The sequence below is a fragment of the Mixophyes fleayi genome, chromosome 1 (genome assembly GCF_038048845.1).
Source record: "Mixophyes fleayi isolate aMixFle1 chromosome 1, aMixFle1.hap1, whole genome shotgun sequence".
NCBI lineage: Eukaryota > Metazoa > Chordata > Amphibia > Anura > Limnodynastidae > Mixophyes > Mixophyes fleayi.
In genome coordinates this window covers 40,577,289-40,853,921 of record NC_134402.1, presented here as the reverse complement: position 1 = coordinate 40,853,921, position 276,633 = coordinate 40,577,289, and the positions used below count along the sequence as shown (strand labels likewise).

General features: G+C 41.4%; 2 protein-coding genes across 4 annotated transcripts; one reads left to right on the top strand and one right to left on the bottom strand.

The window, feature by feature from the left end:
- Positions 1–53,433: 53,433 nt before the first annotated feature.
- Positions 53,434–101,114, top strand: NSG1 (neuronal vesicle trafficking associated 1). 2 transcript variants are annotated; one of them, XM_075194654.1, is made up of 5 exons: positions 53,434–53,756; positions 54,154–54,304; positions 58,054–58,170; positions 78,136–78,246; positions 99,520–101,114. In XM_075194654.1, the coding sequence occupies exons 2-5, from the start codon at positions 54,176–54,178 to the stop codon at positions 99,718–99,720; spliced, it is 558 nt and encodes a 185-aa protein (XP_075050755.1). In that variant the 5' UTR covers positions 53,434–53,756; positions 54,154–54,175; the 3' UTR covers positions 99,721–101,114. The 2 variants fall into 2 exon arrangements, with proteins under 2 accessions (XP_075050755.1, XP_075050756.1); XM_075194655.1 differs by lacking the exon at positions 53,434–53,756 and adding an exon at positions 53,978–54,079.
- A 5,246-nt stretch (positions 101,115–106,360) lies between these two features.
- Positions 106,361–214,397, bottom strand: STX18 (syntaxin 18). 2 transcript variants are annotated; one of them, XM_075194652.1, is made up of 11 exons: positions 214,207–214,397; positions 161,421–161,488; positions 151,482–151,594; positions 144,601–144,678; positions 144,444–144,510; positions 139,458–139,576; positions 138,632–138,717; positions 119,384–119,442; positions 112,509–112,578; positions 109,774–109,854; positions 106,361–106,752 (listed from the first exon to the last, which is right to left on the bottom strand). In XM_075194652.1, exons 1-11 carry the CDS (start codon positions 214,351–214,353, stop codon positions 106,657–106,659), a joined length of 984 nt encoding a protein of 327 aa, XP_075050753.1. In that variant the 5' UTR covers positions 214,354–214,397; the 3' UTR covers positions 106,361–106,656. The 2 variants fall into 2 exon arrangements, with proteins under 2 accessions (XP_075050753.1, XP_075050754.1); XM_075194653.1 differs by lacking the exon at positions 214,207–214,397 and adding an exon at positions 188,520–188,602.
- Positions 214,398–276,633: the final 62,236 nt, after the last annotated feature.

The window sequence follows — 276,633 nt, the reverse complement described above, 5'->3', positions numbered from 1 at the left end:
TACTAGTATAATTGGTAGATGAACGTGAAAAAAAAAAGGGGGTAAAGGAGAACTATCAATTCAAATTCTTCAAAAGAAATTAAAAAAAACCTGACCACAAAATAATACATATTTGATTCTGTTCATTTTATGTCAAGAAAAAAAAATATAAATTCTTACGCACGATTCTAACAAGACAGCTACTGGTGCTGGATTGTATAACCAACACACCCTCCTCAGCGCTGGTTATAAAGTCTGTATCTAGCAGCTGAGCGAAACCTGTATGACGTGTGTGTTGAACATACGAGTTTATAGTAAGGTAGGTTATATAGGTTTTCTCATTGAAATATTACTTTTGTGTAATACGTTTTCTTCTCTCCTTTTTATTTTTCATTCACAGTACAATTTACAAGATAATAAGACCATTTACTTTGGGAGAAGTCTAAAATAGATTTAATTTACACAATGTAAAAATAACACAGAGCAATTAGGAGTAAATTTAAAAGGACCTGCATTCATGACTGACGTTCTCATTATTAATGGCTACTCCCAATGTGGCAACTGTCGTTTATATCACTATTTAACAAATGTAAGGTGTTGCCTACTGGAGGGGAGTGGGGAATAGTTTGATTGCATGTAAAACAAACTATGTAAATGTTCTATTTTGTTCATGTAACTTTTACTATATTGAATAAACCATAGGGCGTAAGAAGGATAGCGTTCCTGAAAGAGGAGGTCCATTTTTTTTTCTAAGAGGTTCATTGTGGCAATCCCAACCCGCTTTGCTTTGCAGGATTAGAACTTGTTCCGTATCTTAGCAGAATTGGTGAAGTGGAGTAATATTTTCTGCCAGCGAGAGGCAAGCTGGGCTTCTTGCCTTTTTGCAACAGATTCCTTTGGCTTTAACGGGAAGAATTAGTAACTTATGTTAAGTACAATTGTTTTATGTATGTTTTATAAATTCACAGCTGTGGTGGGCACACTACTAAACAGTAGCTCACTATAATAGGAGGTTGAGCGGTGTTGTCTAATATCAATGCAGAAATGGAGCAATGGGATGTTAATGAGTATAATGGCACTAGGGTGAAGGGAAGGTCAAATGAGAAGATTACAATATATTATAAGAGGCTGCATTTGTAGTATAGTGGAATAAGGAAGATATGTATTCTGACAATGTGGCACAGGTGGGAACGACAGGACTTGGAGATGGATGGATGAGGGGAGAGATGAGAATCACAAACTACTCCTTTTAGCAATGGATTGGAATGTGTGTGCTAGATGGGCATTACTAATGGAGGGGAAGAGGACAAAATGAAGATCCTGCTCTGCTTTATGCACATTCAATTGGAAATGTTTTAGGTAATCTATTGCAGACAACTTGTGATTGTGATAATACCACGCTGGTGTTTCTGGCAGTGTAGACCTTGGGGTAAATGTATCAATATGCGGGTTCTTCAACACCCGCGTGTTCAGCCTCTTCCGCGATTAAATTTCAAGCGGCGCTGCATTGTAAAGGGAAGTTAACCCTTTACAATGCAGCGCCGCTTGAAATTTAATCGCGGAAGAGGCTGAACACGCGGGTGTTGAAGAACCCGCATATTGATACATTTACCCCCAGGTGTGGGATCAGAGACTGTTTGGTTAAACTATACAAATAGAGGAGCTAGGGAAGCTGAACCAGGTGGAGTTGGGGTCAGTAGTTTAACTAGGAAGGAATATTGGAAATAACTGGACATCCACTGTATGAAACCATTCCCATATTAACAGCGTAAAGTGTCATTATTGTTTTCTATGGGGGGAACTAAATTACCGCTGCTTTAAGCGTATTACCGTTATTACGGTAATATTGACCCGGCTATTAAGCAGGCGTTAAAATTACCGTAATAACGGTATTTACGTGCACTATTACCGTAATAACAGTAATAATGTGCAGGCCGTGTTACTTTTTCAAGTAATGCGGCCAATTGAATTCCCCCCTGTCAGTCTTATACTAATTCTGAATGACCTTATCCCCCTGCCTCCAGCCTACCTCTATACACTGTACCCCTAATACTATCTCCAGTCATCACCAAGATGATTTTACTGCCACCACCTAATTCTTGCCCTTTGACACTCATCCTTTCCGGTATTGAGGGATCCGTGATCTCCATAACCTAGCAGATGAATGCTGTGAATGTGGCTGTCCTATGTTTAAAAGTGCAGGATATGTGGGAATTATCATCATCAACATTTATTTATATAGCGCTTTACATGAAAGAACATGAAAATAAAAGGTTTTCATTGTGACATTTTTGAAAGTTGGACATTTTATTTTTAACATTCTTCTTGAAATATCAAAAACAGTATGTGACATTTTTTTATTATATAGTTGCATTTCATACACAATGTACAATTGGATGTGGGCTTATTGATTTTGTAGCAATTGCTCCCATTGAACCAAATAGGAATTGCCTGGAATTTCATGGGTAATGCACCTTTAATGTAGAAGTGCGTGTGACACCTTATTGGGTTATTATTATTATTATCGTTTATTTGTTAGGCGCCACAAGGTTTCCGCAGCGCCGTACATGGTACAAACAGTAGACTGTACAGGACAATAAACACAAAGTACCAGTACTTCAGAAACTCCAAGCAGGCAGATACAGTAGAGACGGAGCAGAAGAACAGGTATGGAGACAGGAGGGAAGAGGGCCCTGCTCATTTGAGCTTACATCCTAAGGGAGCAGGGCCGGACTGGGACTAAAAATCAGCCCTGGCATTTAAGGTACACAGGCCCAGCTCAGTTCCAGTAGGGAAAAAAATATGTGCCGCCGAACAGGGCATGACCTTATTGTGTTGTGGGTGTGGCCAACATGGGGCATTGATACATACATTATAATTATACATTACATTTATCATTTTAGACAAATACACAGGTACTACTGTTAGAAGCACGCAGCTTTGCCTTCACAAGCAGTACGTTGTGAAGCGGGACATACCTCCCAACTGTCCTTGCAGTCGGACCAAATCCTGACTAAGGGAGACAGTCACCCAAATTCAGGACTGCCCCACCAGATTCAGGACAGTTGGCAGACTGTCCTGCTCTCTCCTACCTGTCTTGGTCACTTTCACCGCTTGTAGCAGCTGGTTTCTTTAGTTCAGTTCATTCTTGTCTTGATCCTGGAATATTGAATGCCCTATTTTGAAAAAAAAATGGGTACATGAGATTTATAAAACTTCAACCAGCCCCGGTGTTAAAACAATAGCACTCACGTTTTAAAATTAGGCCTCCCTCAAGTCCCCACAATAATAACATTCACATTTAATAAGTAGACCTATTTCCCTCCAACCAGCTCCAACATTAAATTAACAGTATACCCATTTACTCAAAACATATTTCCCTCCCTCCAAACAGTCCCAGCAATAAATTAAATAGCATTAAAGTTTAATTAATATAGCCATTTTCCACAACCATCCCCGACAATAAATAGTTCATATTCACATTTAATAAATAGCCCTCCTCCTCAAAATCAGCCCCATATTCCACTGATAGCCCTAAACCACCCCAGCATTAAATTAAATGTTCTTTCACCTCACCTTAAATAATTAGCCCCCACCTACACTCTACCATTAAATAGCTTACCTCCCACACTATATTAAGATCCTCCCTTCCCTCACATATTATATTAAAATACAGCGCACACACACACACGCGCGCTACATTTACATTTAAAACACCAGCCACACACTATTAGCCACACAGACACACTGTACTGTTAGGCACACAGACGCACACTGTTCTATTAACCACACAGACGCACACTGTACTATTAGCCACACAGACAAACTGTACTATTAGCCACAGACACACTGTACTATTAGTCATACACTAACAATAAACAATAGTGACCCACAGCGCTACAAAGTGGAAAGAATATCTAATCTCAATGCTCATCACAATAAAAATGCTAATAAAGTATAGCAATAAACGTGAATGAATATATAAATGTGTGACTGAACCAATCTGTACTCTCTATATTGAAACCAAACAAAAGGGGTTTAGAAATGAACTAAATAGGAAAAAGGGAAAGTGGAAATGAAAGAAAATGTCCCAAAGATGTTTCAAAAAAGGTGCCAAAGTCAGTTGAGCCCTCCAGTGCTGCATACCCACACAAAAAGTCCCACAAGGGGTTAATGGCGCACACTTTGGATTGGAGAAATATCTAGATGTGTATCTGTATATGATATATAACATCAAGGATTAAATAAGGGTAAAAACCCATGGTCTATTGCATAGAGACCACCAATATCAAACAAGCAGGAAAGCCTAAGACACCTGTAATTAGATCAATATAACTGGGGGACTCTCTGAAGAATCAAAGGAGAAATCGTTGGCGATTTAGATATCTAACAGTACAGTGTTTATTGCAGAACGAGGCAATCATAAAAATCCAAACAAACATAGAAAAAAACATCACCAGCCGGCAATTAGACAATTAATTGGATCATATATATTGAAGACATATAAAAAGTATATATAAAAAGAGAAGGGGGGGGAGAACCTTCAGTACTGAGGTGATCAATTTAATTTGACAAAACGACTATCTTCTCCATTATCTTACATCTGAATGAGGAAACACAGTTACCATAATCAAATTAAATTGATATAATTACAGGTGTCTTAGGCTTTCCACAGCAGCCCCCATATGTTATTTCATCCAACATCATCTTCAGTGACCACCAGAGGACCACCACATCCATGTCACAATATGATCCTTCAGTCTACCACATATAAAATGTCCAATAGTCATGACATACAGCCACATATCGGCATAGCAAACCTGTGCCAAGCACACACAGACTTGATCCCACCGTATTCAGCCCCCCCATCCTATACCCACACAGACACTATTACACACACACAGACACTTACCTGTTACATCCGAGCAGCAGCACCCCCTTCCTGCGCGCTGGTCAGCGGGGAGTCAGTGACAGCCGCCAATGCAGTAATCACATTGAACGGCACTTGTCATGTGATGCCGTCCCATGTGATTACTCACATAGGCGGCTGTCACTGACTCTCCGTCCGCCGAGTAGCGCCCAGAGTGTTGCTGCTCGGCGGGCACACGGACCGGCCCATCTGGCCATCGGCCCTTCTGGCATTTGCCAGAAGTGCCAGATGGCCAGTCCGGCCCTGTAAGGGAGGGTAAACAAAGTCAGACACAAAAGGGAGCCAGTGAAGCAATGGGGAGAGAGAAAGGGGGCAGGGGAGAACCAGAAGAGGTGAGAGGTTAAGTGGATGGTTGGTAGGCCTTAAGGAACAGGTGAGTTTTAAGTGCCCGCTTGAAGGAGCACAGATTGGGTGAGAGACGAATGGAGCGAGGGAGGTCGTTCCAGTGAAGGGGGGCAGCACGGGAGAAGTCTTGGATTCTAGAGTGGGAAGAGGTGATCAGAGTGGAGGAGAGGCGGCGATCATTGGCTGAGCGCAGGGAGTGGGCGGGAGTGTGAATGGAGAGGAGGTTAGAGATGTAAGGGGCAGTAGACTGAGAGAGAGCCTTGTAAGTGGTGGTGAGGAGTTTGAAAAGGATTCTGTAGGGAGAGGGGAGCCAGTGTAAGGAAAGACAGAGAGGGGAGGCAGAGGAGGAGCGGCGTGAGAGGAAGATGAGTCTCGCAGCCGCATTGAGTATAGAGCGGAGGGGGGCAAGGTGGGAGCAGGGGAGGCCAGAAAGAAGGAGGTTGCAGTAGTCGAGACGGGAGATGATGAGGGCATGGATGATAGTTTTGGTGGCATCTTGAGAGAGGAAGGGACGGATGCGGGCAATGTTACGGAGTTGGAAGCGACAGGCTTGGGCAAGGGATTGAATGTGGGGGGCAAAAGAGAGAGAGGAGTCGAGAGTGACACCTAGGCAGCGGAGTTGGGTGACAGAGGAGATAGTGGAGTTGTTAACAACGATAGAGAGGTCATGGTGAGAAGGGAGCCTGGGTGGGGGAAAGACAATGAGTTTGGTTTTGGAGATGTTAATTTTAAGAAAGCGAGAGGACATCCAGGATGAGATGGCTGAGAGGCAGTCAGTTACACGAGAGAGGAGGGAGGAGGAAAGATCAGGAGAAGAGATGTAGAGTTGAATATCATCAGCATATAGGTGATACTGAAGACCGAAAGAGGAGATGAGAGCCCCAAGGGAGGAAGTATAGAGCGAAAAGAATAAAGGGCCAAGAACAGAGCCCTGAGGGACTCCAACAGGGAGAGGGGAGGGGGTGGAGGAAGAAACAGACGTGGATACGGAGAAGGAGTGATTAGCAAGGTATGAGGTGAACCAGGCATGGACAGAGCCAGAGAGGCCGAGTGAAAGAAGAGTTTGCAGTAGGAGGGGATGGTCCACGGTGTCGAAGGCTGCGGAAAGGTCAAGGAGGATGAGTATGGAGTAGTGACCCTTGGATTTGGCTGATAGGAGATCATCAGTAACTTTAGCCAGGGCTGTTTCAGTGGAGTGGAGGGGGCGGTAGCCGGATTGGAGAGGGTCAAGGAGGGAGATGTCAGAGAGGTGTCTGGTGAGGCGGCTGCAGACAATCCGCTCAAGTAATTTGGAGGCATATGGGAGAAGAGAGATAGGGCGGTAGTTAGCAAGAGAGGTGGGGTCAAGATTGGATTTCTTAAGGATAGGGGAGATAAGAGCATGTTTGAATGAGGATGGGACAACGCCAGAGGAGAGTGATAGGTTAAAGAGGTGTGCGAGGTAGGAGCAGGCAGTAGGAGAGAGAGAGCGAAGGAGGTGGGAGGGGATGGGATCAAGAGGACAGGTAGAGGGTGGAGAGGAAAGAATAAGGGAGCAAACTTCTTCACCTGATGTGGGGATGAAGGAGGACCACAGCTGGTTGATGGCGGGAGGTGAAGCGGTGGGGATGGGGGGAGAGTGGTGGGAGGAGGAGATGTTGCGTCTGATGGCTTCAATTTTGGAGGAGAAAAAGGAGGCGAAGTCAGACACCGAGAGGGAACTCGGGACAGTGGAAGGGGGGGGGAGGAGGGAGTTGAATGTGGCAAAGAGGCGGCGGGGGTTGGAGGACTGAGAAGAGATGAGCGACTTGAAGAAGGATTGTTTAGCGAGGGACAGGGCAGAGCAGAAAGAGGAGAGGATGAATTTGAAGTGAAGGAAGTCAGCCAGGGAACGAGATTTCCTCCAGAGGCGTTCAGCTGTACGAGAGCACTTTTGGAGGGAGCGGGTGAGTTTGGAGTGCCAGGGTTGGGGAGTAAGGCGATGACGGCGGATAGAAGAGGCCGGGGCGACGGTGTCCAGGGCAGTAGTGAGGGATTGGTTGTAGAGAGAGAACGCCTGATCAGGGCAGGCCAGAGAGGGAAGGGGTGATAGGAGAGTTTCAAGAGAGGCAGAGAAGGAGATGGGGTCAATAGCGTCAAGGTTGCACCTGGTGAGGGTGGCTTTAGGCGAGGTGGGAGAAGGGGAGGAGGACAGAGAGAAGGAGAGGAGATGGTGGTCAGAGAGTGGGAAGGGAGAGTTGGAGAAGTCAGAGAGATCACAGAGTTGAGAGAAGACAAGGTCGAGAGAGTGACCAAGACAGTGGGTAGGGGAGGAGGTCCACTGAGTAGGGTTAGGAGGTATCACCCCTAGGGTGGAATAAGTGGTGTGTGATGGGGTTTAAAAATGATCTGGCCCAATCCCAGGCGGAGGGAGACGAGGAAGAAGCCCCCTGTAAAACATACATAACATTTTTTTTGGTTCAAATGACTCACATTGCATTTAAGTACACAGTTTGCACAGAACCACGAAGACCAATCAGCAGTTAGTTTTCATCTGGTGTAATATGGCAATGAGAGCAAGTGTCTAATTGGTTGCTATGGTCTATTTACTCACATTACTTAAATGCAATGTGAGTAAATAGCATTAATGTGTGTAGGTGACAGGTCCACTGTAAACATACCTCCCATCTGTCCCAATTCTTTCGGGTCTGTCCTGACAGCTGGGAAGTTGGTAGGTATGTTTCTCTCACTATGGTACCACTGTGCAGGGGTGTTTTTGGGGAAGGGAAGCAAGTTGGGGGAGGCCTAACATTTCAGATGTGCCAGTCAATCCCCCGCCCCCCCCCCCCTGTCCCCTGAGCGTGTGACCACACTCATTATTACATACAACATTGGCACCTTTCCTCGTGATGCACCCAGCCCATCACCACAAAGTGGCCACACACCCCTCCAATTCTACAAAAATTGGAATTAAGTAGCAGGTTGTGGTAAGAAACGCGTTGGGTTAATTCTTTCGCCAGAAATAATGTGTTCCTTCCAAAAACACTTGTGCACCTACCTTTCGAAATGGGGAGTATTAAAATCCCTGAATGTAACAATTTTCCCTGCCAGGTCCATGTTGTAATAAATGCCCCATCTTCTGCCTAAGGCAGTGTAGGCTAACCTGTGACACTCCAGGTGTTGTGAAACTACAAGTCCCAGGATACCCTTCCAGCAATAAGCTGCTATATATTGGCAAAGCATGCTGGGACTTGTAGTTTCACAACACCTGGAGTGTCACAGGTTTGCCAACACTAGGCTAAGGTGTTAGAGTTGATCTACGTTTCTTCCATTAGTCAACAAAAGTAAAAATTGGTCAGTTTATTATAACTATGATGTGAATTTGTCAGTAGCAACTGTTGATCTTGTCTGTCTGTAATTAATATTGTAATATGCAGCTGTCCTTGTCTATACATTTTTAAAACCATAACCCAACTCATGAATTGTCTAGATCCTTTCAATTATCTCCACATAAGCACATAATTACAATAAAAATGAAAAAGTCATATAAAAATGCAAATACACCTTTTAAATACAATTGTGTATTGCATTAGACTTATTTGCATAATGTAAATTGGGCCATGAGAAACGACTCTAATCAGGATTTCTGCCTGGGTGTCAGTATGCTAATTCTTGATGATCAGTAATGGCTGCAATAAATTATTACCAACCATTAACAGAGGTCTACGTTCAAATTTGTTTCTGCGGGGTGCTGGTATAAATAGCAATAGGTCAACATAACTCCCATTTGCAGCCTGTAGTCATGATTTTATTTAAAAGCACAGGAGTATGTCGCGTAGCCAATGTACTTTTCATGCAATGCCTGGGTGACCTATGTGCATTCGCTGCATGAGTTGCTTAATCACATGTTCCATGATGCTCAGCCAGGCACAGCGATTCTGCCCCTCCCGCAGTGCATACAATCGCATTCCTTGATTTTAAAGGGACAATATACTAAAACATGAGTAATTTTAAGAATGATGTTTTGTAGCATACCTCAAGACTGTCCCTATTTTGGCACGACATACCAATTGGCAGACTGCAAGGAGGATGGGCCTTAACCAAAAGTAGGTGCGACTTTGCATAAATTTGAATATTTGTGGGCAGAGTTTATGTGGAACGGTGGTGGGACTTATTTTTAGAGATGCTCACTGACCCCCGTGAAGTGGTTTTGTATCTGGATTAACTTCGTGTTTTGGTTTTGGCAAAACCGAGTGACCTTGCTTTGTCTCCCCCGCCCCCCCCCCCCCCTCCACTATTTTTCTCTTCTGTACTCCTCACCAACCTATTTTGCAAAATAAATAAAATTGAATTTAAAAACAAAACAAAACATTTTCTTTGATCTTACTATTTATGTAGCAATAAATGATTGCTGTTCAATGATCTTATTCATATTCCTCTTTGTTGCCATTTCTTATATAGACTGAATTTAAAGACAATTTACAGTATTATGTGAACAAATGTTAATTTACTAAAAGAGGAGGATGCAATTGTATAGATTGCAGAGGAGCACCCAATATCCCCAGCACCGGCCATGACTGTCCCCAACACTGAAGCCAATTTTCACATGATCGATCCATCAGCTCCTCCTGCCAAAATCATCATCTCCTCCATTTCTGCACCCACTATAGTATCTTTCATGTCACAACAACATAGCTGATGTTTTTCCCACTATGAAACATCAAACAGTCCCACCCATATCACAGCAACTAACCAAGAGATTGGTGACACCAACCACCCACACTCATCTCTCTCACCAGTTCTCCAGTATCACATCCACTGTATGTTTTATGTCATACTAATAAAGCTGAGATTTTCAGTTTTTCCTACTATGACATATCAGACAGCCCCACCCATATCACAGCAACTAACCAAGAGGTTTGTCACAGCCATCAGCCACACCCACCAGTCGCACCCACCAGCCACACCCACCAGTCACACCCACCAGCCACACCCATTTCATCACAATGACTGACATAAGGAGGGTCATGTGACATATCAGTTGCCTATATAAGGGGAAGTTTCTGGCCGCTAGACATCAGTCACTACTACAGGCTTAAAGCAGAAGGACTTGTCAGCCTGAAAGCTCTGAAGAAAGGAGGAGATCACCCTGCAGTGGTAACGGCAGTAGGTACAATATGGATATAATGACTTATTAGTAAGTTCTTATCATGTAGGATGTGTGACTGGGCCTCGGTGTTCACCTTTTAGGCGCAGATGGTGGGGTCTGTGAACTGGTCTGTTGTAGAGGAGGGAAGGGGGAGGTGATGACATGTAATTGACGTAAAGAGAAAGGTGGCTGGGACTCTGTAGGAGGCAACCGATGCCGATGTGATCATTGCTTTACACTGCTAGAGAGAGCTTGGACTCCAGTAAGATGGCTTCTCCATATGAGCAGCAGCTAAGAGTTCCTAGAGTCAGGGAAGACACAGATAGAGATGTTATGGCAGCTACAAGTGTGAGGATGACAGCCGGCAGAGGAAACTAAATCTCCCACTTTAGTGTAGTTCCTATTTTCTAAGGCTGAGTTGTTAGATTTTACTTTAAATGTTGTATGTTAGCATTTGTAGAACTGTGTAAGCTAGAGGTAACAGGTCTAACCATCGTTATATTTAAAATTATGTAATTTCTTTCTTTGAAAGCCATCCCTGTCCCCAAGAAGAGGTTGAGAGTATAGGAAGGGTAGAACCTCTTCTTGGGGGCAGGAGTGGCCTTTAAAGTGACTTTGTACTAAAGAGGTAGATTATGCAATCTATTTATTTGAAAGAGAAACCTCCATATTATTTTGGATTTTTGTGGATTGGTTCCATTACAATCAGTGCCACTAATTATTGTATACATTCTACGATGATATTATATGTACGTAATCTGCCTGATGTATGTTTCGCTTCTATAGCTTGTTCCCTGGTAAAGGATTGTATGGTGTGAATAGGATGCAGCCTGTAATGTACATGAGGATGCTCCCTGCATTGTGTTGTCCTAGGATGTAGTTTGTATTGTACAGTAGAATGCTTTCTGTATTGTAGACAGGTCAGTAGAATGTTCTCTGTATTATAATGGGCAATCAGCGGTTTTCCCATATTCCAATCGGACACAGGCCATTCTGATTGGCTGTTTGTGTATTTGCCTGTTCATACATTCTCACTGCAGCTCCTCAAGGAGCAAATAGTTCATTAACTTAAGGTTTTACATTATTAACCCATCTGGATGACTTCAAAATAGAAGAAAGACTATTCATTTAAGAGGCTAATAAAGAGGTAAGTGAGGGCTGTGGAGGATTATTTTTTATTTTATATAAATGTATTTGAAAATCAGTGTCTGTGTTTTTTTCCATATATTAATAAAATTGTGTATTGACATGTTCCTGCATGTGTTTATGTTTGAAAGTCATCCCTGCCCCCAAAAAGAGGTACAGAGGGATTTGGGAGGGTGGAACCTCTACCACCACCATGGCTTTGGGTGCAGGAGGCTGGGATGGCAACATGATCTGTGTTTTGTAATGCTAGAAAGAATTTGTATCACAGTAAGAGGCTCTTCCCTATAACCAAGTGACAGCACTTCACACAGCAGCAAATAGATCCTAGAGCCAGGACAGACTAAGATGTAGATATTTATGGTAACAGAAAGTGTAAGGATGACAGACAGCAGAGGTATCTAATTATGACACTTTAGTATAATTTTAATCCTTTGTGGTTGAAATGCTACATATTACACTATGCACTTGTTGAATTATGGAAGCAATAGTTTCCAAGTTTAATCACAGTAATATTTAAAAGTATGTATTTTTTTGCATCTTTGATAGTCATCCCTACCCCCAAGAAGAGGTACAGAGGGTTTTGGGAGGGTGGAACCTGGTTAGACCTGCCCACTAATTTTCTCTAACACCCGCCCTACATGTTTCAGATGATCCTCCCAGGATTTACTGAAAATGTCATCGAAGTACGCCTGAGCAAAGCCTTTACACCCTTCCAGCAGGTAATCAACCACAAGCTGGAAGGTGTCTGGTGCATTCTTCATCCCAAAGGGCATGGACTTAAACTCGAACAGGCCAAATGGGGTGATGAATGCCATCCGTTCCTGAGCCTCGGGGGTCAGCGGTATCTGCCAATACCCCTTGCTAAGTCAAAGGTGGAAATATACTTTGCCTCAGCCAACTCATCTAACAGAGCATCAATTCAGGGCAGGGGATAGGCATCAGACACGGTCACCTCGTTCAACCAGCAGTAGTCTACGCAAAATAGCGTTGTCTTGTCCTTCTTGTGAACCAATACAACAGAAGACGCCCATGGACTATGCGATGGCTGGATCAGCTCTAGCTCAAGCATCTCCTGTACCTCTTGTATAAATTTTCCTTGGCCTCTGGTGAAACCCAATAAGCGGGTTGCCTAACTGGCCTATGCTCACCAGTGACCACATGGTGCATCACCAAGGAAGTCCGACCGGGTTTCCGACTGAACAGAGTAGCAAAGGGCCACAACACTGCCTCAAGCTGTTCCCTCTGACGGGCACTCTGCCCTACCTCAAACACTTTGGCACGCGTGCCCTGAACATAGCAAGTCTTCTGTTTTGCCTGTGCTTCCGCTAGGTTAGCCTGCGCGAGCCCCATGAGATTTTCTAACCGATCTCTGAGCTTAAACACATACTCCACCACAGAGACATCCTGGGTGGGTAGCTCCCCTTCCCAAAACTCCCGGAACAGGTCAAGAGGTCCACGGACTCTGCGGTCATATAGTAGTTCAAAGGGGGAGAAACCCTAGACTCCTGCGGCACCTCCTGATAAGCAATCAGGAGGTGTGGCAGGTACCGTTCCCAGTCCCCCTACCCCCCCAAGTTAGAAATGCCCGTAGCATGTGCTTTAGGGTGCAATTAAACCGCTTTCACAGTCCATTAGCCTGAGGGAGGTAGGGGGCAGTACGGAGTTGCCGCACTCTGCACTTTGCCCAGAGACACTGGACCAGTTCACTCATGAACTGTGTCCCTTGATCATTTAGGATCTCACTAGGGAACTCTGTTAAATACGCCTAGTAGCGCATCCGCTACCTTTTCTGCAGTTATGGAGGACAGAGCTACAGGCTCTGGATACCGGGTAGCGTAGTCCACCACAGTGAGGATGTACCTCTTCCCCGATCTACTGGGCACAGGCAGGAGACCTACTATGTCCACAGCCACTCGCTGAAAAGGTTCCCCAACTATTGGCAAGGACCTGAGACGAGCACGGGGGCGCCCAAGACGCTGACACACATCACAGGACTTACAGTAGGCCCGGACGTCATCTGACATTCCCGGACAGAAAAATTCTGTGTTAGGCAATTCAGTGTTCGGTCTCTTTCCTGGTGTCCCGCCATAGGGATTTCATGGGCAACTGACATTAATTGCGCACAAAAGCCCAGTGGCACCACCAGTTAAACTTGTTCCCGGACTGGTCTTTCCCCATCCTAGCTACACTGTACAACAACCATTTATGCCAGGTCACACTCCCCACCTCCATCGCTGGAAGGCTGCCGCCAGCCTGGCGCCTCATGCCTTCCAGTGAGGGGTCGGAGAGATGCGCTGCCCTGAACTCTTGCCTATGGCCCTCACTAGCTTCTGAGTCAGGATACGCTGCAGGGGGGTCTACGTTGGGGAGACTAGGATCAGTCAAAGTGGGGTCAGGCAAAGGAAGGTCACTGTGGTCAACTAAACTCACCACTGGAGCTGACATACTGCTAGGGACAAGAGCATAACCGGGCACCCCCACAAGATCAGGTTGGCAAGAGACAACATCCTCTGCATTGCTAGGGAATGTAGTCATTCCAGAGGAAAAGGGCTGGCTGTTTCCTGAAGAAATAGCAGATGTGTTTTTTTCCTCTTGGCTGGCTGAAACTGTGGTTGCAGGTGATGGCTGTTGTCTAGCAGCTGTGGTCTTTTCCTGTGGGATGGGTTGTGCAGGTATAGATCCTGAAGACTGTAGTTTACCACCTTGGCTCCAGGTAATAGATTTGAGAAATGCGGACAATTCCACCCCCAACATCGTTGCCTAAGATCACGTCAGTTGGGAGGCCATCCATAACGGCAACATCTCGCAACTCCTGGGCATCTCTTCAGTCCAGATACACCTTTGCGACATGCACTTCCTTCTCCAGTCCATCTGCCACAGTAACTTTGGCAGTGCGACCCTGCAATACTTCAGCAGGGTCAATAAGATGGGGACTCAGTACAGTGATTGAGGCCCCTGAGTATCTAAGTCCTTATCCCTGCAGGGGTCCCACTGGGACTGGCTGCAGGTTCCTCCACATGTTTTTGGGGGGTCTTTTGGACACACAGGTGACTCTTCCCTCCAAGTCACCTTCTGACACGCCACACTCCATTGGGCTGGCAGGGGGGGAAACAGTCTCTAATGCCTCACCTTCGCCAGTTAAGCAAGTCAGCCGGGCCCCAGGACTCAGACTAGGGGCACGAGTCTGGGATGCTAGGGCTGTGGGACAGTCCATCCTAAAATGACCGGTTTTCCCACAGTTGTAGCACTTCTTCTCCAGCCTGGGCTCCGTTGGTCTCTGATAACTCCCAGGGACAGGGCGGGGCGGTGGCTTGCGAATGGTACCTGAAGGGTTAGGTACTTGCTTTTGGGGGGTGAGTACAGTCCTTTGGGGTTGGCTGTTAACCTGGCGCTTCTGCCAGTGTGGCCTCACTGCCACATACTGATCTGCCAGCTAGGCCGCTTTTTCCAGGGTTGCTGAGCTACGGTCCAATACCCACTCCTTCACCTCTGGTGCGCATCGGCGGTGAAATTGCTCCCTGCAAATTAAGTTCACTAATTCTTCCCAGGACTTGGCGTCAGATCCATTAATCTATCTTATTGCCAACTGCCGCAACTGGTTGGCAAATTCGTCATGGCTGATATGGGCGCTTTTAGCCAAGTCCCGAAACTTCTGCTGGTAGGTCTCCGGGGTAATAACATTGCGCTGGCTGCCAGTGGGTCAAGGGGATCCAGGGCTGCCTCTGCAGCCCCAGCACAGGGTATGTACTTTTTATTGATTATACATATATAAATTGTACTTTTACACTTAATATACACATTTATACATTTGAAATATACGTAGTTTAACCCCTAACATGTTGCAGCGCTGGACGTTACCCAGCACACATCTTAAAATACATTTTTATTAATTTTTAAACGCTTTTATTAATAATCTTTCACGCGGCGCCTAGTGTCGGTGATTTAACCCCTCCGGCGCCGGATATTAAACCTCGGTTAATACCCGGCGACATGTGTCTGGCAGACATGTGTCTGCGCAAAACGGGTGAAATTAATTTGTGGCAAATGCACCAAGTAATTCTTTGACTGTTATCGTCCTCCTATTGTTAATTTGGATTGGGATAAAGTTCTCAAGTAAGCGAAACAATAAAATAATTGAATAAAGTCAATGGTAGTAACTATGAGACTTATGCTACAGCAACTACAACCATATTATTTCTTCTGTTGTCTCTCTGCAGTACATGTGATGTCATGTTAGTTACAGTAATATTGAGGACCCCTGTGCACTCTTCTTGGTCAATTAAAACTGATACTTTCGTTAACCTATTCAATCCACACATTATTTCAGTAACTGTACGATTTCTATTTCAAACTGTTGCATTTTAACCATTTGTCTCATATAGAACCATGATCGTTTTCCACAAAAAAAAGTCTATTCATAATGCAGGTGCTCGTCCTCCTGGTATATATCTGGGGTGCCTCGAAATCCCATGTATCCTAGTGGCAGCACCTCCAGAAAACGTGCAGTGCAGTATTAATTCTGTGAACGAGATAACAATGCATCGAGGAGTGTAGGCCTGAGAATTTGAAACTTTTCTATCTTCCATATTACGCTCACTGACTAAATATCACACTTAGCATTTACTGAAGGTGCGTTGCTTCTGCCGATTGCCTCATACATATTTTCTAAGTATATTTATTAAGACAAGAGGTGCTAGTGTGATTATTCTGCATAAGAAAGGTGGTTATTGTATTTTTGGTTACTAATGGTAGACCACTAATGATGTGTATATGAACAAGATGAAGGATCTGTGGGAAAGCTCGATATACAGTCTACTGTTTATGTCCCATCCCCATCATTGTCTTCCCTAAGGCAGTGGTTCCCAGTGCAAAAAGGGGCTTTAAAAACCCACCTTTTTCTTAAAGCCTTCCAGTCTCTCACTTAATTACCTACCTTTCTTATGCCTCTTTCCCTTCATTCCCCTTCCCTTATCCTTATCCTCCGTTCCTCCTTCTCTCCCCTGTGTCTCTTTGTCTGCCTACCCCACCCCTTAGATTGTACGCTCCTTGAGCAGGGTCACCCTCTCCTCCTGTCTTCACCACTTCTAACTCTGCTCTCCAGCTACCTTTCCCTCCTCCTCTTGGACTCTCTTCCCCCCCTGTGCCCTCTCACTTCCTTCTCTCCCCCCTGAGGGTCTCCCTGTCATCCGTGCCTTCCTTCTTGGGCTCCGTCGTATGCGGACCTTCCCCTCTCCCCTCCCCCACCCCTAGCTGTGCTTTGAGCTCTCAGTTATTGTGCTTATTGTTTACTGTACTGTGCTGTCTCTCCTCGTATTGTAATTTCGTTTGTCCCTGTACGGCGCTACGGACACTTAGTAGCGCCCTATAAATAAAAATTAATAATAGTAATAAAAAAAGAGCCGGGATATAATTGGGTGGCCAAGCAGCCTGTTGTGTTTGATGGTGTAATAGACAGGTATCTTTCTGTCCCTTCTCCATAGAAAACAATAGAAGAGGTGGTATTGTCTCCAGCTCTGCCAATCTAAACTTACTACCCTCACCTACAGTGGCTCATTGGTGGCTAGAACTAGTCCCTGTGAGTTTCAGTGTTGGGACTGTATCGCTGGTGTTTGTATACATTGAGTTCAGCTTGGCTATCTTCCTATATACATGGGTAGAAATTGTATAGTGACACAACAGGTAGTGGATCCAACATAATGCTCTGGAAATTGGGTCCTCCTTTGTGGAGGACTGAATTCATCAGGGACCCCAGCAAAGAGAGGAATGTGGTACCAGGATGGACCATCTCAGAAATCGGGCAAAGAGAGTTGAAGATTAATATAAAAAGCATTGAATTCCGGTATATAATGAATTGATTCTTCAAACTTTATTTATATGAGCAATCAAGGCATCTATAGAATAATATATTCCTTATTGCATTATATAACCCATTGCTTTTATGTGAAAGGCAAATGTAGTTAAACCATTAGATAACAATTCTACTTAATTAAAAAGTAATTTAATGCAACTTAAAATTTTACCTATATATATGGTTTGAATTCTGACAAAAAATAGTAAATAATCTGATCTCTGGTATTACTGAATGACGGTTAGACTCAAGTGGGTTCGCAGAATCTGTTTCCAGTTTTGTCTAATCATCCGATATGTATTAGATTGTTTTGGAGTCCAGCTCTTTTGGGGTCCCAGAACAATGCAATGGAATAAGGCTCCCTGACATGCAGTGTCTGTATGGTTTGAAAGCAGCACCAAAAAATAAGCTGTATTTAAAATTGTGGTTTGGAAAAAAAATGGAAGTTATAAGTGCAATGTGTTACATGGGAACCAGACTCACTTTATCTGAAATGTCTGCAGTAACTGGAAAATAGATATTTTAAAAAGAAAAGTAAAGAATTGGATAATTAGTTTGATCAGGTGCTTTAGATAAAATAAGTTACCCAATGTCTCACACAGCTAATTTCTCCTAGTGTTGTCTGACACAGACATTTATTAAACCTTCCCAAAAGACACAGATATGAATTAAGCATTCATCATCCTCTCATTTGCAAGCAATTTAGATACTTGGTTGTGTTACATGTATCTGTATGGAGACAGATGATTGATGAATTCAGTCCAGAAAATAAAATACTTTGTCTTGGTGTATCCTCCTGTGTATATAACTTAAATCCAGCTTATATTCTAGAATTTTCACATTCCTGTAGTGTTCCAGCTTGTTTTACACCGGTGAGTGGAACAAAAGTAGCTTAAGGTACATGCTATACACATTTTGCCCTCCACCTGCCTCCCCTTGTGTGCCCCCCAGACACATTCCCAACACTTATCTCTTGTGTAACAATGCTCCCAGCATGCCTCTCACATATAGTAAGCAACTTTTCCAGGAAAAAAATACCGGCCTTTCCATGTCTTGTATTTCTTCCTTGTAAATAACATTTGTACCAATTCCCAATTTTATCGCCTGGGTAGTAAAAATATCAGCTAGGTGCAAGCAAGAAGCGGTGTAGCAATTTACTGTCTCACCGATGCTTGGGAGTGGCCTATTATGAATTGTATCGATAATTGGTTGGAAGGGGCATTGTATTTATTTTTTTATTTTTAAAGTTTTATTTTTGAAAGGTCATAGAACGAAATACAACCAACATGGAGAGTATGCATATAAAGACACAGCAGCTACGACCAGCATAGTAACAAGACATCTCAATGCAGAGGTCAACAACAGAAGAGTACAAGGAATGACCAGGAGATTTTATGAAGATGTGGAGAAGAAGAAGGAGGAGAAAAGAAGAGACAAGAGGGGGATGGGGGAGAGAGAGGAAGAGGTGTGACGGCTTTATCCAGGATGAGAGATGCAATACGCGAAGGAAGAGAAGTACATAAAGAGAGGATAAGGTTTAGAGCGAAATCACAAGAAAGGTGAACGAGCTTGGAAAAAGGAGATCCACGGGTCCCAGACCTTGGTGAAAGATCTCAACGTATTACAGATAGCGCTGGTCATATACTCCATACGTTGTTTGCCAAACTCTGTTAATAATGGTTTGAATAGATGGGGGAAATTGCTGCCTCCAGTCTATTGCAATTTGGCAAGTTGCTGCCGAGACAATATGCCAGGATAGCTTATTCTGATGGCGAGTCGCCAAGAGGGCTCCCAGGGTTAGGAGGAAAAATTTTGGGTCTAGAGACATCAATCTGAAGGATCGATTGATTCAGTTGTTTGACCTCCGCCCAGAAACGTGTCAGTTTTGGACATGTCCACCAAATGTGGAGAAAAGTACCCTCTTGGGAGCACCCCCGCCAACAGCAGTCAGAGGAGTCAGGGAGAATCTTATGGAGACGTGAGGGCACATAGTACCATCGGAACGTCATCTTGTAAATATTCTCCTTTATTTTGATGCAGACTGAGCTGGAGGCAGCGTTTTCATGAATCTCGGACCATTCTTCGTCAAGTAGAGTCTTACCAAGGTCATGCTCCCAGGCAAGTTCGGGAGGATCCCTGAGTCTTGTGGTGGGAAAGGCCAGTTCATAGTAAAAGCATAGAGGTGAGAACTTAGGATGGTAGTTTGTCGCTATAAATTGTATGAATCAAGTCAATGATCCTCCTAGTGTTATCAGGCACTTGACACCCTGGGATAAAGCCCCCCTGGTCAGGATGAATGAGGGAAGAAAGGAGCGGCATCAATCGGGAAGCCAGGATTTTAGCGTACAACTTCAAATCCACATTATGTAACGATATAAGCCTATAGCTAGTGCAAAGAGAATGATCTTTCTATGGCTTCGGAAAAAACAATAATATTAGCTCGAGTGGTGGGTGTAGTACCTATTAGCAGTACTGACTACCCCCAGAGAAGACGACAACATGAGGAGTCCGATTCAATAGTACACCGACCTGCCAAAAAAAACTACTTACCGGAATGCAGATTACTTCACGACTCTCTCTGTTGCTGGCTGGAGAAACTTACGTCATCAGCACCCGCGACTTGGCTTAAAGCGGCGATGGACGGATCCGCCTGTCATTTATGTCATGTAAGTATTATTTTAGGGGTTAGGGGTGTTAGGGGTATTAGGGTTAGGAGTTAGGGTTAACCCTAATCCTAACCCTAACCTTAACCCTTAAAATAATACTTACATGATATAAATGACAGGCGGGTCCGTCCATTGCCGCTTTAAGCCAAGTCGCGGTTGATGATGACGGAATTTTCTACAGTAGGCAAGAGAGCGAGTCGTGATATGAAGTAATCTGCATTCCGGTAAGTAATTTTTTGGGCAGGTCAGTGTACCATTGAATTGGACTCCTCATTTCGTTGTCTTCTCTGTCGGGGTAGTCGGTACCGTGAAACTGACTACCACCACTAGTGGTTGATAAGTCGAAAGATGCCCCCTTCAACTTTTCGTTAAAATTTTTGGTCAGATGCGGCCAAGGTCTCTGGCAAACTTTTTGTAATATTGGGGGGTGAAGCCATCTGGGCCCGGAGCGGCCTTAACCTTCAAAGCTTTAATAGCTGCCAGGACCACAGTCAATGTGATTTCTGAGTTCAGAGTGGTGAACTGCATTGGGGTAATTTTAGGGAGGGGGGTGGTGTTAAGATAATCCTCTAAAGTGGGAACTGGAAGATCTTCATGGGGGGGGTGGGAGTGGGGAGGTTATAGAGGGAGGGATAGAATTCCCGGAACTCACAGACTATTTTTGAAGGGTCATAGGTGATTTTTCCTGCAAGGGATTGTTGAATCTTGTCAATGGGGTGAAGGACCAGTTTTTTGCGAAGTTTTCTAGCAAGTACTGAGTCTTCTTTATTGTCTTTGTCATAATAACGACCTTCATTGTATTTCTCGTAATGTGTAAGAAGCATAATTATTACCATAGCCTTGATACATAATGCAACATTCATCTACATTTAAATTCACCTCCTATGTCATGGCTCAGTTTTCCATTTGGTCTATATCTTTCTGGAGCAAGTTACTATCCTGCTCCGCATTAATCACTATCAGCTTAGTGACATCGGCAAATATGGACATCTCATTTTCTAGACCACCTACAAGGCTTAGGGACCGTTTCACTAATCCAGGTCAGAACATGTTCCATTTATAATGACCCTTTGTCTTCTATCCTTCAAACTATGTACATGATTTTTCCCTTAGTCCTAGCACTCATCTTATGTACCAGACTGGTGTGTGGAACAGTATTGAATGCCTTCACAAAATCCAGCTATATCACTGCACTATCAAGATCTAATTTAAAACATACCTCCTTATATCAATGATGGCTTTTAGGCATGACTAGTTCTTCGGGAAACCATGCTGGCACTGTGTTATCAATTATTTCTCACAATATATTTCAGAATCACATTCCTGATAGTTCCTTTAAATAAATTACACACAACTGAAGTCAGTCCTATAGGTTTATATTGTTGTCACGAGCCGCGCCGGTGCGCCGCATCTTGGCGTGAGGTAGCAGCCGAGCACGTGCATTAGTTACAATACTCTGTTATCTTTGTGGCATAGAGTAGGAGGGTGTAGAGACATCCTTCAACTCTAGGGGGAGCTCTCGCATGATTCTAATCTGTCATTTATATTTTCATACATGTTCCTGGTTTGTGATATGACCTAAGCTAGTAATTAATTAGCAGCCTTCTGAGGCTGATTGTCAGCCCTGTCCTTCTTCTTTCAGATTTGTCCATCAAAGTATTTAGGGCAGTGAGGACTGGGCCTCACTGCCGGTTATAGTCCCTGCTTGCTAGCATACTTCTCCTGCTGTTGTTGTACTTGCTGTCTTCTGTGTTACCACTGCTGACCCCTGGCCTGGATTTTGACATTGCTGATTTGCCTGTGACCCTGACCCCCTTGTTTGGATATTGACGCTGCTGATTCGCCTGTGACCCTGACCTCTGGCTTGAATACTGATTTGCTCGTCATCCTGAAATCTTTGCCTGGATACCTGATTTCTCCTCTTTGTAATCGCCTGTGCTACGATCTCAGGTTATCGGCTCCTACTACTAGAGAACACGAACTGGGGCTTCCGAGTACCTGTGAGCGTGTCTAGCTCTACGGGAAAGGCGGCTGCTATAGGTGAAGACCTCTGAAGCGGTTCTAGGAGTTGATACCTGAGGCATGAGCTGTAACAATTGTCTTGGTTTCGATTTTCCCTTCTTAAATATTTGTCCCATATCTGATACCCAACAATCTGGTGCCACGAACCCGGCGGTTCCCAAAGTGTGCGCCGCGGCGCTGTCACTGGGGTGCCACGAGCCAGCCATAGAAAAAACCAAAGAGCACATAAACTTACCAATCAGCGCGGCGCCGGGACCCAGCAGACTCCTCTCTCCCGCAGCTGTCACTGAATATCGACGTCAGTGTCAGTGACGTCAGTGACAGCTGCGGGAGAGAGGAGTCTGCTGGGTCCCGGCGCCGCACTGATTGGTAAGTTTATGTGCTCTTTGGTTTTTTCTATGGCTGGCTCGCGGCAGAGGAGTGAGAGGGAGTGCGACAGCGGGCAGACAGAGGGGCAGGAGTGTGACAGCGGGCAGACAGAGGGGCAGGAGTGTGACAGCGGGCAGACAGAGGGGCAGGAGTGTGACAGCAGTCAGACAGAGGGGCAGGAGTGTGACAGCGGGCAGACAGAGGGGCAGGAGTGTGACAGCGGGCAGACAGCGGAGCAGACAGAGGGGCAGGAGTGTGACAGCGGGCAGACAGCGGAGCAGACAGAGGGGCAGGAGTGTGACAGCGGGCAAACAGAGGGGCAGGAGTGTGACAGCGGGGCAGTGGAGGGGGACAGCATGACAGGGGCAGAGGAGGAGGACAGCGTGAGTGGGGCAGTGGAGGGGGACACAGCGTGAGAGGGGCAGTGGAGGGGGATACAGCGTGAGAGGGACAGTGGAGGGGGATACAGCGTGAGAGGGGCAGTGGAGGGGGACACAACGTGAGAAGGGCAGTGGAGAGAGACACAGCGTGACAGAGGGCAGAGGACGGGGACAGCGTGACAGAGGGCAGAGGGGGGGACAGTGTGACAGAGAGCAGAGGGGGGGACAGCGTGACAGTGCAGAGGAGGGGGGAACATCATGAGAGAGGGCAGAGGAGGGGGGACATCGTGAGAGAGGGCAGAGGAGGGGGACATCGTGAGAGAGGGCAGAGGAGGGGGGACAGCATGACAGAGGGCAGAGGGGGCAGTGTGAGAGAGGGCAGTGTGTCTGGATGCAGAGGGGCAGTGTGTCTGGATGCAGTGGGGGCAGAGTGCCTGAGGGCAGAGTATCTGGATGCAGAGGTGGCATTTTTGCATACAACTAAATAAGTATTTCTGTCCTGACCTAAGTACTTACTAAATTTTTTTGACCCAACTACTTCTAAAACAGGACTGCTCAATAATTATTTTGGAGGGGTGCCTTGAAAAAATTTGGAGACCCTACGGGTGCCGCGAACTGCAAAAGTTTGGGAACCACTGCACTAACCTGATTATAAGGGAGACCATAAATATAAGAGATCTAGAGATCTATCCGTAACTGAACTTAGTTCCTTTAGTACACAAGGGTGGATGCTGTCAGAAGAAAACAAAGTCCTGTCTGACCTAAAAACCTACATAAAATTATCTTACTTGAACTAAAAAATAAAAATGTTACGCCCATGAGAAGGGGCAAACACCCTGAAGTCTTTAAGTACTCCAAGTGCTGCTGATCTGGTTAGGATGATTGTGTATTATACTCGTAATGTGTATAGCTTGTATATTTGTCAAGGTTTATTAATTAGTGCAGACACAGTGGGTTTCTTTCGTTATGTGCTATTAATCATTTAGATGCAGTATATATGACTTTTAAGGTTTAGGGTATGCTTCTGAACATCTGGAACTGGCAGCAGGAGGAGATAATATGAGAGGTTTCATGGGAGCTGAACTTGTGTAATTGCTTTGCTAAGGTAGTGAACCTCTTGCCGTAACTTAGCACTACTTGTTTTAAATGAACTGAGAGCAAATAAGACCAATACCACCTCCTCTAGAGTAGGGATGAGCGCACTCGGATTTATGAAATCCGAGCCCACCCGAACGTTGCGGATCCGAGTCGGATCCGAGACAGATCCGGGTATTGGCGCCAAATTCAAAAGTGAAACTGAGGCTCTGACTCATAATCCCGTTGTCGGATCTCGCGATACTCGGATCCTATAAATTCCCCGCTAGTCGCCGCCATCTTCACTCGGGCATTGATCAGGGTAGAGGGAGGGTGTGTTAGGTGGTCCTCTGTGCTGTTTAGTGCTGTGCTGTTTAGTGCTGTGCTGTTTAGTGCTGTGCTGTTTAGTGCTGTTTAGTGCTGTGCTGTGCTGTGCTGTGCTGTTTAGTGCTGTGCTGTGCTGTGCTGTGCTGTGCTGTGTTCTGCAGTATCAGTCCAGTGGTGCTGTGTGCTGTGCTCTGTCCTTCTGAGGTCAGTGGTGCTGCTGGGTCCTGTGCTGTGTCCTGTTCAGTCCAGTGGTGCTGTGTCCTGTGCTCTGTGCTTCTAAGGGCATAGTTATTTCCCCAATATTCCCCTGTGTTTAAAAAAATAAAAAAAAGTTTTTTTAAAAAATACCAAAAACTACTTTAATATTTTTTAATTACCACAAAATTTGCACAACCAATCCTGCAGTATAAGCCCATTGGTACTGCAATATTACCAAGTTCACACATTCAGCAGTAAAAGTCCAGTGGTACTGCAATATTACAAAGTTTACACATTCTGCAGTATCAGTCCAGTGGTGCTGTGTCCTGTGCTCTGTCCTGCTGAGTTCCGTAGTGCTGCTGGGTCCTGTGCCGTGTCCTGTTCAGTCCAGTGGTGCTGTGTCCTGTGCTCTGTGCTTCTAAGGGCATAGTTATTTCCCCATTATTCCCAAGTTTTTAAAAAATAAAAAAAAAGTAAAAAAAAAAAAAAAATTTAAAAAAAAAAAAATATATAATAATTATAACCAAATTTGCAAAACCAATCCAGCATTATAAGTCCATTGGTACTGCAATATTACCAAGTTCACACATTCTGCAGTATCAGTCCAGTGGTGCTGTGTCCTGTGCTCTGTCCTGCTGAGTTCCGTAGTGCTGCTGGGTCCTGTGCCGTGTCCTGTTCAGTCCAGTGGTGCTGTGTCCTGTGCTCTGTGCTTCTAAGGGCATAGTTATTTCCCCATTATTCCCAAGTTTTTAAAAAATAAAAAAAAAGTAAAAAAAAAAAAAAAATTTAAAAAAAAAAAAATATATAATAATTATAACCAAATTTGCAAAACCAATCCAGCATTATAAGTCCATTGGTACTGCAATATTACCAAGTTCACACATTCTGCAGTATCAGTCCAGTGGTGCTGTGTCCTGTGCTCTGTCCTGCTGAGTTCCGTAGTGCTGCTGGGTCCTGTGCCGTGTCCTGTTCAGTCCAGTGGTGCTGTGTCCTGTGCTCTGTGCTTCTAAGGGCATAGTTATTTCCCCACTATTCCCAAGTTTTTTAAAAATAAAAAAAAAGTAAAAAAAAATTAAAAATTTAAAAAAAAAAAATATATAATAATTATAACCAAATTTGCAAAACCAATCCAGCAGTATAAGTCCATTGGTACTGCAATATTACCAAGTTCACACATTCTGCAGTATCTTGTGCTACATATAATGGAGACCAAAAATTTGGAGGATAAAGTAGGGAAAGATCAAGACCCACTTCCTCCTAATGCTGAAGCTGCTGCCACTAGTCATGACATAGACGATGAAATGCCATCAACGTCGTCTTCCAAGCCCGATGCCCAATCTCGTAGTACCGGGCATGTAAAATCCAAAAAGCCCAAGTTAAGAAAAAGTAGCAAAAAGAGAAACTTAAAATCATCTGAGGAGAAACGTAAAGTTGCCAATATGCCATTTACGACACGGAGTGGCAAGGAACGGCTTAGGCCCTGGCCCGTGTTCATGACTAGTGGTTCAGCTTCACCCACGGATCTTAGCCCTCCTCCCCCCCCCTACAAAAAATTGAAGAGAGTTATGCTGTCAGCAACAAAACAGCAAACAACTCTGCCTTCTAAAGAGAAATTATCACAAATCCCCAAGGCGAGTCCAAGGGTGTTGGTGGTTGTCAAGCCTGACCTTCCCATCACTGTACGGGAAGAGGTGGCTCGGGAGGAGGCTATTGATGATGTAGCTGGCGCTGTGGAGGAACTTGATGATGAGGATGGTGATGTGGTTATTGTAAATGAGGCACCAGGGGGGGAAACAGCTGATGTTCATGGGATGAAAAAGCCCATCGTCATGCCTGGTCAGAAGACCAAAAAATGCACCTCTTCGGTCTGGAGTTATTTTTATCCAAATCCAGACAACCAATGTATGGCAATATGTAGCTTATGTAAAGCTCAAATAAGCAGGGGTAAGGATCTTGCCCACCTAGGAACATCCTCCCTTATACGTCACCTGAATAACCTTCATAGTTCAGTGGTTAGTTCAGGAACTGGGGCTAGGACCCTCATCGGTACAGGGACACCTAAATCCCGTGGTCCAGTTGGATACACACCAGCAACACCCTCCTCGTCAACTTCCTCCACAATCTCCATCAGATTCAGTCCTGCAGCCCAAGTCAGCAGCCAGACTGAGTCCTCCTCAATACGGGATTCATCCGAGGAATCCTGCAGCGGTACGCCTACTACTGCCACTGCTGCTGTTGCTGCTGTTAGTCGGTCATCTTCCCAGAGGGGAAGTCGTAAGACCGCTAAGTCTTTCACCAAACAATTGACCGTCCAACAGTCGTTTGCCATGACCACCAAATACGATAGTAGTCACCCTATTGCAAAGCGTATAACTGCGGCTGTAACTGCAATGTTGGTGTTAGACGTGCGCCCGGTGTCCGCCATCAGTGGAGTGGGATTTAGAGGGTTGATGGAGGTATTGTGTCCCCGGTACCAAATCCCCTCGAGATTCCACTTCACTAGGCAGGCGATACCAAAAATGTACAGAGAAGTACGATCAAGTGTCCTCAGTGCTCTTAAAAATGCGGTTGTACCCACTGTCCACTTAACCACGGACATGTGGACAAGTGGTTCTGGGCAAACGAAGGACTATATGACTGTGACAGCCCACTGGGTAGATGCATCCCCTTCCGCAGCAACAGCAACAGCTGCATCAGTAGCAGCATCTACAAAATGGCTGCTCATGCAAAGGCAGGCAACATTGTGCATTACAGGCTTTAATAAGAGGCACAACGCTGACAACATATTAGAGAAAATGAGGGAAATTATCTCCCAGTGGCTTACCCCACTTAGACTCTCATGGGGATTTGTGGTGTCAGACAATGCCAGTAACATTGTGCGGGCATTAAATATGGGCAATTTCCAGCACGTCCCATGTTTTGCCCACACCATTAATTTGGTGGTGCAGCATTACCTCAAGAGTGACAGGGGTGTGCAGGAGATGCTTGCGGTGGCCCGCAAAATTGCTGGACACTTTCGGCATTCAGCCAGTGCCTACTGCAGACTAGAGGCACATCAAAAAAGCTTGAACCTGCCCTGCCATCACCTCAAACAAGAGGTTGTGACGCGCTGGAACTCCACCCTCTATATGCTGCAGAGGATGGAGGAGCAGCAAAAGGCCATTCAGGCCTACACAGCCACCTACGACATAGGCAAAGGAGTGGGGATGCGCCTGAGTCAAGCGCAGTGGAGACTGATTTCCGTGTTGTGCAAGGTTCTGCAGCCATTTGAACTTGCCACACGAGAAGTCAGTTCCGACACTGCCAGCTTGAGTCAGGTCATTCCCCTGATCAGGCTGTTGCAGAAGCAGCTGGAGAAAGTGAGGGAAGAGCTGGTAAGCCATTGCGATTACACCAAGCATGTAGCTCTTGTGGATGTAGCCCTTCGTACGCTTTGCCAGGATCCGAGGGTGGTCACTCTTTTAAAGTCAGAGGAATACATTCTGGCCACCGTGCTCGATCCTCGGTTTAAAGCGTATGTTGTGTCTCTGTTTCCGGCGGACACAAGTCTACAGCGGTGCAAAGACCTGCTGGTCAGGAGATTGTCCTCTGAAGAGGACCGTGACATGCCAACAGCTCCACCCTCATTTTCTTCCACATCTATGGCTGCGAGGAAAAAGCTCAGTTTTCCCAAAAGAGGCACTGGCGGGGATGCTGATAACATCTGGTCCGGACTGAAGGACCTGCCAACCATTGCAGACATGTCTACTCTCGCTGCATTGGATGCTGTGACAATAGAAAAAATTGTGGATGATTACTTTGCTGACACCATCCAAGTAGACATGTCAGACAGTCCATATTGTTACTGGCAGGAAAAAAAGGCAGTTTGGAAGCCCCTGTACAAACTGGCTCTATTTTACCTGAGTTGTCCCCCCTCCAGTGTGTACTCGGAAAGAGTTTTTAGTGCAGCGGGGAACCTGGTCAGTGAGCGGCGAAGGAGGTTGCTTCCTCACAACGTTGAAAAAATGATGTTTATAAAAATGAATAATCAATTCCTCAATGAAGTATAGCACTGCCCTCCAGATACTACAGAGGGACCTGTGGTTGTGGAGTCCAGCGGGGACGAATTGATAATGTGTGATGAGGAGGAAGTACACACTGTAGGGGGAGAGGAATCAGAGGTTGAGGATGAGGACGACATCTTGCCTCAGTAGAGCCTGTTTAGTCTGTACAGGGAGAGATGAATAGCTTTTTTGGTGTGGGGGCCCAAACAAACCAATCATTTCAGTCAAAGTTGTTTGGTAGGCCCTGTCGCTGAAATGATTGGTTTGTTAAAGTGTGCATGTCCTATTTCAACAACATACCTCTCAACTGCAGCTCATCCCTCCTCTGCGGGGATAATGTCTCCTGTGCTCTGACACGTCACTCTGTGTACTCTCAGCCTCAGGATCTGACACTACAGCTACCATGCCTCTTGTAGCAGCCCTCACTCCAGGGCCTCTTCCATGTGCAGTGTCCCCCTCTCTCTTGGGTTCACTATAGTGGCATGGAGTTCTCCCCCTCATCCAGGGCACACATTCCTTGCCCTGGCTCAGTCACCACGCTCAGACTTCCAGGCAATGCTGGGGGAGCCTGGGAGCTTCCACCCCAGGTCCCCAGCTACAACTCTCCTCTCCTGTGTCTTCTCTCTCTTTCTGACACTTTAAAGATCGTGCCTTTAAATGAAAAAGTCAGTCTTCATTGCACGACTATGTGCAAGTGCAACAGGGACATTTTTTTGGGTTTACAAAGTCAAACAATAACACTTCGACCCTGTCTGTCTGGGGTCTCTCAATGACGAATTGTCTGTAGCATGTTTGGAGGAGGTATTGTGGCCCCGGTATCAAATTGGGTACCGGGGCCACCCCACTATGCAGTCCAGATACTTGTTTGGTGGAATTCCGACACGTGGAGGGTTTTTTAATTATATTGTGGCCTCGGTACCAAATTGTGTACCGGGGCCACCACACTACGCAGTCAAGATACTTGTTTGGTGGAATTCAGACCAGTTGAGGGTTTTATTATTATATTGTGTGGACCACTCTATCTATACCACACTACAACTCTATACCACTCTATTTCCTACTTTAATTCTATTTAATTCTATTTCCTACTTTAATTCTATTACTAATTAATTACCATAAAGAGGAACAAAAAAAACCAATTTTACCAAAAGTATAATATGACTTAGACTTACAAACACTACACTTTAAAGATCGTGCCTTTAAATGAAAAAGTCAGTCTTCATTGCACGACTATGTGCAACAGGGACATTTTTTTGGGTTTACAAAGTCAAACAATAACACTTCGACCCTGTCTGTCTGGGGTCTCTCAATGACGAATTGACTGTAGCATGTTTGGAGGAGGTATTGTGGCCCCGGTATCAAATTGGGTACCGGGGCCACCCCACTATGCAGTCCAGATACTTGTTTGGTGGAATTCCGACACGTGGAGGGTTTTTTAATTATATTGTGGCCTCGGTACCAAATTGTGTACCGGGGCCACCACACTACGCAGTCAAGATAGATAGATGCGTATTGCGTATCATAGATAAAGTACATTCAGTGGTGTGGGGCAAATTGAAAAATATTCCAAATGCACTGACATTATCAAAAACAAGAGGTTGTCACACGCTAAAACTCCAACATGTATATGATGGAGAGGATGGAGGAGCAGCCGTATGTGTAGTGTAATGCAGATCTGTTGAAGGTTTTTTATATATTTTATTGTGGTGCCCAGTGCCCACTCCTCTACGCAGTCCAGATACATTTATTGGTGCGATTCATAAAAGTTCAGGGTTTTTAATATATATTGTGGTGACCCACTCCTCTACGCAGTCCAGGTACATTTATTGGTGCGAATCATAAAAGTTCAGGGTTTTTAAGATATTGTGGTGACCCACTCCTCTACGCAGTCCAGGTCCAATTATTGGTGCGAATCATAAAAATTCAGGGTTTTTAATATATATTGTGGTGACCCACTCCTCTACGCAGTCCAGGTACATTTATTGGTGCGAATCATACAAGTTGATGGTTTTCTTATTATATATATTGTGGTGACCCACTCCTCTACGCAGTCCAGATACATTTATTGGTGCGAATCATAAAAGTTCAGGGTTTTTAATATATATTGTGGTGACCCACTCCTCTACGCAGTCCAGGTACATTTATTGGTGCGATTCATAAAAGTTCAGGGTTTTTAATATATATTGTGGTGACCCACTCCTCTACGCAGTCCAGGTACATTTATTGGTGCGAATCATAAAAGTTCAGGGTTTTTAAGATATTGTGGTGACCCACTCCTCTACGCAGTCCAGGTCCAATTATTGGTGCGAATCATAAAAATTCAGGGTTTTTAAGATATTGTGGTGACCCACTCCTCTACGCAGTCCAGGTACATTTATTGGTGCGATTCATAAAAGTTCAGGGTTTTTAAGAATACTTGTGGTGACCCACTCCTATACACAGTCCAGGTACATTTATTGGTGCGAATCATAAAAGTTCAGGGTTTTTAATATATATTGTGGTGACCCACTCCTCTACGCAGTCCAGGTACAATTATTGGTGCGAATCATAAAAGTTCAGGGTTTTTAATATATTGTGGTGACCCACTCCTCTACGCAGTCCAGGTACAATTATTGGTGCGAATCATAAAAGTTCAGGGTTTTTAATATATTGTGGTGACCCACTCCTCTACGCAGTCCAGGTACAATTATTGGTGCGATTCATAAAAGTTCAGGGTTTTTAATATATATTGTGGTGACCCACTCCTCTACGCAGTCCAGGTACAATTATTGGTGCGAATCTTAAAAGTTCAGGGTTTTTAAGATATTGTGGTGACCCACTCCTCTACGCAGTCCAGAAAGATACCTTGTTGCAACGTTTTGGACTAATAACTATATTGTGATGTGTTCAGAATACACTGTAAATTAGTGGAAATGCTTGTTATTGAATGTTATTGAGGTTAATAATAGCCTAGGAGTGAAAATAAGCCCAAAAACTTGATTTTTAAACTTTTTATGTTTTTTTCAAAAAAAATCCGAATCCAATACCTTAAATCCGAACCGAGACCTTTCGTCAAGTGTTTTGCGAGACAAATCCGAACCTCAAAAATAACGAAAATCCGGATCCAAAACACAAAACACGAGACCTCAAAAGTCGCCGGTGCCAGGCCCGGCGCTCCCATTAGGCAAGGTTAGGCAGTTGCCTAGGGCGCCGGGCTCTGGAGGGCGGCACTGAAGCGGGGGACCCAGTAATAATTTAGAAATAAATGCTGGCGGTGCGATCGCCTAGGGCAGATCGGCCGCCCGCCCTCAATTATGCGGTGCTGCTACAGCACAGCACCGCATTTTAAAATACACCCGGCGCCTGGCTTCTGGCAGCGTTGTGACATCACGACGCTGCCAGTGTAGAGGAGCCGATAGGAGACAGAAGAAAGAAGAAACGAAAGGCGCGCAATAAGAGAAAGGAAGAAAAGTGAGGAAGCTAAGGTGAGTACAGGAAAGAGGAATCTGCAGACAGAGGGGAGAGAGCGGAGGCTACAGAGAGACAGGGGAGAGAGCGGAGGCTACAGACAGACAGAGGGGAGAGAATGGAGGCTGCAGACAGAGGGAAGAGAACGGAGGAGGTGAGAGTTATTATTTTTATTTTAGAAATGTTAAGTGTGTTAGGGGCTGGGAAATAAAAAATTTTTTTTTTTGGGCGCCTGGGGGGGGGGGGGGGGGGGGGGCGGGATGTGATACGCTCGGGCGGCAAGCTTAAGCTTTGCCTAGGGTGCCGAGCAACCTTGCACCGGCCCTGGCCGGTGCACATCCCTACTCTAGAGTGTCTATAGAGTAGTTTCTGCCAAACCCTGGGCCTCCTGCCTAACAAGACAAATAGTGATATGCATTAATGCAATTTTCAGAAGACATTGAATGGGACTGAGAGATTGAAATATGTAAATTATTCTAGGCAGAACATTCATCTTCACTGCAGCTAGTCTACCTATCCAGGAAATGAAGTGTGTGTCCCAGACTTGCATATTCTTTTTTTTAGAGTGTCAAATCTAAAGTTAGCAGAGAATAATTGGTTATAATATCTGGTTAAATAGGTGACAAGGTATTTTATATTTATATTATATTTTGTGGTTACCAACGGAAGCTGTAATTATCTTGAAATCTGTTGCACGTCTAGGGGCATATTAATAGCAAAAGTCTCTATGTTGTCTGCATTAATTCTGAAATTCAACAGGAGCCCATCATTTGTAAACTTTCTATAGGTAGGGATGTTTGCCGTTTTTATTTGGGTAAAAAAGATCTAGCGACTGAAATAATAGAGAGATCATCACAAGCTTGGGTGTCTAAACGCGGTTTCACCAGTGTCTCTGACTTCCTCAGAGGGCATATTTGCAAACACTTGCCAGACAACTCTAAAAAAGAATCATCACAAACGATTAGTGCTCCAAGATCAATGGAAGCAATAGAGTGTTTCTGAATTTTCAACAGGCAATTTCGGGCAGATGACCTATTTTACTTATTGGGAGTTATTGGAATAAATTGTAGTTTACAGCATAAATATTTTAAACAAGCAATGTTATTCTTAAATTAAGTTACCCTTTAATGATTTATTAGTGCCCTCAATTCACTGTATAACAAACAATATATTAAAAGAAAGAATCCAAATGTGGTTGGTATCCCCAAAATATAAACACTCAATTCAGTGGTTGGCAACCTGTGCCTTGTCAGCTGTTGCAGAACTACAAGTTCCATCCTACCACGTAGCTAGAGATCCACAGGTTGCAATTACTATTTCTGTGATTTCTTAAATAGTGTACCTTAGGGCCTGATTCATTAAGGATCTTAAATGAAGAAGTATCTTATTTCAGTCTCCTGGACAAAACCATGTTACAATGCAAGGGGTGCAAACTAGTTTTCTGTTTTGCACATAAGTTAAATACTGACTGTTTTCTCATGTAGCACACAAATGTCAACTTTAAATTTCAGTGTCCAAATAAGCTATCAAGTATTTGTGTGCTACATGAAAAAACAGTCAGTATTTAAAACAGAAAACTAGTTTGCACCCCTTGCAATGTAACATGGTTTTGTCCAGGAGACTGAAATAAGATACTTCTTCATTTAAGATCCTTAATGAATCAGGCCCTTAATGAGCTTTCCCTGAGCTGGTAGGGTTTTCATAAACCTATCAGTGTGTATACTGAGACTACATTGAGCTTTCTGGGGTCTTCACAGTTCATTTGTGTATACTACAGAGGCATGTTTGCTACACTATATGAAATGTATAAGTGCAATAAAAATGCTAATTTCCATATATTTAGCATTCTCAGTCTATTTTTTTATGTTTGCCCATTTTTGTACAACCCCCCTTAATATAATCTGCCCCTTTTGTAGCAAATGGTTTTCATCATAATCATCATTTATTTATATAGCGCCACTAATTCCGCAGTGCTGTACAGAGAACTCATTCACATCAGTCCCTGCCCCATTGGAGTTTACAGTCTAAATTCCCTAACATACACACACACACAAACAGAGAAAGAGAGAGAGAGAGAGAGAGAGAGGGAAACTAGAGTCAATTCTGATAGCAGACAATTAACCTACTAGTATGTTTTTGGAGTGTGGGAGGAAACCGGAGCACCCGGTGCAAATCCACGGCAAACACGGGGAAAACATACAAACTCCACACAGATAAGGCCATGGTCGGGAATTGAACTCATGACCCCAGTGCTGAGAGGCAGAAGTGCTAACCACTTAGCCACCGTGCTGCCCGATTTTATCAACACTATTACATACATTTGCTACAGTAGGTCTGTGTTCTTATTGTCACTATGAAGGGACATTGCGTAAGTCGTTCATTACTCCTGAGCTGGGAGAACGGAGCACCACATCACTCTAGGGAGCAGACTTATTAGCACACTGAAGCTGTGACCCATCTCAAAGGAAGGTGAGCTAGCTGATTAACTGGGCTGCCTGAGTGGCTGGGAGCAGCAGTAGCTGCAGAATACAAGGCGATGGCAATTAGCAGAAAATTGCATGCCAAACATCCCTTAAACTGGCACAAAAGCTTTGTTTTCACACTCTTGTCTTTCATTATTGGCCTAAAGCATCAGCCCTCAACTGTTTATGTCAGCTCAGTACGGCAGTGCCTGGCAAATCTATTCAGAGCCTTGACCAATTATCTCATTTTACTGAATGACAAATCCTACAGTTCAATTTTGTTATCTGTGATCATTTTATTTTAAAGCACTGAAACTCAACATGATTACTTTTTTTGTTTGACATTGCATTATGTTACAAAAACATCTTAAGTTTAAAAAAAAAATGAAATATGTTGTTTGCATAAGTATTTAACCCCTGTGTTGCGGAAGACTGCACTGGTGAAAAACTTGCTTTACAATTGGCCCCCACTACTGAATCATTAAAGTAAAGCTGAGATATGTGAGCAATAGTTGCAGAGATCCGTTCCGAAAGAGCGGAGCTTGGTACTCGAACAGTCGTCATAGAACCAACTGGATGCAGATTCCAGGCACCAACAGTCCACTAATAGAGATCCACCTGCTGAATTTAATACCTTCAAAGACCACTTAGAAGACCGACCTTGAAAACTGAAACAGGTGCAAGAACATTGGCATAAAAAAATGTACCTGAATCAATTACTTCAAATGCTCTCCCGAATTATCGTGAAGGATTATTCCTTCAAATGATTACTGATTTACCGAAAGAAACGCTTCACCTAGAAGGAGCCTATAGTGCTCTATGTCCGAAATCAAACCCTGATCAACTACAGAGTGATGTAGTCATATTTTCACCATTTTAAAACAAAAGAAGAAATAATGACATCTGCACAGAATATACCATCAATATGCTACGTAAGATCGCATCTTCAGTTATACCAAGATTTAGCTCCATCAAAGTTTAAGAAACAAAGTGATTCAGATTAATTATCCTTCTGGTGTTATAAGAGGCCTGTCTGCCAACAATGCACCTAATCCAGTGGTTCCCAAACTTTTGCAGTTCGCGGCACCCTTAGAGTCTCCAAATTTTTTCAAGGCACCCCTCCAAAATAATTATTGAGAAGTCCTGTTTTAGAAGTAGTTGGGTCAAAAAATTGTAATAAGTATTTAGGTCAGGACAGAAATACTTATTTAGTTGTATGCAAAAATGCCCCCTCTGCATCCAGACACTGTGTCCCCCTCCACTGCCCCTCTCACGCTGTGTCCCCCTCCGCTGCCCCTCTCACGCTGTGTCCCCCTCCGCTGCCCCTCTCACGCTGTGTCCCCCTCCGCTGCCCCTCTCACGCTGTGTCCCCCTCCGCTGCCCCTCTCACGCTGTGTCCCCCTCCGCTGCCCCTCTCACGCTGTGTCCCCCTCCGCTGCCCCTCTCACGCTGTGTCCCCCTCCGCTGCCCCTCTCACGCTGTGTCCCCCTCCGCTGCCCCTCTCACGCTGTGTCCCCCTCCGCTGCCCCTCTCACTCTGTGTCCCCCTCCGCTGCCCCTCTCACGCTGTGTCCCCCTCTGCTGCCCCTCTCACGCTGTGTCCCCCTCCGCTGCCCCTCTCACGCTGTGTCCCCCTCCACTGCCCCTCTCACGCTGTGTCCCCCTCCACTGCCCCTCTCACGCTGTGTCCCCCTCCACTGCCCCTCTCACGCTGTGTCCCCCTCCACTGCCCCTCTCACGCTGTGTCCCCCTCCACTGCCCCTCTCACGCTGTGTCCCCCTCCACTGCCCCTCTCACGCTGTGTCCCCCTCTACTGCCCCTCTCACGCTGTGTCCCCCTCCACTGCCCCTCTCACGCTGTGTCCCCCTCCACTGCCCCTCTCACGCTGTGTCCCCCTCCACTGCCCCTCTCACGCTGTGTCCCCCTCCACTGCCCCTCTCACGCTGTGTCCCCCTCCACTGCCCCTCTCACGCTGTGTCCCCCTCCACTGCCCCTCTCACGCTGTGTCCCCCTCTACTGCCCCTCTCACGCTGTGTCCCCCTCCACTGTCCCTCTCACGCTGTGTCCCCCTCCACTGTCCCTCTCATGCTGTGTCCCCCTCCACTGTCCCTCTCACGCTGTGTCCCTCTCCACTGCTCCCCTCCACTGTCCCTCTCACGCTGTGCCCCTCCTCTGTCCCGCTGTGCCCCTCCTCTGCCCCACTGTCACCCTCCTCTGCCCTCTGTCATGCTGTCCCCTCCTCTGCCCCTCTCACGCTGTCCCCTCCTCTGCCCTCTGTCACGCTGTCCCCCTCCTCTGCTCTCTGTCCCCCTCCTCTGCCCGCTGTCCCCTTCCTCTGCCCTCTGTCCCCTTCCTCTGCTCTCTGTCCCCCCTTCTCTGCCCCGCTGTCCCCCTCCTCTGCTCTCTGACCCCCCTTCTCTGCCCCGCTGTCCCCATCCTCTGCTCTCTGTCCCCATCCTCTGCTCTCTGCCCCGCTGTCACCCTCCTCTGCTCTGTCCCTCTCCTCTGCTCTCTGTCCCCCCTTCTCTCTGTCCGCTTCTTCTGCCCCGCTGTCACGATCCCTCTCACTCCTCTGCCCTCCTCCTCTGTCCCTCTCACTCTGCCCTGTGCCAGCCATAAAAAAAAAAGAAAGAACACAGAAACTTACCAATCCGCCGGGCGCCGGGACCCAGCAGCCTCCTCTGCTCTCTGTCCCCCCTCCTCTGCTCTCTGCCCCCCCTTCTCTGCCCCGCTGTCCCCCTCCTCTGCTCTCTGTCCCCCCTTCTCTCTGTCCGCCTCTTCTGCCCCGTTGTCATGATCCCTCTCACTCCTCTGCCCTCCTCCTCTGTCCCTCTCACTCTGCCCTGCGCCAGCCATAAAAAAAAGAAAGAACACAAAAACTTACCAATCCGCCGGGTGCCGGGACCCAGCAGCCTCCTCTCTCCCGCAGCTGTCACTGACGTCGATATTCAGTGACAGCTGCGGGAGAGAGGAGGCTGCTGGGTCCCGGCGCCCGGAGGATTGGTAAGTTTCTGTGTTCTTTCTTTTTTTTATGGCTGGCCCGCGGCACCCCAGTGACAGCGCCGCAGCACCCCTGGGAGCCGCGGCGCACACTTTGGGAACCGCCGACCTAATCTATTAACTAGGATTTTTGCAAACAGTTTCAGGTCCACATTAAGAAGGGAGATGGATTTGTAATTACTTGCTTCCATTGGGTCCCGATCTGGGATAACTACTATCCCTGCTCCAGTGATGGCCCTGTCTATTTTTTCTGCTGCAAATATTGAGTTGAACATTCTTTTGAGCATGGGGACCAGAGGTCCAGTGAACCGTTTGTAGTACACTGCAGATAAGCCATCAGTGCATTGAGCTGATTGACATCTTAAAGCTTTAATGGCATTAGAGATCTCCTCTGAAGTTATATCTGCGTTGAGTGTAGTCAATTGTCCTTTCTTAAGTTTAGGGAGGTAGTATGTTTGAAGATACGTTTTTATACTATTTTTAAGCAAATCTGAATCATCCACAGTCGGCTGTAAATTGTATAATGTGGCGTAATAGTCCCAAAATTGTTTCACCATTTATTTTGAGTCATAAAGAGCCGAACTAGTTGAGGATTTTAACATAATTATTCTATTATGCAGGCAATGGACTCTAAGTTTGTGCATAAGTATGGTATCTGCTGTGTCGCCTTCTTCATAGCATTGTTGGTGGACCCAAATCAGTGTTTTAGCCACTTCCTTTGATAATATTTGATTCAATTGTCCTTTATGGGAAAGGACCTTAATATATAAGCGCTTTTTGGGATAGGTTTGATGCCAATTAAGTGCCTCTTTAATTTGGTTTTGTAGATCTTTAATAGGCTCTCTCTGCTCTCTTCGGATTCCGCTTTTGGTGGCTTTGTGGGCCTCCCATAGAATGGACTGTAAAATCTCTAGGGTCATACAATCTGATATTGTCTGAGATATCTCAAGAATAGACTTTTTTTTAAGAAGAAGTGATTCATTAAGCCTCCACGGTGGATGGTGGGATATATGTAAAGTTAACTCTAAGGCATCATGGTCATACCAGGACACGGGGAGGACCTGGACCTCACCCGGTTTCTGTGTAGTCAGTTGATCTACAAAATAATCATCAGTTCTTGAGGATAATTTATGCGGGACAAGCTCTGTCAATGGGGTGTGATATACGTCATGTGTCGTATAGGTTGCATAATTTTAGTTTGATTTTTAATTTAAAATATCCAGTTGTGCGACCTGCATGAAAATGTGTAGAGTCTGAGCGATCCAGAGTAGGGTCTAGGATGGAATTGAAGTCCCCTCCTATAATTGTCATTCCATTAGTAGAACAAGCTTGATGCTAAAAAAAAAATGGTATAGAAAGCACCCTGCTGCATGCTTGGATCAAATACAGTGTGTAGGCTAGTGTTGGGGTTTGGTTCAGTGAACCTCTAATGATGATGTATCTACCAAGTGTGTCTGAAGTCACAGATTCTATTGTAATTGGAACCCTGTGGTGGATCAGTATTGCTGTACCTCTACGTTTAACAGTTGCTGAAGAGTAATAAGCATGTGGGTGGAAGCTAGTGATGGGTGCGGGTCCTTAAGATGTGTTTCTTGTAAGAAGATTAGGTCAGGGTCTTTACATCTAAAATATTGCAACGCCATAGATCGCTTGTTTGGAGAATTAAGTCCGTTGACAGGGATAATAGTTTAAGCTTCATGGTGGTTTATAATCTGAGAAATTATCATTGACTATAAGAGATTTGGTGACTATGCGTAGTGAGGGGGGGGTAAGTGAAGAATTGAGGGAAAGGAATATTGAATAGTGTATGACAGGTCTAGCGGGAAGTGTGGTCTTAAACTAGGGAGAACTGTTAAAACCAGGGGCGGGCTGGGCCGGGGGGCAGGGGGGCATCGCCCCCCGGGCCGCTCAGAATCACGGCTGTTAGGGCCGCCCGCTCCCCGGAAGTAATATCAATGTGATGCGGCCGCGTCATTGATGACGCGGCCGCATCACGTGTCATGTGATGCGGCCGCCTGTGCGGCGTGTGCCCCCCGGGCTGACGTCCGTCAGCCCGCGCCTGGTTAAGACCACGTGAAAAGAGAAAAGAGACGAAGAGACGAGGAAGAAGACACCACCTCTTTTGTAGTGGGTGGCTATATGGTTGCAGGATATCCAAATCCTGGTCATTGTATTGTTTCGAATACATGTGGGACTGGATGAGAAATTTAGGTGCAAGGTCAACATTCTCATAGTGAAACTATCAAAATTAAATAAAACATAATCAACAATTAAGGCATAACAATAACATATTAACAGTATCAACAATCAATACATGAATGAAAGTACAATACTGAAGCTAACTGCTAGCATCTGGTAGTTGAAGTGTTAGTAGATGTCTCCAGGTATATGTGTCGTCTTCTAGGTAGGTGAGTATCCAATGGAAAAACTATGTGGGACGGCTAAGCTATAGTATTATGAGTTTAAGTTAAGCAGTGTACACAATGAACCTGTGGATAAACAACAGTTTCCTAAGTTATAAACATTTTAAGTCATAATTAATGTTTAAATATTTCTTAAATGTATTAAAAATTAGAATATTTCTTAAATGTAACTATGCTCGTACTTGAAAGAAGAGTAAACCTGGAGACAAGTCACTTCAATATATCATGGCAGTTGCCAAATTGGGCCCAGAGCCGGGTATCTCGGTTGAGACATAGAGACTGTGGTAGGGGCTTTTGAGACTTGAATTATACCAAAGCTTTTCAGCAAGTCTTAGCCTTGATCCGGAGTTTTAATAGAGTAATTACGACCATCTTTGGATATTATTGATTGGAAGGGGAAGCCCCATTTGTACTTAATAGAGTGCGCAAGGCTTTGGTAATGTTTATTAAAGCATGTTGCAAACCGCACTGCTCTCCCTGCCCTAGTGGTTGCATTAGATGCCGAAAAAGCATTCGATAGAGTTGTCTGGCCCTTTATGCAGCGCAAGCTCTGATGTGGACCAGCCTTTTCTGGATCCAAAAACATGGTCCAAAATTTAGATGTATTTTAGCACAATCATCAATAGCATTCAAAATAAAGAAAAACTCCGTTATAATCTACTATAGGCGGTATTTGTTTCCGTCCTGACCACGCCATATTTCCAAATACTTCTGATCAACGCTGGTGAGGATGTGGTTCTGGATGTAACCTGCTGCCCATGTGGTGGTCCTGTCCAAAAATAAGGCCCTATTGGCGACAAGTACATACGCTCATACAATCAATCACACAGGTACAAACGGCAGATTCCCTTTATTCTGACCGAATCCAGATCCTCTCAGCCTATACAAAAACTGATTAAACATCTTTTTAAATACGGCTACATGCCTTATAGTAGCACATTTGAAGACTGACTCCCCTCTTTTAATATCCGTTATCATAAATATTATCTGGTCCACATACCAAATGGAAAGTATTACAGCTACACTGAGTCACAACCCAGTGAACTTTCAAATCACTTGGACTCCCTGGATGAGTTGTTACGAAGCTGAACCTCCCTTAACCACCGTTTGACATTTCCTAGACAATTTAGAAGAAATCTGTACATTACCTTGGTGACTTTTAATCTACTGATCTATATACAACATTTCAGATCAATAATAATTTATTAGACCTGAATTCCACAACTGTCCAAAAATTAAGCAAATAATAGTAAGCATTCAACCATCCCCCCTCCTTCCCTGATTCTACCATTCCTTGTTTGTCTTCCTCATAAAACAGGTTATGTTGTTTAATAATGTCCCATTCTTTCAATGATACTTCAATCTTTATGACTCTCTTTATTTTTCATTTATTACCATGTAACAATTCTCAATGGATACAGAACAGTGTGTGTACTTTGTCTATTAGCAGGCCGATTCATGTGTACACACCTACACGACTTACCTTCAGATCTGTGATCCTCATATGTCATAACCATCTGCTGAAAAGATTGTGATTCTGTAAATTCTATAGACATCTGCCTACACTGCTGGTCATAAGTGGGTACATACTTCCACGTTTGCCTGACCAGGGGCAAACGCAGGATTTGTAGAAGGGTTTCCACACCACGCCGCCAGTGGGCGTGACCAGCATGAATGGGGGAGTGGCTATAATTTTAGACAGTGCTTGGCTGTTCTTCAACTCTTTTTCTATTACCACAATATACATGGGCAATGCTGCGTGCACTATTGTTAGGTGCACGCAGCTCTCCCTTTTCAAGCAGAGTCGTGTGAAGCGGAGGCAGAGTCCAGCCACCTCAATTATACAGTACCCCAGGCTTGGAGGGGGGTTTCCAGGCACTAGGAAACCCCCCCCCCCCCCCCCCCCCCTTCCTCAGTTTGCCTATACCGACATAATTCCATCGTTGCGCGTGATTTTTAGTCGGTTTATAAAACCATTCAAATGATACACTGTGCTTTGGTACGATAAAACATGATCGTGGAAGCGTACACACTAATGCGATATCTGACCAAGCAGTCTTTTATTGTGTGAATAGCACGATACTTGGGTGAGAAACTTGTAGTGTTACCCAGCTTTACTGACACAGTTTCTGGCACAAAATATGGGAAATGTAAAAGCATGCCTGCAGTTTGCCAAGAAACATGAGAGTGACTCAGTTGTGGTGAGATGAGACCAAGATAGAACTTTTTGGCCAGAGTTGAAGTGATATATATGGCACAAATCTAAGGGGCATATTCAATTGTTGGCGTTATAGCCAAAAATCTTGTGGTGTTAATACCGGTATTACGGTACTTTTCTCGCTGGATTTCAGCTCGCGGCTCAGTGAGCTGCGAGCTGAATTCCGGTTTACTATTACCGTAATAACGGTAATAGTTTTAATGCCGCTGGCATATTCAACAGTTGAATATGCCCCTAAGAATTGGGAGATCGGGGCATGGGAATTTCCCAGTCTACAATTATAAGTGCAATGCCTTGTAGCGGGCAGTTGCGTCAAGGCTCATTACTGAGCCAGTCTATCATCATCTTATTATTATTATTATTATTATTATTATTATTTATTATTATTTTTATTATTTATTATTATTTTAACCCCTGGACTGCCTGGCGGACCCCCAAAGTGGAATCACTGCAACCCAGGAATTAAGTGAAAAATAAAATGGTTAACAAGGGTAGTGTGTTTATAATAAATGTTTTTTTACAATTTGCGTATTTTACACAGATACAATTTACGCCTATGTTAATTACGTAAATTGGATCCAGCTCTACCCCTGGCCCTTTGTGCCTTAAGTACACACACTTCTCTATCCAAAGGCCAATCATTTATTATGCTACTAGAAATTGGAGGCTGATGACGTCAGAATAGCAAAACAAAAAGAAAAGAAATAAGTTTATCATAAAGCTATTTTTATGCTACACTGTGAATTGTACTGCCTTAGGCAGGTGCCAAGTGTTTGAAGACTAAACTTAGTAGTTGTACCTAGTCAACAGTAGCAGAAATATTTATAATATATTAATATATTATAAACATAATATATATATTATATTATTACTTCCCCTTATTCAATATGTCTAAAGCAAGGCTGAAAGGTTCTCTGAACTGAGTCAAATTTATACTTCAAGGGGTTGTGCACCTTCAGATAACTTTATGTGTTGTTCATGTCCTTTCACGAATCAAATGTATTAGTCATTTGGCTTTTTCAGTGTTTTTCACCAACGCTTCTATACCTTAGTTAAGCTTGGATATGACATAAACCAGCCATTCTTTGTATTGTTCTGTATCATATCCAAGGTGAAGAAAAACAAAGGCAGAGAATTAAAGCGACGTATACAAAAAATGTTCTAAGAGGGCACATACAAGTCAATAAAAGTTATTGTAACATGGTAAAAAAAACATTAATCAAAACATTTACATTAGCAAGATATGAGTTCTCACCAAATGTTTCATACAGGAGGAAAATAAATTGTTATTGTAGAGATTTTTATATCGCAACACCAAATCCAGTTGCATAAGAAGAGATATAGAGTATAGAAGGTGTAGAGATAGCAGATGTCTATTAGAAAGTGGAATTGGTTTGGTTTTAGATTTTGAACGGATCATTGAAAAGATCAGACTGTGCTGAATTTTCTCATTTGGAAAAGTTGAAGAAGCTATAACTACAAACATCCGCTCTTCACTTTAGGTGTCGAAGTTGAATAACGCTGCAATTCTGCTTGTCACTGCGAACTCATGAGTTTATGTTGTCTCTTTAACTTTCTATCTATTGAAACCTCTATATAATAGAGTGAAAAGAATGTTGGCTATCATTAAAAGTGCAAAGGGTTATCCATATTCTAATCCTTCTTCGCTCTTAATCACACAGGAATTTTGTCATGGGTACAAAAACACACAGAAATCTCTGGGGAAGGAACACATTGCAATTGAAAGATCTTACTGTATCATCATCATATAGTGGATTATATCATATATATATATATATATATATATATATATATATATATATATATATATAGCAACCTTTATAGTATTTATATTTCCTGCATGATATATGAAAGTACAGTGGTATGCCTATAATATGGTAGTATGTGGGCCTGATTCATTATCAAATGCAAATATAATTGTGTTTTTAAAAAACGTATGTGCATCGGATATCCGCACGTCCTTATACAATAAGGTGCGGATGTGAAGATAGGTCTGGTGATGAATATAGGTCCAGGTCCGCTCTGCTCTAACAGACAGGACATTGTAAGATACGTCCAATACATATGTGTAATATCAGGTCACAAAAGAACACACAGAAAAAAATAAACACTATTCAATTAATGTCACCTGTTAATAATAATATCATTTAAAAATTTTCAATGTGGTTTTTTTTTTCTCCATGATATACATTTACTAGGATGTAATTAATGTCTACAGAACATAAAATACATTCTTACAGTTGCTTCTAATTGCAAACACATGTTCTAGCATGTATACTTCCAGCCATAATCAGTAGTTATCAGCAATTAGACTAGACCTGTAGCTGGTGCATGTGATGTGACTGAAAATCACGTACCTTTGAGATGCCCAAAGCCTGAATCTGACGCTGCTGCCTGCGCTCCAGCTTGGCACACCCTTGCTGTGCATGGACTACATGCATAGGCCCAGTCCCCTCCCCGTTCTGCAGCTGAATTCCTAGGCTGTAGTAAGTGTCCTTTTAGGGCTCATTCACATTCTCACAATGACTGCATGAGCAACACACTACAGCTAGAACAGGCATTGATATCTATGCCAGCCCACTTCCTAGTTTCACACCCTAAAATGAGTAAAAGTGACGGACACCAAGAACGCTGCAAGTAAGGGGTTGTCCACCATCCCTGGCTTATAATATGAGGCATGAGTGTCTGGGTAAATTAGTTTATTCCTGAGTTTTTGAGTTGGATGTATCTTTAGTTACATGCGACTCAACATACACACGTAGGTAGGCTTTTTTGCATCTTGATTGTGCAATGTAACAACCTCTAAACGAGGCCCTAGATGATTGTTAAGAAGCCTGTGCCATTACATTCACTTGTAGAAGCAGGAGGCGGGCATATAGATACTTATAATTGGTATTCAATATGCTCTAACAATCCCCTGTCATTATAACATCTTCCTTTTATGTTGTAAAATGTTTTGATCAAGAGAGGCAAATAAAAAGAGACTGGTCCTGATTTGGAACATAAACGTTCCCCAAGTTAGCAGTGGAATTGTTGAGGGTGCCCACTAGTATGAGGGATCTACCAAGCATGTCTGCAATCACCTCCTCTGAGTCTAGCTGAAAGCAACAGTCTACATCTCTCTTCTTCTGTCTCATGTCACATGCATGGAGGACAACGGCAAAACTCAGGGTGTCTTGTTCCTATGACGTGAGTTTCCTGTAAGGACACAAGATCTCCTGCCTTCTGCTTCAAAGATAAAATGAGTTTAGTAAATTGTGGGGGCTGTCTAAACTGTTAACATTAAAACAAATTACTCTTGTCATCTAAAACACATTGGGAGGAATGGTCATTGTAGCTGACCACTACAACCCAGTCAAGATCTTGGGGACATACCCCATGTTTAAGGTAAAGAGGGGAGGGCCTGACGGGGTAGAGGGAGAGTGCGTGTGCGAGGGTAATATGACTCACCACACATATGGTGTGACTGAATATCTTTAGTCTAGAGGAAAGGGTACAGGCTGGGGAAAAGACAAAACTTAGCCCAACTTCAGCCCTATGGAGCCAGGGAAACCGAGAATCTAAGTGCATAAGCAGGGTAGTTAGAATAAGAGGAGACCCCTGGATCACTAACTACATATAGCACTTTAATCTTTACAAAGAAAATGAATAGATACATATGGGAGCAAATTTCTTGGAGTAAAGTGAAAAAGCAATGAACATCAGTCTCAACACTAAGAGACACCAAAAGAAGGGGAAGCAATCCTGGAAAATACTACATGGGACACTACCTTGCATTCCAGTAAGGACACATGAAGGCTAGGGGCCTGTTTACTTGTTATAAAGTCACAGTAAAACATATTCCCAATTAGTTGTTGTACTAAAAGATACAAAAGAAAAACTAAGGAACCACCGACCAATCCTGCCTAGGTGCCCATTGTGGAAGAGGTCTACCCAAGCTAGCATGGTCCAGGTCATGGAGTCTGGTAGCTGAAGATCCTCCCAGACATGGAAGATTCATTCTAGTTAGCAGATTCAGGGCTTCATCTGGGGTTCTTGACAAAATCTGTTTACTTTTGTGTGTTACAATAAGGTTAAAGGCAAAACCTATATCGGTATTTGTTGTTGTTCTTCAAATCCTGGTAATGAATTTGACTTCAAATCTTTTTCACAGAATGAAAGGTGCCAAAACCTTGAATACTGTGCGCTGGATACAGGCAAATAGGTGTCTGAATCCTGCCGGTAATATTTCTTTTACGATATAGTAATACTGTCTAAGTAAGACTACATCTCTAGAAGTCACAGGATTCTGAAGTCTGAGCATAATGTTCTATGCTCCCTAGCTGTTAAGAGATCCAGGGAAAGATGAGTAGGTAAATGAAGGAAGGGTTCCAGTTGGACATGATCTTTGTTTTTGGAATGTTTTTAATGTGAAGATTATTCCTTCCAGCCCTATTGTCCATATTCTGGTTATCCTTCAGGAGTTGGATATAATGGTGGAATGTTTTGACTTGTAACTCCTCAACCTCCTGTAGATGTTGCCATGGAGTCTGTCCTGACTCTAATCTAAGAGTCCTCTTCAGATATAGAGGCCTATTTATGGAAAGGTGAAAAACCCAAAAGTCGATGAAAATAGGAGTTTTTGCTGGTTTAGGGCTTCACCCTATTTAAAATTGCCCCAGGCTGGCGCTAGCTTTCGTTGGATATCGCCACCCTTGACCTTCTCTGGGGGGGCATCTGGCGTAGTTTCCCCATGCAAAGTATGGAGAACCCTGTTCAACAAAGTACAGTAATGGTACAAGTACTGACGCAGTCCTCCTATCTCTATCCCCATCTCTGGATGGCAATAATAGGGGGTATAAGGTAAACATACTTTATTAGTAAATAAATCATTTTTTTTCTTTTTTTACATTTTTCTTATATCCCATGAAAAATCATTATGCTATAAGAAAAATGCTGGTATTTCCCATTTTTTATTCAGACTGCTATTAAAGATCATTGAGTCAATGATTTATTGATTTTCCAAATGCAGTCCATTGGTTGAATGAAAAATGTAATGTTGAATATGTTTTTTTTTATCATTCTTTCATTTTCCAATATTAAACATGCAAATAAAACACCCACAAACACCCGCAATAAATGGATCCCACCCTCTGCATCCACCTAATCCACTGTGGGTCATAAATGTGACGTCCAAAACCTCAGTCTGTAACTAGATGCATAATCATGGGCTTCATTTAGAACACAAGGTCACCAGAAGTCCCTCTCATAATGGAACTAGGTCATTTTATCTTCATTAATTCAGCATAGGTAACTTTAATTGGAAAATACAGTAAGTGGAATACGAAATAGACCCACGTGTACTGAGTGAAATGGGTCATGTTGAGAGGTCCGCATTAAGCAAGAAAACTTTTAACATGAGCCACTTTCCATCTTTACCCGTGATGTGAATGTAAACAATCTCCTTTGGCTGAAATCCAGCACTGCCAATCTATTTATACACTCTTTTGCTTCTAAAAATGAATTGAATGTAATTTTCTCAGCAACTGACTTTCTTAGACACCAAAACCAAATGGCAGATCAATAAAAGTAATTTTCCAAGCGTTCCAATTAATCCAACAGACAGCTATTCTCTGCAGAGGCCATCAAGTCCTGGGCTTAGAAACAGAACATATCCACAAATTATATCGCCACCCCTCCCCTGCCTTCCTACGCCCGGTGTAATGACAACAGCTAGATGGGGCATGTCTGTTCCTCTAAATGTAATGTGCACAGAGGATTGTTCTTTTCCGGTAAATGGAATTGAAAGGAAATACAGTATTTTCCTTTGTAATGGTTTAATGAAAATATTAAGAGATTCTTGTCCAAAAATATTGTGGTATAACAACTTTACCTAGTTTCTATATTGGGTAATATGACCCTCTTGTTTTTTTACATTCATTAATTTCATCTTTTATTAAAAACGCGCTAACACTTAAACAACTCCCCCCACTGGAGCTTTCATGATCTATTCCACTTACCATAGGTAGAAACTGATCAGCTATTTACTGATTTGTGCAGCTAACTAGATGTTTACATGCTGCCGGGCTGAGTGAGGATCTATCATCATCATTTATTTATTTATTTATATAGCGCCACTAATTCTGCAGCGCTGTATACAGAACTCACTAAGTCCCTGCCCCAATAGAGCTTACAGCCTGAATTTCTTAACATATACGCACACACTAGGGTCAATTTTGGTCACGCGCTTCTAGTCATATGCAGTAACATCATTGTTGCCTACTCTCCCAGAATGTCCGGGAGACTCCCGAATTTCTGGGAGTCTTCCCGGACTCCGGGGAGAGCAGGACAACCTCCCGCATGCAGCATCCTTTGTTAGTTAACATGGTGGGGGCTAGGCTTAGTGACGCTATTATTGTCTCATCGTGACCCCTCCCCCTGTTGGAATAGGGTAAAATTATGTTGCCTGTTTAGGGGGCGGGGCTGAATGAGGCAATTTGGCGAGCCCCGCCCCCCACCTGCCCCCGGGATCTCCCGGACCACATCAACCAAATGTTGGTAAGTATGAGCAACATCTACCAATCTGTTGGGACACTCATTAGGGTATATGATAATGTACTCATTCTGTTGTCAGAATGCGTGTATTATACAAATATTATTTGTATAAATGTCAATAGGTATGTGTGACAACACAGGGGGCGCGCATGCCCTCAATGGGCGTGGCTAGGTCTGGAAAGGTGACAGAGAGCAGGCAAAGACGCAACTTCCTAAATTTGCACAAGGAGGGTGGTATAGAACTATATCTAGAATATAACTTCACCTGTGCCCCAGGACATATTTTAGGGTAGTGTATCTTTAAATGTAGTTAGAGGATTGTTCTATTCCATTACATAGAGGGGTTTAGGGGACACAGTAAATAGTTCTATGGAAATATTATTTTCTATTAAATGCAAAATTACTTATTTGGTAAATGGATCAGTTGATGTATTAGGGGCAGTTTTGTTATGTTATATTGTGCTTTGCTCTCTCTCTATCTTCCATTAAAACAGCATGCTGGTGAAAGGATGACAGAGAGGGGGGGAGGGAGCATACAAATTCATGTGACGTCTCTGCGATGCCACTTGAATGCACAAGTAGCTCAGACAGGTTTGCAATGGTGCACACTGCTGGTGTGATGTAGATTTAACACCTGGAGTGCTGGATCTGAGAGCCACTGAAGGGTAAAGCTCCGCCTCCAGATTCTCAGCCGTAAATATCCCTGCTGCTATAGATCAGTGATTGCAGGCTTTGTGTGAAGAAATGTTATCTTGGCACATTAGAGAATGGAAGACTGGAATAACACATGCAGTGTAGCAATGTACAGGACTGCATCTATAGAGTACAGCTCGGTATCTCTGCTCTCTTATATTTAGTTTTTACAGGATGCGAGCAGAGGGAGCCGCAAAATAACACAACACAGGCAGCACCGGATATTGGGGCCTTCTCATCACCCATACAACGCATTATAACATATTTATATGAGTAAAATGAACATTAAAAGACAAAATTGTTACTTTAGTATTATACCCAACAACTAAGCAGAAACCACTCATTCAGACTCTTGTGTGACAAAAGCATTTGCTTTTTCTAAATTAATTACCTTTATTTGGCTGCCCCTTGTACCTGCTGCCTAAGACAGGTGCTCGGATTGCTTAATGATAGGCAGGAACCTGGTTTCTATGTGTATGCAACGGGTACGCTAAAGTGCAGCCCCTACGTGGGAAAGAGGAGAAGGGGTACAGCAATGCAGAGTCACATCGCCCCCTTCCACCAAGACCCACGCTCTGCTCTCAAAAAAGTCCCAAAGTGTGTGTATGTATATACACACTATATATATATATATATATATATATATATATATATATATATATATATATATATATACACAAATGTATTGAGTACATATATGTACATGTAAGCACATGTACATATAAGTATGTAATACCTACAAAATTTGTGTGCTATGTGCACACTTGTTAGATGTTAAAATACCTCCATATTTAATTATCTTATAATAGTGGCAGATTAGAGATATATAGATATATATGTATTTATATGTCTAATTTTATTATTGTACCTATAATGGCCATCACCATCTTGTCTACTTTGTCTAGGTGCAGATTTATGGCGGAATGGAATACTAAATCTATTACTTAATATATCAAAAGCATTTTACACAACTTGCCTTGCTTTTGACAATTGATAAATAAATAAGGTTTAAAAATATTATTGTACAGCGCAAAGGCTTCAACTACAAAAACAAAACTGAGTCCTAATTGTGTATTTCTGTGTGGTGGCAAATTAAGTGCATTGTTTTTAAGTTTGTTATGGAAGTAAGTCTGCTCCAATGCCTCACCATCTGACAATTATCCATTTTAATCAATGTCCACGAATTCATATTTGGCATCCACTATGGCCATCAGGATAATGCTGAAGAATCCCTTGTTGTTATAGAAATAGGATCCACTTTTAGAGGGTGGCATAAGTCTCACATGTTCGCCATCTATGGCCCCGCCGTAATTTGGGAAATTCCAGTGTTTCAAATTCTTCGGCAATAAGTTGCCGTTCCTCAACCGTTGCTGGGAACTGCAAGAGAAAGATTGTTTTAATGTTAAGTCAATATATGCCTCTATTATCATACTAACTACTTGAAATTCTGTTTTTATTACACAGCCAGATGTCTTATCCAAAGCAGTATTCTGTGATGTGGTGGAGGAATGTGGTACAACGCCTGACATGTAGCTGACATAAGGCAGCCAGCAAATCACAGTCCTACCCACACAGCAAATCACAGTCCTACCCACACAGCAAATCACAGTCCTACCCACACAGCAAATCACAGTCCTACCCACACAGCAAATCACAGTCCTACCCACACAGCAAATTACAGTCCTACCCACACAGCAAATTACAGTCCTACCCACACAGCAAATTACAGTCCTACCCACACAGCAAATCACAGTCCTACCCACACAGCAAATCACAGTCCTACCCACACAGCAAATTACAGTCCTACCCACACAGCAAATTACAGTCCTACCCACACAGCAAATTACAGTCCTACCCACACAGCAAATCACAGTCCTACCCACACAGCAAATCACAGTCCTACCCACACAGGACACTTCCAGTGTATGCTCAGAGATTGAGGTAAAGTTGCTGTACTGTACTTGAGATCAGCCAGTGTCCTTCCTGTGGCCAAAAATCATAGGGTAGCAAGTAGCAACCAGTCTCTGTTCTGCAGATATGGGTCTCCGTAATTGGGTGTCCTCCTTCTGGGTGAAGGTGGCGACAAGTTGGAACAGCTCCTGGATTGTGGGATCATTCATCCGCAGGAAATTCATCAGGATTGCTGTCCCGTATCTCCTCTAGCAGCGGCATATGAGAAAAGGAGTCTCTCCTCTGGAACCACTCAATGGTCCAACAAGTTCCGATTCTTTCTTCCTCTTTCCCTCTGGGTCTATGTTTGTAGTTTTCTTGCATAGCGAGAAGCAAAATACCACAAGGTTTCATTGATTTATTGTGCCAATTTTATTAAAATAAATTGTTATAATTGCGCAGTTGCAAATAGAGTTAACGCACGTACACTATACACAAAGCTGTCCAATAGAATGAATGGCGATGATGTATTTCCTTTTTCTGAATCTTTGTGGGTGTGGTCTTCACTGAGGTTCAACCCTTTATTTAAATATATTTGCATATTGCTGCAGTGAAGGCCATATATCCATTTAGTGTGTAAGGATTCACGATCTTTTGAGACTATGGTTATGAAAATCACGGTTCGGACGGTGAATCGTGTCAAATGTTTTTAGTGTGTACGGATGGATCGGCATACTGATCGGGACTTTCAGTCTTTGGTAAAATCGCTAACGACATCGCATCAGGAGAAATTTCCTGTAGTGTGTACCCAGCCTAACACCTCACTTTCCTGACTGAACGCCTATGTACTTAAATCTCTTTTAAGCCACTGATCTTTGCCTTGTTACCTCACTAACTCTAAATCTGATACCTTCTCTCCAATCACTTTTCTCTTATCTCTCACTGTCTATTAATGTATTCTGTAGTGTCTCGATATATGTACTGGTCCCTTCTAATCAGTGTCTCTCTCTTCCTATGCTGCTCATCGGATGTTACCGAGGCAACTCCCACAGCAATGGTTCAAACTGTCCCAAACAATCTATTTTCAATGTGAACATCTGACAAATCTAGTATATTAACCTCAAATACTAATATATATATACACACACACATATATATATATATATATATATATATATATATATATATATATATATGTGTGTGTGTGTATGTGTGTATATATATATATATACCACCCTATGTCAGTTACAAGAAAATTTTCACCCACTTGCATCTCTGGTTTCCCATCACCTCGCCAATCAGTGTGTGGAAGTCGCATGACACTGTTTGTTGGTACCATTGGGATTTGTTGCAGTGATTTGTTGTTACAACAATAAGCACCCATGTGAGCCCAGTCTAACAAAGGATGGGATCTCCGCTTTCAGTTACTGTTGCTCTGTAATTTCTCCATCCTTTGTAACATATTACTCTGAAAGGACCACAGAGCCCTGAAATCCAGCTCTTTTTCTCTACTACATTAACCTCTAAATATATTACACCCATTACACTCTGTTATATTATAGCTGTATATAGTCCTGTTTCTAGACTACAATCTAACATAGTTCCAAGGTTTCAGAAAAGACCATGACATTCAGCCTCACATTGTAACTGTGCTAATCCGTAGGAAGGCAAAACTAAACCCTTCTGTAATGCAGCTTTAATCTTACAGGGGGGCAAATTCCTTCCTGACCCCATAATTTCCTGGGTCAACCACCCCAACTGTGCAATTAACCAGATATGGCTACTAGAAGCATACATTGTAAGTACGGCACCGGCTCTATATTATTGTAGTGAACATGACTTTATAGAGAATTAGCCGGTCTGACGACCTTTACATTAGAGATAAAAAAAAAACCTTTGTGTGTTGCAATGTGTTTTTTTTTTTCATGTCATCACAAGTTCATTTTAAATATCAAAGTATGATAAACAAATTCCAAGGGGTCTTTATGAATCCATAAGCTTCTAAGTGTATGTGGGCGGATGGAGAAGGGGTGACAGGTATTAGGCATTTTCCCAATACCTCTATCTACACATCACAGTCACCTATTGCAAAAGCCAAGGTGTTCAGATCGTCCCAGCCTTGTAAGAGTTAAGACCCATTGATTATTCTACATTAAAAAAAAAAGAAAAACCTCCCATCCCAGACACAACCTGGGGATAAGCTCTGAGAACAAGGTGTTGGTGGTGGGAAGTGGGGATGGGTTGATGGTTTTGCACCAGTTACAAGGGAGGGACAAGAGGAGGGGAGGAGTTGGTGGTGGCCTCCCGGGGGGGCTCCTTTGTGTTGGATTCAGCAGCAGCCTCTAAGCTGCAAACCCATGGGTCCATGCAAATCCAGCTCTCAGTGAGTGTCAGTCCCCAGCACCCTGTCTCCAGCTCACCGCCACCTGCGCTCTGAGGCTGCGTCAAGACTCATCTGCAGCTGTGCAGAGCGCACACAAAGACGGTCAGAAAGCCATATCTACTTACAGGGTTCAAAGAACATCTAACGCCCCCATAGCTATTCTCTCCGCCCTGCTTTACTGAAGAAGAAAAAGAAGAAGAAGAAGGAGGCATTTGTGAATCAGAGCAGGTATTCGGAACGCATCATCCCTTGGTAAGTACCGGATCCATTCACTCCTATAGTGGTGCAGGTGACGTCAGCAATACTAAACACTTAATCAATAGGAAATATGTTTTATCTGGCGGAAGGGACCATCAGTCCCAATCTGTCCTAATGATAAAATGGTATTGAATTATTAAACAGTTGCCATATGCATCATTTCCTGATGGGGATTGGGAAGGGTTTGTGTTTTAGCGCAGCAGATAACAATTGGCATCTTATTTCCCCATTGGAAGCAGGAGGAGCCCCCTTTTCTTTCTGATTTGACTTACACCCTTTGTTCAGCATCTGGGGGCTCTTCATTACTGTAATTGATTGTACGTATCCCTGGTGGCAGCAGGAGGGAGTTGCTTTATTAACGTTTGGATGATTTTGTACTTTTGCTTTGCAGGGGCGTTTAGCAGTCCGGCAGGATGGTGAAACTGGGCAATAATTTTAGCGAGAAGGGAACAAAGCCCCCTATTTGCGAAGATGGATTTGATACCATCCCTTTGATGACCCCTTTGGATGTCAACCAGTTGCAGTTCCCACCCCCAGACAAGGTAGGTACAAAGGAACTGATGGGTGGGGGAGGGGGTATACAGATGTGGGCAGCAGCAGGTAGATGGTGCATCTCCTTCTACAGACAAAAGGCACCCATATGGTTAGGTGTCTCTTAATATTCCACTGTTGTTTAGCCACCACCCATAATGCACAATCTGCATATGCCTCTGATTACCCATATTAAATTGATCATTACATACACATGCATTTTATCAAGTTAGGTGCATTTTACTTTAATATTATTATTTTATGCCAGACACAAAATATGCTCTTCAGATGTCACGAAAACAATTCAATATCATATGTCTTTAAAGTTTACACAAGGTATTGATTTGATTTAAGAAATGTCTGAAACCAAGTTTTGAAAAGAAAATGGTCAATATTATTATTTTCATTTTAGCATTAATAGAACAACTGAAAGTGTAAGTTTAATTCCTTAGCCCTACAATCAGCAAGCCTATAATATTACCCCACTTGGTAGTTTCACTCTGGATTCTGAGGACTAATTAGAAACATTCTACTATTTTGTAGATTCAGTGACCAACTTTCCCATTTGTATACATTGCTCATGTTTGATAGTATTAGTGATTAGGAGTGGTGGTATGTGCAATGTGAATGCAGCCCTGCAAAGACCTGATATACCATCATGTATCACATTCTGACTGTCCTCTACCAGGACAACACTGTATCTTACCAACACAACTAGCCCTATACTGTTTATTCCATCTATGTTCTGTGATCATATCTGTTGTGCAGATTAGACTACATCTATGTGTCTTCTGTAGGCGTAGTAATGTAAATTATCTATAATCGGGATATTGCAATGCAGTCCTGGCAAGGCTTGCTCACTTATTTATAAGCCTGGTGATGTCACCTAGTACACTCTTCACAGCTCATCCATTCAAAGATTCCGTCCGACACATAGAACTTGATAAAACTAATCAATAAAATAGGATTATGTGTTGATAGCTTCTGCCTATTTTGTTTTCTTTTGTATTTTTTTCCTGCACGAATAAATGAAATAATTAACATATGTAACATGCTAAGGAATGTAGCAAAGCAGAAAAAATAGGCAATTTAATGGGAAAATCATAGTTCAGTATGTGTTAAAGGAAACATTTCTGTGCACATCATTGGCTCATTTTATTTTGGTACATTTGAAGGAATAATACATAAAAAAAATGCTTATTAATTTACTTAGCTTCGCCCTGAGACAGATGGGTGCACAAGAAAAAGTTTCTGTAACCCATAGCAACCAGAGGCTTATTTTATGGTTCTAAATTGCACTTGAAAATGCTAGAAATGATCTGATTGGTTGTTATGAATTTCTATCACCTTTTTACTATGTTTACTGACATTTACTTATTTTACTGTTTAATATTGGAATAAATAACCCTACTTTGTGAAGCTGTAGTTATTATCACTATATTTCAGTGATGGGCAACCAGAAACACTTGGGGGGGCCGCATGGATGGCCCTCTAACTTTTAAAAGGGCCGCACATTACCATTAATCTCAGTAATAAGTTATATCAATACATTTAATCAAAGAAAGAGACACCTATCTGTAAGAACATAGGCATTTTAAACAAGTGTTACCAGCTATAACACACAAATCTGACAATAAACGGGAAGGAGCCAATAAACTGGTAGCTGCTTTATTACTAATTAGCTAATATTGTTGTCTGTAGACTAACTAGCCTGAGCTGTGCTAATTGTGCCCTGGCTGCTGAGTCAGGCTTTTACAGAGACACTGTAATTCCAATTCAATAGATCAGAGTGAAAATATCAACATTTTATTATTGTACATTGACTATGAAACACGATACGATATTAAAGTGTGAAATGTAAAATAATTTCTTTTGATGACCATGTCCTATTAACAGGTACACATAAAGCATAAACTAAAACAAAGAGACGACAGTCTGTGGGTTGTATCAGGTATCAACTCAATCCCCCTCTATTAACACCGTGACTGGCAAAGATAAACTCCTTTTCTCTCTTTTATTATATATTCACATTACCCTCCTGCCCAGCTATAAATCAATGACATGATAATTCAGCCTCGGCATATGATATTGCTTATTATAGCAGGAGACTTCTGCGCTGTAAAGAGTGAGCCAGCTCTTATCTCTGTGAATTGCTGCTCCGGCACTGCAAAATGCTGCGGAATTCAAACAGTTAAACATTGGCACCAACAAATCAGAATATCCCGGTTTTACAAAACAAATATCAAGAACTGTGTGATGGCTGAGTTGCTTACTTTATTTTATTGTTGTTATTATTAATATTTATACTCACCAGCACAGAGCCATGCAGCATTTTTTGTGAGGTCCTCTCCAACTGAAACTCCCATTTTTACTGGATAACAAACCCCAGGAGCAGGAACCAAGAAGAAACTTCCATGGCTGGTTAACTGAAGCCATACTAGCAGCTGAAAATTGGCGGGCCTTAGGGCCAGCCGACCCATCAAAGTGCCACATTACCCAAGCAGGGGAACGAAGTTGTCCAAAAGCGGCCACACCCTTAAAGAAACCATAAATGGTTTAGCGGTGATTTCATTAAAACATACACAGTATCACAAAACAAATATATGTTTTGTATATAGAAGCTGCTTAATCAGTGCCATAAATGCGTATTTGTCAATGGTTTTGATACAGTCTTTTTTAACGTTTTTATTTGTAGTTCTGTCTAGCATAGTGTATTTCATAATTGTATAAACAACTGAGTAATATAGGAGATGTAATTTCACTGAAAAGTCTTTGATGGCCACAGACTTAACAACCCAGGTCCTTGTAGAATGTTGGTTGTATATTTATGCAAAGTAATGATTCCCTCGCTCTAGAGAGATGCTATGTTCTAGCACTTGTTAAAATGTAATGATTGCATACATGTTAAGGTACTTCTTCTTTCAATTATCAACGTCCTTCAGCTTGTCTGTAATTTATTATAAACCAGATAACTGGGAGTCCAGTAATCAAGATACACACGACTATATCCTTTTAAGATTCTGAGCTGAGGTCATTTATTTTGCATCACCTTTTTATATTACTTATTGCGTCACTACATTAATTATTCCTCCCAAGTCTTTTAAGAATATAACATACGTTGCTGCTAGCTACAATATAACATATTCAACAATGCCCCCAGTCCTTATTTGGATATCGGTAGTTTTCTTTCTCCCATGAACAGTCACGAGTTGAATTTCTTTAACTGTATGCTTCAGTTCCCAACTTGCGATGCTGTGGGGGGACAACCAAATTCCATCCTTCACTGATACTAGCAAGGCCACAGCTGTAAATTGGTTCTCAGAACATCAACTGATTTGTCTGTTAAGGTTACACAACTCAAAGTGTTTTTTTTATATTATCACCACCATTCTGCCTTGTAAGCCTCCTAAACCTCCACATACAGATGACAGTCATTTTGTGGGCTGAAAAAATAGTCGTGAAATTGTTCATTAGGAGCCAACACTTTCCGCCAATTAGGGGCCAACAAGCTGAGGCGCAATTATGTATATAGCTGAAATTTCTCTACAATTTTATAGCACATATATCAAAAAAAGGCTAATATATCCTGCTTCCTACAGTGATAGCAAACACTTATACATAAACCCAAATATGAGGACAAAGGAACTAATTATGCCCACTTTAACATGTATTCCTTATGTGTACTATACTTTGTTTTTTTAGCCTGAATAAAATATTAAACATTTTTTTAAAACAAAATTCCTTACCTGTTGTTCTAAAGGTCGTGGTGAAAACAAAGACTGAGTATGAACGGGATCACAAGAAAGGAAAATTCCGCCCTCCAAAGATTGCTGAATTTACCATCAGTATCAGTGAAGGCGTGTCTGAAAGATTCAAGGTAAGTCATAGTGGCCGACTTTCTATTGTTGCTCTCTGGGAGATCCTGGAGAGGGAATATGGCGGGAGGGTGTAAGGGGGTGGGGCAAAACACAATTTTGGCCCTGTCTCCCCCATCAAAATTAATATTTTGTCATGGGGGGACGGGCCAAAATGACACAATACACCTAGAATCGCATCATTCAGGCTGCCTACAGGCAGGTTGCGGGAGAATTGCCTGCTCTCCCGGGAGCCTGGGAGACCTACCTGGAATTCAGGAGTCTCCCGGACATTGAGAGTGGGCAAGTATGAAGTAGGCAGTATGTACAGACTATATGACTCTATGCACTGTGGGCCTGAGTCATTAAGGAAAGTATGGCAAAAAATAGCAGTAAATGTTCTCCGGGACAAACCATGTTACAATGCAAGGGGTGTAAATCAGTTTTTATTATTTTGCACATAAGTTAAATACTGGCTGTTTATTCATCTAGCACACAAATACTTGATAGCTTTCTCTTTACACTTAAATTTAAAGTTAATCTAGGACATGCCCTACCCCAACTATAAATCTGTCCTCACATTTTACATTTACCTCCCCCTCCAATGCAACATGGTTTTGCTCAGGTGCAAAGTTACTGTTTTTTTATTCTTTGCTATAACCCTTTCAATGCCGGGGGCTTGGAAATTTTCTATTCAATTGGGCCTGACATTTTTCAAGATTTTAATTACATTGGCTTAGACCTCAATCCCGTAAGCATGTTTTTGCAATCTAATATATATTTTTCAGGACAGATTCACTGTAGCCTACTTATTTATCCTGTCTATTGTTAGAATGCTGTAAACGAAGAAAAAATATGACATATGTGTTTTCTCTTAATATCATACTTCCCATGTGCATGAAAAAAAATCTAAAAAAAAATCCGGCCATTTAAAGAAGTAAACACTTTAAAATGTGGACTCACCAGTGTACATTATGTACAGGTATGTGCAGCTTCCACAAGATGAATGACCAGCATACCCCTCAACCACAAAATATCCACAAAGAACCTGACAATTACAATGTCAAAAAAGTTCTTGTGTCCCCTTAAGCCCATATATGGTTTACAACTGGGCCCTCTAGAAACTGTTTAAGTGTTTCGCAACATTTTCCAATTAAAACTACTAAACTGACATTTTGGGTCGAAATCTGTGCTCAACAAAAAAAATGAAAACCATTGCTAGACTGTCACACGTAACTTATACACCAAACATAAATTCCACAAAATAAAAAACAACAAATTGTGACGAATGCATGGGTGCCATATATGTATAGGTTTATATATGTGTGTGTCAGGTATAATATCCAAAATGAAAATGGTGCAGAAAGGTGTTCATCCTTGAAATGGAACTCGCCTTCGAAGTTTGCTGTTGGGTTGGTGATCTCGGTTGCTTTAGATGTCCAGTGCGGGAAGTATGGTGGATTTCAATAGTTGGCCTGGAAGTGGCCCTTGGGGTGGGAAGACAGATATCAACAGTTGAGGTGACACTTAGATTCATTGACAGTTCTGATCCTCTGCTTCATTAGTACTGTGTATCATTAGGGATTCCATCCCTGGGTCAGCCACTTCCATTATGATGTCATCTTCGCAAATTAAGGTGGCACTGTCTGGAGGGAAGACGTGGGGAAGCCATGATCTAGTGATCTCTGCTTATCAGCAGTGAACGCAATGTAATGGACTCATAAGCAGTTCAGCTATTTCCCGTTCCAGGTGAACTATATGCTGAGGAATGGAAAACTGGAAATATTTACTCAGACGGGCACTTGTATAGAAGGTTATAGAAGCATGAAGCTACATTCCATTTACATATCAATTTACATATACAATTGGATATTGGCTGACCAATCAGAGCTTTTTGTGTCATACATCAAGTTAGAGAGGGAAGAATGAGTTAGATATATTTTGATTGTATATGGGTAATGTAAAACTTTTCAGCAACAGACATACAAGGAATATAGTTTTTTTCTATCATTGATTAGCTGTTCAGAGAATAGAGGCAGTTCTCTATTTAGGTTGTGAGTGTGGAATATAAAAAGTGCAATATGTTTTGGTAGTACTGGTTCTTTAATGCATAGCGTTGCAATCTGTGACCAGTGTTCTAGGGATTTATTTTTGTAGATGTAACCTCACAGGTGCTATGCTTCAAATATATTGGCCACAGGGTGATAAGGTTACAGTACAGTCAATAACTAACACTCCTTTTCACCTGAATGCATCTCTATATTAATATATTTAATATATATTAATATATTAAAGAGATGCATTGAGGTGAAATATGATTATAAAAGCAATCCTCTCTAAAAGGTGTTTTTTATTTACATAAATCTCTTATCTGTAAGAAGACAAATGCAGTTGTTAATTTTCTTCTTCTTAGGGTTTTGATTCAAGCAGATAATAATAATATACAGTTTAAGTGTCATGCGATCACCATGGCAGCCACAGTCACATGATGTAGTGATTAGGCAGGGTTTGGGATATTCAAATAACAAAGCTAAACCCCTCTTCTGGCATCACGTGACCACCAAGGAGCTTCCTGAATGACTGGCTCATGAGAAAGACACTTTGGGCCTCATTCATTACCAAACGCAAAACAAACGTAATGTGTGTACCCCAAGGATCTGTACTTGGACCAGTGCTGTTTAATATCATTATTGGAGACATTGCAAATGGTATTCAAGGGAAAGTATGCCTTTTTGCAGATGACACAAAGATATGCAACTGAGTAGACACAACAGGTGGGGTAAAATAAATTATTAATTATTTAGGTAGACTAGAGGAATGGTCAAGAGAGTGGCAACTACAGTTTAATGCCAAAGAATGCAAAATCATGCACTTGGGTCTCAAAACCCATTGTCATGGAGCCTGAGTTTGGAATACACCTCGAAGCCCCGCTCTAGATAGACTTACCCCCAGAGGGCAGTGTCTGATGGTAGAGAGATATTTACCAGGGATCCCCGTGAGGGAATATGGACTTAGCTGCTCTCTAGCCACAGGTTGCGGTCCCCTAATAGGGATTAGAGCAGGGTGAGATGGAACCATGGAGTGTAGCAGGACTGCTGTCTGATAAATGCAGAGGTTCAGGTAAACGGTAGTGAACCGAAGCTTTGAGGTCTTTAGAAAGCGAATAGCTGAGAACAGGACTGATTATGAAGCACAAGGTTCCTGCAACAATACCGCAGGTCTTGATCGTGGAATGGGTACACGGGATACCAAGTGAGAAGTATTGAACTGCAGAGAAATGATGCATCGAGATCCCTGGAAAGCGAATAGCTTGAGAATGGGACCGATGATGAGGCACAAGGTTCTTGTGATAATACCACAGGTCTTGAACATGGAACAGGTAGCACAGGATACCAATGTGCAGTCAGGAGCCAGAGAGAACAGCATCCTAACAGGTAAGGAGACCTGAAGATTTGGCAACTTAGTAGAGAAGCAGATGCTTTAAATAGACAGAGCTGACAGGCAATTAGCCAATCAAGAGAATGCAGGAAGTTTTGAAAAGACCAGGTGTGTGCATGCTCAGTTCAGACAAGCAAGTGAATGCAGGGAGTGAGAACCAAGGGAAACAGGTAAGAACAGTGACCAAAATGCAGGTTAGCTGGTGTGACAATGTATGACACCCAAAGACTAAATATAGTATTAATGGCATAATAATGGAAACTACTAAAGAGGAATGGATCTAGGAATCACTATTTCAGGTGACTTAAAGACAGGTAAGCAATGTAACAAAGCAATGAGGAAGGCAAGTCAGATGCTTGGTTGCATAGGGTGAGGAATCCGTAGCAGAAATAAAGAAGTAATAATGCCACTGTATAGGTCCTTGGTACGGCCTTATCTAGAATACTGTGTTCAATTCTGGAGGCCATACCTCCAGAAGGATATAAATACATTACAGACTGTACAAAGAAGTGCAACTAAAATGGTGCATGGCCTACAGCACAAAACTTACCCAGAAAGACTAAAAGGTCTTAATATGTATAGTTTGGAGCAGAGAAAGGAAAGGGGAGATATGATAGAAACTTTGAAATATATCAAGTGTTTCAACAAGGTACAGGAGGGAAACATTCTTCAAAGGATGAGAAGTATTAGAACACGAGGACATGCACTGACACTGGGGGGAAGTAGGTTCAGAGGAAATTTGAGGAAAAACTACTTCACAGTGTTAGGAACCCCTCCAGCCGGCACAAAACAACCCGGAATCTACTCTGCCAGTCAGGTGTTCACTGGAGCCCCTGATGGTGGGGACAGACTGGGCTGCAGACTGACAGAGGGTCGTGAAGTGTGTACCGGCTGGGGAGAACCCAGGCAAGCGGAGTCAGGTCCACGCAGAGGTCAAGGGCCGGCAGCAGACAGCGGTATCAGTAAACAAGCTGAAGTCAGGGGTCACAGGCAGATAGCAGAAACGGTAAACAGGCCAGGGATCAGGGTCACAGGATACACAAGCGGAGTCAGTTCAAAGCCAAAGGTCATACACGGTAAATCAGAAGTGGTCTCAGAAGACTAGAGCAGGAACAAGCAGGTCAGCAGACTGGAGCACAGAAGCTATAACCAGCAATGAGGTAGCAGACCTCATTGTCTTAAATACTAACCCCAACCAATCAGAGCCTAGCTCTGTCAGAATACTGCCCATATTTAATTAGCCCACAGGCTATCTATGTGCGCACGCGCTCAGCAGTTCCCCTTGCTGGGACGCGGCGCTCTAACACACAGCTTCCCGACCGTTGTCTAGGCAACGGCCGGGCCGAGCCCCCGGAAGTGACGTCCCGGTCGCCATAGCGACGGCCGGGACGGAGGTATGGGAGTCGTGGCGGCTGGGTGCCGCCGCGGCTTGTAACATCCAGGTTTTCTTGGATACTTCCTAAAGAACTCCTTTAACTGTTTAGGGGCATGAAGTTGTCTCCGCGGAACCCAAAGCCGCTCTTCTAATCCACGATTCTTCCACTGTACTAGGAAGTGCACCTGCCCCTGCACTCTTTTAGAGTCGAGGATTTTCTGGGCCACAAATTTTTGTGGTAAGTTCCTAATTCCCACAGAAGGCCCTGTAGGCTGGGATTGATTCGGGTATAATACTGGTTTAAGTAACGAACAATGAAACGTGTTGGGGATTTTCAGAGAGCCAGGGATCTTCAATCTAAAAGCTACCGGATTAATCTGCTTGGTGATCATGAACAGACCAATAAATTTAGGCCCCAGTTTTTTACAAGGCTGTCTGAGCCTAACATTCCGAGTTGAAAGCCACACTTTCTGGCCCACTTTGAATGAGCAGGTGGTACGATGGCGGTCCGAATTTTTTTTAGCAGACAATGAAGATTTTCTCAAGGAGGACTGAACTTTCCTCCAAATTACTTTCAGATCAGCAGCTGTGGAACGAATTTCCGGGATACCAGCAGATTTGAGAGAATATAACGAATTAGACCTGGGATGGAAACCGAAGTTACAGTAGAACGGGGAAGTTTGAGTAGATGAGTGAGATGAGTTATTGTAGGCAAACTCTGCCCAGGGCAGCAAAGAGGAACAGTTGTCATGGAATTCTGAAGTATAACATCGGAGGAACTGTTCCAGGGACTGGTTAACCCTTTCAGTTTGCCCATTTGACTGAGGGTGATATGCGGATGATAAACTTATCTTGATTCCAAGGAGAGTACAGAAGGATTTACAGAATTGGGCTATGAACTGAGAACCCCGATCGGAGACGATGTCAGTAGGAAGTCCATGGAGCCGGAAAATATGTTGAATGAATAAGATGGCCAAATCCCGAGCAGTAGGCAGTTTGGTTAGTGGAATGAAATGTGACATTTTGCTGAACCGGTCTACCACGACCCAAATGGTAGTGTGTCCTGCAGAAGGTGGTAGATCAACTATAAAGTCCATGGACAAGTGCGTCCATGGTTTTGCAGGAATGGCCAAAGGAACTAACTGACCTACTGGACGGGTCCTGGGGACTTTGTTTCTGGTACAAACCTCACATGACAGGACGTGACTCTTGACGTCAGCAGACAAAGATGGCCACCATACAGGTGAAAGGATTTCTAATGTCTTGAAGACTCCCGGATGTCCAGCAGTTTGACTATCGTGTGCTTCAGCAAGAACTGCCCTCCTCAGATGAACTGGGACAAACAAACATCCTACTGGAGTATTATCAGGAGCTAATCTCTGAAACCTTTGTAAAGTACAGCTCAAGTCTTGGGTTAACCCAGCATGAATCATAGACAAGGGGATAATAGGTTTTGGATTAGTAACCGGAGCATGGTGTGCCAGAAAGCTTCTGGACAGGGCGTCTGCCCGGACATTCTTAGATCCTGGACGATATGTAATTACAAAGTTAAAACGAGTGAAGAACAGCGACCAACGAGCCTGCCGAGGGTTCAGTCGTTTGGCCGACTGTATATACTGCAGATTTTTATGATCCGTTATAACGGAGATCTGGTGTGTAGCGCCTTCCAACCAATGTCGCCATTCCTCAAAGGCCCATTTGATTGCCAACAGCTCTCGGTTTCCCACATCATAGTTGGCCTCCGCTGAAGAGAACTGGCGAGAGAAATAGGCACATGGATGTAAGCGGTGAGTCTGGGAATCTTTTTGAGACAAGATGGCACCGACGTCAGAGGCATCAACCTCAAGGATAAACGGTAACTTAGGATCCGGGTGTCTGAGGACCTGAGCAGACACGAAGGCGTTCTTCAGGGTTTCAAACGCAGTTATTGCCTGAGATGTCCAGTTAGCTGGGTCGCTTCCCTTGTGAGTCAAGGTGACAATAGGAGCCACAATATCCGCAAAGCCGCCAATAAACCTTCTGTAATAATTGGCGAATCCCAGGAATCTCTGGACCGCCTTGAGGTTATTAGGTTGTACCCAGTCTAGGATTGCTTGGACCTTGGTTGGGTCCATAGAGAATCCTTCCGAGGAGATTATATAACCAAGAAAGGATACCTTCTGAACCTCAAACTCACATTTTTCGAGTTTAGCATAGAGATGATGTTTTCTCAACTTTTGTAAAACTTGTCTGACATGACCCTGGTGTACTGACAACGAGTCCAAATATATGAGGATGTCGTCCAAGTAAACCACAACGAAATGTCCCAGAAACTCACGTAGCACTTCATTAATTAGATCCTGAAATACTGCAGGGGCGTTACTAAGACCAAACGGCATGACCAAATATTCATAGTGGCCAGAGAGCGTATTGAATGCCGTCTTCCACTCATCACCTGCTCTAATACTTATGAGGTTATATGCACCCCCGAGGTCAATTTTGGTGAAGACTGTTACACCTCTTAGTTGATCGAACAATACAGAGATGAGAGGAAGTGGATAGGTGTTTTTAACTGTGATGAGGTTCAATCCTCTGTAGTCACTACAGGGTCTTAGCCCTCCGTCTTTTTTAGATACAAAAAAACAACCAGCTCCTACTGGAGATTTGGATGGCCTGATGAAGCCCTTTTCCAAATTCTCCTCAATATACTCCTGCATGGACTTGGTCTCGGGAGCTGAGAGGGAATACAGGCGTCCCTTAGGCAACTTGGAACCAGGTATGAGCTCGATAGTGCAGTCAAAGTCACGGTGAGGTGGTAGGGTATTCGCCGCTCTCTTGGAAAACACGTCCCAGAAGACGTGGTATTGTGAGGGAAGTTGCTCCGGAATAGACTGGATCACCCGCAGCGGTAGTGACAAGCAGGACTGTTCACAATAAGAACTCCAGTGGACAATTTCTCATTTTATCCAGTCCACTACAGGGTTATGCCGGGAAAGCCATGGGTGGCCCAGGATCAAGGGCACCGATGAGCAATCAATAAGGAGGAAGGTTATTGATTCTGAATGGAGGGCTCCGATATTCAACTGTAGTGGCGGGGTCTCCCAGGAAATCTTGCCACCAGGTAACCGAGCTCCATCTAAGCCACAGACAGTAACAGCAGACTTGAGTCTTACCATTGGAATTTCAGCAGCGCGGGCAACCCGATGTCAAGGAAGTTGCCCGCAGCTCCACTGTCAATGAAGGCTGCCAGGTCCATGGAACGGGTATTGAACGTGAGTTGCGCAGGGATCAATACGGCATTTTTCGGGGAGACAATCTGCAGACCTAGGTGAACTTTCCCCTCGTTCCCTAGGCATGCTCTTTTCCCGGCTTATTTGGGCAGGAACGGGAGAAATGGCCTCTTGTGCCACAATAAAGACATAGGCCTTGTGATCGTCTCCTGTCTCTTTCCTCAGGGGAAAGACGATATGCTCCTAATTGCATCGGTTCCTCACCATCCGTGGAAACAGGAACGAAGGCGGATGGAGGTGATGATGTCTCCTTTTCGGTTTTCCGCTCTTTAAACCTCCTGTCAATTTTAATGGAGAGGTGCATCAGATCCTCCAGAGAGGTAGGAGATAAGTATTGCACCAAAGAATCTTTGATCTGTTCCGATAGGCCGAGACGGAACTGACTACGTAAGGCGGGGTCGTTCCATCCACTATCAGGTGACCATCTACATAATTCACCGCAGTATTCTTCTGCCGACCGCCGGCCTTGTTTCAAGGCCCGTAGATGAGCTTCCGCGGAGGCCACTCGATCCGGGTCATCATATAGTAGACCCAATGCCTCAAAGAAAGTGTCTACGGACTGCATGGCAGGACTGGTCTGTGGCAAAGAAAAGGCCCAGGACTGGGGGTCACCTTGTAGGAGGGAAATGATGATCCCGACTCTTTGATGCTCTGACCCGGAGGAACGGTGTCTCAACCGGAAATAGAGCTTGCAGCTCTCCCTGAAATTCCGGAACAGAGATCTATTTCCAGAGAAGCGATCCGGCAAATTCATCTTAGGTTCACAGGTGGAACTTGGAGTGGGTTGAGAAGTTTTTGCGGCTTCTTCTTGAACAGACAGACGCTCAGCCAATCCCTGGATCATCTGATACAAGGACTCAACATGGGCTGCTAAGTCTTGTGCCGGAGATGGTGTGGATCCGCTTCCATCCATCGCAACCTCGTCTAAGTGTGTGGGCCGGTTATAATGTTAGGAACCCCTCCAGCCGGCACAACACAACCCGGAATCTACTCTGCCAGTCAGATGTTCACTGGAGCCCCTGATGATGGGGACAGACTGGGCTGCAGACTGACAGAGGGTCATGAAGTGTGTACCGGCTGGGGAGAACCCAGGCAAGCGGAGTCAGGTCCACGCAGAGGTCAAGGGCCGGCAGCAGACAGCGGTATCAGTAAACAAGCTGAAGTCAGGGGTCACAGGTGGATAGCAGAAACGGTAAACAGGCTAGGGATCAGGGTCACAGGATACACAAGCGGAGTCAGTTCAAAGCCAAATGTCATACACGGTAAATCAGAAGTGGTCTCAGAAGACTAGAGCAGGAACAAGCAGGTCAGCAGACTGGAGCACAGAAGCTATAACCGGCACTGAGGTAGCAGACCTCATTGCCTTAAATACTAACCCCAACCAATCAGAGCCTTGCTCTGTCAGAATACTGCCCATATTTAATTAGCCCACAGGCTATCTATGTGCGCACGCGCCCAGCAGTTCCCCTTGCTGGGACGCGGCGCTCTAACACACAGCTTCCCGACCGTTGCCTAGGCAACGGCCGGGCCGAGCCCCCGGAAGTGACGTCCCAGTCGCCATAGCAACGGCCGGGACGGAGGTAGGGGAGTCGAGGCGGCTGGGCACCGCCGCGGCTTGTAACACACAGAAAGGGTAGTGGATAAGTGGAATAGCCTCCCGTCGGAGGTGGTAGAGGTAATACAGTAGAGCAATTTAAACATGCTTGGGATAGACAATAGAAGAATATGCTTGTAAAGAATAAAGGATCAAATAGGGTACCATAAGGTACCATAGGTTAATAAAAAAAATGGGTAGACTAGATGGGCCAAGCGGTTCTTATCTGCCGTCAAATTCTATGTTTCTATGACGTATGCTGCATTGCCAGGTGCAAGTTGAGGTGTTTTAGACTCCTAGGTTGAGGCAACTGCACGTTGGTCACATGAGCAAGAACGGCATGTTGGAATAGAGAAGACCGGGAAACTTGTTAGGATATATTTCTTCTTTCCAAACCTACAATCCTCGTTGGAAAATATCTGATGCATCTGTGCCAGATGTACTGTTACCAAGGTCCAATAGCAACAGGATGTTTTGGTTACTATAATTACCACTGAGCTTCTGGAGGTGCTGCCAATGGACCTTCTGCAAGCACATGTTTCAAACAGTGGCCACACCTATTCCCTGGTGCTTTCTTATCATATCACCAAGTGGATGGTTATGGTGGCTACCAAAGATCAGATGGCAGGGACAGCACCAATGCCATCTGGGAACACTTCATCATCATCATCATTTATTTATATAGCGCCAACATATTCCGTAGCGCTTTACAATTGGGGACAAACGTAATAAACTAATAAACAAACTGGGTAAAACAGACAAAGAGGTGAGAAGGCCCTGCTCGCAAGCTTACAATCTTACAAACACTTCTGCTTATATGGGGATCTTTGACAATTCCATTCGAATCAGACTTGAATTTCGAGCCTGGCCTGATGGATGATTTGTGTCGGCTGTACCTGGTGCGCACATCCAGGATGACAACCTACCACCCTCATGGCAGTGGAATGTTTTGAGAGGCTAATCCAAAACCTTCTGGGGATGATCTGGTTTCATGAGGAATAGAGGTAGCCAGACTTGGTGCCATAGAATATGTATGTCTACAACAGCTCTGGACATCGACAGATGAGTACACCCAGTTCTTCATGACGTTTGGACTTAGGAGAGTCAGTTCTTTAGAGATTGTTATTTATGTCCTGTTTGGCAGTAGATTGTGCCATTATCTCTCATCACCTTTTTTTATTCTGAAACCAACACCTGTCTGGTTCTTGTTCACTATTACAAGTTTGTCCAATTTGCAAACAGACCTTTCTCAAAAGATGCCAGATGTGCCATCCATTAGTCCCACATTTTGCGTTGCATGTTGGAACCAGATATGAAGATTAAATCACCCATTAAATATTAAAGGACAGCAAAATGCATTTAATATGCTTGGTCTAAACGTATAAATGGCTGTGAAATATATATCTTTGTATCTCTCTGACATCATTAATCATCAAAAATATTACCATATCTTTTGATTGCAGTGGCTACTTTGAGACATACCGCATCCATGCCAGAATGCGGCAGATAATTAATATACTTCACACGTGTTCATACACAGTGTTTGAACAATACTTACAGGTATTCCGCTGATTAAAATGCGCACAAGCGCCATTCTAGCCCATCTCTCCCCATGCAGCATCCTATCACAAATGTCTCTCACAAGGCACAGCTATGGGACAACCTAACAGCTTTCTTTTCTTTCATTAAGAAAAACACAAAACACAAATAATAACAAAAATAAATTAAAAATTAGTGTATCAAAAAACAACTTTTTAAAAAAAAAAAAAACAACTCTACCAGTGTTTAAAAGGAATAATAGAACCCTAACTGGATAATGGAAGTTACATAAGAGTTGACCTGCATTTACCATAAGTGTTTATTTTAGTTACTCTTACTTTGCATTTTTATCTGGAATGTTATGCTGACAGCTGCCCCTTCAATGTCGCGCTTACCTGCAGCAGGTGTACGTGGCCTGAAGGGGAGTTTTTTGGAGATGGGATCTGGGTGCTTCAGTAACGGAAGACACTCCTATGGGGATGTTGCACACCCAAAGGTGACACAGCCACGCCCCAGGCTGTGTGACCACGCCCCATGAAGAACGACCACTCCCAACGCATCATGGTTACCCCCCTTCTCATCCACGCTGAATGCCACAATTCCACAGATATAATTGGTAACCTCAACATTAAACACACCCATGTATTTAGGCAGACCAAGCCCAGTTACCTGCTTTATTAGTTAATGTATTTTTTTGCTTATTCATTGTAGAATCAACGGTAAATTACTTAAACTTACCACGTTCATGCTATAGCAGTATTATTTTCATGGTACATGGAAGTGCAAGCAGTACATTTAAGCTACTTTTCAGACTTGGGTGTGGATAACTAAATCTATACAAATTGTGTTCGCAATTATTAGTTTTATGCATATATATATATATATATATATATACACATACTTGCCAACCTTATGTTGGCTGGGTCTGGGAGATCCTAGAGGGCAGGAGGGGTGTATGGGTGGAGGGGGCAGGGCTTCACGATTTGCATCATTTTGGCCCCGCCCCCTGTGACATAGTGCCTGTTTTAGGGCTTTTTACACTGTAAAAAGACCCCAAATAAGCATTGCATCACTGGGAGCGGGTCCAAAATGATGATAATCGCTAAGCCCCGCACCTCCCCTCGTATATTCGACTCTAATTTTATTGAAGTGGGCAGATGGGCCAGATGCGGGAGAGTCGCCAGCTCTCCCGGGAGTCCGTGAGACCCACCCAAAATTCGGGAGTCTCACGGACATTCCAGGACAGTTGGCATGTATGATATTATATAACATTTACTTTTGCTATACATTTATTTTTTAAACTGGACTATCTGAAATCTTATCTTATTTACATGATGATACAATAAAATTGTATCAGTTGCATTTCAATGAGTGGTGCCACCCAGTTACCCATCACCAGACGTGAGTGCTGACTATAGGTGACTAATATTTACGTCCTCGGAGGGTGGGGGGGGGGGGGGGGGGGGGTCAGTTTGGTAATTACAGTAATACCATGTTCTCTGAAATCATCACTTCCTGCAATACCTAGGTCAGCGGAACAGCAGTACAGATACATCAGCCCCCGTTAATAAGACCATTTGTAGCATTAGCTCATATACTTTGCCATGAAAATGACACTTTTGATCCGAGGCCCCCAGACATCTGTGTAATTTGATTCCTGGCTGTACATTTGTCAGCAGTGCACAATTTACAGTACAAAAGGCTCATGCTATTGATTTGCGGAGGAGGAAGGAAAATGGCTATGTAAAGAATAGTACTTATGACAGGTGGCTGATAAGTAGCAGTAAAGATTTGTTTTTCCTTTAAGTATAGTATTTAAGATAATTCACAAAATATACTAAAAAAAAATGTATTTTGAAACTGGTTTGTATATTCTTTATGTTAAAGTAACCTGTGCTTCACTACAAACATTTTGCTATTTATTGTTTATTTATAAACGATAGTGCCTACATAATATGCAGAGCTTTACAGAGAATATTTAATTGTTCAAACCAGTCTCTGCCCCCATTGGAGCTTACAGTCTATATTCTACAGTCTAAACACTCAGACATACACACTAGGGTTAATTTCACCAATTGACCTACTAGTATGTCTTTGGAATGTGGGAGGAAACCAGAGCACCTGGAGGAAACCCACACAAACACAGGGAGAACATACAAATTCCACATTGATTCCAGGTCGGAATCCAACCCATGGCCCCAGTGCAGTGAGGCAGCAATGCTAACCACTGTATTTCAATTTACTAGGAAATAATATGTCTATCTTTACTCCATGGAAATTGAAATAAATGAAATCAAACTTTTTAAAGATTTATTAACACATTTTGCCTTACAGAATTCAACTAACCCAAAAAAATAAATTTAATAACAGAGTTGGAAAAGTGATTAGTCCCCCGATTTAATACTTTGAAGAGCCACCTTTTGCTGTAATTACAGCCATCAGTCTGTTTGGATACATCTCGTCCAGCTTTGTGCACCTAGATTGGGGAATATTTGCCCATTCTTCCTTGCAGAATTGTTCAGGTTCAGTCAAATTTTGTGGTGAGCGGTGCTGGCCTGCTGTCTTCAAATCCATACACAGATTAGCTGCTTGATTTTGTTCAGGGCTCTGACTTGGCCAGTGATGGACGTTCACCTTCCTATCCTTAAGCGACTGCGTTGCTTTCTTGGCGGTATGTTTAGTCATTGTCGTGCTGGAAGGTGAACCACCTGCCCATCTTCCGCTGTCTAGCAGAGGGCCGCATGTGTTGCTCAAGAATTTAGGTGTATTTGGCAACATCCATGTTCCCTTCATTCCTCACCAATCACCCACTCCCTGCGAAAGAACCAAATCTGGGTATAATAACCCAAAAGCCATGGGCCAAGAACACCTCGGACAGCCTCCTCGCCAATCCCTGGGTTCCCTGAAACTCACATAAAATATATATATATGCACATATATCAACCCCCATCTTTTCTTCTTTAATTGATTTTCCTTTTACATAAAAAAATAGCAGTTTAACATGATAAATAACATTGTAATGCAGTCATTAAAAACCCTCCTAACTAGAGCCCTACCCCCTCGCCTCAGCTAACCTATGTGGCATGGGATGGGTGGGGTTGATTCCCAATTGAACTTTATGGAAGGAGGAAGAGTGAGCATGCAATGTATCTAGCCGCCCTCCACCCATCCCGGACCTGTCAGCTCACCTCCTCCCCTCCTGCCTCTCATCAGGTTACATCCGCCCGCCCTCCCACAACCACCACCACCTTGCAATGACCTTCCCTTTAGTACATAACCCTTGCACTTTCTCTAGCAGTGCCTCACCCCATTCAAACAGCAGGACCAGAGGCAAACTCCCTGCTGAGGTCATGGTCCTTTCGCCTGACTAATCCGGAGATTTATTGCAAATCAATTTACAAGACTAATTGTTGTGTGGTTTCCCTCCAGGTGCCCTGGCCTCTTCCTACAATCTGAAATATAAGTGCCTATATGTCCATATATTACACAGTTCATAGAATCCTGACTGTGTGGAGCAATCAAAAAATCAAACATATTAAATACAGTTTCTGCTGGTGTATGCAACATCACTTATATTGACACTAACATTATATTATAATGGTGTTATGTATTTGAACATGTGCCTATGCTTGTCACTGCGGGATGTATTCAGCCTCTCCGAGTTGCTATGATCTGCTGCTAGGTAACCACAGCATCACACTTAAGGCTTTGTAAGAGGTTCTACCTCTGAAGCTGGCAAGATAGTCTAGTTCCAGCTTCATCTTCAGAATCCTTTCATGTTGCCCATGATTCTAAATTAAGATATTGCGTAGTTCTATATGAACCTTCAACTGCCGTGATGTCAAAAATAAAACTATGCCGGTAGAAAGAGGCATTGACCCATTGTGTCTGCTTCTGTCGGCAGCTGTATCCATTGTTATAATCCCTTCTCCCAACTGAGGAGAGTATGAATAATGGATGGTGTTTCATAAATATGGTAATTAAATGGGGTGTTGTCTGGCGTTGCCTCCTGGGTCCTTGTTAATTGAGAATCATCGTGCTTGCTGCTGTCGTTGTTGATTTCAAGAGACCTGAAGGATGTTTTTGTAACAAAGGCAAATATTTAATGTAATTAAATGATGTATTCAACATTAACTACATATCTGGATTGTCAGTGTGGCTCAGTAATACCAGGTTTTGTTAACAGAATTAATTCCTTGCATCTGCTTTAAAGCTTACCATTTGGCCTTTACGCAGTGGAGTCCATTGCGTGGGATGAAACCATATTCTCAATAAAATAGCCTATAAATTCACTAGGAACCAGTGATGTCACTGAGGCAGGAAGGCATTTGTGCTGTCCCTCGTTCCTAGTGAATTAATAGGCTGAACATTGGTTCTGCTAAAAATATGGCTCCCTTAAATGTGTAATAATATACCTTAACTTTCCTTTCTATACTAGATTAAAGTGGCTTTCAGTCCGTTCCACAAAATCTATAAATTACTTAACAAATCAGTTCAGGTATTATGGTAAAAATACTATTACTTCTTTGACAGTAGTGTATTTTGTGTTAAGGTGACTTATACATGAATATCACCATACACAGATAATAAGATGCAGTCTCTTCCTGTATGCTTGTTACCATGGATGCAGCCGGAGGGACGAGAGCGTAGAGACGTGTAATCTATGACAGAAGTTTACAGCTATCGATGCATCCGTCAGTAATGATCAATGTGTATATCCCCATCCCCATTCATTTTATATGCAATGTAAATAGAACATCTTGCACCTTCTAAATTTGGAGTTTGCACCGATCCTGGAATCAAACAGAGCTGGTGTTAGAATGCTTAGTGCTGAAAGCAAATTCTCCTTCACTGGCTTCTGTCAATAAAAGTGAACATAAAAATAATTCATAGCATAAAAACATACATTTAAAAGTGCACCCTTCACCTGTAAACAGTGGACGCAGCCATTTTTTTCACTGCCACAATATTAATGGGAATATTTGTGCCAAGTATGGGGAAGCCTACTTGTACAGCTGTATAAATACTGCAGCAAGCCTTCTTCTGTTATTGCCATATCAGGGAATCAATGAAAAAATGCCTTATTAAATAAACAAAGCATATTTCAAATATAAATTGTTTTAAAATTGTTTTAAAATATAAAAACATAATATGCATGGATGTATCTATCACTGTGGCAACCCATGCAGGCCCTGGTGAAGCCTTTCTATCCACTTCAATGGACCCACTCTGGCCAAAAGAAGAGAGCAAGGGCCTCTGGAATGGTGAGTAGAAATGCATTACCAGGCTATACCCTCCCAAAACATTGGCTTCTATGGCATACTTGCCAATTTTGGCAAGATGAGATGTGGGAGATCGGGGGGAGGTGGGCATGTGGGGGCAGGGCTCGGTGAAATTCGTCATCGTGGCTCCGCCCCCTAAATTGTCAAAAGCTTTCTATGCCTATGACAGCAGGTGGCGGGGCCAAGATGACGCGGAAATTGTGTCATAAGCCCCGCCCCCTGCCACTAAACTAAAGACATTGCCAGTAACCGGGAGGTTTGCCTGCTCTCCCGGGAATTCAAGAGTCTTCTGGACATTCCGGAAGAGTAGGCAACTATGTGCTATGGGTTCCAGTGACTGCTAGTTATGTAGGTCTCAGTGTACAGTTGTCCTCTTTGTACTAGACCATCATCCCCTTTTTAATCTCTGTTTCTGATCCTTTCACTGCTCAGTGTCAGACGTAAGATTAAACATTTCGGGCAGTATGTCAAATACAAGTGTTCTTAATAATGTTGGTATTGACCAATATCCAACATCATCCATGATGATTTTGCCGTTTAGAAAGGGTTCAGTCTGACGGATGCAAAACAGTACCATTCAGAGGTTCACCTTTATGAACTTCTCTTTTATTTTTTAATCAAAACGTTGTATTATTTGTAAATGGAGATTTTTAAACTGTTAAGACAAATTATGCAAAATGTCTTTTAATAACACATTGATAGTATGAAATGGCCATTTTGTGGGGTGATCCAGTATTTATGAAACTACAGTCCACCAATTCAGTATGAACTAGAGATAACATTCTTGCCTACTCTCACGCAATGTCAGAGTCCCCTCTGACTCCAGGGAGTTTGTACCTTTGTAGATCCTGCATCTATTTCTTGTGAAGTGGGCGGGGCTTTGAATACACAATACGGGTTATTAGGGCCCACCTCCGCTGTGCAAGGACATGATTCACATGGTCATGTAGAGGTAGGCGGGACCTGATGATGCCAATCATCATGATCCTACCCTCCATAACACCACAGAGGGGAGGTCTAGAATGTAGGCAAGTGTAACGGAACTGACCTATTCTTAATCGGATCACCCGCAAATCATGCCACATCTTCAGCAACATTCCTTCCAGCATCGCTTCCGTCTAGGGAGGGGGAAAGACAAATAAAATTTTTCAGAGGAAATATAGTGAGGAGGAGAAGGGGAAGTGTCAGAGGTGGCGTGCGGGAGTAGAGAAACTATACTATACTCCTATTGCTGACACTTCAATTTTGGTCTGGGACTGGGCTTGGGGCTACAGATATTCGTGGCAGGGAAGACTCCCGCCCGAATATCTTACTCACCAATTTACTGGTGAGGGCCCCACCAAGAGAAAACAGAGGAGGGGGCACTCTCCTCCTGATGGTCACTTGAAACTACCTAGGAATGACATCTAGGAAAAAAGGCGACACACAACAACCCTCCCACAGAGCTGTCTACCGTACTAGTATGTACCACCTATTCTAGTGCCAACTTATAACATCAACCGAAACTATTGCAACGCCCCTTGTCCTAACAACACTTGGGGGTAAATGTATGAACCTCCGGATTCTTCAACTCCGGCGAGTTCAGCGTCTTCAGCGCTTAAATTTAAAGCGGCGCTGCCTTGTAAAGGGAAACTTCCCTTTACAAGGCAGCGCCGCTTTAAATTTAAGCGCTGAAGACGCTAAACTCGCCGGAGTTGAAGAATCCGGAGGTTCATACATTTACCCCTTTGTGTCCAGTATGCTGCACAACTTTGACTTCTAACACTAGGGGGTAGATTTACTAAACTGCAGGCTTGAAAAAAAAAAATGGAGATGTTGCCTATAGCAACCAATCAGATTCTCTTTCTGCAGAATGTACTAAATAAATAACTAAAATCTGGTTGGTTGCTATAGGCAACATCTCCACTTTTTCAAACCCGCAGTTTAGTAAATCTAGCCCTGGATGTAGTGTACTACCCTTTATAAATACCCACAGTTCAAATCAGCCAATCAAAAGAACAACAGACAAAACCATACCATACAAGATGCCAAAAGCCTTCCTTTAATGGGGGCCTGACTAATGAGTACAAGGACACAATAACAATAGTTACTTAGAGGTCTAGGTGAATACTTGCCACAAAAACGGTCACGAGGGAAAGAGAAGTACCAGACCAACCACGGCCTCTAAGCAGTGAAGGTTTGACTGGATGAATGCATGGCAATTTTGCAGAGCATTGGTGCACTTGACCTAATATTAAGCTGTGTGAAAGCAAAATGTACCTTGGTTTTAATTATGTATTTTTCATTTATAGTGTGAAGTATCCAGATCCTTTATTCATATTTGCATGAACACATGTTTATATGTTATATAATGCATAATGCCTGTGATGGTGTGCTCATGGAGCTCCTCGCTTGCTTATAATAACCTAATATTTTACAGTAATTGGGGTGTGTATGTAATAGATCCTAAAGACACATGGGTCAATTTTTTAAAGGGTAAAAAGCCCTATTGCTTTAAAAATAGGCTTTTTGTTCCTCTCGCTGCCAGTAAGATTCGCCAGCTATAGCTTACCGATGTCTTTGTTACGGCACTTAGCAGCCAACCATATGTTGGAAAAATGAAAGAATCTCATTGGTTGCAATGATTACAGCAATCTATAATATAAAAGCCTAGCGGCGTGTGTTAGTCTGTGTGTGAAAAAAACTATTTTCTCAGAAAGGGCTCATCCAATTGACCTGAAATTTGGTATACTGACATTATTTGACAAAAAAATTAGAATAGTGAAGTCAGTTAACTTCCTTCATCCCCCCTTCCCCCCATGGGAGGGGTAGTAAAGGCTAAATTTACGAGTTGAGGGTTCAAACTCATTTTCGTGAGGTAATTTTACCTCATGAACACACGTGTGTATGCATGAGTATCATGCACCTGTTAACTTGTATTTTATATATATATATATATATATATATATGTATATACACACACACACACACACATACATAGGTATATACACACACGCACACCAGTGTCTCTCTCCTGTTACAAGTTTTATAATTACAGTTAAACCCCGAAGATGATGATAATTGCACCCAGCATGCAGGACAATGGTACTGCAGTTACAAATAGATTCTGAGAATTGCACACAGAGCTAGTGCTATGCGATTAGCCAGTATTAAGCACTAAGGGAATTTCCAGGAAAAGACCTTGGAAAAACACTGACTGTTCCCGTAGGGACATTAGGCAGCACATACATAATCTTGTAAATATTCTGTTATTGTGCAGAACATTTTATTATTAAAAAAAAGAAGAAAGAAAGCCGTCTGGGGACCACTACACTTCACACTTCAATGTATATCATTGTTAATACTTTTTTGATGCAATCACACTATATATCATTATTTATAGAATTCCTTGATATGTTTTGCTCATTTGTTTTGTTGTGGGTTATTCCTATTGGTGTCTCAAAGATACATTGAGAGGAGTCTCAACGATTTTCCTTATTCCTTTTTCACAGGTAACTGTTCTCGTCCTATTTGCTCTGGCGTTTTTGGCGTGTGTTGTGTTCTTGGTAGTCTACAAGGTATACAAGTATGATCACGCCTGTCCTGAGGGATTTGTGCTAAAGGTAAGACAAATAAAAACATCTTATGATAATCGCTAATAGTTTGTCCACAGAAATCGTTTTGTGCAGAACCGAGGAGAATGAAAGGAAAATACTAAACAGTGTACACCAAAGAGTTAGTGAATTCCACTCATCATAATGGCCCCTGCTTTGATAGATCTTACACAGTTATTCTGCACATATCACAGCAGGCTATAAGCTGCCATTTGTCAATCATTTTGTCTACATAATTAAGCACAAACTGCAACTAATTAGTTGTTCTGCTTCAAAAAAATATCTCAGTTACAAATCAATCATAGTGTAACACAAAAATTACTCTGCATCCAGATTTTGTTGTTTTAAAGTAAATTTAGTGATGCTTCACAATTTGCTTTACTAATTATATAGTGTACTGCAAGATGTTTTTGTATTACACAAATGGACTTTCTACTACAAAATAGATTTATGTGGTTCAATTTTTAACCACAAAATCAATTTTGATTGTCCCACAGAATAAATTATGTACTTCGAAATGGTTTATGTAACAGAAAATACCATGCTAGCTGTTCTGAAATGCTCTTGTTTTGTTGAATTAATTTTGAGACACAAAATCAAACTTGTATTACAAAACAATGTTTTATGCTACAAAATATTTTTTTATTTTATATACAAAAACAAAAAAACTAAACAATAATCATTTAAATCAGGTGCAGCTTTTACAGTGTAGCAGCGCCGGTGCTAGGGTCCTTGGCGCCCTAGGCACAGTGTGAAAATCGCCACCCCCCCCCCCCCCCCCCCCTTTAAAAATCGCCGCTGTGCTTCCCTCCCCACGTCTTTCTTTAACTTACCTGCATGAAGCTGCTTCTCTCTGCTCTGTCTTCTCCCCTCCACTCACAGACATCATCACGGCCTGTCACTGTCAGTGAGCGGAGGGGAGAAGACAGAGCAGAGAGGAGCAGCTTCATGCAGGTAAGATTCAATAGCCCCTTCCCTCCTCTCCTCCCCGTGGATTTCCGTTTTTTTTTAATTTCGAGGCGCCCTGCAGGTCCCGGCGCCCTAGGCAATTGCCTAACCTTGCCTAATGGGAGCGCCGGGCCTGCAGTGTAGGCAATTAGCAAAACATGACTGCAACATAGGTGAACACCACATGTATTTCATATGTATTAGGTGTTCACAGTGCAATAAAAGCCCATTATTAATATAAAGGATGATATAATTTATCTTTTAAAAAAATCTGAAATAAGAATTACACCTTCCGACACATATGAAATACCCCTGCTCCAGGCTTGCAGCATGCTTATGAACTAGTTGCAGTGCAGGGAGGCAGAATGTCTACTTTAGATGTCATGTTTTGAATGGTTGGCCTGGCAATTCTAACTGTAACCAGAATCTGCAGCTTACATTTATTATTTAATTACATAATTGCGATTATGGAATATTCCTAAATATGACCACTGTGAACTCATCGTTTCTTTACTCCACCTTCATGTGTTTCTTCCAGTTAATGCGGGAAGTCAACAATGCAGACAGGAGTTGTTGAAATATTGATGTAATTATTCAGAGACTGTATGAGTCAGTCTCTGAATAATTTTCTAAATGGCCCACCAGTTGAGCGTTTTTAATTGGCTGATTAAATTGATTGATAAAATCTATTTTGTGGGAAATTGTAGCTATTCTCTATAGTAAGCCTATTATATAGAAATCTCAAGTAATTGGATGTACAAAAATTATTATTATTTAATGACTTATGTCAGAAACTAGTGAATAATGTCGACTTTGTATGTCACCGATCTGCGACTGGGAAACAGTTTTCTGGGAGGTTTTGTGGTTGTGACTTATTTTGTAGACACATTAGATTCTTAGGTTACAAAATAATTTTGTGTTTCCAAAATAGCACTTGTAACTTTGTCATTTCTTTATTATTACATTTTACACAACTGATAGCAACTGCAAAATTATTTTCTTTTCCAAATGATCCCTTTTGTGACAAAATTCATTTTGTGCTGCACAATTCATTTTGTGATATAAAATTCATTTTGTGGCCCAGCTTCAAATTTGTGCACCCAAAGGATAATTATCTTCCTTTCTCGACGCTCCTCGTCTGTCTCCCCCCTCTACCAATCCCTTCACTGGCTCCCCTTCTCCTACAGAATCCTCTTCAAGCTCCTCACTCTTACATACAAGGCCCTCGCCAACTCCACTGCACCGTACATCTCCTCCCTCCTCTCTACTCATGCTCCATCCCGTCCTCTCCGATCTGCCAATGACCGTCGCCTCTCTTCTCCCCTGATCACCTCCTCCCATGCGCATATCCAAGACTTCGCCCGCGCTGCCCCCCTCCACTGGAACAAGCTCCCTCCCTCTATCAGAACCTAACCTAATCTGTCCAGTTTCAAACGGGCTCTAAAAACCCACCTTTTTCTTAAAGCCTTCCAGTCTCCCACTTAACTCCCTACCAGATCTTCTGCCTCTTCCCCTTCACTCCCCCCTTCCCTTATCCTCCTCTCCCTCCCTCGTGTCTCTCTGTCTGTCTACCCCACCCCTTAGATTGTACGCTCCTTTGGTCAGGGTCATCGCTTCTCCTGTTTTCACCACTTTTAACTCTGCTCTCCAGCTACCTTGCCCTCCTCTTCTAGGACCTTTTTCTCCCCGTTCCCTCTTGCTCCCTCCTCTCCACTCTGGGGGTTTTCCCTGCCATCGGTGCCCTCTTGGGCTCCGCTGTATGCGGGACTTTCCCCTCTCCCGCCCCTCTAGCTGTGCTCTGAGCTCACTGAGTTAATGTGCGTTTTGTTTACTGTATCGTGCTGTCTCACCTTTGTATTGTAATTTTGTTTGTCCCTGTACGGCGCTACGGATACCTAGTGGCGCCCTATAAATAAAAATTAACAATTGTGTTCCCTTTTACCGTATTTTGTAATTATTTGCCTGGTAATGTAGACAAAATATATTTTTAAAAAATGGCACTGCATTTAGTAGGTTGAACTAGAGAAATGGTATTGGACAAATAATCAAAATTTTTCAGGCAAAATTATAAAAATGTGGATCTGCCCCTGGAAATCAAGGATGTTTGGTAGCTAGGCTTTGTATTTAAGGTGTTTTATGAATGGAGTGGAAGCAAACAATAGACATTGTAAACAGAGTTTACCGTATTGATCCCTTTAAGACATCAATTACAAAAAATTATGTGATCCATTAAAAATAGAACATGCTCCATTTTTAGTGCGTTTTTCAGTGCTTGGGTAAGAATGGATCTAACAAGCAAAACATGTTCATAATGCACTAAAAAGAAACTTGAAGGGGAAATTGTGGAAATATGTTAGAGTTATGCTTCATCAATGTCTTCTGTGTCATGTAACTCCACCATACACTAGAAAATCACAAATTGGATATAAACAGCAGCTTCAGGGTAATGCCTGGAAAAAGACGGACTTCACGCTAATGATAGTCAGAAACACATTAACTGAATTTCCTCAAATGATTTGTGCAGTTAAGATCCATAAATCATGTTGCTTAGAGATGATGGTACTAAATTTAACTTCACCGCACCAATATGCCACCTGTTTTTCACAGACCCCCTTTTCCTCTAGAAGTGTACTATTTTTTATTTTTGTTACATTTTAGAGTTTGGCCATAAGAAAAATTGTCAGTAAGATTTTATGGTTGGGATCCCTGTGCACAGGTATGTCAGGTTCTTTCAATAGCATTGATGAGGATGTGATGGTGTTTCCTTGAAGTCTATTGTGCATTCAGGGAGATATTCTTTTTCTTCTCTTAATGAATAGCAGCATGTGTTTCTGGCTATTATACACTGGTATTGTTAAAGGTTGTGACTAAGCACTAATTAGAAGCAAACTCCAGCTAGAACCTTCTCCCCAAGTAATAAATTAGCATTTGCTCCATGCATAGTCCCTACACAGCGCAGGAGACGCTCAGTCCCACCCAAATATGCTTTGTCATGGTCTACCAGGCTCACAGCCAGGAGACGTCGTATGTCAGTGGATCAGTTGTCAGTTTTAAAGTGATTGGACAAGTCAACACAACCTACTTGAGGGGAGGTAGGATCAGGAAAAATGTTTCTATCTGGAGATCTCTTCCAATACAGCCTTCTGTATGTTCTTTTTTTTCCACTTGTACCACTGTTTGACTTTATAAGCCGTTTTAGACTACGTTGACTCACCAATTCAACATGTATGACCCCAAATGATTATACCTGCACAAACTATGGCCATCGAAATTCCTCTGCATTTATTTGGTTTGAATCCTAGCTTTGTTGTGTGTCCTTTAATTGACTGGTCTGCCTTCATGCTCATTGACTGTATGAACTATCTGAAGGCGTCTGCTAAATATTAAGCAAAATATAAAAGTGAGTATAAGATAATGGTTATTTATAGAACACAGTGTTTACATAGACTATATTTTTCTTGTGATATAAAATATATTAGGATTAAATTATATATATTACATTTTTGTTGTTTTTAGAATACTGAAAGAATATTTCTATTTTATCTTTCTTGCTCTCTCTGTTTAATGGGGTCCGCTCTTCTGTGCCAAGGTAGTTCTTTGTTAGTCCTGTTAAGTATAACGGACGTTCCCAGCTCAAGTTCTCTCCCTAGTCGGTGCCATGCAGTGTGGCCCTTGAGAGTGAAGTAACTATATTGAGAAGCAGAACAGAGAGGGAGAAAGTTGAAGAGTGCCAGAGAGGTGAAAATGTCACTTCCTAAGTTGGTAAATCAAGGTACTGAGAAATATGATTTTGCTAAGCTGACGCCATCTTGTTGCCTTATAGTCATTTTATTCTCTTATAGCTTAAAAACAATTAGATACAGCTAGTTTGTAGGAGCAATTCATTATTTTCTAGAACCATACTTATGACCTTGGATATAGCAGGTGTAAGATAAAACCAACACCCCCTGTTTAGGGAGTATTCTATGAAAATGTTTAAATATATATCGCAAGATCTAAGTAAAGAAACATGAGTGGTTAAAACCTTTTGGGGTGTAGTTTTCTGTAATACGTGATTTTGTACTATAAAGACACGAGCCTGTAACTAATAAATTAGAGAGCTAATTGCACACGCAGAACTTGCAGTGTCTTTTATTCTCCCGGCTGATGAGCTCATAACTGATAAACTGACACTTACAGGTGAACAATCTGATTTAGATTCGACAGCATAAAAGGTGGATATATGGGCCTTCGGCCAATGGGAATATCCTGTGAAGCAGAGTATCAGGGATCCAGCCACACCAGGGAGTAACTAGAATGTTTGGTGTCCAATCTGCATTTAACTTCCTGGTGGGAGGAGTCTACAATTACAAAGTAGGTAGCTCATTAAGCTTCCGACAGACACCACAGAGGGGAGAATGAGCTGGGTGGCAGCTAATTGTACATAGGAGCCCCTCACCTGCCGGACCCCGTAGTAGTTGCTGCCCAAGTTACAAAGTTAGTAAGACAGGTCAGTCAAAGTCAACCTTTCATAAACTTTAACTGTATTGATGCAGAGGAAGGTAAAACAAAACCTCTATTTGACAGTTATCAGTTTAACCTCAGAGGGAAAAATTTCCTTCCTGAACCCAAAAATATTAAAATCTGACAAATTCCCTGTCGCATTTATACCCATAAAGTACACATACTATTACATGTAAGGAAGGCAGGCAATTCGTTTGAAAATTCAGTTAGTGAATTTGCCATCACTATCCCCATGTAGTAAGGAATTCCACAGCTTAATAACACTTATTATTAAATAATACATTTTATTGACTTATATTTAAACAGACATGAAAGCTTTGAGTCAGGGGTGCAGCACTCTGTCACTGGGCCCCATAGCAATGTTTTTGGTGAGGCGCGCAATGCGGTCCATCCACCTGCAGCCCCTCACTGCCTTTCGGAGCATGCGTGTGGTACGAAGTGGGCTTCACTTCACATGCTCTTAGAGGACTGTGGGTTGCAGGTAATACTGCAACTACTGATTAAATTGTGTACGGTGGCAACGGGCCACTCCTCACCCCGCTGCTGTATACACTAACAGGGGCAACTCTGCCTCTGTCTGAGGTAGCCTTCCAGGTACATGTACAACAGGTTGGGAACCAAGGATGTAGGAGACAGAAAGCTAAGGTTTGGGAGAGGAGGTTAGTGGACAATTTCAGAATAGAAGAAAAAGATTACACATGTTGGAATAGGAAGAGAACAATTATGGATGGCTCTGTAGGATATATATTTTTTAATTTTATTGTTAATGGCAGGAGGGGCATAAGTGTGTCAGAAACTTACCTCGATCGCAGCCGCTGCTCCGTGCTTCCGGCCGGAGACGGCTGCGATCATGTGATCTGGAGGCGGGGAATTTGAAACTCCCCTCCCATTTCTCCTCGCTCTGACACACTAGCTGTGTCAGAGCAACGAGTTACTCCTCAATGTCTGGTTTCCCTCCGTGTACCTGTGCTGCAATTGCTTTTTCCCCTGTGCATGACCGCTGCTTTGCTGACTACCCTACTGTTTTTGCTCCTTGGCGTATCCGACCCAGCTAACCACTTTGATCATTCTATTGTCTGCTCCTTGGTGTATCTGACCCGGCTGAACCTGTGTACCAATTCGGCTTTCCTAGCCCTCTCTGCGGCTTGCTCATAGGTGCTTTCTGCGGTGCTTTCGAGATTCCATCCGGTGACTCTCCCATCTGTGGCTGCCTCAGCGTGTCCGAACCGGAACCTCGCTGACCCGTTAGCTGAAATAGTAGCAATGAAGCAAAAGTGCTAACAGTCCCATCCAGCCCTTCCACCTCTGGGCCTGTCCGCTGAATCTTTCACCTCCTGTTCTCCATCTATTACGTCAGGGGGCCAACCCAGGGGTCGCGACCTGCAGTCCTCGGGCAGCCAAATCCATCCCACCTTGCGGCGGTTCTTGGTGAAGAGTGGGAGGTCCGTTAGACTCCACGCCCTGGGAATGCCAGTTTCAACACTGACTAATAGGCGTCTCTCGGGAGACGTAACAGAGAGCATGTGAGATGAGTCTGGCAGCAGCATTCTTAATAAAGTAGTGACTGTCTGTGAAGGTGCGGGTCAGATAAGAGGTGTACTATGGTAAGGACAAAGCGTATGGTAGAAGTGTTGCAAAGGTAAAAAAAACCAGCAAGCTTTGGTCACTGATATGAGGAGTGAAGGAGAGTTGAAGATTACACTTTCATAGTGAGCCTGGGATGAGGATAGGATGACGGAATCCTTCTTGAGTTCTCCATCAAAAGCATTAGGTGGCGGAAACATTATACCAATTCTGTTTTTAGTGAGTTTTATGAAGGGATGAGGCATTCAGTAACATCAATAAAGTGAGGATTAGGTAGATACATTTGAGTATCAGCAGTGAAGACATGGTATCAGAAGCCATAGGTCTTTATCAGTTGATTAAAGGAAGACATGTAGAATCAGAACAGTAAGGAGCTTAGTGTAGATCCATGAGCTACCCGTGGCAACCGCATTTCAGAAAGAACTGTTTGAGTATTGAGATGGGCTGTAGCTTACAAGGCAGGTGGATCAAGAAAGTGTTTAATATAGGGTATAGTAGTGCATGCTTTAGCTACTAAGGAAATGTATCAGTGAGGAAAATAGATGGGTTAAATATTCTGCTAGTGGGGAAGAGGAGTGGACTTCTGAGGGAACAGGCGATAGCCAGAATGTAAATTCCTCATCTGTTACAGCGGTGAAAGGTGAAACAGGGATCGAGGTGTAGTTGGAGAGTGAGGTGGAGGGCCTGAGCACTGATGCAAGGAAATGCCATTTCTTATTACATCAGTCCAGCCTGCTAAGTGGTTGGCAATATCTTGAGTTGTAAAGGAGTCAGTGGGAGCTGAACTTTCTGATTGAAGTCAGAACATATCGATCTCCCGTTTTCTTTTTCATGTGCTCAGTAATTGCCCTTTTTGACTCCCAGTTTTAGACTTCGTGCACTTAACATTAGAAAACATTGATGTCCACCAGTATTTGTTGACCTGCTATAGCATTGCCTGAAAGTGTGTTCTTGAGGTTTCAAAAGTTCTTTATGTTCCGTAGAATTAATATGACTACCCCACTAGGGGTTTCTATTGTGAACCTCTGTTGGGGATAAAGGAAATCTGAAGTGCATTTTATTACATGGAGAATAACACAGCGTGCTCTAGAAATTAGCTCAAAGCAATGTCTGAATTACACCTGGATATGAAAACGATATCATGATGTGCTGGTCTCGCGGTTAATAGAGACATTTGTGTTGACTCCAGTAATTAAATAAAATGGTTTCTGGAACAAAAGGAAACCATTTCTATTTAGGGAAATGGAAAGAACATGACATTTCTGAAACAGCAGAGAAAATGTGAGGGGGCCGAGGCTGCTCTAGAAATACTTAAAGGGAAACGAGACCAAATAAACACATTTATTTAAAAACAGATCTATTCATGTGTGTGTGGATGTAATGAATCCTTATTTTATACTGATATACCAATGTGCTATAGCTGCCTTTTTTTTGGCTTGGAGAAGCCATGTAAATATTAAGTGTTACTATGCTGCATACACTAATGGATATACATGGTCTGCATGTCATTGTCTAAAGGATCAGCTAAACTCAAGTGAAGGTGCACCAGATTTTCATTTTCAACAGTGTCTATATAGATAGTCAGTCATGCCACGCCCAACGCGTTTGTCATCTGACAAGACCAGGGAGATAGCCAGAAGTGCTGGAAGCATGTAATATAACCCTGGCTTTCTCTTAAGCCCTACTGAACTCCTGAAGGTGGAATCAAGTTCTTTTGTGACGGATTATTTTCCATTTCCAACTGGTTGTCCGTTTCTACTTTCCTACCTCTTGCAGGACAACACCACAGCGCCTCCACTGAGCTTTATCTGAGACGCCCTACTGAGTACTGAGCTGATGGAGGGTGTAGTCACAAACCTTTTCAAATCTGTTAGGGGGAGGATCCCAAACTTCAGATCGCAAACTAATGCTGTGCTACCCAGTCTGCAATCACTATAACTAAGTATATAAATATATATATGAAAATTATAAAACTTATACATCCAAAACATAGTGAGTCTATATTATATCAATCAATCCAAAAAAATGTGAATCTCACATCACTTATTTAGGTTTTGAAGGCAAGAAAGGATCCAGTATAGTTTGCGTACTGATAATCTCAAACAATCTATCCCGGCGATGTTTTATTAACTTCAATTTAAGGCTTTATGAACCTGAATTATGTCATTTTTGAAGGGGTGTAGGGATACTATGATCATCCAATTTATTTTTAATATTGCATACATGTTTGCCAATGTTTCCCAACATTACATTCAAGCTCATATAGAACATGTGTTGATTACCAATGTAAATAGCCTAGTAGATCTCTATGTATTTGTTACGAGCCGCGGCGGTACTCGCCGCTGCCGCTGCCGCGACTGGACTCCCCGACGTCCCGGCCGTCATCTTGATGACCGGGATGTCACTTCCGGCCGCAACGGTCGGACACTTCCCCCTCAGCGCCGCGTCCCAGCAACGAAAGAAAGCCGGGCGCGTGCGCAAATCAACTCCACTAGCCTGCGGGCTAATTAATGAATATAATCTAAACATATGCAGAAGGCTGTGTATACTTCAGAGCCAGGCTCTGATTGGCTGCTTGTAGTATTTAAGGCAGGGAGGGCTTAGCCTCCCTGCCGGTTATAGCTTCCAGACTTCTGTGTTGCTGCCTGCTGCTGTGCTGTTGGTGTTTAACCTTTGGACCTCCGTTTGCCGTGTATGACCCCTGCCTGTACCTTGGATTTGTCTTTTTGCCTGTGCCCTTGACCTTCTGGCTTGAACCTCTGATACTGCTGATTTGCTCGTGACCCCAACCCCGACCCCTGGAGTGTTTTCTGACGACTCTATCTAGCAAGTGACCTCTGACCTCGGCCTGTTCTTTGGATACACTCTCTGCAATAACCCTCTGCTCCTGGGTTCTCCACAGCTGGTACACATCACACGACCCTCTGTAGTCTGCGGCCAAGTCTGTCCCCACCACTAGGGGCTCCAGTGAACACCAGACTGTCAGAGCAGACTCCGGGTGTTGTCGTACTAGCTGGAGAGGGGTTCCTGACAGTATTACTATAGTTAGAAAAAGTTTAGTTTTACAGATTTTACATTGATTACAAATATAGTATGTTTGATCTATCTAGTCAATCAGAAGCATCTGCCTGTCACAGGCAGACCTGCCCTCACTAACACAATCATATGAGCAGACAGGCAACTACTTCCCGCAAGATGCGCATATCTACGGATGTGCTCTGTGCTGCATTCTGATGATCTGATTGCCAAAGTTTTGTTCTAGCCCCGCCCACATCAGAACTGGGGCCTTGGGGTGTGTAGCATTTAAAGCGGTGCTTGGTACTCATGTTTATAAACAAAGCACGTGTCAAGTTATATCATACTGGTGCAGTTATTTCACTCTGTTGAAGTTAATTGCCAAACGTGGTGTTCAGTTTATCAGCACCAGAAAGCACAGCCCTTACTGCTTTACCATAGTTATAGGCTTTACTAAATGTTATCATACCATGGTTACAAGCATATACTTTCTAGACAGTGTCATGCTTGTCATGACAGACTGCAGGCTGAATTTAGTAATATATTCCCACAAAGGTGTGTTTCTGGTAGAATCCCACACAACGGCGATGTGTTCTGATTAAGCAGACTATGTTTGATGTAACTGCACCAGACTCATTATATCCAATAGACAGAATGAAGAAAACACCTAAAGCATCAGCTGCAACAAAGGAAATGGTTTATTTTACCTCTGTAAATGAGCTGTAAAAGTATTAAAATGGATTTGCTTAAATTAATTAGAGCTGTTCACTGACCCAAGTGTTTTGGTTTTGGATCTGGATTAACTTCGTATTTTTGGATCCCGATTTTTTTCTAAAATCCTTTTTTTTTTTTTTGCTAAAATCACATTTTTGCTTCCCCCCTACATTATTATTAACCTCAATAACACTAATTTCAAGTCATTTGCAGTCAATTTTGACCACATCACAGGTCACAATATTAATTTCATACACTTTCAAACAAAGACTGCAGATTTAGAAATCCAAGCCTGCCAGACCTATTAATTCTTTCTATTTCAGAAATGACAATTAGCAATGGAGCTCTCCTGAATTTCACTGTAGACTTTGAAGAACACTGCTACCCCTCCTCTTTCTTTTCTACCTATGACGCTGCCCAACTGCTCTACAGACTGCCAAGAACTGTGCTACCCCTTCTGTGTCCTCTGTGAAAAGGCGCTGGATCGCTGTGGAGGGCAGTACTTATAGAATCCAGAACTTGTAAGATCCGTCGACGTAACAATGACATTTCGCCTCGTTTTCGAATGCGAGGGCGCGCGAAAGTACCGAGCCGGCTCGGCACTCGGATCTGCTAAGTTTGGGTGTGTTCGGTTCTCGGAGAACCAAGCCTGAGCATTTCTAGCTTAAATCTATATTACCGTTTCTAAATGTTCCACCTTTGGATATTCAAATTCTTACCTGAGGGTAAATTTATCAAGCAGCGGGTTTGAAAAAAAATGGAGTTGTTGTATATAGCAATTAATCCCATTCTAGTTATCACCTATTTAGTACATTCTACAAAATGACAGCTGGAATCTGGTTGCTATAGGAAACACCTCCATTTTTTTTCAAATCCGCAACTTGACAAGTTTACCCCTTGGACTCCAAGATAGGAGTACTGAAGTCAATCAGGAGTCTGTTAATACCCCCCACATTTGCATTGTATACACTATTCACAAGAGGTTTCAAAGTGGCTTGCAGAGAGTCCATGACGGATGTTGCTGTAACTATGCGTTGTGTCAATGTAGGCAACACCCAGTTCTCAGTGTGGAAACATAAGCCTCAAGAGATCAACCAACGAAGACACATTTTCTGATTTGCAGCATTTAAGGTTATTGATGAACATTGTATTTAAGTGCACTAAACCACAGAAACTAACCAGAAGTTACCTTTAAATCGGTCTACTGCATTCCTCTCAACAGTCTTGATTTAAGTCTCAATTCTAATGTTCTGTCCTAATTCTGTCCCTCTACCAATTACAGCACTGCTAAATCATTTATTGACAGAGGAAACACAATATGATACAAAACAATGTACCTCCCTCCTGCTGGTACTGTATGAGCAGGGCAGGATATGTGTGAGTGTGAATAAGTAACCTCTCTATCATTGCCATGTAAGATTGTACTTGGTCTGCAACAATGTTTAGGCAGATGGCACGTGTCAAAGTAACATCCACATGAATGCTAGGACCTAAGAACATTGCACAGAGCATCACATTGCTTTCATCCCAGAGTGCACCCTAGCGCCATCTCTTTCCCAGGTAAATGACTCACACGCACCTGTCGTCCACATGATGTAAAAAAAACGAGATTCATAAGAAAATGGGTACAATGGGTCCATGAGCACCAGAACTGGACCATTGCGCCATGGTCCAGTTCTGGTGCTCATGTAACCATTGTAGGCACTTTCGGCGGTGGACAGGCGGTCAGCAAGGGCACTTTGACCGGTCTGCGACTATGCAGACCCATACCCAGCAAGCTGTGATGCACTGTGTGTTCTGTCACCTATCCTTTATGCTACAGTAGCTATTCTGTAGGATTGGAGCAGATGGGCCAGCCTTCGCTCCCCACGCTAATCAATGAGCTTTGGGCTCCCATGACCCTGTTGCTGGTTCACCATCTGAACTTAATTAGTCCACTTTTGGAAGGTGCTAACCACTGCACACCTGGTACACCTCACAAGACCTGCCGTTTTGAAGATGCTCTGACCCAGTCGTCTAGCCATCACAATTTGGCCCTTGTCAAAGTCGCTCAGTTCCTTACACTTGCCCATTTTTCCAGCTTCCAACGCATCAACCTCAAGAACTGACCAGGGCCATCTTTTCCATTGGGCACGATGAGCAGGTGCCTGGGGGCCCCATGGGCAAGGGGGCCCCATAGGCAGGGCTCTTAATTAGAATAAATAATCCTGCAAAACAAAAAACCTGCAAAAAAACCTTCAAGGGTCACTGAGCAAGTACATCTATCTCTATATATCTATATCTGTATACATCTATATCTATATATGTAGGGGCCCCGGTGCACTGCTTTGCCCGGGGGCCCATAATGTTGTTAAGATGGCCCTGGAACTGACTGTTCACTTGCTGACTAATATATTCCATCCCTTGACAGGTGCTATTGTAGTGAGATAATCAGTGTTATTCACTTTACTTGTCAGTGGTTTCAATGTTGTGGTTGAAAGGTTTATATAACACACATATGTCCTGCTCTGGAAAGTCTAAAAATCAGGAAAGAGGAGTGTTTATGTAGTGTTAGAATATGTAGCTCTTTTTAATATATTCTTTTCTTCTTTTTTTTTTTTAAAACAGTATCTCTGGTCTATACAGGGGTTATTGCCCATAGTTTAAGGCGTGTTAGACAGGGGTGTTTTGGCTGAGATTGTGAAGACTGCAGTGGCAGAGCAGAGATGACAGCCATCAATATTTTCTTTCTTTTCTGACTGGGCTCTGCAGAGATTGCAGTAAACATTTTAATTTACTGTGCTTAAAACAGCAGCATTATATTTTAGGCAACACACGCATGCCAGGTTTTCCTTAAGACAGCCGTTAATCCCCCTTGGCCTTAAATAAATTATAGGAATTATAATTTTAGCGAAAAAAGCACAGGTTCAAGCATGCCAATTCAAACAAACCCATCTGATCATTCTCACAATGTCTCTTCCCTTTGCTACAAAATATTTGCAGCTCAGTTGCCTAAATAAACAACTCTGAATTTGAAAGCTTTTGATTCCAGACATCTGAAGAATGATCCTGGTAAAATATTCAGCTCACAGCCTGACAATTGTTGCCTCTTCAGTAATTGGATCCCAAGAGTTTAGTTCAGCATCCGCAGCAAAGACCTTAGTTCTGGGTCCTGAGTGGCAGTCCAGAAGATCACAGGCTGCTCTTCAGAGTGAGAGGCAGCAATCACATCATCTAAACAGGGATACATACCAGCAACTATAGTGGCAGGACTATCCTGGTATAAAATTGTACGCAGGAAAGTAATATACTTGTATCGCTCATTCTTTTAGACAGACATCCGTCAACACCCCTCTTTGCCTCCCTATTACTATAATAGTTACCCTCTTACAGTGCTGGATATTCTGTGGGATATATTCGGATTGGTTGGCTAAGTTGACCCTTGTGTCATTATCTGACCCACACAAGGGCTATGATGGAGCCGATAGATAGGGAATTTGTAAATAATGCTGCAATATCAGCCTTGGGCTAGGTACACACGGAAGAATTTTCTGTCCTGCGTGTTATCTACAATGATTTTACTAATGACTGAAGATCCGTTCGCTCAGTCGATTCATCCATACTGACATGATTTACCTTCAGATCTCTGCTCTTCATCTGGTCCTCTAGTCGTTTAGAGAATGACAGCACAATAGTCACTCATTCATTCATTCCTGTTACACTGATTAAAACCTCCTTGTTATCGTTATCCACATGTCCTAACAAATTTCATTACCTTCTGTGACTCTGAAAATAAACATTCAGTCTCAGAATGAACAAACTGTTCCATCTACAGTACCTGTATGTGCATTGCCGGCATTGGCTGCAACGACTGCAAGTCTGTAACCTCTATGGAGTTATCATGATCGTGAGTGCATACACACTACATGCTCGGAAGGTGATTGGAATGAGATTAATAAACAGTACGACCAACCAAATGAAACGACAGTCAGCAAATTGGAATGAATTTTGTTCATTGTGTGATGATACCAGTGCCGGATTGAGGGAATGGAGGCCCCTGGGCTAAGGGGGCCTCCATTCCCCCATGAGGGCCCCCCGGTGATCCGAGCTGCCCGCTCCCCCCCGGCACTAACCTCCTTCCCCAGCGCGCTGTGCGCTCTTTACTGAGGAGATCTCGTGAGAGTGAGACTCACGAGATCTCCTCAGTAAGGAGACTACAGCGCGCCGGGGAAGGACTGCAGGGAAAGTGCTCAGCAGCACTGATTGGGCTGGGGGCGCCCCCGACCGATCAATACTGCTGCTGAGCACTTTCAAGAGCCCCCTGCTGTAGCCCAGTTAGCCCTATGGTCAATCGGGCCCTGGATGATACATACTATTGCGATATGTGTCCGAGCGGTTGGTTATCGGCCCGATGATTGGCTGAAAAACCTCCATCGTGTACCTCGCATTAGGATTTTACTAGGGAGGATCTGTTTTGTATGGAGGGGGTAGGGCTGTGTTGTGTTGAAGTACAGATAGAGGCAGAGAAATGTGCAGGGGGGGTGGGGTTAAATGAGCTGGAGGATGTGTTTCATTTAGACTCAAGGTGCCTGTTTGTTCTGCCCAGTGTTATTCTCTCTTTGCAAATCTATTGTGTACTACAAATGAATATACTGATTAATAATCATTTCTCAATATTAACCCCCAGTTTCCTATTAAATGTATTTTGAACAATAATAAATGAAATAAAGAAAAGTAATTACAAATAAGTACCTTATGACATAATTTGGGTCTGGGATGATGTAGGTTAAGGACTCCTGTTCTAAAGTATAATTGATTAAATAACTTGCATATGGTGTTTCTAGCTCTGCGGGTTGGCAGCATGTGCTATTTTCAGTGCGTGTCCACTAAATGCTTCCTAACACTCCAATCAATCAATGACGGCTCAGATGTCTTTGCAAGGGCAGAGTCTAATTAATCAAATTTCTAAAAGTAATGAAGCCTATGTATGAAGCCTATTATCGGGAGCCCTGTAGGTAACCGATAGCAGTAAGTTTGCATGAGATTCAGGATATCAGAATATAGACAAAAGGTATCAGCTTCTTGGACAATAAGATACACCACACGGCCAGAAATATTGAAGCAATGGTCCTCCACCTATAGTATGTTTTCCTAGGACATCAGCTGGTGCTTTGCTGATACACACAGTAAATAAATCATTGCTGTTGATATACATAGATACATGCAAGAATCTTGAATTAAACAAGTTCTTCTTATTCAATAAGCATAAGTCTATACTGAACACCTTTCTGGACAGCATGTGCTCACGTCTATTCCACAGATTTTGATTTGACATTTTCCATTTTCTTGGTGGAGTATTTTATAAGGTCCCCCCTATTTTATTTGTAAACAAAATGAGGACATATGAGTGGCCCGGTCCTTTAAAGTCACTATTTTGCTCTTTTAACCAGCAAAATACAGGGCACAGATTGTAAGAATGAGCCATCACTTATCCAGTGATGGTCAATGAACGTGATCATGACTTAAGTGGAGCTCTAAAATAAAAAATACCAAGTACTCACATGGAAAGAGGCTTCTGGACCGGGCATGAAGGAATAACAAGAGCAATAAATTGTCTATCTGGATGTACTCAGTCAAACGTGAGCTTGTATCCAGATGTCGATGAAGCATCATTTGTATGTGAAACTCCTTGTGTTGCCCTTCATATAACAGTGATGTGTATTTCTGCTAGCCAGCATCATCGAGTCCTACACACTATAGTGTGACATTTCTTTATACCAACACCTGTTACCTAGCAACCTCATTCTCTCTGGACCACTATTGTGTTTATATCTCAGTTGTCGCTATTGTGGTGGAAGAACACCAAAACAATCTAGTAAGTAGTCAGAATGATACTTTTATCAACCAAACATAATATAAATCTATAAACAAAATAAATTATTTATTTTGGAGCCATCAAACAGTATATTTAATTTAAAGTCAGATTAGCTTCCCTCTAACAGCAGTTTAAATGGTTTTGAAATAATTTGTTTATATATGTATAATTATTATTATTATTATTATTATACAGATGCACTACATCAAACTTCAGCTTCCCTTAACAGTACACTTGTCATGTAATAGAAGCTAAAAAAAATAAAATAATCTTATACCAGTGACAGGCAACCTGATGCACACTTCAGGGGCCATACAAGTCTTAATATCAGAACAATAGAAGAAGCACCTATCTGTAATAACAAACATAAGACAGACAATAAAGCAGGAAGGAGCTGGGGGGCCACAGGTAAAGGCTCAGAGCTGCATGGGGCCCTAGGGCTAGTTGTTACCCATCACTGTCTAATACTGTACACATACTGTATATCAGGTACATTTGAAACCAGCTCATGTCAAAGTCCTCTAGTTTATATATATTAAGCTTACCTCCCAACATTTTAAAAAGCAAAACTGGGACTCAAATAAGCTCCTCCCATGATCCGCCAAACCATGGCTACATCACTTTCACATTATGTGAGGCCACACATCTTTCTGGGTCTGCGAATCAAGATAGTCCCGCTTAAATAGGGACTGTTGAGCGGTATGGGAGTAACATTAGAAGTATTATTAGTATTCAATGTTTTAAGATACATAACTTCTTTTACTATTACCATAACGAAGGCAAATATAAACGTATATTTAATTATTCCTTTCACTATGCTATCCTCATTGGTGGAAGCGTTTATTTTTTTATTTTTTCACAATGTCCATTAGACTTCCTGATAATTGGAGATACGAGAGTGGTTTTATCGCACATTTACTATATTGGATAAAGTACCCTATTGTCACTGCAGTGGGAATGGGGCACTTGCCTTGTGCCGCCCCCCCCACCCGGGGCACATGGCAAGTGCCTCGTCTAAGCATACACCAGCCACCTACACAGTGCCCCAGTGCCAGTATTCTATCTAGACTCTCTGTATGATCTACCGTACATGTATCTTACATGTTTACTCATCATATATATGTGCCAGAATAAACAGAAGCCATAAGACCACCATTGTCAGTATATTAGGCAGCGGCATAACTCCTGTACAGACTCCAAAGCATCAGACCACAACCACTGCTAAGTAGGATATTAATTAGTTCAGATATTTTAAGTGTTGGTGTCTGAACACTGTGTTCTAATTAGACATTTTAAAATACATAGTTAACTATGTGTAGAACATATAATACTGTGTACTTCCTGTTTTATACCAAATGCTGTAAAAGGGGAAACCATTTTATCTTATTAGGTAAAATGTGACCTATTTCTCCAAAGAAATCCAATTTTATTTTGTTATTTTAATGGGGATGTATTATTAAGTTTCTATTTATACCATCTCTCTTTGCCATGACTGTGTGTTCTATTATGATGGGGTTTTTTCTTCTCATGGGGCAGCTTTTAAAATCACTATTTAGCCTTTGACACATTTCCTGTAACTCTCCCAAAATGTAGGACTCAGGACAGTCTACACGAGTATAACAAAAGGGGCTGACTGCAGAGTAGCCATTGTTTTCCTTACCAATAAATTATCAAGTTATATTCAGAGCGGATATAAGAATACAAGTTAACCCATGCATGATACTCATGCATTCTAGTCAAATCAAGCTACTTAAGGTGTTAGAAAGGTTCTTGTCATGCATTTGGGCCATAGCCCAGGCCTCCTCAGGGGAAGAGCGTTACTTCCCGACGCAAGCGCCCTTTTTTAACGTGGTTTTGTCCACGTCACCACCTCATCATTCTTCTCCATCACCTCATCCTTCATTTTCATCGCCACATCTATCCAGATGTCTATCCAGACACAGGGATCTCTCTCAGCGGTCCTGAGTATCACACTCCTCTCGCTCTGTCACCCCCGGCAACCACCAACCACTCCCCACTGTCACCCCCGGCAACCACCAACCACTCCCAACTGTCACTTCTCCTTCAAGAAATATATATATATTTTTTTTAAATCTTTATAAACACTTAACAATTAACAAAATTAACAAATTAAAAACATCTTAGTATACCAAATTTCAGCCCTTTCTGAGGTTTTTTCCCCACACACACTAAGAATTTAGTAGGTCAGTGTATAACTCCGCCCAGCAGGTGGCTCTGCAGCTTGGTTTTATTTTTTTTCACACATAGACTAACACACGCCGCTTGGCTTATATATATTAGATAAAATGGTGCCAGGTTATCTAATGAGGTTGCTTGGTTACCACTTCTGCATACCCGTTAGAAAATATATTCGATAAGTTCTCTGTAATTTTTAAATTTTCTACGTCTACAAATTAGCTTGTTCAGGCTGTGAAATAAATGGTAGCTCACAAATTAACTCTCTTTTTCACTCTGTGATCAACTCTTTTGCCAAAGTTCATTTCTCTCTAAGTGGGGATAAAAGGTCTATTTGACAAACCTCATTTTTTGGTGATTTAAGCTTTGCAGTTCACCTAATCCACTAAAAAGGTAAATTGCCAGGTAAATCTCCACTTTAAAATAAATTTAAAAAATCGCCATACACCTAAAGATAGCATAACTTCTCTGCATTTTGATGTGTAGAGCAATGGGAATCTATTAAAGGGGAATTTGAAAAATCTGCATGGACATCTCCACAAATAATCCCACCGAGATGTTCTGAAAATGAGTGTATGTTATTTATAATATTATTTTTTAGAACTGCAATCCTTCTCTGCCACAGACTTTGCTTCCTTTTTCTACTTTCTCATTCTTTCCTCTCCCCATCGCCCTGCCAACTGCATCCCATCCCTTCTCACCTCCTTCTCTCCCTCTCCCTACTGCTTGCTCCCACCTTGCACACCTCTTTAATCTGTCACTCTCCGCTGGCATTGTCCCTTCTTCTGTCAAACACGCCCTCATCTCCCCCATTCTTAAGAACTCAACCTTGACCCCACCAGTCTCGCTAACTACCACCCTATTTCACTTCACCCCTATGCCTCCAAACTACTCACGAATTGTCTGCACCTGCCTCACCAGTCACCTCTCTGTTAACTCTCTCATCGACCCCCTCCAATCTGGATTCTGTCCCCTTAACTCCACTGAAACCACCCTGGCCAAATCCAGGGGTCACTTCTCCCTGCTCATTCTCTTGCACCTCTGCAGCCTTACACACTCCTTATGCAGACCCTCCTTATGCAGACCCTTCTTTCTCTCTGCATCCCTGGTAATGTCCTCACATGATTCACCTTATACCTTGCCAACCGCTCCTTCTCTATTTACACTGCTGACCCTTTCTCACCACCCTCCACGTTGGGAGTCCCTTAGGACTCTATTCTCAGCCCTCTTTTCTTAGTGTATACTACCTTTCTAGGCAATCTCATCTCTTCCTTTGGTCTCCAGTACCACATCTACACCAATGACATTCAACTCTACATCTCATATTCTTCCCCCCCACCCTCCTCCTCTCTCGTGTTGACTGACTTTCCACCACAGCCTCGTGGATGACTTCACGTTTTCTCAAAATCAACATTACGAAAACTGAACTCATTGTTTTCCATTCTAAATCTTCACCCCATCTTGATCTCTCCTGTTCCCCCAACTCCACTGCCTGGGGGTAACCTTCAACACCTTTTACCCCACACATTTAATCCCTTGCCCAATCCTGTTGCTTTCAACTATGGAATATTGCCCGCATCCAACCCTTCCTTTCTCAGGATGTCGCCAAAACCCTTATCCACTCACTCTTTCCCATCTTAATTGCTGTAACCTCCTCAACGGGCTCCCTCCCTTCCATCTTGCCCTCCTTTGCTCTATTCTCAATGCGGCAGCAAGGCTCATCTTTCTTTCACGACGCTCCTCCTCTCCTTCGCCTTACACTGGCTCCCTTTCCACTACAGAATCCTCTTGAAACTCTTTCCTACAATCTTATTTGTTGGTCTTATATGTCACTGTATAATATCAGAGCCCTACTGTCAATCACGTGACATGATCCTCTCACATTACAAAAGCTAGCGCCAAGAAAGTAACATGAGATCACTGGGGGATGTCATTGGGAGTTGGTCCAGAAGTCTGAGAATGGGCAAAGAGGCGGCAGACAACCCCTGGGGGTAAATGTATCAAGCTGAGAGTTTACGGTGGGTTTGAAGAGTGGAAAAGTTTCCTACAGTAACCAGATTCTAGTTATCATTTATTTAGTACATTCTACAAAATGATAGCTAGAATCCGATTGGTTGCCATAGGCAAAATCTCCACTTTTCAAACCCGTCGGAAACTCTCATCTTGATATATTTACCCCCTGAAATTTGCTCATTGCCTGAATAGAATAAAGCTAGTTCATGTTTTTTCTTGTACTAGCATAATTAAGCAACAAAAATATTGGTGGTTACTGTGCCTTTAAATATACCTAAATTGTAGACAACTCTTAACTCAATGGAAGCATATTTTGTAAATAAAAAAATGAACCATGTGTTATGAAGCCATTTCACAAATAACTTGGCTCTCAGTTGAAAAAGGTTAGGATTTCTTGAAGTATCTAACTGTACAACTTCAGTCCACCGATTCATTTCCTCTTTATCTGTTTACAGAACAATCGATGTATTCCAGCGGCTCTTGAAAACTACTACACTGAACAAGATCAGAGCGCTCAGGGGAAGTTTTACACAGTCATCAATCACTACAACCTTGCCAAGCAAACCATCACACGCTCCGTATCCCCATGGATGACTGTTCTATCAGAAGAGAAGCTGTCCGAGCAGGAGACAGAGGCATCCCAGAAGTCGGCTTAGCTGCCCAGGCACATTCCTTTTTTTCTCAATGTTAAGTGAACTCAAAAAAAGAACTTTAAAATCACATTTAACTGCTCTGCCTCGCTGGCAGTCAAGTAGTTAAGGTTAATTTAGAAATTACTTGTATTTATGTTTTAAAACGCAAAACAAAAAGCACGCTTCTGTTTAATGGTATCGCTGTGCATACATACCTGTACAGATCATACATCAACAGCTGGCAAAGAAATAACTTTATAACGAGAGCTTGCTCATTTTCTTTTTTAAAGATTTGAATTAATGTGGATGACTTGGTTGGCACCAGGTTGTCTTTAGGTGAAATATCAGTTCATAGGGTAAATATTTGCAGCAGAACATGTCAAAACTAAGTGCAAAACTGTTATTTACTTTTCATCCAGTTCATGGCTTAAGATAACAAAAATCTCTAATGGACTAAATGAAAACAAAATATTGGTAAGATCATGTGATGTCAAGAGGCCTATCTTGTTAGTTTGCTTAAAGTGGGACATCCCCCCCCCCCAAGTACACAAAAACCCAAACACTTATTTTTGTGAATATGACAAATGGGTATTTTATACATGGTATATTTTATACATCAGTTCCCTTCTATGATGATACAAATGCATTGCTGAGATAGTCTTTTTTTTTTTTTTAATACGCATTATATCTTGGCATGTAAATGATTCAAAACAATTAACATATCCTGTTGCTAAAAGTGCAGTTTATTGAGCGAAGTTGGCGACTTGTGTTGTGGGATAGACTATCATTAGAAGCAACGTTAAACCTGTTTGTTTTGGGGGGAAAAGATATGTTCTGACATTGAAGATAAAGCATTTATACATAATACAATTTTCACTTAAGCAAAACTACAGAAAGATGCCACTTTGTCATGCAGTGGATGAATGGATGTAAGCCGATCCGTGTAACATGAAGGACGGGATGAAACCAATGTTCTGTGTTTGCAATAAGAAATACATATTTGAAATGTAAAACAATGGATATTTTTGGATGTTTTTTTTTTTTTATACTTAAAGTGAAGTAGCAAGAAAATTTCACATGTGGGTGGTGGTTGTGATTGTAGATAAGAGCTGTGTTGCTGGTTATTATAATTTAAGTAAATGGTTTAATGATCACTAAGAGTTTTGAGATTTACTGCGTCATTTAACAGGTCTGAAATTGAATGTTTTACTATTTATTCTTTCTGTACACAGTGCAGGAACTAGATCCTGGGTAATTCTGTCTTACCTGGGGAGGATGTATGTGTGTGTGGGGGTTGTACTAGTCAACACTGAATTGGCTCTTCGATTTTACTTAATTGAATGGTATGACCAATTTTAAGGAAGTCTTTATTTGTATCATCTTTCTTCCGATTAAACTTAATTACACTTCTATTAGAAGCATCATCTCTAGTGGTTATATTTTTACATTTTTGGATTGTGTTTTTAATCATGCATTGTATACCTATGGTGATAAAAATATATCAAATTAGTAGGATAAGTCCTACAAATCCTACTCTATTTTTTTTTTAATGTCATGCTTTTAAAGAGGGCTTTAAAGGGTATCTTATGTGGGCTGCATTCATGAGAACACAGATTAATTCATTGAGAACAACTACATCATGAATATTAATCAGGCAGTGCTTCAGTGAGGTCAAACTAGCAAATTGATTGGTTGCTTACTGGTTTCAGCCCACCAAATTGACCATTATGGTAAAAGGACGTCTCAATAAAGTTATTATAGCATCGCTTAACCATGGATTTAAAACAGTTTTCTTAAAATCTATAAATCACAGAATGAATCTATATAGCTGTAGAATACACAATTTAATCTACATATAAAACTGATGTGAGTCCTTAATAATATGCATTCAGTCCATTGCTACATACAATCCTAGTAAAGGGTTTGTCCACCTTCATATGACTTCAGTTTATTGGTTTGTATATGCTATCTTGCAACTTTTTAGAAACTCCATCCTATATCTTCCTAGATCCTTCTGTGCTTTATAGCCATGTATTTTTTTCATCAGAGTATCTGTCACGGTGCTGGCAGTTCCCAGGAAGGAACCACTTGGCTGGGGTAGATAACACCATGTCCAGCTAAGTGGCTTAGTCCAGAAAGGGCCGATAGTGAGGTACAAGCTGAAGTCAAAGGATTGGAAAATGTATAATAGTGGAAGACAAATCAGAGGTCAAAGGATTAGAGAAGGTCGAATCGTGATGTACGCCCAACAAAACAAATTTTCTTCAAAGCACAAGAAAAGATCCCAAACAAAACTTTACTTCTGGAAAGGTTTGGTAGAACTGGGGGACTTTATAAAGGCTACAATTAGGCGAGATAAATTATTCTGATTGCAATCAGCTCTTCAGTGAAAAGGTCAAGTCAGAGTAAGGAAAGCCGTCCAGTAGATTGCTGCTCTTAGCAGAGTGCTTATTACAGGAATTGAGAGAAGGTGGTTGTAGCTCATTGTGAATAGTTGTGAACAGTTTATCTGACTGCTGTCACCTGGAGCTAGTGTTGTGAATCCTCACAATAGTTTTCAGATAGCTATCATTTGGTGCAACATTGTGTAACACAGGGCAACAAAGCAACTGTGATAATATAAAGTTAGAGAGGCTTGTTCAAACATTGGTAGTAATTTATTTCAGTGCGAGGTCCCCAGGAGCCTCAAAATAGGCTGCATCTGTTCCAGGGTACTACGATACCTAAATCATCACTGATTTTTGCTTGCACCTCTGATGTTTTACAGCCCGAACATCCCACCGAGACCTATCGTGCATTGCGCTGAATTTAATTGCCCCTAATGTTTTAAACTCATTTTCTGATGTAGACAGTGGGGATATTTTAATTAAAAGGCTACAGTACAAATACATATAGGGGCATATTCAATTGTCGGCAGAAATGCGGACAATCTCGCGGTCCGCGCATTATTACCATTACGGTAATTTTCTCGCTGGATTTCAGCTCGCAGCTCCCAGAGCCGCGAGCTGAAATCCAGCTAACTACCACAGTTATTACGCGGCGGGATTTCCTAACAATTGAATACCCCCATAGAATGGAAGTCATCTGAAAATACATGACTTTGTAATTTTCAAATCTATGTACAAGGGATATTGATTAACACTAAGAACATCAAGAGTTAACAAAGTTAGATCATTCAAGTTCCCTCCTTTGTGTGTGTTAATTAATATGAGATGATCTTAGTCAAGCACTGAACCGTTTCCTGATTTACAATAGAATCTTAAGTTTATCTGAGTGGAGATAACATTTATTGTTAATCACTTATAATCCAATTACAACCAGCTATGTATTTAAACGCCGTATTATTTATGCTTTACATATCTTTGTAAGTGTTTACATGTACACTTTGCCTTGTTGCCCACTACAGCACACATCCATCTAACTTTACACAATATTAGGTCATATTGATGTATCACACTGATAGGAGTTAAGAGACACTACACTGAAACATTATGCATTAAAATCGGCACGTCATGTGGTTCTTTCTGAACAAATGGTAAGAATGTTTCATAGATGCTTTATTCAGAAGGTATGCATGGTAATACAGCCAACTGGGCACCGTTTCATGGAAATCCATGGCTGATATTTCATTTAATTTGCAACCAGTATGTCCCTTCAAATAAATGTAAATAGATGCGAGTGCAGGTATACTTTGAGGCATGAAAATGTATTGGCCTAGGTTATGTTACAAAGATCTCACTACCTTAGTACATTGTCAGCTCATAATAATTCAACCTCCAAACTGGCAGCCTCCGGTGGCACAAGGTCTTATAACAGTGCTTGGATGTCCATTATAGGAGAACTCCTGGCAAATTAAATATTTTATCAAGAAAATACCCCATCCTACATCGAGTTGAACCACAAGAGCCAAATATCTGGTGCATGTATGATGGAGCATCTACATGTGTCAAAAACTGTTGCTTATCCAAACATAAAAGCCTACAGGAGTTTTAAAGGACCGGCTCTGTACTGATGGGTTGACAATGCTGCTGATTGGACGAACTGTGCTGTCCAATCAGCTGCATCCACAACTTTCCAGGAGAGACTGCTCTTTCAAACAACGGTTACCAGTGCTGGCAGGAGTGAGACCCTCAACACTGGAGATACAGTTTGGAGGCCGAGGGTTTATTGATAAGTAGTATGCATGAAGGAAGTTTAAGTGTGGTTTAAAATGTGACTGGGAAAGAAGAAAAAAAACCAACAATCAAATAAAAGAAAAGTTTTTGAATTTAGCAAAAGGGTGAAGAAATATCTTCAGTGTAGATTAGTAATCTTTTTAGACTAAATAAATGTTTAAAACAACAAACATGTTTCATTTGCTTGGAGCCCTTTAAGCAGAACATTAGAAAGGTAATCAGGTAGTGATAGATCACATTTATAAAATACACGTTCATGAATAGATATGAATTCACTCTCTGCATTAGAATGCACTTACCTTGTATAGTGGATCTCGATAGAACCTCACATTCCTGACTCACATCGTTATACTGTGGTTGAATAGTTTGCTGAACAACCATTTACAACAAAAACATTAGCACACCATAGTCTTTAATCATCTTCTACAAAAATCTCACTTGTCTGTTGATAAAGAATAGTACTTTAGGGAATATTAATGCATGTCTGCCCTTAGTTTACCTTCATGCTGATTGAATGTTTTAATTTTTGATTTGCCAGTGAACACTTTTACTGTTCTATTCTTTATTATTAAATAAAATGTGAAAAAGTTAACCTGTACTGTCCATTCTCCTACATCTTCTTAGGTGCAGAACCTGAAGGTTTAGGGGGCTCAGATTTCAGAGCACACCATATTAAAGTGACTTGCAGTGCATCCTGCAATGGACAGTTATTAGCAATGCCTTACAGCTGCTGCAATAGGGCCTATGACAACTGCTCCCAATGCAGAAGTTACTGGCATAGAACTATGACACTTCTGCTAGTAAGGGGATGAGGGACAAATTTTCGTTAAAGGAGACCACATAAAAAGTAATTTTTTAACAGATGGAAGTGGACTGTAAAGCAGAGTACACACCTATTCAATCTTACTTCAGATGCCATTTCTGTAATGATTTTACCAACAACTGAAACTACCAATAATCATACAGATATAGGTGTACACACGTACACGATTTGCCTTCAGATCTGTGCTCTTCATCAGTCATAACCATCTGCTGAAAAGATGTTGACCACACTCTACAGGTATCTGCCTACACTGCTGGACGTGAGTGCTTACACACTTCCACATTTGCCTGACATCGTTCCATCGCTGATTGTGATTTTTAGTCCGATTATAAAATGAAACGATACGATGTGCCTTAGTGCTATAAACCAGGATCGTGGGAGTGTACACACTTGCAATATCTGACCAAATGTTAGTTTAATGTGTGATCTGCACGATAATTGCATTAGTGTGTACCCTGCTTAAGAATACAATATTGTACATTGTATCTGAATATTATTGATAGACAGTTAGGACACTGCACTTTGGATAATACGGACACATATAAAACAATTAAACCACTTTCAAAAGTGATTTTTTAAAATAGATTTTAGTGTTTAAACTAATCTTGTAGTAAACGATCTATTGTGAATTAATGCACAAAAACCCCATGGTTTTATAGAAATAAAATTTCACTTTATTGAATTAAGGTTGTGATATAATGGAAACAATAAGATGAATATTTGTATGTTGTTATAGTTTAAATAAAAAATATGTAAACAGAACAGTTGTTGGATAAAAAAAATAGTTTCTGAAAAAAGCAAAACAAAATGAAAAAACAAAAACAAAGCAAAGAACGAAGATCAAGAGTAAGTTTGCAATATTAAAAGTTAATTATGCTGTTATGGTCCATTATGCTCCTGTAATTAGCCAGCAATTTCTTGTATATTGCAAGGGTGGTCACAGCCCTCTTTGCCACTTTCACTGAGCCCATACGCTTGAAAGTAAAATTCTACTTGGGCGTATAAATCAGAACAGTACAATTACAACCTATGTGATCTTGGAGAACAGGTACACACTGCCAGTACATCATTGTCCTACCCATAAATAACAGAATTGTGTATAAAAGGGAATAGATTCAAATGTCTGATCTTAGTATTTACAAAATAAACATTTATTTCCCTAAATGTTTTTAGCAGCGTGAATTCAGGTTCCAATACTTTTCTTTGCTTCCATTAGTGTCAACAAGTAAAGAGATTCCACTTAAACCATAACAGCATAGTAACAAATAATCACAGGAACAAAGGCTTCCATAGCATGGATTCTCAGTGAAATCCCAACTGTTACCGTGGTTCAGTACTTCTCATGACCCCTGATGTTTAATTTTTGTTTTTAAGATGTTTAATACTATAAGAAACTAGATTATGTACTATCCTATAGTAATCAAATATTAATTAGGACACTATTCTCACAGTGACATTGTTTACAGGGTGATTAACACACAATGATTAAGAATTACTACCTTTAATAGTGTGTTGCTGAAAATTAGCAGCGTATTTCAAGCAGATGCTTCTGGACTCAGTGGAAAGCGTTATGGCTTCACTGTAGCTGAAAATCAGTGATAAAAATGGGCAAAATAACAGACAAAACAACATATTAGGGGATTTTAAGAAACAGAAACAAAGTCGCTTTCATGAATAACCATATTTTAATATAATTTATAAAAACATTCTTCATTTCACACTAAAATGAAACACCGCTGTGTAAACGAGATAGTATGGTCATGTCTGGGCTTTCCTCAGGTGATACAAATCTTCCACTTAATCTCTTTTAAGATACTCTCCATGACCCTCATTATAAGAAGTGACATTTATTAACATATTCAAGCAAATGTTCAAGACAAAGTAGTACAACGGAGAAGTGGCATTTTCACTGCGGTTTAACATTGTGCAATTAAGTTATGACTATGAGGCTTGATGACATTATTAACTGTCATACCAGTCCAGGAACAGTAAGGAAAATGAACACATTACTAAGAAGAAAAGTATCCATACCCGGAAGCCTGCATTATTCTTAATAGCCTGCAAGACAATAGAGACAGGGATGAGAAGTGCCACAACAGCCAATATACTTACTCACATATATAATACAGGCAAATTGTAAAATACAAGCATTTGATAGACGTATATTACGGGTACTCTTTATGTGTTTCATGATTGAGGCCCATCTTTTCGTGCACCTAAAATAATTATTTAAGTCATTCAACGGTCTCCCCTTTTATTTATTGGAGCAGTCACTGATCCAGGTTGTGTGCATATCTCTACTTTTGCCAATGGTAGAAAAGATATAATCTATGTAAAACATGACAACTGGAATTCACGCTATAACCCGCAGGCGCGCACAGGAAGCGAGGGGCCTGCTCCAAAGTGTAGCTCGTTCTATGGCTATCAGAGTTCTGCTTAGTGTTTGGGGTGAGGTTCAGGCTATGCTGGACTTTCTTTCTTACAAATTGGAAAGGCGGTGGGGTTGGGGTGGAGTAGAGTTTATTAGATCAGAGTAGGGCTGGGCTAATTTAGCCTTTGAAATCCCGAACCGAAACCGTGACTCTAACCTAAATGACTTCATGAGAAAAAGAAAAAAAAATGGATTTGAAAATGACAAGCGCCTCTTGTGAGTAAGCAACAGGGTGATACAGCGGATGCCAGTTTTCATGCAAGTCTGTCATACAATAGGTCCATTTTATGCTCTAGTTGCTAAACTCTCAGACTAAATATCTGCACATGGTATTTCTCCATACTATTGCCTTTCATTAGATTTTACAGTGTACCTGTTGCCTGCACACTGTGGTTACCGGCAATTTGTGGGCTGGATCAATGTGTTTGAGAACAAAGCCAATCAATTCTCTAGGAATTAGTGACATCACCTGAACACTTTCTGTCACTGGTCCAGTGATGTCGCTAGTTCCTAGAGAATTGACAGAATGCATCGGAATCCTGTAAACCTCTGGTATAGGTTTTAGTGAATTCACAGGCTACAATAGTAATACAACACAATCACAATAACGAAGATGAGCTTTGTAAAACAAATGTAATAGAAACTGTTTCTTTCCTAATAAAACAAAATGACAAAACATTAAAAACTATGATTAGTTTTGCATTAAGCGAATAAATAGTAACATTTTAATCCTGGAAATATTTGATTTAAATCGGTAACCAAGCTAGCTATAGATAAACCAGATAAGTTAATAACTGTTAGGTGTCTCCTATCGGCTCAGAGATTCTACAGACGGACACGACACGGCAAGGTGATAGAGTTATTATCACACTGGGGATCATAAGTATATAGCTGTATAGACACAGCTCTTCGGGCTAGGACAGCTGTCAGGATTACACTGCTGTACTAATCCATCAAAACTGCATCTCCCCTTCACCATTCTTTAACATGATTCAGAAAACGCTTTTAGAAAAAAACTGGATGTGAAATTGTATGTATTATCTATACTATTTTTATATAACATGAATGTTTTTAACCCAATGCTAAAGCCTCTGCAGACAAAGGATATGTCAACTATCCAGAAAATGATGTGGAAAAGCTTTGTTATAAGGGAGAATTTGAAAGTCATCAGTAATAGCTGATTATTGTACCTAGACTGGTAGACATACAACGGTTCCAAGACGAGATTACATAGAATAGTACGTTAGGTCTCCATTGTCAATGTCGATCAGACGATACCAATACATACAATGATGTCTGTAGACATTAAATAGACTAACAGGTATCGTGGGCAATGCACATAGCGGGCCACAAATGAAGAATGGGAAATAGATTAATACTGGAGTACTTACTAAAATAGAATAAAAAAAACCCAAAAAAAAAAAAACCCTGCACGTGGGGCAGGATGCCTGCCTGCATAATGCACATACAATGTTAAAATAGATTTCTACTTTTCTAAATTATCAAAAAAGGGTTTGCCAACAGATCTGCATTAGAAAAATTGAAAATATAGCTTTTATTCAAAGCTCCATTAACTCCTTCCTTTTTTTAGTACATGAATACTTGCTGAATCTTATTTGTATAGGATACCTCTGGTATTAGGGGCAAGTAAAACAAAATGATGAAACAATGCACGGTACATACATTTAACATATCTACTGTCCTATATCACATTCTATTTATTTTATGTTTATAAGAACACAGGTTGAAGAATCTGTCTGTGCAGCTGAATGAATCTTACTTGGTTATAATCAGGGTTTCCCGTTTTAAGGGTTTATTTGTTTTAGAGGAAATATGTATTTATTATTCCAGTTTATGCACAGACATGAAATCTGTTTTTTTTTCCAGTTTTAAAAAAATAAATATACCATTGAAAAATAATGATACCACCATATAATTAGGACTTAATTTTGGGGCAAGGGTGCCAGGGGAGAGGCGAAGGCGCCAGGGGAGAGAGGCACAAGGGCGCCAAGGGAGAGAGGCACAAGGGTGCCAGGGGAGAGAGGCACAAGGGTGCCAGGGCACAAGGGTGCCAGGGGATAGAGGCGAAGGCGCCAGGGCACAAGGGTGCCAGGGGAGAGAGTAGAGGGCGCCAGGGCACAAGGGTGCCAGGGGAGAGAGTAGAGGGCGCTAGGGCACAAAGCACCATGCTGCTTCCATCACCTTATAAATACAACTGTGCTGGTGTGAGAAGTAGTGTAGACTGATCTGCAGCTCACACAAGCTCCACAGAGGAATTACATTTGAGTCTTGGATTATACCAAAAACCGGATATCCAAGTAATAATGGATCCTATTATGTAGCTATCTTCTTGAACAGCTTGTAAAGGGATGTATGATAATTCGATGTTCTAAGAAAGGTACTGCCATTCTCCCTGTGTATGTACAATGTAAACGCAGCAATTCAATGTTTATTTTTTTTTATAGACTAAATTTCCAAGAAAGAGATGTGTGTCTGACTAATTGGGTTTGAAATGTGTGTAAATAGAGAGCGTTGCTGTTGTGGCGTGGAACACAGAGCTATTGTGCAACAAGTAGGAAACAACAACAACATGAAAACACCCCCTCCTGCCCCACATACACCAGCAATTACAGCACAAACAGACAAACCTCACGTATGTCTTCATTTCCTTCTCTGATATTTTCTGTGGCGCTCACGACCAGCTGATGGATATTGTCAATGTCTGTTTCCTGGCAGATGAAAAGTATGGAAGCAACATTAACCCTGGAGAGTTCCGGTGCATTATTATTAATATTCCAGTGAATCTGCCCTCAAGCTCCACAGCAATCCAACTAACTTACCTTCCACTAGCAATGACTCAATCTAGAGAATGTAAATTTAATTTAAGACACAAGTATGCTTTAGAAAAATGAAAATGCATCTATCTGAAACATGCACTACTAAAGGGAAGGTCAACCCCCACCAACATTGTCCTAAGAAAAAGGAGGAACAGATTACATACAGAGAGAGTCGTAATGAAGAAATTAGCGGGCACTTCATTCGTTAAAAGGATGTTATGGGGAAAACAAATGTTATATTTAATAATCAATGCCACAAAATAATTTTTTCCCCCTTTGTTATTGACTTGGAATATATGTGTCTGCACCATAAGTCACTTTGTTCTTGAGGCAGTCACCTGGTAACTTGGTTTAGACTAAAGCTGGCCACAATTTGTCGTCCGATTTGACCCGAAAACTCCCACTGGGAAGGGAAGAGGGACTGCACTACCTGCCAAAGATGGCTAACGACGATCAATAACTCAGACCCAAAAACGCAGCTGGATAGTAATTGCTGCACTAATGTTCAGTGATCAGGCTGGATTTTTTTAATGTGTGGCCACTTTAAAGTTACTACAAATTGTTATACTGTAGATGCCTCTTTGTACAAAATTAAAACGGTTTACCATTTCATTGCTGGAATCACTGTACTGCAAACACAAGTATACCCACTTTAAAATCAATAATGCACTATCACTGTAGGTTTACGATGGGTGACTGGCCTTAAAATCATAGCTGCTGTATAATCCAGAACCCCAGGAACACAGGGAGGGACCATTATTAGATGAACGGTAGGCAAGTAAAAAACTATGTAGTACAGTGCTCTCCTCTTTATATCCCTCCCTCCTTTCAACTCACCACATATTTTTTCTGCCCAAAGATTTTTTTCAAATGTATTAGTTCCACTATAGCTCACTCTCTTTATAATGCCATCCTATTAGAACCAGTTTTGCCCTGTGCTTTTAAGCTGGATTTATAAACGTAGAGCATTGAACTTGTAAGTGGAGCCGTTTCACCCAGCACTAAAGATATCCCATCAATTGCAGTAAGCTGAAATATGGTTTATAAAGACTCTAATCATGGTCCATCATCATTTTGATTTCATCAGTCTATACTGTATGCTTGATAAAAGTAAAACATAAAAAAAAAAGTGACTATATACATTTACACAACAATTTGTAGAAATCAGATAAAATATCAATACATAAAGTATTCATGTCAATGAATAGTTACCAAACTGATGCAAAATATAAAACAGTATAAATATAGTATAGTAATACAGTATAAATATGCTATAGACCACGGCACCAGATATTAGTTGACGATTCTAGGGCAAGTTAAGCGGATAGCAAAAAGTGCGATGTTGGATTGTGTGGCCCCCAAAATAGAAACAATGTCTGATAATAATCTGAAATAAAAGGGATCATTGTCTAGTATGATGGAAAATGGTTGGAAGCCGACTGCTATCAGCCTGCGTGGGTGTCATCTGAAACCCACAGCAAACATTTAATTGCCCCCCCCACCCACATTTTTTATAATATTATTTCAGTGACAGTAGAACTAATGTCTGCCTCCAGCAAGTCGTCAGATGGAGAGAGACAAGAAACAGGAGAAGCGAGAGCAGTCTATTAGTGCAGCAGCTTCATCACCTGCAGTGATGAACAGTACTTTTACATGCCCAATCTGTTGGTAGCGCACTTACTACCAATAAGGGATTCATTTAGTAGTGCTACACAGAAAAAAAACAAAACACTTTTAGCATTAAAAAGCACATAGCTCAATACCCCCGACAGAGAAAGGAAACGGTTTGATGCAGTAATTAGCAAAAGCGTTATATGCCAGATGTCCGATCCTGCAACTGCAGTCAGTTTAACCATTTACTCTACATCCATACACTACAGGATAATGCTTACCAACCAAGGCCTTCCTTGACTATACATATTATATTTCCTGCTCAAGCAGGATGTGTGCCTCAAGCAGACATTAAGCATCACCATCTACTTATATAGCACCACCAATTAAGCAGCGCTGTACACCATTTCGGGGGACACTCCCCCCTCCCCCTTTTTCTGGTGTTGTGTGTGATAAATGTTCAAGAGCCTATTTTAGACACATTTATAAACAAACATTATAAATTCCCATCTGTTATCTTGAGATACCCTTACAATGTTATTTATCTGTCCTGCTGAGCACAAGATTATCGATCAAAATTACCAATATTGTCCATGTGCTGTTATAGCAGGCCCGATACGACAGCATATGTGGTCCAACAACGACCCCACTTCCCCAATAATCTGATCAATACAACAGATATGTTGGTACATGCAGCAGAGAAATGACTTCTATAGGCCAGTCGGTGTGGTTATATTCTGACAGCACTAACCAGCCCCTATGACACCAGAAGAGATACAGCCTGAGCACAGATTGACAAAACCTCATGCAACATGGCAACTTTGGAGCTCGCCCAAACTGTTCTCCGAACCATACTTGAACCAAGTGTCAGGATCATATCGCACAATCAGGGAGGTCCTAAGAGATGACGGCACATGTCCAGATGTCTTACTAACCTGCTGGAGCACCTTCTCTGTGAATATCTCTTGAAGCCTGGATATTTCAACCACCTTCCCTTCTATTTGCCTGCAAAAAAAGCAAATAAAAAGAATGAGTTTTCAGTAACATTAATAAAGTGGAACACAATAACACTGCTAAGATTTGTATCTCAGGATCAAACGTATTTAAGAAACTAAACTGTGCACTGAGAAATGTTTCTACTTTGTTAGAGTTCATATAGTTTTATTAAATTAGCTTACTGGACGTTTTTCAAACACTTACTGAAGCAAAAAAATAAATAAAAATGTATTCCTAATTGCACAAGACACAGAAGTCTTAGGTAAAAGAAATTGTGACACATCTATAAACACGTCTCCTAATCATTGCAAGCTCCTTACAAAGCCTAAAACATGAAGTCTGAGGGGCCGATTCAATTCTGCCACGAATAACGCGGCGTTCGCAGTATTACCCTTAATACGGTAATTCCAACGCTGGATTTTTACTCGCGGCTCAAAAAAAAATCCAGGTTAAAATTACCGCATTAATGGTAATACTGTTAACGCTGCGCTATTTGTGGCAGATTTGAAATCGGCCGCCGAGTGTCTAACTAAGACACTGATTTTTGTAGATACCTCTACTTACTGCAGAAGTGCATTGTGCATTTGTCATAGACAAATCCCGGTGTGCTTCGTCACTGTATGAAGAGAATGTACGTCAATAAATAAAAATGGGTTACTGACAGACACGCATGACAATAAAAATGTCCAATTCCTCCACTACAATAAAGATAAATATTGTTTCAGCTCTGATAACTTTACGCTCTTAAAACCTACATCAACCCATTTATAATGCTTACCACAAGGTAATTGGTACAAAAATGAAATATATATATTAAAACTATTATACGTTATAACACCAGCCTTGCTGATGACACCAGTTTGACTGGCGCGCTAAAGAGTTAGAAAGACATTATGTGTAGGTTGTATTAAATTGTAGGCCGAGTGGTTTTGTAGCTATATAAAAATGAAAACACAACAAAATTTCACACTGTGCACAAAATCTCCAATGCAAACAAAGACACAAGTACAAATACTGCTCCACAACATTGCAGCTGACAATTGTTTGCATTTGTTTTAATGGAAAAGACAAAACCAGCAAAGTTGAGGATTAAGGTTCCCCACGTTTGTCAACCTCCCATGTGTGGTAACCGCTGCTAAATCCTTTGCTGCACATACAAATCACATTATTAAGAATTAAGTCAATAAGTGTGAATTCAAAATAATGTTATATATTGTCTCTCTTTAAAATGAACTGGGACTCGCAGTCCTGCCTGATGTTGGAAGAACAGCCACCGATATTGGCAAAAGAACATTCCATGACTCAAGTTCTCAATGTTCCACACTCCATGTACAAAAGAAACACCACCCACATCATCCTATTATTAGCACTTCAGTCACGTGTTCAGCTAGGTTTCCCTTAATAGGAGCCATAAATTATCCTCTTACTGAAGCAGACGGCACAAATGTAATGCTTTTATACAGGTGAAGCCATTTAGGTTTATGAAGATGAAATGGAGGGGACATGATTAATGCTCTACAATTAGCAGGTTCTTTGGAGTATCAGGATGATGGAGAATGGAACAGAGCAGTGTACAGGTTACATTATCCTGCTTATACAGTGACATAAGTGACTGGTAATGAGGGCAAATGAACAGACAATCATGACTGATATATTGCGGGGTCCGTACAGTAAAACCGAGACAACCTAGACATAAAGTCATGTAGCGCACCTTCTGCATGTGGCAGTGTGGATGGCTGCAGACCACTATGCATTTCCTCTATACCTTCCCATGAAGGTAGGAACACATCCTCCATCCTTTGCTACATCTTTATGTACATTGCCATGTGCCAATATGTGAATCGGAGAGTATGTTGGCATCGGAATCAGTGATACCGATGCCTGCGCTCAGTTCACTATACCGTGCGTACAGTCAGCAGACTGCTGCAAAGCACAGAATACTATAGATAGCCAAGATGCTCAGCGCAAGCAGTGCTGGTCCTCCTCCTTCCGAGACCAGTGCCTGCGGTGTTTCACTCAATCAATTTCACAAGGTTACTAGTGAAAAAAGTATAGTAGATTGTCTGCAGTGGGGCTGTGTGAAGAGACAGTTTAGAACCTCCTCATTTATATTTGGTAATGCTCATGTAACCGTAGATATTTTCATCCAATGCATATAGCTAGAAGCTATGCTGCTTAATTGCCTATGACTCTTTCCTAAAGAATCAATTTGGTGGCAAAAAAACCCAAACCCAACAAACCAGGTTTTCTAGATTTTACTTGTGTACTTTTCCAATCAACTTGTACTGGTCTGAATAGACAATAGAGGGTCTAACAAGAAACGGTCATACTGACAGATGACACTGTGGAGTACTCAATTAAGCCAAAGACCAAATGAGAGTGTGTGAAATCCATATCTGACCCAAGGGGGGAGGAGATGCCCAGGACCACGCCATGGGCTGTAGAGCACTTGTTAATGCCCTAAAATTCACAGATAATTATTTACATCTGAACTGTCCAACTGACGGCTCATCAATCAGCCTATTGCAGGAGGGCATTGGCAGATATATGGAGGGCATGAGCTGTATGTGGTGTACATGGGACAGTATTTAACGCAAAATACTGACCTTTCCACATTACCATGCCAAGAAAGGCACACTAGGTAAGATCCTCTTGCACCATACCACAATATTTAATTCTTCCTGACCTACATGTCATGCATTATGCACTGGATACATGCATTTTTACAGATCACACATGCTATTTAAAGTTTTTGCTTTTCTGAACACCATGTTTCCCAGCCTTCCACCATGTAGGGCCAAAAGATGTGACCTGTCACAGCACCCATTTACATGTGAAGAGCACAAAGGATTTGTTACATTATAATGAACACTCTTAATAAATGCTAGCTGCACTCATACAGGTTTTGCCCATTCTAGCAGGAACACTTTAATGTAATTAATTGTACTTAAAGAGCTGAGAACACAGACATTAATAGAAACAGGTTCACACTCGTTTCACCGGGATGGCCAAGTAGACTTGAATTCTTACAATACACAGTGGTAGAAACAATAATGATAAGCAGGACAATCTGACCTAATGACGGGCACAGCCCACCCACTCAGGGAAGAGTAGTGTCGCATTCGGTTGTCATGGAGACAGGCTTTGTTTAAAAATACCTGCACGTATGTCATATTCTTATTGATGCCAGTTACATTCAGTACTTACTGCATCCATACCTTATCAGCACTACACTCAGAGACCTCATCACCGTGCAGGTCAGCTATAAGTGGCTATACACAAAATAACAAATCTATATATCTAAATACATTAGAGACTGTACAAAGAAGGGCAACTAAAATGGTGCAAGGCAGACAGCACAAAAACCTACCCAGAAAGACTGAAAGACCATAATATGAATAGTTTGTAGCAGAGAAGAGAACAGGGGGGGAGGGGGGGGCATGATAGAAACTTTCAAATATATCAAATGTTTTATCAAGGTGCAGGAGGGAAACATCCTTTAAAAGAAGAGAAGTACACGAACACGAGGACAGGCACCGAGACTGGAGGGAAGTAGGTTCAGAGGAATTAGAGGAAAATCTACTTCACAGAAAGGGTAGTGGATAAGTGTAATAGCCTCCCATCGGAGGTGGTAGAAGCGAATACAGTAGAGAAATTTAAACATGCCTGGTATAGACAAATAGAGTTTGAGGTTACCATAGGGTAAAAAAAAATAAAAAAAAATGGGCAAGATGCGCCGCTTATCTACCGTCAAATTCTAAATTTCTATAGCTTACCAAATTTAGTCTACAAATCATTCCTATAGGTTAGATTTTTTTGTTTATTGTTGTTGAATTTATCCTCCTAAAAATAAAACAAGAGAAACCTTGTCGAAGTCAGATAATTGGGTATGGTCATTTAAATTATCCATCAATCAGATTGTCTATGTCCGAAATTATGCGACTAGTACGCTACGGCGTGGAGGAGCGTAATCAACCGCAACACGTGCAAACACTTACACATTTACACAAACACATACTTTTGTAATTAGCTCATATTAAAATTAGTTTGAACACAGTTATTTGTAATGAAATGTAGCAGAGGTTATGGTTATTAGAATGTTATGTACACATTAGTGAGATCTAAGGTTCAGGTCACAGGAAACCTATCATGTCTGGTATCATTCTAACCCCCTATTTATTCGCAGATGTCCGGTCCATTCATCTAAAGGATCGCACCTTGCGTATGCTAGTTATGGATAAGGAATAAATGATCTGAATGGTGTTGTCTGTGTAATGTAAATAGACCAGTTTGAACTAGTTCGTGGTGGGAAGATCAGTATGCATCTTCTGGAGAGCTGACCCCCACCCTTGGAGGGCATCATTTGAACTGGCCAATGACCTGCATTACACTGGATCTTCCTGAAGCCTGAACCTATGGAAACATGCCAAATCATCTGCATTGTGTTCACTGCATCACTGACTGTATATAAGCAGGGGTTCCGGGACCAGTATTCAGTCTCTCTGACCACAGACTTCAGGACTGAATGACTGTATTGATGGATCCAGGGCGCATGCTAAGTAACGGCTGTACTTATTTTATTTGGATTGTTACACTGCTACTTTTTGCTATTAAATCACATTGTGCTTTGGAACCACATCACTGGAAGTGGACAATCGTTATTGGCTAGCGACTAGACACACATAACCACTTGAACAGTAATCTGCAAGCCCAAATTTTGATCATTAAAATATTGTTCCATGCAAAAATTATTGCATCCAGTCCTTCACTATACGCTATTACTGTGCTCTTTATGAGGGCTCGTGTTGGAGGTGTACCGATAGTGGAATAGCATATCCCTATACAGATACAAATATTACAATGAGCATAACTATTTAACTGGACGGTGGAAATCTAACAGCTAAACTGTAAGGCACATCAACAGGATTTGCATCCATTTACCCACAGCAGTTATCAAACACTAAAATGTTTTATTATTTTTTTTGTTAGTGAGCGAGAAACAAGATGGTATTGATTTATTTACCCTATGGGGTATTCTACCCTCCGTTTATTTTAGTTTATTGGCTTGCGCATGTTTTTCTGCACTTTCTATTAAATACATTCCGGTTTCTGTGTTTTCCAGCAGTGCCTTTATATAATCAGGCAAACCGGTTTTGCTTTTCTTGTTCTTGAGATACAACACAGAGCTGATCTCTGAAAACAAACGCAAATGTGGAGAACACAGCAGAACTAACCAACATTACTGCCCAAAAAAATCACAGAAGAGAGCAAGCAAATCCTTTAGTACAAGTTGCACTAGGCTGCATAAAAGTATCATACGAAAGTGGACAAGTCATTTAATTTACCAGTAAACCAGGTTTTGTGTTATACCATAGTATACTAACTCTCTGAATATATATTTAGAAATGAAAAGGTGACTAAAAGTAAAATAAAAATACAAATGTCTCTGAAAGCTTCCCACACAGACGTTAAGATGGGTATACACCTATGCAGTCTTACTTCGGATGTGATTTCTGTTGCGATTGAAAGTCACAATGAGCATGTCAATTCATGAGTACACACCTACACAATTTTCAGCAGATGGTTATAAGAGATGCAGATCTCAGATCTGATGGTAAAGATTGTGACTCTGTACACTTTACAGATATAAAGAGGGAATTGACAGGAGAGATGGACAGCCAGTCCTTAGTGCATACACACTTTCACATTTGTCTGACATTGTTCCATCGTTGATCATGATTTTTAGTAAGTTCATAAAAGCATATCAAATGATGCAATGTATTTTGGTCCGAAAAAACAAGATTGTGGGAGCATACACACTCGATAACTGCATAGGTGTGTACCCAGCTTAATGCTTTCCACAAACACAGTGATCTTGGGTAGTACATTCAACCAAGTGTGTGAACAGACTACCCAATCGGATGCGTGGTTGTCAAAGGCATCTGATCGAATTTGGGAGATCCAGGTCAAAATAATGACCTTTTCTTGCTGTAATCAACCCAGAAGTCCAGGGGTCCTTGCCTTGCAGTTCAGTGTGGAGTTTGAACTACCACATGAAGGCAATTTGGGCACACATTGAAGAGCTTTATGTTGTATGATACTGTGTGACCTTGTCACCCACTATACTGCAAGCATAGTCCTTCGATAGAGTAACTGCTAGACAAGTCTTGGGTGCACAGGAAAAAAAGCCTTTACTTCATATATCTCAAGTTTAGATAATCTCCTGTAAACATTACATAATTAATTGGCAAGTTTATCAGAGGTTTTTACATAAACATGCATACATGTTTGGCTTAATGGCATTAATAAAATGGTGAATGCTCCCATTATGAACCACAACCAAAAATAATGTTTAATATCAATTTTAAGGTCATTAAAACATTCAGCAAAAAGACACTTACACAAGATATTCCCCATAGAAAACTGTATTACTCTGCATTCTGAGAATGAGTTGCTGTTTTTGGAGATCGAATATAGATTTATGCTTTTATTTTTTACAATGGCATCTAGTAGTGATATTACCATGAATCACAATAGCAATAAATTATGTAAGAAGTGTGTAGTAAACAACCTTGCCGAGAATCATAACGGACATCGTACCCCTGCCGTTTGAGAGATACTAAAGCCCAGCAACTCTAATGGCTGGAGAATTTTACACTTCAAATTCATAAGATACATAGTGACCTGTTTTGGCACAGAGCAGTGATTGGTCAGAATTCTCAGTGCATTACTTGCCCTATGTGTCGCAATCACAGTGGCAGGAAAATCAGGGTAAAATGAAAAGTAAAAATATAAGGTTACAGCACAGGATTACCTTACTTCATCGAACAGGCTGTTCATCTCGCTGACGAGTCGTTGGTTTTCCTGTTCAAACTGTTGAAAAGAACGTAATTTTTTTTTATCAGTAAATATTTACAAAATACAGGTTTAGCACAATACAGCAGCTGGTCTCAGGGTTTCTCTGGACAGTTACTTTGACTGGCCAAGTAAAAGTTTATAGGGTTTAAATTGCACTCGTAGGCACACTGCACTAATCGTTATGTTTGTGGATCCCTAATATCAATGAAAATCAGACAGTACAAGTACATTCAAATTTTTGGATTACTAATGAAGCAGGCATTACTTTTTGTTCTGGACTAATCATCCATATGCCAGGCCCATATAGGACCTCATTTACAGAACGCTTGATAAGCCACACAAGTGCTGTCATTTTGCTCCCATGAGACTATTGTCCATCCTGTGCACATCAAGGTTCTCACAATTAAAGTCTACTTTAGGGAGATGCATCCGCAATCCGCCAGAAATCCGCCAGCAATCCTAGGTGAGTGGAGAAAGGAACAATCTCAAGAGGAGCATTGGGCAACAGTGTAAATAAATGTCACCACCTCTCATTGAATAAAACTTCTCAGCTTTCTCCTAAAACACTACTTGTTTTATGGCCTCCTTTATAGCTTAAATTAATCATGAGTTTAAAGTTTTGCTTTACATTGGGCAAAGTACCCCAAAAAACTTGCCTCTCCGGTGAGGAAGATGCATCCCACTAAAAATGTAGGACCCAAATTCTGCCAGAGCTAGTGCAGAATATTTTGTTTTATAAATCACTGCAGCAGGCTATAAGAAGAATGTCGGTATTTCACATTTTCTCTTGCTTTTTTTCCCCCTTCAGACTGTTATCAATGATTTATGATTCTGGACTACCATGGCAACCACAGTCACATGACACATGATGTAGGGAGCAGAGGCATTTTGGAATGACACTCTGAGCTCTGTCTGCACTATGACATCCACCTTGTCATCACATAACATGATGAGAGCTGTGAGCCTGTTTCTGTGTTGCTGACAGTGTCTGGCAGCCATTTTTGTTTGCCAACCAGAGAGCTTTTGAAAACGAGATAATGATTTGTAGGAAGACCGCAAAGGAAAAGCTTAAAAAGTACTTAACTTGCTATTTAAAGGAAACAAATGTTCTGTGTGGGATTCCTGCTTTAAGCTAAGGAGGTTAATTATCATCATATAATGTTGAACAGAAACTTGAGACTTTAATCCCTAAATATGACTCAGATTGGTCTTCCAAGTAACAGAAATGGAGCTTTACATTTGGGACAGTATGGTCTGTAGAATGAAAATTCCAGAGCCTCCGCAGACCTACATTCTTTGCAGGATCCTTACAACACTTACGCTTGCCCTGTACCTGACAGAATGGAGACCTAAGTGCTGTTACACGTCGCTGGGTATGGGATCATAAACACATAAGTTTTCCACACGTCACCAATTAAACAAAAGCGTATGGATGCGCAATTTAACAGGTCACACGAAAAGCCACTAATATTAATCACTACCAGTTTAATTCATGCATGCTGAAATGATGAATAAATTGTACGTTAGAAACCATTTACTTCTGCGAGAGCATTTAATGCAGCAAATATTCAGCCAGGGTGTTTGTGGCTGTGTAGCATCAGTTTATACAGAAATACACTTGGTTAAACCTGGGTGGTAGAAAAAGCAAAGTGCACTTGTCACAGCAGTGAGCATTAATCTTTAAAATCAATTTTGCACGCAAGATTGGTCTAGGGGAATAAAACGGATATCCAAAAAGTGCAGAGTGCTCATGCGAAAAAAAAATCCTGGAATGTGGAGGAAGATCTATCAGTCTTCGATAGAACATATAATCTTTATATATCCACTTAGCCCTTCAGCCAGGCGTGACAAGTCATTGGTCTAGTAATATCCATGCAAAGCACAAGACTTGCATATTTCCCTAACAAGTGACAAGATATCACTTAATACACTAGACTTCTGTTCATGTGCACAAGCATAGAGCCTCTGTGACTGATAATTCCATGTTTCAACTGTCCATATCCACCTTTAAAGGAGATTCTTGAAAGTGACCGAGGAGTTCTATTGTAATCAAACAGGAAAGTCTGATTCATTCTACAACCTATTTAGCTGCACGTTATACTATACATAGATGCAATTGGCGATATGTCAACAATACATTACATCCCCACTGTAGAAAATGTATGTGCGTGCAAAGCATTAGATCATCTCTCTGTAATGACTGAAGCATAGACATTACACACACCTGCACTCATACATAGATACGAGTGCAGGTATTGCAGAAAAAAAAAAAATGAGGACCTGTGACGTTGAGAGCTCAAATCAGTGATGGGCAACTTGCGGCCATCTGTGTCTTCACCTGTAGTCCAATATTATATATTAGTTATTATTAAACTATTAGTTATAGTTTGTAACACTTAGATAGGTGTGTGAAAGAAACATCTCTAATAATATGTGAGCAGACATTCTAAGTGAAGCGAGCATACAATGATCTTTGTATTAGCAGACCAACTTTAGTTCCAACTATGTTTTATGTTTCATATAAAAAGGTGTGCAAGAATCTCCACCACTTATTGGTCATGACATTACACATACTTTGATCATGTGATGGGATCACTGGCAGAATACGGTCAGTGACCAGCAGCCTTGATGCTAAACAAGACAGACTGAAAGAACAGCAAGGATTCATACACATATACATAATAGCACAATCGAAAGAAAAACATGTTTCAGCAGTAAAAGTTCAAGATGGATCTGTGACAATCATGAAAGATTAGATTATAAATGGCTTATTTAAAGCCAAATTAATGGCTAACCAGTTCTGACAACCGGTTCTACAGAACTTTTTTCTACCTATGGAGAGTGGCTCCTGGGGTCCTCTAGCACACGGAAGACATCCCAAAAGGAAGGCACAGACTGGGACAAAGGAGAAAGGAGGAGATATACTCTCTTCTGCTAGTCTAGACAGTGGGCAACCAATATCATTTAAATTCATTGTATGTATTTAATCCAACTAAGAATTTGCTACTCAAGAAATATCTGTAATTTGTACCTACATTGAACCTACAATAAATCCATCCTGACCTATAAGCCATGGGTAAACCGGAATGTACAAAAGGCTGCACGATGTCATAAACAAGTTGGAATGCGCTTGATTAAATAGGAACACATGGCCTTAAAAATCCCTCTCTTCTGATCTGTCCATCACTGCTCATCCTGTGGATCAAGGTGGTGCAATAGTGGTTCATAGATATATTGTTATGGCAATTAGCTGCCTTCTCAGCTGCAAGACACTTGCACAAAACTGCTTGGTGATCAGACTGCCAAGATATCTTTTGAATGATATTAGTGGAAGCTTTGCTCAGTGGCTTCATGTCTGTTGACATCAGTCTTTACTACAGAATTTCACAAAACCTCTATACATTACATCCATAAAAGGTTGCAGAAGCCACCTAAGGAGACATATTGGTACTACAAGGGGGAGGGGGAATTGTGTTTTTCAAGACTGTGCTTTAGAAGTTTAAGTTTAAAATTTGTTAAATATTCTACCCTATTCTATTACATGACCACAATGGATGTTTTATGGTTAGATATGTCGCAGGCTGAATTTATACATTTTGTCACTGATGCCGACTATTCTTATTTTTTGAATATTTGTTGAACAAATTAAGCTATTTTTAATTCGAAAAGCAGCAATGTTGCACCAAAGGATTAAGAGTTAGAGAATATATATGGTCATCTTTGAACAACAATGAAAGCTACACACACGCATCGTAAAGCATAATTATGTGGCTCAGGATTGGATACAAATCGAGTGGCCTATACACCAAAAATAAAATGGGTTATGTAGGTTTACAAAAAGAATCCGCAACATCTCCAAATGTATAAAAACTGCCAATATTTCAGATAAATTAATGTATTTGAGGACTGTACCCATGTTATCCTCCATACATATCTCTGTATAAGTGCCATTACCTCATGTATGGTAGCATTATACTAGTGTGTTTAGCAAACCAGGAAAAGCATTTGAAATATATATATATAAAACAAAATATTCCAAGCTTCCATCTCTCTGTATCGCTTTGCTTTTCTATGCTATTAAACAAGTAAAAGGAGAAGTAATTCCACGTTTGAGATATGACCTTCAAGGTAACTGTAGAGGACAAATGGCCAGCCAGGGATTCATGTAGGACGAGTCACTGAATAAAGTTTGCTTTATAATTACGTGACCTCCATCTTTATTATGAAAGGAATAGCCAGCTGCTTCAGCAATGTCAGAACAGCTTTTCATTGAAAGAAATCGGCTTTTGAAATGACAGCCTTGGATGAAGCACGACAATAACTGTATTAAATTATTAACACAATATTATTCCGTTTTGGTCATTTATAGCGCCAGTGTTTCTTTATTTCCCCACGGATTGTCTGTAGTACAGGATAAGAAGGATTACACGACGAGTCCCAAACCCTCACTGACACTTTGCATTACCTTACACTGACACTGAATAAAAGGAGATTAAACAGCAGCCACAGACAATCTGGCTTCACTCACACACTGTACCCTCATCACTAAACAATTCAAAGAGAATACATATATTACATGAAGAAAAAGAAAAGAAAACCAACAGGTTCAAGACATTTTCTGTACATAAATCACATCTAATTGCAAGACAGGGGTCAGTGCTCAATGTTAAATAATATGAAGTGGTTTCTCTGCATAAAATGCACTTGATATATTAATACACGGGTGAGCTGGCTATGAGGTGCTGCCTCGCCAGTTGCTGGTCTGTATTATAGCTGTTGGGTACTATAGATAACACACAGGCTTTGTGGAAGCTGGAATGGTTGTTATCAGTCTGCAGCTGGCTAATGTGGGGCACACACTACAGATTTCTTCCGATGCAACATATTTAACGATTTTACAAACGACAGGAAAAAAATAAAAAAATAAAGTCCCGATCAGCAATGCTGCTTCATGCGTACACGTTTTACCTTCAGATCTGAGCTCTTCATCTGTCATAATCATAGGATGAGAAGATTGCGACTCTGCACACTCCATAGAGATCTATGGACACTGCCGGTCACAAGTTCATACACACTGTAGAATTGGAACGACATTGTTCCATTGTTGACCAAGATTTTGAGTCCGTTTATATAGAATCAAACAATACAATAAGCTTTGAAAGGATAATTATTGCAGCGTACACACTAACGCAATATTGGACCGAATGGTCTCATCGTTTGATTGGCCCGATAATCAGCTGAAAACACTTTAGTGTGTACCCAGCTTTACACAATGGATCTTTTTGACAAAAACTGATCAACCCGGTCAAGTTAGGTATAGGTACTGTACGTGAAATGTCTTCTGGTGAATTTTGGACAAGGATTCTAATCACAAGTTAAGCGCTCATTAACTAATGATTAAGTTGGTGCCCAGCATTGGTTGTTTAATAGAGTGAATCTGTGTGTATAGTTATTCATGGATTGAAATGGGATTCAAGAGTGTTAAAGATGGTTTTAGTTAGGATTATTTATTTGAATTGTATTAATTTAACTATATAATTAATAAATTGAGATTGATTTTAGTCACATGGTTTATTAGTTTGATCCTCTCGAGCCCTACGTGACTGTATGGGCCACCACCAGACGCTAGAGCTAGATAAACACCAATGCTGGGCACTAACTTAATTATTAGTCAATGAGCACTTAAACTGTGATTAAAACTATTGTCCTTAAGGGAAGGATAACCTTTGTTAATGCAGCTCTTGCAACACTAGGAGTAGAGCAAGACCCCCCTCCCCCCTCCTCTTTTGGATAAGGTGGTTCCTAACACAAATACAGCCAATTCATTCATTTCAAATTACATTTTCTAATTATTAACAATCTGTCATTCGGTCCAAACTGTGGTTCTCACCACGGTCCCTTATAGTCCCAATAATTCATCAGCAAACCATGTTATCGCAAGCAGAACTTAGGAATGGTTTCGTGTTGAACATTGTGCAGAGATATGGGCTAAGATGGCAGCATAATCTCACAATGTTAAAAACAATATGACAAATCCTACATCTGTAATCTAATGCAGAGAGGCCCAATGGTGATAATGAAAAACAGGCAACAGAGGGGGAGCGAGGTTGAGTAGTGGGAGAACAATTCTTAACAGCTTAAAGTTTTTAATTAGCAAAACCAGTTAAGACTTGGATATGCATTGCTACAGAAACAATAACCAAGATAAAAGGGGTCAATTTTGACCTCATTCCAAACACTGGAACTCTGAATATGTAAAGTATGTATAAATTAGCCCATACGCAAGGGTAAGCCCTTGACTTTCTACTAATTTACAAGGGGGATCCACTGGTCACTGATCCCCATCTCACTGCTGCCTGCTTTCATCCAGATTTGTGCTTTTAACCGCTGCCATTTCTGTGGTGATGCCACAAGGAGACCAGCACTTTGCAGCCTAGCTGACCACAGCTGTCAAAAAAAATCATCTACATTTACTTATATCATTCAGTTTGATTTTGCTTTGTGGCTGGCAGATAGTCCAAATGGCAGACACAGAGTGTGAGGAGGGGTACTTCCAGCAGTACATATTTGTGCATTTGTCTTTCTATCCCCTCTACTTATCCCCTTTACCCATATTCCCAGTGTCATACTGAGATGGAACTTAGTGCACATGTTTTTGGATGTTATTGACTGGGACCCTGAAGCACCTATTTGAGGCAATCATAATCTTGGGCACATATTAAGATTGTGAGCTAATAAAAAGTGGTGTAATTATGACATCTGGATTGACCAGCTTTGTACAGATACCTATCTGAAGTCGTTTGAACAATTAAAATCAGAATTTGTGATGCAAAATCAATCATCCTATAGTTATTTACAGATAAGGCTGCACTACAGACTGAATTTCACAATGATGTTCCCCTACTTAGTCACACTCATATTAAGAACATCTTACGTGGGATGGGACCCTGCAAAATGATCCCAATACTATAGACTACTATCCTCCCAAATATTTTAACTGGGGATCCGTTAGCCCTTAAGGCCCAATGGGACTCAGACCTAGGTCAATTAAGCAAGGAAGATTGAAACTACACACTTGGTAGTGCCAAGGAGGCCACATTATGTAGCAGATTTTGCAAATTCAATTATTTATACTACACAGACTTTATTAGATCCCTATAAAACTACAGAGATTGGGTAGAAGGTGTACTTTCATTTTCCCTAAATGTGGAATGGGGTTCACCTCTTTCTGGCATCTTCTCTAGTCCTGCTTAGAGGTTCAAAGCAGCGGAAGTGGCAAATATGGAGACAAAAGGAATTCAGATTACTGTATCCTAAAACCTGCATTTTTGGATTCTCTCTCAAGGTCCTTTTAGATAAAACATCAATTTCTTAACTCTGGCTAAGGTTGTTATAGATAGAACGTGGGTGGCTACTGAGAAATTTTTTGTTGCCTGTTGGATCGCTTTAGTGAATTATTCTGTTGGACATGAAAGATACATCCATACAAGCAGATATTTTATGCAGAAGTTATTATAGCAAATCTAGATTTGGTCAACCGGGACCACATTGTATACCTGTGACTGGATCACTATTAAAATAACTTTTGGTAAAAATTTATTTAAACCAAATAGCGCAGTACACTTATTTATGTAATTGCACGTGGACTTATTTTTGATATTATTGTGTATATTGTGATATAGGAAATCGTTATTTCTGAGACCAGGGGAAGAAATTCATCTCTTGTTTAACCTTGCTATAGGATATGCCCATTTCTGATGTATATTTCTGATACAATGAGCCTGTGTTTACCAAGCCTTTGGTGTATTGTGATGTGGGGAATTAGCTTGTTTTGGTTTTTATTTGTTGTTCTGTGGGAATGTGTATTCGGCGACTGTCTGAACTATTCATGCCAGTCAGACCTTTTGATTTGCTAGTGGGTCTCCTGCCTCTGAAATCAGATCCAGGAAATCACAGCAAGGTTTTTAAGAATTTCATAGCAAAGTATAAATATTAGTGGCTTTGCAATGCATGTAAATCTATGTTTGTGTAAATAGAGCATATCCTGATGCTAAAAATTAGGGATGTGCACCGGCGACTTTTGAGGTCTCGTGTTTTGGATCCGGATTTTCTCGATGTTTTGGGTTCGCAAAACATCTGCCGAAAGGTTTTGGTTCGGATTTAAGGTTTTGGATTCGGATTTTTTTTGAAAAAAGCATAAAAAGTTAAAAAAAAAATCAAGTTTTTGGGCTTATTTTCACTCCTACGCTATTATTAACCTCAATAACATCCAATAACAATAATTTCCACTAATTTAAAGGCTATTCTGAACACCTCACAATAATTTTTTTTTAGTACAAAACCTTGCAACGAGGTATCTTTGTGGACTGCGTAGAGGAGTGTTCCCCACAATACAATTAAAAACCCATCAACTGGTCTGAATTACACCCAAAAATAGTATCTGGACTGCGTAGAGGACTGGCCACTGGCCACCACAATATAATATATAGAAAACCTTCAACAGGTCTGAATTACACCCAAAAATAGTATCTGGAATGCGTAGAGTGGTGGGCACCACAATAAAAAATATAGAGAACTTTCAACAGGTCTGAATTACAACCAAAAATAGTATCTGTACTGCGTAGAGGACTGGCCACTGGCCACCACAATATAATATATAGAAAACCTTCAACAGGTCTGCATTACACCCAAAAATAGTATCTGGACTGCATAGAGGACTGGCCACTGGCCACCACAATATAATATATAGAAAACCTTCAACAGGTCAGAATTACACCCAAAAATAGTATCTGGACTGCGTAGAGTAGTGGGCACTGGGCACCACAATAAAAAATATATAGAAAACCTTCAACAGGTCTGAATTACACCCAAAAATAGTATCTGGACTGCGTAGAGGACTGGCCACTGGCCACCACAATATAATATATAGAAAACCTTCAACAGGTCTGCATTACACCCAAAAATAGTATCTGGACTGCGTAGAGTAGTAGGCACTGGGCACCACAATAAAATATATAAAAAACCTTCAACAGGTCTGCATTACACTGCACATACGGCTGCTCCTCCATCCTCTCCATCATATACATGTTGGAGTTTCAGCGTGTGACAACCTCTTGTTTTTGATAATGTCAGTGCATTTTGAATATTTTTCAATTTGCCCCTGAATGTACTTTATCTATGATACGCATCTATCTATCTTGACTGCGTAGTGTGGTGGCCCCGGTACACAATTTGGTACCGAGGCCACAATATAATTAAAAAACCCTCCACGGGTCAGAATTCCACCAAAAAAAGGTATGGACTGCGTAGTGTGGTGTGCCCGGAACACAATTTTTTACAGCGCCAACAATATAATTAAAAAATTGGGCATCAACTGTCACCGTTGTTTAATATCTGATACACCTAAATATGGACTGCACAGTGGAGTGGCCCCGGTAGTAAATTTGGTGCCGGGGCCACAATACCTCCTCCAACTTCCAAGTGTAGTGTTTATAAAGATAGACAGCGTCGAAGTGTTATTAGCTGACTTTCTTAACCCTAAAATTGTCCCTGTTGCAAATATTCGTGCAATGGACAGTTACTTTTTTATTGAAAGACTCAAGCCTTCAAATATAAACAATACAGTAGTTTTAGAGCACGTCAATACCTCTTGTTTTAAATTATGACAGGGCATTTTACTTCTGGTTTAATTTCTTGAATTTGTTTAAATTTGGTTTTACTTTTTGAACATGGCAAACGACTGTTGATTGGTCATATAATGCAAAAAAAAAAAATCCAAGATGGAATTGTCCTTGGGCGCTCACACCCACCCTTATGTTGTTGAAATAAGACATGCACACTTTAACAAACCAATCATTTCAGCGACAGGGCCTACCAAACAACTTTGGCTGAAATGATTGGTTTGTTTGGGCCCCCACACCAAAAAAGCTATTCAACTCTCCCTGTACAGACTAAACAGGCTCTACTGAGGCAAGATGTCGTCCTCATCCTCAACCTCTGATTCCTCTCCCCCTACAGTGTGTACTTCCTCCTCATCACACATTATCAATTCGTCCCCGCTGGACTCCACAACCACAGGTCCCTCTGTACTATCTGGAGGGCAGTGCTGTACTTCATTGAGGAATTGATTATTCATTTTTATAAACATCATTTTTTCAACATTATGAGGAAGCAACCTCCTTCGCCGCTCACTGACCAGGTTCCCCGCTGCACTAAAAACTCTTTCCGAGTACACACTGGAGGGGGGACAACTCAGGTAAAATAGAGCCAGTTTGTACAGGGGCTTCCAAACTGCCTTTTTTTCCTGCCAGTAACAATATGGACTGTCTGACATGTCTACTTGGATGGTGTCAGCAAAGTAATCATCCACAATTTTTTCTATTGTGACAGCATCCAATGCAGCGAGAGTAGACATGTCTGCAATGGTTGGCAGGTCCTTCAGTCCGGACCAGATGTTATCAGCATCCCCACCAGCGCCTCTTTTGGGAAAACTGAGCTTTTTCCTCGCAGCCATAGATGTGGAAGAAAATGAGGGTGTAGACTTGCACCGCTGTAGACTTGTGTCCGCCGGAAACAGAGACACAACATACGCTTTAAACCGAGGATCGAGCACGGTGGCCAGAATGTATTCCTCTGACTTTAAAAGAGTGACCACCCTCGGATCCTGGCAAAGCGTACGAAGGGCTACATCCACAAGAGCTACATGCTTGGTGTAATCGCAATGGCTTACCAGCTCCTCCCTCACTTTCTCCAGCTGCTTCTGCAACAGCCTGATCAGGGGAATGACCTGACTCAAGCTGGCAGTGTCGGAACTGACTTCTCGTGTGGCAAGTTCAAATGGCTGCAGAACCTTGCACAACACGGAAATCAGTCTCCACTGCGCTTGACTGAGGCGCATCCCCACTCCTTTGCCTATGTCGTAGGTGGCTGTGTAGGCCTGAATGGCCTTTTGCTGCTCCTCCATCCTCTGCAGCATATAGAGGGTGGAGTTCCAGCGCATCACAACCTCTTGTTTGAGGTGATGGCAGGGCAGGTTCATGCTTTTTTGATGTGCCTCTAGTCTGCGGTAGGCACTGGCTGAATGCCGAAAGTGTCCAGCAATTTTGCGCGCCACCGCAAGCATCTCCTGCACACCCCTGTCACTCTTGAGGTAATGCTGCACCACCAAATTAATGGTGTGGGCAAAACATGGGACGTGCTGGAAATTGCCCATATTTAATGCCCGCACAATGTTACTGGCATTGTCTGACACCACAAATCCCCATGAGAGTCTAAGTGGGGTAAAGCCACTGGGAGATAATTTCCCTCAGTTTCTCTAATATGTTGTCAGCGTTGTGCCTCTTATTAAAGCCTGTAATACACAATGTTGCCTGCCTTTGCACGAGCAGCCATTTTGTAGATGCTGCTACTGATGCAGCTGTTGCTGCGGAAGGGGATGCATCTACCCAGTGGGCTGTCACAGTCATATAGTCCTTCGTTTGCCCAGAACCACTTGTCCACATGTCCGTGGTTAAGTGGACAGTGGGTACAACCGCATTTTTTAGAGCACTGAGGATACTTGATCGTACTTCTCTGTACATTTTTGGTATCGACTGCCTAGTGAAGTGGAATCTCAACGGATTTGGTACCGGGGACACAATACCTCCATCAACCCTCTAAATCCCACTCCACTGATGGCGGACACCGGGCGCACGTCTAACACCAACATTGCAGTTACAGCCGCAGTTATACGCTTTGCAATAGGGTGACTACTATCGTATTTGGTGGTCATGGCAAACGACTGTTGGACGGTCAATTGTTTTGTGAAAGACTTAGCGGTCTTACGACTTCCCATCTGGGAAGATGACCGACTAACAGCAGCAACAGCAGCAGTGCAAGTAGTAGGCGTACCGCTGCAGGATTCCTCGGATGAATCCCGTATTAAGGAGGACTCAGTCTGGCTGCTGACTTGGGCTGCAAGACTGAATCTGATGGAGATTGTGGAGGAAGTTGACGAGGAGGGTGTTGCTGGTGTGTATCCAACTGGACAACAGGATTTAGGTGTCCCTGTACCGATGAGGGTCCTAGCCCCAGTTCCTGAACTAACCACTGAACTATGAAGGTTATTCAGGTGACGTATAAGGGAGGATGTTCCTAGGTGGGCAAGATCCTTACCCCTGCTTATTTGAGCTTTACATAAGCTACATATGGCCATACATTGGTTGTCTGGATTTGGATAAAAATAACTCCAGACCGAAGAGGTGCATTTTTTGGTCTTCTGACCAGGCATGACGATGGGCTTTTTCATCCCATGGACATCAGCTGTTTCCCCCCCTGGTGCCTCATTTACAATAACCACATCACCATCCTCATCATCAAGTTCCTCCACAGCGCCAGCTACATCATCAATAGGCTCCTCCCGAGCCACCTCTTCCCGTACAGTGATGGGAAGGTCAGGCTTGACAACCACCAACACCCTTAAACTCGCCTTGAGGATCTTTAGAAGGCAGAGTTGTTTGCTGTTTTGTTGCTGACAGCATAACTCTCTTCAATTTTTTGTAGGGGGGGGGAGGAGGAGGAGGGATAAGATCCGTGGGTGCAGCTGAACCACTAGTCATGAACACGGGCCAGGGCCTAAGCCGTTCCTTGCCACTCCGTGTCGTAAATGGCATATTGGCAACTTTACGTTTCTCCTCAGATGATTTTAAGTTTCTCTTTTTGCTACTTTTTCTTAACTTGGGCTTTTTGGATTTTACATGCCCGGTACTACGAGATTGGGCATCGGGCTTGGAAGACGACGTTGATGGCATTTCATCGTCTATGTCATGACTAGTGGCAGCAGCTTCAGCATTCGGAGGAAGTGGGTCTTGATCTTTCCCTACTTTATCCTCCAAATTTTTGGTCTCCATTATATGTAGCACAAGATACTGCAGAATGTGTGAACTTGGTAATATTGCAGTACCAATGGACTTTTACTGCTGAATGTGTGAACTTGGTAATATTGCAGTACCAATGGGCTTATACTGCAGGATTGGTTGTGCAAATTTTGTGGTAATTAAAAAAAAATTTAATTAGTTTTTGGTATTTTTTTAAACACAGGGGAATATTGGGGAAATAACTATGCCCTTAGAAGCACAGAGCACAGGACCCAGCAGCACCACTGACCTCAGAAGGACAGAGCACAGGACCCAGCAGCACCACTGACCTCAGAAGGACAGAGCACAGGACACAGCACCACTGGACTGAGCACAGCACAGCACAGCACAGCACAGAACAGCACAGAACAGCACAGAACAGCACGAGATATAGCAGGACAGAGGACCACCTAACACCCTCCCTCTTCCCTGATCAATGCCCGAGTGAAGATGGCGGCGACTAGCGGGGAATTTATAGGATCCGAGTATCGCGAGATCCGACAACGGGATTATGAGTCGGCGCCAAATTCAAATCTGAAACTGAGGCTCTAATACCCGGATCTGTCTCGGAGCCGATTCGGATCGGCAACGTTCGGGTGGGCTCGGATTTCATAAATCCGAGTGCGCTCATCTCTACTAAAAATAGCATGTGTCTGAAAGGTATAATGCACTGACTTGTACACTGAAATGTATCATTCTGATGTTCCATCTGACCTGACCACTGATACCTTAAATCAGTGGGACTGTCCTTGTCAGGACACTTGAGCAATAAACATCTGCTTCAAAGACCTGCTTGACAACTCCAATATTGTTGTAATCCTGTGACCTGACGATTAGACCCTAAATCTAATCCGTTCTCCAGCTGATTCTGAGGTTTGGACCCAAGCTTTCCAGTACCACCGCTCTGTCTGCTACCTGCAGCTCTGGTCAGTGCGATGGGCCAGGGAGGATCCATCCACAGCAACCCTGACCCATAGTAAGAGGTCCAGAGTTACCAGCCCAAGTGTACCAGCACAGGAGTACACCAGACGTGACAGTTACCCAGAAGGAACGTGGTTCTGAGCGCCATAAAGGAGTTCAGTGGTGGCAGCATTATAAGCCCCTCCTACTGCAGCATGAGGGTGCATTTGGGATAACGAAAGGGAACGGTGGCAAAGTAAGCCCAGCCCAGCAACAACAGACAGGGTGGCGTAGGCGGTCCATCCTGTCACAATACCATACCTATCTAATGCTCAGATGTCGTTCTAGGCACCCGTCGCACATCTGCTCTCTTCTATTCTACTCTGTTATGCAGTTTATTAGTGTTCTAATTCAGTAATTTCCACATTCAGCGTACGTTTTGCATTGCCTTGTTGGTGGAATGCAGCTTCTTTTTATTTGTTATGATCTGTCAGGTTTAATTTGGTTAGATGAATATGTATGTAGTAATACTACTTCTTATCTCTTGTTATTCAATAACTACTTGATCTGTATTGTACTATACTGTATTGGACATTGCAATAATGTACCTTGGGCTATTTTTTTCTTTTCTTTCGGGGGTGAAGGATTTACTGTTACTATGACAGACTGTCAATAAAAAGATTTAAAAATATTGACACACACACATCAAAAGCACTAACTGTGATGTAAAGGATGGTGTACACATAAAATGTAGCTCTTTACAAAGCAGATGCAATGCCAAATTTATTGGGTTCTTTACTTTTTTTTTTCTTTTAATACTAGAAAACATTCGGGTGCCACGGATCAGCTATATTTTAGCTTGCATAAATTGAAATAGGACTGTAGAAATAAAAAAGATTGGCAGATCAGAGCAACACTGGTTGTTTTATAGAAAACCTGATGGAAATTGGCATTTTTATTACATCGTACCTGGATCAGAAACAATAAAATATCGGTCCTATCACCTACACAATGGATATTCTGAGGTTGATAAAATGGAGAATGCAGCCCCATCAATATATTAAAGCAGTACTTGAGACGCACTATATAACGGATATAATATCCATGCCTCAGTAATGTCACTGTTTGCTAGTGAACTGATAAAACTGGCTGCTTTCACTGTGTCCAGGTGACTGGTGTAATCTTATCATTTATCTACAATACAGTCATTTTGATTTCCCTGACAAGATAACAAACATACTGACATACAGGGGATAATGCCGGGAGAGCTCGCTGACTTTATACATATTATAACCTGCCACAGGACATACATTTGTAATAATCCTTTATTCATTTGTTAATTGTGTGAATCTACGTCTTCCATCTCTCACACTGTCTCAGGCAAGCTGCCATTGTACAACTAGAGCCAAGTAGTGTGGTTTACATGAGTAAAGTTTCAATCTTTTTAAGATTCTAACTGGAGATATCCATCTTCTATGCTGCATTGTCTGTGCTTCAGCTTCATACACTGCACAAGATAATTCATCCTACTCCCAGCTAAGGTTGACTGCTGCTTTGTCTTATAACAATAGGAATAGAATCAAGGAAAAAAAAAACATAAGAATTTGTACATTACTTTAGATAATAATTTTAGCTAATAAGCTGGTTGCAGAGAAGAAAAAAAATATCACTTAATATATTTAGAAAGTCCAAATTCATTCAACAATAGGGAACATTTTACTCTGCCATAAGTGCAGGGGACCCATCCTGCACAGAGGTTTGGGCAAAGTAGTAAGTACAATGAATGACAGTGAAAGGAATGGGTGGAGCTTACACATGTACAGGCACTGGGTAAACTATCCAGTTCAACAAACAAGATTTACCCTTGAAAAATGTGAGGATGGTTTATTAAATGTAATTAATACACTGCAAAGCAATCTAGTAGTTTCAAAATGTGAAGTGGTAATAAAGGCAGATGTATTAAATATCACAAATATTTTCACATGCAGGTCAGAAAATACCAACTTTTCTATTGCCTAATGCAACAGTGCATAATAATGTGTTAGAATTGGTAATGGGTAGAGAAAAATATATACTATATCTTACTTGCTAGCACTACAGTACAATAGGGGAGAAACAGAGTTTCAGATCAGGGGGTCTACTTAACAAGCGGCGAACAGCCAACACTCTGGCAAAACGCTCTGTCACCACTTTCAGAGATTTCTCCAGTCTCAATATAATTATCCAAGCTTACTGCTGTCCCTGTAGACCTCTATGGGGATGAAGCATTCATCGATTTTTTTAAGATGTGAAAAGCTTTCTTTTTGCAGGAAAGTAGCACCAAGGATGGGCGTTACTTTCTTTTTCAAGCTGAAGTCAGTCTGGCTGCCGGTGAAGAGGGAAAGTGTTACATCAAGGAGAAAGGGAGAGGGTCTTCACTGGGGCTCCCAGCATGGTAATGTGCAGTGGAACTTCATTACGAGTCACTGATTTGCAGCGATACATAGTGATGGATACCGTGCTGGAACCATAAATGGGCCCCAAGTTGTTTTAGTAGCCGGTAATCCTAATGTATACAACATGCGCCAGCCCTCTTTGCTCTGGAGAGATTGTGTGAATATACATACAAGCAGGAGCGAATAAACCTGGCAGACCCCTGATATTATGTGGTAGCCACATGAAGTGCTGAACATATTGCATATAAAGAGGAAGAGTCAAAACGCCCACCTAACCTAGAGAATGCTGAGCAGACTGTATACACATCTGCTAATAGTAAGCATTGAATAGTTCATATTGGCTGTAAGAGTATCAGATGAGCTCTCCCGTTATATCCAGGAAAGGTTTTTGTTGTTTTTTTTTTTAAAACAAAAAAAACAAACATTAAAAACCAGCGCTCAGAGCTGGAAACTATATACAAGATGTCCTAACTATTACAGAATTATAAAAGTGACCGGCTTTATGTTTATTGTGCAAATGCGTGTGTCTAGTGGAAGGATGCTTGCGATTTGGACAGGTCAAACGTCATGGAATACCAAAATATAATTCTGAACTTTTGTAATGCACTAATATATCCATAAATGCTTATTAGCACAATTAAGGAAACTATATAGGTGCATCGTCCTTTTCCTGCAGTCGATCTGAAGTGGTGGAGTCTGTAGGTTGTGATCTTTTATCTGCGCATGCATATAGATAGTACATTTAATTGAGTGCATTAAATCCTGCTCACCACATCTAAGGCTGGGTACACATTACAGTATTTTCAGCCAACTATCGGGCCAATCACCCGATAACCAACCGTTCAGCCAGACATTGCATCAGTGTGTACACTTAGACAAAGAACTATAGTCCTTCCAAAGCACCGACCATCGTTTGCTTGGATTGTACAGTAGAACTATAAATCTCATTCAGCTATGAACAACGTCCATCCAATCCTGCACTGTGTATGCTTTCACGATCTCCATAGAGTTTACAGAGTCACAACCTTTTCAGCCGACGTTTATGACAAATGACGAGCACAAATCTGATGGTAAATCTTGTAAAACATGTATATAGTGTACACATGAATCTGCATGCTGACGGGGACTTTTTCAGTTGTTCATTAAATCATTATAAACACATTGGTCGGAAAATTCCGTAGTGTGTACCCAGCTTTAGAAGCGTGAAAAGGGCATAAGTAGCTTTGCAGAACACCACTCATTGAACTGAATGGAGACCTGAGAGTGCCTACTCCACCTCATCCTTCATCGGAGGGAGAGGAAACGCACCTCCATATGGGACCAAGCTAAGTTGCACAGACAGTAAACATACATTCATTAGTTTCCCAGCAAGCTATTCAAATACAATACCAAGATCTTCCGGAAGAGCAGTTTCCTCTAAATTCAGCTTTTACTTGCTTGCCTGTTAGCCACCTCCTGGGCATGTATATTATTCATGAGTGTGAACATCCCAAGTGCTCTGTCCTACAGAGAAGCTTTGAGGAACAGGAGAACGTTTGCCAGCTCTCACCACATCTGATTAGCGTCACAGGATCTTCAGCCCATAATAACCGCATATTTGAGATATTTTAGCGGGAGAGGAGATAGCAAAGGCCACAGGTTTATAGCAGATTACCCCAAGGATGTTGTATGGGTTAATAACTATACACTGCAATATTTCCTCAAGTTGTATTATTGAATGTTAAGAATTTTCAACACTACACGACAGGAACATTTTAAATAAGCACATTTGGGTTGCTTGTAAACATCTTCAAAAGTGTCCCAAAAGTTTATAATGTCATCATTTATTTTGCCACCATTTTGAGATGAAAAAAATATCACTTAAAATTACTATTGATCTTTTAAATGCACATAAAATACACAATAATTCTTACTCCAATCCAAACAAGTAAAACAGTGAATAAAGCTAGCTACACACTGGACCGTATTCGTCCAATAACCGGGCAAATCAGCCGACATACGACCACTCTGTCGGAAGTTGGCTTAGTGTATATAGCGACACAGTGGTCAATTGACGTTCCAAAGTGTCGATTGTCGGCTCATTTGGTTGTTCGTACGGTTTAATATTTTCTGACCAATCATGTAGTGTGTATGCAGTCATGCTCAGGCTCTTTTCAGCCAATGCTAGCAATGAATGTCCCGGTGAATAGATGTAGAGAGTGCCGTAGAAAGAAATTATTTGTTCGTTCCGAGACAGAATGTTTCGTTTCAGAGTCACAGAAGCTAACGAAATTCGTTAGGACATGTAGATAAGCTATAACTAGGCGGTTTTAATCAGTGTGACAAGAATGAATAATTGAATATTGTGCTGTCATTCTTTGAAGACTAGAGGACCAGATGATGGACCAGATGAAGAGCACAGATCTGAGGGTAAATCGTGTCAGTGTGTATGGATGAATCACCAGACTGATCGGACCTTCAGTTGTAGGTACAATCGTTTAAAGAATTTTCCGACCAAGGTATTTTCTCAGTGTGTACCTAGTCTAGGGGGTAAATGTATCAAGCTGAGAGTGTTCCGGCAGGTTTGAAAAGTAGAGATGCTGCCTATAGCAACCAATCAGATTCTAGCTATCATTTTGTAGAATGTATTAAATAAATGATAGCTAGAATCCGATTGTTTTTTCAAACCCGCCTGAAAACTCTCAGCTTGATACATTTACCCCTAAGGGGAGTATTCAATTGTCAGCGTTAACGCTGCAAAACGAGCGCTCGAAAAATATTACCGCTTATACGGTAATATTGTGCACGAAAACCGTTAATACGGTAGTTTACTCGCGGAATTTCAGCTAATTACCGTATTAACGGTAAGATTTTTCGAGCGCTCGTTTTGCAGCGTTAACGCTGACAATTGAATACACCCCTAAGAGTGGATGAATACTATAGATTGTCCAGATACAACAGACAAAAACATTGTAAAAATGAAAAAGCAGCAATTACCATCTGAATCTCCTCTGGAGACAGTTCTTCCCCTCGACCGTCATCCCAAACATTAGATGTGTTCTGTGCATCAGGCACTGTCCTGTCTGTCCAAGGAGGAACACAAAAGAATTATAGTCACATACCCAGGATAGTCATTATGTACGACTTATTTATTACAGATGTAATCTGTACATTTTTATAAATTGAATTCCTGTATAAAATGATGTCATAATACGAGTCTATGAAGGCCACACAAAATCGATTAATACTACAATAACCTACAAATCATTTTAATCATCACTCTTATAAATTTAACTAAACTCAAAAATGATATAGCCTACTTAAAATAACAATGCTGGATGGATAACGCTGGATACTTAAAAGTTGGACGCCTGCCTGGAACTGCCAGTTGAAAACTCAGAAAGACACTATTAATTTCAATTGACAGGTGTGAACTGCGCTGATCGTTCCCATAGTTACAGATGTTGCTAGGAAATGTCTGTTATTCATAGCCTGTCAACCCTGCTTCTCAATTTTCAACATGAGATTTCAGACTCAAGTCTTATTTTGAGTATCAAGAGGTTCTCAAGTAGGCAGCACATCTTTCTAATTACACACAATCATTTTTAGATGGATACCCATTAATTTCTGGCAATGTAGACAGTAGCTTATGAATAACTCAGGTATCAGAATATTTTTAAACATACAAGGAAAGTTAAGACAGCAAAGTTCAACCACGTTTAAAACATCAATATGCTATTCTTAAGGGTTTAAATAAATAAAAAAAAATAGAAATAGAACATACAATGATATACTGCAAAAAGCAACAGATTAGGGGTCTCACCAGAGTTTTCTTCCGCAGCTGGCTTCCCTTGCTCCTTTCCCTCTAGATTCCCTATGGTGATGGTTTTTGCCGCGTGCCATGTCTTTATCTTGTGGACTTGCTCTGGTTCTAACCGGGATCTACACGTGCAAAGCCCAACATAAACAATTGATTTACAAACACTAATAGAATACATGTAGAAGCAATCTCCTGTTGAACATCACAGTTGGAACTAGTAAAACCTTCATCCATTGCGCCAAAGATTGTGTAGGTGGCGCTCATGAATGCCAGGTTATATTATGTACTACAATGGTAGCACGTGTGCGTCTCCATTCTGCTGCTAAAACTTTTATAACAATACGATGGCTGTGTGGGTCAGTGATCAAATTACATTGAAAGGTTATTATTAGGCAGAAGTATCGGCTTTATCTTTATACAATGAGACATGGTGTCCGTTGTGACTGAATCATGAAAATAGAAGAAGAATACCCCAAGAAATAGATGTTTTATTGAAAACCTCTCAGACACGTGACTAGAACTGGTTTATTCACCAAGAAGTGCCCTATAAGGACAAATTATTTCCCAACAAAAGTACGTTAGTGCTGTGTGGACAAATTCACATAGCCAAGCAATCTGTTTACCTGAGGGATGGGCGGTTATTATTAATAACGTAGATATGTAAGGCGCCACAGTGCTCCACAGCACCGTACAGCAGGGAAAACAGAACACACATAAAACAGTGACATACAAAACAGACATGAAAACAAAGGATATGAAGGACCCTGCTCATTAGAGAGCTTACATTCAGAAAAAAACCACAATATGGGCGCTAATTACGACCGTAAAAGATCTGGAGCATCTATCCTTGTGGCTTATGCATTATATTGCTTTACATCAATATTACTTTCACACATAGCTGTCATAAGCAGGGCCGGATTAACCAGAGGTCTAACTGGGCTATAGCCCAGGGGCCTCGGGCATCCAGGGGGCCCCCAGCCCGATCAATGCTGCTGAGCACAGTCAGTTCAGTCCTCTGTCCCCGGCGCTCAGTAATCTGTTTACTGAGGAGATCTCGCGAGTGAACTCTCGCGAGATCTCCTCAGTAAGGAGCTTACAGCGCGCCGGGGACGGAGGACTGAACTGACAGGTAAGCGCTTGGGGGGGGGAGCGGCGGGTGGCTCACATTGGGGGCCTCACGGGGGAATGGAGGCGCCCTTAGCCCAGGGGCCTCCATTCCCTTAATCCGGCCCTGGTCATAAGTTACAAAGTTGTTTCTAGTTTTGATCACTTGTTGGCAGACTGGTTCCAAGGATGGTTGTTGGTTTCCTCCCTCCACAAGCTGGAGTATGAGTTCAACATATCAAACGGTCCGGATCATTTCCTCCCGTTGATTTTGCAATTCATTGCTTCTCATTACAAATGCTTTTCCATACCCAGTTGTGATAAGCTTTTTGGAGTCGAGAAATATATTAGGATCGCCATTTTGGTTGTTCAGCTATAATTAGAACTGTGTTTCCAGTACAACCATCCCTTTGGATAGAGAGGTGTATGTTTATAAGATCTTACTTGTTACTCATGTGTTTTAATTATGTCCTGAGGTGCTGGTTACCATTTCTGATAGTCACTCTGTGTTTTATATGTATTTATTTCTGTTATTTGCTTTAATACATTTATTTATAAGCATTTAACCTAGCGCTCTTTTCTTTTTGTTATTAGCTTACATTCTAAGTGGAAGAGGGCACAGCTGAAACAAGAGGAGCGAGTGAGACTTAGAGTGGGAACAGCTGTGAGAGTGTATTAATGTGAACAGTATCATCAGGGATAAGGTAAGCTTTAAAAAAAGAGATGGGTTTTTAGAGAGCATCTAAAGATTTGAAGGCTGTCTTAAAGTCTGATTGGGCGTGGTAGGGAATTCCATAAGTGGGGAGCAGCACGGGAGAAGTCTTGTAGGCAGGAGTGAGAGGTGGTTACCAGAGACGAGACAAGGCGCAGGTCAGAGGTAGATCTAAGAGGGCGGGAGGGAAAGTATTTTGATATGAGATTTGAGATGTATGAACTGGTGGTGTTGTTGAGGTCTCTATAGGCAAGGGTGAGTAATATGAAATGGATTCAGGAGGACCGAGGAAGCCAGTACAGGGTGTTGAAAAGTGGCAAAGATAAAAGTGGTTTATAAAATAAAACAGGACATGTGGACGATTTGTGGCCTGCAAATCTCGGACCAAATCAAACTATTTTCACAGACCACAAATAATTAAACAGGAAGCTCTGTATGAAAGGAGGTTATGAGCTATATATTGATATTCATATATTTCTTTACCAAACCATGATAAACATAATGAAACAAAAGACTGGCTTAGCTATTATTAGCAATAAAAGATTTACATTACCTGCACATAACACACTTATTTAGAAAGAGAAATAATTGAGTTTCCCATTAAAGCTCCAATCACAGTATTTTTTTTTTTATTGTTACTATCTCAATTATGGATCATAATAGTTTTTAATTGAAAAGGAACAAAATGCCTCTGATGCACTAGCACAAAGAAAATCTATTAACAAGATAAAAGCATTTGTAATTATCACATTAAGTCTCCTCTAATACTGTATGGGAAAATAGTGGAACACATTTAAATGCTCCGTGGAGAGAAAGTGTTTTATGTTAAATACGGTCCCATTTGTAAAAGATCTTTTTATGTTTTATTTGAAGCCTCCGAGCTACAGTAGGGATTTAGTTATAACGAGGTGGTACGTCTCTCTCATATGAATTATTATGTAAAAGTATTAGATATCTATGCAGTAATGTGTTATTTTATGCATTTTGTATCTTCTAAGACAAGGAAAAAAAAAATCAGGCCTCGAGGGCCAGTAAGTATCAGTGATTTAGCATTTTTCTAATCAGAGATTTTCCTGTTTATAAAAAAATAAAAAAAAAATTGATAAATTGATGCACTGGAAATTAAATCAGAAATATTCCAGAAATGTATATTCCATTAATGTGACCCGTTTCTGGCATGTACAGCCTGGACATGTACAATTCTGGTAACAAATTAGGGCAAGTTGAAATTGGAGCACTGCCTATTGAAACATTATGCGCTCCTTAATACTGCCTGGCGATTGGGTGATCATTGTTCCCAATGACAACACTACTGCTCATCCACAGATTCCTCCATAATCACAAAATATGAACAAGCAAGACAGGTGGTCATAGAGATCAATGGTTCATTTTACAAGCAGCATTGAATGTTCAATGGAAACAGCCCTTTATACATATGTTCAGCAGCTCTAGTCTTCAACAACCCCAAATATGTTTAAGGTAAGTAGTGACATTGTGTGTATATGTGTATATATGTATGTATGTATCTATATATTAGTGATGCATAAATATACATCCATTTAACATATACATCACCATTTATTTATTATTATTATTATCTTTTATTTGTTAGGCGCCACGAGGTATCCGCAGCGCCGTACACAGTACAAAAAGTGGACTATACAGGGTGAAACAGTACAGACCAATAAACAAAAATATCAATACTTCAAAAGCTCCACACAGGGTAATACAATAAGCACGGAGTAGAAGAACAGGTGAGGAGACAGGAGGGAAGACGGCCCTGCTCATGTGAGCTTACATCCTAAAGGAGGTTGGACAGAACAGGCACAAGGGGAGCCAAAAGAGAGACGGGAGGGCGAGTGGAGGAGGAGAGGTGGTTAAGTGGATGGTTGGTAGGCTTTACGGAAGAGGTGAGTTTTCAGTGCACGTTTTTATATAGCGCCACTAATTCCGCAGCGCTGTACAGAGAACTCACTCACATCAGTCCCTGCCCCATTGGAGCTTACAGTCTAAATTCCCTAACACACAGACTAGGGTCAATTTGCTAGCATCCAATTAACCTACCAGTAGTTTTTGGAGTGTGGGAGGAGACTGGAGTACCCGGAGGAAACCCACGCAAACACGGGGAGAACATACAAACCCCGCACAGATAAGGCCATGGTCAGGAATTGAACTCATGACCCCAGTGCTGTGAGGCAGAAGTGCTAACCACTTAGCCACCATGCTATACACACATATATACTCAAAACACTACTTGATAGGGTTCTTAAGGACCAGAGTTAAGAGAGCCTAGTTTAAATCAACTAAGCCCAATGGCAATCCTAAGGCAAATCTGCCCATAAGTAGAAACTAAATGTTTTGGTTTGCAATAAAATTAGGAACTATTGGTTAGACTTAGGATGAGTGGGCAGCAAGGGCAAATAGGTAAAGATAATTAGAAAAGCGGGTAGTGGATCACAGTTCAGAGAACCTGGGGTTTATTAAAAAAAGAAAAGTGGTACTACAGCTAGAGGAGGGGTGGACATTGGAGCTGAGGCTGAGAACTAGGGGACAAAGACAGCCAAGAAAGAAGCGCTGGGCAGTCAATTGTAGGAATAGGAGAGTACCAAAGGCTGCATCGGGAGGGGGAGAGGACAACTAATCAGGGTTGTGGTTTAGTGCAAAGAGCAGAGGACTAACTATGGGAGTTGACCATGAGAAGTGTTCAGATGGAGAATCAGAGAGCCGTGGATCAGAGGAAACATGGGGTTATTGGAGACAGCTTTGGATGTGAAAAGTGACTATGGTTTGACCAGATCAGCAGGTCCAGTAGATCAGTGGAGCCATCCAGCAGGTTGGTTAAGTCTGCCAAACAAAAAAGTTTGCTCAAGGAAAGTGGACGTTTTATTTTGTGAGCATATGAAGACCCAATTTTATGTAGCATGTATGGTTTTAGGTGTGTATGGAGGTGATTTGTGCTTGTAGGTGGGCTGTATCCATGATCTGGTGTGTGCCCACAGTAAGTAAGCTATGCCCTGGGCCTACCGTTTGAACGCTTAAGCCAACCCATACAGTCCGTGGTGCTGCATCAGCAAGCGGGCGCTCGCACAAACGCATTTTTGAGATAAGAGCTCTGCAGTCCACACAACAAATTGAATGTGTAATGATTGAACTATAAATCCCTCAATACTCACAATCTTTTCTTGTCAACGACACGTTTCACTCTGATGGCACGCTGCTCGGAGTAGAGTTTACACACTCCTGCACAGAAATATGAAAGATTCATTGGACCATGTTATGCTCTGTTAATTATTGTTGCTACAACTGCAAGACAGACATCTTAAAACCTACTTTTTAAATATTCTTCAATTAAATCCAAGACCGCAAGTCTGTGTTCTTTAACTTGAGAAGAAATGTTCTCCTTACATGCTGTAGCAAAAGGTAAAGAAAAAATGTACTTACAAGATTAGACAATTCCAAATGAGTGGCTATATATCTATATTAAACACGAAACACACACATTATTGAATATATTTGATCACCTCCACATAGTGGATACATTCATATACAGTCAATACTCATTGAGAATACAAGCTACGAATTCAATAATGTTATAAAAAAAATAATTCTCAAAAGAAATAGAACAAAAACAAACACAATGAAAGACAACAAGACAAAACAAGGTCAACTCACCACAAATACCTTATATGTATATATTCACACTTATTATATAAAGATATTAACAAAATATGCACGGAACAGACCATCCAGAAAACCCCCCTCTCCCCTTCCTCTAATAAATCAGAAAATACCAGATCATCTGCGCCAACATACCGTATTTTTCGCTCCATAAGACGCACTTTTTCCCCCCAAAAAAGTGTGTGCGTCTTATGGAGCGAATACTAAAAAAAAAAAAAAAAAGCCTTGTACAGATCCTTAAATCGAGAATACCTGGTTGCCGTGGGGACGCTCAAGTGTCCTGCTGCCAGGCGGATGCCTCGATTCTCCAGGGGTAAGTGTGCGCATGCGAGTGACGTTATAGGCAACCAGGTATTGTCGATTTTACTTCACAACCACTCGTTCAGCGGCACCACGTCACTCGCATGCGCACACTTACCACTGGAGAAGAGAGACATCCGCCCGGCAGCAGGACGCTTGAGCGTCCCCACGGCAACCAGGTATTCTCGATTAAGGATCTGTACAAGACTTTATTATTGCTATTCATTCGAACACATGGACTGACACCTCATAGCCATATTAGCAGTGCCATTTGGTTCAGAATATTTTTTTCCCCCGTTTTCCTCCTCTAAAAACTAGGTGCGAAAAATACGGTAACATCTAGAAGAGTACCATCTGAACCATATATTACAATATTTTGATTTAGCCTTCCTGCGAGAATACATGAATCTTTCATGTTGCATAGTGGCATTAATAAGCGCTTTCCATTTATAGAACTCTAATGGGCCAGGAGGAAGCCAAGCCTGTGCTATCACCACTTTAGCCAATGTCATAAGATTAAAGATATACCCAGCTATGTATTCATTTCTAATATCTTCTAGAGAAATACCATAAGGGCACAAATTAGGGCCCATATAAAGGGCCAGGGGAACAGTATTAAGAACACACTCAAATACCTTAGACCAAAATCTGTTTACTACTGGGTAGTCCCATAGCAAATGCCAAAAATCAGCCACTGGGAAACAGCATTTGGGACAGAACGAGCTATTTTTCCTACCCATCCGGTACAGACCAGTCGGAGTATGGTATACTCTTTGTAATATATATAAATGAATCTGTTGCCAATGTAGACAAGACGTAGCATTATAAAGACAAGACTTAAGCATAGAACACCACTCCTCATCTAAACGTGGGCCGAAATCTACTTCCCATTTAGTTCTAAGTTTATCTAGACCATCAGGGGCCACTGAAAAGTTAAGGTTTGAGTAGACAACCGATATATAGTGTTTTGAGTGCCCACCTTATATAGAAGACTCTTCAAATGAGATGGTTGAATCAGAGGTAAGAAAGAAGAAAACTGAAAATTGAGTGCGTGTCTTAATTCTAGATAACAGTAGAATGCAGAATTGGGGATCCCCTTTTCCTAAGATACCCACCAACCATACCCCTAAGTGAGATAAAGGCAAAGCCCCACTTCCAGAGGACCCCGCTTGTTCACTTAGATCCAGGTAGGTTTGATGGGTTTTCTGAGTAACCACGCAACTGATGAAATGGATGAGCTGAGCAGCATAGTAATATAATCAAAGATTTGGAAGAGCCAAATCTCCATCAGCCTTCGATCTACATAGTGTAGACAAACAAATCTAAACCCTACCATACCCCCACCCCCACACAAATGAAGAAATAAGGCTATCCAGGTTCCGACTCCCTGATTTCGAAATATACACTGGCGAGTTGGAAAATATATAAAATATTTCGGTACACACATATACACACACACACGTTTGAGAGGAATAATTTGCTGAATAGGCTTTTTGCTCAGTTTTTGAATGTTCAAAGCTTTGAGTACAAAGCCTTAGTTATTTTTAGAAGCAATTGCTTTGATTAGTTACAAAATACAACTTCACTACAGATGTTTATACTCCGTACATCCTATATTTAATCATTAAGGACTTACTAATGTCTGTGTAGCAAGTTTGCAAGTCAGCCTGATTACTGTCAGGTATGACTTCAGCTGCATTAGTGCTCTATGATACAATGATCTCACTGACCAACTACAGACCATTGCCAGAAAATGGTCTCAAAAAAACTGCAAAACCTGGAGCAGGTAAAAAATAGAGCCCTATGTCGACCTCACCTCCTGCTCCGTTATAAGGTTGACAATTCCGTCGATGTCAAAGATCCAGAGCCAATTTTTAGTGTGCCAGTGGTTTGAAGTAGCGCGACTATGAAAAAGTAGGGGGTGCTGACATAAGGTACTATTTGCAGCCTACTCCAAATTTTTCCTTCCAATGTGGGAGTCCAATTTCCTGAGGGATCTCTACAGTGCAGAGTATGAGGGTGTCAGAGGGGTACCCACAGTTAACAAATAACTGCATTTTTAGTTTGGGCAGTGTTCCATGAGAAGTAAAATTAAAGTTTTTTATTTTACCCTCCATGCACTACTCGCTGCATTTGCTGGGTACCTGCTCGCTTTAATGCAGCAATGCACAACATGTCAGCCACAAGTTCCTCTGGATCTGTCACACATTGTACTGGGTCTAACAAACTCACTGTGGCTGGGCCTTGAAAAGTCTAAGTTAGACGAAACGCGTTAGCAAATTCAATCCAGGAGCGGATATACACATGGGGTGTTGAATCAGCTTGAACGAAGTGGAGACCTGCAGCAGCCGGGAGCTAAGCAGAGATTAGACAGTGCTCATCTATTTGGAGTGACTTCATCTTCCAAAAGGAGATTATCCTGTCTGTGATTTAAGGTGGTCACCTCTGATCCTGTGAAGTAGTAACACTCAAACATCTTGGGAAATAGCATTTCTAAAGCTAAAGAGTGGATTAACCCCTAAGGTACTGTATATTACGGAAAACGGCAAAGCAGAAGGACCCATTTCTAAGGACCTCTGAATGAAAGAAACATCGCTGTTGTATATATTGAAACACTTCTATTATAGCTTTTTGCAAACACATTTATATTAACCCCATAGATCAGTGTTTCTTAACTCCAGTTCTCACACCTCCCCAACAGCTCATATATTGAGGACTTCTGCCTATAGAAAAAGGTGAGATAATTACTGACCCAGCCACAGGGGCGGATCTAGAAAATTGCTATACCCCGGGCGATTTAGGGGGGCGATTTAGGCCCCGCCCCCTTTCCGACATCTAAGGCTACGGGCGGCTGCACAGTATGTGCAGGTCCGCTCAGCAGTGACAGTGTGCTGTCAGGCTACTCTGTGTTTAAAACACAATCAGAGCAGCCGGGCAGCACACTGTCACTGCTGAACCCACCTGCACATACTGTGCAGCCGCCGGCAGCAAGTCCCTGCTAGGGAGGGGGGGGGCATTGCCCCGATCGCCCCCCCCCCCCCCGGGGTCCGCCACTGCCCAGCCAAATAAATTAACCCACCTGTGCATGATTAACGAAATCCTGAAAACATGACCTGTCGGGGAGGTGTGAGGACTGCAGTTAAGAAACGCTGCTATAGATGATGTTTGGATTTCGTGATATTGCAACTACAGAGTTTATAAACGAGATACACTAATAATTATCCGATAGCAAAATGAAAGAAAATGAATGTGTTTGCAATATAATCATCCAGGCAAAGCCCTGATCAAAGCTCTGCTCTGGAAATACAATACCCTACACCAATTCAACAACCCTGAATGCTTGCTCAATTAGCACCAGTTTTATACAACAACCTAACAATCTAACTTAACGTTCGAAAAACTATATCCCTGGAAATATTTACATTATTATTCCAAATTCTTGAGAACTGTATGCGAGACAAGCACAGAACATCCATCACGCTGACAGGATAACAATATTCCCATTATTACCATTCCAGTAAAACGAGGGGTGCGTTAATAGGCTGCACATAAACTCAGCACTCGAACTGCAATGCCAAGATAATTATATATTTTCTGCTTCATTTCTGCGATATGACTGTAAAAACAAAACAAAAAAAAAAAAAACTTTACACCAATATCTCTCACAACCCCCTTCAAAATTAATCTGCAAATATTACATTTATGTGAATGAGGGAGACATTGGGCTCATCGATGAACAGTTTCTCATTACCACCCAGTAGCAGGAGCTACATAGACAGGAGGGTAGGATAATGGGACATTTCAGGCACGGATGACTGCGCAACTTTGATCACACGGCTTATTGTTATGGAAAGCCATTCAGAAAGCCCAGAGCAAGATTGCTTCAGATGACCCCTTGTCCCCAGATGCCCTGCCACTGCTCGCTGTAATATGGTTTCTCACATGCGGAGCTGGAAGAAGAATACCAATGCACAGGAAATGAAGGCAACACACTGGCAAGTTTATACCTGGTCTGGTATCAAATATGTCTTAACCCTTTAACTGAGACGCAGAGCAAAACATGTAAAAAGTGGTATAGCCCCCGACACACAAAGTCAGCAGACAGCTCTGGTAGTGGAGGGGGATAACTATGAAGCTTAACATTTGTGAGTAATTCAAAACGGACTGTAATCAGAAGAGAGGGAAGCAGATCTGGACTGAGCGGGGCTGTGACGGGTCTACCAGGAGCAGATCTGTCCACTGTCCCTAATTTCCAAGGACACAGACAGGTTTTCTAGATTTATATCACTGGCAATGTCCACTCCCTCCCCCATTCTGCAGGTCAGATGTTATTCTTACCAACGGTTCTTATTACCTAGGCTTCAGAAGTGAATATTTATTGAAATACTATTTATAATGCAGCTAAAGTGCACGTTAATCAAACTCTGTAAACATGACATGAATAGCAGTGCTCCAGTACCCATCACGTGTAACCTAGGTGGGTGCACTGACTGAGCAGCAGATAATGCCTTGGAATGTAGAGGATGAGCAGGTTCTTACACCAGCCTGTCGCCTCATGCTGGAGCGTTGACACTACTTTCAGTGAGCACACTTATCCCTAACACTACTCTGTGTGCGCAGCCTGGTGGGGTCAAGGAGGGAGACCTCATATAAGAAAGGACCTTGGGCTGAATGCATTGCTTGTATGTAATGTACAAATACGTGGACAGCAATTTTGCTAAACTGCAAACCCCCAACACAAACTTATATTTTATTATTGCAATTAAGCCACTTCCAAAATACAGTTCATTTTTGACAGTTAAATAAAACCAGAGATTTAAAGATAACACTTGCCATTAGGTTCTACACCTGCTTTTTGTTCGCTTATTACATGCTGCCTAATGCAATACGTTCCCCTCACCTCTTCGATTGTAAGAGCCCACACTCTCTATGCCAGGCCTGGCTAACCTGTGGCTCTCCAGATGTAGTGAAACTACAAGCCCCAGCATGCTTTGCCAGTGGATAACTGGCAAGGCATGCTGGGACTTGAAGTTTTACAACACCTGGAGAGCCACAGGTCGGCCAGGCCTGCTGTATGCACTACGCCTTCTAGTTCTGTATGGTTTCTGCTGATCTGCACGTGACCTGAGATTGCACACTCCTCTCCTACCATGTCCAGCGAGTCCATGCGCCTATGCATGTGCCCAATTTCAGACCATGTGCAGAACAATTCCATCTATAAGATATGCTACACAAACTGGCGCACGTCCCACTCAGCAATAATAAAAGAAATAAACCAGCGTAGAGCCTGGTATTTCTTAAGAGTAAAAGTTTATTTTCTGTAATACTCTTGCACAGCCTCCAGCTTAAGATGTGCATGTGACTAACGAAATAAGGATTTTACAGCATCCTTTGATCTCTACGAGCACATGAAAATAACCAGATCTCATATGTTGTGGTCAGTGGCTGTTGCTTTGGTTTAGAGGCAGGATCAAGCCCATGTATAGCCAGATTTACACTCATACAAAACAAAAGTGGTACTGTACAGTTGGTATGTATCAGGATATCAAAAGGTAGTGAGAATTACACTCTGCATACAGAACATATATCATGCACATATATAAAGGGTCACACAGGCTTTATTGTGTTCCATTATTTCCAAAATAACGTTCAGGGTGCCTGCTCCCAGGGAGCTTCTGAAAGGTTGGGAAAATCATCAGTGAAAAGGTGAAACAACAAAGCTACTTGGTTTGCTGCCCTTTCCTGGAAAAAGTGACTTAATCATTTTATATGGTCATTCATTGCTCTTATCACATTCTGACAGCCCATGTGTCCAGGCGACACATCATCATCATCACAACATTTATTTATATAGCGCCACAAATTCCGCAGCGCTGTACAGAGAACTCATTCACATCAGTCCCTGCCCCATTGGCGCTTACAGTCTAAATTCCCTAACACACACACAGACAGAGAGAGAGACAGACTAGGGTCAATTTAATAGCAGCCAATTAACCTACTAGTATGTTTTTGGAGTGTGGGAGGAAAGCGGAGCACCCGGAGGAAACCCACGCAAACACAGGGAGAACATACAAATTCCACACAGATAAGGCCATGGTCGGGAATTGACTTCATAACCCCAGTGCTGTGAGGCAGAAGTGTTAACCACTACGTCACCGTGCTGCCCTATACACATACATTATATGTACCAGCAATAATGTAATAGACTATTTATAATAAAGCTCAGCACTTACCTTCTGTTCTAAGCTGTTGGATAGCATCAGCGCATGTTCTCATGAAGGTTTGTGCATCCTGATCTATCTGATCCCGTTCTGTATCAGTCATACGAGAATATTTTGACACATGACTGAAAAGCAAAAAGCCAATAAAAACCATCATAAACAAGCAGAGTATATCATTTACCAGCCTATGGAACCTGCAGTATTTTTATGTGGTGGAGAAGTTTCTCAGGGTAGCTATATGTATATATTGTACATTTATTTAGAGAAACTGTAGGTGGCTGGTTTGCCAGGACAGAAGTAATTGGTGTACAGATGTATTAGGACATTAAAGGTTGTCCCTATATCCGAGTTAAATTCCATTCAACAGAGCAGCTCAGATGGGACTTTAAAAAAAGGGATCACCGATCCCTATGAAGAGAGCAAGGACTGTTTATACGGGGAAAACACTGAAAGACGACTCAACGGAGCAGAGGCAACCTGCATTCGTCATTTATGCTGTGTTAAGCGTCCTACCTATGTTTCCCCGTGTGGAATGATCCTGAAATTCTAACAAGAACGCAGATCAAGCAAAGGAGCAACACATATATACTGACCATCTGCTTATTATCAAAGATTTTCTGATGTTATTACAACTACACCAACCATTTGAACCCCCCCCCCCCCCCCCCCCAATGAGGATCATAAGAGCCATGCAAGTTTAATTCTGCTTTGTTCAATACTAGATGGAGGAATTACGTGTGCAGACTACTTGTGCGCACGTACAAGTATAATTTTGGGTTCTTACTAAATGCCATCTCATGTTTTACCACCAGATTTACAATTCGCGGAGGCTACACAGCACTGCGGCCACTAGGCCATTTCATAGACATTACATTTAAACAACTCGGTTCAGATAGTTACCACACAGACTTTCAAATGTAATGATGTTGGTGAAACAAAGCAGTGAGTGGAGGTGAGGGATCGATCCAAATATAATAAGAGTTATAATTTCAACATGAAATGTATATGTGTATAACATGTTGATGCTCACTCAATATTATTGTATACCTTCACCTACCCCCTCATAAGGTAACCCTATGTATGAGACAATGTTGGGATAATGTCTAGAATCCACACAACACATTTCTCAAAACATTTCTGTTTTTGTGGAACAGATGGTGCTAGGTTAAGAGATGTTTGATCCAGAATATTAATAACAGCACCACAGGGAAAGGGTAAAATAATTTCTGTAAGCTGTGGATACACCTTCAGCACTAAGTATTAACATACCAAATACATAATTAAATAAAGCATCATCATTTACAAGGCGCACAGATTCCATAGAGCCGCACAATCATCTTACAGATATGACAAACAAGAGTACAACATAATGACAGATACAGATAAGAACAGTGACAGGAACACAAGTAAACATAAGAAAGCCCTCCAGGAATGGTTATTATGAGCTAGCAATAATAGCATGAGGTAGTGGAGGATTCAGCTAAAGACATGACTACAAGGATGTACGAGGAAGACAGGCATGAGACACCAGGAGGAGAGAATCCTGTCTGGTAGAGCTTACATTACTAGCTTTAAGCACTACGCAAAGACACCCTTATCCACAAAACCACAAGTATGATGGATAATATGTAGCGTGAATACTATACTCTATTGCTCCTAATTTTCATATATTTTACAGTTAAGTCCATTAACTGCAGAAAGCAGAGTACTAGGGTGGGGTAGGTGTTTTTGAAGAGGAGAATCCCAACACTCTTGACTTCGGCCCAATATTCTGAATGGATTAATTCAGACCTGCACCGAATTTCGATTTGCTACAAAAATGACTGAAGCTATGTTCTTATGCCGGACATGTTGACAGTGACATTCACGTCACTTGAAAGGTCGACTGCCCCCTTAATAACGAAAGCTCCACTGTTAGATTTATGCAATTAAGGGGGCAGTCAAGAGTGTCGGGATTTTCATCTTCGGAAACGTGAGTACGATTACCCAGTATTTCCATTTATTCATTTTATTTTACCATTAAGGGGCTACATTATTTCTTAGAATACATAATTTTCAATTGCAAAGAAAGCACGTTACTTATATCCAGGTGTTTTATATCTCCACTGATTGTTCTATTCCATCTAAGAACACGTGCAATGAGTCATGTGAACTCTCCGTTTCCTAAACGTAAGGCTATACTGTGACTGGATCACCAATTAAATTTATACCATAAGTTATTTATAAAAGGAAATAGCGCAGGGCGCTTATTTATATAATTGCAAATGTATGTATATTTGCAATTATATAAACACCCTGTGCTATTTTTTATATTGTGGGTATGTTAGTAAGAGAGATATCTTTATTTCTGAGACCAGGGGAAGAAATTTGTTTGAAGACACAGGAAGGTTTCATTAAGACTTGATACTAGATTTCCTGCGTCTAAAAACGAGATGCAGGAAATTACAGCAAGTTTTAGAATATCACAGATAACAGTAAATATTGCTAGCTTTGCATGTAAATCCATATTTGGGTAAACAAATTGCATCCTGATTCTAAAAATCGGCTCAGACCCCAAGTGGGCTGGATTACTATGCTAGGCTATGTTCAAATCTATATAAAAAGCACTGTCTTGTATTGAAAATTGTTCTTCATGTTCCATCTGACCTGCTTCCCAGTACCTTCAACCAGGGTGAGCAAATAAACATCACTTGCTTCAAAAGACCTGCTTGGAAACTTCTCTATCCCCGTGACCTACAAATAAGAAACGACCGGGAACAGATTAGATTTTTGGCCTGAGTTTTGGCATCCAGTACCATCGCTCTGCCCGCTACCCAGCAGCTCTGGCCAGTGTGCTAGGCCAGGGGGATCCATCCACAGCAACCGTGATCCATAGGAAGAGGTCAGGAGTACCAGCCCAGGCACACCAGTAACGGGGTACACTAGCAGCATCAGTTACCCAGAAGAAACCCGGTTCTGGATGCCAGTAAAGGAGTCCAGTGGTGGCAGCATTTGTAAGCCCCTCCTACTGCGTTGAGGGGGCGCATTTGGGATAACGAAAGGGAACGGTGGCAAAGTAAGCCCAGCCGGTTCCCAGCAACAACAGACGATGGCATCTTGTGGTCCATCTTGTCACATATACATTAAGCATTCATGTTGTCTATGTGAAGACAAACATATAGGCAGAGACGTAACTAGGCAGGTGCGGGTGGTGCCGTCGCCCAGGGCGCAAGCCCAAGGGGGCCAAGCAGCTGCCCGCTACCTGGCTCTGTATCAACAGCCATTGTTCTTCCGCAGTGGAACGCATGTGCGTTCCACTGACCGGAAGTTCGGCAATTGGACTGCAAACTTGCGCTCCAAATGCCAAACTTCCTGTTAGTGGAAAGCATGTGCATTCCCACTGCGGAAGAACAAATGCTGAAGAATCGCTCCTCTCACCAACAAAATTCCTCTTCCTGACTTTTTGTAAGCACTTCCTCCTTTGCAGTCAATGAGTGGCTAAAGAAGTATAACAGTGTTTCTCCAATTAGAATGTTACTGCTACGGTTTCAGCCAGTGAAACCTTGTTTTAGTAGTGTACAGCGCTAGACGATGTAACAAATTTCTGTGCACATGAGGGTGACCTGAAACACCGCTGACGAATGAAGAACCCGGCAGGTGGCGATGGCGTCACTTTCAATCTCCACACTATGTTTGCGGTTGTTAGCCTGCTTTTTTAAGGAGGCGCCGCATGTACAATTTATAAGGCTTTGTAAAGAACATTGTACAGGCAGCGCCTCCTTAAAAAAACAGGTTAACAGCCACAAACATAGTGTGGAGCTTGAAAGTGAAACAATCGCCTCTCTGCAGCGTCGGCACCTGCTCTGCCCGCACTGAATGTCAGACGTGACGTCAGTGAGGAGCAGCGCTGACAGGAGTCGGCGACAAGAAGGGATGAAAAGAGAAGAAAGAACTCGATAGAAAAGGTAAGTGAAGGAACGGAGCAAGGGTAAGCAGAGGAAGGCGGCATTCCAGAGTGTTTTGAGGGGCAAAAGAAGCTGCATGGCACTGTTTTCAGGGGCAAAGGAAGCTGCATCGCACTGTTTTCAGGGGCAAAGGAAGGCTACACGGTACAGTGTGATGGAGAGCTATTACTCTGGCATAATATGAACTGTGGCATTACTGTGCCATAATATGAATATAAAATTAAATAATAGATTTTTGTCAGGTAAGGTATTCTTTAACATTTTAAAACTCTTTCTTATTACAATCTAGTTTTGTGTATCTCTTTTACTGTTCTTATTTGAGAATTAAGTGCATGAAATATTAGAATATCTGTCGGTATATATTTTTGCATACTTTAAATGGTCATTAGGGCACAGAACCAGTTGTTAATTTATTTGAATCCCACCACTGTATGTAGAATATATATCATGCATTTGCAAATGTGTAACATAATTCTTTCAGTAATGTGTTGGCCACACCCACTTGGCAAATGTCACTCCTACTTAGATGGGGGCGCCGGTGCCCTGTCTCACCCAGGGCACTAAAATGTCTAGTTACAGCACTGCATATAGGCCATGGCTCAACAACAATGCAGCCACCAGGGTGGCTAGAAAACACATGTGGCAAGTGGAGGAGCAGGACTGGATCATCAATGGTGCAACAGAGGTGGCTTTATTGCAAAACATCATAGGGGAAAGTTGTCGAGCAGCCAGAAGGGGCTGTAACTTTTTAACAATCTAATTTAATTATGCAGATTGCAAAATTAAAGCAAATGTCTAATTTTTTGGGCTAGCACCAAAATTTAAAAACACCAATATAAAAGTGGAAAAATATATATATATATATATATATATATATATATATATATATATATATATATATATATATATATATATATATATATAGTGAACTATGTTCAGGCACTAGGTGTAAAAGTCTTGAGGAAATACCTTAAAGCGCTCCCTCCTCCCTCATAATACTGGAACTGAGGAAATAAAAGGATGAAAAATGCTGATTTAGAACATAATGTGCTTAAGAGGCAGATTGTATTTGTTGCCCGATAGTCTAACATGTGTCCTCAGGTTATGCTGCTTCACCAAACACATTTCAGGGCAAGAAAATGAAACATTATGGAGCACTAACCCATTATTGTAAATGCTACAGGCCTCTTTACATCTATCTATAGACAAGAATTAGCTTCCAAACTGACTCAGAGAAGAGGATCCACATAAAGAGCAACATCAAATTTCCAATGAGAATATAGATCAGAATAACTCACACTTATTTTATGCCAAGTTAACCAAATAAAATCTTCCAGATAAATAGCTGAAAGATGAAATGCAGAGTATTCACAGATACAGAACATTGATCCAAAATACCATTTACTCGCAGCTAGAGGAAGCCTTATTATAATTGTACACTACTTTTCTGAAGCAGCTGCATCAGTCAGCTGTAAAATTGAATGTGATGTAAGAGCGGTTTATGGCAGAAATATGAAGAATGAGAATGCACTGATGGAAAATAGTTCTGTTGGAAACTCTAATCGTCCCTGGTAGTAGCAGCAGCAGAGGTCACTCAAACACAGCACTGGAGGAATACAAAAAGCTTAATATACATATATCACAAATGAAACAAAAAACAAACAAACCTCAAATCCATCCATACCATTTAGAGAAAATAAACACCCAAAAGGGTTTTTAAACATTTTTTACAAGTGAAATCTGCAGGTTTCAGTGCAGTTGACAAGAACCAGAAGCTATTGCAGTGACTTTATAAAACGGACTACACCAGGACATGCAGGACTGGAACATGCTGTCTGAGCTAAAATACTCTGTACTGCCAACATTCTAACCTCTGCAACCAAGTGCAAGCAGATGTGAAGCAGCAGGTGGCCAAGATGTAGCTTACCTGAGCATCTAATCGTTAATCAACTTCCTCTCTTCTCTCAATCACCCTCAACCCTCTGACGATAACAGAAACATGGCTCTGACTATCAGACACTGCCTCACCTGCAGCCTTGTGGTCTCCACCTCACCCATACCTCCAGGCCTAGAAGTGGTCAAGGAGATGGGGGTGGACTCATCCTTTCCCCACGTTGCACATTCAAAAATCTTCCACCTGTTCCATCACTCACGTTCCCATCTCTTGAAGTACATATTATCCGTGTTTCAACCCCTTTTTGCATGTTGCTCTGATCTTTTGCACCCATCGTTCACCCCAAAATTCCTTGGATATTTTTTTGCCTGGTTACCTCATTTCCTCGGACATCTCAACTATGGTCTTGGGCAATTTCAGCATCCCAGGATTATCCACATTTTGCTTCTACTTGCCAATTGCTTTTTTCTAATCTCCTGTTTGGGCCTCTCTCAGTGGACAAACGCTTCGACTCATCATAAAGGGCATGGCCTTTATATTTTTTCTCGTTTGCTCAGTTTCTGATTTCTTTATCACTCCTATTGCCTTACACAGGCCATGACCTGCAATCTCACCTCCACCAGTCTACCCTTTGAGCATACTAACTTGGTTACTAACTCTAACCAATCCTACGAAAACACACAGCAGTCTCAGTTCTATTAATTGTCACCTCAATGGCCTTTGTTGAAGTGGCTCCAGCTACTCTTTCTTCCCAGTGTAGACCAAGATCAGCCCTGACACACAAAATTCAGTACAACTTAATCTCTTCTCAACCCATCTGACCACCACTCCCTCAGTCTTAAAGACTCTATTCAATGCTGTAATAGATATCATTTTTAAAAAAGTTTTCTTTTAAACCAGTCCTTCGGTGTTTGTTTGTCTGGATCCACCTCCTATCTACTCTATCATTTGGAGAACAACAAGGCTCAGGATCTCTTGGAAAACTAATAAAGTGCCTTTGGATTTCAGCATCACCTATTCAGATGGCTAATAATATTTCAACCTGTAAACAAACTACTCTTCGACAACACAACAATAAATCCCGACTCTCAATCTTGCTCCCGAAGGGCCATCTTTGACTCAGAATTGTACCTTCTTCCCCACAGCCAAGCTGTATTCAAATGTTGTTCTACTCCCTTCTCCCGCATTGACTACTGCAACAACCTTCTTACTGGTCTTCCCCTAACATCTGATTTGACCACAATAACCAATTTTAAATGCTACAGATAGACTAATTTAACTTGCAAAATGTTATACTGCAGATCCACTCTAAGTCCTTACATACTTGGCCATTAACAAAACTATCATACATCCTTTCCCTTGTCTCAATATATTTTCCACCTCAATGCCTCAGCTTTGTCCAAGATCGATGCTTTTTATCCACACCAACTACTTGCTCCCATTCCTAGTTTCTAAAATTTTTGAGGGGGTTACACTCTCTATACAATTCTCTCCCCCCAACAAAAAACTTTCCCCATAACTTCAAATGTTCTCTGAAAACCCACCTCTTCAGACAAACTTCTAGAAAGATATATATAGTATCTATTTGATAAATACATAAATATCCAAGGCAATATTCCAACACTTTAATCATAAACATGTAAAACTGTCTTATCAAAAAAATGCTCAGTGTTAGAAAAGAGGCGAATGATGCCTCACAAAATCAATTCACTAGTACAATACTGCAGTTGTGATGATAAAGATCCATAATTTGGACATGATACAAAGGTCAAAAATGTTATCCAACACTATATCAGATATGTAACCCTATTGCTGGGTTTTAAACACACAACGATCAGCGGAATGAAGATGAAATTGTGCTCGCCGGAGTTCCGAGTCTATATTAGGGACCGTATATGCTTTTCTGTATAAAAATTTCTTCCTTTGGGGATAGAACACTAATCCCTATACAGCTGCGGTCATTGATTCCATATTAAGTGTGAATATATTGGTTTAGCGCCAGGTGTTATATTTGTTTTAAACTTCTAGAAAGTCATGAAATGATGCATCAGCCCGTTAACCTCCTTAGTCTACCTGATCACTGCCCTCTACAAAGTCCACCCAAAACTTACGTTCTCTCTTCACGCTGCTCAAACCACCCTCTGACCCTGAAACAAACATTACTGTGTGGCATTATTACTATTCTCCCACTGAGCACTGGATGGATAAATGTGCAGTCTGTCACTTGCCCTCAATTATCAAACTCCGATAAGCGTAAACTTTTGAGAACAAAGGGAATTTTTAACTCTGTTTATTAGTACCCAGTCTTGTCCTATTACTGTGTTTGTTCCCAACTGTGAAGCATTGCAAAGTATGTTGGCGCTATATAAATATTATCAGCAGTAGTGTTGTGATATGAAGCTCAAATCAATTTGGTAAGGATGGATTATGGCGTCAAATACACCTCAATACGGAACAAAATGTATAAGTCAACTTGTTTATTGTAGATTACAACAATCATGGATGGCTGATCTCTTTTATGTGACAATGATCATGGGACAATAGCCTATATTTTAAAGCTCAATACATATAAAACGCTTTCCGTGACAGTGTCCCTTTTAGTCTGGGAGTAAACTGTGCAACCCATAGTTCAGTAGTATTGTGAGTGCACTTCAGAATTTGCCAGACATCGTTCATAGAGATTTTCAGTCCAGTTATGAAATACAAAAAAAAATGATGCAGTGTTCTTTTCGTACGATAAAACATGACCATTGCAGTGTACACACTAATGCAATATCGGACCTAACAGTCGTTTATCTAGCACGATAATCGGGTGAAAACCCTGTAATGTGTACCCAGCTTTAGACAATACTGCAAGGTAAGCAACAGCCATTCACACAGAGTGTAAAACGAGGATCACACACATGCTTGAACAGAGAATATTACATTGCCTTGTCTGATTCATGTTTCACAATGTGAATATACATCGGCATTATTTTATAATGGTAAACACCATGCTGCATATATCATTGCTGACCACGTGGACAGCGTACATGGTCAATGTTCGGTGATCAATTGATCACTTTACTGCCATAATACCCCAATGGGGTTCTCACGTTCTGCTTAGTCAATAAGTATTGTATGGACTAGGAGACTGTGGGTGTCTATTAGGGGTAGCATTATAAAAAGTGTGAGTTGTTTGTTAAACTGTACAGTTGTGAATGAAAGGGAGACGGCTCATATTCGTGGGAGAATTCCTATTAAATATATGTACTGCATTTGCTGAAATGTAAGAACTTTAGCTAATGAAATAAAAAACGTGAGTGTTACCCACAGCAACCAGATACTGCTATTTACAGTTCAAACATCTGATTGATTGCTTTGGACAACATCTTTTATGCAACGTACGTTCTGAACCACGTTGTATATTTTGCATATTTGTTTCCCAATGCATCACGGAAAAAAAAACCCCCAAAAAAACATTCTATTTACTTAAAAGGGAACACAAATTGCCTCATATTGTGTTTCATATTACAGGAATACACTGATGAATAGATATCATCTACTTATATAGTGCCACGAATTCTGTAGCTCTGTACAGAGAACTCATTCACAATATAAAAAAATATAAAAAATGCCAGCTTGCACCCAGAAATTACAGCTAAACGAGTATTCATTGTAGCACAGCACCCTCTAATGGCCAGTATCATAAAGTGCAGGAGACACATTATTTGCTTTTCACTTGTATGAGGGAATTCAATTGACCACAGGGTTTTTATTTCCTGCCGGGTTACAAAAAACAAAAATAAAACCCCCCGCACAGATTTTTACCCGCTGGCGTGACCGCCGCGTAAAAAAGTCAGATAGTGGAAGGAGCAGGACATGGAAGCAATGTGTAGCTCCTGAACATTAATGTGTAGAGAGATACACTAGAGCTTTTCTATTACACAACTGTCTTAGTGGACAGCAGACAACTGTGCATCACTCTTTACATGGGGAAATCTTTATGGCAGACAGCAAAACGGATTTACATCTGCACAAAATAATCCACTTCTCACTTGCATATTCTAATGTGTACTGGCATGACACGCTCACATGAAGACATTAATTACATAAATAAAATAACGCACTCACCTGCAGGCATTAATGTAATCCTTCCGATGCTCCAGGAGAAAATCTTTCAGTTTTCCGATGTTGCTGATCTAAACAAGGACAAAGAGAGGTATGTTTTTATTTTATCAAAAAATCAGGTACACAAGCAAAGCGACAACGGGTCTCATTTCCGATATAAGATGAGGTTACAAATGCAAACGCCGGGAGTTGCATAAAATAAACATATACAACATTAACCTATACTCACAGTTAAAGCAGACCTTTGTGTGGTATATTAGTACATCATCAACATTTATATAGTGCCAGCAAATTCCGTAGCGCTTTACAATTGGGAACAAACATTAATAAGCCAATACTGGGTAATACATACAGACAGAGAGGTAAGAGAACCCTGCTCACAAGCTTACAATCTATAGGACAATGGGAGTTTGAAACACAAGGGCATGTGCTACACCATATTGCACATTGGACCAGCTAGAATGCAAAGGTAAAAGTACTGAGTGGGCTGTGTGTGTGGCAGTGTTGGTCAGAGGGTTGTTGTCTTGTGTTAGCTGTGTAGAGGGTGGTAATAGGGAAGATTAAGATGGTGGTTGAGGAATATTATAAGGCACAAAGTGCTTCATCCGACGGTGAAGTCACTATTTCCTAGGGAAGAGGCGGCAGATGCTCAGGAATACAAAAAATGCCTAGGAGATGGGGTACACTTAGGGGCTCACATAACAGGCTAGGGACTCATTCATCCCTACATTGTGCTATACAAACCAACTTGAGATTTGCTGCCTCAGATTGGCAGCACTGACATCTAGCATTACAAAGGAACACTGGTCTAGGAACAAGGAAAGAACCTCTTTCATTTCTGGATATAAAATTAAACTAAAACATAAAATAGGTCCTGAGGTGGCAAAAAGCACAACTGAATCTGTCAGGGAGTCATGACACGTAAGATATCGATACAAATAATAATCTGTCTTTTCCTTCATCCTAATGTAAATTATATGACTATTAGGGGGGAATTCAATTGTCAGCGTTAACGCTGAAAAACGAGCGCTCAAAAAATATTACCGTTTATACGGTAATATTGCGCGCGAAAACCGTTATACGGTAGTTTACTCGCGGAATTTCGAGCGGCGAGCTGAAATTCCGCGAGTAATTACCGTATTAACGGTAAGATTTTTTGAGCGCTCGTTTGTTAGCGTTAACGCTAATAGAATACCCCCTTTAAGGCTCAAAGCAGCTCTGTGATTATATAAGAGCATGAGGTGGCAGGGAGTGTCCCATTATACAGCTCACTGAAATATGCAGCAACTTAATATTGGTTATATTACAGTAGTGGGTGATCTTTATAAACAACTTTTCATACAGAACACGGGTGTGATGACATCAGAACTCACAGATTTTAGAGAGTTGACAAACTTTGCACATATGAGCAACATGTCTTTGGGGGATTTGCACCTTTAGGCTACTGTTACTGTAACTGCGTGACATCAGGTACACAGCATGGCCCAATGTAGGTGTCATCTGCCTGCGAGAAGACACTTCATTCAAGGCGCACACATACAGTACAGGCAAGTAGATATACAGGGCATTATACGTATATTTTATTTTTGTTACATACATTTTACTGAATTTTCAATAAGGAGTAAGTGACTGAATACAGGAGAGAAGAGCGAGGTACACTGATGCAAACCATAGTATCATTTTCAACAATGAAGATCAACTGTATCTAGACACAAGTCCCGAGTCTCAGGGCAAGTGTCTGAATTAAGGAGTGATAGTTTATGCACACTTCTGACACAATCATCAGGGTCAAATGGCTTAAGTGTAGGTACATTTAATAAATATTATTATGTAGGATAAAAAGGGGCAATCTAATGACGGACAATTATCTCTGCTCTGTGGTGTAGTCGGGGTAGACGTACAGACAGAACTGTCAGGAGTCGCGGCGGCTGCGGGCACTCCCGCGACTCACTTCCTTCCAGCGCTGGCATCCCGGCCGTCTCCATGACGACCGGGACATCACATCCTGTCTCTCGGCCCCGACCATTGCCAGGGGAACAGCCGGAAACCGAGGTTTGTACAACAGCGCCCCGGCCATTCAGTACAGCCGGGAGCGCGCGCTTCAGCCTGCAGGCTGATTAATTAATGTTGTGCACATTAGTCTGGCTCTGAGGGTTATTACAGGGCAAAGCTCTGATTGGCCAACATTAGTATTTAATGCAGGGAGGGCTTAGCCTCCCTGCCGGTTATAGCGCTTCTGACCCAGTATATACTCTGCCTGTTGAATTTCCTGCTGTGACTTGTTGCTTGGATTTTGGACTCTGCCTGGTTGCCCATGACCCTGACCCTTTGGCCTGTACTTTGAACTCCACTACTTTGCCTGTGACCCTGACCCCTGGCGTGTTTACCAACTACTCTGCTTGCTTGTGACCCTCGACTACCGTCTGACTATCCGCTGCCTTATATTCAGCCTCCTGGCCTGCTGCTACGGGACTGCATTACCAACCCACACTACGCCTGGAGTTAAGTCCTGGGGGCATCCAAGTACCGGTGAGCACATCAAGCTCTAAGGGAAAGGCGGCTGCTATAGGTGAAGAGCTCCGCCATCTACTTCTGTGGGTTGGTGATCAGACAGTCAGCCTAACAAGAACAAAAAGGATAAAAGAAACCATGCAAAATTCTGCACCCCAACGGAAACAGATGTGAAAACTGAACTGAAGGGACTCATTTTATGCAAAAAATGCAAATATAAATCTCACCACATGATGGCGCCAGAGTATGAAAGACCTAAAAATCTATTTATTCAGCAGCAGTCCAGCAAAGTACTGTAAAGACTTTCTAAAACCTACTATGGGTGTACGTATGTCTGTACATGGCCCTATCTGCGTGGACTTTGCATATTCTCCCTGTGTTTGAGTGCGTTTCCCCAGGCGCTCCGGTTTCCTCCCACAGTCCAAAAAGATATTGATGGGGTAATTGACTTCTGACAAAATGGAAGTGTGCGCGTTCGGGAATTTAGATTGTAAGCTCCAATGGGGCAGGCCCCGATGTAAATAAAATAAATATTCCCTGGAAGTGTTGCGCAATATAACAGCGCTACAAGTAAACAATGATAAATTACATACCGCCTACTATAAATTGTATGATATCAGAATTTATTGATTATTTCCGTGACAATATAAAAATCTGGTCCAAAGCCACTGTCGCACATTTAATCTGCATGCTTACGTGAGCTGGGCAGAGAGGTTATTCATAAAGCCACAGACCAGCTCTAACAATCATTCTGCTCTGCTTGAGAATAAACCACATAAAAAGTTTGATGAACTCGTGTGTGCAGCTTAACAGACACACAAAACATTGTTATTACTAACCCAAAGACATAACTTTTATTGCTCTGTACACATACCTAATACTAAATTAGCTATAAAACCGTGTTCTTTCATACAGTGGAAACTATAAAACAATGTCCAAGAAGACATAGGAAATTAAAAATAATGAAATCAGCAAATATTTCCAAAGGGTACCTTTAAAGTCAGTCCAGATACAAGTCAGCTCCTCTTTCATCTACCACTCGAAATGGAATTGGAAGATTTGGAAAATTAAGGGAGAAGGGTTTTTTTTTTGTTGTTTTTATTTTTTTTAAAAAAACATTTTTCAACAGTATCAAGTGAAGATTACTGACAACGGGCTACAGAATACGGGATGTGAACAAGCCCACCACAATTGGACCTTTAATAAGGAAAGTAAAAACCTCATGACAAATCTATACATGGAAAAATAAGTCCACGTTTGTATTTATTTAGTGTAGTAATAATACGCATGCTGGCTCCAAACACATGACCATAGATGAAATGGGACCAAAATAAATAAATAAATTACCAAGCGAAAAACACATGAATGAGAAGGACTCCTAAACGCATTCAAATTAGAGATGCTCACTGACCCTCGTAAACTGGTTTTGGATCTAGATTAGCTTCGTGTTTTGGTAAAACCACCCTAGTGTGTTTTGGTTTTGGATTTTTTAGAAAAAATCCTAAAAAATGCTAATATCACATAATTTTGCTATTTTTTTGTTCCAACATTATTATTAACCTCAATAACACTAAATTTCAAGTAATTTGCAGTCAATTTGGACCACCATCTTCATACTCTTTCGGACAAATACTGCAAAGACCTAGCTGGATGGTAAGCGACAGAGCAATGAAACAAACACACGGCAGTTCCTAGCACATCTAGGACACATTGGCACACAGCAGTGGCAGAAAATAAAAAAAATGGGGGTCCACTCCCCCTCCCACCCCTCACTATATTGGATCTTAAAAAGGAATTCAAAATTTGCGAGATCCGAGATGATGTTTTGCCTAGTTTTCGACTCCGAGGGCGCGCGACAGTACAGAGCCGGCTTGGCTCGGTACTCAGATCCCCTAAGTTCGGGTGGGTTCGGTTCTCGAGGAACGGAGCCTGAGCATCTCTAATTCAAATACAGAGTGGAATCATCCATTTACTCTAAGTATAAGCAGCAGTTCTGTCATAAATTCCTAGTAAACTGGCAGGGCCCGATTATCCAATAGAACGACTAGGCTGCATCCTAGGGTGCGGAGCACAAATGTTTTGGGAGTGCAAAACTGTGACAGGGAAAGGTATGAACCAAAACTCATTTTTATACAAGAGAATAGTTATCCAAAATAAAAAGAGAAAATAAAAATGCAATATTTTAATCTTATTGTATTCTCATGGTAAAACATACCTCCCAACTGAGCCGATTTAGGTGGGACAGACCGCTTTACCTATTTTTATAGGTATGTGTCGTTCAATGCTTCCCTGTATGGAGGGGAGGTGAGTACAGGGCAACCTATCACTTAAGACGTGCCACAACCCCATCATGACGGGACCACGCCCTCATCCCCGGAGACAAATGTTGGGAGTTATGGTAATAGCTGGTGACAATGAATCATCTCTTGGCAGTCACTTCAGGATAAGCCAGTAGGAGAGACAAGGGCAGGTGTGACCGCCCCCTTCACATCTTCATCCTTCGTAGTGCTCGTTCATGCATCCGCTCTGCTATGCAGTTCTGATTTAAACAAAAATTAAATGAGTAACAAAGATTGCTGTGACCCTTTCAAAAAGCCAAGTGGATCAGGGTTTCGAAAACACTAAATAATGACAAGTCAATTTTTAACCACTTAGCCTAGTGTGCAATGTGAGGGGGCGCTACAAGCGTATTAGCCTAGGGCGGCCTGAACCTTTAACCAGTCCCTGTAAATTGGTAGGCTGCATTCTCATGCATGTTGTATACCTCCCCAAATGTGCTGATGCCGATTCTAATGGACTATTCAGCCGCTCAGGCCCTTTGTCCTGTCTGCTGGAGCTTTGGGAGGTATTTTCTGTGCGCCACACACCAGCAGAGAACTTCAAGCAGGGCCTGATCAACCAATAGGGTGACCAGGCTGCAGCCTGGGGCGCTGGGTCCCGGTGGGCGCGGCGCTGTGGGTATTTTTTTATTTTTTTTTATTATTTTTTTCCTTCATTTATTTTTTTCGGGGTGGGGGGTCGCCGCGGGGGGGTGGAGGGCTCGACGATCAAAAGCATTGGTGGTCAGTGGTTAGCAACACACAGCCAATCGCCAGGCTGCCTGTTGCTGTGCAGGAGACAGGAAGCAGGATGTCTTCACTTCCTATCTGCTGATCTGAGGAGAGGAGCGAGGCTGGCACAACTACAGGTAAGTGAAGGGGGGGAACTGCACTGCATATCTATAGGGGGGGGGGGGAAACTGCCCTGCATATCTATAGGGGGGGGGGGGGGGAAACTGCCCTGCATATCTATAGGGAGGGGGGGGGGAACTTCCCTGCATATCTATAGGAAGGGGGGGGGAACTTCCCTGCATATCTATAGGAAGGGGGGGGACTTCCCTGCATATCTATAGGAAGGGGGGGGGGAACTTCCCTGCATATCTATAGGAAGGGGGGGGGGAACTTCCCTGCATATCTATAGGAAGGGGGGGGGGGGAAACTGCCCTGCATATCTATAGGAAGGGGGGGGGGGAACTGCCCTGCATATCTATAGGAAGGGGGGGGGGGGGAACTGCCCTGCATATCTATAGGAAGGGGGGGGGGGGGGGGACTGCCCTGCATATCTATAGGAAGGGGGGGGGGGGGACTGCCCTGCATATCTATAGGAAGGGGGGTGGGGGGGAACTGCCCTGCATATCTATAGGAAGGGGGAGGGGGAGGGGGGAACTGCCCTGCATATCTATAGGGAGGGGGAGGGGGGAACTGCCCTGCATATCTATAGGGAGGGGGGAACTGCCCTGCATATCTATAGGGAGGGGGAGGGGGGGGAACTGCCCTGCATATCTATAGGGAGGGGGGGGGGGGACTGCCCTGCATATCTATAGGGAGGGGAGGGGGGGGGGGAACTGCCCTGCATATCTATAGGGAGGGGAGGGAGGGGGGGAACTGCCCTGCATATCTATAGGGAGGGGAGGGGGAACTGCCCTGCATATCTATAGGGAGGGGAGGGGGAACTGCCCTGCATATCTATAGGGAGGGGAGGGGGGGGGAACTGCCCTGCATATCTATAGGGAGGGGAGGGGGGGGGAACTGCCCTGCATATCTATAGGGAGGGGAGGGGGGGGGAACTGCCCTGCATATCTATAGGGAGGGGAGGGGGGGGGGGAACTGCCCTGCATATCTATAGGGAGGGGAGGGGGGGGGGGGAACTGCCCTGCATATCTATAGGGAGGGGAGGGGGGGGATGAACTGCCCTGCATATCTATAGGGAGGGGAGGGGGGGGGATGAACTGCCCTGCATATCTATAGGGAGGGGAGGGGGGGGGATGAACTGCCCTGCATATCTATAGGGAGGGGAGGGGGGGATGAACTACCCTGCATATCTATAGGGAGGGGGGGGGAACTACCCTGCATATCTATAGGGAGGGGGGGGGGAACTACCCTGCATATCTATAGGGAGGGGGGGGGGGAACTACCCTGCATATCTATAGGGAGGGGGGGGGGGAACTACCCTGCATATCTATAGGAAGGGGGGGGGAACTACCCTGCATATCTATAGGAAGGGGGGGGGAACTACCCTGCATATCTATGGGGGGGGGGGAACTACCCTGCATATCTATAGGGAGGGGGGGGGGAACTACCCTGCATATCTATAGGGAGGGGGGGGGGGAACTACCCTGCATATCTATAGGGAGGGGGGGGGGGAACTACACTGCATATCTATAGGAAAGGGGGGGGGGGGGAGTACCCTGCATATCTATAGGGAGGGAGAGGGGGGACTGTCATGCATATGTATAGGGAGGGAGAGGGGGGACTGTCATGCATATGTATAGGGAGGGAGAGGGGGGACTGTCATGCATATGTATAGGGAGGGAGAGGGGGGACTGTCATGCATATGTATAGGGAGGGAGAGGGGGACTGTCATACAAATCTATAGGGTGGGAGGGGGGGGCTGCCATGAAAATCTATAGGGAGGGAGAGCGGTTGATATGTATGAAGGAGGGCAGAGGAGGGGGGCTGATATATGTGACTGGGGGAGTTTTGATGTGACGGGGGGGGGGATAGCTAGCTAGCAGAGTGGAGGTAAGGAAAATAGCTGCAAGGGGGATGGATGCAAAGTGGGAGGTAAAGAAAACGGCTGCAGCAGGGGTTAAGGAAAATGGCTGTGGGGGGGGGGGGTGGGGGGTCGTGGTTAAGGAAAATGGCTGCAGGGGGTATTTAAAAAATAGAGCAGCTTTGGGGGGCAGAATCTCATGATTGTGTGGTGGTCACATGGGTGGTCTCAGCAATCACTAGAATACTAAATATTAGTGAGATGGGGCTGGTAGAGGTTTGTATTTGATTGACAACAAATATTCAGATATTGCTTATATATGCCTGTCCAATGGGGTACTTTTAGCTGGCCATAATGGAGTGTTTTGTTTTAACTAAAGGGCCTAATCATTCAGGGTTTGCATTATAATACATTTTTGCATTTTCAAAACAGGACGCCAACTTTCCAGAAGCCAGCGAGAGGATAACAAAGTTGCAAGAGAGAAGAGCAAGAACAGGTAAGAGACAATGGCACAATCTGTCTAAATTTGAATGCTGGAGAATACACCTGAACATTCATATTCAGGAGTGTTCCTATACACCTATATATTCGGAGGAGGGGGGGGGGGGGCGCTGCGGCCGTATTAGCCTAGGGCGGCCAGAACCCTTAATCAGGCCCTGACGTCAAGAGACCATTAAGGGGAGACAAGCTGGGGACGGCCTAGCGATACACAAGCACCAAGGACACCCCAACAACATGGCCCAACGTAAACACAGTCATACCCCATACTGGATGGGGCATGGACATATCTCGATTCACAAGAGTAAAATATTGGTAGGTAGGATATTGTTTTATGACAATTACGGACTCCACATAGAATTACTTTAAGATTGTAAAGATAGGCTATGCGCTTTTCTTTATACAACAGAATGATAGGCTAGGCTGGGCTGGGCAGGGCAGGGCGGGTTGAATTTAGCAATTTAAATAATTGCTTTCATACAAGAATATTTATTAGATGAACACAGAAATCATTTACTTTATTGGTGTAAATCAAGTGTCTTTCAACTCGCAATCCATGAGCCAGATCAAGCGTGGAAGGCCGCAGCAGCGCCCGCAGGGTTAATAATTCACTTACCAGTTAAATCTGTACCGCACCGCTCAGAAGTAAATCACGTCTTCCTCCCTTAAGCTCTAATTGAAATTCAGTAGCCATGTAAGAGTCTCCAATTAAAAGAAAGAAGGGAAAAAAAAAAAAAGACTGTGCGGAAGTGGTAATTGCAATGTGTTTTCTTGGTCAATTAGACTGTAGTCTCTCTCTGCTAATTCACAAAAGAAAATCCACTGTATCACAATGACAACTGTCTCATTTCCAAATGATTTGTCTCTCGGGGCACAGGCGCAGGGGCTCAGATTTCCCAGACAAAAGTTTGGTTTTTTTTTTAAAGCCAGGGTTGCTCAGAGCAATTGATCCCGTAACCTAAAACTGGCCAGGTTGAGCAACAACTAAACAATAGGATAAGGGTGGCCATGTGCGGAGAGAGGTGTAGTTTAGAGTCAGGAGACAGCCAGCCGGGCTGGCTGTAATCTCATCATCAAAACTGCTACCTTGTTCAGTTTCTGTTTAGTGTCACCAAAATACCAGGGAAGGGGGAAGAAAACAAGACGGTGAATGGGACTTGAGATAACATGCATTGTTGCACATCGTAAAGATCTCAGAGCAGAGCCAAAACCTATTAATGCTATGACTGGGGAGAGCGCAGGATAAATCCCCACAGACCATCTCTTCTTTATCATGTGAAGCAAACAAAACACACAATCTGGTGGAACACAAAAAAAATATGTTACAATAAAAAACACATGTATTGCATAAGCATGATGCTGATCGACTTCACCCTATTATACGTACGACAGTGTGTCTGCTTGTCCCCAGTCATCCTTACTGTGGGAACATAACATCTCTTTCCCGACCTCATAAATGGCAATCTGATTAATTCCCTGGATCATCCACCCCAATACTGCAGTCTAATAAATTAGAGCTGTAAGAAAGGCCTTCGTTCCACTTGTAAAGCCGGCGATGTAATATAGTCTGACTACCCTTATGGTGCAGGACAGCTTTCTATGCTGGTGATGTTATAGTCTGACTACCCTTACGGTGCAGGACAGCTTTCTATGCTGGTGATGTTATAGTCTGACTACCCTCATGGTGCAGGACAGCTTTCTATGCTGGTGATGTTATAGTCTGACTACCCTTACGGTGCAGGACAGCTTTCCTATGCTGGTGATGTTATAGTCTGACTACCCTTATGGTGCAGGACAGCTTTCTATGCTGGTGATGGAACTATATTTCTCTAGCTCTGTCCCCTTGTCACAGTCATCGTAATCATCCCTACTGTACGGTGAGTTATACATAAATGATAACTTATCATACATGGGAAAACAACCAGGACATACCAGGATGACTGTCAAGGTGCAGACAGGTCCTAGGTATGAGAAGGCATTACACAAATCTTTGCATTTCATCATCGGTTATTATATTTGTAAAGAGTACCCTAACCATTAGCCATATTATTCAATCCCACGCCACTGGGACTATTCTGGCTTTCACTAGACTCCTATTGTCATTTTCTCCTGGAATAATTATTCCCCTGGTTGCTAGAGGAAGTACCCTGCTGCAGCCAAGCTATCCTGATCTGGCATACACCAATATGAGACTATATGGCATATTTACAGGGGTGTGTAGCCACCCTGAAACTCTTACTTCTGTCTTCTTCTGTGACCCAATAACCTACCCCAGGTTTCTGCTCTCCCATGACTGCGCTCTTCTCTCCACTGGCCCAACCAGTGCCTGCTCAGTAAATCTGGGTACACACTACAGGGTTTTTGTCCAAAAATCGGCTCAACCAGGCGACATACAACCGCTCGTTCGAAAGTTGGGTCAGTGTGTGTAGTGACACGATGGTCGAACGTCTGCCCAAATGGACGATTGTCGCCTCATTTGGTTGGTCGTACCGTTCAATATTTTCATTCCAATCTCCTTTCCGTTGTGTAGGGTGTATAAATTTCCGACCGATCCACAACAATCCTCCAATACTTCAGTGTGTACAAAATTAAAATTATTGCTCACGACAACACGGCTGTAAAAAGTCGCTAACGGGTCGGCCGCTCTTCCCTTTATCGTCTAAAACAAGGCTTGTGTGTATGCAGTCCGTGAACCGAGCGATCGGACCATCGATCGGATGTAAAAATCGATCGACATAAAAAGTTGGTGGAGAATTCTGTAGTGTGTACCCAGCTTAAGCAGCAAACTCCGTGCCATATTATCAACGGCCTTTAGTTTTCCCCGACGCTCACTCAGATCCACTCACATCTTGCACAGCAGTATTCACGATTGTTCCAGAAGTGGATACACAGAACAAGATGTACACCGGGTAGAACCACTAATCATTTAACACATATTAAGCTTGTGTAGATGGACATATATGGTATAACTCAAATGCATAGTTTCCTGCACAGTCATAGCTATAAACGCAAATTCCCTTGCCCCCTTGTCTTTTATACAGAACTGGGTCTAAGAGAGCAACATTTATGTAATGTACTAAATGGTTGCACATCTTGGTGTGCATTAAGAGACTAAAATGAGAACTCCAGCACTGGATGTGATAAATTTGGGATATGTGCTCAAAATGTGGCAGCAATGTCCACTTCCTTGGAGAATTTGGAAAAAGGAAACATGTTTTGTTTTTTTTTTTCAAACTGTGACTGGCAGTGGTTATTTGTATAAATAGCATGTCCCCTTGATGTAGATTATTGGGCATATAGGTATAGAATCCATCATGCAGAATGCTTGGAACTGAATATTGAGTACTCTGCTAAAATTATACCAATTCACATTAAAAAAAAAAAAAAAAGATACCCCATTCATTCTTCTCCCTAATTTTAGCAGTGCTCCTCAGAGTGACTGAAGAATGGAACAGTCAAGTGATCATGTCTGTGTGGTAACACTGATTAACTAATCTCATACCTGTATTAGAGGCCATATTGGTGGCCTGTACCCTGAGCACATTCCAACATTTCCCGTAATACAGGGTGGTCCATAAGCGAGAAAATACCCTATTAAGATGGAAATGAGTAAGGAACTATAAATCCAGTAGCCACACATTATTTGGGTGTGGTGGGAATCTATTTAGGGTATGTGTCCAGTATGGCAGCCATCATGAAGTTGGCCATCTTGGATGGAACTCTAATTTAAAAAGTGTGTTTCCACACTTATGGACCACCCTGTACATTACCCTAGGCTACACCAAGTCATAAGACCCTTTGCTATAGTAAAAACTATTAAAAAAATAAAAAAAATAAAGGTTATAAGGTTTGCACGAGTTATAAGACAAGTCATTACTTGGTGTACTAAATAGCTGTATGCCCTCTGTAAATCAGTGGTTCTCAACTTTTCATTCTGAAGCCCCCAAAACATAAAGAAAAAGAAAAATCTAACACTTATACACAAAACTATTTTTTTTATATACATACTTGTGAACATTGTAATCCATCCAAGGAGATCTACAGGCAGATTTCTGCCCCGTCTCTTAAGGTTCTGTCTTTAATGATGAAGGCGAATGCTGGTCATACAGAGGCCTGTAACCAGTGTTCCCTCTAAGCTGAGCAATCTGGAAAGGATAGAGTTAAACCTATATCTTACTAGGAACCATCCTGCAGATTGTGAATGCAAACCTTTCGGGTGGAGCCCTCATTAGAGTGACCTTTTAACTCTTTCCTTTCCAGATTGCTCAGCTTAGAGGGAACACTGCCTGTAACCTGGGCTGACCTGATCCATTTCTGATCCGGTAGTTCACTCTACACAGTGAAGCCTTGCTAGAGTGCCCTGCAGACTACAATACACATGGAGCATTTAACCAATAACCAGATTTACCAGACTAAAGAGCAAGACAAAAATTCCAGGTATGCCGACCATTTGGACCATGTAACGCAATAGCTACAAAATTGGAAAAACTTGGCAAACATTTACATATTGTAGAATACTTTTACACTTTCTTAAAATTCCTTAATGTTGCTCAAACCACGATCTATACTACACATGCCGGAAGTGACATCAGTGTTCCCGCCACAACATAGGGCAAGCAAATACTTTGTGCACAATAGTTACAGAAGATAATTAAAGTCTCAGTCAGGGGGACATGGAACCAACTGAGAAAGTGCCTTTTGTGGCATTAGGTCTATGCAGTTACCATAGACCTTGCCCCCTAACCACAGTTGTACTTGCCCCCTAACCACAGCTGCACTTATTACATCAGAGCTGCCAATCAACCTCAATACCAGGCATTTAAACTTCAACTATTACAATGACGCCTTTAAAACAACAAGAAATGACTGGTGATATGAAGAGTTACTGTGTCAGTCTTGGCTGCTGTGTGCACCCTGTATACCGTTCTGCTGATGGTTACACAACGTCCACTATGAATATAGCGATACTGAATGATATGGTTGTCCACTTTGCACAGAACAGCTTCTTCAATTAGCCCTGTTCGTGTCTTAAGACGCTGTTCTCTTATACCCTGTTATTCTTCTACTGGTGATGGGATACAGAAACAATTCTAGTCTAAATAGCCCTGAACAATTTAAAATCCAGTGCATCCTATGTGAAATGCCTCCATATCCCAACACAATATTTAAGAATGTCAACAGCAGCAATATAATTACTATTTATCACCAGTTCTTAAATCCTATTACAAATGCGGACAGTCCAAATTAAAATGTAACCAGTGAACTTATTTGCTTTGCCAACATTAAAATACTATGACGTTGTTTGAGTACATAGTGTAATATGAAACAGGGAGGATATCAGAACACACTTCTGACATTGTTATAAGCAATCAGTGTTTAGTCAATGCTCGTGTACAAGACCTAATATTTACTCTGTAAAATGTTTATATAGAAAAGTTGACCAGTAAGCAGTGAACATGTTCATTAAAAGAAGTCAGGACAATGAGGGACATTTGTGAAAATTGGTGGACAGGAAACTGCAACCAAACAGATATAAGTTTTCATTTTCTAAACTGCCCAGGTAAAGACAAAATCCGATTTATTGCTACAGCTTACAAAGCAGATTATAACTGTCCCGCGCTGCACTGCACTTGACTAATGTTTAGTTCATGAGGTTTCATTTGCATTTGGCTGACAGGATGTACCGCAGAGTGTAAGGACCTTCCGACACATTTACATGTGTGGGACATATGTACGTCACATGTGATGTGTATCTAAAGACTACAGTAATATTAATGTGTAAGTAAATGTGCAATGAGCTGATGGATATATCATGGGCCCGATTCATGTTTAGATGCAAGTCCTTTGGCGTAGCATATGTTGTGTGAAATACAAGGTTCTCCCTCTCCTCAGGTAAGAAGTGTCCTCTGTCTCTGTCAACACTGCAAATGTGAGAGAAGCAGCAATTAGAAAAAAGTTAGCCTGTAATTACATGCCACCAACATATGGAGTGGGGCTGTACAGAGAATATTTAAGCATTCTCATCTTTCCCCCCCGACTCTGTGGAGGAAACGATCAAAGTTGGAATTGAACCCAAGAACATTGCGCTGCGAAGCAGTAATGCCAACCAATACATTGTATGTTAGACAATAAATGTAGATGTAGTATTGGTGCAAAGGTAGAGTAATTCATAGCAACCAATGTTATGCACAATTGTGCTTATTAAGTTGTCATTCATATAATTAAAAAAAACAACAACATCTCAGTGTACAGAAGGGTAGTCCATGCATCGTGATTTGCACATGAAATTCAGCTAAACAATTTCTGAAACACAACTTCTCCCTAGCAATGAGCTTCTAACAAATCATTTTAGAGAACGAGCTCCAACAAACAGAGGAATAATGTATCTGTTAAATAGTTGTAATAGGAAAGTCTCTCTCACCCATAAATACACCCAAAAGACATTAGATCCAGCTTGCAAAGAAAATCTAAATGATAATTTAGTAACCCATGGGGGAGGCATGTTTCCTCCTTAATTTGTCCCCGATATATGAGAGCAGAACACGGTATCTAATACATACCGCAGCTAATGAAGTACATACCAACTGATTCCTATCACTTATCTTACATTACATTGGAGAGTGAATTATATCATTTCTCCAAGCACTAATGTGGGAGAGACTAAGGGGAAAGGTTATGTGTACAGGGTGGGTGCCTAATCTCAGCTTTGATTGCTCAGTGTAAACTGGGTCATCATGTGCAAGCTGTTCACAAACTGCCACAGGGACATACAAAGAACGCCATCATTAATATATCAAATACAAAACCATTTCTCCAATTCCTTTATGTTCATCAGCTTTCTCTCGGTGAGCATTGTATAGTGCACAATTCCTTCCTTTATGGCAATGGTCAAATATTTGAAAGGCAGTGAACACCTTCATTACAAAACACTATGCGCAGTGAGGTGGCAATGTGTACGAGGTGGAGGGCAGAGGAGGTGACGTGATGCAGACGTGGGCACGCAGACCTGGCGGGACGGCTGTGGTCCACCGCCGACATAGAGGGAAACCTTCCGCAAGAGTAACAGGAAAGCAGAAAATATATCTGCAATTATCCTATTACCAATGACAGAACATGTCAGGATCATGTCATGGACTTTCAACATGGTGTTAAATGTGTTCTAGGCACATGGAAAAAAAACAAAAAAAAAACAAGAGTAAGTAAGGCCTTTTTAACAGAAATCATCAGATTACTGGCAAATTATTTCTGGATAACCTTCTAATTACTGTTCTGCAATAGATCTGTAAGAAGAAAAAAAAAGAAGTTACAGAATGTACTGGATTCTACCATTGTATATCATAAAATGCAATTTAAGTCACATGGCGAGTACACACTACATGTATTGCCTTGGGGTTGTCTGTAAACAGACAAGATATGAAAAGACTGTTTTTGTTATTCAGAGCCTCAAGACAGGGCACAAGAAAATCTTTTATAACGTAAATCAAAGCCTGCAAAATAAATTGATCATATTATTTAATATATCAATTTGACCACTTCCTATGATGTAAAAGGAAACTCCTCATTTAATCATGTCTAGCATCATGCAGATTTATTTCCATTGCCCTAAGATACGATAAGCTTAGGTCTGTGCATTTGGGTACAGCTGTATAAACGCAGATACAGTAAGGACATAACTATCTGCCTGGAAGATAAATATTTTCTGAAGGTGGAGCTCCCCTTTATTCATACAAGATGAGCATTTAAAATTACCTTCCGGTTATTTATACACTGCAATCACCAGATTGTAAACACTAATGAGCTTTTAAAATCTGCATTTATCTTATCTACCTTGTATGTCCCTATTTTAAGTATATTCTGATTTCCCCACTGTCCAGCCCGCAGTGGTGCCTTAGAAAGTTCTCCAGCTATGACATGATATTATTATAATTGTTTTCTATTTCTGATTATTTCCTGTTGGCTGCACTGATTGTGGAAAGTCCTCCATGTAATTAGTATAGCCTGTTTGGCTCTTGATGACTTTAGTGTCACAAGTTTTTCGGGCACAAACCAGCCCACACCAAAGGCTAATTGGAGAATACCCAAGGCATTAAAGCAGGAAGTGCAAGAATCTTAATTTTTTATACTGCATGACAAGTACACATAGCACAGAATTACCCATACCTACCAACTTTTTTGAGTTGGTGTTTGGGAGTCTCTCTGTGGCAGGTGGGCGTGCGGGAGGCGGGGCTCCAAAGTCGCATCATTTTGGCTACACCAAATGCTGCGATTCCCAAGCAATCGCAGCTCGGGCAGATGCAGGAGATTTCCATACTCTCCCGAGAGTCTGGGAGACCCACCCGAAATGCGGGAGTCTCCCGGACATTACAGGAGAGTTGGCAAGTATGGAATTACCCTGTTGGTCACCAGTCTTGTCTAAAGGTTCACCACTGGTCTGTGACATGCTCTGAAAGCACAGAGGCATGTAAATGGCACACACACAGTGGGTGCTCCAGAAATGATGCAGCTTATTAGAAGATTTTTTTTTTTTTTTTTAAGACAAGAACCCTCTGTATATAAAAACAATACAATTTTCAGGGTTGCACATTAACGAGCATTCCCTCAGAACAACTAAACAACAATCCACATGCAATCTTGTCTGTAGTACAACTAAATCTATTACAAGGTTATATTTAGAACTATAAATCTCGGCTAAACGTAAAGTAAAACATTGTTGCCGGGTAACAATACCGGTAGGAAGGCTATAAGATTTCCCTGGTATGTAGACTCACAAACATGATCCCAAAGAGATCTAAAGCGAAGTGACATTTCAGCAATTATAATGTCAACATTAGCACACCTCGCAGAACTGTGCCGCAACGCCTGCTCCCCTCTGTGTCACCGAGCTCCTGACTGTACGCGCCAGGTTAGCTTTATTTCTCAGATGAATTTGGAAGATAAAAGACACGAGAAATTCCATGAGAAAGGGCAGGAAATTGTGTCATTCCTTCCAATTTACTACAAGACAAGAAACACTAGCCAGCCAGCAGGACTGACCACAACATGTTATAATGAAACGTCTTCCAACAGCTAAATATTTAGCATTATACAAAAGGGATGTAGATCTCATTAACTCATAAGGCTTTAGGAAAAAGCAGGAACACTAATGCATGCTTTAAAAGCATTTAACGGGTTTTCCACTGTTAAAAATACAATCCATTGTACTAGTATTACATGAGAAATAGGGAGTGCTGCACTCTAACATTTTACAAAGGGCGGTAACATGTTAGGATGCAATGGAGGGAACAAGAAACCAATCATCCTACTTTTTGCTCTCTTCAAGCGTCAGTAAGCTGCTGAAAGGCAAATTAATACCTTATAGCTGTGTACAAGATCTAAGACAGGAAAGTGCACAAACTAGACAAAATGAACATATAAAAACAGGTGAAAAGAGAAACACAAAACAATGTTATCTGTATGTGGTTAGAGTATAAGGATGGCACTATGTTGGCATCTTCGTGTTGGCAAACTGATGCCCACATTTACTACTCCTGGATGGATGGACTACCCACCCACTCCGGTATCTACATATCAGGGGCATGGCTGCAAACGGTTTCTGGTGACTTTTAAAGTGGGCTTGATGGGTGCATTGAAAGGTCTAATATTACAAGTTTTGTTTGTGTAAATCAAAATTACAATGTACATTTATAGAATAAAAAAAAAAAATGCATTCTAATATCGTAATTTGTAAGACGCCACAATGCTCTGCAGAAAAAACAGGACATGAAAACAAAGGGTATGGAGGACCCTGCTCGTTACAGAGCTTACATTCTAAGCGTAAGAGGGAACAGCAGAAAATGAGAAAATCAGTTGTAAAACTGTGCTCCTCCATTTCTGCCTTGTACTTCCAACTATTTTAGCTTCACCATAATGTGAATAAGCCTTTGATGGAGAAAGAGAGTACTGCAGACTAATGTAATATCAATGTTATATACCTCCCAATATTTGGGTAGGTGGATTCAGGACTGGTGGCATGGCCCAATTTTCCGAGGGGAGTGCCTAGCACTTTTGAAGTTTTAGGCTGCCCCGTCTTCTTCACTCCCCCCAAACACCTTCATTGTGCGCAGGGCACCTGTTCCCTGCCACGCAGAGCAACAGTGATCAGAAGAAAAACTTTACAACATTCCCACCCAGCGGGACAGAGCTGTCCAAATCAAAATGATGGGACAGAGCCCTCAAATGGGGACTGTCCTGCCTAAATCAGAACGTCTGAAAGGTTTCTAGGATGTTATCTTATGACCATTCACATCCAATCATAAGCCATTGTTATACACTGAAAGACACCCAGCGATTTAAGGACGTCAGAAGGAGCTTGTCAGGAGCAGCGAGATTGCTCCCGCGGATACATTGGGGTTTAGGGTATAGAAAAACCAAAGTGTAATCCAAGCATACTAAGCTCATATTATTAATTTTAACATGCTAGATCAGTGTTTCCAAAGCCTAGTCCTCAAGAACCCCTAACAGTGCATGTTTTCCATATCTCTTTGCTGGAATACAGGTGTATTCATTACTTACTGACACATTGACAAAGATCCCCAGGTGGTATAATTATATCACTGGTCACCCGGAAAACCTGCACTGTCAGGGGTACTTGAGGACTAGGGTTGGGAGACCCTGTGCTAGATGATTAAAACAAAAAGTATGTATAATAAAAAAATAAATTAATAAGGCTACAAGCTTTGGCTGATAATTGGGAACCGCTCAGTCTACATTTTATAGTTATTCCGATAAGTAGGGCAAAGTGCCGTGACAGCAGGAATTAAACATGTGTGCATGTTGATATATGGTTAAGATTCATTTAATTTCAGATAATAAAAAGGCAGAATATTTACAATCAAATAAAAACAGAATTAAGGTTTTATTAAAAGCACTAACAGTTTTTTTTTTCTCTTTGGCAAACTTAAAAAGGTTATACAAAGTTCTAATTTTTGGAATATCAAGATATCACAAACGTCGTTTTTCCGCTTAAAAAAAAAACCCCAGAACTTTTGGGAGGAAATAAAAACGAGCATGAAAGTTATTTTAATGAATAATCATGATAGATAAAAATAAGAGGAGCAGGAAGGGAACATTACTCACTGCATCATTATAATGAAAAGGTCTGTAGCACCGAGAGCCGTCATTTAATGATCAAATTGATTTTTATTTAGCTTTATTACACAAAATGTCAGTTCAGTCATTACATGCCCAATCGGTTTCATTTTCCTCTTTGATGAGAGCTGGGATTCTGATAATTTGGGTTTAAGGATAATATGTAACTGGAGACTTTTGAAGACATCATAATGGAATTCAATTGTCCAGACATAATAGGCAATATTTTCACATTTACCGGCGTTCTCTGGAACAACCCTCTATAGTGCAGTACACAGGGACATTCCCCTAAGGTCTTACTCTTCTCACTTGTATGCAAGATGCAGTATTAACATCCAGAATAATTACAGGATTATTTTAAGAGTCAAACATGATCCATCTATTGGTTTTATCCAACAATAGTTACAAAGTACAACTTTTCCACTATAGGGCTGCTCCCTTAAGACATCAGCGATTACATCTGTATACTAGACTTGATCAACACCATGTAATATAAAGAGCTCTGCATGACTTGATGCACAGTAGAAATCTAACAGACAGGTTATTATTTAGTTGTATAAAAAAAAATACACAAACTATAGCAGTACATGCAATTCAAGTTGTCTCATATGAAAGCTAACTTGAAGGAAACTCACACCTTTATGTGCAAAAGTTTCAGGAAGATGATGGAACTAAAATGTGATTTTGGGGAAGACATTAAATGCTGCATTACCACAAAGTAAAATTAATTTGCCAGTCCTGTATTACAAAAACGGAAAAAATATATAATAATAATAAATAATAAAGTGACCTGGCACATGGAAATTTGATATTTTCAAAACAATGCAAGCTTTACTATCATCATTTATTTATATAGCACCACTAATTCCGCAGCGCTGTACAGAGAACTCACTCACATCAGTCCCTGCCCCATTGGGGCTTACAGTCTAAATCCCCTAACACCCACAGAAACACAGACTAGGGTCAATTTGTAAGAAGCCAATTAACCTACCAGTATGTTTTAGGAGTGTGGGAGGAAACCCACGCAAACACGGGGGGGAACATACAAACTCCTCACAGACAGAAGTGCTAGCCACTAAGCCACTGCGCTACCCAGCTACCAGATCATTCATATTACTTGTTTGTGAATCTACACTCACAAAAACCAAGATAACTGGACATGCGTAGTAAGATAAGCTGATTGATGGATAGGAATTCATTTTTAACCATCTGTTTTGCACCTGAATCAGTCTCTTCTTGTCCAAACATGCACCAATAAGATGGAAAATAAATCAAGGAGACCAAATATCTGTTTATACCAAGCTTTAGACTTCAATCTTGCTACACATCATTCAATAAGGTCAACCAATTTGATTGTTTTCGAAAAAACATTGACCCTATAATGCCAATTGTAAGAACTACAATCAGATCTGTCTCATTAAACCATGAATGAACCTGGCTGGGAAGGTCAGCTAATAGCAACATCAGAGTATGTAAAAGTAATGTCCACCAGAATACTATCCGTGCAATCTATTTAACTAATTCAATTTAACCACGTCATTCGGCTTGTTCACATCAGTCCGTTTCTAGCATGACGGTCTTACAAGCTACCTAATGTGGAACTAAAATTATTATAAAAAGGGGAGAGAAAAATCTATATAGTGTCACTAAGTCCTGTTAGTACAGAACAGATAAGATCACGATTGTGGGGGAGGCACAAGGTCACTGAGCTCTGACTTGTTCCTGAAACTTTTACACATATTCATGAACATTTACAGTTATCTTTCATATAAAAACTTAAGTATTCTTAGTTTATAATAAATAATAATGCAAAATGCAATGTTGTATATAGTACAGGTAAAAAAAATAAAAAAAAATAAAAGCGTGTCATGTTTATGCTTTATAAAAACAATACTGGAAAGGTTCAAGCTAAATAAAAAAAATAAAAAGGTAATGCACCAATGCGGACAAATACTCGCTGGGCCACATAAATCGGGAAATGTAGATATGGTGGAGACTATGCCAATAGGTAAGAAAATGAAAAAAAAAAAAAAAAAAACATTGGTGCGGAAACAGGCCCAAGAGATCAAAACTGCAGAAAAATAAATAAATAAATAAAATTAGATACAAATTCAAGCTTTAGACTGTGGTCAATTGAGGTCTAGACAAAACCCTGTGTTTGTTCACCGAGGAGTCTCCAGGCTGCTCCAAGTTTGAAAAGGTAATTGAAGTCAGTCTATAATTACTGGATTAGACACAGATGGGCTCTGTACATTTCAAGGGGGGAGAGGACTGTTTTGATTCATTTTATGATTGCATGTAAGGTCAGACTTTTCAAAATGCACTTTCATCTGTTAAATGGTTTCCCAAGCTCCCTGGGGTATCTCTGTAAAAACAGTGATGTTTTAAGCAATTTGGGTCTATCAGATCCTGTCTTTGAATGTAATATGCCTGCCGATTTTCTGGTATTATAAATGGGCACGTAGGTTAATTGTTACATCTTTCCAAAGTCCAATTTATTTAGGAAAAAAAAAAAAAAAAAAAGGCAATATGTTAATTCTAAAAAATGTATTTTAAAAAAAAAAAAAAAAAAGTTATGTAATTAACAGCAGATTTACACTTCAATATACCAGAGTTGTACTCTATTTTTTATATATAGATATTAACAAAATACATTATTCTATAGTAAGATTTTAATGAACATTATACCAAAAATGAAGCGCTGAAAGCCTATCGAACAATAAATAAAACCCCAACAACATTTTCCTGCTGTACCTAGACATACATAGAAAGTAGAAATTGCAAAAACGAAAGGAAAAAAAAAAAAAGTGAATTCCGAAGTAAGCACAAACTAAAAATAGTAAAATACCAGTTGAGACCACAAGAGGGCAGATGTGGATAAACATGGTGGTGATGATTTCCCAGAACAATGCAAGTTAATTATTGATCTATAAAAAAGTTCAATGTAGTTAGGATTCACTTTAAAAAAAACTGTACTCTGCCTCATTATGCAAAATAGGAAAAAATTTGCATAGTAGATAAAATATTTACAACATACTAATAGACAATTATTGGAATGCATTTTTGATCAGGAAAATACATTTAAAGATGGTGCGTATGAAAAAGGTGAACAGACTGGAAAATATACTACCAACTTTCAGGACAATGAAAAGGTGCTTAAACATCCAGACTAGCCTTGCATTCATATACAGATTGTGTTAAGCTGGGTACACACTACACAGTTTTCTTCCAATAATCGGCTAAATCAGCCGACATACGACCTCTCGTTCAAAAGTCGGGTCAGTGTGTGCAGTGACACGATGGTCAAAAGTCTGCCCAAATGGACGATTGTCGCCTCATTTGGTTGGTCGTACCGTTTAATATTTTCGTTCCAATCTCGTTTCCGCTGTGTAGTGTGTATAAACTTCCGACCGATCCACAACAGTGAGTATGAAATTACAATCATTGCTCAGGACAACATGGCTGTAAAAAGTCGCTAAAGGGACGTCCGCTCTTTCCTTTATCGTCCTAAACAAGGCTAGTGTGTATGCAGTCCATGGACCGAGCGATCGGAACATCGATCGCATGTAAAATCGCTCGGCATAAAAAGTTGGTCGTAATTTCTGTAGTGTGTACCCAGCTTTAGTCACCAGTAATAGCATTTCTTTACATGTAATCCCCCCACCCAATTATAAAAATGTACTATTTCATTGTCCAATAGTTTATGTATCCAAAATAGATGTCAAACAAAATAAAAAACAACATATGCACAAAGGCCAAAAGAGAACATAAATGTAGAACAAATGGGAGCAGCAATTTAAAACAAACATGACAATGTAGTCACATTTTTATTATTTCATGTTCCAATAGTAATTCTGTTGAACAACAAGTTGTATGTATACAATTGTTTAATATAGAGTGGTGTTTGACACCACAAAAAACTTTCTGCACCAGTTTGTGCTGTTGAAGAGTTTGTCCTAAATGTGGCTATTATAACCATAGGAAGAAAGAAAGCACTAGGTGTCTACACAACTTTAAAACAAATCCTCACAAGAAAGGTTTAGTGATCTCTTTATAATTTGTGCGCTAAATGATGAGCAGGGACAAAAGCAGTAAACAAATGCTAAATATATCCCACAAACAGCTTTGAAGAGACACACCTTGATGGATTCATAAAGAAATCAGGCAGCCACCCCTGAAGGCGTACACACTAATTAGTGACAAGTTGTAAAGTTGGATTCTGCTTCCACTTCTACAACCAATAAAAAAGTTTTTTTTTACCTCTATTCCCCAAAGATTAGTCTCAGGTGGGAAACAAACACAAAATAAATTCAAATGAAAGCCACCAGCAAGGTACCGTTTTTAAATCTTGTGTGATCTACAATAATTAAGCTAAATTATACGTGTGAAACACTTCGGGCATATTTGTTAACAGTGGTGCAAAGGAAAAAGCTGCATCACTCGTAGCAACCACACAGATGTTTGGATTTATTTTATAAAATGCACTAAAAATTGTTGTATAAGATAGGATTAGATACATTACATATTATTAAAATGATGCAAGGTTTCAAATCAAGGCTGTTTTTTTCTTATTAGAAACACATTTGGCAGCTCCAAACAGAGTAACTACTATTTAGTGAATAGCCTATAACAAATAAAACGTTGTTCCTTAGCCGGAGCGCTCTCAGCAGCGGAAGAGAGAGGTTGTAAAATACGATGACTGAATAAATGACTATCAGATGCAATGTCTTCAACTGCTCAGAACCCACCAAAAATATGGTTTAAACGCACATGCATTGTTTTATTGGTTTAGCTACCGTGAGTGTTATGCAGCTGTGAATATAAAAAGAAAATATTCTATATACACCATACATGATTGGAGGATGACACCATTGACAAATCTCTATCGCCCATCCTCCAAAGTGTGGATTTCTGAGATATTGCTTCTTTAAAAAACTTGTAAGTGGACCCGACAGGACCAATCATTTTCTATAAATGGTATGTATATACAGTCACACACACAGAGATATCAGTAATGCAATCAGGTCAGCGGATGGCTGCTGGTAGCGCCCAGTTCCCCTCCCCCAATGTCATCAGAACAAACATCCAAAAGCTAGAAGTAGCCTCATCAGGCTGTGAGCTGACAGCATAAAGCTTTGCCTATGACACCTGTGGCTAAAAATTATTGGAACCGTAATAATACTGACAGCACGTAAAATATTTATGAATATCAGATAGCAGGTTGGGGAGATATTTTTTTTTCTACTGCATAACTGCAAGGAGACACTTGAAACCTATTAACTATAAACCTAAGAAATTTAGCTAATACTACTATATATATATTATATATATATATTTTAAAATCTTACAAGTATTTACATATGTCAATAGCATATATAATCTAATTATATAATTGCTTATCTTAATTATCAATGGAAAACACCTAAGTGGATTTTTGTTAAGAGTTTAAAATGTGCAAAACAGACTAGAAACCTAGTCAGCAAAATAAAACCCATATTCTATCTGTAACCGTCTTCTATATATACGTCCTATACTTTGTCATCTTGGGTGAGCCAGCCGTAGCAAGTCCTAAAGCTGGGTACACTACAGAAATTTCGACCAACCTTTTAAGCCGACCGATCGCTCGGTCCATGGACTGCATACACGCTAGCCTTGTTTAGGACGATAAAGGGAAGAGCGGTCGTATGTCGGCTGATTTAGCCGATTATTGGATGAAAACTGTGTAGTGTGTAACCAGGGCCGGATTAACCCGAGGTCTAACTGGGCTACAGCCCAGGGGCCTCGGGCATCCAGGGGGCCCTTGACAGAGCTCAGCAGAATTATTGATCGGGACAGGAGCGGGGGCACCCCCGGCCCGATCAATGCTGAGCTCTGTCACTGCAGTCCTCCTTCTCCGGCGCTCAGTAACCTCCTTACTGAGGAGATCTCACGAGAGAGTGTCACGAGATCTCCTCAGTAAGCAGCTTACAGCGCGCCGTGGAAGGAGGACTGCAGTGTCAGGAGAAGGTAAGCGCTTGGGGTGGGGGGGGGGGGGTCGGTCGTCTAACAGGGGGGCCAGTCTGCTAACGGGGGGGGGCCTCACAGGGGAATGGGAGCCCCCTTAGCCCAGGGGCCTCCATTCCGTTAATCCGGCCCTGTGTGTACCCAGCTTAAGTCTGCGTCCAGCTCCTCCGCTGCGCTGCAAACCCCATATCACCAGATTCAAAGTGAATGAGGTCAGCAAGATAACCCGGTGGAGGGGAGCGGCTGTGTCATAGCTGGTCCAAGGAAAGGACCGGGAGGAAACTGCTGTATACACTCTACTATATATAATAAATATTCACTTCTATTCTGAACATGTAACCCCTAAAAAAGTGAACTTGGTCTTATAAATATAGAAATTCTTTAAAGAGCTGTGAGGTCCGACTGAGACCTACTCAGCACTCTCTTCCCATTAACCGTAGTAAAGGGTTTTCAACACATTACTGGGCCATTTTATTTGTACTAAAGAGCTAAAAATTGACCCTTCATTGAGGCAGATTTGCACAGAACTAAAAATCTCACAGTTGATTAACCACAAAGTCGGCTCGGGTTTCCAGGGACGCAATAGACATTTCTTGACCATGCAAATGCTGTAATCCCTGCAAAGATCAATTTAATGAGCCTTGTGACCTGTGAGAATTAAAGGGGTAAAAATACAAGCTGGATGCCATTATTTCAGTAGCAAAAACATGACCGACTCCCAGATAAAACGAGGAGTGCTGGCATTTCCAAAGCTCCACAGGGCCAAGAAAAATAATCTAATTGCTAAAACAGAGCTCGAATTACTGACAAATTGACCCGTTCAGTGCTGGACACAAAAGTATAGAAAGCAACGGTAACTCCATGTATTCTCCAATTATTGTGTATGAACTCCATGTATACAAACAGGCAGATCCAAAATAAAGGCAAGATTATAAACTGCACTAGATGAAAAAGCTTTGTCCACAGGCTTACAATCTATTAGGCAAAAGTATTGAAAACTTAATGCTGGCTAAACGGGCTACATTTTTGAACAAGCACTGCTAGTTAGGCACACCTCCCAATCCACTACATACACCTCTCTTTGGGACACCCACAGCTCCCTTATATCACAGGCACACGGTGCTAATGGTCATGAGAGGACAGCGCAGTCACCGCACACTGGACGCAAGATTTAAACTCCAGCTCAGTATGTAAATCGTGAGCATGGCTCCAGGACAGGTTAGATGAGCAGCTCAAGTCAGTATCCACATCCACTACATGTAATGAGCTAGGATAGGTTGATCCCAGCAGCACCAGCAGGGACTAGTGAAGAGGTATACAAGACGGTCTACTTAGTAGGTGTTGTACAAAGACTTTTAAACCGCACATAAACCATCATTTCACATTCATATTTCAAAGGATGTGCATTACAGAGCTGAATAATACGTATTAATCTTACCTAAATATAAAAAAATTCCACCATGCTCTCTCTGCTGCAGGTTGCAATATTAGAGGGAGATGTTTCTCTAACACACAGTGACTGACAGGTTGGGAGACTTGCATTGTAGAAAAGTACTGTGTGGGGTGATAGATTCAGTTACTTATATAGCGCAAATTTTTTCTGCAGCACTGTACAGAGAGTATTTAATCACGCACATCAGTCAGACACTCACACATAGGGTAAATTAACAGACCAATAAGTTTTTGGAGCGTGCAGGAAGAAACCGAAGCACATGTAAGAGACCCACATGGGCAGAATATACCAACTCTACACATATGTCCTTGGTTCAAAACTGTGCCCATGACCAAGCACTGTGCAGGGCCACGGATGTTACCGTAGCTCAAATGACTGCAGTCTCAGCTTTTCGATCATAACCCATTAAGACACATTTCGATGAAGAATAATAATATTACGGTGATACTTAATAATTGCAAAAAAAGCTGAATATTTACTGAATCAACGTCGATGCTGGAGTTGCGATTGGTGCTGATCAGAACCATGAGTCAAGTCAGGGGAAAGCTGGCAAATGTTAGTCCAGGAGGCAAGACTCGGCAGTCTGTTTTAAAAAACGGACAAAAAGGCAGGTGGCCCGGTGACCCAGCCCAAGATAGCCCACTATGGGACCGGCCCAGGGGGCAGATGTCCCCCTACCCAGCCAATCCCTGAGTCAAGTTCCTAATGAAGTCAAATGAAAGTGAAAAGGCCCCCAAAAAAAGCGTTCGCACATTCAGTTATTTAAAAGTAGACACTGCTCACTAAAAAGGATTTTAGGGGGCTGACAGACTTGCCGGGGAAGACAATGCTAAAGAAACAAGGATCACCTGTGATAAACAAAATCTTTCCATAACAAATACGTTGAGTCTTTACAAAAAGAACCTGAACAATATTGAACTGAACTCTTGTTTACGGTCACAATTACTACACATAATGCAGAGATATCGCTGCAGATTGTCCTTCGCTTACCAGGACTGCATTGCGAAAAGATGCAGTCAGAAAACAGCTACAGTTTCACATACAAAAAAGGTATATCTAGGGTCAAAATAATAACACAAAAACAAAAGACACGTTTCTTGGGCAAAGACTACTTTTATTACAGGTATTATTTTAAGATGGAATTATCATCTAAAGGCTAACATGCCTAACAGATGTAAAAACACCACAAGGGTGAAACGTCATTGACAAGTATTAAAAAGGACAGTCCAAATGATACCACCCACCCAGAGCCTTTGTGATCTTCTAGCACTTATGTCCAAAAAAAAAAAAAATACGTAGTTGGGAACCTTAAGTAGTGCTTCTTGAAAAATCGCCCTTTCACAATGACTGACAGGCCACAACAATGTGATAATGGTTTGCATTAGGGTGCTCTGCTACACATGTTTCCAATTAATAGATCGTACTCAATGCAGACAACCACGTACAGAACACAACTCCCATGTAATTCCAGAGGGCTGACATTATCTGCCAATATTACACTGATCCACGCAGCTTGTCCTCTGCCGACACTGTCATTACAAGGCATAGTGCGGTCCTACCTTTATTGGCACTGTGTGGCGGTCACAGTTAACTTAGATATGTTATATTGTTAAGTTTCATTGAATAGTGTAACGGAGGGATAAAATAAAAAAATAAATAAAAAGAGAACACACCACAGGTAGATGTACGAGCATGAAAATAAATACAAACATAATTTTAAAGGGCAAGTCACCCCAACAACCGATGCTACAAAGTAAAATGTACTGGTCAGTCTTACACTGGGTACAGATCTAAGCATTTATTGCGCAGATCACATTATTCACAACCGCTTGTTCAGATATTGTAAGTGTGTGCGCTCCTACGGACATGTTCTATTGTACCGAAACACATTGCATCCGCTGATTCGGTTTTTCAAACTTCGTATAAGTGACAATCTATGATGAAACAATGTTGGACATATGTGGAAGTGTGTACGAACTCACGATCGTCTATCCAACACTTTTGCCGATAGTTCAACATATTGCAGCAGTGTAGGCAGATATCTGTAACGTTTACAAAATCACAATCGTTTCAGCAGATGGTTATGAGAGATGAAGATCACAGATCTGAAGGTAAATTGTGTACGCACGAATCGGCATGCTCATCAGGACTTTCAATTGTTTGCGAAATAGTTACAGAAAATGCATACGTGTGTACCCAGCTTTACGCCGACTTTTCACTGTGTAACAGTCTTTGCACCCTGCTCAGTCACAAACACCAAATTCCATTAGACAGTATATGTAAAGGTGCCAACATAGGACAAAAAGCTTAAATGGAAAAGCATGCATACAAGTTATGTTTGCCGTGAGAAAAACTGATCAGATCTATTGTGGGTGAATTCTCCAGTCTGAACAGAACATTCTTTTTAAAAAGCACACCAACCATATTTTTTTTTTTATAGCTTTACCATATATTATCTAATTGAGCTATAAAGAAATAAAATATTTTTAAAAATATTTTATATAAAATGTATCAAATTTGCACAGATAAACACTACATTCGGTGACATTCCCTACTACAAACAGTCATTAAACAGCCAATTTAAAGGAGAAAAATAGGAGGGAGTATAGGAGAGTCTGGGATAGCTGCCTGCTGTGTGTCCCCTACAGAAATGTCTTCACCAAAAACAGAACTTAACATATAATAATATTTACACACTAACTCTCCAGTACGCAACAAAAATAAAAAAATAAAAATTGCGGCCAAGTATAGCACTAATGATAATAGTGCCATCTTTGTCCCAAATTTCTTTTGTTCTAATTATAAGTTTTTAGGCTTTTATACGGATCAGAGGCCTAGGTACAGACGGCTGCCTTTGATTCAGTGCGCTGATTCACTTATTGTAGATTTTGTTGTATTGGTTTAAAAAACCTGAAGTTAGTGTGTCTAAGCACAACAAAATTCAGACTTCTACTTTGCCCCAAAGCGAGGAAAGTTTGATTGAAAGTAAAATAGATACTGTAACATAGAAAAGGTGAGTAGATTAGAAACACTTCCAAGTATTTTAATGGGCTCAATTCACATGCATGCTTTCCTATATATTATAGTGGGCTGGTTGCACTATAAGGATTTTTAACTAGTAAATTTAAGCAGATTTCACAGCAGACATTTTTAAAACACATAGGCTGGGAAGCGTAAAGGCTCCGGATATAACATGGTAAATCCAGATCAGGTCAAAATTTTATTTTGAAACTCAAAATGTCCTATTTATATTCTGTGGATCATTTCCACCTTTTTTTTTTAAATGTTTTATATAGCCACTAGTGCACTGCAACAAATGTACAATGTTATTCAGAAGACAAAATGTTTTAAATGGATGTCTCCAGATTTAACACAATTTGTTAAAATAAATGGATTGTATTCTCGAGCCAATTCTAATCCAATGAAATTATCAGGATTTTAAGTTAGATAAACCAACCGCCGACAACTGCCTGACTAAACTGTTTAACGCTGGTCACCAGTAAGAAGTGCCGTCCTCAGACAGGACATGTTAGGACTTTAAACACAGCAGCACGAGCTGGATGACACACTGGGTATGGCGATATCACTCGCATGCTGCCTGGCCAAGAAGGTGGTCTTGGGTAAAGATATCTCCAGATGCCTAGTAGACAAAATGAGCTTAAATGGTACAACAGATTAGAGTAAAGTTATTTAAGAGCAGACATGTCAACAGGTCCCTCTAGAGGTTTGTTCTTTTCACCAAATAGTGCCTTGTTTTGTTTATATAGAAAGTCCAAGATGGTGCTTTCTATCACACTAGTGGCAAAATTTGAAAACACAAAAACTGCACAGGGGAGTGGTAACTTCAGGCCCTCTTCTAAAGTTGAAGGGCCCCTCTATCGCTGACCCCTCAGAACTCTAAGGTCAAATAATGCCTTGTGCAGTGATGTGACAGGATGGACCGCCTATGCCACCCTGTGTTGTTTCTGGGAATTGGTTGGGCTTACTTTGCCACCGTTCCCTTTATCACAACTGCGCCCACGACGCAGTAGGAGGGGCTTACAATGCTGTCACCACTGGACTCCTTAACGGCATCTAGAACCACGTTCCTTCTCGGTAACTGTCGCTGCTGGTGCACCTGGACTGGTCCCCCTGACCTCTTCCTAGAGATCAGGGTTGCAGTGGATGGATCCCAACTGGCCTATCAAACTGGCGAGAGCTACTGGGTAGTGGGCAGAGCGGTGGTACTGGAAAGGTGGGTTCAAACCTCAGAACAGCCGGAAACAGATTAGGTTTGGGTCTAATCTGTAAGTCACAGGAAATACAGCAGGAAAGAAGTTGTCAAAACATGATCTTGAAGCAAGTGATGTTTATTGGCTCCAGTGTCTTGATAAGGACAGTTCACACTGGTTGAAGATAACAGTGATCAGAAAGTCAGATGGAACAATAATGATACATTTCAGTACAAACTAGTGCTGTTTTATACACTTTTGGACACAGCCTAGCAGGGAGTAAGCCAGCCCCCTGACCTCTTTGCTGGCCCCAAGAAGTCGGAGTTATTTTTAGGAACAGGATGCAATAGGTTTCCCCAAAACATGGATTTAAATGCAATGCAAAGTTAACAAAATTTACACTAGACTGCTATATCCCAAAACCTTATAAAAGGTTATAAATTCAATACAGTTGCAATGGTATAAATAAGCGGCCTGCACGGTTTCCTTTAAATAAATGTATACAATGAGCTATTTATAAGTGATCCAGCCACAAGAATGTAATAAGCAAACCTCATAAGTTGTCTCATTCGAAGAGCAGGGCAAATGTTTCCTAACCAAAACGCTCAACATTTTACCTAATAATGCTCTAATGGATTAGTATGAGACAGAATGGCAGGTGGTCTTTAAATATGCAGGATTTTATTACAAATGGTCTGCATGAGGCAGTTCTCCTAGGTAGGTGTTTTACTTTTAATAACTTACTATATTATGGACAAAGTTTAAAAAAAACTGATGTGACACATGCTGGTGCAAAAAATAAAAAATAAAATCTCTCCCTCTCCCAGGATATATTATGTAGCAAGCGAACAGTCAGTACTTGAGATTGATGTGTTGGAAGCTGGAAAAATGGGCAAAAGTAAGGATCTGAGCGACTTTTCATAAGGGCCAAATGGTGATGGCTAGATAACTGGTCTGAGTATCTCCAAAACGAAGAACAACCGGTGAACCGGCAACAGGGTCATGGCGCCCAGGGCTCATTGATGCGCTTGAGAAGTGAATGCTAGCCTGTTCCAATTCCACAGAAAAACTACTGTAGCATAAACTGCTGAAAAAGGTATTGCTGGCTATGATAAAAAGTGTCAGAACCTACACCTATATAAATAGCTGCTGCTGATGATGAACTGGACTATGGAGCAATGGAAGGTGGCTTAGTCTGATGAATCATGTTTTCTGTTACATCATGTGGAAGGCCGAGTGCGGTGTGTTGTTTACCTGGGGAAGAGATGCCACCAGGATGTACTATGGGAAGAAGGCAACCCAGCGGAGGCAGTGTGATGCTCTGAAGTGACAAATGAATATACCTTTAAGCGCTAATGATTCTCAAACATATGTAGGAATTCTCCTCATAATAGATAGAAATAATCCACAATGAGACTGCAACAGAATAAAACAAAACATACACAGGGTAGTACAGTGTGAACAATAAGACAATGTGTGAATGTCCCACAAAGGCGAGTACCTCTTCCAAATGCATGCAATCGTGATTTCCCTCCTCTCCAGTGATACAGCCACGTCGGGGAATTCCCTTAAGAAATATGTTTACAAGATATCACTGAATATCGGGCATATCAGATCATGAATGAAAATAATTTCCTTCTGTACTTCCACCTTCACTATCCTCCAATATTCCCCATGTGTAGACAAAAGAAGAGGATAATAAAGCATAATAGCATTTATTGCCAAAATAAAAAGATACACATGGTGTCCACATTAAAATAAAAAAATCAGTGCCATGAAGGCCCCAACTCGCAACTTACAGGACTAAAAGGATTTGATGCCAACATCTTGGTGTCAGATACTACAGGACACCATCAGAAGTCTTGTGGAGTCCATGCTTCGACGGGTCAGAGCTGTTTTGGCTGCACAATATTAGGCAATAATATATATAAGCCTAGTGGCGTGTGTTAGTCTGTGTGTGTGGAGAAAAAAAAAAAAAAAAAACTCAGAAAGGGCTGAAATTTGGTATACTAAGATGTTTTTAATTTGTTAATTTAATTTGTTAACTGTTACAAGTGTTTAGAAATATTTTGAAAAAAAAAATATATATATATATATTTCTTGAAGGAGAAGTGACAGTTGGGAGTGGTTGGTGGTTGCCGGGGGTGACAGTTGAGAGTGGTTGGTGGTTGCCGGGGGTGACAGTTGAGAGTGGTTGCCGGGGGTGACAGAGTGAGAGGAGTGTGATACTCAGGACCGCTGAGAGATCCCTGTGTCTGGATAGACATCTGGATAGATGTGGCGATAATGATGAAGGATGAGGTGATGGAGAAAAATTATGAGGTGGTGACATGTGGACAAAACCACGTTAAAAAAGGGCACTTGCGTCGGGAAGTAACGCTCTTCCCCTGAGGAGGCCTGGCCTAGCCCCAAATGCATGACAAGAACCTTTTTAACACCTTAAGTAGCTTGATTTGACTAGAATGCATGAGTATCATGCACGGGTTAACATATATATAATGATATATAATGATATATATATATATATATATATATATCACTATTTATTTGTAAGTAAAACACTAAGTTACGCATGACACTCTTTACTATAAGGATTTGCATTTGTCATCCACAAGCATAAAAGGAATGCAATTATTGTTATAAGGATTAATTTAAACCATGAAATACTTAAGTAAAGATGTAAGTGCATCATTGTACTATTTTCCAGCGACATGGCCTGAGTCATGAGTTAAACATTTCAATGTACGTCACAGCTCAAAAGAGATTTATTAAACTGCATGTCTCCAACAGTATTATACAATTACATGGCATAATAACAGCAGCCTTCAATGTACTGGACAGTGATTTGATTACATGAAATCAAATTAAATAAAAACATTATTGCATTTTCGTAAAAAAAAACAAAAAACCCAACCTAAAATATATTTCAATCAGATAATTACATATATAAAAAAAAAAAAAAAAAAGTTTTTTTTTTTTAAAAAATAAATTATTTTTAGTAGTTAATTTTAAAAATGAACCCTATTAACCTTGATTCCCCTTTGCCTTAACTGTGGGTATCTGTACTCTGTAGGGAGAAATCAGGCCTCCACAAAAGGAAGACACAAAGTGGTGTGGAGGCTAGATTTCTACAGGGACCTCTACAGTGTGGAAGATTGGGGTCCCAGAGGAGGGAGCAACACACTTAAAGAAAAAGGAGTAAAGAGGGGCAGGGGTTACTTTAACAAAAAAATCTACAGCAAATACAGAATTATAATTTAATGACCTGTTGCTTTTAAATAGAAGACAAGTATCACTGAAGCTTTATCATTAAGTGAAAGCATTATACTAGCATTGTCACTGGGTCTGATCAGTATATTCTGTGCATCTCAAGCAGCATTTTCCACTCAGTGATCGCAGCGCAGGTCAATGTGCGGATGTAGAACCGCTTGTTAACATGAAAACCAGAGTCTAATTTCAACCCATTCCACTCAAAAAGAAATCAACACCAGAAATCCCAATCAAGCCGAACCACATGTAGTGAAACAAACATCATAAATTATATATAGCGCCAGCAAATTCCGTAGCACTTTACAATTGAGAACACACAGTAATAAAATAATACTGGGTAATACAGACAGACAGGGAAGAATTCAATTGGCCACATTACTGCAGAAAGTAACTCGGCATGCACACTATTACTGATATTACGGTAATAGTGCGCGTAATTACCGTTAATACGGTAATTTCAACACTGGCTTTTAACTCGTTGCAACAATCGTGGCCAGAAGGCCAGGTTAAATTTACAGTATTAATGGTAATACACTTATTACGGCGATATTCTGATGGGAATTTAATTCCCCCCATAGAGAGGTAAGAAGGCCCTGCTCGCAAGCTTACTTACAATCTATAGGACAATGGGAGTTTGATACATGAGGTCAAGTTCCACACACTGCATATTTGGCGAGGCAAAATGCAAAGTTAAAGAGTGCCTATTGGACTTTATGATCCAGTCACACAGCAATGTTGGTCACAGGGTTGTCTTGTGTGAACTGTGTAGAGGGTGGTTAAGAGGGAGGTGGAGGAATATTATAAGCTTGCCTGAAGAGGTGCATTTTCAGAGAACACTTGAAGGTTTGTAGACCAGAGGAAAGTGTTAGTGTGAGATAGGGAATTCCATACGGAGTACTGAGGGTGCAGACCAAAAAAAAGTCCTATAAAACGGTGTATAAATATATGTAAAAATGGGAACATGTGACGAGAGTCGATAAGACACGCAGATGCTGTGCAGAACAGAGGTATCAAGTTGGTATTTATTTTGAGACAAGCGAGGAGATTAATGTAGGTGCAGTTTTGCCAATGGCCTTGTATGTTCGTAGAAGTATTTGATATTGGACTGGGTAAAAACAGGCAACCAATGTAGAGACAGAGAGTGGCCCTGGTGAGAAAGAATGATTCTTTGCAAATCAATCTAGCCACTGCATGCAAACTCGATCGCAGGGGTGAGTGCGATTTGGGGGAAGACCATTAAGAAGGTAATTACAATAGTCAATGATGGAGAGGAGGGCATGAAGTAAAGTTTTTGCAGGGTCTTGTGTGAGATATGTACGTATTATGGAAGTGTATTTTAAATGTATGCAGCATGATTTAAATAGAGAGTCAATGTGGGGAACAAAGGATAGGTGTGAGTCAAGGATCACACCTAGGCAGCGAACTTGCAGGGCGAGATTATAACGTTCATGTTATCAACAGTTATAGAAATGTCAGGTAGGTAACTTTGTTGGTGGGTGGGATTATTATTAATTCTGTTTTTGAAATATTGAGTTTGGGTTGGTGAGAGGCCATACAAAATGAAACAGAAAGACAGTCAGCAACACGAGATAACACAAATGGTGAGAGATCAGGAGAGGATAGATAAATCTATGCGGGTGATGCACAAATGTGATACTGAAATCCAAACGAGCTTATTAGTTTTGCAAGAGAAGTGGTATAGATAGAGGACACCAGAGGACCTAGTTCTGAGTCTTGTGGTCCTCCAACTGATAAAGAAGAGGATAAAGTGGTGGCTGTTCCAGAGAAATTATTATTGAGAGAGCGATTAGATAGGTAGGATGAGAGATAGGACAGCGTTTTCATTTCTTAGGCTAGGTACACAGTACAGAGCTTTCAGCAGATTATTAGATCAATCAGACGATAAACAACCGTTTGACCCGATATCGCATTAGTGTGTACACTGAAACGATGAACGACTCTCGTCCCAAAGCACATAAAATCATTAATTGATATTTTCAAACGGACTTGAAAATTTCGTTCAGTAATGGAATAGATGTGGTTCCAATTCTGCAGTGTGTATACACTCAGGATCAGAATCTCTGTAGAGTTTACCAATTAGGAGCACAGATCTGAAGGTAAATCTTGTAAAGACGTGTATAGTGCGTACACATGAATCAGCATGCTGCTCAGGACTTTTAATCAGTCGTTTGTAAAATCGTTATATATATATATATATATATATATATAACACATCAGGAGAAAGCTTCTGTAGTGTGTACCTAGCCTTAGCCTCAGCTCACAGATGATAAATGTGATTATTTATTTAAAGGCAACAACAGTAAACATCTCTATAAATAAAAAGTATACGTTGTGGACAGGTATGAACTAGTTTGCTTGCCTTAAATAGAAGTTGCTCACTTAACGTTATGTAGACAGGTTATAGTGAAGGATTGGTCCACATGCAAAGTCACTGACTTGGACCAATAAACTCCCTTGTTAGCAGTGATGTGAATAACAGCAGAACTACTGTCCTCTTTAAATAGATCATAGAAAAATGTTACAAATGAAAAAAAAAAAAATTTGTAGAAAGAATTTCAGTTTTGAGAATATTTTCTTTGCTTTCAGTAAATACAGCACAGCGCTGCCCACTCTCCGGTCCCACTCAGCAAACGCCAGAACTGTTGTACCAAAGGAAGACAGTATTAAACAGAGTTAATCAGCTTCACTTGTACAAGTAGATGCCTGTGATGTGGAGTTGTTTAATAGGTGTCTTCATTTCTTAGGCTCAGCTCACAGATGGTAAATTTGATTAAAGGCAACAAGAGTGAAGCTGTAAGGGGGCCCATATAGAGTACGGTCTTAAGTTTAAAAAAACAATGTAACTGTATTTAAATTTTACATTGTTATTTCATTATAAAGTGCAAATATATTCCAGAATTGAGTATTGTGTTCTTTTTATAATGATCCCTGGTCACAAAACATAATATTTGAAATGACACAACATAGTTGTCAGTATACAGGGGGTTGATCCTAGACCTGGTGCTTACCATCGTGTCACATCTCAGTTACCTTTAAGGTAAAGCTAAGGCTTCTATATGTCCCCGTCTCCTGGACAATCCTGACTGCACCCATTGACAATGTTTAACTCACAATAAGGGACATTTACCAAAAATTATTTTACAAAAAAGCTCAGCCTGCCAAATATTTTTTATAAGTCTACCCGGCTACTTACCTAACATTTACCTAACCTATGTACTTACTAATAACGGGGATTGGCTTACTTTTACCCACTTTACTGTATTTGTATCCAAAAGAATGGCTTTTATGGAATAAAGAAACTTCCTGACAGATTCCCATTTGCTGTGTTTTTTTTTTTAAATGAAAAACTAACATAACATACAAAAAACAAAAAAAACAACGGTTATTACTCTGGCATCTTCATTTTTTTAGCAGAAAATAATTTTTTTTAAATTTATTTTTTATTTAAAGAAAGCTCGTCTTAAAGACAAAGTCAAAATTAATTTTTAGGTCATTTTATCTCATGTTACAAAATAAGAAATAGAAATAAAATAACCAATCAAAACAGCAATTATGAAGCAAATGAATGTTGCATAAACTGAATTTTTTTTTTTTTTTTTTTTTACTGAAATAAAGTTTATTGAATGTTCTAAGACAATTGCAAAGGATACAAAAAAAAAGAAATAGGGAAACGGTAGGACATAAAGGGGTACATAGTGGGGACGAAAGACAACAATATGTCATAAAACACCAGCAATCTAGCCATTTATCACTTTGTAGTATTTAAATATAATTATAGTCAGTAGACTAGTAAAACTAAAGATTGGCACTCTAAACATAAGTCACTTTAACTTTACAATACGGAGACTAGTCCATTCCATCCTTGTACCTAGGCACAAAAGCAAATATTTCTTAGATCATAAATGGAATTTTAATATATTTTGTGTTTAGTTCCACTTTAACTGTCAGAACTGCCGATGTGTCATGCATCCGTGTCATGTTGTAGCGCAGTCACGGATTTACAGGAACAATGCCAGTTTAATAAGATTTATCAGTGAAAGAAAGGACTTGTTTGGACAACTATACAGCACTGCATCTCCTATACCTAATTGTCCCGTTCCATGTGCGGTGACTGGTTGAAGATAATACATTTCTGTTATACTAAGATCCATAAAGGGGCGCGAGGAAAACGTGCAGATATTGCAAACCAGACACTGCCACAAGTTTCTTAATAAAGCAGCAACTACTTGCTAGTATATCACCATTGCAATATAACAGGCACTAAACTTCAGCCTCTGGAAAAACTTCTCTGGCGTTCACAAGTAATTATGTAAATGTATTATTTCTAGTTAAACAATCTTTGACAACGTGTAGGATTTCTTACCAAAATGAACGTTTATTTTCTATCAACTGCATATAGAAAAACACTAATAGAAGCTATTAGCCATAATGGTAGTAGCACTGGTCAATGGTCATGTATGACCACACTACATTAAAATGAGGCGGATAGCGAACAAAAAAAAGTAAATGATCATTTCGAATTATTAACCATAATTAAAAATTTGCAGCTGTCACTTAAAAAAAATAAATAAAAACACTTTGCAAGTTGCCATGGAGAGGTGGATTATCTGATCACTAGGCACATCTGTTTAATGTTAAGGCAAAGTGAAAGTTTTAATTCAATAGTTTACTTTTCTTTTTTTTCTTACTTGTTGTTCTACCTTTAATCACTGCCTCGTGAGAGGATCAGCTTTCTGTAAGAAACTGTTAAATATAAAGAAATGTTATTCTAGCAGGTTTAGAGAAATCATCGTTTCAGAGATTTTTTTTTTTGATTTTTTTTTTCCCAAAGCCTGACCGCAACTTAATTACGGAGGACATTTCAAGATTGCAATTGCTAGCTCTGTTCCCAAGCAATTTTCAAACAATACCTCCTGTAATAGACCCTGGTTACAGAGTATGCTCCATGATGGTTACATTGAGAAATGTAAGCATTAGGCTATATGGACACAGGGTTCATTTTCATTAAACAATGTTTTGCATGATGGCTAATAGCTTGTATGTAAAGGAGATCCCAAAACAAGTCTGAATGGTCCAATTTAAAATTTACAGAGTATAGCTTTAATAGTATACATGTTAACGAGCGCTGGGTTTGTTTTTCTTACAATAAAGGACTTTTTGTTAACTGTATGCGATATAAAGTTTTACTTACTAGTATTTTACACATACATGTCACCTTTCTGACTTTCAAGAACATTAAGTAAAAGGTGCCAATACATGGGTTGAGCAGCCACATCGCTGTCCGATTTGTGTCACCAAGTACTCAGGCCCCATTAGTGCATTCTGCCAATGGCCTCCTACATAGACCCAGTCACTAGGCACCCAGGCCCCATGAGTGCATTCTGCTAATGGCCTCCTACATAGACCCAGTCACTAGGCACCCAGGCCCCATTAGTGCATTCTGCCAATGGCCTCCTACATAGACCCAGTCACTAGGCACCCAGGCCCCATTAGTGCATTCTGCCAATGACCTCCTACATAGACCCAGTCACTAGGCACCCAGGCCTCATTAGTGCATTCTGCCAATGGCCTCCTACATAGACCCGGTCACTAGGTACCCAGGCCCCATTAATGCATTCTGCCAATGGCCTCCTACATAGACCCAGTCACTAGGCACCCAGGCCCCATTAGTGCAGTCTGCCAATGACCTCCTACATAGACCCAGTCACTAGGCACCCAGGCCCCATTAGTGCAGTCTGCCAATGGCCTCCTACAGAGTCATGGTTGGTCACGAAAAGTTCAGAGAAGACTTCACAATTCTGAAATTCAGCTCCTACAATAACCACTTGTGGCCGATTATGATGATAGAAAAATCGCCAGCATGGGGACGGCTGGATGACTCCAATAGAAAGGGGTCAAATTATATTAATGTGATCCTCACTCTAACAGAAGCAACAAATAGCTGCACTTCAGACCAACTGAGTTCTTCCTCACTCTGATGTTCCGCTTTGCCATTGCTTTTAAATAACTATCGAGGACATAGATTTGAGTTTAAAAACAGAACTACATTTCAAGTAAGAGTTGGCATATAATGTAAAAATATACAGCTTTAAGGTTGCATTAATGTAAATTGCTTTTAAAGAAACACAAGCAGCAAAACGTTTGTGATGTCTTCATAATCAGACTATTCAACAAACAGAAGGCTGTTGATGAGGAGTCATGAATGGATATAGCTTGGTCTCTGGCATTTGAATCGCATTCATCTGTGTCAAGAAAATCTGTGCAAAACCAGACAATTTTCTCAGTCATAGATAATATCATTAAATGAATAACCCCATTTAAATCCCCAAGTCATATGATGTGCTTGCTAGTCTACTAATTACATGGATAAAAGGAGGATCTGTATGTTAGCAAATCATCTACACCAAAGATAATCAACCTCATTATGCTTCGTAAACGTTTACAGCATGTCAAAAAAGCCAAAACTTTCACATCAGATCTAATTCTGTTCCACCGAATTAGGAGACAGGAAGATGTTCACATTTCACATGAAATTCAGTGTTGTGCTGCTTACATAATGCATAAAAGAGGCAATGTGTCAAAAAATAGTAAGTTAATAAAAAACAAAATATAAATCACATGTCAACCCCATACATTGATGGCAATGCTCTTGTATAACCTGGAAAAATTGCTGACATGCTAGCGGCACGCAGATGATTTGTGCGCTTGGCGTTTACACGCTCTATTTGCCTGCAATAACAAGCAGTGTGAACACTGTATTAGTAACACTATCAGGCTGTGTTCGTAGAGCGCATTGGCACTGGTGTGACAGGGACCATTACACTGCCTGCAGTGTGTAGATTCCGGGTTCTAAGGGCTTAAATACAGGGCGGCTCATAGTGTGAATGTGACAGGAGTCTGAAAACAAGAGCTATTTTCTCACTGCTTAAAATTCTCAGCTTGAAAAAATCATGCAAACCGTTTAACCACCGTCTGTGACATATTGTCATGTTTTACATGGACTTCAAGAAAGCACCATTTTTCTCAGCGATTCCCTCGCTCTGTCAAAATGCCAAGAGACCTCAGCTACAAAATCACTGATTAGAATGAGGACAGAAAAACTGCTTGTGTGACAGCGCCTTAAGAGGCAGGCTCTGCATATAGTAAACCTGGTAACTGACCCATGCACTTTACCAACTGTGACAACATTCTTCCAGACAAAAACCTTGCCACCTTTGATTTCGTATACTCTAAAGTGGTAGGCGATGAGGTTCTTGCATGATGAAATTAAATGCCCTTTCTCCCCCCCCCCTTCAAAAGGCTAATTAAGGACATCACTATATTTGGTGTGATTTCTGCAGTACAAAGTAGCCGACAGCTTGTATTAATAATCCTAGCAAACTGTCTGTTTAAGCTATTTGATTAGGAAACCTCATATAATGATACTGTATACACACACACACAACTTCACTAAATGATACTCCCTCCAACTCAATATAAAGTTGCACAAATCAACCAGCAGAACTAAACATCTGGCAATTAAATGTACATTCATGCTTTGGTAACAGTAGACAAAAAGCATTTTCTCTGGAAGTAAAGTAACACAATTAGTTCTGACTATTCCATACTCCCCCTGGGAAATAAGGACTCCAAAACTGGATCCTGTCTATGGGTATCTAAGTGGAAAGCGCCTGCTTACATGGTACAAAATTGTTAAATTCCACTGTAAAAGTAGAACATACATTAAAATCGCTTAAATGGGGAATGTTCCATTGTATGGGACCTAATGTTATTGTATTACTTTAGGGGAAAGAATGAGGACTCTAAAAATGCAGTGATTTTAGGAATTTAGTGCCATTATTGAGTCAAACGGTTTTAAGCCTCATGTTCCGTCATTACCAAGAACTATTAATGTACATTATCATTTTGTAAAAGCTCCATTAAAATAAAAGGTAATTATGTTTTTTCAGGAACTTCTTTAATAGCGAGGCGTATCCTATTAGTTACAAGACGAAACAGAATTGGGCTGTACAAAGAGAGGCCGTAGTATTGTGGGGGCGAAGGCTCTTCTGTGCCCTCAACCATGTGGTGATCCTTCTCCACAGCGTCCACCATTTATTTATATAGCGCCACTAATTCCGCAGCGCTGTACAGAGAACTCACTCACATCAGTCCCTGCCCCATTGGAGCTTACAGTCTAAATTTCCTAACAAACACACACAGACAGACTAGGGTCAATTTGATAGCAGCCAATTAACCTACCAGTATGTTTTTGGAGTGTGGGAGGAAACCGGAGCACCCGGAGGAAACCCACGCAAACACGAGGAGAACATACAAACTCATCACAGATAAGGCCATGGTCGGGAATTGAACTCCTGACCCCAGTGTTGTAAGGCAGAAGTGCTAACCACTAAGCCACCATGCTGCCCCATAGCCTAGAAACATGTCCTGCATGTGTAACATTGCTACAGCCTAGTCAATGGAATCACTTTTAAAAAAGGAAAAAAGCGAGAACTTTGGTTGCATAAATATTTTTTTGCAGTATAGTTGCACGAGGGCGCACATAAGGAAATATATTGTCACCCCACGGTGGAAAAGACCTGTCATATGGTTTAATGGGAAGTTAGAGCGTGCATTCATCAGAAATCGCTACTAGTTGTACTACAATATTAATTAGAAGTAATAACTCATGGCTACACTTAAATATTTAAAGATGCATTGGTTAGAGCCCCACAACGTATTATCTGGGACCCCAAACCAACTGATTTAAAAGTTTTGTAAAAACAGATATCAAACGCATTCTATGTGCATTTTTACCAACGTTTCAGAGATCACTACAGCAACACATCTCAAGTAAAAATGCCAATGGATATGGCAACACTAAAAATAATGCTTTCTAGAGTAAGACCCTTTTACACAAGTTAAAAATCCTTGTAAAACACCAGTCGGTAGGAGGCCTTACAGCATTGCTCCATACAGGGAGCCCCTCAACAGAAAAACTAATGCATGTAATATTTAAATAGTCTTTTAGACAACAGCAGGGCTGGATAACTTTCTACCGTTGCTGCTAAGGATAATTAATGTAATTGGTTAAATTATACCTGTCACCCCTACATGTTCCAAAACATCAACTAAAAATTGGCCTAAATTAATCTTCAGTAAAAAACTGTTGTAATGACCTTTTCTGTCCTCTACCCAAGCAGTGGCAGAGGCAATCATTCCTATATACCAGCGATTCCCAAACTGTGTGCCGTGGCTCCCTGGGGTTCACAGGAGTGCCATGGACAGGGCTGGTGGTAAGGAAGGTGGGGGGGGGGGGGGGGGGACGACTACTTGGTAACTATTTTGGCTTAGGGGTGCCTTGAAAAAATTATGGAGACCCTAAGGGTGCCTCGACCCGAGAAAGTTTGGTATCTACTGCTCTATACACATTAACAGGGCTGCCGAGTCTGTCTCACCATACCAAATCCATGGCCATTAAGCAGGAAATACCACATAGACAAGAGGGGGGCGGCTATAATGCCCTAGATATTATAAGAACTGCTAAATAACAAAATTAATATTTTCGTGCCTGAAGCAGTCCCACATGGGTGGCCAAGATTCTTTTAGAGCTTGAGAAATCAGATGACATGGGGGCCTGATAGCAGGGACTGGTTGAGTCGAGTGGCGAGAGGGCACTCAGATTCCCTTGGACCGGGTATATGTATAGGCCGTATTTGTGTAGGCTGGGCATCTGTCATAGTCGCACAGTTCAGTAAGTATGAACTTCGGGACTCAGGAGCCTTTTGTCATCAGCCGATTCCCATGGCAAGATTTCCAGAGACGATCACTAGTCTCATTTACACTTTTATGTGCACAGGAATCTGTTCGAACAGGGCATCAAGCAGGCACATAATGCTGTGCACTGTTGCATCATTTTGGTGATTACAGGGAGTTTCATCAACTGCCTGTACCAATAGCTTTCATGTTTAGGACCTCCACCATGATTGGTAAATTCACGCGGTGGCGGTTTGCGTTATTATAAGCAATTCAACACAACCCACGTCCACCGCTGAAAGCACCATGTGTACAAGGCATTAAAATGAAACAAATGACTTGATATGTGTATACACACACAACACTTATTCAGCCTACTAAGAGTTATTTATGAACCGCAGAAATGTAAAACCGCAGGGCAAATGGTCTTTTGTGATGTCACATGTTTACTTTTGATCAGCTGCTCCCAGTTTTCAGAAGAAGTCATTTGGATTGGCGGGACAAGGTCGTGGCATCTGCAGAGTATGAAGGATGGAGTAGGGTGGATTGAGAGCGTTCCCTGCTAGGTAAAAATAAGGAGCATGAGTGCATCTGCTCTGGCACCAACAAGCAAAAACACAAGATCTTGTTTTGTGAAATGAGATTATATAAAGGAGATAAAGGGACAGACAGGGCACATTTATAGGGACAGGGTCTGTGTTGCAGGAAGGAGCACAGCCTTACTCTCCCACAAAAGGACTTGATTTTCCCAGGACCTCAGATCTGCGAGAGGTTAGCTCTCCTCCTATACGGATGCATTATGCACCTTACAGCTGCACTTCTGCAGGAAAGTATTTCTAGTCGCATTTCAACCAATGGAATAAAAACCTTCAGGCACAAATACTCTTGAAGACGTGTCACTTTGTGTATCGAAAATATATATTTTTTTTCCAGCTTGTGGAACCGGGAAAAAAAATAAATATAGAATAGTTAAAATAAAGTATTAAAAAAACAAATACATCAGCAGCATTATTTATATAACACATTGCTTATTAAACTTATTTAAATGAATAAAGTATATTATTTTTTATTGGTACTTATTAAATATATAGACACCGCCATATCTTACCAGCTGTTTTCTCCTGCTGCCAGGCTGTCATAATTATTCATTCACAGACTGCGGTCCAAGATAAAAAAGCGGCACTAGGAAGCTGGAAAATGACTATATAAGCAGGCAAATAGAGGTGATTTGCTGTCCATTAACGCACATGTCCAAAGAAGATCCAATCAATGGGATCGTTCAAGTACTGCACTTGGTTTGGGGCAACATACTTGATGACACCAAGCCAAGTTTTCCAATATCACCTAAGATATTGCTGCATGGAGCAAGTGTTACTGGTAGAAAGACAAAACCACAGTGTAGAATGTACGAGTAGATGGCATGAAAATTCTATAATAAGGTGGCTAAAGGGGCCCATATGCACAAAATGACAAGGCTCTGTGTGACATTTTTTATTTTACATTGGCAGCACTAAGGCTTAGTGGTTAGCACTTCTGCCTCACAGCACTGGGGTCAGGAGTTCAATTCCCAACCATGGCCTTATCTGTATGGAGTTTGTATGTTCTCCCCGTGTTTGCGTGGGTTTCCTCCGGGTGCTCCAGTTTCTTCCCACACTCCAAAAACATAGTGGTAGTTTAATTGGCTGCTATTAAATTGACCTTAGTCTCTCTGTCTTTGTGTGGTAGGGAATTTAGACTGTAAGCTCCAATGGGGCAGGGACTGATGTGAGCGAGTTCTCTGTTTAGCGCTGCAGAATTAGTGGTGCTAAATAAATAACTGATGGCGATGATGATCTTGTAAATGCCCAATTGGCGAGTCTAGGCACAGGTAGTCCCAATGTTGTATAACTTGTTTGTAATAATTTCCCCCTCCAAAAACAAATTCATCAGAAGTATTGACCTATGTTGGACTAGGATATGTGCAGTCACAAATTATTGTATCACTATGCTACATAATTGTGGGGGTATCATTTCAGGGACCCCAGCAATATTTACCCACTTAGATTAAACAACTGATTTCCTTAAATGCTGGATCTTCATAAAATAATATAGTACAGACAGACAACTCATGTGCTCAGTGTACAGTTTTGGAATTGTTAATGTACATTGTTGCTTCAATTTAACTTGGTGATATTTCTCAGAACTTGCAGACAGTATGTCTCAAAAAGGGAAGATGCAACTGTACCGGGGGGACATCAAAGCCGAACACAATCCCAAAGTTAATAAGGTCCCACTTGAGATTTAATGTGAAGCATAAGGCACACATGGGCTTATTCACAGACAGTTTAAATATGATTGGTCACACAAGAGCACATAAAAAGGTCCATCACATTGGCTATTTAGCCAGCTTTAAAATGCTTATTTCTGGGGGAACTATACAGAGAAAGACATGTTGATGAAAATTAAACTTATCATCAGATCCTGAAGTTTCCACTACAACATTATTCTCTCCTTCCTGAAGGAGGAAGTCAATAATATAGAAGATAACATATCACCAGGAGTAGATTATAAGGCTATGAAAAGATTGAAGGCTGCTGGACTCTGCAGTAACTTCTCAAGCACTTATAGTTTACAGCAGGGGCTAAATAGATGACTTGTAACTCTGCTTTTTAACACAAATACTAAAATTAGAGCGGAAAACTACTTTGTGAATAGGAATACCATGATATACAATAAAAGTATCACATTAAAAACTAGCACCTCATGATAATCATCATCATAAGTTATTTATATTGTGCCACTAATTATGCATCAAATCATATGCTAGTGTATATTCATAGCCTACACATGACTGACAAAATCAATACAAATAGTGAATATACTGAGTTTGTGGAAATACTGTATATAAAGATATTTCTATAAATCAGTCACTACTGGGAGCCATACAGCTCAGAATTAGTGAAGGTCCCAAGATACCTCCAAATGATCCAACCTAAAAATTATTTTATAAATAAAGCACCAAAAGGGTTCCGCCGCGCTGTACATAGGGGGTTAGAACATAAAACATAATGACAAATAACAAAAGTATGAAAGTGACAAAACTAAATAAGCACAAACAACAAATCTAAATAATTATATTAAATCACACAGAACATAATTAGTTAAGGAAAGAGTGACCTGCTAGTAGCAGCTTGCATTCTAGAGGCGATGGGCGGACACAGAGAGGATGAAACTGAGTGGGGGAGGAGTTAGGAGGAGGGCTGATAGACTTGAATGAAAAGATGACTTTAATGGACATGTTTGAAGGTTTAGGGACTGGGGTAAAATATAATCAAGTGTAAATTGGTGGGAAAATAATTTCAATGTGATTGAAAATCTTGCTTTTAAAGATGCACACTCTTTTCACACGGCAGCCCAAAACCAGAGATATTCTGGTATTTATTTTCACAGCAACAAATTGGCAGATATTATTGGCAGATGATAGTGGTTTCAGTAATCACGTTCACATCACCACCTGTTGCTGACCCCAGTTCGGCAGGCCCTGGATATTCCACAATGCCCTTTCATGACCAGTCTATGAAGTAGTAAGCTCTACGCATTTTGCAATATTCTATTTGCCTCCTCATCAGGGCGATAGACCCCCAAAGCACATGGTGGGTTCTTATGTAGTAGACAACTAGCATTCTTTTAATCTATCAATCAACCTACATAGAAAACTCATTATTTAGTACAAAACAATCAAATTCAATACAAGCTAATGGCATACATCAGTGATAGTCAATCTGGTCCCTACCACCCACCAGTGGGCGAGTCAGCTTTGATGGTGGGCGGTGGGGTTTTTAGCAACATTCCACATTGCCAAGTGTTAGAAACAGGAGCGCTACGCTCCATTTCCATGGCAGCCCGATCCCCGGTGGTCTAGGTGGTAGGAGGAAGTGGGGCGGGACTCCAGTGTCCGAAATGCGCTGCTGCGCATGATCCTGAAACCGGAAGTTCAGCTTTCGCGCCGAGTCTTACATTAGCGCCCACAGTGACCGGACGCATCTAGTAGTTGCTGCGAACATATGCCTTAGGACTGGGTTTAACTTAATTTACAGTTTTGGGAGGATTTCTCTTTAACCAGTGATAGATACAGTCATAGATACAGACTGGAGTCATCTAATAAGTATATTATAGGTAAAACGTATAATTAATATAAGTATAAGAGAGCCTGTCCAACACAACAAGAAGTGTATCCTGCACGGACATGCAGACAAAGTGTCAGAATGTTACAGTGCATACCAACAACCTGCATGTACATATGTGAATACAGTAACCTGTACATGCAAGACTGCGGAGTTTGACTTTTTCAAATAGGCTTTTGCAAGTAGCTGCTGCTTATATAGTTAAATACAATAAGATTCCCGACTAAAAATTACCGGTGGGTGGTAATGAAATTTTACCAACAAACATACAAAATTGGGCGGTAGGTATTAAAAGTTTGAAGACCCCTGGCATACATAGAAAAGCAATATAGGAATGTTATAGTATCCATACGGAATCTATATTACAAAATAAAACACATCCATAATATTGAGAAACAGTACAGAAGTGGGACTTATAATCCAAGCATACAATTGACCATGATTTATAACAAAACATATGATTTGTAAATAAAATAAAGCTTGAAAAGTGAGAATATATCAAGTGAAATGTATGTATAGTTGAAAATATTAGTGTAATGAAAAAATACACAGAAGATAAAAAAAATGGCAATAAACCAAAGTAAATGTGCAATCCTAAATGGTTAAGTGCCTTCAATTTGTGAATCCATAAGACCCCTTTTAGAAAACATTTTTTGTCTATCTCTGTCCCTTTGTGTTTAGTAACACACACAAGTTTTAACATAGGTAATGTACCTTTAAATTGAATGCTTAGATAAGTACTGCAGCAGAAGCATCTATCTGTGCAATAGCTCAATGTTTGCTTATTTATGAAATTCAAATACATATTATCCAGTTAAGATTTATATCAATTCATGCAGAACTACACAGGAACTGGCCCAACTACCATGAAGCCAAACCATATCAATCTCTTACTTCTCAGGAACCACATTGTTGTGCAAAGAAACACTTCATAAACCAGACCACCCAGACATAACAAAATAGACACACCACATAAGTCTACAAAATAGCCATGACACACAGTAATGCAGAAGTAAGCACAGTTCTACCACGCGGCGATCAAAATTGCAGACCAACGTGTAAATGGGCCACAACTGAGTAGGTGGCTGCCTAAATTATTAATCATATCAAAACCACTTTCCTAATCGCACACAATTACAGAAGAATGCACACATTGATAAAGACAGATGTTTTGTTCAGGTCACCAAAGGAATAAAAGGAATAAAAAAAATCAAATGGACACCAGTACTTTCAATGGATTTTACTAGCATTTGCTTCACCACACAATCAGACACTGCCCCCCAGATGCTGGTCTCTACTTCACCCGTACCTCCAGGTCTGGAAGCAGACAGGAAGGTGGGGTAGGACTCCTGATTCCCACATGCTACACATTCACAGTTCTTTCACCAGGCCCTACACTCACATTTCCATCTTTTAAAGTACATACTATCCACGATGTCCTAGTGGTTAGCACCTCTGCCTTACATCACTGGGGTCATGAGTTCGATTCCCGACCATGGCCTTCTCTGTGTGGAGTTTGTATGTTCTCCCCGTTTGCGTGGGTTTCATCTGAACGCTCTGGTTTTCTCCCACAATCCAAAAACATACTAGTAGGCTAACTGGTATCAAATTGACCCTAGTGTGTGTGTGTGTGTGTGTGTGCGTGCGTGTGTGTGTGTGTGTGTTAAGGAATTTAGACTCTAAGCTCTATTGGCGCAGGGACTGATGCGAGTGCATTCTCTGTACAACGCTGCGGAATTAGTGGCGCTATATAAATAAATGATGATACTATCCGGTGTGTAAACCCCTTCTCTTCACATTCTGCTGTGATCGCTGGATCAAAGGACAATTGTCTGATCATTTATATGCCTGGCTCCCTCATTTCTTTAGTTCCGAGATACTCACCACCATCTTGGACAATTTCAACATTTCAATTGATGATCCACATTCTCCTCCCTTCAAACTACTCTAACCTCCTCTCTCGCCAGACCGATGCTTTTACTCCTTGTAATAGCCACTGCCTTGACCTTGTTATCTCCTGACTTTGTTCACTTTCTGATTTCCTTAAGATTCCTTCCCTCTTTTATACCATCACCTGATTAATCATCTGCAAGTTAACCTCATGGCACTTTAACTAACCAAGCCTCTTCATACTCACAGAAGTCCCTGTTCAATTAATTTTCAACATCTTTCCACAGTTCCAACAGCTTCTCTCCTTGAGTTCTACATTGTCCGTTCCTGATCTGGCAGTCCTTAATCACACTCTAGCAACAGACCTTGATCAAGTGGCTCCAGCTATTCTTTCTTCCCACCATCGATACAACCTCCACCATGGTACACAAAGGAAACATGATGCTTTTCTAAAACTCTACTGCCAAGTAGAACGTCATAGTCGAATAAATCCCCTATCAATGTTTGGTAACGTTCTGGACATTCTAAACTAAACTTCCCATCTCATATCAGATCCCAATCCCAAATTCTTCTCAAATACATTTAAAGCTCTTTACAACCATCCCACACCACCCTTCTCCAATCATCTATGATGCCTAAGATCTTGCTTCCTACCTCAAGGACAAAACTGGCAAATCCCAATATGAAATGAGTTCCTCTGATACATGATAACAGTAAACACCTTTGGGTTTCAGTACCACATCTATGTGGATGACATACAGATTTTTTCATTATTTATTTTCTCTCCTGATCTCTCCCCATCTTTGGTGGGCAATATTACTGATGTCTTTCTGCCATATCAACTTGAATGTCCTCTCATCTCCTCAAACTTAATCTTTCAAAATCAACCTATGAATCTTTCCACCAGCAAATAGCATCTACTTACCTGACATATTGATTTCTCTTGACAACAGACGCAACCTCTCAAGCTCACTATCAGGGTGTCATCCTGAACTCAGAATTATCCTGTTCCCATCATCCAATCTGTCTCCAAATCATATTACATACATCTAAGAAACATTTCTAGAATATGAACACATCTCACACAAGACACTGCAATTCTCTAAACAGACGTCACTATTTTTCTTGCCTGCTGTTCTGTCAGTCCCTACAATGACTGCCTTATATTCTAATATAAACCAACTTCTACTAGATCAGGGCTCAACTAATTTCTCCAAGAGTTAGGACAACAGCCAAAACTCAGGAACCGGCAATTTCTAAGATGAAAATGACTCACCTGTGCTGCCTGTCAGGAGGTTACCAGGACCAGTCAGGCAGCAGCGAGAAGGACCATATACTGTGCTATTTCCACCCTCATATAAGACTTTATCCTAATGTCCAAATCATCAAGCATTCCCTGAAACCACCTCATAAAACTCCCAGATCACTTTCTTAGGCTGGGTACACACTACAAGGATTTCAGATGATTATCGAGTCATTTACCCGATATACGACTGCTCTGCCCGATATTGCATTAGTATGTACATTGCAACAAAGAGCGTTTGTCGTTCCAAAGCACATCATATCATTCAATTTTCAAACTGAACGTAAAATCGCGTTCAGTAATGGAACAATGTCATTCCAATTCTGCCGTGCGTATGCACTTACAAACGGCAGTGTCCATAGACTTTACAGAGTCACGATCTTTTCAGCCGATTGTTAAGACAGACGAAGAGCACAGATCTGAAGGCAAATCTTGTAAGACATGTATAGTGTGTGTGAATCGGCATGCTGATCGGGATTATTTTTTTAGTTGTTGCTAAAATTGTTATAGATAACACATCGGGAAAAATTTTCTGTAGTGTGTACCTAGCCTTAACCTCCCTACGTTATTCTACTCTATAAACATCCTCTACACTGTTCACACAAAATTTATACATATCCATTTTCTTTTCTTCAACTACCTACAGACTATCAAACCAACATTGCTGGGTGAGTGATTCATACAGCCACACTAAGCACTTTTTCCAATTGCAATCTGGCAGGACCAATATGTGGCACTTCATGTATGAAATGCCTATTTTTCCTATTAACTGTAAACTTGCCAGCAAGTCCCTCTTACCTCAATGTCCGTTTGTTAATACCCAGTTTTGTTTTGGTAAAGCACTGCAGAGTAAGCTGGTGCTATATAAATGTTAACAACAGAAAAAACACAAACACATTGTGGGTTAATTTATTCAAAAAGTACCCATGTATGAATGAGCCCTTAGGTGGCTACAAAATATATATATATATATATATATATATATATATATATATATATATATATATATATACACACACACACCACATCTAGAATTGATATTTTTATTAGAGTATAATGTACAAGCAACCCCAACTGAGGTTGCAGCACCAAACAGCAAGCAGCCCCAATCAAATTAGCTTTTCCATATGGGAAGCGAATCCTATAAATGAGCAGTATGCAATGACAATTCAAGTAGTCTCCCAAACTATACACAACTAGCCCATGACAAACTACTTTTGAATTGATTTCAGTATATAAAATGATCAATGAAAACCTCCTAGCAGAAAGGAAGAGTATGTGACAGAGTAATCAGCGCACAAGGTGTTGTTTAGCCAGTCACACATTGCCTGTCAGACTATGTTGGGACATGTCATTAGACAGCAGCTGGAAACTGATTCAGGACTGACCCCCATGAAATACACTGGGTGACAATGTTACAGGACTCTTCCAGGAACCGTACACCGTGCTCTGGAAATCTCCAGCTGCTGTGGAACCACAAGTCCCAGCAGAGCCTGGCAGTGCATGCTGGTACCTGTAGTCCCAGGACATAAGCTGCCTAGTGACACGTGTCCTGCCAGCAGCTGCCACTCACCACATCCCGGGCTTTACCACTGAACTCCCCCCGGGGGCGGCTCCTCCTCAGCACATCCGTCTCGGGCAGGGACACCCCAAGCGCCTTATTCCGAGTCTTCACGGTCTTTACACTGGCTCTGAATAGCAGTGTGATGTCAGCCGCCATCTTTACACCGCCGCGTCATCATGTGCGCAGCACCGAAATACTTCCCGCAGGAGCAGGGAGCGCAGCATCGGGGTTCCGCCCCTCGTGTGGTCCCCACTAGTCGGGGTGACGTCACAGAGGACACGTTGGATGAACACCTAGCACAGGGCTCAGGTCACGTGTACTGACCTCTGTGCCACTTCTCACACCTGAATAATAAGGTAAACATATCAGTGCTAGTGATGGTTCTGTACAGTTAAATTCAAAATGAATAATACTAAAGCTAAATCTTCATCAAAGTCATTTATTTTGAAGGGCCCCACAATAAACTGCACAAGTGAATAAAAATTATATATGACAAAAAAAGCCATACATACAGTAAAAATAAATCATGCATAACAAACAAAACAAATCAGGCAGAAAAACCATACAAAAAAAACAAGTATGTATAGGTTGGTGAGGGCGGTGCGGACATGCAAGAGGATAGAGACGAGTTCCATGCTCGCAAGAGCTTACAATCTAGATGAGATCCTTATTTGGGGACGGACACAACAGAAAAATATGACTGCAGAGCTGTGTTAAATCGTCGCCCTGCACAAGTAATAACAGCAATCTCTGAACATGAAGCAAATAATTGTTTTGTAAAATAAATGCAAATGTTCCTCATATCAACTGTCACTATTTTGGACCTTAGTACCTTTTCTGCTTACCTTACAAACTGTTCCTCTTTTGGGTCTGTGTAAAGCTATCTATATAATAAAGTGCATGAATATTTAGACCATACCAGTGGTTCCCAAACTTTTGCAGTTCGCGGCACCCTTAGGGGCATATTCAATTGTCGGCGGAAACGCCAAAAATCTCACAGCGCGCACTATTACCGTTATTACGGTAATAGTGCGGTAATAGTGCACGTAAAAAACGTTATTACGGTAGTTTTCGCGCTGGATTTCAGCTCGCAGCTCCCTGAGCCTGGAGCTGAAATCCAGCTTACTATTACCGTAATAACGGTAGTAGTTTTAACGCCGCGGAAAACGGCGAGAATTCAATATGCCCCTTAGAGTCTCCATCATTTTTTCAAGGCACCCCTCCAAAATAATTATTGAGCAGTCCCGTTTTATAAGTAGTCAAAAAAACGTAATAAGTATTTAGGTCAGGACAGAAATACTTATTTAGTTGTATGCAAAAATAATACACATAAATTCAAGGGAAAAGAATATTTTTATATTTTTTTTTCAATTATATTTATGTCAAAGAATAATTTACAGCTAACACACTCTGTGCCACCTGCATCCACACACTCTGTGCCCCCTGCATCCACACACTCTCTCCACCTCTGTATCCCGCCGTGGACAGAAAGAGGAAAAAAAAGAAAATCTTACCAATCCTGCGACCCCCGGGACCCAGGATTCTCTCTCCTGCCGCTTCTCACTGAATATGTCGGGCGTGATGACATCACGCCAGGCATTCAATGAGGAGGGAGGAGGATGCTGGGTCCCAGGGGCCACCGGATTGGTAAGCTGTTGTTTTTTTGCTGTTTTTTTTCTTCATCCTGTCCACGGCACCCCTGTGACAGCGCTGCAGCACCCCTGGGAGCCACGGCGCACAGTTTGGGAACCTAGGGACTATACTATTGCTTTATATTGGGAAACATACTCATATTTGGTGAGCAGCGATGTCATTGGTATTACAAGCAAGTGTGAAATCGTTCTGTGATGGAATGCATATATGTTGGTGAATTCATCTCATACGAGGACCATTCGAGAGTCCTCTCATACAAGCAACTTGTTTTGTTTCAAATTAAAATTTGAGTATTATAAAGAATAATGCACCGCCTACCGTAAAATAAAAAGGATATTAGACGTTTGAAACAATAACAAAAGTGCTACAAGCCTTGTTTCAGCTGAAACGCGTTGGGGACAACCAAAGGATTTGATCATTCTATCTGCTAGTATAGCAGATAGAATGACAAAGAGATTGGAGTTATAAACCCAGGACAAAGACTCATGTTATAATTAAAAGATGATAATGCACTAGATATATTCTCCTCTTCCTCTGTGTTGTATGGTTAAATACACTTTTATGACTGGGGATTGGAAACTGTTAGAATATGAAGAAGATTCCAAGAAGGTTGAGAATGAGAATGACGGTTTGAGTTGGTTTGGAAGTAAGTAAAACTAGAAAGGTGTTTTCTTTGATTTTGAATCATTATTGAAGTACTACACTATTAAACTTGTTTTGGTTTTCTTTATGAATTCTTGGGGGTAAATGTATCAAGCTGCGGGTTTGAAAAAGTGGAGATGTTGCCTATAGCAATCAATCAGAGTCTAGTTATCATTTATTTTGTGCATTCTACAAAATGACAGCTAGAATCTGATTGGTTGCATTTGCGCATTTTGAATACTCCATATAGGTAAGTATTAACTTGTAAAGCCAATAGTATAAGAATAGACAGATTTGTATTTAATAAGCATAACAGGAGGAATTGTTTTGTGCAGTTTGCCAGCATTGAAAAACAAGAACACTTGCAAGGACAACTATTTAAAACTTGGGCTGTCCCTGTAAATTAGGAGGTTGCTGTTCACTCCCTCCATTATATGAAAGCCAGCATCCCCACCATGACAATCGGATCAAGTCTAGTCCTCAAATAGTCCTCAAGGAGGGTTAGTTAAAATATATATATATATATATATATATATATATATATATATATATATGTGTATATATATATATATATATATATATATATATATATATATATATATATATGTATATATATATATATATATGTATATATATATATATATATATGTATATATACATATATATATATATATATATATATATACACATATATATATATATATATATATATATAATATATATATATAAATACATGTATAGACGTGCATATATATATATATATATATATATATATATATATATATATATATATATATATTATTTAAAAAAAACAAAAAACAGATCCACCCATGACATTATAAATAACATTTTTGAGGTGGAGAGACCCTTTATGAACATATTTACAAATTTACATAACTATATTATAATGCCTTGTCACAAATGATCTTGTGCATGCGAAATCGGCAAGAAGTTTTGCATGAAAATATGTTTCTGACCAAATACCATCCAACGGTTACACTCACAGATCCCCCTGTGTTTCTGGATGTGTAATTTTGCATATACACACGAGGCTGTACCCTTGTGTTTGTGCAGAAAATCGGACAGCTGACATCTAGCGCACAAACTAACAAACACAGAAAAGCCTGTATGAAACAGACACACTGATAAAGTTATGTTGTAATTGAATAATAAGTATTAAATGACGGGAGAGGAAATTACCCATGTGGCACTGCTTACTTATTTGGTTGAAACCAGGGTGGTACATCAGAGCAACATTGCTCTGGTTAATTATTGGGTTGGCTTTGTCTGACCTGAAAGGCCTGAAGGTCAGAAGTCCTTTGGCTAATAACTATAAAGATAAAACAACACACTGGATATTGCAAACTGCACCCAATGACATCTCATCTTGAACAGAGCACGTTTCAGATGTAAATACTCTCTTTAGAGGTTCCATATGTCAAATGGCACCAGACAAAAGGAAATTGGGCTAAGAGGTTAATTAATTGAGAAACTCCTTACAGAAGGTTACACCCTATTATGACTGTGATGAATAAGAGGTGGTGTTATTAGTTTCAAGGCACCATCATAAAACCCATTGTGACATTTATTTTATGCCTAATAAACAATTCCAAAACATACAATTACATATTTGCATGGCGACATGTGTTTTTTATTTTCTGTGAGTAAACTAAATGAAACCCCTATGGTCCATCCCAAGCTTGTGGCAATGCCAAGTACACTGCTTGATGAGAAGTAAATATCTAAATAGAATAGGCATCCGTGTGGTTAGAGGCATAGGAGTTAAAGTGGAAAATTCTAGTGCAGATCATTGTGACCTTGAATAACCTTCACCAAGCAGTGTGCTAGACCATTCTGCTTTCTGGGGTGGCAACTGATATCAGCATACCCATTTGTATTATTGTAATGTGCACTATCAACATATAATATTACCTTCATCAGTATTAGATCTACCACTAATATAGCCATTTGCAGCAAGAAATTAGCATTTTTTTTAAATTAAATCCCCTTACCCCACCGCCTCCTTTGGCAGCTTCCTCAGTTTGCCCCAATATCAACATACTACATTCAAAAAAGATATTAAAGAAAATGATACTGATTAAAAAATATAGAATATTTTATTCATTGTTTTATAAAAGTAATCTTAGCTATCTGGCTGTAACTATGTTGCAGGGGTCTTGTTGGGGTCCCTTATGAAATCAAGAAGAGAGCGAATGTTCCTGTTTTTCAAAAATATCTAACTGTACATTATAATTACTCTTACCCTGAATAATGGAGCCAATTCTCACAATCTGTGCTTATTATCATGATAAATCAATCATTATTCTGGAGGACTACTTAAAATAAAAAAAAATGGATTTGTAACAAAATCATCAGTCTTAGTGTCATGTCATGATGAGCATTGTAGTGCACCAAGATCTGTGTAAGTTGTATAATGGGAGATGTGCTTCATCGTCCATCAACAAAGTTGGAAATTATTTTTGAATGCTGGAAGCCATGAACGCAGCAATGAAAGTGGGTATTGGGGATGCTTCCCCCCACAATTTAGGTAGGGAAGAGTAAAGTGATGAGAAGGGTTACTTTTACAAAATAATGATAGGAAGGTGGAATTAAAATTATCAAATGCAAAGAACCCTATGAATGGAAATTTGACAATTGCTAGATTAACTTCACCATCGGTTCTGTCTTCATTGACAGATGGAGCACAATGGAAGAATGGTCAAACTAGCCGAAGTCTGGTACACAACATAGGATCCCAAGGAATACAGAAAATTGGAGCAAGTTATTATACTCTAGCACTGAAGAGTGCTCACAGTGTAATTTCAACACTGGTGACTGTTTGAATTTGGCGCCTGATGACGCCGGGACTTATGCGCAGTAGGTTCTATACAGGAACCTATTTTTTGAAATATGTATGGTTAACTCAATATGGCCATCAGTGATTTTACATACATGCAATTTTCTTTAAAACTATATATATGCAGCACTAAGGGGTAAATGTATTATGTTGCGCTTTCTGCAACTTGCCGATATTCAGCGACTTTGCAGGGCAAATTTAAAATGGCAATGCCTTTAAGGGCAAGTTTTGCCCTTAAACACATTGCCGTTTTAAACTTAGCTGTCAAAGTCGCCAAATATCGGGGGGAGTTGCAGAAAGCGCAGCATTGTAAATTTACCCCCAGGTGTCCTACATCTTCTTCCCCTGAGGAAGTTGCAGGACTGGAACGAAACTTGTCGAGATACATGATGCTGGCACCTTTTTCCTATTTTTGCAACATCTGGGCTATTTGTTAAAGAAGATTATTCTGTCGGCTCTCTAGGGCAAAGAGGATAAACAAAACTCTCCAGACCAGTGAATGGGAAGAATAACTTGGTTTGTATTCAAGATAACAAGCAAACAAAAAATGATATATATATATATATATATATATATATATATATATATATATATATATATATATATATATATAGTCAAAATATTGAAGATAGGATGCACTCAGTACTTACATGCATAGCCAGTTGCAGCATCCAAAAAAGATAATTGTAGATCCACTGTGTTGTGATATGAGGTACAGACCAACACAAGTACTGAAAGTTTGAAAATGTAATTAGTAATACATAGAAACGTTACAGTCATGGCTAACGACCACTTCAATCAGTGTCTCTGACGTTCACCAGGGGCTGGTATATATAGCAGATATCCAATCTGGTGACTAGTGTATAGAGGCTCTTTAATCTTTGGTGGCTATTGTGTATCAGATCTCCAATATGGTATCTAGTTTGCAGCATACATCCAATATATGGTGGCTAATGTATAACACACCTCCAATCAACAGTAGCTAGTTTACAGCAGACCCCCAGTCTTTGGTGGTCAGAGTACAGCAGACTTCCAAGCTCTGGTGACCTGTATACAACAAACCCCAAGCCTCTAGTGGCTAACAGATCTCGTCACCTCTGAAGAATACCAAGCGGAAGCAATCAGCAACATATAACAGATAGCTGACTATTTGTTTCCATCTGAAAATACAAAAAAATCATAGAGAAAGATCAGTGGCTGCTCCAGGGGGGGAAGGGGGGTGATTGTGGCAATAGTCCCCCCTAGCAGCACTCTCCATACCTTTCAATATGGCCAAGAAGTCTGATCAAAGAGAATAAGGGGGCAGGGGCCAACAGGGCTAACCAATCTGTGTGAATGAGGGGCACGACTATGTTAAGTCGCCCCACCCCCTGAAAAAACTCTAGGTCCGCTCCTGAGCAAGATAGACCTAGATGCACCCTTTAAGTAAGGTGGTTGCATGCTCCTGTGCACACCCCGTTATTAGATTTCTACAATCAATCAGAGTTTGGGGCCAGGAATAATTTTGTTGGCATAAATATAGCCCTGCTAGGCCCAGGGAAGAGCAGGGAAGACCTTCTACCCCAGTTTATCTTGTAAGCCAGTGTTATCTGTTTGTGACACAGAAAAAATTCCTCAAAAATCCTAATCTTGACCCCACGTCTCCTGCTAACTATCGCCCTATCTCACTTCTCCCCTTTGCCTCCAAATTACTTGAGAGGATTGTCTGCATCCGCCTCACCAGACACCTCTCGGACTATTCCCTCCTCGACCCTCTTCAATCAGGCTTCCGCCTCCTCCACTCAACCAAAACTGCCCTGGCCAAAGTTACCAATGATCTACTATTAGCCAAATCCAATGGAAAATTCTCCCTACTCATTCTTCTTGACCTCTCTGCAGCCTTCAAAACCGTAGACCACCCCCTCCTGCTACAAACTCTTCTCTCTCTTGGCCTTTCTGGGTCTGTCCTCCCTGGTTCACCTCATACCTCGCTAACCGCTCCTTCTCTGTATCCTCATCTGGCTCTTCCTCCACCCCTCTCCCTGTTGGAGTCCCTCAGGGCTCTGTTCTTGACCCACTATTTTTTTCGCTCTATACCTCCTCCCTTGGTGCTCTCATCTCCTCCTTCGGTCTTCAGTATCACATTTATGCTGACGACATCCTACTCTACATCTCCTCATCCGATCTTTCCTCCACCCTCCTCTCTCGTGTATCCGACTGCCTTTCTACCATCTCCTCCTGGATGTCCTCGCGCTTTCTCAAAATTAACATCTCTAAAACTGAACTCATTGCCTTTCCTCCCCCCAGGCTCCCTTCTCACCATGACCTCTCTATCACTGTTAACAACACCACCATCTCCTCTGTCACCCAACTCGGCTGCCTGGGCGTTACCTTCGACTCCTCTCTCTCTTTTGCCTCCCACATTCAATCCCTTGCCCAAACCTGTCGTTTCCAACTTCGCAACATTGCCCGCATCGGGCCCTTCCTCTCTCAGGATGCTACCAAAACTATCATCCACGCACTCATTATCTCCCACCTCGATTAATGCAACATCCTCCTTACCGGCCTCCCACCTCGCTCCCCTCCGCTCTATTCTCAATGCGCCTGCAAGACTCATCTTCCTCTCTCGCCGCTCCTCCTCCGCATCCCCTCTCTGCCTTGCCCTACACTGGCTCCCCATCCCCTGCAAAATCCTTTTCAAACTCCTGACCACCACGTACAAGGCACTCTCCCAGTCTACTACCCCCTATATCTCTAACCTCCTTTCCATTCACACTCCTGCCCGCTCCCTGCGCTCGGCCAATGACCGTCGCCTCTCCTCAACTCTGGTCACCTCTTCCCACTCCAGTATCCAGGACTTCTCCTTCTCCTGTGCAGCCCCCCTTCAATGGAACGACCTCCCTTGCTCCATCCATCTATCTTACACTCTAAGCTCCTTTAAATGGGCACTCAAAACCCACCTGTTCCTCAAAGCCTACCAACCTTCCACCTAACCCTGTTCTCCACTCTCTCCTCCTGGCCCTTTTCTCTCCCTTATATGTCAACTGGTTCCCTTTGTACCCGAGTTTTGTTCACCCTCCCTTAGGATGTAAGCTCATTTGAGCAGGGCCCTCTTGTCTCCTGTGTCCATACCTGTTCTTCTGCTCCGTCTTTACTGCATTAGCCTGCTTGGAACTTCTGAAGTTTTGGTATTTTTGTTTACTGTTTAGTTATGTTTCACTCTGTATAGTCTACTGTTCGTGCAATGTACGGCGCTGCGGAACTCTTGTGGCGCCTACCAAATAAAGGATAATAATAATAAACGCTGTAAGATGGGCCCAGCAAATATCTGGCCTTAATGCACCCCAATGGCAGACCTGTATACATATGTGGCACTCCTTATAAGTTTTACTCATTAAATTTATTTCACTTGAAAATGGACAATTGAAACAGACTACCAGAAAAAACTGCTGTAACTTTTAATTTTGGTTAGAATGAAATGAACAAAGCCTATAAGGTGTGAACATGCCAATATAATAAAGCTCTTCCCACCAGGTCTGTACAGTGGGGCTCACTATAGTTTAGTTATGATTTTTAAATGAGCTTAAAATGAAAACAGAAGCGCAAGTCCCAGCAATGTATTGTCGATGCAATACAGCCCTGTGTTGCAAAATCTTTGTGATTCCATAACTGTGAAATTTGCCATAGAATTGCTGGCATGCCTCAGAATGCTTTACAGGCTGCAAAAAGAAAAACAAAACGACGGCCCCAAAACCAGTCTGGCTCAACAAAATAATAAACCGTCGCTACCTTCCTGCCAAAAATGGGCTGAGCTATCAACCTCCGATTTCACGGACTGACTAAAGACAGATATCAAAACATAGAGAGAACAGAAGAGTAAAAGTGTCTCCTCCATACTTCAGCGTAAATCCAAACCGAACTCGGCATGGAAACAAAACACATACTCGTTACGTGCTCCAAAATTGGGATGTTTATGTTTATTTTAAATCAATGGCATGCTCACAATTTTATTTTTAAAACATGCAAAATAAATGCTTCCAGCTTTGGCTTAAGTTTGCCAAACAAAAAAAAAATAACATCGACAGCACCATTTTATCACAGTGTTCCATTTAATTTACTTCTAAAAACAAAAACCCCCAAAAGACTTTGCTCCTATTGTTCAGTAGGGTTACAACACTGGCCATGTAAATCTAGGCACATGTAAATTACACAGATGCAGAGGGCTCACGTGTCACTGAATATTTACATTGGTTGTAACACTGTGGTAAATGCTGATTGCTACTGTTGACAGTGATAAGTTGGGAGATATTTGGTGTTCAGTCAGAGGGTGCATCTGGTTGTACTGTCATCCTCTACTGGAACTGCACTATTATTATTACTTTTATTATTATTATTATTATTATTGTTACACTTTAATAATTTGTTTTACCTACCTGCCTTGGAATTCTTGAGCAACTCCGACTGTCAATACTCTTGGACGGTGTCCTGGGAGGGGTTGGAGAGTGTTCAAGCATGCCCACTTAGTGATTTGGTAACTCCTAAGTCACAGCTGCCTGTATTCAATAAACACCAGGAGCCAGTAGGGCTTTGCTAGACTCTGATTGGCTGTTATTAAAGCACTGTAATTTACTTCAATTTATTGATATTCATGAATGAAGTCTGGCAGGCAATCACATGACACAGCCTTGTACTGCACTCTGTATTCACTGCGGCCAGTGATAGATAATAGAGTTTTGGTGGGACGGACATAAAGTAGTTAGGGGTGAGTGATATGTGCCCATGGAGGGGTGTTGAGCTCTGTTTAATGCTCACCAAATGACTTATGTGCACTATAGGTAACATTAGAGGTATCAAACAAGGATGTATGTATAGTGTTATTGTGTAGTGAATATCAGGCGAGGCTGTGTATCCTTAATGGGCTTAAGAAAGGGGGCAGAGGGAACCATTTGGTGTGTAAGGGGGCTAGTGGGCTAGACATGCACCTCACTGGGTTTTCCAAGCCTCTTCTTTCATTACCACCAACATGGGAGTTGGGGGCTGTCAGGATGAGGGCCTAAATAAAATATTAAATGTCAGGGCCCCAAATAAAATCATAAATTTATAAAGAGAAATTACCATGATTGTTGTTTTTTTTCTTTAAAACTTTTGGTCAATTAGCCCAGTGGGAGGTGATTAGGTTTAGAAGACATTCTGTCAGGAAGCTAATTAAGAAATGCAGATCACAGTCATGTATTTCCTATTTAGAGGAGGCATTGTACAAAACAAAGAACCCACTATATGTGAGGTGTAAATTAGGGAAAGCTAGGTGCTAGAGGAACTGTTTAGTTCAATACAAAATATAGAAACATTAACATCAGAGAAAATGCCTTCATATTTTGGGAATTCAGTGTACTCTGGGGCGGAAACCGCACAAGGGTTATGAAGGATTGATACCAACTATACAGGGAACAGCAGTAACTTCCCTTTACAATGCAGCGCCGCTTTAAATTTAAGCGCTGAAGAGGCTGAACACGCCGGAGATGAAGAATCCGGAGATTCATACATTTACCCCCTGATATTGTTGTAATCCCATCATATTTGGTACTTAGATGTGCGGGAGGTTATGACCGGTTTATTGAAGGGGGAGTTATGTCTCTGGGAAATATCTGAGAAAAGTTAAGAAAGGTCAAAACTTTAGGAATAGTTTTGAGCAAACCATAGTGGACACCTAGGGGACATTTCCGCCCCCACATTAGCATCCACATTGCCCCACTGAACTGCGTCCCATTTCAGCTTACTTAAAAAGTCTGTATATGAAGGGACAAAGGGTCAAGGTTTTTGGAAATCAATCAACATTGATAAGCTGTCCATCTTCCAAGTCAATTTCCCTTGGCACAGATTATACAACTCGTATGTAAGATTATACTCTAAAACTTTTTTCTTTTCAATCTGTTTTGCTCTATGTTCTGTCATCTTTTATTAATTATTTTTATAACCTGTAAGCATTGTACTTTTTGTATATTAAATTGAAAATGTAATAAATGCTGTTCTTATTGCTCTAAATTAATTCACTGCCTGTTAAGAAAAAAAATATTGCTTGGCTGTGTTAATCCTTTAGATATCAGTATGGGAAGTGTTAACGCTTTTAGCTACAGGGTTTGCGCAATTGGGTAATTAAGTGATAGGCGTTCTACGGGCCTTATACATAGATGATGGCAGAACCTAAATGTGTGAGAATTGTGGAAGCGGGCGCCTGTGTTGGGGAGAGACCAGTTAGATCTGTAACCTTAGAGAGAGGTGAGTGTGATATTGAAGTGCTGGAATCCTGTGTGTCCCCTTTTAGCAAACTTCCAAGTCACGAGTGCGCAGAGTGCGGTTTTTGACAGGTAATGGTGGTCAGGAGGGGTATCCTGACAAATTAGAGGTAGTATATTGTTTGACTGGTTGAATTTATGTTAAGATATTAGGTCAGGGAGTTGAAAGAGACGGCTTACCCTGACAGGGGCCGATTGACAGTCCACATTGCCGGACTGCGGGGAAAACAGATCATACATGATACAGGGACATACAAGGCAGACAATAAAGTGCAGATCAGAGGCGGAACTAGCGAGCTGTGGGCCACAGTACAGTGAAGCGGAGAGGAGGGAACCGAGACCCACAGTTCACTAGTTCCCCATGCAACATGCCCCATTATCTCCATGTGCCCTGCTGCACGAATGGTAGTTCTGCCACTGGTGCAGATGTGAGAACAGAGGGTAGGGAGGGCTCTGCTTGTGAGAGTTTACAGTCTAGGGGGAAAAGGGGCAGGACCGAGACAAGATGAGCTAGTGGAACTTTGCACAGTAGAGAGGGTGTTCCAGTGTGAGCAGTACAGGTGGTAGTAGAGTAGGCTCTAGTAACGAGGTGGGAGTATTTAGAGTGTGATTGAACATTGAAACAGGTAGGGAATTCTATAGGTGGCATAGTTGGTGTTGTGGTATCACTTACCCCTGCCTGCAACTTGGGCCAAACACTACCAGTCTTCCCCTGACCATATTTTGGAATCTCTTCCACCCTTTTGCTATGTCTGCTCTAGATTAATTTCCTGAGAGGTTATATTTGGTATAATATTATCATCATCATCATCAACATTTATATAGCGCCACTAATTCCGCAGCGCGGTACAGAGAAATCACTCACATCAGCCCCTGCCCTATTGGAGATTACAGTCTAAATTCCCTAACATACAGAGAGAGAGAGAGATTAGGATCAATTTGATAGCAGCCAATTAACTTTCTAGTATGTTTTTGGAGTGTGGGAGGAAACCGGAGCACCCGGAGGAAACCCACGCAAACATGGAGTGAACATACAAACTCCACACAGATAAGGCTATGGTCGGGAATCGAACTCATGCCCCCATTGCTGTGAGACAGAAGTGCTAACCACTTAGCCATATAGTGATCATATTTTAAATTCTCCATTCACAGTACTAATACAAACACCTATTGTCATTGATTTTGACGGTGTATTCTATGCAAATGTGATTTGTTAAGCAAAATGACTATTCTCATTTATTAGTAATTAATAAAATAAGTCACATTAGCAACCTAGCCATGTATAAATAACTAGGGCACATTGTAATAAGGTATCAGCTGTTCCTGCAAATGTATTAAAAGTCATTGTCATAACTGACAGCAAAATGTTCATATCTATTCTACCACCAGAATACCTGTCTCAGTCAAGAAGAAAATAAATGTCAATATAACAAAAGAAATAGATATAGTAAAACATCAATTGTGTTTCTTTCCCATTAAAATATCATTAAAAAGGTGAAACTTTCATTAACATTTCTTTGTAAAATGAACACTTCGCCCTACTCATTCTAGCAGTATATTAGAACCATTGATCACATTATAGAAAATAACTTTCCATAGAAGAAGAAAAAGAAGGGGAAAAAAAAGGGAAACTATCGGCATCTCATGCTGCAGTATATAGGCAATAAACTCTTACAGCATTAAAGGGAACATATACTCAAAACATAAGAAGGGTTTTATTGTTTCAGCAAAAGCTTTGTTATAGCAGAAAGTGATCACAAAATTTTATACCGGCGAAAATTTGCTTTTATTGCCCAATCATGTTTCCAAAGCTGCTGGATTTTTAGTATGGATACAACAAGAGCTGTAGAGCCATCTTGCAGACAACCTGTTTCAATCTTCTTATTTCTCTTCAGAACAAAACATGGAAAGATTGTTTGTACTTATAGAGTATTAAATGTCCCTACTTCCTACAGATGAAAAATTCTGTCATAGTACTGGCCCATATCATGTTCTAACAACCCAGTCTGGGAAGAATGGACTCAAAAATACTGAATTCACTAGTACTAAACTTTTCCATGATTTTCCATTATTGTCTCTGTAGCACCTCAAATGCCGAGTAGAAAATGTGGTCAGCCAGGGGGTAAATGTATCAATGTCCGGATTCTTCAACTCCGGCGAGATCAGCGTCTTCAGCGCTTAAAGTTTCCCTTTACAAGGCAGCGCCGCTTTAAATTTAAGCACTGAAGACGCCGATCTCGTCGGAGTTGAAGAATCCGGACATTGATACATTTACCCCCCAGTCTCTAGGTGGACATTATGTGTGAGCACATGCCGTAAAACCCATTGATATAAATGTTTTCCACCAAAGTGGTACTTCAAAGAAAGTAAATCTTATTTACATATTGTCTCCATGGAGAAGTACAAACATTTCCCCAGCCCTTCTCATTGTGGAGCTGATTTATCAATGGTCAAAAAATGGGTGTCTTCCTATACATGAAAGAGTCATAACCCCTCCCGGCGGTATGATATACCGACTTTTGCAAGTTAATGTTTTCTTATGTCTTTCCATGTGTAAGCCTATGTAGCAAGACCCACAGTGGTGCTTGTTCTGTTATTCCCGTCTCAGGATGACAAATAAAACATTTTTTGTAAAGGTTTTAAATATGTTTATAGCGCTCTTTCTCTGTATCCACTTCTGGTTCACCCCTTTTCCCCCCTTTAGGAATCCTTCAGGAATCTGTTCTTGGCCCTCTACTCTTTTCGCTGTACACTACCTCCATGGTGATCTCCTTACTTCCTTCCTTCTTACTTGGGTCAGTGTCAAAGCCCTATCTGGATTTTAGTAAGGCTTTTGACACTGTCCCACAACGGAGATTGTTAAGTAAACTTGAAAGCTTGGAATTTTAAGATGATTGAATGGATATGATCTTGGTTGCAGGATAGAAAACAGAGAGTTAAGGTACATTGAGTTCATTCACAGGAGAGAAAGGTTACCAGTGGAATACCCCAAGGATCTGGACTTGAACCAGTGCTTTTTAATATTTTTTTTGATGACATTGCAAATGGTATTATAGGGAAAGTATGCCTTTTTGTGGATGACACATAGATAGATATGCAACAGGGTAGACACACCAGGAGGGGTAAAGCAAATGACTGATGATCTAGGTAGACAAGAGGAATGGTTAAGAGAGTGGTAACTACAGTTTAATGCCAAAAAATGCAAAATTATGCACTTGGGTCTCAAAAACCCAAAGGCTAAATATAGCATTAATGACAATATAATGGAAACTACTGCGGAGGAAATGGATCTAGAAGTCACTATTTCAGGTGATTTAAAGGCAGGTAAGCAATCTAACAAAGCAATCAGGAAAGCAAGTCAGATGCTTGTTTACATAGGGACAGGAATCAGTAGCAGAAAGAAAGTAATAATGCCACTATATAAGTCATTGCTATGTTCTCATCTAGAATACTGTGTTCAGTTCTAGAGGCCATATCTCCAGAAGGAAATGAATACACTAGAGTCTGTACAAAGAAGGGCAACTAAAATGGTGCATGGCCTACAGCACAAAATTTACCCAGAAAGACTAAAAGATCTTAATATTTATGGTTTGGAGCAAAGAAGGGAAAGGGGGGACATGATAGAAACTTTCAAATATATCAAGGGTTTTACCAAGGTACAAGAGGGAAACATTCTTAAAAGGAAGAGAAATATTAGAACACGGGGGCATGCTCTGACACTGGAGGGAAGTAGGTTCAGAGGAAATTTGAGGAAAAACTACTTCACAAAAAAGGTAGTGGATAAGTGGAATAGCCTCAAAGGTGGTAGAGGCTAATACAGTAGAGCAATGAAAACATGTTTGGGATAGACATAAGGATATCCTTAAAAAGATTATAGGACCAAATAGGGGTTGAGGTTATCATAGATTAATAAAAAAAATGGGCAGACTTGATGGGCCAAGCGGTTCTTATCTGCCGTTAAATTCTATGTTTCGGTCTCCAGTATCACCTTTATGCCGATGACATTCATCACTACATCTCTTCTATTGATGCCCCTCCCTCTCTCTCATGTATCTGACTGCCTTTTCGCCATTTCCTCTTGGATGTCCTCACGTTTTCTCAAAATTAACATTGCTAAAACTGAGCTCATTTTCTTCCCTACTTCTAGATCTTCATCCCACCTTGATCTCTCTATCAACAGCACCATCACATCTGTTCCCCAACTCCGCTGCCTGGACATCACCCTCAACTCCTTCCTCTCTTTTTTCCCCCAAATTCAATCTCTTGCCCAATCCTGTTGCTTCCAACTTCGCAAAATATTGTCTACATCCGTCCCTGCCTATATTAGGATGCCACCAAAACCATTATCCATGCATTCATCATTTCCCGCCTTTACTGTAACTGTCTCCTCCCTGGCCTCACCTGCTCCCACCTTTCCCTCCCCTTCATCCTATACTCAACGCAACTGCGAGACTTATCTTCCTCTCACGCCACTCTTATTCTGCCACCCCTCTCGGTCTGGCCTTACAATGGCTCCCCTTTCTCTACAGAATCCTTTTCAAACTTCTCACCCTCAACTACAACACCCTCTCCCACTCCATCGCCCCATATACCTCCAACCTCCTCTCCACACCCCCTCCCGCTTCTGCAATCGGCCAATAACCATCGCCTCTCCTTCACTCTCATCCAGGATCCAAGATTTTTCCTGGGCTGCCTCCTTCACCTGAACGACCTCCCATGCTCTATCCAACTGTCCCCTAATCTGTGCACCTTCAAATGGGCACTTAAAATTCATCTGTTCCTCAAAGCCTACCAGCTATCCACCTAACCATCTCTCCATGCTTGATCTCCTCATCTCTCTTCTACCCTGTCCGTTACTCACTCCTTTTGCGCTAGATTCCCTCCACTGACTCCTCATTGTGTCTGCTGTCTGTTTGCCCTTCCTTTAGGGTGTAAGATCTTATTCACAGGGCCCTCTTCCCTCCTGTCTCTCTGCCTATTCTCCTCTTCTCCTCCAACTCTACTGTGCTAGTTATGCCTGGAGTTTTCGGAGTCCTGGTATTATTTGTTTATTGTTCTGCAATGTTTTACCCAGTATTGTCCACTGTCTGTATTATGTATGGTGCTGCAGAAATCTTGTGGTGCCTTATAAATAAATAAATAATAATAATAATAATAATAATATACTAATTGAGTTGTTGCTGTAATCCATTCCTACCTTGTCTGCGTCCAGTTCTACTTGCTGTTATCTAGTGCTATACTACTAAGTGCATCTGTTGTGTCCAGTTATCTATACCTGCTGAACTTTGGGGAATGATGGTTTTAAGGAGGCGCAAGTGCCTGATATGTCTTTCCTCCGTGGTTGTCGTTGTTCGTCCTATTATAGTGTTCATGCTGTACTGCAAAGCAGCTCATCAGCTTCTCTCTGGTGTTCCGTGGTTACTTAAGTCCAGCTCACTATGGGTGTCCATGTGGAACTTCTTCCAGCTTAACTACTTTGTTGCCTGTAATTACTGATCCCATTGGGCCTGATTCATTAAGGAAAGTTAAGCAAAAGTAAGCAAGTAAGGCTATACACTTTGTGTCTCATCGTTGTCTTGTCATTAAGGAGAGCAAAACATAAAAAAGGAGTAACTTTGTACCTGGGCAAAACCATGTTGCATTGGAGGGGTGGGGGGGATAAATTTAAAAAGTGATGGCAGATTTATACTTGGGGTAGGACATGTTCTAGATCAACTTTACATCTTAGTGTATGAATAAGCTGTCAAGTATTTGTGTGCTACGTGAAAAAACAGACAGTATTTTCCTTATGTGCAAAATAATAAATAAGTGCACCCTTGCATTGCAACATTATTTTGTCCAGACAACTTGAGTAAGAAAACTTACTTAATTTTTTGCTTAACTTTCCTTAATGAATCAGGCCCATTGTGTACATCTTCATGCAAACAACGGCGCTGAGTTTTGTTGCAGCTTGTTGTGTGCTGCAAAAGGGATGGGGTGGGTGGTGTTTACAGAAATGTATGCATTTGTGGACGTGATTCTAAATGTGAAATCCAGATACTGATGTTCTATGAATTATCTGCTGCTTATCAAGAATAGGAACATATACATATCTATATATTTATACTTCTTGGGAAGTACTGTTATGTTCTTCTAGTCTCTATCAATGAAAATTGTCTGCTGCGATTTGGTGTGGTTCCAATGCACAAAGTGATTTAATAGCAAGATGCAATATATAACAATTTAATAACATAAGTACAGCCAATACATATGCAAGCGCCCTGGATCCAGCATACAGTCATTCAATCCTGAAGTCTGTGGTCAAGTAGACTGTATAGTGGACCCAGAGCCTGGTTTATATACAGTTTGTGATACATAAAAAAACAGTAGTGATGTCTTGGTGTTTTTCCATAGGTTCAGGATTCAGGAAAGTCCAGTATAATGCAGATCGTAGGTCGGTTCAAACAATGCCCTCCAAGGGTGGGGGGTTCATCTCTCCAACAGCTGTATACATGTCTTCCCGCCGAAAAGCTAGTTTAAACTGGTCTATATGCATTACACACTGCATATCATTCTGATCATTATTCCTCTATCATCCATAACTTGCATACGCAAGATGCGACCGCTTAGCCAGTGGCGGATAAAGGGGGGGGGGGGGCGATTGCTTGCTGCCAATGGCTGCACACTATGTGCAGGTCCGTTTGGCAGAGACAGGCAGGGAGAGTGTGCTGCCGGCAATGTCAAGACCGCGCAGGGACACTGTTTAAACACTGGCCGGAGACCTGGACAGTCGGAAGGAGGTGCTGTCATCCTTCTGCTGGCATCGGAGATCTGCAGAGTCGTTTTTCAGGTAAGTCTGTCATTGTACCTATCGTTTTTTCCTTAAATCGTTCTTTTATTGTAGGTGTCCTCTGTGTCTGTGTTATCATAATCATTGAAGCGATAACCACCCCCTCCATGCCCCAGTCCGACACTGCACTTATGTGTATCAGAATGTGAATTGGGGGCATTATGTGAGGCATAATGTGATTGTGGTCAATTATGTGAAGCATAATATGAATTGGGGCACTTATGTGAGGCATAAAATGAATTGGGGGCATTACTGTGGTATAATATGAATTGGGGCACTTATGTGTGGCATAAAATGAATTGGGGTATTACTGTGGTATAATATGAACTGGGGATTCTACTATGTGGTATGTTATGAATTGTGGGCAATAGCATAGTATTAACTAGGCCTGTACTATGAGGCATGATACAACTAAGAGGCATTATGAGATCACTGTCCCGTTGTCCTGTAAGTCAGGACTGCTGGGATATATGTCACGCTCTGGCGAGCGGGCAATGCACACCTCTGCCAATGATGTACAATGATATGATATGGCTAAAGAGGCCACATTTTCGTGCCATTTCCAGTTTAGTGAGGTGGCAACAGAGTATCCCATAACTGTCCTGATTTTTGTGGGATATCCAAATTAGCGGGCTGCAAAATGGGTGGGTTTAATGGAAAAGTGGGTGGGGTTTGAATAGATATTCCATGTGTGGGTGGAGTTTGGCCACAACTGGGCGGGGCTTGTTTTGTCCATCTTTAGGGACTCAAAATGTTGATGGCTAGATGTCCTCGCAAGAGTACTTCATAATCCCAAGTCCGTGGCAATGGTGGAAACCAGGTGTAGATTTTCAATAGGACAACATTGCACTTTATCTGGGAAAGGGAGTTTCTAGATGTATTTCCCAAAATATAACAAAAACATTTGCATGCAAAACAATGACACATGTAATGTAATGTCTTCTCTTGTGATTATTTTAAGATATAAATGTCTCCAAACCAAGCAGTAAGTTAGGTGAAAAATGGAAAGGCTGAAATGAATGGAGTGTCTGGTACGTGGGGTGGACTTATAAGTGACATTTTCCCTCCTTCCACTATGTGCCTTTTTAGTCTTACTGACAATCCAGCAAAATTGATTTTCCCTGGCCAGTCTCCAAAACCGCCAAGTGGGCGTGTACAGGTGAATATGTCAGGCAGTCAATTAGGCGCATCTGCGCCAACAGAAAGGCTCTGCGTTTTCACATGTTCTGCATTTTCGCCAATGACCTTTGCTAACTCCAAGAGCTTACAATTTGTATGCGTAATAATCCGTTTGGAAACTGCATATTTTTATTTGCATTGGCATAATTATACGCTTACCTTGGACTAGTTAAACTTGTCAAAAGCCCCTATAGCTTTGTTGCCTTTGTGTAACTTCCTCCCATTGTGCTGGGATGAACAGCAAGCAGAACCTACAGTATATTAACTGTCAGTTAATTACACAGCATATTCTCTACAGTATTTACCAGTCAAAGGGGCAGGTAGTCCGCAGTCATTCTACTCAATCACTGTCTCTGACAACAAAAGAAGCAATAGAGATGAGTCACTTAGTGTCACCAAGTAGTTGATACTCTAAGCTGCCCATTCCTAATTGCCTTTAGAGACGGCTGATAATACAAACTTTGAAGTGAAAATCAGTCTAATAAGTGGCCATGCTGAGCAGGGAGATCATATGTCAAAGCAGTCTGCAGATGCTTGCAGGCAAACAAAGACCACTTTCCTTTAGGAGCTGAGAAGACCCTTGCAAGTCTGGTACCCAGAGGTCTAGTACAATGACAGAGACTGGTTCACAGCATGGGTGGAGAGCCTGCTAGTCCAGTCTGACTCCCTTCAATTTCCATCTGACTTTTAAGTACAAAGTAATGTGGAGGTTTAAAGGCCTAAATATGTGTTTTCAGTACCAAATCCTCAATCCACTAATGGTTCCCGGGAATTGTGTAGGAACAAAGCAAAAAAAAAAAGAAGCATGTTTGTATTTACCTTGTTCAATGGAACAAGAAATCGCTTCAGACACGATTCCTCCGTGTTATGCCGAATTGTTTTGTGACCGCAACATTATATACTATAATCGTATTTAGTTTTCCTACCAGTGAGTTTGCACTCTGCCTTGATATGAATTTTAATGAGCAAGGCTCAGGGGCCAGACTGTAAGCTTTGTAGACAAAAGGCAGCAACACAGACAAATGCAAATGTTTAGTTTACTAACAAGAACAAGTCTTAGAATAGACAGCTACAGGTAAGCAGGCAAGGTTCCATTACAAGCACCAAAAACACAAAACAAATAAAGGCTAATTAGACAACATACTGTGCAGGAAATAATCAATAGAAATCAGGATACATTGTGTCATTTAACTGGCAATGCAATATAGAAGTATTGTAGTTGACAAACTAATGGAATATTTTGTAAATTGAAAGCGAAAGATGCTTAGACAAAGTTTTCTTCAAATTAAAAACACTGGTCCTGAAAAAGCTCTGACTTTCTGCATAGAACGTAATATGCACCTTGTTGAAAGTAAATATGCTCTATTTGCATATGAGCAAGGATGCTTCTGCACAGTTGCACTTCCACATCTATATTTTGAATTGCACTTAAGATAAGTGCATCCTTAACTCATGCATATAGTTGTGTACAGAACAAAGATGCGACAATCATCATCATCAACTTTGAAACTTGCACCCATACAAAATGCACACGTTTACTGTACTGCAATCTGCACATTAAGTGACTCAGCACAAGTGGCAGCTAGCGCAAGATATGTGAAACTTTAAATACAGACGCAAAGTTACACACGATATACAAAAGTCTCAATTTTGCATCAAAACGCATTTTTATGTCGCACAAATGCACGTAAAACTCAGGCCCTATGAGTGACTGAAACCATTGCTTGAAGATGTCATGTCTTATGAAGGTGTAGTTTTACTTTTAATATGTTACTACAGTTAATCTATGAGATGATTCAAATTAGTGTAAATCTTTACATTTAATAATCCCAAAATGACACTTTTAAATTACCTATCAAAGTGCTTAATTTACTTTGGATGTAAATGAAGCAGCAGGCACACAAATATGCTTTGTGTTACTGTGCATACACAGTAATTCCAAGCTGAATTTTCAGCTCCACACAGGCCCTGGAGAAGTATATCTGGTCAGGGGAAAATGCAAGATAGAAAGGAATATCCAAGCCATCACCATCGTAGAATTGGTGTGGCTAGCATTATAGCCAGTGCTAGGCTGTTCTCAATCCCTTCTCATCGACTTGCATTACACGGGCAATGCTGCATGCTCTACTGTCAGATGCATGCAGCGCCCCCTTCACGAGCAGAGCCGTGTGAAGCAGGACATAGTCCTCACTGGGAAAGAAAGTAACCCAAAATCGGGACTGTCCCACCAAAATCAGGACAGTTGGCAGACTGTCCTCTCTCCTAACCCTTCCTCCACTACCAGTGGCTGCTCGTCTGGATTCTAGAATGATGCAGCCCTGTTTGGAAGAAGGATAGGTTAAATCAATAGCATGCAGCACTCATGTTTAATAATTAGGCCTTTGGAATTCCAAGTAGACTCGACTTTAAATTAATAGCATTCACATTTAATAAAAATACCTTTTTCACCCCAGCCTACCACAACATTAAAATAATTTCATTCATATTTAATAAATTAACATATTCCCCCATACCTGCCACTACATTAAATTAATAGTATTCATATTTAATAAATACATCTATTTCCATCCACACAACCCCAGCATTAAATAATTAGTATTCACATTTAATAAATGGCCTTCCTTCTCCCCAAACTCAGCTGCACATTCAATTAATAGCCCCGCAACCACCTCTGCATTAAATTAATAAATGAATAGTCCCATTGCCCCTCCTTAAATTAATAGGCACCACCATCATCCCTCCAATAAATTAATAGTTCCTATCCACCATTAAATGATTTACCCCCACCCCAACCCTTAACCCCCATTAAATTAGGTTAAAACCTGTTAAGTGCAAGTCTGGGGGGAATAATGAAGTTCCCCTTGTAAACCGGCTAAATGCCACTTCTGGATGTAACACACAGAGACATTCACAGATAGCAATGGGTGGGCACAGTTGGTATAACAAGTGTTGGCACAGCACTCTGATGTCCGTGTGCATGCTCTTTGAGATTAAGTGACTTGTTCTATATTATTATAGATTCTATAATGTTGCCAAATCTTAGACCACTGGTAAAGACTGTAGGGCAGGCAATAAGACAATTTTTAAAATTATTATATTACCCAAAATCGATAACTTAAACAACCTTCTCTCGGCTGCTTTCTCTGTAGGTTATTGATCATGAAATAATAGGTGTGGGTGCTAAAAATATGATTTAATATAAACCTTCCCAAGTGAATTATAACATATTATAGAAGAGACTGAGAGTAGTATATACACACAACGACAGGTGCAGAAATACAACAACATCTGTACATTTGCTAACACCTACCTAGGCACAGCTACAGACCCAGATATCTTATGCACATACTCAGCTAAGCATTAGACCCGCACCAGTAAATGATTAACCACCACGTGTGACACGATGTCACGAGGGAGAGAGGGCGGGCACTAACCGAGGGATACAGAGGGGAGGAACCAGTGGCGGAACTACCATTGGTGCAGCAGGTACCATGTACCGGGGCCCATTGAGATATTGGGGCCCGCCGCATGGCAGATGCAGAGGGTTGGGGGCACCGGTTCCCTCTGCCCCTCCTCCCTGTATCGGGGCCCACAGCTTGCTAGATCCGCCTCTGGGACAAGCCTGTCAGTCAATTATCCCATTCCTGGCTGGAGGTTTTGTATTTTAGCCAAATGTAAAACACCTTGTAGGGACATGTAAACACAAGATATGTACAGTTGTGGCCTATTTAGTCTAGATACAGCTTTATTTTCTCCCTATTGCCCCAGCAATTATTTTCTGTGTTATGATCTGTTGAGCTTTACTCACGGCTCACATTGAAGCTAGGCATGTTATAATGCAAAGAATAAGACTGAACTTGTTCTTACTCTTTGCCCAGAGCAGCCGATATCCGCATTACTTATTGTATGTGAGCTCAGAGGGAACTGACTTGCAGTTTGCAGCACATGGGGATATATTTATTAAACTGCGGGTTTGAAAAATGAGAGTTGTTGCCTATAGCAACCAATCAGATTCTAGCTGTCATTTTGTAGAATGTACTAAATAAATGATAACCAGAATTTGATTGGTTGCTATAGGCAACATCTACACTTTTTCAAACCCGCAGTTTAGTAAGTATGCCCCATTGTCTTCTTCCTTCCTCTGTGGGAAAGAGCTGTTAGATTCCTGATTACTTCTTTAAAGCAAAGAAAGGAGTTTTAAGGTAAAGTGTCATTACTTTTTACAATTAAGGGGTGAGTGGACGGTTTGAGAAACATTTTGTGTTGACTCTGAGGGACATGGAAATTTGATGTGTGTCTGTGTGTGAGGGTGGGTGGTGGGGGTTGTTGAGGTGTGTCCTAGGGCAAGGGGGAAGTATGAGAGGTGTTCTGGGATAAGTGAGTATCTAAAGGACGTATTGGGGGTGTTTTGGGTGAGTAGACATTGTTTGTGGGTCTGAGGGATGACCCAAAATGAATTGTCAGATTTGTTTGTTATAGCTTGTAATGCTATTTATCTTACATTAAAATGACTGCAATATGGTATTACAGATTGCTGTCTCTTTCTTTGATTAAAAGTAGTATTTTAAGTTTTAATGAGATTAAGGTTAATGTTTTTTGGTATTTTGAAGGTTAGAGGACCGCTTTAAGCGTATCAAGTTGCCCATTGCTCTTATACAGGTCATGCAAATCCAAAGTGACTTTTAGGGGTATATTTACTAAACTGCTGGTTTGAAAAGTGGAGATGCTGCCTATAACAACCAATCAGATTCTAGCTGTCATTTTATAGAATATACTAAATAAATGACAACTAGAATCTGATTGGTTGCTGTAGGTAACATCTCCACTTTTTGAAACCTGCAGTTTAGTAAATATACCCCTTAATATCTCTTATCACATACAGTAGGGTGGTCATTATTTATTTCATGCACACGTTTTCCTAATGAACATTGAAGTGATGACATCAGTACTCATCAATTATAAGCAATGACTTCAGGGCTCACTATTTATACAGATGATATTTACAGGAGTTTATATACACAGTAGCATCACAAATGTATTATATAGTTATAATCAGTGTATAATGGTGTCACAAGTAATAAATGTGGCGTCTACTTTTTTGCCTATTATACTGCTTGTTTGTTAATGTCACCCCTTTACATTGGTTCATATTCATAAATTGCATCTATATGGAGCAAACAGCAGCCCACTGATAGGAGCAGCCGAGGCCTCATTTCTTCCTCCAAGGTGGCATAAAAAGTAGGCTCTGTACACACCTGCTAAAATTTACACTCCTTAACAATGGATACAGTCTTCTCCTGCTAACCAGGGAACTATGCCATTAAAAGATCACAACTGAGTACAATGAGGTGTATTACACAAGAGGAGGGAATGGCTTTTACATTGTGCATCTGCATTTCCTCCAGAGTTATTATTGATCCCCTTGTATTGCAGGGTGCAGTCATCCCATACATCTCTTAGCCCTGGCTCTTATTTAGCCACTTATAAAAATAAGCATTCCTAGGGGTGTTTATATCCTCCTGCCAGGGGTGTAAGTAGATATTTGTGAACAACACAGCAACATGTTGGAAGGTCTCCCATGTACTATCAAAGGTGAAAAAAAAAACCTTAAAGGGTCCTATCTATTAATAATTTATTTTCATCTTAATTCCCCAAAAGCGGAAATTTTTGGAGATCTGCCACAAATCTATCTACAGTTCAAATTTATGAACAGTGCATCACAGCAGATATCATAGATATCATAGATATCTGCTGCTTTGCATTTTCTTTCGAAATACAGAGTAGTCCCCATACATGTCCGCAATTTAATAAGGAATGAAAATGCATTTACACATATGCATATTTGATAACTTTTCCTCATTGGCTTCAGGGAGATCCTAGGGGAGGTGGGCGTGCGGGGGGTGGGACTTGATGAATCGCATCTAAGATGATGCAATATTTGCCCCGCCTTCTGACACTTATTTATTGCAGGGGCGAGTACCGGGAGGTTGCCCTGCTCTCCCAGGAGGTCTCCCAGGAGAGTAAGCAACTATGCATTAAAGAAAAGCAGCTAATGAATCTCTAGAGACTGAAGTGTCTTTTACATTTCTGTCTCCATTACTGAAGTCATGTTGTCTTTCCTGTCAGTCTTTGATTAAATCTTGGTCTCCATGAAAATGGCCACCTTTATAGGCATCGATACCTGGACAAAGGACACAATTTCTTAACTGTGTCATCATGCCACAGATGGCGAAGCCAACCACGTCTTGTACTGGCTCAGCATCAGGGAGAAAGCCAGACTCTTCAGGGAGTGAGGGAGATCACCCCTAGTTCAGGGAGTCTCACTGACAATCAGGGAGAGTTGGCAAGTATGCACATTTGGTAATGTACGCCAGCTCAGACACATACAGGCACACACAGCTCAGGCTGATGTACATTACTGTATGTGTAAATTTTCAGCTCTGCTCTGTGGGGAGAGCATTACGGTACAGGGATCTTCGGATCCCTCACCGCATCTTACCGCTCTCCCCTCCGGTCACTATCCCAAAGGTGGCTACTTTGCAATTGTGACCATAGGAAAGATAGGAGAGGAGTCTTTGCAGGAACAGCAGTTTTTCGTGACCTCTGTTCCTGTTGAAGATATTTAATAAATACACACCATCTTTCAATCCTTGTCTTTGCGATAAGGATTGAAAAGGTCTGTGTTAAAAATGTGATAATTAATAAATAGGGGCCCTAGACATGGATTTTTGACAGGGGATCTGGGACCCCTTAGATACAGGACCCATAGCAGCTGCATCCCCTACGCTCTGTACTTGGTACTCCTTTGCCTTCTAATACCTTGCCAGCCCTCTCCGGAATATGAGATTTACTCATTAATAGATTGAAATAAACAAAATATGGAGCATACGTTTTACCCATATGTTTTATCAAATATTTACTGGAAAGTGTAATGGAAATCACAATTATTAATTAGGATATTTTTACATAGACAACTTGGTCAATACCTCCCTGACTTCTCTGTTGTTTAAAGTGTACCATATTTTAGATTATTTGTTTATTTAAATACTATGTATTGATACAATAAATATGTCAACGATCCATTCACAAAATTGCTCATCATGGGTCATACATTTATTTTTGAGTCCTAAATAAATGGCAACATGTGTGCCAAGTTACAGTTTATGATCTCAGGTAACAGGTTGTGTTATGCAAAGATAGCAGGCAGGATTTATAATGCAAATAAAAGCCGAGTTAGGTTTCAGTAATCAATATTTAGCAACAGCAGTGTTCACAAAATTAGATAATACTCAGCCTCATGTCAACCATACAAGTGTTTATATTAACATAATCCACCTGGAGTGTAGTCGTTTACTTACAAGGGGTAAAGAGAACAAGCGCACAAAGGTCCGGAGACCAGCAAATAGAATTTTCAGTTTCAAAATTGAATTGAGGGATCCCCAGCAAATGTTATGAAGTTCAAACCAGGCGAATATTGTAGGCATTTCTGAATCTTAGTAGGAAGGATAGCAATACAGCTCTGTGATTTCCATTTACAACTAGAGATGTTCACTGACCCCTGTGTTCTGGTTTTTGTTTTTGTTTTGGATCTGGATTAACTTTGTGTTTTGGTTTTGGTTTTGGATCCCCATTTTTTTCTAAAATCCCAATTTTTTTGTTGCTAAAATAACATATTTTTGCCCCTACATTATTATAAACCACAATAACACTAATTTCAAGTCATTTGCAGTCAATTTTGACCACCTCTCAGGTCACAATATTATTTTCATACACTTTCAAACAAAGACTGCAGATTTAGAAGACCAAGCCTGCCAGCCCTAGTATTTGTATTTCAGCAATGACAACTAGCAATCAGGGCCGGATTAACCCGAGGTCTAACTGGGCTACAGCCCAGGGGCCTCGGGCATCCAGGGGGCCTTTGACAGTGCTCAGCAGCATTATCAATGCTGCTGAGCCTGTCACTGTAGTTCTTCCGCGGCGCTCAGTATTCACCTTACTGAGAAGATCTTGTGAGTCTCACTCTCATGAGATCTCCTCAGTAAGGAGCATACAGCTGTCAGGGGGGGGGCACGGGGTGGCGGCTCTCAGGGGGGGCCTCACGGGGGAATGGTGGTCCCCTTAGCTCAGGGGCCTCCATTCCCTTAATCTGGTCCTGTTAGCAATGGAGCAATGGAACACTCATCTTTGTGTGTAACCTATATAACACCGTACAATTTGACTGCTAATTCAGAAGACCAAGCCTGCCAGCCCTAGTATTTGTGTTTCAGCAATGACAATTAGCAATGGAGCTCTCCTCTTTGTGTGTAACCTATATAACACAGTACAATGTGACTGCAGATTTACACCAAGCCTGCCAGCCCTGGTATTTGTATTTCAGCAATGACAATTAGCAATGGAGCTCTCCTCTTTGTGTGTAACCTATATAACACTGTACAATTTGACTGCTAATCCTGAAGACCAAGCCTACCAGCCCTAGTATTTGTATTTAAGCAATGACAATTACCAATGGAGCAATGGAGCTCTCCTCTTTGTGTGTAACATATATAACACTGTACAATGTGACTGCAGATTTACACCAAGCCTGCCAGCCCTAGTATTTGTATTTCAGCAACGACAATTAGCAATGGAGCAATAGAGCTCTCCTCTTTGTGTGTTATCTATATAACACTGTACATTATGGGACTGCAGATTTTAGAATACCAAGCCTGCCAGACCTATTAATTCTTTCTATTTCAGCAATGACATATGCAATGGAGCAATGGAGCTCTCCTGAATTTCACTGTAGACTTTGATGAACACTGCTACGCTTTCTATTCTAACTATGACGCTGCCCAGCTGCTCTACAGACTTTCAAGAACTGTGCTACCCCTTCTGTGTCCCTCTGTGAAATGGCGCTGAAACGCCGTGGAGGGCGGTACTTATACAATCCAAAACTCCGAGATCCGACGACGTAACGATGATGTTTTGCCTCGTTTTTCAATTCCGGCTCGGTGCTTGGATCTGCTAAGTTCGGGTGTGTTCGGTTCTCGGGGAACCGAGCCTGAGCATCCGTATTTACAACACACCATTCTTGAGGAAAATCAGCAATAAAAGTGTGTCTCTTCCTCGCCGTGTCATAAATGCCTTAAGCTGGGTATACATTGCAGAAAATTTCTCCGAGTTTGGCGTCTTCGGCGCTCTAAATTTAAGCGCCGAAGACGCCAAACTCGCGGGAGTTGAAGAAACCGGAGGTTAATACATTTACCCCCAGATTGTAGGGAATGGGAGGAGCGACAACTTGACAACTCTATATATACATAAGAACATGCTGTCCAATAAATTGGAAGATAAGTGAAGAATGAAATATAAGGATTTGTTTTAACGATAGGCTTAATAACAGCATGTTTGAATGAAAATGGAAAATTATTTTAGATATCAGAGGAGGAAGGAGATAGGGAGAAAAGGGTTTGAAAGCAGGTAAGAAGGTAGAACAGAGAGGGAGGGAGTGAGGAAAAGAGACTGGACAGTCGGAGCCGTATGATGTACAATATTAAGAGAAATATCTTCTGAAGCAGTCATTGAGGTAGGAGGTAGGAGGTGGTGTAGGGAGAAGAAGGATTGTCTCAAAGTGTTACCAAGTTGTTTTGGGATATAAGAGTATTGTATCTCCAAAATAGAAACAAATGGAATGTACTGTTATTTATCTCTTTAAACAATCAAATTAGCACTTTGAATTGTGTACTGTAGCATGCAGACAAGCACATAAAATAAGACTATGCTGATCACTATCTGAATTCCTGGAACATAAGTTGTTCACAAATCACAATTAAAATAAACAGGAAGCATTTGGAAGACGTGTTGTACACATTGTTAATAGAGGTTTGCCAGTTTGCTTGCACCATTATCATCAAGCAGAGTACACAGTTATTGGTCTAGTATTGCATTATCTATTTTCCAAAATCAACAATTTGTTTAGAATGAGATGATTCTAAGGCTGGGTACGCACAATACCAAATTTCTCCCGATGCGATATCTTTAACGATTTTACCAACGACTAAAAAAATAAAAGTCCCGATTAGCATGCCGATTCATGTGTGCACACTATATACGTTTTGCACGATTTACCATCAGATCTGTGCTCTTCATCTGTCATAACCATCGGCTGAAAAGATTGTGACTCTGCACACTCCATAGAGATCTATGGACACTGCTGGTCCTGAGTGCATACACACTGCAGAAATAGAACGACATTGTTCCATTGTTGAATGAGAATTTTAGTCCGGTTTAAAAATAAAAGCAAACGATACAATGTGCTTTGGAACAATAATCGTTCGTCGTTGGAGTGTGATTGTCTCAAAACACTGTAGTGTGTACCCAGCGTAAGTGTAATGACTTATTTGCTCTACCTCATTACATTACCTTGTTACATGCCGTTTTACTCCATAGTCCCAAGAGGCATTCCCCTTTGATAATGGCAAGTGCTCCTAACATTTTTGCATTCACTCTGACAATAAATGGGTAAACGGGGATCAATTCCCCTTTAGTTCTACTTTAATAATCCATATAAGTGAGCAAAACAATTCTCCAGATTTCAGTTTTATACAAATATCAGTTTTTAGCTCCAAACAAAGCTTTTTCCTAAAGTTGCACTGGAAAAAAAATCCAGAATTCAGAATCAAATTATGTTTTAAGATGTTAATTTTGAACAATGTTCTCTTTCACATTTTTGAAATAGGAAAGTACTACAAATGTCAGAGAGTGCGCTGTAGGTGTTTCTATCAGGTGCCCTCAGATCCTTTTTACTTGAGGAAAACCAGCAGATGTGACACTGGAAATATAGTGGAGCAAGTGGAGCACATTTATTTTAGACTTGTGGAGTCAGGGGCTGCTCTAAAGTGTCCTTATAAGCATATTTATGAAAGGGTGAAAAGCCGACAAGAATTATTATGGTGTATTTCTATACATCAAAGGGTTACTGCTGGCAATAGCTACCCAATACCTTAGCATGGGGAAGACATTGCAAAGCGATAACTTAACCACTATTGGCCTGAGAATCTTTTTTTTTGTTGGGGGGGGAGGGGGGTAAATATTTTTTTTTGGCTCCTTAATTCCCAAGCTGAGTGTACACATATATATGTGTTATGATAGAACTGAAATAATGATAACAGACACAAGATGGCGTATCAGAAAAAGTGTAATTTGTTTCATGATGTGAAGGTGCAACAATGACCACAACACAGTTATGTGCTAGGCTGTATGTATTGCACTGTATGTACATACGGCATACAATATAGTGCTTGCACCCATTGTCCTCTGATGCATGACATTCTACAATGATGTTACATTAACTCAGTAATTTGCAATTGTCATTGTTTGCTTTTACATAAAGTTACTACATTCTCATTTCTGGTTTGAAATGGTTCTATGTTATTGTTATGGTAATGTTGTTGGTGTGCTGCAATATATCACAATGCCAGAGTTATCTGTACATAGTAAGAATACTGTAAGAGATCTTGTCTATAGGTCACAGCTATTACAAATTCACAAGCAGTAGTATAATTAAGAATAGATGTACTCCCACTTAACAGCTGTTACCTTGACACTCAGGACCCGCTACTCTAATGGTAGGGATCCCATGCACATATTCATGGATAGATCCTTCTCGCTGGCCTTACACCTTTCTCACCTTCAGTCCATCCAGAGTGCTGCTGCTAGGCTCCTCTCCCACTGCTCCACTGTATAAATCCCTTTATTGGCTCCCTATCCGCTTCAGAATTCAGTTCAAACTCAATACACTTACTTCCAAAGCCCTCACTGCCACTTCTCCCTCATACATCTCTGACCTCCTCTTGAGGTACACCCAGGGCCGGATTAACCATAGGGCTAACTGGGCTACAGCCCAGGGGCCTATGGCATCCAGGGGGCCCTTGAAAGTGCTCAGCAGCAGTATTGATCAGTCGGGGGCGCCCCCAGCCCGATCAGTGCTGCTGAGCACTTTCACTGCGGTCCTTCCCCGGCGCGCTGTAGTCTCCTTACTGAGGAGATCTCGTGAGTCTCACTCTCACGAGATCTCCTCAGTAAAGAGCGTACAACGCGCCGGAGAAGGAGGTAACTGCCGGGGGGGGGGGGGTCGGGCAGCTCGGATCATGGGGGGGCCCTCATGGGGGAATGGAGGTCCCCTTAGCCCAGGGGCCTCCATTCCCTTAATCCGGCCCTGGGTACACCCCCACTCTGCTCTGCCTCTGACCTCCGCCAAGACTTCTCCTGTGCTGCCCCCTAGCTTTGGAACTTCCTTCCCTGCCTCACTTCACTGTCCAACAACCTACAATTCTTCAAATGCTCACTCAAGACTCACCTTTTCATGCTCCCTTACCCTATCACCTCCTGTCTGTCATGTCTCCTTTTTCCTTGTCCACCATCTCTATTTTATCCCTGTTGGTCCTACTGTCTCTCACCACCCATCCCTCTAGAATGTCAACTCTCATGTCTGTCTACTGTCCATCTTCCTCATATGTCCTTGTCTTATGCTACATTCTGTGTGAGTCCCTACAGTTCTACTCACACTCATCTGCGCTACTTATGCGTGATTACCTCATGTATTTGTGAATTGTTTGCTGTATTACTTATGTCCTATCTGTATTTGTACAATTGTCCAGCACTACGGAATCTGTGGAGCCTTATAAATAAACCAATGATAATAATAAACGTGTTAGGAAACGTTTCGGTCATGTACTCTCCCCTATTGTGTCAACTGCCGTGAGCTGGATACTTAGGTACCACTGTGTAACGAACACTATAAAGATATATATATATATACAAATAGTGCCGTTCGTATATGAATATCAGAGCTGTTGTACTATTTATGCCTAAATACCTTTGCCATCTGGTACGTGCTATTTTAATGTTTGAAATAAAACATTTTACTTGGATAATACACTATGGAAGCGCCCCTGTTTTTTTAATACTGTGTATATATATATATATATATATATACTCATACATACAGTGTGTTTTAAAACAGTTTCTCGAACTTTAACACTAGCTGAAGTTGCCCTGGTTTAAATCTTCATGTGATTAAGTTATCAATGAGTTGGATGTAACTGTCAACATTTTAAAAATCATTAGCAGCTAAGATGTCATCCAAATCCATCCAGTAGAAGTGCCAGAACGGGTCCCTGTGTCAAAGTTCTGCCCAGCTTACACCAATGAGAGGTCTGACCGGGACCCCGACCACTCCATTAGGCTTCCGGGATCCAATGTTTCCACTCTGTGAAGTTTTCGCCCAAATCCATCTAGTGGAAGAAGGCCCAGAACTGGCTCCCGGGTCAAAGTTCTGCCCAATGTACAACAGCGGGAGGCCCGAACGGGACCCTAACCCCCCCAAAACCCGATCCACCTCGCATTGGTTTCATCCCAATCAGTGAAGGGGTGTCCAAATGCATAACCGCAGCACAGTGGCTAAGTGGTTAGCACTTCTGCCTCACAGCACTGGGGTCATGAGTTCCATTCCCGACCATGGCCTTATCTGTGAGGAGTTTGTATGTTCCATCTGTGTTTGCATGGGTTTCCTCCGGGTGCTCCGGTTTCCTCCCACACTCCAAAAACATACTGGTAGGTTAATTGGCTGCTATTAAAATGAACTTAGTCTCTCCCTGTCTGTGTGTGTATGTTAGGAAGTTTAGACTGTAAGCCCCAATGGAGCAGGGACTGATGTGAGTGAGTTCTCTGTACAGTGCTGCGGAATTAGTGGGGCTATATAAATAAATGGTGTCGATGATGATGATAACCGAACATACAAACAAACAAACAAATAATTTTTATATATAAGATGTCATCCAAATCCATCCAATGGAAGGGCCAGAACAGGCTCCCTGTGTCCTGCCCAGCATACACCAATGGTAGGTCCGACCGGGCCCCCTACCTCAAATACCCTCTTTCAGGAAACCAGTTCCTTGCATTTTTATTATGTGACACTGGATTTGTGAATCCAGCACAAACTGAGGTGACTGAGCTCTTGAAATATGGTTAATTGTTGACTCCAATAGATAAATCCACACTATGCACACAAGTATTCATCACAGCAAGATAATAGTGCAAGCTGCGTCTACGGCCTGTCAATGTTCATTATGATTATTTGGGTGTGTAATGGGACTGCTCTCTGTAAGGATCAATGATCTCTATTAGATGTGTCATTTCACCTCCGGGTGAGTGCTACAGAGCTTAGGTGGCATTTGTACGCATTCTTACTTGTGTAGTTTTATCCATACCCAAATACACAAATACATGCAATATGTATCTTAGTATATCAGCAACTACTGTTATCTGAGACACCCTATGTATTTTTAGAAGAAGTCAACTCTCTGTGCTTTATTTTTAACCAATAATTCTGAACCATTGTCTCCCAGCTGACATATATAATCAACATTCCTGCACAAGAAACACTTCTAATTAATCCCTTAAGGAAGACACATGGGCTGTGTTTCCCTGGATCTCACCCAAAAGTCAGGTTTTCCAACAGCAATTTTAAGGGAGTAATTACACAGGTCATTAGTTAGGTCACTGCAGGTTACACAAGTCATTCTGAGCCATCTCCCTACAATCTCTTCATAATGTGAAACCTGTGATTGGGAATAAGAGGAATGTGGAGGACGGATGCTGCTATTTGTTACTGAGGAAATTTGCAGGAATGGTAGTAATGGACTTTATATCACATTTTGGTGTCTTTTTTTAATTTAAAAGAGGACTCTCATGAAATTGAAAACAAATAATAGGTGTGGGTTTATCAATGGACGGTTTTTGCCTGTGATAGGGCCTTCTTTGGTTTACACATTGGCGACAACACTCCTATCACTAGTGATAACTCCCAGCTAGCAGTATGATTTATGCTTGCATGGGGAAGACTATCTAACCTATTTAGCTATAATAGCTCATACCAAGATGGTTATAGCAGATTAATATAATTAAAATGATTTAAATTATATTAATGAATTTACTATTGATATATTAAATAATTTATCCTTGAATAAAACATTTCTTTAATGTGTAAGGATTTTAAAAAAATCCATAACACCACTATATGTATATCACATCATAGATTCCATAATATCACTATATGTATATCACATCACAGATTCCATACCATCACTATATGTATATCACATCACAGATTCCATAATATCACTATATGTATATCACATCATAGATTCCATAATATCACTATATGTATATCACATCACAGATTCTATAACACCACTATATGTATATCACATCACAGACTCCATAACACCACTATATGTATATCACATCACAGATTCCATAATATCACTATATGTATATCACATCACAGACTCCATAACACCACTATATGTATATCACATCACAGATTCTATAACACCACTATATGTATATCACATCACAGACTCCATACCATCACTATATGTATATCACATCATAGATTCCATAATATCACTATATGTATATCACATATCAGACTCCATAATATCACTATATGTATATCACATATCAGACTCCATAATATCACTATATGTATATCACATATCAGATTCCATAATATCACTATATGTATATCACATCACAGATTCTATAACACCACTATATGTATATCACATCACAGACTCCATAACACCACTATATGTATATCACATCACAGATTCCATAATATCACTATATGTATATCACATCACAGACTCCATAACACCACTATATGTATATCACATCACAGATTCCATAACACCACTATATGTATATCACATCACAGATTCCATAACACCACTATATGTATATCACATCACAGACTCCATACCATCACTATATGTATATCACATCACAGATTCCATAATATCACTATATGTATATCACATCACAGACTCCATACCATCACTATATGTATATCACATCATAGATTCCATAATATCACTATATGTATATCACATCACAGATTCCATAATATCACTATATGTATATCACATCACAGATTCCATAATATCACTATATGTATATCACATCACAGATTCCATAATATCACTATATGTATATCACATCACAGATTCCATACCATCACTATATGTATATCACATCACAGACTCCATATCATCACTATATGTATATCACATCACAGACTCCATACCATCACTATATGTATATCACATCACAGATTCCATAATATCACTATATGTATATCACATCACAGATTCCATAATATCACTATATGTATATCACATCACAGACTCCATACCATCACTAGATGTATATCACATCACAGATTCCATAATATCACTATATGTATATCACATCACAGATTCCATAATATCACTATATGTATATCACATAACAGACTCCATACCATCACTAGATATATATCACATCACAGACTCCATAATATCACTATATGTATATCACATCACAGATTCCATAACATCACTATATGTATATCACATCACAGACTCCATACCATCACTATATGTATATCACATATCAGACTCCATAATATCACTATATGTATATCACATCACAGATTCCATAATATCACTATATGTATATCACATCACAGATTCCATAATATCACTATATGTATATCACATCACAGACTCCATAACACCACTATATGTATATCACATATCAGACTCCATACCATCACTATATGTATATCACATCAGACTCCATAACACCACTATATGTATATCACATATCAGACTCCATAAGAGCACTATATGTATATCACATCACAGATTCCATACCATCACTATATGTATATCACATCACAGACTCCATATCATCACTATATGTATATCACATCACAGACTCCATACCATCACTATATGTATATCACATCACAGATTCCATAATATCACTATATGTATATCACATCACAGATTCCATAATATCACTATATGTATATCACATCACAGATTCCATAATATCACTATATGTATATCACATCACAGACTCCATACCATCACTAGATGTATATCACATCACAGATTCCATAATATCACTATATGTATATCACATCACAGATTCCATAATATCACTATATGTATATCACATCACAGATTCCATAATATCACTATATGTATATCACATAACAGACTCCATACCATCACTAGATATATATCACATCACAGACTCCATAATATCACTATATGTATATCACATCACAGATTCCATAACATCACTATATGTATATCACATCACAGACTCCATACCATCACTATATGTATATCACATATCAGACTCCATAATATCACTATATGTATATCACATCACAGATTCCATAATATCACTATATGTATATCACATCACAGACTCCATACCATCACTATATGTATATCACATCACAGACTCCATACCATCACTATATGTATATCACATATCAGACTCCATAATATCACTATATGTATATCACATCACAGATTCCATAATATCACTATATGTATATCACATCACAGATTCCATAATATCACTATATGTATATCACATCACAGACTCCATAACACCACTATATGTATATCACATATCAGACTCCATACCATCACTATATGTATATCACATCAGACTCCATAACACCACTATATGTATATCACATATCAGACTCCATAAGAGCACTATATGTATATCACATTTCAGACTCAATAAGAGCACTATATGTATATCACAGCGCAGTCTCCATAATATCACTATCATCATCATCTATGAATATCACAGCACAGTCTCCATAAAGCACTATAAATATCATAGCACAGTCTCCATAATATCACTATTGTTATGCACACAGGTAAGTACCTCCAGTCAGAGTTGACGCTGGCCTATGTCACTCACCAGACCGTGAGTGCCTCTGCGCTGGTGTGTGGTTCTCTAGCCTTCCTGCCGGTGCCTGTCCTGAGCCGTGGCCGTCCGTCATCTTGATGGACTGCGCATGCGCAGCCTCCAAGAACTCTTATGACCTTTAGCTTTTAATCTAATTGGAGGATCAGGCACCTCTCCCTATTTAAGGCACCTGTGCTCATTACATCGTTGCCTGATCTTAAGTCTCATTCCCTGTGAGTCTCTGAAGGTGTCTCCTGTGTCCTGCTCGTGTCTTCAGTTTCCTGCTGATTACCTGCTCTACTCATCGGTGGTTCCCATACCCGCTACGGACTCCTGTGTCCTGCTTGTGTCTTCAGCTTCCTGCTGATTACTTGCTCTACTCATCGGTGGTTCTCATACCCGCTACTGACTCTTGTATCCTGCTCGTGTCCTCAGCTGTCTGTTGGATTACCTGCTCTGCTCATCTGCGGTTCCCATACCTGCTTCAGCCGTTCAGCGCTCCTGCTGTGCCTGCATATCCTCGTGGACAAGCTTCTCTACTCATCAGCGGTATGCTTACTTGCTATTGACTTTAAACTGTTACCTTGCATATCCGCTTAGGACAAGCTTCCCTACTCAGCAGCGGTATCCATACCCACTATAGACTATTAGCTATAACGCTGCATATTTGTTTGGAGCAAGTTCCTCTGTGCTCTCATTGCATTCATACAATTATTGACTCTATTTCATTCCTCCACTTATCCTCACCTGGACAAGTCCTCACCTCCTCGCAGTGGTACAACTTGCTGTCCGCAGACCACTGACGCCTCCTCTACCTACCTGCACCTGGACAAGTCTTCTCATCACAGCAGTGGTACAACTTGCTGAACGCAGACCACTGACTCTCCCATTACCTTCCTTCACCTGCTCACGTCCACCCGGCTCTCCGTGGTTGAAACCTGCCTTCCACTATAGCTGCAAGGCGCTGACTTATCTACCAGTATAGCTGCAAGTCGCTGACTCATCTACCAGTATAGCTGCAAGTCACTGACTACCATCAATTCCATTTGCATCCTCTCTCCATCTGCTGTTATATACGTTCCACTATTCACCCTGCTGCCAGAGGACCGCTGTGCAAACTCCGCCCCTCTGGTAAGCATAGTCACCTGGTGAATCCTGGGCAGAACTCCTAGTGCTCGTGACAGCCTACTGATAACATCTGAGGAATTTCTTCTATTCTTGATTGGTCCTTTCAGTGAGACCATTGGTTTGGGGATGATAGGGGGGAGAGAATTTTAACTTGAACCCACAAGCGCAACGGAAAGCTTTCCAAAATCTGGCCACAAACTTGGAGCCACGTTAAGAAATAAGGACATCCGTGCAACCGGAAAAATCTCCTTGATAAATAATTGAGCCAAGGTAGAAGCTGAAGGTAAGCCTTTTAAGGGTACAAAGTGAGCGGCACAAGAGAGGTGATCTGTGACAACCCAAACAACAGAACATCCCTTGGAAGGAGGTAAATCAGTAATGAAGTCAAATTGAAAGATGGCTCCAGTGATGATCAGGAATGGGAAGAGGATGCGACGGGCCATAAGGAGACTGGGGACCTTATTCTGAGCACAGACAGGACAAGTGGAAACACACTCCTGAACGTCGGACTGCAGGGAATGCCACCAGTAGCTGCGGGATATTAACTCCTTGGTCTTCTTAATACCGATGTGACCAGAAAAACGAGAGTTATGAGCCAATTTGAGGAGTTTACGACATAGATGAGAAGGTATAAAGGTCTTTCCATAAAGAATTCCTAAGTCTGTGGGTGTAGTAGCAATAATATATTCAGGATCTAAAATGGGTCTATCCTTATCTTGTTCCTCTGAATCAGTAAAGCCAAATAAGTGGGAGAGATCAACTGCTTTTTTGTTCTCTGAGCCTGGCCTGAAGGTGATTCAGATATTGAAGCGGGAGAAAAATAAGTACCATCTAGCTTGCCGTGGATTCAGGCAGGTCGCTGATTGTAAATAGAAAAGATTCTTATGATCCATGTAGATTGTCACAGGAAATTGAGCTTCTTCTAAAACATGTCTCCAGTTTTCCAGTGCTAATTTAATATCAAGAAGCTCCCTATCTCCACTACCATAATTCCTCTCTGCAGAAGTCAGCCTTTGAGAGAAAAATCCACATGGATAGAATTTCCCAGAGGAGGATTTCTGAGAAAAGACAGCCCCAATTCCGACGGAGGATTTGTCTACTTCTAGGTAGAAAGGAAGGTTGGTATCTGGCTTTTGTAGAATATAAGCGGAGGTAAATGCCTCTTTGAGCATATCAAAAAGCTTTAATAGCTTTGGATGGCCAATGTTTGGAGTTGTCAGACTTCTTGGTAATTGTAGCAACCAGAGAAGAGAATCCCCTAATACATTTTCTGTAATAATTGACGAATTCTAAATATTGCTGGATGGTTTTGAGACCAACGGGTTAGGGCCAGTCTACTATGGCCTTGAGTTTCTCAGGATCCATTTGAAGCCTGGAGCTCAACACTATATAACCAAGAAAAGGAAGCTGGTTCTTTTCAAAAACACATTTATCTAGCTTACAGAATAAATGCTGTTGCCAGAGACGCTGCAGAACAGTAAGACACATGTTTGCATTAAGAGGCAAGGTCAGTTGAGAATATGAGGATATCACACAGATAGATGACCATAAAACGACACAGAATGCCTCTGAAGATCTCGTTAATTAAATTTTTGAAAACCACAGGCGCATTACAAAGCCTGAAAGGCATCACTAAATACTCAAAGTGACTGTTGTGAGTATTAAAAGCTGTTTTCCACTCGGCGCCTCTGAGGTCCAACTTTGTAAAGATGGTGGACAGTTGAGAGGTATGTCACGCTTCACAACATACTGCTTGTGAAGGCAGAGCACACAATATTGCCTTTGTATTTGTCTAAAATTTGTCTAAAATGATAACCATGTTACATAATAGGGGCCCTGCTGTATTTAAATACCCTTGGCCCCCTCGAGCCTTAATCCAGCTCTGGTTAGGGGAAGGAAGTTGATAGCTGCTCCCAGTTCTTGGCCAGGACACAGGCTGCAGAGCAAGCCGAGGAGCTCTAAGTATCACAAGATTTGGCAATCTCACAAAATACATCGGAGTATGTGGCATACTGTGCTAGGATTTCCAAAAACACTGTAGCGAAGATGAGGAATCCTTCTCAAGCAACTACACCTTCCGAAGGCAAAGAGAGTTCATCAAAAAATCTTTTTAAAAGTCTCCAGAAAAGTGGCCCATGCCAAGGCTTGTCCAGACAGAAGGTGTATGCACCTTTAGTCTTCTCGGTAGGAAAATTCCCCGGCTGTAATTCGAACTGTATTGCACACTGGTTTAAAAATCCCCGACACGCCTTAGGGTCACCATCAAATTTAGGAGGATTAGAAATCCGGAGATTGGACAATGTGGCTTTGGTCACTGCAGGACTTTGCAGTAGGAGAATAGAATTGTAAGGTATATTACAGCTGTGCAGGTCAAATACAAGCCGTGGTAGAGAAAAGGTCTGGTACACGTTATAGTGGCGCAGTACAAAGGGAGATCCAAAGCCGTAGTCAAAGGAGATAGCTGAGGTCTGGTACACGTTCCAATAGGGCAGTACACAAGGAGACCGAAAGCTGTAGTCTAAAGTGATAGCCAAGGTCTGGTACTCGTTCCTGAATGTGCAGTGCAAAAGGGAGATCCGAAGCCGAAGTCAGGGAAAACAGAGGTCATACACAAGGATTCCAATGCAGGGAGATAAGGCACAAGAGGGTCTGTGCATCAAGCTAATTTTCCACTTAAAAGATGTTTACGAATCTTTTAAGTTTAGTTGCTATGCATTACCCGCCTAACGGAGGAGATTTCCCATAGATTAATATGGGGACTGCGATGTTCTGCAGTGCATAAAGCTTTGATAAGCTTTACATTGTGCAGACGGGATGGTGTTATATGTCATTTCCTATGGGATTCTGCTGGCCTCTCTGGCTTTGCAGAATCTAATACAGTGAAAGTGTTCACATCATAGTGGTCACTTCGCCAGGGCTCCCAGAGTAGCCCCGACACGGTGCATAAATATGCATCACGTCACTGTGCAGCAATGCATATCTTATGATGCAATGCATAGACCCCATGAAGAGAGGATACAGGAGTCAGACGCTGGAGTTGTAACCTATTGCTCTGACACTGGACAAGTGTCTGAGTGGTTCTTATATAGCAGAAGGAAATTTGAATTCCCCGCCTGTGATCACATGATCGCACAGGGGAGAGAGCCGCGCACTCGGAAGAGACCATGCGGCAGCAACAGATCTTCATTTAAATCTCATGTATATCACACAAACCTCCATATCTATATATATATATATATATATATATATATCACATCTCCCCTATATGCATCCTACAAAATATCCGAGCATTAGAAACATGTATATCACAAACTCCATTATTAATACAGCTACATATACTTACCTGCTCCATACAAGAAACAGATCTTCTCCCTGCTGCTTCCTTTTCATCCATTTCTTCAGGCTGGTGACACCTTTTCTCCAGTTCTCTTCTACTTTTTTCAGCCTCCTGCACTGATCTGACTAGACCAGTGCAGGGGGCGAGGCCTAGTGACGTGACTTGATGCAGCGCCAAATTCAAATGGCCGATGTGATGGTGAGACGTGATTGGCTGGCTGTCCTGGCCACTGATGATCTCATCAGATTCACTGTCACCAATACCTGGGAGTGCTGAGGGAAGAGTGGACTTAACTGTGCTGGATCACTGCACTGATCTGGTAAGTTGACTCTATTTTCCTCACCCCCTTCACGGGCACTGCTACAGGGGGACACTCTGCAATATATGCAAGCATATATTTATATATTATTCAAGATATGCAAACATATACTCCTATATTACTCCACATATACAACTGTATACTCCTATATTGCTCCACATATGCCACCATATACGCCTATATTAACCCACATTTACAACTATATACTCCTAAATTACTCCACATGTGTCACCATATACGCCTATATTAATCCACATTTACAACTATATACTCCTAAATTACTCCACATGTGTCACCATATACGCCTATATTAATCCACATTTACAGCTATATACTCCTAAATTACTCCACATATGACACCATATACTACCTCACAGGCATCAGCCATAGTCTATGTATCTGCTCACATGCCCCATTATGCAGTAATTAAACCCTTTGCAGCCAAATGACCCTTGTATGCCGTCCTACAGTGACAATATTCTCCCCATAGTGGCAATAATGTAGGTGGGAAGAAGGGAGAGAGGGAAAGGCAGATACTTGTGTCGGATTGGCATTCTGGCCATCTAGGTGGAAGAGATTGCTATGGAGGGCAGAGTTTGGCTTTTTAAAACATGTGTGCTGGCATCGCACACAAGTGGTCAGGTGTTATCATAACCTCACAACTGGCCAGTTATCTCCATTGTGCATCTGCCGACACTAAGGGGGTAATGTAATGTACTGTGCTTGCGCCGTACAGGCGCATGCACAATGAGCCGCCCCCTTCAATGACATAATTGCTGGGAGGCATGTCAGGAGCAGGGTTACTCCTTCATAAACACAGAGATGGCGGTATCTCTGGGGGTGCAAACATTTCCTCCATCTGAAGGACATTGTTTGGATCTGGGACATTTCGTGCTAAGTGCAGATTGAGAGTATGTTTGCTCCTAGTTTGTACTGAAGCAGGTCTGGCAGGGTGCAGAAGGCTGGTTCTAGGGTGGTGTTCCCTGTTTCACTGGACTTTTCCTCCCTCCAAGAAGACTTGATTTTTCAAGCTGATCATAGGTGCCAAAATCTCAACCAATTTCTCCTAAAATACTGCTCATTTGACCCTTGTATAGCTCATTATAGTAAAAGAACAATGAGCCAACTTTTTTATCATGTGTAAATAAGAGTTGCGGATAGCACACAAACCTATAGACATTGTAGATAGAGTACGATGAATAGGTTTGTCAAACTACTTCACTACAACCAATGAAAGGAAAGCTCCAGGGCAGCAACGTTATGCATTTAGAGGATTAATTACCCATATTTATGTGCAACACAAACCTTTGGCAAAGCACAACGCTTAGGGCAAAGGAAGTCCTTCATCAGGTTGGGCCTCAGTCAGTTAATTTTCCACTGCTTATTTCATATGTCATATGTCAACATTTTATATGCTCTTGTTAAGCCACTTCTGAATAATATACACAGCGACTGAGCAAAAAGCATTCCATTGAAAGTAATGGACAAATTCCAACTACTGCTAACTTAGAGGTAAAAATTCATCTTGCTGTAACACCCCCTTCTGTATTATGCGTTGTGAGGGTGTATATATATTGAACGATGCAGATGCTTCTCACCTCAGTACTTGGTTTTCAGTGCCTCCACCCGAATCGCTGCTTTCTCTTCTGGGGGGTTTTCAAAAGATACACCAGGGGGAGATTCGGGAAACCCCCTGCCCAGTATTAACACTCTGTGACAAACTGTGTGCTGCAAAAGCCATCCAGGCACATTTATTGAAATGGAAACCCTGAATGCAGCTTTTTAATTTTATAGAAAAATATACTTTGGTATAATTTGAAATAATAGTGCAAACAATACAATACAGTAATAAGACAGTGTGGCTGAAAGTGGAGCACCACTTCTTACTATGAACACCAAGTTAACACAATAACTCAATAACATTAACAGCATAATATATAAATATTAACTGTCACAGCCTTATACACATGGAAAAACATATCAGATACCTTACTTGCTCCTGATACTGGGAATATCTTGCGGGGTGAATGTATATATTTTTCCTTATAGCTCTACAATGTACTGCCAAACACACACATCAGCAGTATTCAAACACACCACACAAATAGAGCAGTACACTGCAAGTTGGGGCTCTTCTGTATGGATGCAGCATGGCATGGAAGCATCATGTGTTCAGTTTGCAGCTTTTAGAGGTCTTTAAATCACTTGCAGTGAGGTACAGCAGTCACAGTATGCAAACCCTCCTGTAGCAACAACTGTAAAATCCTTTCTTATTTGTATTCTGGGACTTGTAGTTCCACAAATGCTGATTAGACAAACACTTGGTGCACTTTTACCTGCCCACCCATCTATCCCTGACTCTTCAGCCCTTGTGGCTAGATATAGTCCAAACCCCACTTGAATAATAACAGATAGGTAAACATAACCAATAACTTATCTGCACCAGTGTGTGTCACAGGTCTGAACTTGATTATCTCCAAAATGGCTGACTTGTAAAATGTCCTTCTTCAGAGGTGCATGCAAACCTCCTCCTACAGATTCAAACTGTGACTTGCCAGCAGGTTCAGGACTGCACTGAGCTCTGATATCTCTGCAGACTGTCTGTTCTCTCTGCTCAGACCACCAATCCAGTGCCCTTCTGCCTAGGGTCACCTATCTGAACTGGTCACACAGCTCAGTCTCTCCCAGGATGCTCCTCTCTCCCTCTCCGCCCTCTGGTTTCTCAGTCTTCTTAGGCTCCGCCACCTTTTCATAAAATCCTTGTGGGAGATGTAGTTTCTCTTCCTGGACTGGTAAATAGCTATATCCATCTCTTTTCTTACTGATGCAATTGTGATTGTCAGCCCCTGGGTGCTCAAGTCCAATTGCGGCATCCCCAGGGGTTACATTACATATGGACTTATATGCTAAACAAATAATACTTCCGCTCTTTAGAACCCAAAATATATTTTTTGCTTTTGTCCATAAAATAAATGTATTGGTCCTGATTCATTAAGGAAAGTAAAGCAAAAAAATTAGTAACTTTGAATCTTGGCAAAACCAGTATTTTCCTTATGTGCAAAATAATAAACTCATTTGCACCCCTTGCATTGCAAAATGGTTTTGCCAAGGTTCAAAGTTACTAATTTTTTTGCTTTACTTTCCTTAATGAATCAGGCCCATTGTATGCACACTGAGTTCTACATGGAACGTTCCCATCTGGCATGAATGCCCATCTTTGACCATCCTACTGTGTAAAGGTCTGCTCCACTTGCAATCATTTCTATCATGTCACACGTGTGTTTATATGAAAACATAGGATGCCTAATGTCACAAAGCAGACAGTAAAGCTTTTCCTGCCATGTCTTCATTTTTTGCAGTTCATACATGACCCTGAATGTTTCACTTAGTCTAGTAGCAACGGGAGCTTTTGATCATGGCATCCTTTTTAGCCTGTGAAATCCCGTGTTCAGAATTTGTCCAGAAGCTCTTTCACCACACAGTGGTACTCATCAGAAACAATCAATGCCTGTCATGAAACTGCATGCAGTGTCTTAGATTTTGATTGCTGCATCAATGTTTGTTGACTGCTATCCTGAAAATAAAGTGCAATCTACTCTAGGGGTTGTGGAACTATGATAAACAGCTCCATGCTGTCGGTTGATTAAGAAATTAACAGCCTAGAATTTCATGCAATCTGGTGCACCAATCAGATTACTTGGCTGCTCAGAGAGGAGGAGCCTGAGCAGTCGAGCAGCTGACATCAGAAGCAGAGGAGGGGAGAAGCAGTGCATGCTGGCCCAAGGTAAGACCTGGCTGGCCCACAATTATAGAGAAAAAGTTTGTTTTAAAATGTTTACAAACCCAAGGGCCTGATTCATTAAGGATCTTAAATTAAGAAGTTTTTTATTTAAGTCTCCTGGACAAAACCATGTTACAATGCAAGGGGTGCAAATGAGTTTTCTGTTTTGCACATAAGTTAAATACTGACTGTTTTTTCATGTAGCACACAAATACTTGATAGCTTATTTGAACACTGAAATTTAAAGTTGATATTTGTGTGTTACATAAAAAAAACAGCCAGTATTTATCTACATGTAGATGTAGCAGCAGGTGGTGACTGCTCCTTTAACCATAATTTAGCTGTAATGCAAATTCATGTCCCCCCAATTTTTCCATGACTTTGCCTGCCCTTGGGTATTAAGATGTCATATGAGCACTAATTGCCTGTAGTGGGAACTGAAGTTGCAGAGTGAGCTGATAGTCAAAGGTGGCAGGTGGCCCTGTGCCCCCCCCGCCCCCCATTAATGTATTTGGTGCCCGAATATGCAGGAGAAAGAAAAGAGGTGTAATAAAGCTGTGAGAGAGATCATCTTGTGCCATTCTTAACAACTGGTTCTGCACTGCCCTACTACACCTGCTACTCATCAGCCACCGTGTTCCTGAACATGCCTGTGTAGGGGCACATCTTCACTTTAGACCATACTTACCTAAACTGAATTTACTTGCAGGTGCATAGAGGGTGGGACGTTGTGAATTGTGTCATTTTGGCCCTACCCCCAAGATTTCAGCACTGGGGCGGGACCAACATTATGTGATTCACGGGGAATTATTTCGTCTAAGCCCCCCTCCTGCAGGATGTGGGAGAATAGCCTGCAGGAGGGGAAATAACCGTAATTCATAAGCCTCCTGGACATACTGGGAGAGTGGGTAAGTCTGCTTTAGACCCACCAGGGCCTAAGGTGAAGAGACCTGAGACAGAAGTAGTGGCCAAGAGGATGCATCTACAACCACATTACCAGTAAACAGGAGGCTTTATATCTGTTGTTGGACTTGGCAGTAGTTATGGGCAGGTATAAAGACTTAAGTGATTTTTTTACAGCGAGCCGTGCTGCATTTCTGTGTGTTAGATGAACGAATTTACTAAACACATAAATAATCATACTAAAGTGTTGCATAAGTTTTCATATTGTTAAACAGTCTAAAACTGGTGAATGCTGTTCAGTCCTCAGTCACGTTAAATGCCTTAACAATAAACACTGTAGGTTGGCAGAATATGTGGCTTACAAAGGAGCAATTAATGAGCTATAATTAAACTGCAGTTAGATGACAGACAAGTATATGTTGGGCCTCTAGTGAAACTAGAGCTCTGCCATATTGTTACAGGACTATACAATATTTACCACACAATGTGGTGACTGCACAAAAATTAAACAGGCTGAATACAGGATGCCGAGGGCTACAATAGCATAAAGAAAGGGGAGTTCCCAGGAATAATAATAGTAATCCCCCTCACTCACCACCCTAAAGGGATTACACCAGGACTGATGTAACAGCTGAGTAATGTCTAAGAAGATGCTGAGAAGGGAAGCCCTTTGTATCACAGCGCTCATATTGTAGTTGGTATAAGCATAGTACAAAGGTGTCCATTACAAGCAGTAATGGAAACAGGTAGTGATACTTCTCAAAAATATCCTGGAGGTAAAAAAATATATATTATGTCAGTGTGACATGAGAAAATGATTTATTTTTATCTTCAGGGATGTTGGGCAATTATATGAATTATGTGAGTTAGTGAAATATGTCAATGCAGTAGAAAAATGTTATCTAATAACTTGTTGAATGGTTTTTGACATCCACCCATGGACATGTAAGAATTCACTTTTCTGATGAATTTTTACATGTGCAGCTCACTTCAAACCCTGCTATGTTCATCACTTGCTTTAAGTTGGCCATATAGTTTTGTTGCTATGTTATATATATTGGTATGTTGGTATAGGAGCCGATATAGGCAGATTGGCTAGGTGACGTCACGTGTGTCATCCCAAGTGATCAACATGCCTGAAAATCCAATAGACAGATGCTCTAAGTCCATGTGTGCAGTCTGTCAGACATGTGACCGAACAGCTAAATCTGTCCAATATGGACAGCCATGTTGGTGGTGAAGAATGATGACTGGAAAATGTAAGGGGCGCGTAAGGGGTTATAGCTGGTGATAAACTTGAATCGAAATTCCACTGTATGTGCCAGGCACCCACTGTGGTAAAGTAATGTTAAATAATTATTTCATTAATAAATAGTCTTTGTCTCAATTGTAAACTGATGTTGTTGTTTGGAGCTTGGGCTCAACCAAATTAGCCTGATATTGTGTGTCCCCCAAGACATCTACCATGATGAAAATATAATTATTATAGAAGTGTGTTTGATACCACAATCTTTTCCTCCACGGTGACTTAGTGGTTAGCACTTCTGCCTCACAGCAGTTCAATTCCCGACCATGGCCTTATCTGTATGGAGTTTGTATGTTCTCCCCATGTTTGCGTGGGTTTCCCCCAACACTCCAAAAAAACATACTAGTAGGTCAATTGGCTGCTGTTGAATTGACCTTAGTCTCATGTGGTCTGTGTCTGTGTATGTTAGGAAATTTAGACTGTAAGCTCCAATAGGGCATGGACTGATGTGAGTGAATTTTCTGTACAGCGCTGCAGAATTAGTGGCGCTATATAAATTGATGATGATGATAATGATACCACAATCTTCCCACATCATTGTAACAAAGCCTCACATTATTACTCTGTGCCACTGGGGTCCCTACTCTTTCCATTATCTAGCTTTTAGTCTTTGGCTTTCATTCCCTTCCTCACATCATGACTTTGCCCTTATCCTATGCAACCCTGCCCTCTCAACCACAATCACATGAATGCACAGGTCACTATCTCCCATGCAGTAGAAAAACTACCAGGGGCAGTGAGGGGGCCCTGGCGATGATGTCTATCGGATTTGAACACCCCACCTTCCCTGAGCAGGCGTGGGGGCTGGCACATGCACAGTGTAGCTCATTTTGAGTAGAGTAGAACAGGGGTCCTTGGGTTGGTGCGTAGACATGTTAATGGGCCCCCTGAGCACAGTTTTGCTATGGGCCCAGTAAGAAGCGGAACACACTATGTCCAGTAAGCATTGTAGGAGGGCGCCGTACTTACTGGGTTGACCCGTCAGTCTGCCGGTGCGTGAAAAATATTTTTTTCCAGCAGAGTTCACGTGCTCCTTTAGATTCCGATTTCCGCGCCTCCACAGCACAATTTTGCTATAGGGCCCAGTGACAGCTAGTTACACCCCTGCTGCAATAAGAGTGTTCTGGTAATCTGATTAGCCACAGGCTGTTCTACGTCTGCCCATTACAAAACTAGAGAAATACGGATGAGCAGAAGATGAACATTGATAACAAATGTTCTCCATTCAAATTCACCTTAAACACAAAAGACAAAAAACCCACAAGACACATGTAAGGGATAGCTAAAAAAAGAGAATCTGTGCTCAATTTCACGACTCTCCAGCTACGTCAACATGCAACATCCAAACCTGAAGAAGACTTCAGCATGCCTAAGACTGGGTACACACTACAGGTTTTTCAGCCAAGGATTGGACCAAATACCCGGTAACCGTTTGGTCCGATATCACATTAGTGCGTATACTTGCACGATGAAATTTCTGATGCTGTCTGTACCTCTCCCACATACAGGGGATGGCTGGCAAATTTTAGCCGGTGGGGCAAACCTCGACTCAGCAGCCTATTAGGTACATTTTTAAATAAAATAAATGCTGGTGGCCCAGTGACCCAGCCCCAGCCCCAGGTAGCCCACTATGGAACCGGCCCGCGAGACAGATGCCCCCCTGCCCCCCAGCCCAGCCTGCCCCTGCCCACATGGTGCGGGGTCAGAGCGTCAGTCAAATGGGAATAATGTGCTTTTAATGAGAAGCATTATTAAACCTGTTTTACACGCTGCTATTAATATTACTGCGTGTTGCATGCTTCTCTCCTTCTGAGCTTTCGTCAGATATGACGATGAAACTCAAAACCTTTTACCCTCAACGTTGGGCGTAAGGCCTAAGCGCTGCCCTTAAAATTCATATGTTGCCAAAAACCATTAATAATGCCGTTAAAACCCTTAGATAAAGATCAAGGATGCTGCTTCAATGAGGAAGTTATTTGTGTATCAACTTCAATTAAAAGAAGAACAAAAAACAGAGATATCATAGAAGCGCAAAACTGATCCTGTCTAAGGTAAGAAATATATCACTGTAGAGTTATATTGATATATATTAAAATGTATTTTAATAATAAAAAAACACAGTAAATTAAAAGTAAATATCACATGATATATAAAAATATATAAAACAGCTAAAAAAACTAAGATCCAAACCTGTTAATCTAATAAATATCTTGCATATAAAAGTCTCCTATAGTGCACATATAGGGAAAAATATATAAATTGTGTTCACCAAAAAGCAGTATTTTATGCATTGATCCTGAATTGTTGTTTATATAAAATAAAGGGACCATTCCACACTTTCAATATAGCAATGTCACAGTCTTGTGTGGATCATAATAATGTTAACTAACATGACCAGTCATATAATGTTACAGTCTATTCAGGAGGTGTAGATCTTACATGGAACCTCCGACTCATGAAGCCCTGCTGACGGTATATGACTCCGCCTGCTAGGACTACATAACAAGTCTGCCTTCCCAAGTAAATATTTCTTGCTCACCACAGTGATATGACGATGGTATCTATATGAGGAAAGGACAAGTTTTTTGAATCATGTTTGTCGAAGAAACGGAACACAGCATCGTTTTTACCAGAGGTACTGCTACCATTTGCTCACCTTAGACACTGCTGGAAATCACTTTATGCTAATGTCCCTCTTGGGTGTGGCCAGGCATGCTGCCATGCTGGTCTGTACCAACTGAAATATAGACGTCATTTTTTTTATTATAGCTGAACAGGGTGCACCTTATGTTTTCTTTCATTTTTTAATGGTTTTTAATTACCTTCTTTAGGTGCCTCTTTCATTTCATTCCTATCTCTGTGACTTCTTCTTTTATAGTCGCTACAGCATCTTCCATTTTAAGTGGAACAGTGAGTGAAACATACAACATTGTAAATGCATAAAATATTTATTTACTTATTATACAGTTTACAGTTATACAGTCTGAGAGGCATGTTGGTGTCCATAGCTGAGGGGGAGTGCTGGCATTGGATTGCTGTTTGGAGGCTTTTGGGGTACCTCTTGGTAAGTTAGCTCTCAATTTAAAAACACATATATGTATGGCCAAAATATATGGGACTCTCATTGTTTAGAGTTAGGACCACCCTATTAGCAAAAGCACCGTGGAGAGGCGGGTGGCTTAACATACATTTGCAAACGTGTGCAACTAAGACTTTCGCATTTTTATTTACAGTAGAAATGGCAGATCCTTTGCTGGCTATAGCAGTGTGCTGGGGGATATTTCTATGTGTTTGTTCCTTTTAGGATAACCCCACTCTTTCAAGCACCTGCTATGAGCCTATAAATTGATTGAGCAGCTTCCACGTCTGTCATTATACAGTTTACAAGAATACAATGCTACTGCCCATATATTACACAATGTCATTCTGCCACGGTACAGCACCCTCACAATTAAAATATTGTAAGTAGGCCTCCTGACACCTTCCTATTTTTTCAAATATCCACAAATAGGAATTCATAGTTGGCATCCACTATAGCCTTCAGAATAATGCTGAAGAATCTTTATAGTTGTAGTAATAGGGTGATCAATGGTACCACCACAGTTTGGGAAATTAAAAATACTTTCAAAAACTTCCTGCCATTGCTCAACCATTGCAGGACACTGAAAGAGAAAGACTGTTCAAATGTTACATTGGTGCAGGCATGTAATGTTATACTCACTAGTTTACATTCTGTCTTCGTTACACAGCCTGCTGTCGTATCTGAAGCCGTAATCTCTGATGTGGCAGAGCACCAAGACACACCAACGCATGCCAGCCAGCTGACAGTAGACAGCCAGAATATATCCACACATCCACAAGGGGCATCAAAGGGACAGGAGGAAAATAAAAAGGGTCCGCGATCTCAAGTAAAGTGATGCGCTGACACGAAAGATGATAGATTCTGCAACCCAATTGATGTCACAACAACGACAAGACAAATTTGATCTGCTAGGAACAAACAAAATGAGAAATGCAAGTAGAGAAATCCAAATAGAGATGGAATGTTTGGTGTATGACATAATTTGTAGGTCAACAAGGGGGACTTCTCACCAGACACAGTATTAACACAATCCTCCCAAACACAGGACCAAGGACATTTCAGGCCGGCCTAATCATATACCTTTCGGCCACTACCAATCCACATGTAACAACCCGTCATGGGAGGACAATCTGTTACCCCGGCAGCCTACAGGACTTCTACATCTATAGGTAGCACAAGTATGGTGCACTATACAGGGAGTCTGTCACCATTTGAAAACTACGAACATTTTCCTGGTGCACATTTTCAATACGAACAACTGTGACACCTTTATTTTCTATAATAATAATGTTTTTTTAAATATTATTGTAGGCTTTTTGTGTGTCCTATTTAAATTAAAATAATCGTTCTGCTTGCCCTTTATCACGCACCGGGTGTTCGGGCAGTGCACCCGACACCCGGCAGACTTACCTGTCCCCGGCATCCGCTTCCCGCATGCGCAGACCCGGCAGCTGCACTAATCCCTCTGTCTCCTTCCCATTGGTCCCTCTCCTCGGCGGCTAGTTTAAAAGGCACCTCCTCACTTTCTTCAGTGCCTGTTCTTTGAGTCACCTCCTGGTGGCTTCCCTACATGTCCTGCTTTGGTCTGCTAAGCTGACACTCACCTGCTGCATTCTCTATCCTCTAGTCTGCAGAGCTGACGCTCATCTCCTGCATCGACTCTACACTCGACTGCAGAGCTGACGCTCACCTCCTGCTTCATCTGCCACACAGTGGCCAGCAGAGCTGGCGCTCATCTCCGGCATCTACACTACATTCGTCTGCAGAGCTGACGCTCCTCCTGCTTCATCGACCACACATTGGCCTGCAGAGCTGACGCTCATCTCCTGCATCTACACTACAGTCGTCTGCAGAGCGGACGCTCCTCCTGCTTCATCTACCACACTGTGGTCTGCAAGCTGACGCTTATCCCCTGCATCTACGCTACATTAGTCTGCAGAGCTGACGCTCCTCTCGCTCCATCTACCGCACAGCGGTCCTCAGAGCTGGCGCTCATCTGCTGTAACTACCATTCTATTGTCTATAGAGCTGACGCTTCATCCTGTGCACCGGTATTCGGTCAGTGCCGAATTCTCGCCCCATCACCGATTCCTGGGCGTCTACCTACTATTGGCACCGCTGACCACTCCTCCTAAGGTGCTATTTCCTGTAGCCTTCCCAAGGGGTTCTGTACAGTACTCTTAGTGGAGACCGCGACCTGCGAGGCAGACGCGGCTAAGACCATACTGCTTTGCGGCGGTTCCTGGTGAACCCCATCTTCTCGTTAGACTCTGCGCCCTGCTAGAGTAGTGCAAAGCTGTACGAACCTCTAGGATTCGATGCACCTACTGGATTCCTTCATGAGAACCGAGACACCCTTCATCTGCCCAACTCTGGTTTGCACACCAAAGATGGGTCTTATAACCCTGTAGACCCAAATCAATGTTTGCCCTCAATTCTCATAAATTTTTGTTCCACTTTCCCATCTTCAACCCATTTCTGCCCATCTCTGATGAGGAGAGATGGGTTCCATATCCCGCTAGCATAGGTAAAATGCAGTGCTTATACATCTCTACAGTTTTATGTACTGTATATTTTCATTGTGTGGTTTATAATAAGTTAATATGTTTAGTTTCTATTTTAATAAAAATTATATTTTTTTATAAACAGACTATTTCTTTTACCAACCTTCATATATTGACCACGCAGAACTTGTACAATAGCCGCACAGGTCTCAGGTATGATCAAGCTGTGCTGCATTTCAGATCAGCCAGTGTCCTTCTAGTGGCCAGGGTGTCAACCAGTCTGTGCGCTGCAGATATGGGTCTCTTTCAGGGGCGGATCTAGACATTTATCCTACCCGGGGCGATTTTAGGGGGGGAGACTTAGGCCCCGCCCCATTTCTCTGATTTCTAAGGCTGCCGGCGACTGCACACTATGTGCAGGTCCGTTCAGCAGTGGCAGTGTGCTGTCCCGCTGCTCAGATTGTGTTTAAAACGCAATCAGAGCAGCCGGGCAGCACACTGCCACTGCTGAACGGACCTGCACAGTCTGCAGCTGTCGGCAGCAAGCCCCTGGTAGGGGGGGCGATCGCCCTCTTCCCCCCCCCCCCTGGATCCGCCACTGGTCTCTTTCAATGGATGTCATTCTCCTGGACGATGGGGGTGACTAGTTGTAGCAGTTCTTGGAATGTGGGTTCATTCATTCTCAGGAAATTCCTGAAGTCATCTGGGTTGTTATCCCGTATCTCCTGTAGCAGAGGCTTATGAGAGAATGAGTCTCTCCTCTGGAACCACTCTTTGGTCCAACAGGTCCATTTCTTTCTCCTTCTTTCCCTCCGGGTCTGTGCTTGCACTGTTCTTTCCATAGCGAGTAGCAAAAAACCAAGAGCTTGTTGTTGCTCAAATGTGTACATTATATTTAAATAAATCGCACATGTGAAGTTGCAAACGAACATACACTACACGCAAAGGTGTGTTATAGAATGAATGTCGATGATGTATTTCCTTTTCCTGATTCTGAGTTTGTGGGAGTTTTTTTTGCTGCTGATGTTCAGCCCTTTATTTAAATTTCTTTATTTAAATTTTAATGTGTACGGAATTACAATCTTTTCAGACAACGTTATGACTGACTAAAATCGCTGGCCGGTCAGTCAGTTGGGCAAAAATCGTTTAGTGTGTTTGCATGAATCTACCGACCGTTTGGAAGTTCAGTCGTAGGTAAAATCGTTGTACATAACACATTGGTCGGAAAATTCTGCGGTGTCTACCCAACCTTAAGAAGAGAAGGTTGAGTTGCTGGTTTGGGAGCAGTTTTGTGTCTCTCCAGGCACATGTCCAGAGAGCACTGAAGCATGTGGAACTCAACTAACCTTTGACACAGTTAAAATTAAAAACTTGAATTATCACTCAGCCCCCTATTGTACATAAGATTAAAAAGTCTTTCAATTTTGTTCAGAGGTCACTCCTCTAGACAAACATAGCTGACCACAGCTGTTAATGACAAGCAACACTGAAGTGTGCTCTTTTGTTCTCTATCAATCTGTCTGCTTAGGTAATAGGTGATTGCAGTGCTCTGCGTTTGTCTTCTAGTGTTTTATCGACAATTTAATTAATTATAGATTTAAATACTGAGCTTTAACATTGGCTTCAAACTGTTATTATATAACATTATAGTGTAATCCCTGGAACGTGGTGTTTATTAACATTTATTGTTGACATATATATATATATATATATATATAGTGCTTTATCATTGGGGACAAACAGAAATAAATATTGACTGGATATTAGATGATATTAGCAGACAGATGGAGTGGTAAGACGGTCCTGCTCCCAAGTTTACAATCTATAGGGAATAGGAGTTTGATACATGAGGTTAAGTGCCACTTATTGCATATTGGTGCTGTCAGATATGATAGGAAAAAGTGCTTAGTGGCGCTATGTGATACAGACAGGGTGTGAAGATACCGGGTTTATCTGGCCCAGTGCTACCCAGTACCTTCTAGGATTCGTATGGTCACTCAGGCAAAATGCAGTTATAAAAATACAACAGTATATTTATTGTTATACAAACAACACTAGAATATTAAATACACACAGTAAATAAATGCCAGGCAGATTTACCACATCATCTATCCCTTACCCCAATAACTTAAGGAGATATAGTCACCTGCTGTCCAGACTTCATGACCCATGGATCCCTCTCAGCTGCATATATAGACTCGAGTTAGAAAACGACAATTCAAAACTCCATCTTGCACCTTCCTGAATGAAATCCAAGCATGAACACCCCTCCCCCCTGGAGTTGTTCCTTATATATCACAGGTCTAATTTCCACAGTCTTTCCCCTCCCTGGACAAACCCCTGCATCTATTCTACTTCCCCATTGGCCAGTGCAGGACTAGGGGGTTTGGACAGGGCAGTGGAGATGAGATGTCCTTTCACAGAAGCCCCCTGCTGGGATGCAGACAGAACGTCTGGACTAGTCCTAAGGAGAACAATTGATGCTTAATTGGCTTCCCCTACTTCCAAGGATAAGGTAGCAGTGAGCCCCTCCTAAAATTAACCCCTTACACTACTTTGTGATGTCACAGGGTCCCCAGCTGTTCCATGCTTCCTGTAGAGGAAGGAGGGGGGAGAATGAATGCAGCTCAAGCCCTCTCACCTGTATCCTAGACACCACCTGATCTTTACCCATAACCCTCCTGGCTTCAGTTTAAGGACAATGAATAACATTACTTCAAGTCATCAATATATAATACAAAATATACATATTTAAATTGAATTACAATGTCCCCTTAACCACATGTAATTGGACAATGCAGTTGTAGTCTGATGAGCTGGGGAAACAAAAGAAGGGCTATACAAAGTATTTGCTATAATTCACATATCACACTCGTTTTGTCACATTCCTCCCCTACTTTTTTAGCCCTTGTTTCCCAGTGGCTCCCTAGCCCCAAGTAATCATTTCTTCCAAGTCCAAAGTTTCTGGCCTGCTGTGGTTTCTCCTGGGTCTGATGGCAAGGTAGACAGCAGTACACAGTTCCTCAATCTCCCACCAGGGTCCCATGGCTGCAGGCATATCTTCCCACTCAGCTGGAGTGGGGGTTTATGCTGCCCTGTGTCATAAGATGAGACAACAATAAAACTGGGCCACTCCTGTGCACACATCCATGGTAGGAGAGTTGTAGTCCAACATCCCTTGTGTGCCTTATCCACCCTTAATTGCCCAACTGCAAATAGTCCCTTGGCCTGTCCTCTGTTTCTGGAGACCATGCTCCCCTCCCCCACATATTCAAGTGAAAACTGCCAAGTGGCAGGCAAACTTTCTGGCTCCTTGTCTGTTTGTTTCTGGCAAAGATCCAATCCCCCCTCCCCCAAACACTCAAGGGACAACTGCCCAGTGGCAGGCAAGCGTGGGGGCTCCATTAATTCTTTGCTTATGGGGAATCCTCTGTCCCCCTCCCAAACCACATGTGGGTGCCCCTGTAAGTATGTTTGTGTGCATCTCCCCTCCCCTGCTACCACATCCAACTGTTGCACTACTTCCCTCGCCTCTGGCGCATCGGGGTAGTGTGAATCCTCATTGGACACAGACTTGTCCTCCTGGCAGCAAAGCAAAGTGGATGGTCCAGTGCAGGCCTCTGGTATTGGGATTCCCAGATTTGGAGCTGGAGTGCGATGCATCAAAGCTGGTGGGGCTGGTGAATCTTGCTGTACTGGTGCCCTCTCAGACACCCACTCAGTCAACATCTCCTCATCTGCCAATTCTGCATAGGGGAAGGCATAAGTGTAATTTTCCCAGGGCCCCATGGTAGTGGCCTCTGACATGACAATTCCTTTATCCTCTCCCATTAATTCTGTCCTACAGTCTGTAAACATGATTTCTGCTGAGATCATATGTTGCGCAAGTTTATGATTCTCTTCTGTCACAATTGGGTAAAGCTGTACATCACTTGCCCCGGAGAGCACACATGCGGTATCCTGCGTTACTTCATTAAACAAATTCTTTTCAGGCACAACAGGGATGGATAACTGGTCTTTTCTGTAATTCTGTTCTAACTCAGACACAGTCTCAGGTTCCAATAACACTGGCAAATTATCAGAAGATGCTACCACATGGTACTTACTTGGTAGCTCTTTTCCATCCAAGTCACCAAATGGGAGAATTTCTCCTAATCCTTTCTGAGTAGTCAGAGGTACAACATCCTCACCAAGCAGTTCTTCTCCAGTCTCCCCCAAGATAGTAGCTTGGGCAACTGTATTTAATCCACTGGGATGGACCTCCCCCTGATTAACAGACTGAGCAGCCATCTTTTTAGAGTGTGATAAAAGATATTCCAATTGGCATTTTTCAGTATTCACTCGATAACACTGATCCTGCCACATTTCAGTGTCCGTAAATCCTTGCCGCCATACCTCATCCTCTGCTTCTTCAAAACTCTGTTGCAGACATTGCATTTGTTCCCAGAGAGGTATGTGGGGACCTAAAGTGAGCATCCATTTTCTATAAACACTAAAGGCATTGATGGGATTCTCCTGATCTTTTAACAAACGTTTCAGGATATCCATGTGTGTGCTGTACAGGTAAGGTACACCCCGGATCTGGCATTCCACTATCAGCTCCTCCATACTCATTGTCTCTAGTGGATCTGTAGAATCTGCTAATGGGACAGATTCTATTAATACATTTGCAGGGGATTCATCAGGCATGTCCCTGTGCTGTAATAGTCCATTTACGTCTTGTTTGTACTGCTGATTATTGTTGTATCTGGATTCTCCCTTGGCCAGATTCTGCATAGTACAAATAACTTCATGTGTAAAATCATCCCATGCTGGTTCATCCTGAAAATTACAGGCACTTGCCTCCTCTTTCAACATTAGGAACACATCCAACAGGTTCTCCAATTTCTCCTGTAGACTGGCTCCTTCCCACATAATAATCTTTGGGCACTCCTCATCCCAATAATCCAAAATGTGCTGCATTGTGGTGGGGTGGTGCAACACATCCATATCCCCATCCTGCAGACACTCCCACAGTCCTTCATCCCAGTACACCTTTCTCCTGGTTGTACTGGACTGCTTCATCCCTTCCTTTGGGAACTTTTTCAACACTGGGCTGTGATCTGCTCTCTTGTTCCTAGAGCTCACACCCATTTTAATTCCAGGGATCACCTCACTGTGATTTCCTCTCTTTGAGACACGGTTCCATCTTCCGCTCTCCTCTGGCGGGGTGCGCTTCCCCTTATCAAATCGGCACTTAGGCGGCATCTTCCCTCGCCTAAAGCCCACAGCGCTTTTCGTGACACTTTCTACCTTAAAGCCTTTAGGAGTAAGTTCAGGATAATGTGGTAACTGGTTTCTAGTGCTAACTGCTTTGCAGAGCCCTGGAATGTATCACGATACAGTTCCCCTGCAGCTCTACCCAGAGAAGACCTGGGACTGAGTGACCCCACTGCTTGCCACCAAAAATGTGAAGATACCGGGTTTATCTGGCCCAGTGCTACCCAGTACCTTCTAGGATTCGTATGGTCACTCAGGCAAAATGCAGTTATAAAAATACAACAGTATATTTATTGTTATACAAACAACACTAGAATATTAAATACACACAGTAAATAAATGCCAGGCAGATTTACCACATCATCTATCCCTTACCCCAATAACTTAAGGAGATATAGTCACCTGCTGTCCAGACTTCATGACCCATGGATCCCTCTCAGCTGCATATATAGACTCGAGTTAGAAAACGACAATTCAAAACTCCATCTTGCACCTTCCTGAATGAAATCCAAGCATGAACACCCCTCCCCCCTGGAGTTGTTCCTTATATATCACAGGTCTAATTTCCACAGTCTTTCCCCTCCCTGGACAAACCCCTGCATCTATTCTACTTCCCCATTGGCCAGTGCAGGACTAGGGGGTTTGGACAGGGCAGTGGAGATGAGATGTCCTTTCACAGAAGCCCCCTGCTGGGATGCAGACAGAACGTCTGGACTAGTCCTAAGGAGAACAATTGATGCTTAATTGGCTTCCCCTACTTCCAAGGATAAGGTAGCAGTGAGCCCCTCCTAAAATTAACCCCTTACACTACTTTGTGATGTCACAGGGTCCCCAGCTGTTCCATGCTTCCTGTAGAGGAAGGAGGGGGGAGAATGAATGCAGCTCAAGCCCTCTCACCTGTATCCTAGACACCACCTGATCTTTACCCATAACCCTCCTGGCTTCAGTTTAAGGACAATGAATAACATTACTTCAAGTCATCAATATATAATACAAAATATACATATTTAAATTGAATTACAATGTCCCCTTAACCACATGTAATTGGACAATGCAGTTGTAGTCTGATGAGCTGGGGAAACAAAAGAAGGGCTATACAAAGTATTTGCTATAATTCACATATCACACTCGTTTTGTCACACAGGGGTTTGAGGGTTTTTAAATATAGAAGGAGAATAAATTAAGTTTGAGTGAACTGTGTATAGAGTGGTGATTGGGTAGGAAAGCCTAGGAAGGTTAAGATGATGTCTCAGAAGTTTGAGTTAACAGATGAGTTTTCAAGGTTCAGAAGGAAAGGGAAAGTTATGGGCAGCATGGTAGCTTAGTGGTTAGCACTTCTGCCTTACAGCACTGGGATCATGAGTTCAAATCCCGACCATGGCCTTATCTGTGAGGAGTTTGTATGTTCTCCCCGTGTTTGCGTGGGTTTCCTCCGGGTGCTCCGGTTTCCTCCCACACCTCAAAAACATACTGGGGTTAGTTGGCTGCTAACAAATTGACCCGTGTCTCTGTCTGTCTGTGTGTGTATGTTATGGAATTTAGACTGTAAGCCCCAATGGGGCAGGGAATGATGTGAGTTCTCTGTACAGCGCTGCAGAATTAGTGGCGCTATATAAATAAATGGTAATAATAATAATAATACAAGGGAAGGAATTCCACTGAGTGGGTGCAGCCTGCAAAATGTATTATAATCGGAAATGGGAGCATGTAATAAGGGTGCAGATCTTGGGCAGAGCGCAGGGCCAAGTTGGGAGATATTATGAGACAAGGGAAGAGATGTATGTTGGTGCAGTTTTGTTAATGGCTTTTGCGCCTATTTATTAGGAATGGCTTTCTATGAACGCTTATCGCAGTGATAGAAAACCATATATCGCCATGATTTATTAATAAAATATCGCCAGGGCAGCTGTACAATACTTTTTTTTTTAACATTTTCCTTCTTTTCTTTTTTTTTGTTCAGTAGGTTGAACTGAAAGCCCAAGTCTTAGCCAAAGCAGCTGACTATCGATATTTTATTGATAGGCTGCAGTGATTGATGATTTTCTATCACCACTATAGAAAAATATGGAGTGTGGGAGAAAACTGGAGCACCCGGAGGAAACCCACGCAAACATGGGGAGAACATACAAACTCCACACAGCCATGGTTGGGAATTGAACTCATGACCCCAGTGCTGTGAGGCAGAAGTGCTAACCATTGAGCCACTATGCTGCTCATTTTAAAAATCCATTTGGAATGTCTGCAGTATGAGGTCAGTTCTAAATAGATCGATTAAACTTTAGAATCCAACCTTAAGGATGAAGATAGAAGAGAATCTGTGATCTGACATCCTGGACTATATGCAGGGACTGTAATGTTATAATAGATGAACTGTTTGTCAAATAGCTGAATAAATGGAATAAGCAGGTTCTCGCTGTCATATTTCCACTGGAAGGATTTTACTGTCGGCATTATGCCCAAAAAAAAGCAACTGCTTCGATAGAATGTACTTTAATGGAATTTATTTTGTAAAAATTTTAAAGTCTACATTTTAATTTAATTAGGGACATGCTGATTTGTTTTGAAAGGCTTCCAAGCAAATTGCTTGGATAATGTATCTGGAAAACATAGGGGTGAGTGAAATACACTTCACAATTGATTAGTCCATTTTGGTTTCAGCTGTTTGTGTGCCTTTATGAAACAATTAAGGCCATGAATCATACATGCCATTTTTCTTAATATGTTTCACATCACAGGATCATAGAATATAGTGTTTCCTAAATAGAATCCAGTAAACCGGATCTAAGAAAGGAATTGCCCACAGCTTACATTTCAAAATCATAGAACTACAAGTAAAAATTAATATGTTAGAGGTCTGAGTGTCTCTGAACAGACCCAACCATAAACCCCCTGACCCGTTCTACACATATTAACTCATACATAGTGTAAAATACAAGACCCCAGTCCCCTTGCGTGCCATTAGCTGCCGGTTATACCCGTATCTGTACATGTAGGTACATGGCGTTATCTGTGAGATTACTGGGGTAACCTATTTAAACCTGGCTGTTTCATTTTTCTTGCAAACGTTTTTAGTGAAAGCTCATAACTCTACTTTACTTTACGTATGTGGCGTTGAGTTCTTGACTTGGCTGTAGTCCTGCTCTTGAATTATCTTTGACATTTCCGCCCACAAGTCAAAGCCTGATGGTGAACATTCTCCATGAATTGACTGATAAGAAATTGTACTATTCTTTAGGTATTACGTAAATGTTGACAATACAGAATAACTAACTGAGAAGGCTTAACAAGGAACATTTTTTGGGGTGTATTTACTTATATATCTTTTTATGTACAGTAAAGATAATTGGACAATTCCCTGGAGAACAATCCCATCTCTGTATCATACAGAGACCTGTCCAGGAGACATCTCGGAGACAGTTAGGGCAGCATGTGGCTGGATGTGAGCCAGAGAATGGATTACGGTTTGGACACACAGCCAAGCATCCCCACAAATCCTGCTGTTTTCAGTCACTGAAGAAGTGTCTTCTTGCCAGATTGCCACAGGGTGTGGTCCAACCCCTTGGGACAAATAATCACACAT

Bases quoted from the DNA above. Each gene is read 5' to 3' on its own strand.
- NSG1 (XM_075194654.1), top strand. From the start codon at position 54,176: ATGGTGAAACTGGGCAATAATTTTAGCGAGAAGGGAACAAAGCCCCCT. The intron at 54,305-58,053 runs GTAGGTACAAAG...GTTGTTCTAAAG, and splicing joins AGTTCCCACCCCCAGACAAG to GTCGTGGTGAAAACAAAGAC. The intron at 78,247-99,519 runs GTAAGACAAATA...ATCTGTTTACAG, and splicing joins CTGAGGGATTTGTGCTAAAG to AACAATCGATGTATTCCAGC.
- STX18 (XM_075194652.1), bottom strand. From the start codon at position 214,353: ATGGCGGCTGACATCACACTGCTATTCAGAGCCAGTGTAAAGACCGTG. The intron at 138,718-139,457 runs GTGAGACCCCTA...CTCCTTGGACAG, and splicing joins AGCTGCGGAAGAAAACTCTG to ACAGGACAGTGCCTGATGCA. The intron at 106,753-109,773 runs GTTTGTCTGTTT...ATTGTCTTGCAG, and splicing joins GAAATGAAGACATACGTGAG to GCTATTAAGAATAATGCAGG.